This window comes from Diabrotica virgifera, chromosome 6 (assembly GCF_917563875.1).
Source record: "Diabrotica virgifera virgifera chromosome 6, PGI_DIABVI_V3a".
NCBI classification, from domain to species: Eukaryota; Metazoa; Arthropoda; class Insecta; order Coleoptera; family Chrysomelidae; genus Diabrotica; species Diabrotica virgifera.
Window position 1 is genome coordinate 216,307,330 of NC_065448.1, and position 225,888 is coordinate 216,533,217.

The following is a 225,888-nucleotide window of genomic DNA, read 5'->3' on the forward strand; positions in this document are numbered from 1 at the left end:
ACTTACCATAAAATTTCAAACTTCAATTGTGTAATATAAATAACTTCTAAATGCAAAAGCAAGACAAAAAAATCCAACAAACTGATAGCCATAAGTAAACAAACCAGAAACGTAACAAATCGTACTTAAAATCTGGAAACATCCCCAAGCGTCTTTTTTGTACCTGTCTTTTCGAAGTACTGAGTCTAAATTCTAGACTATGTCTAGAGCGTGTATAAAAATACCATGTGTCTTTACTTAATAACAGGCGGTAGTTGTTTTTTCTTAAGTTTCATGCGTGGAAGACAATGATGCTATATAAAACGTATGTGTTTTATCTCGCCAGGTATTAATGACGCACGGGTAAAGAACCATTTACTCAATTGTAAACGTATTTTTCGTTTAAGTTTGTTCTACCTCATATATATTGATTGGATGTGCGATCTTTGTTGAGTCATGTTACCATTCGTTTGTCTGTTGAACGAGGGCGTAGATAAAAAACAATTGTGTTGTTAGATTTTTATATATCGTTGATTAATGTTTCAATAATTATTCACTACCTCAAATGAAAGAAAATATTATGAACGTTATTACTTTTATATAATACTATACAGTGATGAGCACGCTAATAGCCGGCAAAATAGCTCAAAAGATGGAAAACATAATACATTGCGAAACAAAAAGAGATGAAACTAGTGGAGGTGGAAATGATCGTTATAAACGTCTAAAATAATACATTACATAGTTTTCCACCTTTAGACGTCTGTGAGAGGAGTATTTTATAAAATTCTACTGTCACAGTGACAGTTGTCATACTTCTCTGATACGTCTAAAGGTAGGAAACTATGTAATGTAATGTTAATTTATACGTTTATAACGATCATTTCCAGCTCCACTAGTTTCATCTTTTTTTGTTTCGCAATGTATTATGTTTTCCATCTTTTGCGCTATTTTGCCGGTTATTAGCACGCTCATCACTGTATAGTAGTTTTTATGCAGACAAAATATATCTGCATTTAATCAAAATTTGACTAAAGGACGAGATCTGGTACTTTGTTTATTTATCGCATATCGTATAAAAAAATTTAAGTTAAGTTCACAAATGTAACTTAAGGGCGTAGGCGCAAAATTTCGCTCCAATGTGTTTTAAATGGATTCATTTCTTTCGAATCCTGGGAAAAATAATAAGTATTTTTGAAAAATTTTGATAAAATGGAAAATCCTAGAAGTATACCATAGTTTAAAACTTACAAAGAAGTAAAAACTTCGCGTGTAAAATGGTATATGTTTTATTAAAAAACTTATTAAATCATCCAAATGAATTACAAAAATTCCAGAACGTTTTAGGTCTTATCAGACCATCATCATTGAAACATTCTAGCCGACTTTCTTGTTTATAAAAACCTTAGTGTTACATGCTTGTGAGATGACAATACTAAAAATTGAAACGACACTAGGTCGATGTTATCAGATTACAAAAAGAACATGGATGTGCCTGCTTGAAAAATTGAGCGACCTTATCGCTATATGAGTGATACAGACCAACTTCAGTTGAATCACTCACAGCTGCACATGGCATGCATGTTGGATGAAAACCTAGGATTTACGAAGTCCAATTGCTTTTATTTACTGAGAATTCACCACAATTTTACCTTAAAATAAGTTTATTTTGAACACTTTGTGAAACATTAATCTATTCATTGCACAACTATTCATGAAAACAGTGGCGGACTTAAAGCAAAATTTCTTCAGCCCCCCTCCCTAGAAAATTATGTTGTGTCAGGTGTTCCATGGAAAGAGAAAGATATATGTTTTAAGAATTTAATGAATATAAAAAATTTTTCATTTATTCATCGAGCATTATAAAAGTTGTATTCTTTTTTACATCGAGAAAATTTATTTATTTTTGAATCCTCTTCTCGCTTTTTTCTCCGCGAAAACTTCGATGGTTGCATCCAGATCAATTTGATTGGCGACTTGCTGTTCGATGAAAAGTATGCTGAAATCGTCCAATGCTTCTGCACTCATTGTAGAACGTTGACGATCTTTGACTCTCTTCAATGAACTCATTGTTCGTTCGGCGCTGGCAGTGCTGACGGGAAGGGTCAAGAATAAACGCAATAAACTGCAGCACTCCGGGAAACAGCTGATCAAATTTTTTTCAACGATGAAGTTCAAATATTGCTTGGTAGAATCTTGTTCTTGTGAGAAATATATATCCGCAAAACTGATTAACTCATACTTCAGGGCAGTGGTAAAAAAAGTTGGATATTTCTCCATCAAATTGCACACATTTTTTTCAAATTCTTTCTCTTCCATGTTTTTGAAGGATTCAGGTTTGAGAAATCCGAAAAATGAGTTTATCTCATCAAAACCTTTGGCCCTTTCTTGTAACTCACTGCACATTCTGTCCAGAACTTCAAAGTACCCAATGCGATGTTTCGTTGCTGTATCCAGAGAACTGTCCTCTGCTTTCTCGCCTGGCATTTTTTTCGTTCGTCGTTGTCTAATGATCGGAAAATCCGGATTCTTCCATCCCATCTTCTCCCACTGAGATTTAGCTTTCAAAACGAAAGAATCATACTTGCTCTCCTCACGCAAGTTTTGCAAGTTCTTCATTACATTTTCGAGACAATTTTGAACCATCAAAAGATCAACTTCTTTTTTCTGTAATTGCACTTCAGCAATGTCAATGAATGATAGGACTGAATGCCACCATGTCAGGTTTAGTAAAAATAGCCAATTGATCGCCGAAAGTAGAGAATTTGCGTCCATTATATCTTCTCCAGTAGCCTTCTCTCTCGATGTTTCTCGTTCTAAACAGTTGACAACACAGTCAAGATTTTGGATAATTGCTTCTACTGCTTTCAGCCGTGCAGACCAACGAGTAGCACTCAAGCCTTTGATGTGGAGTCTTCGTTTCTGTGACAGCGCTTCGTTTTCGATATCTTCTGATGGCACAGCACACTGTTCTTCTTGTGTTTCTCTTCGACAGTCAGAGTTGGTCTCAAAAAGTTCTAGTTTTAATTCTTCCAGAAGTTGGATGCCGAAAGATGTTGTATTTTTTTTGCTTTCTTCCAAAAGGTTTTCCCATCGCCGATGAGACTGCGAGAAGTAGTTGAAAATTCGCTGTAGTGTTGCGAAAAAGAGTTTGATTGAAGGGCTGGCGAATCTTTCAGCTGCATGAGATAAAACCAGGTTGAGTTGATGCGCTGTACAATGGATGTACGGAACGAAGGCTCATGATGAAAACAAATAATCAAAATAATGGAATAAAGTATATAGTGCTGGACCCCGCGTACCAAAAAAAGTTGATTAATAGGAAGCTGAAAATGTGTTAGTAGCTTAAGGGTGTCTAGTCGGACAAACTTTGATGTACGGGAACACTGGAACAGGGGAAGTTTTAATTGATTTGTTACCCTTTCATTTAACTCTCATGCAAACATCAGACTGCTGTTTATGCCCAACATATTTGTCGGACAAACATTTTTTCATGTACTTATTATATAAAGTTTGCTATTGAATAAACTTGACAAACAGGAAAAACAACCTGCTAGTTTTCACTGGTCAGGATGACACGTTCCACAATTAAAATCACGTTCCAAAATTAAAATTTCCCCTGTTCCAGTGTTCCCATACATCAAAGTTTGTCCGACTAGACACCACACAAGCTATTAACAAATTTTCAGCTTGCTAAGTATTAATTAACTTTTTTTGGTACGCGGGATCCAGGTCTAATATAAACGAGGGTTTTTACGTCAGCGTGCAACTGTAAATTTGTTCTATAAACGCAGAAATTACATTTACGACGACTGTTTAAAAAGTACTTAGCCTACAAAAGAAAAACTAACATTTTAGAAAAGTGGCGATTTATTTCTCAATGTAGTCTCCTTTTAGCTGGATACACTTGACGCAGCGATGCTCAAGCTTTTTTAACCTGTCTGAAACAAAAAAAAACATTTTCTCGAGGTTTGCAAATTAGGCCTCCCCGACGCCAATGACCTTATTTGACTCAAATTTCTGCCCGTCGAAAAAATACAATCAGCGGTATGCTAATACGAGATCGTGAATTTTTGCCACGTTATCCTCCTTGGTAATACTCTTGGTTTGGTAGTCGTTTTGTGGCATCTGGGCGCGACTCATCAAAAAACGACGGTAAATCAATTTTCCACGGTAACCATCGAAGGAGAAGCTTCACTGTACATGGCATTAAGCCCCTTTATTTAGCATCGAATCACCGACGGACAGATATTGCTTTATGCTTTTTGTTTCATTTTTCTAAAATCCGTGGACACGCTCGGTTCCACACGCGGTAAAAACAAAAGTACTAGTTAGATTCGGCTGAAATTTTGGCATTAGCCGTCTACGAGAATGTACATGATAGTAAATTTCCAAGGTTAGTAAAATAGACCAGTAAGGATCTGTTTTTAGGTGGATGTGAGAGGTGGCATTCAGATTTTTGCGCATAAAGTTAGGTGATAACTTCGTTAATAATAATTGATTTATGCTCCTTCTCAAATATGCCCGGAACATTAATAAAAAAAATAAAATATTTAAAAATTTCAAAAAAATTTCGATTTTTTTTACTTTTTTTGCTTATAACTTAAAAACTATTCATTTTAGAACAAAGTCGTATAGGAGTAAAACAAAGATAATTAAATTTTCTATCAGATGCGATTGGTTAAAAATGTCTTAATTCATCACCTTAGCTTCAAAATAGCAATAAATATAAAATAAGGGGGCAAAACAAGCCTGTCCTTATTCAATGATTTTCCATCACTTAGGTTACACTTGGAACCTTCCTAATTCGCTTAGAAAATTTTTGTAATGTGCTAAAACCGTACACCAAATTTCATTAAAATTGACTTACTAGATTTTGCATAATAATTTTGCAATCTAAACTTTTTTTAAAAAATTAAAATTTTTTAAAATCTTGCACAACAAAAACTAGAACATACAAAGATTTGTCAATTTTTTTACATATAAAGAAGTACTCCACCTATCTAATGCACTTTACAGAATTGAAATCGGATTATTTAAGCAGCCTCAGTAATGTTTTAAAGTTATAAACAATTTTTTGGCTTATAAACAAATTAGTGCTGTGGCCAGGAGGGGGTGCTACGGGCTCCTTTATTTAGATGGTCTTACCCAAGTTTTTTTATGTATTATGACCCGTAGAACACGAATTTTTTGGGTAGCAGTTGATCCGGATGTCGATAATATTGTTATAAACAAAGAACTTGAGGAATTACATAACATCGATTTTTCGCAAAATAAAACATTTTTTTGTATTTCTTGGGTAATTCTAAGCAAAAAATGTTCTTACAAGTTTTTTCGTAAGATGCATAGTTTTCAAGATAAACGCGGTGGAACTTTCAAAAAATCGAGATATTGCAATTTTTGAACGCGAATAACGTTTGAGGAAAAAATAAATTAGCAATTCTGCTGACAGCATTTGAAAGTCAAATTATACCGGTTTTAATTATTTGCATTGCTAAAAATTTATTTTTTTATTAAACAAAGCTATTTGTTTATAAGACAAAAAATTGTTTATACATTTAAAACATTGCTGAGGCCCCTTAAATAATCCGATTTTAATTCTGTAAAGTGTATTGGATAGGTAGAGCACCTCTTTATATGTAAAAAAAATTAGCCAACTTCTAAATGGTCTACTTTTTGTTCAGAAAGATTTTAAAACATTTAAACTTTTTTAAAAACATTTAGATTGCAAATTTATTATGCAAAATTTATTAGGTCGATTTTAATGAAATTTGGTTCACGATTTAAGTATGTTACAAAGAATTTCCTACAAAGTGCCACCAAAGTGGTTAAAAAATATTGAATAACAACAGACTTATTTTGCCCCCTTATTTTGTATTTATTGCTATATTGCAGAAAAGGTAATACCTTAAGACATTTTTTACCAGCCGTATATCATACAAAATTCAATTATCTTTATTTAATTTCTCTACGACTTTGTTCCAAAACGAATCGTTTTAAAGTTATAAGCAAAGAAAGCAGAAAAAATCGATGTTTTTCGAAATTTTTAAATATTTAAATTTTTTTATTAATGTTCCGGGCATATTTGAGAAGGAGCATAGTATCACGAGGTTTTTTCCTGGTTTTTCCCTCGTGATTTACTATGGAATCTCTAACGCGAGAATTTTACTGTCATCGTTGCATTTGGTTGTCTTTTTAAAGACAGATCACATGCTATGATTTTTTTTTTGACGGATATTCTTGAGTAGGGATTAATTTCATGTAATCGAATGAACTATCTTTTAGTAAAGTCGTCCCAGGAACGCAACTCATAAATATTGGCGATATCATTTTAAAGTCTTCTACTTTAAAATGTATAATATACGTCTGAATTGCCAATATAAATGAGTCAGATTAAATAAATTATTAGAAGAATTTTTTTACTTAGCAACAACATTTTTGTTTATTTTAATAGTATTTTGTATTTTGACAACGAAACCCGATTTGGGCTTCGAAACGTTAATAAATTCATTTTTTAGTAAAATTGTGGCTTATTTCCCATAGAAAATACTTAATTATGATAAAATATACCTATATTATTAGAAAAATTAATATTAAACTCCGTCTCGGATTGAACCGTAGAGACTTCTTTTAAAACAAGTTTCGACTCTGGAGTCTTCATCGTAACCTATTTCGGGATCATAGTCTCCTAAATTCCCAGTCCACTTCATTACTACACTCACTGTTACTATATACATAATATGTGTACTACTGCTGTTTCTATGTTTTTTTCTTCCACATGTGCGAACGTTACCTAATAACATGGCAATTCTGGTCTTGCTTACTTCACTTTTGAATAGTTCGACTGATGTGAGCCCGAACCACTTCCGCAGATTTTGGAGCCCCACGAGTTTCTTCTGCTGCTGTCGGTATATTCAAGTTGTCTGTGTTTAATCGCACTCACGATTTATTTTTTTCAAATTCTGTGGGTTGCCTCTATGTTGGTGACGGTGACATGTTCGTTTCGGTTATACGAAGAATGCGTCGGTACACTCACATTAGTGGCGGCCGGTCAGTGTCGGCAGTGCCGACCCACACATTTATAGATATAATTTTTTTTAATATTTGTATCTGTGAAGTAAAAAAAATCTGTCAGATAATACAGACTAAATTTTATTCATGGGTTTTAAAAGGATTTGATCAATCCGAACGTTAAAAGTGATCCCTGCGCATAACATGACTTCTCAAAAAATGAATGATCCGAGCCATTCATCCGACTTTTCGGCTAGCCGTACCCAACGCTTGACGACACGTAAAACTCAACGACATAACAAGTCGATCAGCAAGCGAAAGCGAACATACATATAGTATTTTTACTACAAAAGCGATATTACGTAGGTCAAAATTTTTGACGTAAGACAACTGTCAAAACATTAGAATGTGACTTTTCATTATTACCATGTTTATTATAAACATGGCAATAATGAAGAGTCACATTCTAATGTTTTGACAGTTCTCTTACGTCAAAAATTTTGACCTACGTAATATCGCTTTTGTAGTAAAAATACTATAGTACATTCTCTCCGTGGGCATTGGACTAGGGACGACTGGGGTTTAAGCGGCCAAGTACGGCACATTTAAATCTGCCGGTCGGTGTTTTATTTGGAGCATCGCATCGCATCGGCAGAAATTGTCAAAAATAATCACGCGGTTTTTTACGTCGTTTGATATTGTAATTTTTTTAAGTTGTCAGGAATTATCATTTAGTGGACATGATGGATCGAAGCATTTGTTAAAAATCAAAGTAATTATAGAGAATTAATAAAATTGTTTTAGAAATATTTACTTTCTGATTCGAAGTGTATTCGTAATACAGAATGAATTAATACATAATATAATCAAATACAGTAGAGCGTCGATAATCCGAACTAATTGGTACAGGGGTAGTTCGGATTATCAAATTGTTCGGATTATCGAACATATGTTCAAAATACATACAAAGCTCATAAACATAGTACATATGTACATATTATGTGCATACGTTTTAGTTACAAGGAATAAAACACCTGTATAATAAACAAATATATTGTATGTATTTCTGCATTAACAAAACAAAAATCCGCGGTCATATTTTGCCCATATTGTTATATTAAATCGAAAAATTCGGCCCGCGATCATATTTTTTAATTTTATAATTTTTTTGCGTTCGGATTAGCGATCGTTCGGATTACCAGGGTTCGGATTATCGACGCTCTACTGTAGTTACATTTTGAATAACGTTATTGAATCTGAGATTTAGAAAACCATTTGCTTTACGCTGGAAGTAGATGAAACTTCTGATTATCATGTCATTCACAATTAACAATTATATTGTTGTTCGATACGCGTTACGTGGTAATATTTATGAGAGGCTTTTAGGTTTTAGAGACGTGAGTAAAAGCAATAAGGCAGAATATATTTTTGGTGTTTTAAAGAACAGATTAAAATTTTTTGATATCAAAAATAAATTGGTAGGGCAAACTGGGGCAATCTTATGACGGCGTTGCTGTGATGTGTGGTGAATTGAATGGTCTCCAGGTAAAAGTTAAAACTATTGCATCACAAGCTTTATTTACTCACTATGAACTATGATGCGCATATAATGAATTTATTTTTGCATGATACGTGTAAAAAAATAAAGAATATCGTCTTTTCTTGCCAGTTTAGCTCACCTAAACGGGTTACTGCTTTAGAACAAAATTGTTTCGAAAAAACAGCGAACAGTTTGTCAGAAGCGATGAAAAATCTCAGTTAGTTTTATCTAAGCAGATTATCTCTAGTATTCTTTTTCTCATGATCATCTTTCAGTGCGTCACAGTTTTTCGATTTCTCTCTAACGCATTAAATTGTATGTGACAGAAAAAAAGGCACGTCTGGGAATACTTCGGTAATTATTCTAGTTCGGTGATTATTCTAGTTGTCGATAGATGGCGCCATAATCAAAAAAGAATTATTTATTAAATAAAATAATAATATTATCAATATAATCTGTACAATTTATAAGACTATACAAATGAAAGAAAATACCATTTTATAAATGCAATAGACACAATTGATTTGGTTTTATTCCAAATTGAAAATAAAATTTGACAACTGTCAGATTTAACTAAAATGTCACGTTAGAATAAATGTCATAAATATGTATTATCACGGACTTACCTTTTTTTCTATAATTTGTGACGCACTGAAAAATGTTCATGAAAAGGAGAATAGTTTTAGTATCTGTAGCAGATTTTCGTAACAGCTTTTGAAAGTTTTTGATTTTATTATCGAAGGCGACGATTTTGAAAGCGGCGATACCTCGACCCGTGAAGCAATCGGTTTGAGAACTTTATTAAATGATTACTCTTTTAATATTCTTTTAAATATTTTTAAGACAGAGTTGGCCCAAGATATTCATTGTTGTTCAAAATCAGTCAACTGACATTATTAATTCCAAAAATAGAATACGAAAGCTGGTGCAAAATCTCAGATATTTCCGTAATGATAGTAGTTTCCAATATATACGCAGTGACCTTTTGGACTCGCTTGATATTTCCGAACCATTCCAAAAAAGACACTGACATGATACATATCTCGAAAAGTAGGTATATCTTGAAATTTTGGATACCTACTATTATGTGCAAATAGATAGTCGTTTTTCGAATTTTGAAGATTTGCAAATTTTTGACCTCTTTTACGATTCAAAATTTAAAAGTTACGTTCGCCAAAGAATTTCCAAGATATTTATTATTACAAGTTAGGTACTTAAAAATTATGCCGATCCAAATATTTTCAGAAAGTGAGATAAGTTACAAAATATGTATGTATAATTCTATGTAGTAAGTACTGCAATTCATTACAACAAACTGTTCATCAATTTTCTTATTATCACCAATTTCTGCCTCAAATAAACGGGATTTATCTTGTCTCAAAAGAATCAACACGTATTGTCGAAACACCATGAAACAAGAGAGAATGTCAAGTACATCAAATAAAAAAAAAACAAAAAACAACAAAATCTCCTATGATGATTTAAGCCTTTTAGTTTGATGGTATACCTATACGAGAAGACGAAAAAAACCTTGCCGACCCTGTCTCCAAGATCACGAGCCGCCACTGATCACATTTCAAATGCTTATAGATTCTTCAGGAGTATCCATGATCTTTGTCAGCGTTGAGACCTCCGCACCATATAGTCTTCTTCTTCTTCTGGTTCCTATCCGTTTCGGATGTTGGAAATCATATTGGCAATCTTAACATTGCTCGCTGCGGTTCGAAACAGTTTAGTTGAGGTTTTCTTAAACCATGTTCTCCAATTCCGCAGCCATGGTATCCTCCTTCTACCGGGTCCGCGCTTACCTTTGACTTTACCTTGCAATATGGACTGCAGCAGGGAATAACGGTGCTGATTTCTCATAACGCACGGTGGTTCCAAATGCCGTTTAAAAGCGTATATTGTTTATACATTTCTGAATTACTTTCGTTCTTAGGGGTTTCTGGCATCGCTGATTACGAATATGACATTATTTTTTCTGAAAAACAAAATGGCGGATCCAACATGGCGGAAAGAAATTGAAAGTATCAATCAAAACGCAAATTTTTTTGTCAGATTTGGTAATTTAAGGTCGTTGATTACAAATCTAACATTACTTTTTATTAAAACAAAATGGCGGATCCAATATAGTCGAAACAATTTCGAAAATTTTATTTTAAATGCATATGTGTTTAAAAATTTATATTATAAGGGGTTTTTAAAATTGCTGATCACCAATACATTTTGATTATAAAGTACAATATTCAGAACCTATTACTTATGTACAACCGCCCATACATACTCAACAATCGCCAGAATCATGTAATATGCGTCATTTTCCACTTTTGTATTCAAACAACTGCCAGCAATGCATAGGCAGTTATAGGCAGCTAAACCAAAGTGATTCTGTATCTTCTTACAATATATTTTAATACTAATAAACATTAGTCGCAGAATTATGCAGAATTTTGTACTTTTTGAATGTTTCTTTACAAAATTTTGATTATTTCAAGTATATTTTCACTATTTATGTAGTAACAAATTTAAGGCATTTATTGTTAATAAAACTTAAGCCAACTTACATCTTACATTACTACATACTTAAAAAAGAAGAATCTGCTTTATAGGGATAAAATTGATAAACCACAAAACGTTTTACAGCGTTTTCAACTGCCGGCCAAAATAACCTCGGACATGGCTCACTTGTTCCTGAGCTGTGAACCACAATACATCCAGTCTGATCTTTATACCTGCGTATTACGACTTTACGATAGTATGAGAAAACAACTGTAAACATGAAAATCCCTAGATAGGGACTTTTTTCTTCGCCTCCTGACCACGTTTTCAGCATTTGGAACCACTGTGTAACGTGACCCAGATACTGCAATTTTATGCGTTTGATGGTAAACACAATCTCCAGTTCCTTCTTCATTCTTCCTACCATATAGTAGAATCAGGAAATCCTTGCTTTTGAGAAGCTTTTTATTTTGATTTGTCGACAGAACCGTCTATTCTCGCCTTAATTTCACTACACTACACTACTCGTAAGGATAAAAAAAGATGTCATGTCGTAAAAAATGTCATGGATGTAGGCCAATGGGCAGGAATACACAGTTATGAAATGCTTCGCAATTCTGCTAAAAACAGGATTATTTAATCCTGATTAATACCTGCAGCGGCTAAACAAAAAAAGACAAGTACCGATTATCATAAAAAGAAGAAAACTAGAGTACTTTGCCCACGTGATGAGAAATCCGAAATATGAAATGCTACATGTGATTATCCAATTAAACATAGAGCGAAAGCGCGGTCCCGGACGCAGATAAACATCCTGGCTTGGTATGGAGTGAACACCACGACACTATTTAGTCCAGAAAGCCACTGCGCATCCGCTAGGAAAAATATTCTGATTCGGATTTTTTGCACAACCTTACTCAAAAAGGACTCCTTTTAACAAATTTGCATGTTGCCAGGACCAAAAGGTGGTCAAAAATTTGTTAAACGTTTTTTTTTGTTTTTTTCCTAAAATTATTTTTTTTGCATGGAAAAAATTTTGCATGGTGGTCAAAAATTTGTTAAACGTTTTTTTTTGTTTTTTTCCTAAAATTATTTTTTTTGCATGGAAAAAAGTTTTTTTTAGGTTTTTTGGATCATTCCAAACAGAAAAGGTCTTTAGTGACTTTTCTCTAAAAATGATAGTTTTTGACATATAAGCGATTAAAAATTGAAAAATTGCGAAATCGGCCATTTTTAACCCTCAAAAACTATGTGAAAAACTGAAAATTTGGTGTTGCCAAGGTATGTAGATATTCTTTAAACACCGATTGATGAAATCCCGAAGAGCTTTTTGCAATACAATATTCAAAACTCCTTTGTTTTTTAATTGCTAATCGAGCGTGCGCGACACTATTTTCCACCGACAGTATGGTGCAAATGAAAGGAATAAATTCGTTATTTCGTAAACCGGCGACTTTAAGGAAAAATCCCGAAACAGGTCGATTTTTATTTTTAAGTTATGATATTGTGGTATATATGGTATACTAGTGACGTCATCCATCTGGACGTGATGACGTAATCGATGATTTTTTAAATGAGAATAGGGGTCGTGTGCTAGCTCATTTGAAATTTTCTTCAATTTTCTATTCAGTAATATAAACATTTACATCATTATTTATACAGGGTGTCCAAAAAATTTTTATTGAATTAAATTATTTGACAAAAAAAGAAGTAGAAGGACACCCTGTATAAATAATTATGTAAATGTTTACATAACTGAATAGAGAATTGAAGAACCTTTTTCAAATGAGCTACCACACGACCCCTATTCTCATTTAAAAAGATCATCGATTACGTCATCACGCCCAGACGGATGACGTCACTAGTATACCATATATGTCACAATATTATAACTTAAAAATAAAAATCGACCTGTTTCGGGATTTTTCCTTAAAGTCGCCGGTTTACGAAATAACGAATTTATTCCATTCATTTGCACCATACATGTCGGTGGAAAATAGTGTCGCGCACGCTTGATAAGCAATTAAAAAACAAAGGAGTTTTGAATATTGCATTGCAAAAAACTCTTCGGGATATCATCAATCGATGTTTAAAGAATATCTACCTACCTTGATCACATTCAAATTTTCAGTTTTTCACATAGTTTTTGATGGTTAAAAATGGCCGATTTCGCAATTTTTCAATTTTTAATCGCTTATATGTCAAAAACTATCATTTTTAGAGAAAAGTCACTAAAGACCTTTTCTGTTTGGAATGATCCAAAAAACCTAAAAAACTTTTTTCCATGCAAAAAAAATAATTTTAGGAAAAAAATAAAAAAAAAAACGTTTAAAAAATTTTTGACCGCCTTTTGGTCCTGGCAACATGCAAATTTGTTAAAAGGAGTCCTTTTTGAGTAAGGTTGTGCAAAAAATCCGAATCAGAATATTTTTCCTAGCGGATGCGCAGTGGCTTTCTGGACTAATTTAGGTCAGCTGAGGACAAAGTAAAAATCATGCGACTGATCGCCAATGTTCTGGGAGGACAAGGCACTTAAAGAAGAAGATCTAACACCTCATCTGACAAGACAATGTACGGTGGACGCCTACGCAGAAATGTACGGCACCTGAAGAAAAAGAAGAACTGGTAAGAATCACCGTATCATCGGAATAATGTATGTTGTTCGTTAATTCACCATTTTAGTCCAGAGAAATAAGGTTTTTCTCGTGACACATCACCCTCCAGGCCGAAACCAAATTTTTTGAGTAGTATGGACATCTATAATAATAACCTATATGTTTCCTGCAGCCGATTTTGATGATATAAATAGTTATAAACAAATGAAGATCGAAAAACGGTAAATTATCGCTTTTTTCGTCTATTACCAAAAAGTTAAGCACTTTAAACAAATTTGAGAGTAAGAAACTCATAAATCGTATAAAAAACTTCAATATGGCATTCGCTGAATATGTCCAACCTTATTGGTTGCTTAGAAAATTGCAAAATAAATCATAAATATTGAGTTTTTATAAATATTTTATAAAATATTTATTATTTTTATAAATAACTTAGGTAAAAATTAACTTAGAATCTTCTTATTACGCGGAATGCCGAGACTTCTTGTACTTAAATTATATTTTAAATTTCAAAGCAATTGGTCAAATAGTTTAAAAGTTATTTAATTTATTTTTCCCAAATTCATTTTTTTTGCAACACTATAAGTCAGAAAATTATGAGGTTACAGTAATACTTCGGACAGTTTATGAAAGAAGAACATTTATACTATTACCTTAATTAAAAATAAATTACAAAAAATAATTTTAAACAGTGTAAAATTATTTTGCAAAAACATGTCCATTTTTTGCTTACTTATAAACAATTAGAATAACTTTTTAACCGTTACCCGTAGAAAAATTATTTTTTCATATTTAGAAAGACTGAATTTTTATACACAGTTAGAAAGAAAAACAACTGTACTAGGGCATTTAGGGACAAAGTTAGCCCCCCCCCCCATTTTTTTAATTCACATGTTTTTGCAAAATTATTTTGCAATATCTATAATTATTTTTTGTCATTTTTTTTAAATTAAATTAATACTGTAAATTTTCTTCTTTCATAAACTATCCAAAATATTACTGTAACTTCATCATTTTCTGACTTACAGTGTTGCAAAAAAAATAATTTTGGATAAACAAATTAAATAACTTTTAAACTATTTGACCAATTGCTTTGGAATTTAGGGTGTAATTTAAGCACCATAAGTCTCAGCATTCCATATAATAAGAAGGTTCTAAGTTAATTTTTACATAAGTTATGAATATTTATAAAAACTCAAAATTTATGATTTATTTGGCAATTTTCTAAGTAACCAATAAGGATAGACATATTCAGCGAACGCCATATTGAAGTTTTTTATACGGTTTATGAGTTTATTACTCTCAAATTTGTTTAAACTGCCCAATTTTTTAGTAAGAGACGAAAAAAGCGAAAATTTACCGTTTTTTGATCTTCATTTGTTTACAACTATGTATATCATCAAAATCGGCTGCAGGAAACATATAGGTTATTATTATAGATGACCATATTACTCGAAAAATTTGGTTTCAGCCTGGAGGGGATGTGTCACCAACACGATATTTTTTTCCTTATTTCTCTGAACTATTTATTTGTATGCCTCCTATTGCATTCTCCAGACATTTTTTAAATGTTTTGAGATTATGCTGGATAAGGATAGAAATTGAGTTCTTAGTGACCTATATTCTGTCGGCGGACGAAAGATCTTGGACAGTTTGCACAGAAAAAGTCATAAACTTCGTGTTATCGTTTGGATTGTTGTTTTTGACTGATCGACCAAGACAATAAAATTTTTGATTGTTCTATATATTTTATAAAGTACTTGGTAGGTACGTTATCGATTTGTTATTATATTTTTGTTGAAGTTACATTATACCTCCATATATATACTGGAATATATATATATACCTGGAATATTTATAATCAATGCTCCAGAATAAAAAAGTGTACAAAGTATGCAGCATTTACAAACCAATACGTGGAATTTTTAAATTTGTTTAGGAATCACTGTAATGTCGGCAGTCAATTTGACTTTAAATTAAATGTAATTTTAGTTACAACTGTTAAAATTTTTGTATATACAATTTTAAAGAACGAATTACGAAAACGTTCAGTAGTAGCTAAGCTGAGTTTTAGTATTTCTATCTACGTCCTTGGGTTGTGTGGTTTAAATATTATAATAATTTTTATGACAGTTGTTAAGAGAGTTAGATTTGTTTCATTACATTTTAAATGTGTTCATCTCATTGTCATTACATGTTGCATTTTATTAAACCATCATTACTCATTTATTCGTTTTATTTCCATTAGAATCTTTGTAGATGTAGTAAATGTAGATCATATCAGTGCTTAGTGAAGAAATAAGTATACATTTTTCCTCTTTAAGGACGCCTTTAAGTTTAATTAAGTATTGAACAACTAATGGAAATACCATACCTTGGAATTACACTGTCCACCCACGGAGACCTGAACAAAGAAGTGAGAGTGAGAAAGCAAGTACAAAAAACAAATAGACTGTCAGGATGCCTTAATAACACTAAGAATTTATAAAGCCAATGTAAGACCAATAATGACATATGCATCATAAACAAGACCTGACACCCTCTCAACACGAAGACTACTGGAAACGGCAGAGATGAGAGTACCTACTGAGAAGAATTACAGGAAGTACCTTGAGGCATTGAAAGAGGAGTGAAGACATTAGACGAAAATGTAACGTAAAGAGTATAAAGAATGGACACTAAATATAAAAAAGAGTGGAATAACTACATAAGTAGAATGGGGGAGACCCGTTTGGTCAAAATAGCAAGAGATAAATCACCAATCGGTAGAAGAAGTATCGGCCGACCGCGCAAAAGATAGAGTGACATCCTTCCATAGAGGTACCAGTACCAATCCGCCAATGAACAAGCAGAAGTGCTTATGAAGAGGAAGAAGAAGTCGACCGTACATCATCAATGAGAATTCTACTTCGTCACAATACAACCAACTGCCAAACCAAGTGCCAAATAACCTGGGTCCGCGACCTGAAAAAAGCCTGGATCCGAACAAAATATAACTCTCTCACTGAGAAAATATCCGGTCATGCAAGTGGCAAAATGTATATTGGATGGACATTCGCTAATAAGACTGAAATACTGCGGAAAATAAGCAGAAGGAAGCTCAGAATTTTAACAGGCTTTTTAACTGGACATGAGCCCGTTAAAGGGCCAGCTACATACAATGGGGATGTTTCATGGATACCTCATCTGCAGATTGTTTAACATTACCTGAAACAGTCATTATATTCTGGATGACACAGTGGCGGATCCAGCATCGTTAAGAGGGGGGCCGATTTCTGTAAAAATAAATGAATGTTTTTATAATCTTTATATACAGTGCATTCATAAAGTGTTGAAACGGTCTATTATCTCATGACTTAATTATTTTCAGAGTTAAAGCTCTGACAGGTCGATTTTTATTTTTAAATTATGATTTTTTGACGTATATCCCAAATAATGACATCATCGATTTGCGCGTGATGACGTCATCGATGATTTTTTAAATGGGAATAGGGGTCGTGTGGTAGCTCATTTGAAAGATGATTCAATTCTCTATTCAGCAATATAAACATTAACATCATTATTTTTACAGGGTGGCCAAAAATAATTTTTGAATTAAAATAATTGACGCAAAAAGAAGAATGTATGTAATTTATTTAACTCAAAATACATTTTACTGATGCCACATAACATAAAAAAATGTTTATTTCATAAATAAACATTGCTTTTCGCTTAAATTAAATGTCAAACAGCCACACACCTGCCTTTTGGCAGTTTGAACATTTAATTTAAGCGAAAAGTAATGTTTATTTGTCAAATAAACATTTTTCTCTCTTTTCTGACAGCAGTAAAATGTATTTTGAGTTTAATAAACTACATAATATATTATTTTTTTTGCGGCAAATAATTTAATTCCAAAATTAGTTTTTTGGTCACCCGGTATAAATAATGATATTAATGTTTATATTACTGAATAGAGAATTGAATCATCTTTTAAATGAGCTACCACACGACCCCTATTCACATTTAAAAAATAATTGATGACGTCATCACGCCCAAATCGATGACGTCACTATTATGGGATATACATCAAAAAATCATAATTTAAAAATAAAAATCGACCTGTCAGAGCTCTAACTCTGAAAATAATTAAGTCATGAGATAATAGACCGTTTCCACACAATATGAATGCACTGTATAATTAAAAACAAATTAAATTATTTGGTTTGAGAGGGGGGCCGATCGCCCCTCCCTAGATCCGCCACTGGGATGACAGCACTAGTTCGTCGGTGAAAATACTTTTTGCATACTGTCAAGGTACTCCACGAACACCGTACAGAGTTCTGATTTTGTAATAGACGTCTTACGAAATAAAACTCACATAAAAATTCTTAATCTCATAGATTGAGTTCTATAAATCCCTAGAGTCTAGAGCCTTTAGGAAAAGGAGATGTTAAATATAATTAAAATAAGAAAATGGCAGTATCTGGGTAATGTCCGACAAGTGTTGCTACAGATCATTATACCAGGAAACAAGAGTTACAATTGTAACTATGTTGAGATGTTTAGAGCAGCAGTATCAAAGGTGAAAATAACCGTAATGATAGCCAAACTTCTTAAAGACGGACTTAAAGAAGAAAGAGCCTTTGTAGATCCAAAAATGATTTGTTTGACGAGCCATCGAACTCTGTATTGTTATTTTTCTTTTAACCAGAATCAGGAATCAGGAAGACGTGTAGGGATAATATAAAAGAATAAACAACTGTATTTCTAAGAATACAAGTATATAAATTAGAGATAGCACAACGACATACTTCATCAAGTATGTCGTTGCAGTTTTAGATTTATAAGTACAAATTCTTCAATAATGTGTGTCTGTTTGCAATTCATTATCATATATCGTAATTCCTTACATTATACTCTCCTTCTCATAGGCATCTTTCAGTGGGTCACAGTTTTTCGATTTCTTTCTAAGGCAATAAGTTGTAAGGGACAGAAAATAAGGTACGTCCGTGATTAAAATCATTTATAACATTTATTCTAGTTGTTGATAGATGGCGCTATAATCGAATAAAAAGTTATTTATGTATTATCTATACGACTATAATCTGTACAATTTATAAAACTATACAAATCAAAGAAAACCTTTTTATAAATTAAATAAACACAATTGATTTGTTTTTATACCAAATTACGATTACGATTCTGACAACTGTCAGTTTTAACTAAAATGTCATGCTATGATATGATTCTCTACATTCTTAAAATCATATATTACATCATTAATGACACACTGAAAGACTGAGAAGAACTTTAAATTATAGTCGTATAGCAGGAGCGTCATTTAAAATTTTGCTAGGGGGGCAAACATTATATATACAATACATTATATATGCAAACATAATACAAAATTGATCTATTTTTTGTAAATTTCAGTGATTTTCTGACCCTATCAAATGACGCCCCTGTCGTATAGATATGTAATAGGTAAATAATAATCGGTAAATCGGTAAACCTATATCTTTTTTTTTTCGATTATAGCGCATCTATCAACAACTGGAATAACTGTTATACATCTGTATGTATCACGGACGTTCCTTTTTTTCTGTCACTTGCGTCACACTGAAAAAAGCCTCTGAGAAGAACCATACTAATGTCCCAAAAATAAGGTAACGCTGTGCGAAAATCAAATTGGATGACGTACAAAGGATTTCAGCAGAAAAGAACAATATATACCTGTTCGATAAATTAAAGGATTGCCGCACGAAGTGTGTAATAGAAAGAGCTTTAAGTTAAAAAAATGTAAAAGTGAAAAAATAAAACTCCCTAGAAACGAAAATACCACCGAACCTGTAAAAATCATACGAATAAGCTGGATTTTGCAGAGAATGTCAATCCAAAAAAGTGTGCATACTTTGTCACTCCTACCCGCTTCCTCAAAAAAAAAAACGGAAACGATTTACCACGATGCGTATGCCATAGAAAAACATATTTCAACAAGAAATGTACCTGGGATATTTTTAACAAAAACGTTACTAGCACTTTTTGTGTAGAATGAACCGTTCTCTCAGATACCACGCTTTTAGCGACCGGCGATTTTGAATGTGAGTTACGCGTGAAGTCAGAATTTTTTAAATACAATTTGTGTCAACTCGACGGTAAAAATTCGATATCTTTTGATCAGTGTCCTATCGACAACAATCAGAATGCATTTTAAAGGCACATACAATTTTTGCATTTTGCTGGAAATGAAGTCAGTTTCTATAGAGCTCTTAAATAAATAAACGTTGCGCGATTTTTTTCATTTGATTCTCATGAGATCAAACAAATTTATTACCTACTTCCATTGGCCGGTCGCTATGAAATTCCCATTATTAGAGCCTAGTCTTTAATAGCTATAACATAGAATTTGGATTTTGAGTTTTGGCAACAAATATGAGGCATTTGAAACATGCAAAAATGAAACTTTCACATTACAAATGATTTCACGTCACGAGAAATCCTTCCACCAAAAAGGCATTGGGTTGAATTTGTAGCTGAAGTTGTGTAATTTTGAACAATATGCTTGTGCAATCGAAAAAAAGCAGTTTTAAACATTTTGGATCGTTTGTTATGTAAAAATTCACGAGTCTTTTGGGCATATTTCAAATGCCTCAAATTTGTTGCCAAAACTCAAAATTGAAATTTTATGTTACATCTTTTGAAGATTAGGCTCTAACAATGGACATTTCATAGTGACCGGTCAATTGCAGTAATAAATAAATAAATCGCATAAGAATCGCAAAAATAGCAAAGCTCGAGCAACGTTTATTTATTTAACAGGTTTATAGAACTTGACTTCATTTACGACAAAATGCATAAAATTATTGCATACTAAAGCTGCAGTCTTCACCTTTAAAACGCATTTTAATTTGTGTCGATAGGACACTCTAATCAAAAGATATATTTTTACAAAATAAAATAAAATACCATTTTTATTCAGTTGCAATGCGAAGGCAAAACAATCTTACTTTTCAATTAGAATACGGAGTGCAGTCCAGTCCCTTGAACCGCGATTTTCGGCTCTTATTGGAGCCTTCATCGGAAGGAACGTAGGCACTGTTCTCCATATTTTAACTGATTCGTATCGAGAGGTTTTCCCACCCATTGCAACTGAAGTGATGATAGTAGGTGGCTAGCGCCATCTGGCATTGAAAGACGAAGTAGTTTTCAATCCTAATAGTAAATTATTAATATTGAAAATATTAAAAATATTACTAAAATATTTTTTAAATTGAAAACTTATTGGTTGTAATTGAAAAGTAAGATTGTTTTGCCTTCGCATTGCAACTGAATAAAAATGGTATACATTTTTATGTTATAGTCGTATTACTCAGTAGAGTAACTAGGTGCATTTTTCCGTTGGAACTTTACCAGCTGCAGACGGGGGATATGAATTGCATAGTGTAGAATTCCTTCCCTCTCGTCTTCACTGCAGCATCCATTTGACTTACAAATTGTAGAAGTCTTGGAGGTGTCACCAGGAAAGTGTACCAATAAGTTTTCAACCAATAAGTTTTCAATTTAAAAAATCTTTTAGTAATATTTTTAATATTTTCAATATTAATAATTTACTATTAGGATTGAAAACTACTTCGTCAAACTACTTCGTCATATATTTTTACCTTTGGGCTAATAGGTACAAATTTTATTTAAAAAATTCACTTCTCGCTAGTACCCGGCATTCAAAATCGTCGGTCGCTTCAAGCGTTGTTTCTACGAGAACGGTTCATTCTACACAAAAAGTGCCAATGAGCATTTTTATGTATGAAAAGAATATTATTACTATACCGCAATATAGATCGCACAAGAAAGAGGTCTTAAGAAGAGCTAATACCCAAAGAGAGCTTCTAAACATCGTTAAACAGCGAAAAGTCTCATATTTAGACAAATATAATCGTTTTACAATCATTTTAATAGACAGAATGAAGGTCGGAGACGACACTCATGGTTCAGAACCATAAGAAACTGGTGCGACATACGACATACCTGATCAATCGGTTTTAAAACGTCTTGCGACGTTGTCCGATGCCTAATTTCCATGACACTCTATCATCCCATTGGCCCTCTCTAAGATCTCTTGCGCTCATCGCCTTCGTTACTCCCTCTCTCCAAGATTTCTTGGGTCTTTCTCTCTTTCTGCTGTTTGGTGGTATCATATCTGATATCAATACAATAATAAGATGAGCCGAAGAAGGATCCGTACGCATAATCCAACAAAAATGAACACCTACGCGCTGCATAGCGTACAGCAACAAAAAAGAAGTAGAAGATCGTGCAAATACTACCAATAAAAAAGTTTGTGCTAAAACTGGAAAATGTCTTCTTTAACACCGATTTTGTGGTTCATTTAATATCAAAACTTAATAATTGGACGGCGTTATGCAGAAAGCTACCAACCCTCAATAGTGGCAAACTGAGACAATCAAGTTTAAAGTTTTTATTGATTTAAAAAATCTGTAGGATATGTTGCTACTACTTTGTAACTTTTTTTTGACTGTGGATAAATATTTTGGTATTTTCTACATGTTTAAATATTTTAATTGTAAATTAAAAAGAGAAATGGCAAATTTTTGTGGATTGGTAGGTTTCTGCATTTTGCAAAGTGGGAAATTAACACCAACAATATTAAATAAAAACAACAGTAAAGTTAGAAAAATTATTTTTATTTACAGGAAGTTAAGGATATGAATATTTAACGTATTAATTTAATAAATTTTAATATTAATCTACTTCATCCACTTCAAAATCTAGATCTTCAACATTGATATTATAACCCTCAACATCTTCAGTTACATTGGCACCCTGCAAATTTTGATAAAAAGTCAATGCATCAGCAGGAATAAGGTGCATCATTTCCTTTAAATTTTGTAATTTCGCCTCAGTGATAGACTTCCCGTTAGGCCACAGTGGTATTAAATCGCTAAAGATTTCTTCGTTAGCAGTTCTACCTCGAGAAGATTTTTTGATAGAAATTTTTTGATACGGTTGTGAAAAATCCTTTTGTTGTATCATTAGCCTAAATGGGTCAGACTTTTCTATTTTGATTGACCTAATCTTCAACCAATTAATTTTTTCTTTATCTTCGGTCACTTTGCGATTAGCAATTTTTTTTTTCAATGTTTATTACGCCTAAAAAATCTTCGACGTGCATTTGGGTTACTACCAATGGTCTCTGCTTTCTACAAGAACGCATTACCTCGATATAGTCATTTGGGGTATATAATCTTTGCTGTCGTTTAAGAGCCGACTCAATATCGCTGAAATCAGTGTCGTTGGGCAAAAAACTATGACCAGAACAGAGATATTTTACGGTAATGCTTTCTAAGTTTGTGCGTGTCCCATGCAAAATTGATTTAAGCATAAGTATTAACTTAATATTTCGATTTTGCCCACCGCAAGAATCACAGCAAAGCGTAAAATGTTTGACTTCTGGAGTTAATTGAGTTGTAACATGTTTTATAAGGCAAGAGCCTATTTCTTGGGCGCCCCTTCCAGCTGAACCTTCTACCCAAACGTAGCAGTATCCTCTATTTTCTTTAGCACTGTGTATTCCTGCATTATACACCCACAACTGACGCTTATAAAATACGATGCCTGTAGGTATTCTGGGAAGCGGTAGGATTTTTCCAAGTCAAATCTTAAACACTCTTGATCTGTTTGTTCAGTCACTATCTTGAAATCATCTCTTCTCATTTTCTGTGCCTCCTCTGCAACTTGCAAATGCTTCGTATGTTCCTGCTTGAACTCTTCTTTTTTTTTATTCATCCTTTTCATTATCTATTTTCATTTTAAAAGTATCGCAAACATTGCAGGTGTTTTTTTTAATGGCTTTATTTTCAAATTAAATTTCGTGTAGAATATGTTCTTGTATGACATTAAGCTTACGGGATTGGTTTCTTCCTGCTTGTACATGTCATACATTTGTTGTAAAGTGATACCAGGTGGTAAATATTTCGCCTCTGTTCTCGACGGTAGTGTGAAATGTATTTAGGTATTTTATTAATATGACTAACAACTGCTTGAATTCGTTCATCTGCTAATTTGTTTTTGCCTCCCTGCTTTAAACCTCTTTGATCACTAATAGGAGCCCGACCATGAAATTGCTTTAAAGCAGTGTTTACTCGAAATGCAGTTACCTTTAGAGTATTTATAAACATTTCTCTACACACTTTTGTGTCCTTTATTTTATAAATTCGAGATAATTTCCTTTTTTCAATATTTCTACAATAAGACCTTTTTTTTCAATCTCGGATACACTAGCAGCAATAAAATTAGTTTGAGCATCATATGAATTTAGCGACCAAAACCTCTCAAATTCACATTTTCGACTTTCAACAGAAACATTTTCTGCACATTTAGGTGTACGGTTACAATGGAAATCCCCAACATTTGCAGAAAGCTACCAACCCACTTGGATGCAAGTGGCGCTTTATTAAAATTCTACCAAGTGGGTTGGAAGGTTTCTGCAAATTAAAAGTATACTACCAAGTGGGTTGGTAGGTTTCTGCAAATTAGAATATCAGATAAATTTAATATGTGGCTTAGAATTTTTATAGTTTTATAGGTTATATATTTTTCTAGAGGTATATAGGTATATGTAGGTTTTTGCAGAATGCAGAACTCGTATTTTGTTGTCCAAATATGCATCCAACCCAATATCTGAATAACGCCGTCCAATTTTGTAGAGTACAATAATTTATTGCTAATCCAAAAGTATATCGGATGTAAAATTTATTATATTGTAGTGATACGGTGTCTTACAGAAATAAACAGAACACATTATTATAACCAAAATATAAAGCTAAGTATAATCTTCATAAGTTTCACGCTTTTTCACATCACACATGCAATTCATTTGATACAAATGGTGTGTAGGGTAGATTTGATTTCATTCAATCATAAACATAAAAATTCGAACAAACAAAAATATTCATTATTTGTAGTCCGTGAAGCGATAACTAACTACCTACAATTTGGTAGGGATATACAAATTCCATATACTCGATTGAAAATTCACGATAGCTTTGTTTTTATGACAGAAGGTTGCTAGTGGTCGTTATACAGGGCTGTTCAAAGCAGAAACATAAGTTTATAATTTTTTTACAAGAATTTATAAAAATAATATGACCAGCCCGACAAACTTAGAGTACAATACAACATAAAATGCAAATGAGTTTGCTTTACCATAGAAAACAAAAAATCGTCCATCTATGCATTTATTACATCTTCTTCTTATTCACATGCTGTATCAGAATTATCCGACGTTGGCGATCACCGATCACCATTGCGAAGGCTTCTTGATCTTCTGCAATATGCAATAATTGTTCCGCATTTGATGTCTTAGTCCATTCACGAATATTTTTTAACCAAACAACTTGTCTTCTTCTTACACTTCTACGGCCCTCTATTTTGCCTTTAAGGATCAGTTGTAATATTTTATATCGACTTCCCCTCACTATATGTCCCAGATAAGACATTTTCCGGTGTTTAACAGTCTTTAGCAGTTCTCCATCTTTGTTAACCCTCCTTAGTACTATCTCATTAGTTTTTTCTTGCTGTCCAAGGTATCTTCAGCATCCGTCTATATATCCACATTTCTAATACTTCAATTCTGTTGATGGTCGATACTTTTAAGTGTCCACTCTTCTGCACTATACAAAAGTACAGACGAAACATAGCACTTAACCATTCTTTGTCTTAGTTGTAAACTGAGATGATTATTGGAAATAAATTACTTCATTTTTATAAAAGTAGTGTTAGTCATTGCTATTCTGTGTTTTATTTCTGTGTCTGGATTTAGTTGGTCCGTTATGGCAGCTCCCAAATATGTCATTTTGTAAACTTTTTTAACTTGGACTCCGTTTAATTGAATCTCTGCATTCATTACTCTCTAAATAAATAATATTATTCTCTTCGGAGTAGATTATCAGTAGATTATCATTTTCACTTCATTAGCCATTTTCAAAAGGCTTGTTTTATATGCTTCGAGTTCAAGCCGCTCTAACGTTTTCATTCCAAACTCCTTGATTTGCTCTGTACACAGATCAAACAAACATTGTCAAGCTGTGTTATTTGTTCTGATGTGGATGACAGATCTAAGACCAACATCCTTGGAACGTAGTGAATTACTCAGGTGATTGATTTAATCCTCTCTCATTTTGAATTTTTCTTTGCTTTTCGTTTCAGGTGCTGTTCATTTTTAAGGCGTTCGAAGGGCACTGGGTTTCTTGGACATTTGGTAAACTGTTAATTCTTACAGGGGGTCTTGGCTAAAATTATTCAGTAGTTTTCAAACATGTCTCCCATTACGTGCCATATTAAGGTTTTTCAGGTGGTTGCATCATTTTGATCTTCATTCATCTGTGTTGGCAACAAGTACTATTTATACAACTTTGTATCGTCACTGAAAGGGCTTGATACAATTTTTAAAAGTCTAGGTTTAGTCTGTTCTGGAATATTTCTTCTGGAAACAGTTCTCACAATGTTGTTTGACATCATAGTGTTCAGGTCTCGGATGAATTTTTAAATTGTGTTTCTTGCTGTTTTATTACAGCGTCCAAAGCGGATAAGGTTTATTTGTTAAGCTGCTGTTTTGCTTAATACAAAAATATTATTTGGATTAGATCCTCTCTTCCACCTAACACTGTTAAAAGAGGATGGAAGTATATCATCAGCCCGTTTTAAATCCACTGCAGAACATAGGCTTCCCTTATTTGTATGCAGAGTGCACGGTTCTGTGCAGTAGGGGGGGTTTAATTTTTCGTCATCTTTTGCAGATCATCTTGCCATCGTGTAGGTGGTCTTCTTCTGTTTCGTTTATCTGTTCTGGGTCTATATTCAATTAACTTACTTGACCAACTTCCATTCTTCATCCTTGCCACGTGGCCAGCCCATCTCCATTTCAATCTGCAAGATCTCTCCACAATATTTGTAACTCTTGTTCTGTTTCGTAAATCTTCGTTTGTGCTCTTCTCTTTTATTGTTACTCCTATCATTGAACGCTCCATCCTTGTTTGTGCTATTCTTAGTTTTGAATTATTTTTTTTTTTATTAGGGACAGTGTTTTCGCACTGTAGGTCATTGCTGGCAGAACACATTGGTCGAAGAACGACGTAGAAATTAAAAAGTTAATAATATAATCTAGATATATTATGAGTTTATGAAATATTTAAAAAAGTATGCGTAGTGATGTGAGAATTTTTCTTCAGGAATTGGTCAAGCCCATCCAGGAACCTTGCCAAATTATTTGAGTGTTATGGAAGGAGCTGCGCCAAATCCAGGTGCAGGAGTTTTTGGAGCTATTGGTCAGGTTAGCTTAGGAGATTGTCTAGGTAAGTTTCGATTTTCCTATTGTATAAATCTAGTTTCCAAATAAAACTAGCAAACCTGAATAAAGTTGGATACACACAATCATTTGAAAAATATATGATCGTACAGTAAATCATTAAAAAATAGAAATTAGAAAAATATATGAAAAGCGTTATACAGTGATGAGTGTGCTAAGGACCGGTAAAATAACACAAAAGATGGAAAAAATAAAACGTTGTGCAATAAAATGAAACTAGTAGAGGTGGGAAATTATGGATAGAAACCTGTATATTTAGATTACATTACCACTATCGATAGTTTTCACCTTTAGACGTTCGCTTAGGAGCTGGTTGACGTTGATCATAATATATACGTATGACGTCAAACAAACATTTTTTAAATTTGGCATAAAGTAAGAACTGATTGAAGACAATAAAGCAAAAATGTAAATAAAAACAGTATACGCTCTGAGCTTCGCTGGTGTCGCTCCTAGCGGATTACTAATTCAACTTTCACCGGTAATTTTTAAATTTATTATTTAATTGTTATCGCTTAATATTTACAACGCTAAAAAGTAATTAAATTGTAACAGATTTTTTTAAGATTTTGCTAATCATTTTGACGTTCTATTGATAAAATATGAATTTCTTACTTCGGATACTTTCACAATTATCGTGTAGATGGCGCTAAGATTAATAGATTAATTTATAATTACATATTACGGAACATTAAAAAAACTTAAATTCAGCATTTAATACGTAAGTATATAATACGTAAGTATATTTAAGGTAATAATATATACCACAGCTTTGACCAACTAATATTTTTTATAATTAATATTTTTACTTTTAATTTTAAATTAATCACTTTGACATTTATGTCAAATTTCCGGTAAACGTTTACAGACTTGTCACTACTGGCGCTCGCGAATTTATAAATATCCCCTCTACGTACGAGCTCACAGCATGAAAGTGATTTTTAAAACGTATACGCTGTGAGCTCGTACGTAGAGGGGATATTTATAAATTCGCGAGCGCCAGTAGTGACAAGTCTGTAAACGTTTACCGGAAATTTGACATAAATGTCAAAGTGATTAATTTAAAATTAAAATTAAAAACATTAATTATAAAAAATATTAGTTGGTCTAAGCTGTGGTATATATTTTTACCTTATATATACTTACGTTTTAAATACTGAATTTACGTTTTTTTAATGTTCCGTAATATGTAATTATAAATTAATCTATTAATCTTAGCGCCATCTACACGATAATTGTGAAAGTATCCGAAGTAAGAAATTAATATTTCATCAATAGAACGTCAAAATGATTAGCAAAATCTTAAAAAAATCTATTACAATTTAATTACTTTTTAGCGTTGTAAATATTAAACGATAACAATTAAATAATAAATTTAAAAATTACCGGTGAAAGTTGAATTAGTAATCCGCTAGGAGCGACACCAGCGAAGCTCAGAGCGTATAGGGCTTTTCATTCACAGTCATTTGTTTCGAGCTTCTGTCATATGTTGTATAATCCGTGTATATTTTTATTATACACGTATTATACATTTGACAGAAGCTCGAAACAAATGACAATCGATGAAAAGCCCTATTCTTTCATTGTTCCGACTGTACATAGTACAAGTAATTCAGTTTTTTAAGCCTCCTGTAAAATTCATAAATTGAGGGTTACGCCCTTTGGCCTTTACACCATCGATATGTACAAACTAAAATGAATATGAGCTAATTTTGTAATATTGCATTTCAGCTGCCAATCCTGCTGCACCACGATCTAGTTTAGAAAGATACGAATCTGCGTTCGACCCTTTTCGGCATCAGGCCTCAGCTGCTACGGCGCCTATTTCTTTAAATAATAATAGTTTCGGTTTGGGAACGGGTCAGCAGATGACTGTACTGAGTAAAAGTCCTACTCCTGCAGATTTAGGTGGCCCTAAAGATTCGAAAAATGTTGAAATTGCAGAAGTCATCGTAGGAGCAATTCTTGGTAAGTTTTTGTCAAGAAGAAAATATTTTTACCTACAATTAAGTAGCAAATAAATACAGGGTGTCCAGAAACTCTACCGACAAACGAAGACAGAAGATTCCTCAGATAATTTTAAGACAATTTAACCCAATTCACCTAGTCCGAAAATGCTTCCTAAGGGAGCTCAAGCTCTTTGAAGATGGCGTCATGAAATTAGTTTTTCTTAAATACCTCCAGAACGCTTCTATGTATTTAGAAAAACGAAAATTGGTATGCATCAGGAGCGTCATTTGAAATTTTGATAGGGGGGGTAAGCATTATATATACAATACATTTATATGCAAACATAATACAAAATTGATCTATTTTTTGTAAATTTCAGTCATTTTCAGGCAAATGCCCCCCCTGACCCTATCAAATGACGCCCCTGGTATGCATATTTACTTTTCAGAGATGAATCGATTCCATCCATTGCAAATTTCTAATACCGGTCATAGGCGTCCGTTTTGGGTAGAGCAACGGGTATTTTATCGCATAACTATTTTGTTCTTAACTTTTATGCATTTTTGACACCGGAGTATTAAATTGTGGGGTATTCTAGTACTAAATGGTACTCTTGCTTTAAGCAGGTAGTACACACCGTTTTCTAGAAAAATCGATTTGAAAATTTTTCGTTTTTGGAATTTGAAAAAAAAATTGAAAGAACTTTTCAACAAAAAACGAATTATTTTACCAACATAAAGTAAGAGTAACTTTTAGTACTCGAATACCTCATAATTTAATAATCTAGTATCAAAAATGCTCAAAAATTCAAGACAAAAAAGTTATGCCATAAAATAACTGTTAACCTACCCAAAACGGACGCCTATGACCAGTACTAGAAATTCGGAATTAATGAAATCGATTTATCTCTGGAATATAAATAATTGTACCAGTTTTCGTCTTTCTAAACAGTTTTTTTTTTGAATTTTTTTTTTATTCAAAAAGCGAAAAATTTTTAAATCGATTTTTCTAGAAAACGGTGTGTCCTACCGATTTAAAACAAGAGTACCTTTTAGTACTAGAATACTTTAATCCAGTGTCATAAATGCATAAAAGTTAAAGATAAAAAAGTTATGCGATAAAATAACCGTTGTCCTACCCAAAACGGACGCCTATGATCGGTACTAGAAATTTGCAATGGATGGATTAGATTTATATCTTGAAGATAAATACGCGTACCAATTTTTGTTTTTCTGAATAGAAGCGTTCTGAAGGTATTTAAGAAAAACTAATTACAAGATGCCACCTTCAAAGAGCTCTAGCTCCCTTAGGAAGCATTTTCGGACTAAGTGAATTGGGTTAAATTATCTTAAAATTATCTGAAGAATCTCCTGTCTTCGTTTGTCGGTAGAGTTTCTGGACACCCTGTATAAGGTAATAAATGGCAAATGATAAATGCTTGTAACAATAAAATCTGCTGCTGCATAGGTTCTTCTTGGTCCAAGGAAGAACAGGTTCTTCTTGGTCCAAGGAAGAACAGGTTCTTCTTGGTCCAAGGAAGAACCTCATTGAACTTAGGGTCAATATCTCCTAACACTCGTCAATGGTGGTGGGACTGCGTGCGTTCGATGTGCTGGCGAACCGAATGCGCGAGCTGGAGGAGCAATCCATAGACGTATATATTAACATGTTGAATCATTCTATAGTCAATTAAAACAGACACTTAACCATCTAAAAAGGAACGAAATCACATATATTATTGGAGATTTTAACGCGAAAATTGGTCAAGGACGAAGATCTGACCTGATAGGTGAATATGGACTAGGGGAGAGCAATGAAAGAGGCGATAGATTATACCAGTTCTGTCAAGAACATGACATGATAATCGCAAATACATGGTTCAAATTACACAAAAGAAGATTATATACATGCAAGGGACAAGGAGATAACTCACTTCATATAATTAGAAATCAGATAGATTATATTCTAGTAAACAAGAGATTTAAGAATGGTGTCAAGAGATCAACGACATATCCTGGTGCAGATATCGGTTCAGACCATAATCCTCTAATAGCTGACATCCAAGTGAAGCTCAAAAAAGTCGAAGAAAGCCCCAAAACACCAAAATTACATATATCAGCATCCAACAAAACGCTAATAGAAAATGACCTGAATAATCAGCTAAAGAATGCAACAAATGAAAACAATACAGAAATATGGAACACGTTTAAAGATCTCACCTGGAAAGTAATGGAAAAATATACAACAACGATGCAGAGGCACAAAAAACAACAATGGATGACTGATGAAATCCTGGAATTGATGGAGCAGAGAAGAAAACTGAAAGATAACAAAACAAAATACAAAGAAAAACAGAAACTAATTAAACAAAAGATAAAGGTAGCTAAAGAAAAATGGATGGAGGATAAATGCAAGGAATTAGAAAAGTTGAATGAAAAACATGATACGTTTAATATGTTTAAAAAAGTTAGAGAAGTAGCTGGTCTTTATCATAAGAAAACTACACATACTATAACCGATTCGTCGGGAAAAATGATAATAGACGAACACGAAATTCGAACTACCTGGTATAATTATATAAATGAACTGTATAATGATGATAGACCCGAAGAACTGGAGACTTTAGATGAAGGTGAAGGACCAGAAATACTGAAATCAGAAATACTACATGCTATAAAATTGGCAAAAAACAAGAAAGCCGTTGGTCCCGACAACATACCTATAGAAATGTTAAAGCTCATAAATGAGGAAAACATTGGAATACTAGTCAAACTTTTCAATGATGTTTATTCGACTGGTGATATCCCTGAAGATTGGTTAAAGTCCGAATTCATAACCCTACCAAAAAAACAACGTCCAAAAAACTGTAGCGATTATAGAATGATAAGCCTTATGAGCCACACTTTGAAAATCTTTCTACGTATCATTCACAGTAGAATCAGAGATAAATGTGAAGAAGACCAGGATGAAACACAATTTGGCTTCAGAAATGGACTGGGAACCCGGGACGCACTCTTTGCACTAAATGTGTTATTGCAGAAATGCCGAGATCAAAGGAAAGATGTCTTTGCTGTATTTATTGACTATGAGAAGGCCTTTGATCGAGTACAACATCACAAATTAATTAAAATATTAAAGGATAAAGGAGTTGATAGTCAAGATGTACGAATCATAGAAAAATTATACTGGCGTCAAACAGCGACAGCTTGCATAAATGGAAAATCAACAGAAATATGCAAAATACAAAGAGGTGTCAGACAGGGTTGTATACTGTCCCCACTGTTATTCAATTTATATTCAGATAGAATATTTAAGAAAGCGCTGCATAATTTGGAATAGGGTGTGAAAGTTAATGGAATTCTGATAAATACAATGAGATATGCAGACGATACAGTTATTTTAAGTGATGATATAAATGGATTACAACACCTTTTAAATGCCATTGACACAGTGGGAAGAGAGTTTGGCCTAAATATAAACTGTTCAAAAACAAAATACATGGTAAATATTTAGCCGTTTGGCCCATCAAGATTCACGGTTATATGTTGATGGTCATATAATTCAAAGAGTACCCAGTTTTAAATATCTTGGTTGCCATATTACTGAACAACTAGATCCAGATAAAGAGATAAAATGTAGAATCGAGATAGCCCGCACGACATTTTTAAAAATGAGGTCATTCTTCTGTAATGATTCCTTGCAACTTCAACTTCGAAAGCGCATGATTAAATGCTACATTTGGTCAGTCCTCTTGTATGGTGTCGAAGCATGGACATTAAAAATATCCACCATTAACCGTTTGGAGGCCTTTGAAATGTGGCTGCACAGACGTATACTGAAAATACCATGGACGGCTATGCTGACAAATGTGGCAGCCCTTAAGAGAGCAAATGCTACCCGCGAGCTGCTTGATAATATCAAATATAGAAAGATGGCCTATTTTGGACACGTAGTAAGGGGAGACCGGTATAATATTCTTCAACTTATTATGATGGGTAAAATCGAAGGACGCAGGGGAATTGGTAGAAAGCAGGCCTCTTGGTTGAAGAATATCCGGGAGTGGACAGGAATAAAGAAAGCAGAACACCTATTTAGAATAGCTCGAGACAGAGACAGTTTCGCCATGTTAATCGCCAACGTCAAGGGGACTTGATAGGGCACGTTAAGAAGAAGAATATATTAACATAGACTGAGCCTAATCTCTGCGCTTCCTCTGACGACAAGATCTCTTGGACAGGTTTGCGGTATCTCTTTCTAGCACATTGTATCGAGAAACTAACATGAAACTAAGTGGGGCTATAGGCACGGAAGGGGAGGACTACTGTCGCAGCTTAACTATGGGTAAGAGTGAAACAGCACTGAGCCAAAAAAAGATGGTGTCGTCACTTCGCTCAACATGAAACTCTCTCTATGTTGATATATATGTGTATGGAGCAATCGTTACAACAATTTTGAACCGGATGTGCGATATAAAGATTAAAATTGACTTACAAAGACCCTGCTCTTTAAGACCCTGCTCTTTTATCTAGTTTGCAATTCACTTTTATTACTTTTCCCGTTCCCGTTGTTATTTATTTACCTACTTAACACATTCCATTCACTTTTTAAACCCTTCAACGCATTAATGACTGTCAATCTTCGATTGATCGAGCTTGAACGACATTTAAAGGATTATCTTTAAAAATGTAAGCAAGATTTTCATGTAGAATTAATCTGTAATGTACAGTTTAGATCTCTAATCTTCTTCTTGGTGTATCGTGCCCAAATTTTAGGCGTGGGTAGCTTCCATGACAATTTGCCGATATTGTTCTCGATCTTGGTCATTAGTCCATTAGACGAAAATTTCGGAGCCATGAATATTTCTTACTGCCAATTCCTCTTTTTCCCTCCATCTTTCCGTTTATTATTAAGTGTAGTATCAAATATCTGCTACCTCTCATTTTATGCCTCAAATATTAAAGTTTTATCTTTTTTATCATCGTCTTTTTAAGACTTCTATGTTTGAAATGCGTTGAACCCATGATATTTTGAGTATTCTACGATATGACCACATCTCAGAAGGCACCTAATTTGTTCATCATATTAACCTACATGATCCAGGTTTCACATCGACATAGTAATACAGGATACACATAACAGTTTAGGACAGGGGTGGGCAAATACTTTTAAGCGCGGGCCAAAATGACATTTTCAAAATGTCTCCCGGGCCAGAAGACTATAACGTGAACTAACGCTGTGCACCGGCCAATCTCTTTGGCGGAGCTTTTTCCCTGTACTGCCCTGTAAAGAAATTTTTTGACACAAATGCTATACCTAAGTGTCATTTTAGAGCATTTAACAGAGAAATTTGACGAATTAGAATTTTTCAACGGACCGGATAAAGTAAGCAAAAGGGCCGGATCCGGCCCTTGCCCACCCCTGGTTTAGGAACTTGATTCTTAATTGTATGTTTAGCTTTGAATTGCACAGTATAGATCTAGTTTCATAAATGCTCCTCTTGCAATTTCTATACGAGTTTTAATTTCTTCATCAGGATTTAGTGACAATTAGTTGCATAGGGCCAACGTCTTGTTTACTAACCACAAGTCATTGTTTCTTTGATATATTTATGCCAAGTCCGTTATTGGAGCAGTCTCTAGTTACTCGATCTATAAGGAATTGAATATCTTCGATACTTTCAACCATGATCGCTTTGTCATCTGCAATTCGAACTCCACATTACCCTTCCAAGGCTTCGTTAAATATTATTTTTACTACACGTTAAACAAAGTTGGGGATAACACACAACCTTGTCTGATACCTCTTTGAATGAAAATTTTGTGTCTTTACCGTCTACCAGAATAGAAGCTTCTTGATTCCAATATATATGTCGTAAAAATCTCAGATCATCTATTCCAATCATTTCTAGATATAACAGCCTATCATGTTGGACCCTATCAAACGCGTTTTCAAAATCTATAAAGCAGACGTAAATTGGTTTCTGTACTCTCCGTGATCTTTGAAGTGATGTTGGCATTGAGAACAAAGCTTGCCTTGTTCTCTATCCTTCTCTGAAACATAATTATTTGTTTTCCATTGTTTCTTCACATTTCTGCTTAATTCTATTCAGATTATCTTGAGAAGTAGTTTGAGAGAGTAACCCTTGACACTAATAATAATGTTGTTCTGAAGCTATTTCCTTGTGGCATTTTTATAATTAAGTATTTTCTATGGGAAATAAGCCACAATTTTACTAAAAAATGAATTTATTAACGTTTCGAAGCCCAAATCGGGTTTCGTTGTCAAAATACAAAATACTATTTTTATTTCCCATAGAAAATACTTAACTAATAATAAGTTTTTACATGATGAAGTATTCGGTTTTTTGGGAGTGGGATAAATGTAGACTCCAACCAGATTTGTGACATTATTCCAGTTTCGTATATGTAGTTATAAATGTTTCTTATAACTACATAATATACGAAACTCAGTCTACAGTTACTGTAAAAGAACTTTAAAACACTTGTTTCTGTTATTAAGAACATTTTTGTAAGTTCTTGTACTATATTCTTTTTCGTATTAATTTTTAGGACCCGGTGGCAGATCGTTGGTAGAAATTCAACAGATAAGCGGTGCAAGCATCCAAATATCAAAGAAAGGCATATTCGCCCCTGGTACCCGCAACCGTATCGTGACCATCACAGGAAACCCGCATTCCATCAACACTGCTCAATATCTAATCGAACAGCGCATAAGCGAAGAAGAAATAAAAAGGGCACGTAACAACGGCTTAGGACAACTCGCAATCCAGTGATCAATGCCTGAAGAGGGCGTTAGTATAAATAGTGTTACAACATGTACAAACAACAGAAGTCCGCAGAATGAGGATAAACCTATCGAAAAGGGACTATCTTGGTGCGAGGAGTAGGTTGTTTGGGATGGGCCGGAACGTTAGGGCAATTTAAATGCTAGAAATCTATTATTTACATCTTGTGTTACCTAAAAAACTTCTATTATTTAGTATATAGATCCTACTTTGACAGGAGTTGACAGTTGACAGCTTGTTGGACAGTTGACAGCTTGACGTGAGCTGTCAATCTGTCTTTCTATCTATTAAAATACATATATCTTCCAAATGAGATGCTATATGATTTCAGCTTCTGAATTTAAGTTGCCCTAATAATTGCCATTTTTGTTAAAAATTATATGTCTATTTTAATGGTAAAACTACCATTGTGTCCTGTTACCGTACTATATAATTTGACTGGGTCTTTCGCGGGTGTTTTACTGTTGTGATACCGTTTCCTTTACACTCCAAACATCACCTGTTCCAAGCTTGCATCAATGTTAAATCTAAAAATGTATGCCATAACCTAAAAAGACCCGTCTATGTGTATTGTATTGTTTGTTTATAAACTGTACGTCGTACAGTCTAATATATTTGTTTGTATTTTATTTTTTGAAAAATTGAAATATAACATGTTATTGATATGTAATTTTTACGTGTTTTAAAGGAATTTAAAGTTTATTTTTTCAAAGGACCAATTCTAAGTCAGTTTTGTTTATATGTATATTTTTGTTGGAATTGTTACTAAAAGAGTTTTATATTTTCTGCAAAGTTTAAATAAGCCAATCGTTAGGTCTAGCTTTTTGAAACATTTTCGGAAGAAATTTAAAATTGGATTTAGGCCAGTCAGTTCCAGATGTGGGTTCACGTTAAATACTCTGTAATTATAGATAGGACTTTCAAATTTTTGGTGGAATATTTGGAACATCATCTTATATTAAGATGGCTATATAGATTGTGAAGTCAATATAACTGTTTTCTGCAAATTTTGGAATGGTTGTTAATGAGAAATATGACTTAATTATGATTTGGTTTTTAATTTTGAATCAGTAACTATATGCAGCCCCAAAACAAGAAAACTGCATATTTTATAAATTATTTTATATCGTCAATATCGGCATTTTATTCAACTTTTCAACTTCGAAATAATAATCATCCAATACATGGGAAATAGAAGGAAGAACAAAAAGGCTTTGGTGGGAGATGTTAGACAAGAAATGTCTATGAAGGGGATTAATATTGATATCACCAAGATAAAAGTCTAAATGTAACAAAGAAAATAGAGATAAAGAGAATAATCACTTTGTCTAAAATTCTTATTCTGCATTCAACTCTCCTGTTATTGTTCTTTTCATTGTTTTGATATGCAGTATAAAAGACCTCGACATTTTAATAAAAAAACTTATGCTTTTGTATTATTAACAATGGCATTTCACTAATAGTTATGTTAAGTATTAATTTTTAAATTATTAAGTACCTCTACACACAGGAATATTTGTGTTCTGTATATTTGCCCCACGTTGGGCGCCATTTCTAGCCAGCATGAAAGATACATTTGACCTTTTCCAATAAATCCTGTATGAGATTAAAACAAACCAATTTTAAAAATGTCTTTGGGAGAGGTACTTTTCCTCAAATACTTTCTGTAACATTAGAGTTAATGAAACTCTAGTTGATGGGTTAATCTATCATATTATTAATAACGTAATTAAAATATATTTTGCATTCCTATTTTGATCCATCTGATTTCTCAAACTTAAAACTCAAGTGACACTTAAGATTTTGTATTTATACTTGGCCATTTCTTCCAAATTAAAAAAAATGAATTTTCCAATTTTTTGCAACTACTAACACCTAAAAGTACAAATTCAAAAAATATTTTTGTTATTAGTGCCTTTATCATCAATTAATAGTACAGACATTACTACGATTAATGTGAGTTGTTATGACTTAATCTAATCCTATAGACTTCTTATCAAGATGAATTTTTAAATTTCTTTTCGATGAAATGTTTCGTCGATTGGCTGCTAATTGTTACGAATCGATCTGATTTTCTACAGGTAGATTTAGAATTTTTAGAAATTTTAAATCGAAAATGTGATGAAATCATTCATATTGTCACTTCTGGTGTCTGTACCCATCATATTTTCCTTTTCCATGTTTCACATAGAGTATAATGTGTATATAATTTTATCTATTTTTTAACATTCGATCATATTTACTAACATTGAAAAACATTTTAGGCCAATAAGCTAGTAATGCTGCGTTGAAATTAATTTAGAATATAACTATTGCTATATGTTAACCAAACTAAACCTAATAGGCTAATCCTGTTGTAAACGCCTATTTATTTTTGTAAATTATTCTTAACGCAGTGTTACCAACTTATTATATATTAATTTTAGATAGTTATTAATAATTTTAGTAGACTAGGCAATCTGGGTTGGGTGTTTTATTTCATATTTCGTAATTTAGGGTACATGGTACAAATCTTAGTTTAAGGGAAACATCTTTCTCACAAAAAAATAACTTAAACAGTACCTTAAATGTTTTTGAGATGTCATTCAGATGGGAATACTGAGTTATCACTGATTGTTGACATCACACATAGATTACAAGATTTTTCTCTTTACTCAGGTTTAGTTTGGTGATTGCCTATTTTAGTTAGTTGTAACAATATTTTTTTCTATATTGTGATTGGTAATTGTTGGAGAAGGCATACATAAAGGTTATTAAGGTACAAGTTTTCATTTCGCACAGGTAAGAAATAAAATATATGCGCCAAAATTTCATTTTTGGACTGATACTGAGTGATACTAGAGGCTGTAATATATTCACAGCCAAGAAAAAGCGCCCTAAATGCAGGAACTGCGTTATTGTCTTAGGCTGGCCACTCACTATCTGGTACACCTGACAGGTACAGCTGAACGGTTACACATGTCAGATGTACCTGATAGTGTGTGACAGGCCTTAGATTTACGTGCCAAAATCGTAAAATATTGATAGAGAAATTAGGAAGCAAGACTCATCTTTGTTGGCGAGAATCTTGAGTTAATTGTTTAGGTCCGCTGTTTTTTGACCGTAAATAGTTTACAGACCTGTATTTGTTTAGTTTGTATTAATTTAATCGGTGGTTTACAACAAATGTGATGTATATTGTAAATAAAAAAGGTATAGTGACGCTGCACAGCAAAAACACATTGTCAATTTATGAAAAGTAAGGTATGCGTGTGAAAAAATCGAAGCAAGCACTTAAAGAGATGAAAATTTGTAGAAATATTGTGTAAAAACATGTCTGTCTTCTTCGTTATTGAATTTCCAAAATGTGTACCTGCATGAAACCTCATAATACTTATATTTTTGCTCGAGATAGCTGGCTGGCCAGATCTCTTCAAATGCAAGAAGATAGTTCTAACTTGCCAGAAATCGCACATTCTATATACAGATTGAAAGTATGTATTCTAAATTTTTACATGTGGTTAAATTTATATCGTTATTTTTCAAAATTCAGTTTTAAATCACTTAATCATCGAAAAAAGACTTTGAACGGCTATGGTCTCGACTGCCATGCTCTTAGAGGCTTATATAACTAAGGTAACATTTGTTTAAAGTTTAAATGGAACTAATTTAATCAAGGTATCTGCTGGGCTGCTGCAAGATTAGTGGCAGCAGTCCATATCTCTCGCTGTGTCTCATGATGTGACCGAGGTATTCGATTTTAGCTGTTTTTATTGTGCTTAACAGCTCTTTTTCTTTTTGCATTTTCAACAAAACACCCTGATTAGTATCCCTATAGCGGAAACTATTACACGTTTTCTACCTTCATACTGTTTCGTGCTTATTCGGATTCACAAACTTTTGTAATCATTAAACTTTTCACTTTACATGTCCAAATGCATTGTACTCATACAAACATTTATATTCATCATTAAATGATGATTTGGACTGATGACTAAACCAGATAGTTAGCTTGGTTTTGGAAATATGGTAGTACTACTGTAAAACGTGCAAGTATGAAACTATGTGATAATATATGTGGCGACACGCTTTAATTACTATTTTTGCTAATTTTATTTTTTAATAACTTTTCTCAAAACGGTCATATAAATTCACATCTAATATACAAACCAGATGCTAAGAAGTTTTACGAAACGAAATGTATCCCTAACCATAATATGTTTTTGGTGTGTTCAGTTTAACAAACTGAATTCCCCATAAATTAATTACCTTATCAGACTTTATGTCAACTTCTTAAAATACAGAAAGGTTTCAACTTTTAAAACGTCAGATGTAGTAATTTATTGCCTTTTCTAGCCATATTGTAGAAACACAAACATATTAGCGTTTGTGGTTTTTTTTTCAGCCACAGTCAGTTGATACACAACCATGGGTCGATTTACAACCTCCCGTCGGCGGTCACATCCCAGCGGGCGTCGGGATAGACGTGGTACGTCAACAACACACCCTTTCGAGATATAAGCAAAACACGTTTTTTTATCGACACAAATAAATATATTATTGTTCATTGTTTACACTTATTTTTAATTGATTCCGTAACCTACCATCGGAACGAAGTAGTTCAACACAGTACAGAATTTGCGATTTCGAGCAGTTGTTACCAATCATGAATTTTATTAAAAAAGGGATTTAAAGAAATAAAAAGGGCATATATACATAATATAGTGTACATAGTCATTAGAAAATTAGTCATCTACTTCACTTCTAACGTTACATACTTCTCATAGATCTTTATCATAACTAATTATATAAAATATTATAATCTATACAAAGATAAATGTGACTCAAATCATATATTGTTGTTATAGCATGTTGTTAATATTGTTAATGTTTGGATACACATCTCACCCGAAATATTTTAACTTGGCTGTCTAATATTTAACATTTTTAATCGTACAACCTAGTAAAATAAGTTTTTACTAATTTATTATATAATCGGTAGGTACATTTCGATACCAGTATTTGAGGCAGTCCATTCTAAAGTGACTAAACGTTTTTAAAATGTAATTATAGCGATCCTATTGAATTTTTTCTTAAAAATGACAGTATAGTTTTGTGTATCGTTTTGTTTTCAGGCGTTGACATATGTCTTGCTTTCTCGTTTGGCTGGTTCTTCTTTTTGGGGGATTCACTCAATAACTATTTGATATTCATTCTTCCCAGTGCCTTCACTGACGTCAGTTATTTCTATTAATCATTCGATAGTTGCAGGTAACGACAAACCTGATACTTCTTAATAACAATTATTATTTTGGCACTTACAATCAACATCTCTTCTTATTTTGTATAGACATGACTGTCTGTTTTTTTTTGTCAATGTGCTTCCAGTAAGTTGTCGTTCCATCGTTTTCGTGGTCTTCCCACTGATCGTCTTCCTATTGGGGAACCGTCTCTCGCCGTCCACTACTCTATTTATTGTAATTCGGCTTATGTGTTATTTCATTCTACTCTGTTTCTTACTCGGTTGTTAATGTTCTCCACTTGTTCTTGCATTTCTAGATCTGTCCCAATAGTGTCTTACCATCGATTTTTCGAAGGGTTTTCATTTCTCTGTTGTTGCTAGCAATATTTTTGTTCCCTCTGCCAGGTCGAGTTTCTGACGCATATGTCATTATTGGTCTGATGACTGTTTTGTAAATTCTGCCTTTCATTTCTTTTCTATATTTTTATTTCTCCATATTTTTCATTCAGACAACCTGCAGCTCTCTGTGCTCTTTGCTCAACATTTGGGCAGCTTAAATTTTTTAAATGCCATCTTATCAATGAGGAACGTGCAATAAATCTAAATAGGGCCATTTTAAATTCCGTTTTTATACTAATGTCCTCCCATTATTAACAAATCTACAAATTGTCCTCTTATTATCTTACCCATATTTTTTAATGCAACAGAAATACATTTTCACATTTTCAGTTAGTACTGTTCACAGATAGCTCCATTGGTCCAACTTTAGATGTGGGATCTGGTCATTTGTTGTTGTTATTGCTAGTTTGAGGAAAAGACTATCCAATAAGCCAAAACATCGAGATGTAACTTTTCATTTCAAATACGTGGTTAAATGCTCTACAGTATGCAAAAATACTTAAAATAAAATCGTATGTCTTTGACAAGTCCTATGCTTTTAAAATTCTTTATTCGGTCAATATCTAAAATCAGACTAGGACTAAAAATCTAAAAATTATACACCGATATAACTTAATTCTATGAAATGCCAATAGTGTCAAAATTTCATAAATGTCAATAGTGTCAAAATTTCATAACAGTTGAGTAAACTTGACTGCGGTTGGACCAATTACAAACAAGCATTACGGCGCGGTAAATTTGAATTATTCCTCCTGGTTTAAAAACAAACCATAGTAATTATAAACATCCAATATGAAAGAAGTTAGTTTTGAAATGGACCGCCTCTTGTACAAACATTTAAAGAATTATTTCAGCAATTAATTATTTGAGATTTCTTCGCAGCTTAAAAATAAAGATTATAAATGTTATAGTTTTAGTAACTGAAACGCAAAAAGTGCCTATTTCTTTTATAAAATTGTTAAAACTCCCCACTGTTTCAAATTTCCAACCCCAGTTTAGAACTTGATGTTTTAATGTCGTATAGTAAATATTTGAAATGAAGACTGTTTTTACAAGTGTTAAATATGTGTATAATGAATTTAAGTACATCAATATAGGTCAATTGTTTAACATACATTCAGATATTTAATGTTAACGAAAATATATCGTCGTATAGGGCTATTCAACGCTTCTCATTTGTTTAGTACACTTGACATATGACGTATAATATATATGTACGTCATACGTCATTGGTATATATCAATTATATATACCAAAAACGTCTGACGTAGATATATACACGTCATGTGTCAAGTGTATTAAACAAATGAGAAGCAATGGATAGTCTTATTAACAGCGACAACCCTGCGAAGAAGTCACTGGGCATTTTCGTTCTTATTTTTAAGCTTCCAAGTTAAAACGTTGAGGTGACTATATACACATTCATAGTTTTATCGTCTAAATGTTTGTGATGGCCATATATTGACTTTAACATAAATATAAGTAATTGTATTGTAATTTTATGGAACAAGCCCTGAAACAAGTTATATCTAATGTTATAATACTACAACGGGTGACGTGTTAATTATAGTTGTTGCTTGAAACATTTTCAGATTAATCGTTTCATACTAAAATACAGGACTGGCCATTTTGTAATTGACAAAGTCATTGAAAATTCAAGATTATGATAATAAAATGGAATAGGCAAATCGTTTAATAAAAACGAGTCAGTTATTAACGAACAATTACATAGGAGCGTAGCAAGTTATGATTCTAAAGGATGCAGTTATGACAGTCTCGAATGCCTCACTCACAAACTGACATTCAACAGTTTTGGCTTAAACCTTTGTCCTATCAGTATGATATCAGTTTACTGCTTGTATGTTACAAGGCGATATTACCATAAGCAATGTGGTTCTGGGTATAAAATATTTACTAGTTTAGTGGAGAAGTTTGGCAAGTTAGATCCCACGTTTGATATCGAATTCTCCGGCCTCTGTGTTTATTCCAATATTTGTTAATATCTCCATCAGGTTGTCGTGCTTTTCTTTATGGTAATCAATGAAGTATGATTCAATGAAGTATGCATAGATATCCAAGTCTTTATATCCTCGTCACGTAATATAAATGAAGACTCATAGCCAAATCACACTTCAATCCAGTATGATCACAATCAAGCATCGACGCATCGGCCAGCTCCGGGTAGGAGGCGGCCGATGAACCACCAGGAGCTGGCAGCTACCGCTCACTGCGGTTACGGTCTCGCCGAAACGCCTCTTCACTACAGAGCGCTTCCACCTTGGCAGAGTTCCAATTCATTCCATTGCATATCTGCCGTTTGAGTTCTTCCCGGTTCAGTACACCGCGAGAAACTGATTACATGATTCTCCTTCCTCTTCTTAATTACCCTCTCGGCTGCCCTACTTGGATGCCTCGGAGTAGAAGTGGAAATGAGTGAGATTGCGCCGGTATTGAAATGCGTACGGTTGTCTTCGGACGAGCTGTTGAATGCCGAGCGGAAGGATATCGTTACAGTAGTTAATTACAAGAAAACTCCTGTATTTATCGTTAAAATTCGTTAGAATCGTTCATTTCCATGTAAAGTTCGTTAGAAAATGGCCAGTTCATTTCCATGTAAAATAAGTTCTTCGCAAAAAATACTGTTGCTGTGATATTCACTTCTATAAAGAAATCGCAAGGGTCAGCTAATTTGCAAATATTACTAATAAAAATTCATAATCTTTTTATGATATAAATAACAATTATGTGTTATTTCATTAATTAGTCTTAATTGGGTATACCTATACAATTTATCATAAAAATACTTTGGAACTAACAATAAAACTGTATTTAGATATATATTAAAAATTGATTCATGATGCTGTATATTATATATTGATGGTATATTTTTATCCTTCGTTCTTTAACTATGTACTTTAATATTTATCTAGCCGATGCTGCAGAAAATTTCAATATATTGGACTATTAAATTATTAAACCTACAACACTCCTTAAGTAAAAAATTGCATGAGTATCATACTTATGCGCTGAGGGCTAGTTGCGTTAAGACAGATGAATTTTATCATTGAATAATATACCTATAACATTTTTTGGTTATATTTAAAAATAAACATGAAAGTGAAATATACACACATACACATTATTAGGCATTGCTTCTAAAATATATAGGGATACCTACAATGTTAAACCAAAATTTAAAAAAAAATATGGAATAAGAGAATTCTATTCAAATGGATTTCTTAACTGAATTCAAAGCATAAGTACAGTAGAACCCCGTAAATCCGAACCCCGCGAATCTGAACTTTCGGCAAATCCGAACCAACGGAAAGTAAAAAAAATTTAAAAATTCAAGACAAAAACATGTTTATTATACAGAGTAAAGCCAGAAAATTGGACAATGTAGGATTACTAGGACTTTGACATTTAAAATTTCTTAAAAATAAATATTATACTTTAATACACAGGTTTATAAAGGTTAAACACAAACTTACTTTGGTTCTCTAGTAGTCAACTTGAGTCCAAAAATATTGTCCATACTGTTGCGAGAACGTTTGGCTACTCAAAATCACAATGAAAGCTTTGAACTACTAGTTAAGGCTAACTTTCGGATAATCCGAACTTTTCGGAATCCGAACAGGCTGTCCCCCCAATTAGTTCGGATTTGCGGGGTTCTATTGTATAGCTGACCCGTGTGATAATAAGTATCTGTGAGAGTATAGTTCCCCAAAAGTGTGCGCTTTTCCAAATTTTTTTCGTGATAGCAATATTAGCTACAATATACCTCACTGTTTTAATCAATATAATCATCTAACCATATTTTAATTCGACCCAGATTTCAACTCGCGTTCTGCTGGGATACCTGGATAAAATCAGAATGTCGACATCAAAAATAATTCTGCACTTGTTAAAACGTTTATCCACAAAGATATTACATCTAAGATATTTTCGATTCTGCAGAACCGATAATTTTGATTTTATCCGGTAGAGGCGATAGAACAGTAATTAAAACGATTCTAAAAAAAGGTTTATTCGTAGTATGTACGATCAGCAACCGTTTCCGACCATCAGACGCAAGCGCAGTTAACAGTTAGCGATGCGCAGTTAACAATTAGCGTTCGTAGAATACGAACGCGCATGCGTCTACATACCGGTCATTATGCAAGCATATTGTCCGGTAATAATGTAATCTTGCACTGAAATAGTGGTCTCTTTTTCATTCGAGCTCGCGCATTTCAGCGCTACTGGAATAGTGTGGACTGTCAATCCAGTGTCAACTGTCAATCCAGTAATTGATTAACCTATCTTTTGAATGACTGGAATCGCTTTTATAGTTTTTGAATGACTGGAATAGTGTGTGAACAGCACTTGACTGGATTTCTGGACTTTAATAATGTTAACCAGGTGTTAAGCTATATTTTTCTATGCAAATAATTTGGATCTCCGTAATATCCTCGTGAGATATGGTATTCACAGTAGTTAATTACTGTATTTGATAGTATTTTAATTACTGTTCTAAGAAGACACCCTGCTTCATCGTTTCATTACCCACGATTAGTTGTATGTCCATCAGATTTTTGTTATACATAAAAAATGTTACTTGTAAATATTTTATTTTTATATATAGATATATTAACACTCATTTAATGATACATGTTATGTTCCATTAAATTTATATATTTTATTTGTTGGAAAATCCTGGAAAATAGAGGGAAAATGTTGATATTTGCATGTAAAGAAAAAGCGTTGATGTTGATATAAATGTTTATTATATATTAACGGGCCTATATATAAATGACGATAAACATTTGATATGTTAACTGGTCATATAATTACTAGGTAGGCACTTGAGGATTCACTGTTTTATATTAAAATTTTAAAAAGCAGGGCATTATCTGCTTTGTTGCTGTGAATAGTTTAATTCGGCATATTTAAATTCATCTTGTCGACTAATTGTTCAAATACTTCTATTACATGGTGGAAAAAAATCTGTATTGGAGAAACGTTCCACCAAATGACGTATCCCGAAATTTAGGCCATATTTACTGTTACTTTCAATAGGGCTATTCATCTCTGCCATTTTTTTCGAACACTTGATTTATGACGTATACGTCATACGTCATTCGTATCTATAATTAGTATATTATACGTCATAGATTGTGTTCGAAAAAAATGGCGGTGATGGATAGCCCTATGCATAAATCTTCCAATAAGTTAGAAAGCTAGTAGATAGATCAAGCATATAGAAATAGGGCTTTTCATCGACTGTCATTTGTTTCGAGCTTCTGTCATGTGTCACATAATATTAATATATCTACGCCATACGTCTTTGGTTTGTATCGTTGGTATATATCAATAACGTATGACGTAGATATATTAATATTATGTGACACATGACAGAAGCTCGAAACAAATGACTGTGAATGAAAAGCCCTATATAAATGGTTTGCCTAACACCGCTGTTTTAGATTTGAAGTAGTGGAAACCAAAGTTGTGTCACATGATTAGAATTTCCGTAAAAGTATTTATAACGATTGTTCCTTAAGACTGTTCTAATGAAAGTAGTAGCGCAAAATAACTAAACGCTTCTAAGAAACTCAAGAATGCTATTCATTGCCGCCATTTTTCTCGTACATTTGACGTGCAATATGTATACGTCATATGTCATTGGTATGTACCGAAGACGTATGACGTATATTGTACGTCATACGTCATACAGTCACTCACTCTGTCATAAAAAGTAAATTTATATAAAAATAAATTATTCCATATGTTCTCTAATCGACATGAATCTTATTTTTCCCTTTTTAATTATTCTGGACTCTTTAATGTGTTCGCTGAAATAATTTTATCCCCACTCCCGACTAAATATGACATTGCATTATTTTTGGCCAGCCATAGTTCCTGACTATCCCCTCCAGTGGATTCAACTATTCTCATATTGACCTCAAATGGATCAGAAACTAATATTGTGATATATTTGGAAAAACTAAAAAGATCGATGAAAATGAAGTGGTTGTTGAGATGAATTTAAACAGCCAGTATGTGTAAAAAGCACGGGTCAAATAGAAATGTGTGATAATAATTCTGCTTTGTGTTATTAAGTTTGTTGTTTTATGTAAATATTAATTTTTCTTTACGTTAAAATGGATAAAATACTAGGGATCTAAAATATAATGTAAATTAGCATATCTTATGGTACAATTTACTATTCATGCTTCATTCATTCATGCTATTCTTTAACTTTAGAGCATTCCACAATGATCTATTAAAATCTAGATGTCACACGAAGAACTGGAATTTTCCAAGAGTATCGAACAACAAAATATCCAAATGTAACCTCAAAATAGTATCATTCGCTTATACAGAACAATGCTATAATATGATCCTTGCTACATAAACTCACTAATTACAGTTAAGGGGGGAAGGGTATGGTTTGAAATCAACATTTCGAGCCCATTTTTGTGAATTATTTAGAGTTAGTGTTACCTCACGAAATATCTAAAGAAAGTCTGTGCAAAATTTCAGGTGAATCGGTAAAATAGTTTTGGAGTTACAATATCTACCACCTTTGAAAAAAGCAGTTTTGAGAAAAATGCTTTCAAAGTTTTGAAAACTTTATTTTCAATTTTATTTTTGTCTGTTAAATCGTAAAGTGATGCACACCGAAATATGTTTTTGAATCGCGGAGTAATTTACAAAAGGGGAACAGCTGTTGAACGTTTCTAACTACGCTCAAGCACGCTGTAGCGAAGCTGCCGCAAAGCGAGTCGAAGGTAGGGATATTCACTTACTTTATCTCTGGTAATTTTACTCCAATCAATCTGAAATTTTCAGAGAGTAGTCTTAAAGTTAATTTTAAAATTTCAAACCGTTTCAACCTCCCCCCTTAATCACAAAACCTTCAACTGTGTTATTCACTTCACTTCAAATAGAGTTATAGCTATAACACTGTATTGGAAAGATTCATACTCTATGTAATGTCAGGTTTTACTAGTTCATAAATATTATTAAAAGCGCTTAAAATTTCAGCTAGATGGACGAATTTTAACTTTTTTAGATCCCTAGTTTTTCCAAATTTTTACGTGCTATATTTTTCTTGCGTACGATATACCTCCTCGCACATTATAGGTACTGAGGGGAAGGTTAACATCCCTATGGTCTAAATTACTTATAAAATTAATATATATCATAACGAAAGGTTGTATGTGAGCTGACAATACTAAAAAGTTTGTGCGAGGTGATATTTTCTACGCGTATGAACCAGTTATTACTTACTATATTATTACATAAAATTTTCACCAGCAATGGTTACCAACTTTGCACACTTTTCTTATCATTTTTGCAAAATCTATTGGCAAATGAGATATTCAAAATTATTATATAAAAAAAAGAAACAATAATATTGAATATCACTTGACATATTTTTTGATAGATTTTATTTCTCCATATCATTTTTGTTTAGGTAGATAGCCGGGTATATATAAATATATTGTTAAACACATTAAAATTTCAATAAAATCATAGTGCCATATAACGTATTATTCATAAAACCTCATCTCATTCTCCACATCCATTCCTTCATACTTTTGTTGCTTTCGCATTTTGTTATACAGAATGTGCCAACAATTTTTGACATATTTCACCTACTGTTCTTCTAAAAGGGCGTTCATATAAAATCGGTAATCGTTTTTTTTTATGTTAATCTCTTTTTTTTTTAACTATTGATCAATAGTAGGTTGTATTATCTAATTGAAGAGTAGTACCACTTTTGTATACAAAAACAGTATTAGGATAGTGAGAATTTGAAACAAAATTTAGATTTTTGTTTCTTACGGTTACTTTTATAATACTGGGTGTCCACTTATATTTTCCCCCATTTTAACTGCCTATAACTTCTAAACGGCTTAAGATATGCGGTTTTCGATGAAATGTTTTATTTTAGTAAAAGTTTTGTCTGAATGGATTGAATTTTTATATCGCTTTCAAATACGAAAATAAAAATGGCGGATTTTTGAAAAAAACGTTGTTGACTTTTTTTAATGGAACACCCAGTATATTTTTTTGTAAATTGAAAGAAAGAAATATCACCTATCCAGCGATATAAAGTTTTTCAAAATTGGTTGTCAAATCATTGAGTAATTAATTTTTAAAATCAGCGGTGCAACGTGGATATCACATACCTAAATAACATAACTACCTAAGCAAAATGATATTATGTTATGTGATTTCCACATTGCATCTTTCATTTTAAAAATTATTTGCTCAGTCATTTGACAACCGATTTTAAAAAATTTAATATCGCTGGATAGGTAAATGACCGTTTTTTCAAGCTACAAAAAAATATACTGGGTGTTTCAATAAAAAAAGTCAACGTTTTTTTTTTCAAAAATCCGCCATTTTTTATTTAAAAGCGACATAAAAAATGGTCATTTACCTAAAAACTTGGAAAAACGGTCATTTCCCTATTCAACGATATAAATTTTTTAAAAATCGGTGGTTAAATGACTGAGTAATTAATTTTTAAAATGAGAGATGCAATGTGGAAATCACATAACATAATATTAATTTGCTTAGTTATGTTATTTAGGTATGTGATATCCACGTTGCACCTCTCATTTTAAAAATTAATTACTCAGTGATTTGACAACCGATTTTAAAAAACTTTATATCGCTGGATAGGTGAATGACCTTTCTTTCAATTTACAAAAAAATATACTGGGTGTTCCATTAAAAAAAATTCAACAACGTTTTTTTCAAAAATCCGCCATTTTTCTTTTCGTATTTAAAAGCGATATAAAAAATTCAGTCCATTCAGACAAAACTTTTACTAAAATAAAACATTTCAGCGAAAACCGCATATTTCTATCTTAAATCGTTTAGAAGTTATAGGCAGTTAAAATGGGGGAAAATATAAAAGGACACCCGGTATAATACACCTTCGTTTGCCCTCTATTTTATTTACGAACGTCTAAACTTATGTTTCCAAAACTTTATTTCTGAGGAATACTTACGTTACTCTATTTTTCTTCTCTTCTTCTTCTTAGATCAGCCGAGACTCTTTAGTCCCTGGTACTTGGCTTTAAGGCCTTTGTACCATACCTTGTTTTTTCCTTAAACTCTTGTTCTGTTTAAGTTTTTTTGTTTTAAGTTCTGTTATCTCAACGAAGGCCAACAGTTTTTTTATTGGTAGTTTTAATATTAGTCTAGGCGCCAAATAGAGGTCACCGTGTCCTTTTCAATTCTGATGAACAAACTCGACGGTTTCTTATGGATTTTTGGCTGCTGATTACGAATTTCGAGGGTGGATTTCGATCCGAGTGGTCAAAAAATTGTTATACAATCAGTCGCCAGCTCTTATCACTCAAAAATGGTTGGGTAAAACCTGTACCATGACAAAAAATTTTATATGTATGTATCGTCTCAGTGGTTGTTCTTATTGTTTTACTAAAGAAAAATTAAAAAATTTAAACATAACTTTCATCAGCCGGAGTTGTACAGTTGACCAGACTTCCAAATTTCTTAATGCGATGCAAGCAAATACAATCCTAAGTAGCCGGTACTTTTTATATATTGACCATTAGCTCTGAAGATGACTTTTATGTCGAAAGAGCTTAGCTAAGGAAATTTAAAATACATTTACACACTTTAATATACTTCTTTCACTTCTTTCATTCATTTCAAGTGTGTACAAATCCTATCAGTCTTTCAACAATTTAATTGTTTATAAGGCTCTGGCTCATAAACTAAAAGAGATAAAAAAAATGTTTCAAATAAAATTTGTTCCTTAAGAGGAAACAGTAGCGATCAACAGGTAGCGAAAACGCGTTCCAAGATTGCGGCTGAAATTTGGAATATTTTTTCGAGATATTTGGCACACGTATTCGTAATATAATAAAGAATGGCGGTACAGAGCCCAGTTTGAAATATTTATTAATATGTGGAAGTTACTCTGTAATTAAATAAAATATTAAAAAAACGAGCCTGTACCGCCATTAAGAAGAACAAAAAAATACACTTTCTTCAAATAAACTTTTTTATCCGGTTCCTAGATTTTCTGTCATTTTGGAACTACTAAAATTTTTTATTTCATTAGTAGTTCCAAAATGACACAAAATCTAGGCATCGGATAAAAAAGTTTATTTGAAGAAAGTGTATTTTTTTGTTCTTCTTAATGGCGGTACAGGCTCGTTTTTTTAATATTGTATTTAATTACAGAGTAATTTCCACATATTAATATATTTTTCAAATTGGGCTCTGTACTTCTTCTGTAATTCTTTATTATATTACGAATACGTGTGCCAAATATCTCGAAAAAATATTCAAAATTACAGCCGCAATCTTGGAACGCGTTTTGGCTACCTGTTGATCGCTACCGTATCACCTTAATAAAAAAACGAAGAAAAAGACATTTACTAAACTTAAGGTGATACAGTAGCGATCAACAGGTAGCAAAAACGCGTTCCAAGATTGCGGCTGTAATTTTGGATATTTTTTCGAGATATTTGGCACACGTATTCGTAATATAATAAAGAATGGCGGTACAGAGCCCAATTTGAAAAATATATTAATATGTGGAAATTACTCTGTAATTAAATACGATATTAAAAAAACGAGCTTGTACCGCCATTAAGAAGAACAAAAAAATACACTTTCTTTAAATAAACTTTTTTATCCGATGCCTAGATTTTGTGTCATTTTGGAACTACTAAAATTTTTTATTCCATTAGCAGTTCCAAAATGACACAAAATCTAGGCATCAGATAAAAAAGTTTATTTGAAGAAAGTGTATTTTTTTGTTCTTCTTAATGGCGGTACAGGCTCGTTTTTTTAATATTGTATTTAATTACAGAGTAATTTCCACATATTAATATATTTTTCAAATTGGGCTCTGTACCGCCATTCTTTATTATATTACGAATACGTGTGCCAAATATCTCGAAAAAATATTCAAAATTACAGCCGCAATCTTGGAACGCATTTTCGCTACCTGTTGATCGCTACTGTTTCCTCTTAAATCCAATAATTAGAACTCAAGATATTGTAAAATTAGTGCACAATGCAAATTTCAAATTGCAAAATTAGTATTTTTCGAAACTTTATCGATCGTAACTCGGCTTCTACGCATGTAAATGAGCCTTAGAAGATCAAATTTTAAAGCTTAATTAATAGGCTTCCAAACAAAGTTTGTTAAATTACTTTATCTTCATTTGTTTTAAAGTTATACCCGTTTGAAGTATAATTTTCTTAAAAAAATTGTACATTAATTTGTTTATAAGTTTCTTTAATTAACAATAATGATAGAAGAACTCAAAAGGAATATTTTGAGCTTACGAAAATGTTCGTAAGTTTATTTTTGGCCAAGATATTGATATTTTGGCTACGAATTTCGTCACTTACTTGACTGTGAGCTGATCTTGCGACTCATAGCGCGCCATTAAAATATCGATATCTTGACCAAAAATAAACTTACGAACATTTTCATAAGCTCAATTGTTCCTTTTGAGTTCTTCTATCAATATTGTTGATTAAAGTATAAGTGTTTATAGCTCAAATTTGCTTGAAACCTTTATAAACAAATTAATGTACAATTTTTTTTAAGAAAATTTAACTTCAAACGGGTATAACTTTAAAATAAATGAAGATAAAGTAATTTAACAACCTTTGTTGGAAGCCTATCAATTAAGCTTTAAAATGAGACCTTTTAAGGCTCATTTGCACGCGTAGAAGCCGAGTTACGATCGCTAAAGCTTCGAAAAAATACTTACTTTGCAATTTGCATTGTGCACTAATTTTACAATATCTTGAATTCTCATTGTTGGATTTAAGTTTAGTAAACGTTTTTTTCTTCGTTTTTTATTAAGGAACCAATTTTATTTGAAACACTTTTTTATCTCTTTTAGTTTATGAGCCAGAGCCTTATAAACAATTAAATCGTTTATAACAATTTTTTGACCACTCGCATCGAAATTCACCCTCGAAATTCGTAATCAGCAACTAAAAATCCATAAGAAACCGTTTAGTTTGTCCATCAGAATTGAAAGGGATACGCTGACCCCTCTGGTGCCTAGGCTATATCTCTTCTGGTTCAAACCTCAGTTGACCAGTGAATTCCTGCTTTACATCACTTAGCACATTTTAATGGCGCAGTATGTGTATGACAGTGTCTTCTTCAATTTCGCACTTTCTGCACCATGGTTCATTCACTGTAGCTAGTTTGTATAGGTGGTTCCCTAAACGGCAATGTCCAGTCACCATTTCAGTGACCGCTTTTTTCCCTCGTTTATTGAGGTTCGTCAAATTGTTCGAGAGTTTTTTTATCAATAATCTTGATTATTTTTTTTAGTCTAAATTTGCCCTTGAGAAGCTATCCATGTCTCAATTTCTTTTGGTATTCCTTATCAGCCATTTCTGAACCTCGTTTTTCGTAGCATCTTTAGTGATGCAACAGAAAGTTTTTTGGCAACATATCTGCTCGTTCATCCTTATGCACCTCTTCATGACCGGCTATTATTTTTTTTATTATGTTGCTGTTTCTTTGATAAAAGTCAGAATAAGACAATCCATTGTTTATAATGTAGAAATATAAATACATGATTATACTAGTATCTCTGAATTTTCCGAACAACTGTAAATCCAAAATAATTCCCCTCTCTAATAGTAAGTTTGCTTTTAAATAATTACTCGCGTCAATCAATTTCTAGCCATTCTTTTTATATGCTGTCTTTTATGTCTCCCCCATCAAACAATGCCGTTTATTCAACATGTCTCATTTATTCGTACCCCATTCAATCCCAAGGGTTCTGCCCACTATCAATGAAAGCCTTCATCTCGGCCGATCTTAAAATGCTATTGGTTTTGTTTTCTTACGTTATACTCTGTTGTCACATATTTATTCTTATAGAATAATTACCGCTAGATATGTACACTACAGTTTGTATATTCTTGGTACTAACTTAACCATTTTTGAAGTATTTGCAAATATTATTTTTATTTTTTATGTTTTGTCGATTTCGTACAGTTCTTGAACCCCTATCTAAGGTAGATAGGGTCTAGACAATTTTATATTGATTGAGAAAACCAAGGTCATTTAGCATTTTCATATCTCTCTTATTATTTCTAGGTTGTTAGATTTTTATTGTATCGATAAAATGTCATGACATTTTAGGTTATGTGAGGTTATGTCAGGTTCTGAAATTGTTGTTTGTTGTTGTTTGTTGAAACAGCTTTTGGTACATATTGTTGTCCCAAAATAATTACGATACATAATCAAATACGTCGTGAAATATATTAAACAGTACTGCTAGTACTTTATATCATTTTTAATATAAAATATTTTGATGCAGTCGACTTAATAAGCGGAGGACATCAATAATTGTTGGATTTGGATGAAGGTTTTTCTTTATTTTTCTTTTCAACTCTGAATTTAGTTTTTTCTGAATTTAATTTCATATTTTTAAATAGATCTATACTCATCCTTCTATAAAGCTGTGTCTTGAATTAATTTTTTTATTAAGTCACACTCTTTATCACTCAAAGCACAAGTAAGGTTATATAAGCTAATCTACTGGTTGCTCCAATAGGAGCAAGGGGCTCCTATTGGTTTGGTGAAGTCTTCTCCAGTGACAAGACCACTTTAACCGTTTCTCAGGTCAGCTGGCCAGATCTTGAGTCTTCTATTGGCATGATGTTCTATTAGAAATTGAAGTAGGGGGTTACTGTGTGATTCCAGTCCTTCATGGTGCTTAGTGCTATATTTAGTGATCACATACTGTCTGAAAGGGATTCTTAGGTCTTCATGAGGCGTTAGGTTTGACACATATCAGGGTGCATCAGTTATTGTTCGCATTATTTTCGATTGGCTTCTACTTTGAATTATGGCTGTATTTGGCTTGCTTGCACATTCCCAGAGTTGGATTCCTTACGTCCAGATATATTTTATAACGGCTTTGTAGACAAGGTTTTTATTTTCTAGGGTCATTTCTAGTAGCCAGTTTATATCTTTCATTCTTAGGTCAACTTGTTTCCTCTTCTAAAGAATATGTATTTTTCAATTGAGTTTTGAGTCAAGATGTATTCCTATGTACTTGGTGCTAGAGGATTGAGGAAATTATATATTGATAATTGAAACTGGAGGACACTGGTCTCTTCTGAATATGAAACACATTTTCCCTACACATAAAAATTGCCCTTTTATATGAAAAATAAAGCATTTAGGATTAAAATTTCAGTCCCTCGTTTAAGAAATGTGTTAAGAATTAATGGCAACACTGGTATAAACACCATTTTTACCATAATGGTAATGTGATATATTTTGTACGCTTTGTTTTTCTACTCAACGTTTATCGACATCAAAATTCACCCCACCCGATCATTCCACGTAGTAATTTATTTTTTCCTAAGGAAATATTTAATTGTTACTTGTTAAGTTTTTGTAAAAGAGAGAATTTTTTATTAAAATTTTTAATTTCTTAAAAAATAATGACTGAATTTTTCTTAAGTACGGTGTTTTATTTCTCAAAATTTCCAAATTATATTACCATTTTAGTAAAAATTCATTTACTTATTCGTAATTAAATACCTACTTATTATTTATTTAGTTATAGCACAAATTAAGGAATGTGCTATAAAGTACAAAGTTTACATAAAAATGAAAATAATCCAAATAAAATAAAATAATATTTATTTAACGTTCATGTCGAGACTACGTATCCAGTTCTTTGCTCAGGTGTTGCTTCAAAGAAGTCCTGGATACAACAGTGGCGTAACTATAGGGTGGCAGGACTGGCAAAATGTCACAGCCCCCCGGCCCGAAAAGCTGCTAGTTCAGAAGTAACCTAACATTTTTAACAAAATTTAGTAGAAAATAAAAACATTTTAAGTATAGTTCGACATAGATAGCTGAAACCTTCAAGGCCATTGTATCCGTAAATCGAGGAGCAAATATTCGGTTCTATGGCAGTAATGCTGGTGCCACAGTAACGTCTAATGCCGTTAATTAACGCATTATTTGCCATCTCTGTAATGCAAATAATGCGTTAATTAACGGCATTAGACGTTACTGTGGCCCCAGCATAAAAGAGACGTAAACGTCAATTTAGTTAACATTGGACACAATTTTAGACGGTTTGCAAAGTTGCCAGATATTTCGTAATTCGTGAAATAGTTGTTTGTTGAATTTTCTATAAGATACTTAGAGTTGAAATAATTTTTTATTAAAATGAATAACGTAAGTATAATACAAAATCGGATTCTGAGTGCACAAACTCGTGAAATCATATAGTCTGTTTTAAAATTTACGCAACAGGAACAAAAGGAAATGTACTTCTTATTAAGTTATCCAAAGTACAAGAACGACTAGCTGCTTTGGCAGTTAAATTGATTGTATATTTATATTAAAAATGGTAGGGGAGCCCAAGCGGAGATTTTGCGCGTTACTTGAGCGCGTCACATGGGGAGAAACCTTGTACCTTGTTAATGTATCCCTACCATATACGGACCCTTACAGGGGCGAGCGTTGGAGGCAGTTCATAAAATAAATTTATCCCTAGAAAATCTCGAAAACGTCAGATTAAGACAAGGCAGGTAAGTTAAGTACATGAAGAACACTATAATGTGTATTTCAAAAATCGTGACGATTTGGCCCACATAACAATGATGTTCGCATCATGTTCAAAGCATATACTACCAACATTCGACAGAGTATATTCTTTTTAGTACATGCGTAGTACAAGCATAGCATGTACCATAAAAAACATTCTAAATTTCATGTTCTTTGCATATACTTTAAAGAATATTCTCGTGCCGAATATACTGAGCACATTCGTGTACGTAGTATCTCAGAATATTCGTAAAAGTATATTCTTGGAATATATCTTCTTCGAATATACTTTAAAAGTATGTGCTTAACACATACTTGTACGTATGTACTTTTAAAATATCTTAAAAAGAATATGTATGTATAGGAAGAATAATGTTAGCCTTATAGGTTATCAACTTATTATTTTTAGAATAATTAATAAAATTTATGTATGTAGGTATCCCGGACGAATTAATTTCTTAAAATTGCTTTAATTGTAGGTATGGTAAAAAAGTTTAAAAATTGATTTGTATTAAAGAAAAAAAATCTCGTTTTCATAATTGAAATGAATTTACCATGAGTATTTTTACATCTCTGTGCTCTGCACAAGAGATTTGAAGTTGGAGCTAAGAGTTAGGTTGGCTAGGTGCTACGTTTTCTCGACTTTGTTTTATGGAATGGAAGCTTGGACCTTGAATGCTGCATCAATGAAAAAACTAGAATCATTCGAGCTGTGGGTCTACAGAAAAATTCTGAAAATATCGTGGACAGAACACGTCACAAACAAAGAGGTTCTGAGAAAGATGAATAAAGAAATGGAAATCCTAAATACCATCAAAACAAGAAAATTGGAATATCTCTGACATATTACACGTGGAGAGAGATACAGCTTGCTCCAATTGATTATGCAGGGAAAGAGTCAAGGAAAGAGAAGCATAGGGAGACGCAGAATATCGTGGCTGCGCAACCTGAGAGAGAGCAGCCGTCTCTAAAATACGAATAGCTATGCTGATTGCCGACCTCCGCCGCGGAGATTGCACTTAAAGAAGAAGAAGATTTTTACATCGTTGGAATTTATTAGATACATTCAATTGCTGTTTATAAAAGAATACACCATTACCAGATCGTAAAAGATCGGAATAATGCAAACGGAATAACGGAAATTACCCTTCTCAGTGTACCTGCATAGGAATTAACAAAAGTTTTATGAAAATGAAAATGGCGTATGGAGGATTTTCAATATATAGAGGCACAAACTCGGACCATTATAAGATTTACTGGGTATTCCAATTCCCTGAGTTACTGGTTATCTGACAACATATGTAGAAGCCTGGATCAAAGAAAAGTACTAGTAGTCTAGGATTTTTTCCTGGCTATCCAATGGCGACCTTTACTTTGACCTTGACCTTCAACGGACGTCATTATCTAGAGCTTCAAGGGTTTTCGGTATTAATATAAACACATTACTCATGGGTTTTTGGGATCGCTAAATACGAATATGCCATCAGAATTGACCTTCGGAGCACGTGGTGGCCAGGGTCACTGCAAAGGCCCTTATCTTCTAGAGTTTCGATGGTTTTCGACATTTAATTGATGCAAATGAATTACTGTAGGGTTTTTTGAGGTCGCTAAACACGAGTATGTCACCAGAACCGACTCTCGGAGCACCTGGTTTCCAAGATCAATGAAAGGGGCTTCAGAAGTTTCGAGGGTCTTCGGTACTACATTAATGCAAACGGATTAGTTACAGGTTCTTGGGGTTGCTGAACACGAATACGTGATCAGAACAGACACAGGAGCACCTTGTGCCTAAGACAGGTAATCTTCTGGAGTTTCGGAGGAATCAAATGGATTAGTCTTAGGTTTTTGGGGTTGCTGAACATGCATACACTATCAGATCCGACCCACGAATCACATTGTGCCTACGGCACGTCATCTTCTGGAGTTTCGAGGGCTTTCGGCATTAAATTGATAAAAACTGATTACTAATGGCTTTTTGGGGTCGCTGAACGCCAATACGCCATCAGATCCGACCCACGGAGCAGATGGTGCCTAAGGTTATTCATATTCTCGAGTTTCGAGAGTTTTCGGCATTAAATTGATACGAATGGATTACTCATGGCTTTTTGGAGTTGCTGAACACGAATACGCCATCAGAGCAGACACCGGAGCACCTACCGCCCAAGATAAGTCATCTTCTGGAGTTTCGAGAGTTTTCGGTACTAAAATTGATGCAAACGGATTGGTACACACCGAGTACTCGGACGTTTTCTGAGTTGCTGTTTAAAGAAAGCTTACAAATTGGTGAAAAGTTTTTTTGCTATTTGTAGATTTTTATTAAAATAACTGTGTTGTTCTATTCAATTGTTTTAATTATTTATAAATATAAACTCAATTTATATCTGACAATGTTTTTCCTTCATTTATTCTAAGATCGATTTAGGTACTATATTCTATTTTGATAGTGTTATTCGTCGTGGTCACTAGATACTCCAGAGTCTTTTATCTAAGTCATATTCGTGTTCAGAAACCACAAAACACAAGAGTAATGCGCTTGCATCAATTTAGTACCTAAAACTCTAGAAACCCCAGAAGATGACGTGCCTTAGGCACCAGGTACCCCGGTGTCTGTTCTGATGGCGTATTTGTGTTCAGCAGCCCCAAAAACCCATGAGTAATACCCATCTACATCAATTTAATTCCGAAACCTGTCGAAACTCCAGAAGAAGACCTGCCTTAGGCATCAGGTGCTCCGTGGGTCGGATCTGATGACGTATTCACGTTCAGCAGCCCCAAAAACCTGTGAGTAATCAGTTTACATTAATTTAGTACCGAAAGCTCTCGAATCTCCAAAGCATGACGTGCCTTTGGCACCATGCAGGTACTCCGATGTCTGTTCTGATTTGGTATTCGTGTTCAGCAACCAGAAAAACCTAAGAGTAATCCATTTGATCCTTCCGAAACTCCAGACGATAACCTGAACCTGTCTTAGGCACCAGGTGCTCCTGTGTCTGTGCTGATCACGTATTCGTGTTCAGAAACCCCAAACACCTATAACTAATCCGTTTGCATTAATTTAGTACCGAAGACCCTCGATACTCCAGGAGCCCCTTTCATTGATCTTGGAAACCAGGTGCTCCGGGAGTCGGTTCTGGTGGCACATGCGTGTTTTTAGCGACCTCAAAAAACCCTCCAGTAATTCATTTGCATCAATTAAATGCCGAAAACCATCGAAACTCTAGAAGATGACGTCCCTTGAAGTAGCCCTGGTCACCATGTCCTCCGGAAGTCAATTTTGATGGCATATTCGTGTTTAGCGATCTCAAAAACCCATGAGTAATCTGTTTATATCAATTTAATGCTGAAAACCTTCGAAACTCTAGAAGATGACGTCCGTTAAAGGTCAAGGTCAAAGTAAAGGTCGCCATTGGATAGCCAGGGAAAAATCCTAGACTACTAGTACTTTTATTTAATCCAAACTTCTACATGTTGCCAGATAACCAGTAACTCAGGGAATTGGAATACCCGGTAAATCTTATAATTTTCCGAGTTTGTGCCTCTATATCTTGAAAATCCTTCGTACGATTGAGTTGTGCCTATGAGAACTTTTATCAGGATGCTTTAAAGAGTATTTTCTTAAAGTATGAACCAAATCCACTAGGACCTAATTTCCATAAGGTTTGTGTGGAGTGTGGGGTACTTTCACAAAAAAGCTAATATTTTGCGAAATGAACATTAGATCGAAAAAAAATACGTGTTCAATAATTTTTAAATATTTGTCGAACACCAACACGACCCCCACGGAGAGGGGCGTTACTTTAAGATCTTAAATAGGAAACCCCATTTATTATTTGATTTGGAATCCTTACGTAAAATTAGTAGCTTTTATTCGAGACATTTTTTCGATTTATGGAAAGATGGCACTATAATCGGACAGTGTGCAATCATGCAACTGATCGCAAATGTTGTGGGAGGACAAGGCACTTAAAGAAGAATAGTCGAAGCAATAAAGCACTGAACCTCTGAAAAAAAAACGACAAGACGGATCTTAATAATTCTTTTTTCATTCGATTCGTGAATGCGCCAGGAAACTTTGTGAACTGGAGCCATGATATAATATTGAAAAACTGCATACAAAAAATGCATTCTTAAAGTGCATCTCAAACAGACAATAAAAAAATTCAGACCTCGTCAATTATCGGCGGAAATGAGTTCAATTTTGTTACTCGGGGTTTTTTGGGGTCGCTGAAAACGAATATGACGTCAAAAGTGATCTCCGGAGTATCTGGTGCCCAGGGTACCTACTTTGTACCTCGGCTTGTGGAGTTTTCGGCAAATTCATTAAAAAATTAGCCAAAAATCTTTACTCGTGGTTTTTTGGGTCGCTGACGACAAATATGACATCGGAAGTGCTTTACGGAGTACTTGGTACCCAGGGTACCTACTGTTTACCTCGTTTTCTGGAGTTTTTGGCAAATTAATTAAAAAAATAGTTAAAATTCATTACTTAGGGGTTTTTGGGGTCTCAAACGACGAACATGACATCGGAAGTGATCTCCGGTGTACCTGGTGCCCAGGGTACCTACTGTTTATCTCGTAACTAATGCTGTTTGACTAATTTTTTAATGAATTTGCCGAAAACTCCAGAAAACTAGGAAAACAGTAGGTACCCTGGGTACTAAGTACTCCGTAGATCACTTCCGATGTCATATTCCTCGTCAGCGACCCAAAACCCCCCGAGTAATGATTTTTGGCTAATTTTTTAATGAGTTTGCCGAAAACTCCATAAGAAGTAGGTACCCTGGGCACGGCACCAGGTATTTCGGAGATCTCTTCCGATGTCATATTCGTCGTTAGCGACCCCAAAAATCCCCGAGTAATTATTTTTAACTAATTTTTTAATAAATTTTTTGCCGAAAATTCCACAAGAGAGCTAAACAGTAGGTACCCTGGGCAACAAGTACTCCGAAAATCACTTCCGATGTTATATTCGTCGTTAGCGGCCCCAAAAACCCCCGAGTAATGATTTTTGACTAATTTTTTAATGAATTTTAATGACGAGGTAAACAGTAGGTACCCTTGGCAACAGGTACTCTGGAGATCACTTTTGACGTCCTATTCGTTTTCAGCGACTCCAAAAACCCCCGAGTAACAAAATTGAACTCATTTCCGCCGATAATTGACGAGTTCTGAATTTTTTTTATTGTCTGTTTGAGATGCACTTTAAGAATGCATTTTTTATGCAGTTTTTCAATATTATATCATGGCTCCGGTTCACAAAGATCCATCTTGTCGTATTTTTTTCGGAGGTAAGGCCGATTTTAGTGCTTTATTGCTTCGTCTAGAAGGTAATATGGCAAAACGATTATTGGAAATGGAAAATTAAATTAAAAAATGGAAAATCCCTGCTAAAATGGAAAACTTAACTTTTTTGGATTAGGACATAATCTTCACAACACAATAGGTCCTCATCACGCTTTAGTAACTGCAAATTTAGCATCCAAGGCTCCCCTAATATTGCATTAAAATGGTTATACTCATTTTAGGTTAACAGAACTGATGAACTTTTTAGTTCGAAAACGTTCTGTGATATAGTCCTTTAAGGGATTTTTAAATAAAATATACCTTTTATAAAGGATTTTACTAATTTTTTATATATCAGTAATTCTCTCTACACTGCATGATCAGCTTCTGTGAGGACTATAAACGACAGGGCAGTCAATGAGGGTATTTGGCTCCGAATTCCATCCTACTACATCGATTTACTGGATATTTTCACAGTAAGTAGGGAATAGATCGAGAAACAAAGTCTACCCTATGCCGATGTGTGCTTTTATCGTGGGGGTGACTCCCACCCCTTCTCGGGGGTGCAATTTTTTTTTGTTAAAATAGCAACGGAAATGGCTAGAGAACCTAATTCTTAGCAAAAACTGTTCTATAATTTTTTTTTGAAAACTCAATAATTTTTGTGTTATACATGGTTGAAAATTGACCATTTTCATTGAAAATGACACCTTTGCGGACGGTTTTTTGCGAATACCCTAAAAACTGTGCATCTAACCAAAAAATTATATAAAATATTTTTGTAGCTTATAAAAAGGCAGATTCGTTCTTTCATAAATCTTCTAGTTATAATACAAAAAGAGATATGGTAGGTGAGAAGAGTTTGTTTTTTTGGTGCATGCTCAAATCGGTGTATTTAACCTGAAATAACAGAGAAACGTTTTACGTGTATAATGGTACTTATACCGTTTGTAGTGATTGAAAAGATCTTTAAAATGAGCAACATTAAATGTCAATTACATTCAAACTGAGCGAGATACGCAGCAAAAAATTGATGACTAACGCATTTTAAGAAAAAATGACAAGTATATTTAACCCCTCATCCGACAGAATTGAAATACATCGTTTTCCTTCTACAATACTTTTCATAGGTCTGGATCCCGCGTATGAAAAAAAATTTGATTAATAGCAAGCTGAAAATTTTTTAATAGCTTTAAGGCCGATTTAAGGCCCATTTATACATATCAGGGCCGTGTCCGTTCCGTGTTAAGACAGGGCCCGGTCAAAAAAAAACAATATGTATTCTTATGAGTATATTTATACATTGGCGTTTCCCGAACGGCGCCCGTCCGGGCCCGGTCTGAAATTAATCCCAGCCGATATTTTTGCTGTCGGCACTGGCGATGCACGAAAATGACACGGATCGCAGGGACTTGTATAAACACGATTTTATTGTTTTGTGAACGCGACTGCTGGAAAACAGACAAGCAATAGATATTGTGAGGTGAGATCTTCTATCCAAGCCGAAATATTTTCAACTATCTTTTACACAGAGATATGTAATAACGTTTTCCTCTCTAATTCGGCCCGGTACGCACACTGCCACAACCCGGTTGTATGTAAATATTGCATTAAAAGTACCCGGACTCGGCACTTACCCGGAACGGACACGGCCCGGGTATGTATAAATGGGCCTTTATACATATCCGGACTGTGTCCGTTTCGTGTTAAGAGAGGGCCCGGGTCAAAAAAAAAACAGTATGTAGTCTTATGAGTATATTTATACATTGGCGTTTCCCGGACGGGGCCCGTCCGTGCGCGGCCTGAAATTAATCCCAACCGATATTTTTGGTTGGGCACTGTCGATACAGGGAAATGACACGGACCGCATGGACTTGTATAAACACTATTTTATTGTTTTATGAACGCGACTGCAGGTAAATAGACAAGCAGGAGATGTTGTACGGTTAGTATGCTATGGTTTTTTATATGTACTATTTATATATTTACATATTTTATTTTTTATTTCTAATTACATATTATTACATTTGGTTGTAGTGCATTCTTTACGGATGCCATTTACGTACTAGCTTATATTATTATGAACGATGAAAAATTAATCGAATTGGTTCGCAAACCCGGAACAATTCGATTATTCTAATAAGTCGCCATTATTTTCAACTATTTTTTACACAGAAATATGTAATAAGGTTTTGCTTTAGTATATTCGGCCCGGTACGCACACTGACACAACACGGTTGTATGTAAATATAGCATTAAAAATACCCGGACTCGGCACTGACACGGAACGGACACGGCACGGATATGTAAAAATCGGCCTTAAGGGTGTCTAGTCGGACAAACTTTGATGTATGGGAACACTGGAACAAAGTTTTAATTGTGGAACAGGTTAATTTGGAACGTCAGACTACGAAAATGTTCCATGTATCTTGTCGGACAGAACTTCCAATTAATTTGTTACCCTTTCATTAAACTGTCCTGCAAGAATCAGACTGCTATTTATCACCAACTGGGCATTTTAATGAATGGAACACGTAGAACATGTCAAATGACAGGAATTATGACAGGTGACAAATAGCAGTCTGATTTTTGCATGAGAGTGTAATGAAAGGGTAACAAAACAATTGGAAGTTCTGTCCGACAAAATACATGGGACGTTTTCGTTGTCTGACGTTCCAAATTTTTAAATTGTTTTACAATTAAAACTTTCCCTGTTCCAGTGTTCCCATACATCAAAGTTTGTCCGACTAGACACCCTTAAGCTATTAACAAATTTTCAGCTTGCTATTAATCAACTTTTTTTCATACGCGGGATCCAGTCCTATTACTGTAGTGTTATTTCTATGTTCAAAAAGTTGGACGGGTTTAAAATAAATGGTTTTTGAAAAAAATAAAATCAAATTATAGAGCGCATTTTTAAATTTTCTTAAAAATCTTCCTTTTTCTTCATGTAACTCGAAAATAATAAGAGATACGGAAAAAAGATAGGTACTGCACAAAATGTAGGGTCTTTTTAGATAAAAAATTTGTTTTTATTTTTCATTACTGTATCTCTTATCATTTTCAAGTTACATGGAGAAAAAGGAAGATTTTTATTTTTTTCAAAAACCATTCATTTTAAACCCGTCCAACTTTTTAAACATAGAAACAACACTATAATAAAAAGCATTGTAGAAGGAAAACGATGCATTTAAATTCTGATGGATGAGGGGTTAGATATACTTCTCATTTTTTCTTAAAATCCATTAGCCATCAACTTTTTTGCAGCATATCTCGCTTAGTTTGAATGTGATCGACATTTAATATTGCTCGTTTTAAAGGTATTTTCAAGCAATACAAAAGGTATTAGTATCATTATACACGTAAAATCGACCGTTTCTCTGGTATTTCAAATTATCTTTTTTAAATACATACACCGATTAATTTGAGCATGCATCAAAAAACAAACTTTTCTCACCTACCATATCTCTTTTTGTATTAATAGTAAAAGATTTATGAAGGAACGAATCTCTTTGCTTTTTTATAAGCTATAAAAATATTTTATATAGTTTTTTCGTTAGACGCACAGTTTTTAGGAGATTCGCAAAAAACCGTCCGCAAAGGTGTCATTTTTCAATGAAAATGGCCAATGTCAACTGAGAATAACTCAAATAGTATAGAGTTTTAAAAAAATATTATAGAACGGTTCACATGTCAGACCATGGAGTTTAGGGTGTCTACATTGTAAAAATTACGTGAACTTTATCCTCTATGCTATGGCATGCTGGACGAGCCATATAGTCTGTAGTCAACACCCCGAAGTATGAGCGGGAACACAAAGCGTACCAATACTCATACGCTTATGAAACGCACCTGGCGGATCATAAGGGCCTTCACATTTTACTCTTCTTCAACTTGTCTTGAGTGAAATATCTTTAATCTTTTCTATCAGCCTCTCTTGGCTAACTCTTGTTTTTTTTCCGACCCCGAATGGCGATTAGGTTTCCGAAGGCAGACGGGTCACTATATTTCTTTCTACTACAGATTCTTCCCATATACACCTTTTTCCCTCCCCATCTTACCCAACAAAATATGGAGAAAACCAGATGCAAAAAATCCGTAAGTTAAGGTGGAAGCTATCGTGCTAAAAACTGAATGGTCGCACGTCACGCGGCCGCTAACGATGCTCTTGGGACACCGGGCGAAATCCCATTGAAAATTAGCCTTGTTCCTGTACGCGGGGCTCTACAGGAATCGACAACGATCCCCAGCTACTCGTGGGAATAAATATGAATACTCACCAACATGCAAGGCAAGCACGGTGTTTAAATGCCACAAACCCGACCAGTGTAAACCAACCCTATTCAAAGTGCGTCAAAAATATAAACCTCAACATCGCCACATATAATGCTCGGTCGCTCTCTACCGAAGAAAGGTTCGAAGAAATGGAGGAAGAACTTTCAAAAGTGAATTGGGATATTGTGGGTATCAGCGAAGTTAGAAAAAAAGGAGAGAATCTTATCTCACTCCCATCAGGCCATCTGTGGTACTACAAAGGAGAAGAGGAATCGACAATCGGAGGAGTCGGCTTCTTTGTTCACAAAAGAATTGCGAACAGAATTGTGTCAATAAACCAAATATCAACAAGGGTGGTCTACTTAAACATCAAAATGAACACCAGATATATCCTAAAGTTCATTCAAGTATACGCACCTACTACAGGCCATTCAGATGAAGAAGTCCAAATATTCTACGACCAAATATCCTGTGCAATCAAGGAAAATCCTGGCCACTTCTTAATAATAGGCGGTGATTTCAACGCCAAAATAGGTACCAAGGAAGACCCCTCTGAAATAATATTGGGAAATTTTGGAAGCGAAGGCAGAAATGATATGAGGCAAACAACTGTTAACTTTTCTTTTGGAAAACAATCTCTATCAAATGAACAGCTTCTTTAAAAAGAAAAAACACAGAAGATGGACCTGGGAAAGTCCAGATGGAAACACAAGGAACGAAATCGACTATTTCTTAACAAATAAAAAAGAATTATTTAAAGACGTAAATGTGTTAAACCAGTTCAGCACAAGCAGTGATCACAGGTTAGTAAGAGCTAAAATAACGATATCGATCGAAAAGGAAAGACTCAAAATGATAAATAAGAAACACCCAAAGAAATGGGTAAAACCAACTAATATTCAGGAGTTCGAAAAATATATTAATGATACATTGAAAGATACAACAACAACAGACATTAATATACTGAACAAGCAAATAATCACCACAATACAACAGGCTCAAACTAAATACTGTCCAACAAACCAAAAAGATGAAAAACTAAGTCAATCTACTAAAACCCTTATAGAACTAAGACGACAGATGAAAGGAGATACAAGTTCCAGCAAAGAAGCGCTAAATCAAATAAATAAAACTATCACAAAGTCAATAAGAAAAGACATAAGAAACTACAATGTAGAAAAAACAAAACAAGCAATAGAGCAAAATAAGAACATGAAAGTTTTGAAGAACTTAAGCGTACAAAAAGGAAAAATAGAAATCAACAAACTAAGAAACAGAACTGGAAAAGAAACTACAAACAGAGATGAAATATTAACAATAGTCGAAGAGTTCTACACAGAGTTATACAAATCAAGAAAAAAAGATGACAATGCGCAACCTCCAATTACAGTAAAAACTGGGGTATTAAATCAAGGATCGGATTTAATGCCCGATATAACAAAATCAGAAATCAAAGAGGCTCTGAAGAAAATGAAAAATAATCGAACCCCAGGTGAAGATGGAATAGTATCAGAAGCACTAAAAATTGGAGGAAATATACTACTTGAAAAAATTAAACAACTTTTCAATATCTGCCTTCACAACGCCAATATTCCAACAGACTGGAACAACGCTACTATGATTCTATTACACAAAGTAGGAGACAAAGCCAATTTAGAGAATTACAGACCGATTAGCCTCCTCAGCCATTTATATAAGTTATTTACGCGAATAATAGTTAAGAGAATGGAAAGAAAGTTAGAGACTTATCAACCAAGAGAACAGGCAGGATTCCGAAAAAATTACGGAACAAATGACCATCTACAAAGTATAAAAACGCTGATAGAGAAAGTAGTGGAATACAATAAACCCCTAGTTCTAGTTTTTATCGATTTTCATAAAGCCTTTGACACAGTTGAACTTAGCAAAATATTACAGGCGCTTAAAGAATGCAGGCTAGATTATAGGTATACAAAATTATTACACAAAATATACTTACAGGCAACAACCACTGTCAAATTACATACTAACAGTAATCGCATAAAAATAGAACGGGGGGTTAGACAAGGAGACCCAATGTCACCTAAACTTTTTAATACGGTCTTAGAACATGCTTTCAAGAGTTTGGATTGGATGACAAAGGGAATAAAAATAGATGGAGAATACCTAAACAACTTACGTTCCGCCGATGATATAGTCATAGTAGCTGAGGATCTAGGTATGGCAAGAGAGATGGTACAAGAACTCGTTGTAGCTACAGAAAATGTAGGTTTAAATATAAACATCTCAAAAACAAAAATAATGACAAATTTGGTACCCAACCAGAACATCAGTATTGGTGGGAAGGAAATAGAACTCGTAGATAGATATAAATACCTGGGACATGAAATTACGATTGGCAGGGATAACCAGACTCATGAGCTGAAGAGAAGAATCGGTCTTGGGTGGGCAGCATTTGGAAAACTGGGAGAAACTTTTAAAAGTGAGTTACCCACATGTCTAAAGAGAAAGGTATTCGATCAGTGCGTCCTCCCAGTCTTGACGTACGGATCAGAAACACTTACCTTAACTAAAACCTCGGCTACCAAACTAAGAGTCACGCAGAGAAGAATGGAGCGGTCAATGTTAGGAATAACTCTGCGAGACAAAATCAGAAACGAAGAAATCAGGAGAAGAACAAAGGTGACTGACGTCATCGAGAGGATAGCCAGGTTGAAGTGGAGATGGGCAGGACACGTAGCCAGAATGACAGATGGGCGATGGACGAAGAGGTTATTGGAATGGAGGCCAAGAGAAGACAAGAGAAGCGTCGGTCGACCACCTACAAGATGGACTGACGACTTAAGAAAGGTAAATAAAAACTGGATGAGGGCGGCGCAGGATAGATGGGGTTGGAAACGAGGGGAGGAGGCCTATGTTCAGCAGTGGACTTTTGAGGCTGGATGATGATAGAACAGTTCTTGCTTAGAATTAGGTTCTCTAGCGACTTCCATGGTTATTTTAACCAAAAAATTTTTTACCCCCGAGAAGGGGTGGGAACCACCCCCATGATAAAAGCACACCTCGGCATAGGGTAGACTTTGAATTAGGAGATAAGTAGAGGCTAGGCCCAAAATTTCATTAAAATCCATGCAGTAGGATAGAATTCGGAGGTAATATCCTATTCTTGCTCCCATTGACTGGAGTAAATGGATGTTTTGAGGCGTCTCTGAAAACAGGCTTCGATATAGATTGTTAGTGCTTGTACCTGCTCACAAGAGCTTCCGTTGAAATATTTTTTTAGAATTAGATAATAAACAAAAGATAATACTATTCCACTTTTTACAATACATACCAAAATAAGTGCTCCAGATTTTAAAGATATTCTACATTTACTTTACAATTTTACTAAATCAAGATTATTAAACTCAACGATAGTCGTAGAGCGTCGGCATTTAACATTATGGTCAAATGGTAAGTGGTGTGAATATGGTTGGTCTTTCGCAGAATTGTTCCACTAAGAACGAGATAACTAAAGTTTAAATAAACTCAATTACTGCTTCATTTATTCTTCTTCTTTTTTAAGTGCTGTCTTCCAATCGGAGATATCATCGTCACCATCTTTACTATATCTACCGCTGCTCTGAAGAGTTCTATGGAACTGCATTTAAAGCAGTCCCTTAAAATTTTCAACCATGAAAACTCTCCTTCTTCTTATAGGGTAAGTCCGGGAGAGTTGGACCACATTTCTTTGGACGCTCACTAAAATTATATTTGTCAACTTATTAATATTATTATTTAAGCGTTTGGTAAAGAATTTAGTTTTATACCCTTAAACAGTTTATCTTCTAATTGAACATTATTAGTAAATGCTATATCGCATTTTTTCCAAAACTTTGCATGGTCCATCTCACGAATGTGTCTGGGTGAGATGGACCAGTAGCTTGGGAGAGATGGACCAGAGGTAAAAAGTAGGATCAATGACTACAAACCAAAATATGTATATTTTACATAATAATAAATGTTACAATAACGAATACATAGTAAAAAACGGCATACAAGCCATAGTAAAAAACAAACAAGTCTATTCTTTTGCTTTCTTGACCACAATCTTCCCATTAAGGGGAAACTTCCCTTTTTGTGGCATTATTTCCTTGTTACCACAAAGGTCACATTTTACTTCAAATCTAGAGCAACCTTCATGGAACCACCGAGAACACTGTACACACTTAACCCAGTCTTCCAGTCACCCATCTCTCCCAAAACATACTGGTCCATCTCTCCCAAAAGTTCGGGTGAGATGGACCACCTCATAATTCGCATTTTTAACGTAAACATGGCGGGCTTTTTAGTTTAGGTTACTACCTACATGTTTATTGACATCGCTACAAGAACCCTACGTCGATATCACGTAAACTTAAACTGAAAATGAAAACTACGTTACAACCTTAAAAAATTTTGGACTTATCAAAATAGACAATGACGTTTTTTCCACAAATATTAACAAAAACACCACACAACTAAGAGTATGTCTTCACTGTAACTGAAGCATACTCACAACAAACGATGGCAGCGCTCGAGCGTCATCATCAGCTCATAGTCGTCCACTGCTGAACATAGGCCTCCTCGAAAAACTTCCATTCAGATCTATCCTGCGCTGCTGCAATCCAGTTGGTACAAATCCTCTTTATGTCGTCAGTCCATCTTGTGGGTGGTCTTCCCGGGTTTCGTCTATCCGCTCTCGGTCTCTATTCCAAGATTTTTTTGGTCCACCTATCATCTCTCATTCTAGCGACGTGTCCTGCCCACTTCCATTTAATTTTGGCTATGTGTTTTATTATGTCTTCTACACGACTTCTTCTTCGAATTTCTTCGTTTCTTACCCTATCTTTTAACGTTATACCCAACAATGATCTTTCCATTCTACGTTGCGTCACTTGTAGTTTTCGTGCAGATGTCCTTGTTAGGGTAAGTGTCTCTGCGCCATATGTAAGAACAGGCAGGACATATTGATTAAAGGCTCTTCTTTTTAAGCTGATAGGTATATAACCTTTAAAAATATCACGTAGTCTTCCATATGCTGCCCATCCCAGAGTTATTCTTCTTAGCAGCTCAGCAGTTTGATTGTCTCTGCTAATTTTTACCGTATGTCCAAGGTATATGTAGCTGTCAACAACTTCAATTTCGACGTCTTCTACCTTTAAAGGATGGCTCGGAACTAAATTCGTCATCATTTTGGTCTTTTGGTAATTAATATTTAGACCTACTTTACGTGCTGCATCGCGGAGTTCATTCAACATATCATTGGCAGTTTTTAGGTCATCTGAAATCAGAACAATATCATCTGCGAATCGTAGATGACTGAGCATCTCACCATCGATATTTATACCTTTATTTTCCCATTCCAGTGATTTCAAAGCATGTTCAAGTACAGTAATGAACAACTTAGGCGACATAGTATCTCCCTGTCGAATACCTCTCCTGATATATATCTTATTGGTAGGACCGTGCAGATTTATAGTTGTTGTAGCATTTCTGTATATATTTTCTATAATATTGGTGTACCTATGATCAATTCGACACTCTTCCAATGCCTTAAGTAGTGCGGGTAATTCGATAGTATCAAACGCTTTATGGAAGTCTATAAACGTTAGAACTAGAGGTCTATTGTATTCAATTGATTTTTCAATCAAGACTTTGATGCATTGTAGGTGGTCACTTATACCGTAGTTGGGGCGAAAACCAGCCTGTTCTTTTGGTTGGTATAGCTCAAATTTTGCTTCCAATCGATTGGTTATTATTCTGGTGTACAGTTTGTATAAATGGTTGAGTAGAGAAATTGGCCTGTAATTCTCTAGGTTCATGTTGTCACCCTTTTTATGCATAAGAATTGTAATTGAGTTATTCCAAGCTATAGGAATTTTTTGACTATGCAAGCAGAGATTGAAGAGATCTTGTATTTTTTTCAGAAGAGAAGTTCCGCCAAGTTTTATAGCTTCTGTAGCTATTCCATCATCTCCCGGAGCCTTGTTGTTTTTCATTTTTTGGAGTGCATATTGTATCTCATCTTGAGTAATTTCTGGAATATCCTCAGATCCCTGGTTTTGTACCTTGTGTCTATTTTCTGTATTTATGACATTGTTAACTTGGTTTGTGTATAATACAGTCGAACCCGGTTATTGGAATAGCCTTCGTGCCAAGCAAAATTATTCCTATAACCGAGATATTCTAATAACCGATCATTTGTGGCTAGTAAAAACGTTTCAGGACCTAAAATTTCTATTCCTTAAACCGGGATATTCCTATAACCGGTATTCTAATAAGCGGGTTCGACTGTATAGTGTAGAACTCTTCGACTATTCCTAGTATTTTCTGTCTGTCTGTTGTTATCTCACCATTTTTATCCCTAAGCTGGAAAATTTCTTTTCTACTTGTCGTCATTTTTCGTCTCATTACCTTCATGCTCCGGTTTTGCTCTATAGTCTGTACTATTTTTTCATGTTTAAGTTTCCTAATATCTCTTCTCACAGCTTTCGATATGTCTTTATTGAGTGCCCTAATGGTTTGTGGATCAATGTCCCTTTCACTTTTTAACTGTCTTCTTTCTGTTATTTTATGTTGTGTTTCTAAAGTGATCTTTTCATCTCGTTTGGTCTTTGGGCAAAAACGTGCTTGTGCCAGTTTAAGTGTACCTATCAACTATTTGTTTGTTCAACTCATCGACATCGTTTGATATTATGGTGTGATCAAGAGTGTTATTAATGTAGTCTCCAAATGCTGTTTCGTCTTGTGGGCGTGTCCAGTGAAAGTATTTCTTTTTTAATATATGGCTTCTATCTAAATGAGTTGGTATCTCAATGGTAGCTCTAACCATCCTATGGTCAGTGTTTATCGAGAATCTATTAAGAACGGTCACATCTTTAAATATATATTTTTTATCTGTAATAAAGTAATCTATTTCGTTGTGCGTATTTCCGTCTGGGCTCCTCCACGTCCAGCGTCTGTGTAGCTTTTTGTAGAAAAAGCTATTCATTTGATAAAGATTATTCTCTAGTAGAAATGACAAAAGCATTTCACCTCTCTCATTTCTACCCGGACTTCCGAAATTTCCCAGAGATATTTCCGATGCATCTGTGTTCCCATTTTTGCGTTGAAATCACCACCCATGACAGTGTAGTGGGCATTATTCTCCCTTATGGCTTCTAATATATCTTCGTAAAATTGTTCTACCTCTTCGTCACCATGGGTTGATGTTGGTGCATAGACTTGTATGAACTTAACAGTACATTTTTTATTTAACTGTATATTTATATAAATTACTCTCTCAGGTATTGCTTTTACTAACACCACATTTTTGGAGAGTTTCTTGTGTATTATGATGCCTACTCCTCCTACAGAGATGTGTTCACTTGAAAGGGATATAGAATGTTAGATATCGTTGGAAAGGAACTTCGGTGGTGTAAAATTCCCCATATAATAAAGTAGGTGAACAGAGTGACTGTCCTCGTCTTCTTACCTCACTGAGTCCGACTACGTCCCGTCCGATTATTTTTAGAATAATTAATAAAATTTATGTATGTAGGTATCCCGGACGAATTAATTTCTTAAAATTGCTTTAATTGTAGGTATGGTAAAAAAGTTTAAAAATTGATTTGTATTAAAGAAAAAAAATCTCGTTTTCATAATTGAAATGAATTTACCATGAGTATTTTTACATCTCTGTGCTCTGCACAAGAGATTTGAAGTTGGAGCTAAGAGTTAGGTTGGCTAGGTGCTACGTTTTCTCGACTTTGTTTTATGGAATGGAAGCTTGGACCTTGAATGCTGCATCAATGAAAAAACTAGAATCATTCGAGCTGTGGGTCTACAGAAAAATTCTGAAAATATCGTGGACAGAACACGTCACAAACAAAGAGGTTCTGAGAAAGATGAATAAAGAAATGGAAATCCTAAATACCATCAAAACAAGAAAATTGGAATATCTCTGACATATTACACGTGGAGAGAGATACAGCTTGCTCCAATTGATTATGCAGGGAAAGAGTCAAGGAAAGAGAAGCATAGGGAGACGCAGAATATCGTGGCTGCGCAACCTGAGAGAGAGCAGCCGTCTCTAAAATACGAATAGCTATGCTGATTGCCGACCTCCGCCGCGGAGATTGCACTTAAAGAAGAAGAAGATTTTTACATCGTTGGAATTTATTAGATACATTCAATTGCTGTTTATAAAAGAATACACCATTACCAGATCGTAAAAGATCGGAATAATGCAAACGGAATAACGGAAATTACCCTTCTCAGTGTACCTGCATAGGAATTAACAAAAGTTTTATGAAAATGAAAATGGCGTATGGAGGATTTTCAATATATAGAGGCACAAACTCGGACCATTATAAGATTTACTGGGTATTCCAATTCCCTGAGTTACTGGTTATCTGACAACATATGTAGAAGCCTGGATCAAAGAAAAGTACTAGTAGTCTAGGATTTTTTCCTGGCTATCCAATGGCGACCTTTACTTTGACCTTGACCTTCAACGGACGTCATTATCTAGAGCTTCAAGGGTTTTCGGTATTAATATAAACACATTACTCATGGGTTTTTGGGATCGCTAAATACGAATATGCCATCAGAATTGACCTTCGGAGCACGTGGTGGCCAGGGTCACTGCAAAGGCCCTTATCTTCTAGAGTTTCGATGGTTTTCGACATTTAATTGATGCAAATGAATTACTGTAGGGTTTTTTGAGGTCGCTAAACACGAGTATGTCACCAGAACCGACTCTCGGAGCACCTGGTTTCCAAGATCAATGAAAGGGGCTTCAGAAGTTTCGAGGGTCTTCGGTACTACATTAATGCAAACGGATTAGTTACAGGTTCTTGGGGTTGCTGAACACGAATACGTGATCAGAACAGACACAGGAGCACCTTGTGCCTAAGACAGGTAATCTTCTGGAGTTTCGGAGGAATCAAATGGATTAGTCTTAGGTTTTTGGGGTTGCTGAACATGCATACACTATCAGATCCGACCCACGAATCACATTGTGCCTACGGCACGTCATCTTCTGGAGTTTCGAGGGCTTTCGGCATTAAATTGATAAAAACTGATTACTAATGGCTTTTTGGGGTCGCTGAACGCCAATACGCCATCAGATCCGACCCACGGAGCAGATGGTGCCTAAGGTTATTCATATTCTCGAGTTTCGAGAGTTTTCGGCATTAAATTGATACGAATGGATTACTCATGGCTTTTTGGAGTTGCTGAACACGAATACGCCATCAGAGCAGACACCGGAGCACCTACCGCCCAAGATAAGTCATCTTCTGGAGTTTCGAGAGTTTTCGGTACTAAAATTGATGCAAACGGATTGGTACACACCGAGTACTCGGACGTTTTCTGAGTTGCTGTTTAAAGAAAGCTTACAAATTGGTGAAAAGTTTTTTTGCTATTTGTAGATTTTTATTAAAATAACTGTGTTGTTCTATTCAATTGTTTTAATTATTTATAAATATAAACTCAATTTATATCTGACAATGTTTTTCCTTCATTTATTCTAAGATCGATTTAGGTACTATATTCTATTTTGATAGTGTTATTCGTCGTGGTCACTAGATACTCCAGAGTCTTTTATCTAAGTCATATTCGTGTTCAGAAACCACAAAACACAAGAGTAATGCGCTTGCATCAATTTAGTACCTAAAACTCTAGAAACCCCAGAAGATGACGTGCCTTAGGCACCAGGTACCCCGGTGTCTGTTCTGATGGCGTATTTGTGTTCAGCAGCCCCAAAAACCCATGAGTAATACCCATCTACATCAATTTAATTCCGAAACCTGTCGAAACTCCAGAAGAAGACCTGCCTTAGGCATCAGGTGCTCCGTGGGTCGGATCTGATGACGTATTCACGTTCAGCAGCCCCAAAAACCTGTGAGTAATCAGTTTACATTAATTTAGTACCGAAAGCTCTCGAATCTCCAAAGCATGACGTGCCTTTGGCACCATGCAGGTACTCCGATGTCTGTTCTGATTTGGTATTCGTGTTCAGCAACCAGAAAAACCTAAGAGTAATCCATTTGATCCTTCCGAAACTCCAGACGATAACCTGAACCTGTCTTAGGCACCAGGTGCTCCTGTGTCTGTGCTGATCACGTATTCGTGTTCAGAAACCCCAAACACCTATAACTAATCCGTTTGCATTAATTTAGTACCGAAGACCCTCGATACTCCAGGAGCCCCTTTCATTGATCTTGGAAACCAGGTGCTCCGGGAGTCGGTTCTGGTGGCACATGCGTGTTTTTAGCGACCTCAAAAAACCCTCCAGTAATTCATTTGCATCAATTAAATGCCGAAAACCATCGAAACTCTAGAAGATGACGTCCCTTGAAGTAGCCCTGGTCACCATGTCCTCCGGAAGTCAATTTTGATGGCATATTCGTGTTTAGCGATCTCAAAAACCCATGAGTAATCTGTTTATATCAATTTAATGCTGAAAACCTTCGAAACTCTAGAAGATGACGTCCGTTAAAGGTCAAGGTCAAAGTAAAGGTCGCCATTGGATAGCCAGGGAAAAATCCTAGACTACTAGTACTTTTATTTAATCCAAACTTCTACATGTTGCCAGATAACCAGTAACTCAGGGAATTGGAATACCCGGTAAATCTTATAATTTTCCGAGTTTGTGCCTCTATATCTTGAAAATCCTTCGTACGATTGAGTTGTGCCTATGAGAACTTTTATCAGGATGCTTTAAAGAGTATTTTCTTAAAGTATGAACCAAATCCACTAGGACCTAATTTCCATAAGGTTTGTGTGGAGTGTGGGGTACTTTCACAAAAAAGCTAATATTTTGCGAAATGAACATTAGATCGAAAAAAAATACGTGTTCAATAATTTTTAAATATTTGTCGAACACCAACACGACCCCCACGGAGAGGGGCGTTACTTTAAGATCTTAAATAGGAAACCCCATTTATTATTTGATTTGGAATCCTTACGTAAAATTAGTAGCTTTTATTCGAGACATTTTTTCGATTTATGGAAAGATGGCACTATAATCGGACAGTGTGCAATCATGCAACTGATCGCAAATGTTGTGGGAGGACAAGGCACTTAAAGAAGAATAGTCGAAGCAATAAAGCACTGAACCTCTGAAAAAAAAACGACAAGACGGATCTTAATAATTCTTTTTTCATTCGATTCGTGAATGCGCCAGGAAACTTTGTGAACTGGAGCCATGATATAATATTGAAAAACTGCATACAAAAAATGCATTCTTAAAGTGCATCTCAAACAGACAATAAAAAAATTCAGACCTCGTCAATTATCGGCGGAAATGAGTTCAATTTTGTTACTCGGTGTTTTTTGGGGTCGCTGAAAACGAATATGACGTCAAAAGTGATCTCCGGAGTATCTGGTGCCCAGGGTACCTACTTTGTACCTCGGCTTGTGGAGTTTTCGGCAAATTCATTAAAAAATTAGCCAAAAATCTTTACTCGTGGTTTTTTGGGTCGCTGACGACAAATATGACATCGGAAGTGCTTTACGGAGTACTTGGTACCCAGGGTACCTACTGTTTACCTCGTTTTCTGGAGTTTTTGGCAAATTAATTAAAAAAATAGTTAAAATTCATTACTTAGGGGTTTTTGGGGTCTCAAACGACGAACATGACATCGGAAGTGATCTCCGGTGTACCTGGTGCCCAGGGTACCTACTGTTTATCTCGTAACTAATGCTGTTTGACTAATTTTTTAATGAATTTGCCGAAAACTCCAGAAAACTAGGAAAACAGTAGGTACCCTGGGTACTAAGTACTCCGTAGATCACTTCCGATGTCATATTCCTCGTCAGCGACCCAAAACCCCCCGAGTAATGATTTTTGGCTAATTTTTTAATGAGTTTGCCGAAAACTCCATAAGAAGTAGGTACCCTGGGCACGGCACCAGGTATTTCGGAGATCTCTTCCGATGTCATATTCGTCGTTAGCGACCCCAAAAATCCCCGAGTAATTATTTTTAACTAATTTTTTAATAAATTTTTTGCCGAAAATTCCACAAGAGAGCTAAACAGTAGGTACCCTGGGCAACAAGTACTCCGAAAATCACTTCCGATGTTATATTCGTCGTTAGCGGCCCCAAAAACCCCCGAGTAATGATTTTTGACTAATTTTTTAATGAATTTTAATGACGAGGTAAACAGTAGGTACCCTTGGCAACAGGTACTCTGGAGATCACTTTTGACGTCCTATTCGTTTTCAGCGACTCCAAAAACCCCCGAGTAACAAAATTGAACTCATTTCCGCCGATAATTGACGAGTTCTGAATTTTTTTTATTGTCTGTTTGAGATGCACTTTAAGAATGCATTTTTTATGCAGTTTTTCAATATTATATCATGGCTCCGGTTCACAAAGATCCATCTTGTCGTATTTTTTTCGGAGGTAAGGCCGATTTTAGTGCTTTATTGCTTCGTCTAGAAGGTAATATGGCAAAACGATTATTGGAAATGGAAAATTAAATTAAAAAATGGAAAATCCCTGCTAAAATGGAAAACTTAACTTTTTTGGATTAGGACATAATCTTCACAACACAATAGGTCCTCATCACGCTTTAGTAACTGCAAATTTAGCATCCAAGGCTCCCCTAATATTGCATTAAAATGGTTATACTCATTTTAGGTTAACAGAACTGATGAACTTTTTAGTTCGAAAACGTTCTGTGATATAGTCCTTTAAGGGATTTTTAAATAAAATATACCTTTTATAAAGGATTTTACTAATTTTTTATATATCAGTAATTCTCTCTACACTGCATGATCAGCTTCTGTGAGGACTATAAACGACAGGGCAGTCAATGAGGGTATTTGGCTCCGAATTCCATCCTACTACATCGATTTACTGGATATTTTCACAGTAAGTAGGGAATAGATCGAGAAACAAAGTCTACCCTATGCCGATGTGTGCTTTTATCGTGGGGGTGACTCCCACCCCTTCTCGGGGGTGCAATTTTTTTTTGTTAAAATAGCAACGGAAATGGCTAGAGAACCTAATTCTTAGCAAAAACTGTTCTATAATTTTTTTTTGAAAACTCAATAATTTTTGTGTTATACATGGTTGAAAATTGACCATTTTCATTGAAAATGACACCTTTGCGGACGGTTTTTTGCGAATACCCTAAAAACTGTGCATCTAACCAAAAAATTATATAAAATATTTTTGTAGCTTATAAAAAGGCAGATTCGTTCTTTCATAAATCTTCTAGTTATAATACAAAAAGAGATATGGTAGGTGAGAAGAGTTTGTTTTTTTGGTGCATGCTCAAATCGGTGTATTTAACCTGAAATAACAGAGAAACGTTTTACGTGTATAATGGTACTTATACCGTTTGTAGTGATTGAAAAGATCTTTAAAATGAGCAACATTAAATGTCAATTACATTCAAACTGAGCGAGATACGCAGCAAAAAATTGATGACTAACGCATTTTAAGAAAAAATGACAAGTATATTTAACCCCTCATCCGACAGAATTGAAATACATCGTTTTCCTTCTACAATACTTTTCATAGGTCTGGATCCCGCGTATGAAAAAAAATTTGATTAATAGCAAGCTGAAAATTTTTTAATAGCTTTAAGGCCGATTTAAGGCCCATTTATACATATCAGGGCCGTGTCCGTTCCGTGTTAAGACAGGGCCCGGTCAAAAAAAAACAATATGTATTCTTATGAGTATATTTATACATTGGCGTTTCCCGAACGGCGCCCGTCCGGGCCCGGTCTGAAATTAATCCCAGCCGATATTTTTGCTGTCGGCACTGGCGATGCACGAAAATGACACGGATCGCAGGGACTTGTATAAACACGATTTTATTGTTTTGTGAACGCGACTGCTGGAAAACAGACAAGCAATAGATATTGTGAGGTGAGATCTTCTATCCAAGCCGAAATATTTTCAACTATCTTTTACACAGAGATATGTAATAACGTTTTCCTCTCTAATTCGGCCCGGTACGCACACTGCCACAACCCGGTTGTATGTAAATATTGCATTAAAAGTACCCGGACTCGGCACTTACCCGGAACGGACACGGCCCGGGTATGTATAAATGGGCCTTTATACATATCCGGACTGTGTCCGTTTCGTGTTAAGAGAGGGCCCGGGTCAAAAAAAAAACAGTATGTAGTCTTATGAGTATATTTATACATTGGCGTTTCCCGGACGGGGCCCGTCCGTGCGCGGCCTGAAATTAATCCCAACCGATATTTTTGGTTGGGCACTGTCGATACAGGGAAATGACACGGACCGCATGGACTTGTATAAACACTATTTTATTGTTTTATGAACGCGACTGCAGGTAAATAGACAAGCAGGAGATGTTGTACGGTTAGTATGCTATGGTTTTTTATATGTACTATTTATATATTTACATATTTTATTTTTTATTTCTAATTACATATTATTACATTTGGTTGTAGTGCATTCTTTACGGATGCCATTTACGTACTAGCTTATATTATTATGAACGATGAAAAATTAATCGAATTGGTTCGCAAACCCGGAACAATTCGATTATTCTAATAAGTCGCCATTATTTTCAACTATTTTTTACACAGAAATATGTAATAAGGTTTTGCTTTAGTATATTCGGCCCGGTACGCACACTGACACAACACGGTTGTATGTAAATATAGCATTAAAAATACCCGGACTCGGCACTGACACGGAACGGACACGGCACGGATATGTAAAAATCGGCCTTAAGGGTGTCTAGTCGGACAAACTTTGATGTATGGGAACACTGGAACAAAGTTTTAATTGTGGAACAGGTTAATTTGGAACGTCAGACTACGAAAATGTTCCATGTATCTTGTCGGACAGAACTTCCAATTAATTTGTTACCCTTTCATTAAACTGTCCTGCAAGAATCAGACTGCTATTTATCACCAACTGGGCATTTTAATGAATGGAACACGTAGAACATGTCAAATGACAGGAATTATGACAGGTGACAAATAGCAGTCTGATTTTTGCATGAGAGTGTAATGAAAGGGTAACAAAACAATTGGAAGTTCTGTCCGACAAAATACATGGGACGTTTTCGTTGTCTGACGTTCCAAATTTTTAAATTGTTTTACAATTAAAACTTTCCCTGTTCCAGTGTTCCCATACATCAAAGTTTGTCCGACTAGACACCCTTAAGCTATTAACAAATTTTCAGCTTGCTATTAATCAACTTTTTTTCATACGCGGGATCCAGTCCTATTACTGTAGTGTTATTTCTATGTTCAAAAAGTTGGACGGGTTTAAAATAAATGGTTTTTGAAAAAAATAAAATCAAATTATAGAGCGCATTTTTAAATTTTCTTAAAAATCTTCCTTTTTCTTCATGTAACTCGAAAATAATAAGAGATACGGAAAAAAGATAGGTACTGCACAAAATGTAGGGTCTTTTTAGATAAAAAATTTGTTTTTATTTTTCATTACTGTATCTCTTATCATTTTCAAGTTACATGGAGAAAAAGGAAGATTTTTATTTTTTTCAAAAACCATTCATTTTAAACCCGTCCAACTTTTTAAACATAGAAACAACACTATAATAAAAAGCATTGTAGAAGGAAAACGATGCATTTAAATTCTGATGGATGAGGGGTTAGATATACTTCTCATTTTTTCTTAAAATCCATTAGCCATCAACTTTTTTGCAGCATATCTCGCTTAGTTTGAATGTGATCGACATTTAATATTGCTCGTTTTAAAGGTATTTTCAAGCAATACAAAAGGTATTAGTATCATTATACACGTAAAATCGACCGTTTCTCTGGTATTTCAAATTATCTTTTTTAAATACATACACCGATTAATTTGAGCATGCATCAAAAAACAAACTTTTCTCACCTACCATATCTCTTTTTGTATTAATAGTAAAAGATTTATGAAGGAACGAATCTCTTTGCTTTTTTATAAGCTATAAAAATATTTTATATAGTTTTTTCGTTAGACGCACAGTTTTTAGGAGATTCGCAAAAAACCGTCCGCAAAGGTGTCATTTTTCAATGAAAATGGCCAATGTCAACTGAGAATAACTCAAATAGTATAGAGTTTTAAAAAAATATTATAGAACGGTTCACATGTCAGACCATGGAGTTTAGGGTGTCTACATTGTAAAAATTACGTGAACTTTATCCTCTATGCTATGGCATGCTGGACGAGCCATATAGTCTGTAGTCAACACCCCGAAGTATGAGCGGGAACACAAAGCGTACCAATACTCATACGCTTATGAAACGCACCTGGCGGATCATAAGGGCCTTCACATTTTACTCTTCTTCAACTTGTCTTGAGTGAAATATCTTTAATCTTTTCTATCAGCCTCTCTTGGCTAACTCTTGTTTTTTTTCCGACCCCGAATGGCGATTAGGTTTCCGAAGGCAGACGGGTCACTATATTTCTTTCTACTACAGATTCTTCCCATATACACCTTTTTCCCTCCCCATCTTACCCAACAAAATATGGAGAAAACCAGATGCAAAAAATCCGTAAGTTAAGGTGGAAGCTATCGTGCTAAAAACTGAATGGTCGCACGTCACGCGGCCGCTAACGATGCTCTTGGGACACCGGGCGAAATCCCATTGAAAATTAGCCTTGTTCCTGTACGCGGGGCTCTACAGGAATCGACAACGATCCCCAGCTACTCGTGGGAATAAATATGAATACTCACCAACATGCAAGGCAAGCACGGTGTTTAAATGCCACAAACCCGACCAGTGTAAACCAACCCTATTCAAAGTGCGTCAAAAATATAAACCTCAACATCGCCACATATAATGCTCGGTCGCTCTCTACCGAAGAAAGGTTCGAAGAAATGGAGGAAGAACTTTCAAAAGTGAATTGGGATATTGTGGGTATCAGCGAAGTTAGAAAAAAAGGAGAGAATCTTATCTCACTCCCATCAGGCCATCTGTGGTACTACAAAGGAGAAGAGGAATCGACAATCGGAGGAGTCGGCTTCTTTGTTCACAAAAGAATTGCGAACAGAATTGTGTCAATAAACCAAATATCAACAAGGGTGGTCTACTTAAACATCAAAATGAACACCAGATATATCCTAAAGTTCATTCAAGTATACGCACCTACTACAGGCCATTCAGATGAAGAAGTCCAAATATTCTACGACCAAATATCCTGTGCAATCAAGGAAAATCCTGGCCACTTCTTAATAATAGGCGGTGATTTCAACGCCAAAATAGGTACCAAGGAAGACCCCTCTGAAATAATATTGGGAAATTTTGGAAGCGAAGGCAGAAATGATATGAGGCAAACAACTGTTAACTTTTCTTTTGGAAAACAATCTCTATCAAATGAACAGCTTCTTTAAAAAGAAAAAACACAGAAGATGGACCTGGGAAAGTCCAGATGGAAACACAAGGAACGAAATCGACTATTTCTTAACAAATAAAAAAGAATTATTTAAAGACGTAAATGTGTTAAACCAGTTCAGCACAAGCAGTGATCACAGGTTAGTAAGAGCTAAAATAACGATATCGATCGAAAAGGAAAGACTCAAAATGATAAATAAGAAACACCCAAAGAAATGGGTAAAACCAACTAATATTCAGGAGTTCGAAAAATATATTAATGATACATTGAAAGATACAACAACAACAGACATTAATATACTGAACAAGCAAATAATCACCACAATACAACAGGCTCAAACTAAATACTGTCCAACAAACCAAAAAGATGAAAAACTAAGTCAATCTACTAAAACCCTTATAGAACTAAGACGACAGATGAAAGGAGATACAAGTTCCAGCAAAGAAGCGCTAAATCAAATAAATAAAACTATCACAAAGTCAATAAGAAAAGACATAAGAAACTACAATGTAGAAAAAACAAAACAAGCAATAGAGCAAAATAAGAACATGAAAGTTTTGAAGAACTTAAGCGTACAAAAAGGAAAAATAGAAATCAACAAACTAAGAAACAGAACTGGAAAAGAAACTACAAACAGAGATGAAATATTAACAATAGTCGAAGAGTTCTACACAGAGTTATACAAATCAAGAAAAAAAGATGACAATGCGCAACCTCCAATTACAGTAAAAACTGGGGTATTAAATCAAGGATCGGATTTAATGCCCGATATAACAAAATCAGAAATCAAAGAGGCTCTGAAGAAAATGAAAAATAATCGAACCCCAGGTGAAGATGGAATAGTATCAGAAGCACTAAAAATTGGAGGAAATATACTACTTGAAAAAATTAAACAACTTTTCAATATCTGCCTTCACAACGCCAATATTCCAACAGACTGGAACAACGCTACTATGATTCTATTACACAAAGTAGGAGACAAAGCCAATTTAGAGAATTACAGACCGATTAGCCTCCTCAGCCATTTATATAAGTTATTTACGCGAATAATAGTTAAGAGAATGGAAAGAAAGTTAGAGACTTATCAACCAAGAGAACAGGCAGGATTCCGAAAAAATTACGGAACAAATGACCATCTACAAAGTATAAAAACGCTGATAGAGAAAGTAGTGGAATACAATAAACCCCTAGTTCTAGTTTTTATCGATTTTCATAAAGCCTTTGACACAGTTGAACTTAGCAAAATATTACAGGCGCTTAAAGAATGCAGGCTAGATTATAGGTATACAAAATTATTACACAAAATATACTTACAGGCAACAACCACTGTCAAATTACATACTAACAGTAATCGCATAAAAATAGAACGGGGGGTTAGACAAGGAGACCCAATGTCACCTAAACTTTTTAATACGGTCTTAGAACATGCTTTCAAGAGTTTGGATTGGATGACAAAGGGAATAAAAATAGATGGAGAATACCTAAACAACTTACGTTCCGCCGATGATATAGTCATAGTAGCTGAGGATCTAGGTATGGCAAGAGAGATGGTACAAGAACTCGTTGTAGCTACAGAAAATGTAGGTTTAAATATAAACATCTCAAAAACAAAAATAATGACAAATTTGGTACCCAACCAGAACATCAGTATTGGTGGGAAGGAAATAGAACTCGTAGATAGATATAAATACCTGGGACATGAAATTACGATTGGCAGGGATAACCAGACTCATGAGCTGAAGAGAAGAATCGGTCTTGGGTGGGCAGCATTTGGAAAACTGGGAGAAACTTTTAAAAGTGAGTTACCCACATGTCTAAAGAGAAAGGTATTCGATCAGTGCGTCCTCCCAGTCTTGACGTACGGATCAGAAACACTTACCTTAACTAAAACCTCGGCTACCAAACTAAGAGTCACGCAGAGAAGAATGGAGCGGTCAATGTTAGGAATAACTCTGCGAGACAAAATCAGAAACGAAGAAATCAGGAGAAGAACAAAGGTGACTGACGTCATCGAGAGGATAGCCAGGTTGAAGTGGAGATGGGCAGGACACGTAGCCAGAATGACAGATGGGCGATGGACGAAGAGGTTATTGGAATGGAGGCCAAGAGAAGACAAGAGAAGCGTCGGTCGACCACCTACAAGATGGACTGACGACTTAAGAAAGGTAAATAAAAACTGGATGAGGGCGGCGCAGGATAGATGGGGTTGGAAACGAGGGGAGGAGGCCTATGTTCAGCAGTGGACTTTTGAGGCTGGATGATGATAGAACAGTTCTTGCTTAGAATTAGGTTCTCTAGCGACTTCCATGGTTATTTTAACCAAAAAATTTTTTACCCCCGAGAAGGGGTGGGAACCACCCCCATGATAAAAGCACACCTCGGCATAGGGTAGACTTTGAATTAGGAGATAAGTAGAGGCTAGGCCCAAAATTTCATTAAAATCCATGCAGTAGGATAGAATTCGGAGGTAATATCCTATTCTTGCTCCCATTGACTGGAGTAAATGGATGTTTTGAGGCGTCTCTGAAAACAGGCTTCGATATAGATTGTTAGTGCTTGTACCTGCTCACAAGAGCTTCCGTTGAAATATTTTTTTAGAATTAGATAATAAACAAAAGATAATACTATTCCACTTTTTACAATACATACCAAAATAAGTGCTCCAGATTTTAAAGATATTCTACATTTACTTTACAATTTTACTAAATCAAGATTATTAAACTCAACGATAGTCGTAGAGCGTCGGCATTTAACATTATGGTCAAATGGTAAGTGGTGTGAATATGGTTGGTCTTTCGCAGAATTGTTCCACTAAGAACGAGATAACTAAAGTTTAAATAAACTCAATTACTGCTTCATTTATTCTTCTTCTTTTTTAAGTGCTGTCTTCCAATCGGAGATATCATCGTCACCATCTTTACTATATCTACCGCTGCTCTGAAGAGTTCTATGGAACTGCATTTAAAGCAGTCCCTTAAAATTTTCAACCATGAAAACTCTCCTTCTTCTTATAGGGTAAGTCCGGGAGAGTTGGACCACATTTCTTTGGACGCTCACTAAAATTATATTTGTCAACTTATTAATATTATTATTTAAGCGTTTGGTAAAGAATTTAGTTTTATACCCTTAAACAGTTTATCTTCTAATTGAACATTATTAGTAAATGCTATATCGCATTTTTTCCAAAACTTTGCATGGTCCATCTCACGAATGTGTCTGGGTGAGATGGACCAGTAGCTTGGGAGAGATGGACCAGAGGTAAAAAGTAGGATCAATGACTACAAACCAAAATATGTATATTTTACATAATAATAAATGTTACAATAACGAATACATAGTAAAAAACGGCATACAAGCCATAGTAAAAAACAAACAAGTCTATTCTTTTGCTTTCTTGACCACAATCTTCCCATTAAGGGGAAACTTCCCTTTTTGTGGCATTATTTCCTTGTTACCACAAAGGTCACATTTTACTTCAAATCTAGAGCAACCTTCATGGAACCACCGAGAACACTGTACACACTTAACCCAGTCTTCCAGTCACCCATCTCTCCCAAAACATACTGGTCCATCTCTCCCAAAAGTTCGGGTGAGATGGACCACCTCATAATTCGCATTTTTAACGTAAACATGGCGGGCTTTTTAGTTTAGGTTACTACCTACATGTTTATTGACATCGCTACAAGAACCCTACGTCGATATCACGTAAACTTAAACTGAAAATGAAAACTACGTTACAACCTTAAAAAATTTTGGACTTATCAAAATAGACAATGACGTTTTTTCCACAAATATTAACAAAAACACCACACAACTAAGAGTATGTCTTCACTGTAACTGAAGCATACTCACAACAAACGATGGCAGCGCTCGAGCGTCATCATCAGCTCATAGTCGTCCACTGCTGAACATAGGCCTCCTCGAAAAACTTCCATTCAGATCTATCCTGCGCTGCTGCAATCCAGTTGGTACAAATCCTCTTTATGTCGTCAGTCCATCTTGTGGGTGGTCTTCCCGGGTTTCGTCTATCCGCTCTCGGTCTCTATTCCAAGATTTTTTTGGTCCACCTATCATCTCTCATTCTAGCGACGTGTCCTGCCCACTTCCATTTAATTTTGGCTATGTGTTTTATTATGTCTTCTACACGACTTCTTCTTCGAATTTCTTCGTTTCTTACCCTATCTTTTAACGTTATACCCAACAATGATCTTTCCATTCTACGTTGCGTCACTTGTAGTTTTCGTGCAGATGTCCTTGTTAGGGTAAGTGTCTCTGCGCCATATGTAAGAACAGGCAGGACATATTGATTAAAGGCTCTTCTTTTTAAGCTGATAGGTATATAACCTTTAAAAATATCACGTAGTCTTCCATATGCTGCCCATCCCAGAGTTATTCTTCTTAGCAGCTCAGCAGTTTGATTGTCTCTGCTAATTTTTACCGTATGTCCAAGGTATATGTAGCTGTCAACAACTTCAATTTCGACGTCTTCTACCTTTAAAGGATGGCTCGGAACTAAATTCGTCATCATTTTGGTCTTTTGGTAATTAATATTTAGACCTACTTTACGTGCTGCATCGCGGAGTTCATTCAACATATCATTGGCAGTTTTTAGGTCATCTGAAATCAGAACAATATCATCTGCGAATCGTAGATGACTGAGCATCTCACCATCGATATTTATACCTTTATTTTCCCATTCCAGTGATTTCAAAGCATGTTCAAGTACAGTAATGAACAACTTAGGCGACATAGTATCTCCCTGTCGAATACCTCTCCTGATATATATCTTATTGGTAGGACCGTGCAGATTTATAGTTGTTGTAGCATTTCTGTATATATTTTCTATAATATTGGTGTACCTATGATCAATTCGACACTCTTCCAATGCCTTAAGTAGTGCGGGTAATTCGATAGTATCAAACGCTTTATGGAAGTCTATAAACGTTAGAACTAGAGGTCTATTGTATTCAATTGATTTTTCAATCAAGACTTTGATGCATTGTAGGTGGTCACTTATACCGTAGTTGGGGCGAAAACCAGCCTGTTCTTTTGGTTGGTATAGCTCAAATTTTGCTTCCAATCGATTGGTTATTATTCTGGTGTACAGTTTGTATAAATGGTTGAGTAGAGAAATTGGCCTGTAATTCTCTAGGTTCATGTTGTCACCCTTTTTATGCATAAGAATTGTAATTGAGTTATTCCAAGCTATAGGAATTTTTTGACTATGCAAGCAGAGATTGAAGAGATCTTGTATTTTTTTCAGAAGAGAAGTTCCGCCAAGTTTTATAGCTTCTGTAGCTATTCCATCATCTCCCGGAGCCTTGTTGTTTTTCATTTTTTGGAGTGCATATTGTATCTCATCTTGAGTAATTTCTGGAATATCCTCAGATCCCTGGTTTTGTACCTTGTGTCTATTTTCTGTATTTATGACATTGTTAACTTGGTTTGTGTATAATATAGTGTAGAACTCTTCGACTATTCCTAGTATTTTCTGTCTGTCTGTTGTTATCTCACCATTTTTATCCCTAAGCTGGAAAATTTCTTTTCTACTTGTCGTCATTTTTCGTCTCATTACCTTCATGCTCCGGTTTTGCTCTATAGTCTGTACTATTTTTTCATGTTTAAGTTTCCTAATATCTCTTCTCACAGCTTTCGATATGTCTTTATTGAGTGCCCTAATGGTTTGTGGATCAATGTCCCTTTCACTTTTTAACTGTCTTCTTTCTGTTATTTTATGTTGTGTTTCTAAAGTGATCTTTTCATCTCGTTTGGTCTTTGGGCAAAAACGTGCTTGTGCCAGTTTAAGTGTACCTATCAACTATTTGTTTGTTCAACTCATCGACATCGTTTGATATTATGGTGTGATCAAGAGTGTTATTAATGTAGTCTCCAAATGCTGTTTCGTCTTGTGGGCGTGTCCAGTGAAAGTATTTCTTTTTTAATATATGGCTTCTATCTAAATGAGTTGGTATCTCAATGGTAGCTCTAACCATCCTATGGTCAGTGTTTATCGAGAATCTATTAAGAACGGTCACATCTTTAAATATATATTTTTTATCTGTAATAAAGTAATCTATTTCGTTGTGCGTATTTCCGTCTGGGCTCCTCCACGTCCAGCGTCTGTGTAGCTTTTTGTAGAAAAAGCTATTCATTTGATAAAGATTATTCTCTAGTAGAAATGACAAAAGCATTTCACCTCTCTCATTTCTACCCGGACTTCCGAAATTTCCCAGAGATATTTCCGATGCATCTGTGTTCCCATTTTTGCGTTGAAATCACCACCCATGACAGTGTAGTGGGCATTATTCTCCCTTATGGCTTCTAATATATCTTCGTAAAATTGTTCTACCTCTTCGTCACCATGGGTTGATGTTGGTGCATAGACTTGTATGAACTTAACAGTACATTTTTTATTTAACTGTATATTTATATAAATTACTCTCTCAGGTATTGCTTTTACTAACACCACATTTTTGGAGAGTTTCTTGTGTATTATGATGCCTACTCCTCCTACAGAGATGTGTTCACTTGAAAGGGATATAGAATGTTAGATATCGTTGGAAAGGAACTTCGGTGGTGTAAAATTCCCCATATAATAAAGTAGGTGAACAGAGTGACTGTCCTCGTCTTCTTACCTCACTGAGTCCGACTACGTCCCATTTAATATTCTGTAGTTCGTTTTCTAATTCCAGTAATCTGTCTTCCGACATCAGAGATCTAACGTTAAGCGTTGCAACTTTCATCGTAAATCGCTTTGTGTTTTTCTCAGGTTGTGTCAGAACTTTGTCCCCCCCAGAATCCGTGGGACAGACTGACAGATCAGTGTGAAACTCTGGGTTTTGAACCCTACTCACCTGGGGTAATCTTTCTTTATTATCTGACATTTCATTTTTCGAGGGAAAATGGCAATTTAAAACGCCGCGCTTGCCATGCGTGTTGGCGAGTTTAAGAGGAAAGAATAGATAGTGTGAATAAAATAGTGACCCGTCTGCCCTCGGAAACCTAATAGGCATTCGGGGTCGGAAGAAAACAAGAGTTAGCCAAGGGAGGCTGATAGGATAGATCAAAGAACATTTCACTTAAGACCAGTTCAAGAAGAGTGAAATGTGAAGGCCCTCATGACTCGCCAGGTGCGATTCATGAGCGTATGAGTATTTATGCATATTGTGTTCCCGCTCATACATCGGGGTAGTGACTACAGACTGTATGGCTCGTCCAGCATGCCATAGCATGTACAACTGGGGGCACGACATATTGCGCTGCAAACCTCGCACCCCCCGAAGTCCATGGCCTGACCGGCTCGAGCGTCATAGTTCGGAAATAATGGACTGGTCCATCTCTCCCTAACTTACCCTACACGTTCCTCCTCTTATCTTTCCCCGTATTATCTTTTAGCATTTCATATCGCTGTCTCCTCATTACTTGTTCCAGATATTGTAACTTTCTTATTTTTATTGTGTTTATTATTTCGTATTCTTTGCTCATTTCTCGTAATACTTCCACGTGCGTTTCTTCTGTGCCTACTCTAAGCATTATTTTGTAACACCATACGTCAATTCACTGTAGCTTATTTATATGTGTTCTTGCTTCAATGTTCAGCTTTCAAGTCCAAATTGCAGTGTTGAAAACACGTAGCATATCAGAGCTCTTAAGTATTCTCAGTTCTAATCTAAGGTCTTTGTTACAGAGAATTATCGTTTTCATTTTTAAAAACATTCTTCCTATTTCTATCCTGCCCCTTATTTCTGTGTTTTGATCATTATTTTCTTAAATCTAGGCCCCCAGGTTGTTCTGAAATCTAGATTCCCAATGTAGGCTTGTTTGTATATTTGTTTTCTAGTTATTATCATATAATGTCTTTTTATATTCATTTTTAGTCCACATTTTTCACAGAAACTGTTTATAGTAGTAATTGAATTTGTTCAGCAGAGTTGTCATAATTACGGTGTCATTCGCATATCTTATGTTATTAATAGATGTTCCGTTAATGATTATTATTGCTTCACTTTCAGATAGTAATGCCTCTTAAAAAATGGATTCACTACATACCTATATTGAATAGTAATGGAGACATAATACCTATATCCCTTCCTAACTCCTCTCCTGATTTCAATTTCTGGATTCGTTATCTACTACAATTTCTGCTTTTTGATTTCAGTAAAGGTTTGTTATTATTCGCAAGTCCCTTTTGTCTACTTTTTTTGTTTTAGAATTTGGACAAATTTTTCATGTCCATTTTGTCAAATGCTTTTTCAAAATGAACGTAACGAACATGCACATACATCCACATTCATATCCATGTATGTTTGAGCTATCACATTAAAATCAAATAACAGCTCTGCTGGTTCCTACTCTGTTTCTGAAGCCAAACTGACTATTCTATCGATCCTTTCTTCCAGTTTTTTTATTTATACGACCATGTAGAGAAAAGTAACCAATGTATGGAATAGTGTCCAAATATGGAATTCCTTGATTTCTGCGAAAATATAAGTTGGAAGCGCACTACAATACCATCCTCTATTTCAGTCGCTCTCTTTATTATCGTGTTCACACCTCTGTGTCAGATGCGCGAACGATACGTGTCTGACAGGCGTGTTTTGTTTTATCGTCTCGCAGAAAATTTCAAAGGTAAATATATTCAACGAGTATTATTGATTATTATGCAGGAATACAGACTTGTGATGCTATTGAATATATCGATATCGATATATATTTTATGACCTTCTGTAATTAAAACATTACGACTTGAAAAAATGTTGATCCTAGTTTGAACTAATGTACAAATCCAAATATGGACAGTCGTTGGTGCCTAATTATGGAATAGTGGATTAAGTGTAAGTGAGCTCATTATGATTGTGCCGGTCCAGAGTTTCATACATGGATCTGTGATGTCTGCAAGTGGATTAAGCTACTTCTTTCATTTTTCACAATTTTCTTACTTAAATTTATTTGAATTCATATGTTTGTCTATTTTTGTTATTGATATTTTGGTTTATGCCTATATTCCAAATTTGGGTACCTATTCCATATTTGCTTACTCGTTTGGAATTTTGTTTTTTTGTTCGATTTTTTTTTGTTAATTAAGATATACGCCTGTCAATGGGATCAAAAATAGGATATTACCTCCGAATTCTATCCTACTGCATAGATTTTAATGAAATTTTGGAAATAGCCTCTACTTATCTCCTAATTCAAAGTCTACCCTATGCCGATGTGTGCTTTTATCTTGGGGGTGGTTCCCACCCCTTCTCGGGGGTAGAAAATTTCTTGGTTAAAATAACCACGGAAGTGGCTAGAGAACTTAATTGTAAGCAAAAACTGTTCTATAATTTTTTTTAAAACTCAATATTTTTTGAGTTATTCGTGGTTGAAAATTGGCCATTTTCATTGAAACATAACACTTTTTGAACGGTTTTTTGCAAATATCTTAAAAACTATGCATCTAACTAAAAAAACTATATCAAACATTTTTGTAGCTTATAAAAAACCAAAGAGACTCGTTTCTTCATAAATCTTCTAGTTATAATATAAAAAGAGATATGGTAGGTGAAAATAGTTTGTTTTTTGATGCATGCTCAAATCGTTGTATTCAACTTGAAATAACAGACAAACGGTCGATTTTAGGTGTATAATGTTACCAACATCTTTTGTAGTGCTTAAAAAGATCTTTAAAATGAGCAATATTAAAGGTATATTGCACTCAAACTAAGCGAGATATACTGCAAAAAAAATGATGATTAATGTATTTTAAGAAAAAATGAGAAGTATATTTTTAACCTCTCATCCACCAGAATTTTAATGCATCATTTTACTTCTACAATACCTTTTATTATAGTATTATGGACGGGTTCAAAAAGTTGGACGGGTTTAAATGAATGGTTTTTGAAAAAAACTAAGATCAATTTATAGAGCGCATTTGTAGATTTCCTTAAAAATCTTCTTTTTCTACATGTAACTTGAAAATGATAAGAGATACAATAATGAAACACAAAACAAAATTTTTATTCAACAAAATCCTACATTTTCGTGTGGTATCTTTTTTCATATATCTTATCATTTTCGAGATACATGGAGAAAAAGAAGATTCTTAAGAACATTTAAAAATGCGCTCTATAATTTGATCTCATTTTTTTCAAAAACAATATTCATTTTAAACCCTTCCAACATTTTAAACATAGAAATAACACTATAATAAAAAGTATTGTAGAAGGAAAACGATGATGCATTTAAATTGTGATGGATGAGGGGTTAAGTGTACTTCACATTTTTTTTTAAATTCCATTAGTCATCAATTTTTTTTGCAGGATATCTCGCTTACATTGAATGTAATCGAAATTTAATGTTGCTCATTCTAAAGGTCTTTTCAATCACTACAGAAGGTATTGGTAGCATTATACAACTAAAATCGACCGTTTCTCTTTTATTTCAAGTTAAATACACCGATTTCAGCATGCACCAAAAGAACAAACTCTTCTCATCTATAATATCTCTTTTTGTATTATAACTAGAAGATATATGAAGGAACGAATTTCTTTGTTTTTTTTATAAGCTACAAAAGTATTTTGTATAGTTTTTTCGTTAGATGCATAGATTTTAAGGTATTCGCAAAAAACTGCCCGAAAAGATGTCATTTTTCAATGAAAACGGCCAATTTTCAACCACGAATAACTCAAAAATTATTGAGTTTTCAAAAAAAATATTGAACAGTTTTTGCTTAGAATTAGGTTCTCTAGCCACTTCCGTGGTTATTTTAACTAAAAAATTTTACACCCCCGAGAAGGGGTGGGAACCACCCCCAAGATAAAAGCGCACATCGACATAGGGTAGATTTTGTTTCTTGAGCTATTCTCTACTTATTGTGAAAATATCAAGTAAATCGATGTAGTAGGATGGAATTCGGAGCCAAATAACCTCATTGACTGCCCTAATATTTAATAGAAGGCTTTTAATTACTACATAAAAATGTATGACTGATTTGTCATAACATTATAAACTGTTTTCATTTCTATAAAGGTATTTTTTTATATCCCCAAAACAAAATGGTATTCCATAATTGGCGACTTTCCTCTATTATTTTCAAGAATAATTTGAGAACATTAATGATATTGTTCTTGACTACCTAATGTATTAACCATGTCGCTTTATTTATTAAGAAACTTTATATTCGGTTAATTTTTAATTTAAATACATATTATATAACCGTAGAATGTTACGAAATGATAAAAAAATCTATCTTTTAAACACGAGGAGTCTTACCCCTTGTTATATTATTTGCGCAAATGGACAAAGCACGTGCAAAATCGAATAAATATAATATGCATATACCTTCAGAAGAAATTGTAAGTTAACCAGTTTGCACAATAAGGAAAGAAAAAATCGCTTGCAAGTTGGCACATTTGAAAGGGAACCTGTTTGATTAGATTATCCCTCTTCAAAGAAAACTTTTGAAATCGTTTTTATTTTTTACATCATATACCTACCTAATATTTACTTACTCATATATCTACTCGTTTTATTTTACTTTCTATATCTAGAAAGAGTTAAGAAAGGGGATATTCTAACGCCAAAAATATTCACGATTACTATGGAAAACATTTTAAACTGGTTCGAGAATCAATCAATGGACAAAATGAGGCTGTATACATATCTAAGCCGCTGGTTATACCTAATGTGGTTGAGATGGTGGAAAATAAGTAAGTAGATTACAAAAGTGGTTAAAGCATAAATGTTAATACACTCACCGGCACCCCAAAAATGAGTCATTTTTGATTTCTCGTATCTCCTAAACCTGTTGTCCGATTTAAATAATTGTTTTAATATGTTATAGCCTTATTCTTTAGCAATATCGCTGTAATAATATTGTTGCTAAACAGGTAAATTTTCATTGTATACCGGGTGTACCAATCAAACTGGTTTTTTTCTCAATTTTCACAACACCCTATGGAATATTCTAGCCTTTATAAAATATTGAAATTAAAACCCAACTATAGCCCCAGGTTTTCTTAACATTCTGTTTTTTTATTCATTCGCTTATGTTGGATAATAAAAAAGTTAGGGACTTTAACAACTAGCCATGTTCTTTATTAATACAGGGTGTTTCTAAATAAGTCTGACAAACTTTAAGGGGTACTTCTGCGTGAAAAAATAATGACCCTTTGCTTTATAAACCTATGTCCGCAAATGCTTCCGAGATACGGGATGTTGAATTTTTTCCTACAAACTGACGATTTATTTATTGCTCTAAAACCGGTTGAAATGAAATTTGGTAGGTTTTAAGTGGTAGATATTGCGCATTTTTTCACATACAATTAAGAATTTTATATTACATACGGGTCATATTACCCTATCATATTACCCGCATGCACGCCAATGTTGAATATAAAATTTTTAATTGTATGTCAAAAAACGCGCAATAACTACCTCTTAAAACCTACCAAATTTCATTTGCATATCTCAACCGGTTTTAGAGCAATAAATAAATCGTCAGTTTGTAAGAAAAAATTCAACATCCCGTATCTCGGAAACGAAGCATTTGCGGACATAGGTTTATCAAGCAAACGGTCATTATTTTTTCATGTAGAATTAAAAAAACAGTTTGTCGCATTTATTTAGAAACACCCTGTATTGATAAAGAACATGGCTAGTTGTTAAAGTCCCTAATTTTTTATTATCCAACATAAACGAATGAATAAAAAAACAGAGTGTTAAGAAAACCTGGGGCTTTCGTTGGGTTTTAATTTCAATATTTTATAAAGGCTAGAATATTCCACAGGGTGTTGTGAAAATTGAGAAAAAAACCCAGTTTGATTGGTACACCCGGTATACAATGAAAATTTACCTGTCTAGCAACAATATTATTACAGCGATATTGCTAAAGAATAAGGCTATAACATATTAAAACAATTATTTTAATCGGACAACAGGTTTAGGAGATACGAGACATTTAAAATGACCCATTTTTTGGGGTGCCCGTTTTTCGTGCCGGTGAGTGTATATTAATTAAAAAAGTAATAAGACAGTGTGTCTTATAAGTGGCTCATATGATTAATAATTTCGTTAATAGAGTTTTTCGAAAATACACAAGAACTGGTCGATTTTTATTTTCAAATTATAATTTTTTTGCTGTACATCTAAAAATCAAAGACATAGGAAAGAAATTTTATTAAATTAAATGTACAAAAACGACTACTATTATCTAACTATCTAACAGTGGCCAATTCGCCTTTCGAATATCTCAATGACATGCTGAATATTATGGACCAAGAACTAGCAACGTCGGAAAAAAAATTATTTTAAGACAACTGGTTCTTTAATATATTATTCCCTATGCTTCCTCGAACACCGTACCGGCCATCTGGCTGCTGATACAGGTTGCGTTCATTACTGCGCAGCACATTATTGTACAGGTAAACATATCGAATTTAAAATTAATTATTGTAAGACGAAAAATTATTTTGTCATTGCTTTTTAAACATTTTTAGAAATATGAACTATAATTGCCAGACATTTTTGTGGTTTAAAAAGTAATGACAAAAAAATGTTTCGTCCTAAAATAATTTAAATTACAGTGACAAAAAAACCTAAAAAAATATTCTTCGGGTCAAAAAAGGTGATCTTTTGTACTTGTTTAAAAAAATTGTTTAAAAAAATTCTGCCCAAAAAAGCCGCCCGGCACCCTTCAGATTTGTTTAAAGGAGATATTTTTGAATAGGAATCCACAAAGAAACCGAATCAGAAATTTTTTCAGACGGGAGCGGTCTCACCATATGGACTAATTGGTTAGTTTTCGTCATTACTTAGAGTATAATAGGAATGAATACTGAGGAACACTGCAATAGTTTTCAAGTCGAAATCATTGTTAATTACAACATAAACTGACCGCAAATATGTACACAAATTAATGACAAAGTCAATGTTTTCCTAGAGTTGATGCTTTTCAAATTCGCCACCAGGCGTCGCGTCGCCCATTTTGCGGTTCCTCGCCAATAAAAGAATTTTAAAAGATTCCTGGGTGGAGAAGATTCAAAACTCCACAATACACAACGTCTCAGCAAGAGTACTGAGATCATAAAAAGCATCAAGCAGAGAAAGCTTGAGTATTTCGGACATGTAATGAGGGGTCCCAAATATGGGTTGCTACAAAATATCATGCAAGGAAAAATAGCAGGCAAACGCAGTCCAGGACGAAGAAGAGCCTCATGGTTGAAGAACTTGCGAGATTGGTATGGTGTTGATACAAGCATGCTATTTAGGGTGGCAGTGAATAAAATTCAGATAGCTATGATGGTAATGGTAACCAACGTTCTGAAAGGACATGGTACATGAAGAAGAAGGAGCATACCATGGCCGGTGAAAGAAATCCTCTCTGATAAAGTTTAGGTGGGTGTACGACCGACGACAGCATTTATCACCGGCCATGATTCGTTCCGGAAGCTGTATATGGTTTGGATTGCGCGGATAATAGTCCGTTCTTTAACGGTAAAATATTGCAAAACCTCTAAATTTTAAAGAACCGCTTGGATTGACATGAAATTTGGCATACACATAGCTAACAAGTCAAAGAAAAAAAGTGATATTGTGCCGATATGTGCTTTTGCTCTGGGGGTGAAAAAATATTCGTCCAAAGAAAGTCAGGAAATGGATAAACTGGCTAATTTTAAGTAACTTTTGTTCTATAGAGTTTTTTCACTAAGTCAATACTTTTCGAGTTATTTGGCAGTGAATATGTTCATTTTTTCAACAAAATAACCACGCTTTTAGACGGTTTTTCGCAAATAACTCAAATAGTAAGTATTTTGTCGAAAAAACATTCTTAGCAAAAATATAGCCTGTAAAAAATTAAAAAAAATGGTGTATACATCACGTCTCTACACCTAGTAGAAGCAGAGTTATAGCTAATGAAAAATAGGTTCATATTCGTCAAATTCCAAATGGAATACTTTAACGTGAAATAACCAAAAATGAAGCACATTTCGGGGAAAACTCATTACAACTTATTTAAAGTGTTTAAAAAAAGCTTCATTTTTGTTTTATAAAAAAAATTTCTAGCATCAAAATTAAACAAGTTACGCTCAAAATAAAGTTAGTCCCTTTTGGTTTTGGTAAAAAAATCGAGAAAATCACCCCCTAATTAGTATCTTAAATGAACTTAATTGTTACGACTTCACAAGTTTCTTGACTCGTGTATATATTGTTTCTATGATCTGTAAGTTTCATAGGTTCAAAGTCCTTACTATTGAAAGGGCTGTAGTTAAAAGGGGTTGAACGAGTCACTGATCACGTATGTATGCAAATTTAGAAACACCAAATCTTAATCAATTTTTGTCTAAAAGAAAAACAAAAAAATACATGATATTCAAAAAAGCAAATCTGACTTTTTTTGTTTTTCGAGATTTTTGGTATCTCTAACAATTTTTAAGTTATTTTGAAAAAAAGCATATTTTTCAAAATTTAAATTTTTAAAAATTTTATTTTGAAACCAAATTTTTTTAAAAATAAGCACTTTGAATCCATGAAACTTACAGATCATATTTAAACACAACATAAGTAAAATAATTTGTGGAGCGGTAACGATTAATTTCATTTAAGTTGCCAATTAGGGGTTGGTTTTCCCGATTTTTTTTTTGCAAAAACAAAAGGGACCAACTTTATTTTGAGCGTAATTTGCTTAAATTTAATGCTAGAAACTTTTTGTAAAAACAGAAATAAAGCTTTTTTTAAACACTTTAAAAAAGTTATAATGGGTTTTCCCCAAAAAGTGCTTAAATTTTTGGATATTTCACGTCGAAATATTCTATTTGAAATTTGGTGAATATGAATCTATTTTTCATTGGCTAAAACTCTAGTTCTACGAGATCCAGAGACCTAACGCGTACACCATTTTTTTTTACTTTTTTATAGGCTATATTTTTGCTAAGAACGTTTTTTTCGACACAATGCTTACTTTTTGAGTTATTTGCGAAAAACTGTTTAAAAATGTGGTTATTTTGTTGAAAAATGAACATATTCACTCGCAAATAACTCGAAAAGTGTTGACTTGGCGAAAAAGCTCTATAGAACAAAAGTTACTTAAAATTAGTTAGTTTACCCATTTCCGGACTTATTTTGGACATATACTATTTTACCCCCAAGAGGGGGTGAAAGTCACCCCCAGGGCAAAAGCACACATCGGCACAATATCACTTTTTTTCTTTGACATATAAGCTATACGCATGCCAAATTCCATGTCAATCCAAATTTAGAGCAAAAACCGTGAAAGAATGGACTATAATTATTAAATAAAAAAAAAATCAACAACTGCATCAACATTTGCAATAGCTTGCGAATTCTGTATAAAAGACCCAATTATAGTACTTTGTGCGAATCACCTCGTTAAGAATGGTAAAAAAAATACATAAAAGATATATTCCATAATAGAGTCTATTAAATAGAAAAACCATTCTTAACGAGGCGATTCGCACAAAGTACTATAATTGGGTCTTTTATACAGAATTCGCAAGTTATTGCAAATGTTGATGCAGTTGTTGATTTTTTTTATTTAATAATTATCCGCGCAATCCAAACCATATACATATTTAAAATAATGACTATGACGTCATTACATTAGTGGATCACCACGTAAAATATTTTTTTGTAAATACTCTTAGGTATAATTTTTTTAGATTTTCTTATAAAAAATTTATATTCTAGAAAATATTGCATTTATTTTACACTTTACAGACTTTGTGTATCGTCGTTGATTGAGGTATTGAGGTAATCGTCGTTGATTGAGGTAATCAACGGTATCGTTTAGGTTCATTACGTTTTCAAAAAGGAAAGTTCGTGCTATTTCAATTTCAGTGTAATAATTAAGTAAAAACATATCTTTTATTTCATGAACTAAGGTTAAATAATTATATCAGAATATAAATTTAATTTTAGAAACTCAAATAAACCCAATTAAACCAAAAAGTTTTCCACTTTTCATCCCTGGTGGGGATCGAACCCACGACCTTTGGATTAGAAGTCCAACGCGCTATCCGCTGCGCTACAGGGACGGACATCAAAATGGTTTTTATAAATATGGCGGAGTTACCAATAAAAAATATAAATATAAAATTTCGCATTTCAATTTATTTTCATATAAAATTAATTTTGATTTTTGATAAAACGTGTAAAATACACGTTTTTAATTTTATTTAAATTTAATTGATCTGATTTAGCGAAGGTGTAATATTTGAAAAATTGATTCTGGTAAAATTGTGAAAACGTGATTTATTAATGAACCGTAATTTAATTTCTCGTGCAAAGTGCAAGAATTATTGCTTTAGTTTAGTTAAAGAAGGCCATTCACAGCGGTTCGTGGCGGAAAGAGTGAGTGTTTCTCAAGGCACGTATCCGCTATGTTCGCGCTCCGTGCTCCTGCAACTGCTCCACATAGTGGTCCAGGATCGTGCAACCGTGCGCGTTCTGCCTCAGCGCCCCAATTGGTGGCGGTTTATATGTAAAGGAGCGTATCGATTGGAGCAGTTTCAGGGAGCACGGAGAGCCACAGCTTTGCGAACATAGTGGAAACGTGTCTTCAGAGTTATTTCTAAAGACACGTATCCACTACGTTCGCGAATCTCTTGAGCTCCACGCTCTCTGCAACAGCTCCAATCGATACGGCATGCGCTCCTCTACATATAAACCGCCACCGATTGGATCGCTGAGGCGGAGCCACTATCTGCTATGTGGAGCAGTTGCAGGAGCGCGGAGCGCAATAAGAGGAACGCGAACATAGTGGATACGTGCCTTCACGAATATAAAATAGACAAATTCAATACGGATAGCGATAGAGCTCGCTCTGGTAGTCCCCGAGCTACAAATGATCAACAGAATAGTTCAGAATAGTTATAAGTACACAGGCCCGCCGAGAGGGCGCTACAGCCGGTACATTTTACCGGGGCCCGGCGTCGACCAGACCAAAGACGTAGTTTTTCCAGAAAATCAGAAATTCATGGTCTTCCATTGTCGAAGAATCTAAATTAGTTGCCAGTAATTAAGGAATAAATCCAGAATTTACATCAAATAAAGAAAAACGGCGCAAGAAGCCAGTGAAATTTTTTGATGATTTGCCTGGTTATAGTAGTGACGCGACTGATAATTTTGAGCCCGACGAAATATTATTTCGCTGTGAAATATTTAATATTGTCAGAGATTGTATGACCAGCAATTCAACCAGAAGATTTAAATGCGACAAATGAAATTCATTCGGTGTTTAACATTTTATGGACATTCCGAGATGAAGATGACTATAATATTAAGAAAAATGTTGATATATTGCGCGAATTTTGAATTTCAAATTTTGTGACATGAAGACGAAAGACGACATGAGTGAAAAATTGATAGATGAAATTTTTCATTTGAGAGCGATATACAAGGATAATATTGGTGAATCTCAACGTTCTCTAATAGGTTTACTTAATAAAATTAAACATCTCAAATTGGAATCATTATTTCCTAATGTCGTTATGCGTTAAAGAATATTTTTCACATTATCGGTGACAGTCACAGAAGCGGAAAGATCCTTATTAGTTGTCTTTCTCGCATAAAAACAATGCTATTGAGATCCACAATGAAACAGGATCAGGATCGGTTAACTGGCCTAGCAACTTTGTACATTGAGAATGATTTGGTAAAATCTTGCGATGTTTCGAAAATTATAGACAGCTTTTCACTTTTTGCTAGGGGCCCGCTCTTACCCAGCTAGCAAGATAACGTTACATTAACGTTAAATTTAAGTTTTTTTGTATTGTTATGTAACATCTATCAAAAAATGACGTTACTGATACGAAATTTTAATACGTATATTATACGTATGAATTTATTCGTTTCTGAAACGTGGTTCTTTGGTAGGTTTTAATGCGTATGAATTCATTCCTCTCTAACACGTGGCTTTTTGGTAGGTATAGACACGTATAAGATCTCGTTTGAGATTGCAGCGCCATCGCGTATTTATTTCGAACCTTTCATTGATACCCAACCTTATATTTCCGTGATTAAAATCGTGTTTGTTTTTATGGAGTATGGAGTTATGTCAAAAAAATCGAATTATTATTGTTGTATGCCTCAATGTGATTCTTGGATAAAGCGTACGTAATAGTAATTTATCGTTTCATTCTTTCCCTAAATAGGATAAACAAAATAGATTTCTATTCAATGACAGTTTAGTTGAAAAACGAAATGTATGGAAATATCTTCTAAAAATGGGGAAGCAGCCTAGTCCTTATATGAAAGTGTCCAGTTTACGAATGAATATTACTTCAAGGGTATGTTTAAGTATTGCAATAATAATATAAAGTAGCTATTAATAATTTTGCCTCTTTCTCTCACATAAAAGTCAAATATATAATAAATGTTTATTTCAAATATTAAATAAATATGTCAGCATCATGTATGTGGTTTTATTTACACAATAATTTTAAGTCCCATTTATACCGAAAATTCTCCTTAAAAGTGACATTTTTGTGACGTTAAAAAGGTTACGTAGAAATAACGTAAAATTGTTACGTAACATCGCTGTGACTTTTATACGTATATTTTAGGTAAAATTTGATGTAACTTTTGTCGTAATTTCTCCCAAAATGTTGACGTTTGTTTGACGTTATATATACGAACACTGTTAGCTGGGTAACTTCTTACCGGGGCCCGCTCATCCCTCCCGGTGGCCCTGCAAGTACATACCCGTCCCATACTTTCTTTCGCTGGTGCCATTGTTATATTTTGAGCAGGTATTATGGCAGGTGGACGCACCGAATGGGTTATTGACGGGACTTTAACAAGACAACGGATTTTAGAACCTCATGTGAAATTATGACAAGGAGCTGTGGGTGAAAGTTTTGTACTTATGGATGATAATATGATAACGCACGCCCACATAGGACTCAAACGGGTAATGACTATCTTGAGAGAAGGTATATTCGCCGTTTGTTGTGGCCTGCGATGTTTCCCCAGACATGAGCCTCTTTGAACATTTATAGGATGTGTTCTCCAGATCTGTTAATACCCGAAGGAATCCTTCTAGAACCCACCATTAATTTACAATTGTTTATAAAGAATAAAGGGAGAATCTGCCGCAGGAAATTATTGATCGCTTTGTTAGCAGCATTAGAGCTCCAATCCAGGCTTGCAACGATGCCCGCGTGGTCGTGGTAGAAATACACAATATTAAAATTGTTAAATACAATACATTATTTTAATTAGACATACATTTTTAATTTTTTATTTATTAAAAAACAGTATCTCTTTTAGAACAAAAAATATTTTATCTGTCAACGTTATGATGTTTTTTTTATAAAATGATCTATAACAGTAGTTTCTGAAAAGAGTAGATAAATAATAGCAAAAATTTTGGGTGATACATACTAACTTTTGAAACTATGTGTACGAAGGAATTGAACGACGACGACGATGATGATGATGACGATGAAACTTGAGTATCAGTTAAATTGTAACGCAGAGAGTCACTGCGAAATTAGATTTAGGATAGAGCAGGCCAGAGTCGCTTTTAGAAGAATGTTCAAGGTACAGTCAAACCCATTTATTAGAATCCCTGTTATAGGAGTATCCCGCTTTAAGGAATAGAAATTTGAGGTCCCCAAACGTTTCCATTGGCCACCGATGATCGGTTATTAGAATATCCAGATTATAAGAATATCCCGGTTATAAGAATACTTGTGCTTGGCATAAGGCTATTTCAATAAGCGGGTTCGACTGTATTATACAACAGAGACCTAAAATTGGCATTGAGAATCCACCTACTTCACTGCTACGTGTTTTCGGTCTTACTTTATGGTGTCGAGTCCTGGACTGTCAATAAAATCGATCTAAATCGCCTTGAGGCTTTCGAAATGTGGTGCTGTAGAATAATTTTATCCAATTTCACCCAAGTTTCATGGGTGGAGAAGATTCGAAACTCCACAATACTAGACCATCTCAGCAAGACTACTGAGATTATAAAAAGCATCAAGAAGAGAAAGCCAGGGCCGCCCAGAGCCAGGCCGGGCCCCCCGGGGATGAGACCCGGCCGGCCCCCCCCCAAACCCAGTTGAACGAAAATTCCCAAAAATCTGATAACTCATAAACTGGGATATGTAATAGTGAACACTCATGCTATTGACACAGGAAGGAAGAAAATTAAAACAGTTTTAACAATTAAACTTTGTTTTTAATTATTTACAATAGAACTGTTAGTTACAACATAACTTTTCTTGCTTATTCATATCCGCAAAGTTTTGGATCACGTGGTCGAAATCAAGAGTTTTTGCAAGTTTCGACTCTATGCTTAACAGTCCCAAATCAGATAATCGTTGTTGACCCATAGTAGATCTTAAACAATTCTTATTCGGCTCAAAACACTAAATGATCTCTCGGCCTGAGCAACGGATACTGGTAGGCAACAGAATATGCGAAGAGCAATGCACACATTGGGGAAAAGATTTGTCACATTAAGGGACACGAGCTTGTTCAAAAGTTTTGCTGGTTTCAGCGACGTATCTGAGATGTTTGATTTACTAACAGTTTTCAAGTAAATCATTTCATCAACTAGATCCCTGCTTACATCTGAATTGTACTCTTCGGCGAATCTTACACAACTTTCTGAGATCGTATTCTCGTCCATTTCGTTATACTTCCATAAAAATGATGCATAATGCATAATATTCCTTATAATAATTTCATAATTAAAACCGCAAGCAAATTCAATTTGTTGTAAAATATTTTAATAAAAGGAATTTTTTTAAATTTGCTAACGGCCGGGCCCCGGGGATTTTGCCCCCCCCCCCCTGCCCCCCCTCTGGTCGGGCCTGGAGAAAGCTAGAGTATTTCGGCCATGTAATAGGTATGAGAGGTTAAAAATATTAGAGATTCACGATACAGTATTTCTCATGATCATCTTTCAGTGCGTCACAGTTTTTCGATTTCTTTCTAACGCATTAAATTGTATGTGACAGAAGAAAAGGCACGTCGGTGATTACATTTCGTCGGTGACATTTTTATAACATTTATTCTAGTTATCGATAGATGGCGCCATAATAAAAAAATATTTTTTTTTTTAATTAGATAATAATATTACAAATATAATCTGTATAATTTATAAGACTATACAAATCAAAGAAAATAACATTTTATAAATGCAAGAAACACATTTGATTTGTTTTTATTCCAAATTGAAAATAAAATGTGACAACTGTCAGATTTAACTAAAATGTCATGTTAGAATAAATGTCATAAATGTGTATTATCACGGACTTACCCTTTTTTCTATCATTTGTTACGCACTGAAAAATGATCATGAAAAGGACAATACCATACAATATCGATACTTTTTAAGTATTGAGTATTGTATTGGTTATGCCAATGAAGTAGGTATCGTATCGAGTATCGATATCGGCAATACTTTCTTATAAAAATATCGTATTGATATTGATTAACGATTAATTTGCGATTAATTACGATTTTTGCATACCTAAGTTCAGTCCTGGATTTGTCAATAGGCCATATAGGCCGCGGCCTATGGGCGGCAGCGTCTTAGGGGCGGCAGATTTTACAGGAAGCTCACTTAATTATAGAGAATAAAGGTCAAACAAGTTCACAGGTTGAAATATTATACCAATGATTTAGAGGAAGATTTGGTTCAAGAATGTGTGCATTTTCACAGTTACATTTCCTCTAGTAATGTTGCAGAATGTGCAGTGAAGCCTAGATCAAACTCATTGCTCAGTCTCTCAACGTTTTTGAGGAATCACTCGCTGTCTAATGTTTACCCTAACTTAGATATAGTTCTCCGCATCGCACTTTCGACTCCGGCTACGAATTGCTCTGGGGAAAGAAGTTTTTCCTGTTTAAAACGAGTAAAAAATTATCAAAGGTCTTCATTGTCTCAAGAAAAAATGAATTCTTTGGCTCTTCTCTACATAGAAGCAGAGATAATGAACACTATAAACTATGATGATATTATAAATGATTTTGCTATTAAAAAGTCCCGTAAAAAATTGTAATTATTGTTTCCTTAAGCCCTTCCTAATGACTAATTCATTATTTTGATCAACCTTAGTTCGTTTCTTACTACATATGGAAAATTATTATTTTAGTAAGGTACATGGGGCGGCGCAAATAAAGTGGCCTACACTCGTAAACAATATAAATCCGGCACTGCCTAAGTTTGAATGTTTTATTTATAGACATTTTTCATTTATCTTCTGGTATTTTGTTTACAGAAATAACGTATTATTCATTTAATTCAAAGAATTACCTAATCACAAATAATTGTCCAAAAGAACAAGGTAAACGATTTTAAAATAGGCGAAACACTTTCTCAACCTCTAATTTCATTTTCTCGTAGACATCACCGAAACAATACAATCTTATCACCCTCGTAGAAAAAATCAATAGAAACACGTGTGTACGAATTTATTTGCATGAAATAATCACAAGTGACCAGTACAGTGCAAAAAACACCTGAAAGGTCGGAATTGAAAAGAAACCCGTTCCTTTTAACAATACAAAAGAGGAGAACTTGTATAATAGTATTTAGCATAAAGCGAAATGACGAAAGAGTTCGTATTTGCAAATATAGACTACCCGCAGTTGCAAACCGAGCGCAGATCTGTTAGTTGTGTTGCGTTGTACCAGGCGAAGTGGTTTATTGAGGTTATCTCCTATTTTTATTTTGAATTTTCTTATTTATTCTTTATAAGTAAAGTGATAATTATAATTATTCTAAATGATTTTGTAAGTATATAGTGAACCATGTCGTCTGTGTTAATCAAGGTACGTTCATTCATATATTCTATTATGTCTTGTATTGTATAATTATGTTTTTTTAATTATTAATTAGCACTGCAATTACAATGTTTATGTTCTACATCTACATACACTAAACATACACTATTATGTCTTGAACCTTGATGTTTTGTATACAATTACCCTGATTTATCAAATATACATTAAATATTGGGAATGGGAATCATTCTATTTTTCTATGGGTATTGAACAGTGTTAAAATTGTGGTTATTAAATTTTTCGCATTTATCATTTTAGTTGTAGACACCGTGATTGAAAAAGTCATGCCATAATGATAAAATTGAAAATTTGACCCTGACTGTGACACCTTATCGGAGATAGGTGATTGTGGAAATATTTATATTCTACATTAGTGCGTTAACCCTTTTTAGTCTAGGCGGGATCAGTTTTGAATTGGACAATAACTTCAGGATGTAGGCATAGGCGCCCATACCCAAGGGCAGGGGGCCGTGTCCCCCTAGTTTTTCGGGTGCTTTAAACTATATATTGTTATCCATAGTGAACAAAATGTAATGTGCAAAATCTTCACGTCTGGCCCCCCTGAAAATTTTTGTATGTGCGCCCATGGATGTAGGTACCTTGTATCAACAATCATAGTATGCGCCAACCTTGTGCTTAATTTTTATGTACTTAACAAAATCTGAAAAAAAATCGAAAATTTTTAATTTTTGCGCCTATATCATTGTGTAGTTAGCTGCCCCAAATTTTATTTTTCTAATCTTTAGGGGGGTCAATAGTAGTATAAATTTAAAATCTCGACTGAATTTGACTGTTGCGTTAGCCGCCATCTTGATTTTAAACGAGAACCGTTTTTGCTCAATATCTCCGCCATTTTCAACTTTTCGACAAAAAATATAGAAACTGAAATTGTTGAAAATGCGATTTTCTATAATTTCGTTTATTATAATTTTTTTCGTGCGGTCCATATTTTCCGAGTTATGGGGAAAAACAGTGACAGTTAAAGCATAATTATTGATTTATTGAATTATCTCGTTTATTATTACTTTTACAACAAATTTTAATCTATACAAAAATGAAGAGAATTAAATTTTGTACAATTTTGATTTTTTTCATTTTTTTGATAAAATCAATATTTAAGGTAGTACGTATGCGGTAAAGGCGCGAGCGTAAGACCCGTTTGATTTTAAAGCAATTGTTTTTGTTCAATATCTTCCGCATTTTCAACTTTTCGACAAAAAGTGTAAGGAATGAAATTGTTGCAATTACGATTTACTACAATTTTTCGAAAAACCAGTGGTGGGTCTAAGAGGGGGGAATGGGAAAATTCCCCCAACGGGGTCCAAAATTAAAAAAAAATTGTCGAGATATTAAAATATGTTAGCTGACATGTAACTTAATTATCGACAGACAAATTCAACCAATAAAACCCTCTAGTTAATAAATCTAAGTGAACTTAATGCATATAAGTTATTATTTATGCCTTTTATGTACTTAGTTTGGTTGGTGTTTCATTGGAAGTTTCAAAAATTGTATAAAATATAATTTTCTTTATTTTTGTTTATGTACAATTATGTCGTAAAGTTAATAATAAATGAGACAATTCAATAATTAGGCTTCGCCTCCGCTTCCACTATTTTCCTCCTTAACTCGGAGAATATTGATCGCATAAAAAAATTGTGGAAAAGAAATTGTAGGAAATTGCGTTTTCAACAATTTTAGTTCCTACCGTTTTTGTCGAAAAGTTGAAAATGGCGGAGATATTAAGCAACAACGGTTCTCCTTTAAAATTCTCCTATAGAATTCAGTCGAGATTTTAAATTTACACTACTATTGATCTCCCCTAAAGGATAGAATTATAAAATTTGGGGCAGCTCCGAAAAAAGAGTCAATTCAGTAATTATGCTCCCCCCACCATTTTTTACTATTTTCCCACTTAACTCGGAAAATATCAACCGCATGAAAAAAATTGTTAAAAAAAATTGTAGGAAATTACATTTGGAACAATTTAAGTTGAAAATGGCGTAGATAGTGAACAAAAACAATTGCCACAAAATCAATCAGGTCTCGCGCCATTATCGCATATATACTACCTTAAATATTAACTTTGGCAAAAAAATGAAAGAAACTAAAATTGTGTAGAATTCAATTCTCTCTATTTTTGTATAGAAACATTTTTGTCGTAAAACTAACAATAAACGAGATAATTCAATAATTATGCTCTATTTATATATAACTGTCACTATTTTCCGCTATAACTCGGAAAATATCGATGGCACGAAAAAATTGTGAAAATAGAAATGATAGAAAATTACATTTTCAACAATTTTAGTTGTTATACTTTTTGTCGAAAAGTTGAAAATGGCGGAGATATTGAGCAAAAACGGTTATTGTTTAAAATCAAGATGGCGGCTAACGCAATGGCGGAATTCGGTCGGGATTTTAAATTTACACTACTATTGATCCCTCCTAAAAATTAAAAAAAATAAAATTTGGGGCAGCTCCTAATGCAAGGTTAGGCCTGTTATTCGTCTCCTATATTTTCGTCTATAACTCGGGAGCTATTGCTGCAACAAAAAGAATTCTAAAAAGTTAAAAGTTTAGTTTTTCAATTCTACATAATATTTGACTAGCTAGAAAATGAAAATTTAATGTTAGACCGGAATGTATCGTCGCCCCCGCTAGCGAAATTATTCCGATTCGATTTTTTTGCACAAACTTACTCAAAAAGAGGTCCTTATAACATATCGCACCCTCAGTAATATAGAGGCACAATTCAAAAAGTAGATTTTTGGGAAATCGCGTTTAAAGATTCTGGTTTCCAAAATTATAGCTATTTTTTCAAATAACATGCTTATTATTTAAGTTATAAATGTGAAATTTGGCAGGTTTGTTATCTGATAATTGCACTTTAAATAGCGATGAGAAAAAAATTAATATAAATAAATTCTATTAATTACATAATTATTTTAAAAAATTTTGAATTGAAAAAAATTGAAAAGTAATTGAAAAAAATACTTTCAAGTTAGTCCCATATAGTACAAAAAAACATAACAGAAATAATACGCCAGTCAATGGGAGCAAGAATAAGATATTACCTCCGAATTCTATCCTACTGCATGGATTTTAATGAAATTTTGGGCCTAGCCTCTACTTATCTCCTAATTCAAAGTCTACCCTATGCCGATGTGTGCTTTTATCTTGGGGGTGGTTTCCACCCCTTCTCAGCGGTAAAATTTTTTTGGTTAAAATAACTACGGAAGTCGCTAGAGAACCTAATTCTAAGCAAAAACTGTTCTATAATTTTTTTTTGAAAACTCAGGAAGATATTCAGGAAGAAAATTCTGGAGAACCTAATTCTAAGCAAAAACTGTTCTATAATTTTTTTTTGAAAACTCAATACTTTTTGAGTTATTCGTGGTTGAAAATTGGCCATTTTCATTGAAACATAACACCTTTTGGAACGGTTTTTCGCAAATACCTTAAAAACTATACATCTAACTAAAAAAACTATATAAAATATTTTTATAGGTTATAAAAATACAAAGAGATGCTTGCCTTCACAAATCCTCCACTTATAAGAGATATGGTAGGTGAAAAAGTTTGTTTTTTTTTGGTACACGCCCAAATTGGTGTATTAAACTTGAAATAAGAGAGAAACGGTCGATTTTAGGTGTATAATGCTTCAAATACCTTTTGTAGTGCTTGAAAAGACCTTTAAAATGAGCAATATTAAAGGGCGATTACATATAAACTAAGCGAGATATGCTGGAAAAAAATTGATGACTAATGTATTTTAAGAAAAAATGAGAAGTGATTTTAACCCCCATCCACCAGAATGTAAATGCATCGTTTTGCTTCTACAATACCTTTTATTATAGTGTTATTTCTATGTTCAAAAAGTTGGACGGGTTTAAAATGAATGGTTTAAAAAAAATAAGATCAAATTATAGAGCGCATTTTGAAATTTTCTTAAAAATCTTCCTTTTTTTCCATGTAACTTGAAAATGATAAGAGATACAGTAATGAAAAATAAAAACGAAATTTTTATCTAAAAGAACCCCACATTTTTGTGTGGTAACTTTTTTTCGTATCTCTTATCATTTTCGAGTTACATGGAGAAAAAGGAAGATTTTCAAGAAAATTTAAAAATGCGCTGTATAATTTGATCTTATTTTTTTCAAAAACCGTTCATTTTAAACCAGTCCAAATTTTTGGACATAGAAATAACACTATAGTAAAAAGTATTGTAAAAGCAAAACGATGTATTTTAATTCTGATGGATGAGGGGTTAAATATACTTCTAATTTCTTCTTAAAATACATTAGTCATCACTTTTTTTGTAGCATATCTCGCTTAGTTTGAATATAATCGACATTTAATATTGCTTATTTTAAATGCCTTTTCAAGCACTACAATAGTTATTTTCCTAACAAGTGCAGAAAGTCATACTTTTCCTCAAGCGACTGCAGTTTGCCGAACGACGCGAAGCGGGAGAAAAGAGAAATAATTAAAAATAACAGCTTTGTAATAAAATAATGACAAAAATCTCCTCAGGACCTTGAAGAAGGGGTTTGAGACTTGATTTGGTCACTTTTTGAATTTCATATTAATAATTTTTAATCGATGTATTAAGCTTTGAAAATGGCCATTTTCGCATTTTTCATTAATCACATATAACTCGACAACAATTAATTTTAGAAAAAAAATGACAAGATACCGTTTTTGCTCAGAAAGACCCAACTTATTAAAAAAAATTGTTCGAAATGAAAAAATTATTTTTGTGAATTTGTTTAAAAAATAGTTATTTATGAAACAGTTCGTGAAGTATGCTTTTTGCGAATGCACGCGATGTTTAGTCTATACATCGTGTAACTTCGCAAAAAGTACTTCACGCACAGTTTCATAAATAACTATTTTTTAAACAAATTCACAAAAATAATTTTTTCATTTCGAACAATTTATTATCTCTAGTTTAAGAGATATAACCTGGTTAAAAATATCATATTTGAAATATATATTTTCGTTTTTTTTTTCTGAAGGAAGAAAACCAAAATGTGGAAAAATTCAATAATGAATTGAATTACAGGATTTACAATGAAATATGGTTGTTTTTGAAAGAGTGATGTATAAAATAAAAATTAAACAATAAGAAAATATATATTCTCTCAAATAATAAAAAATAAAATTATCAATATTCGTAGGTATAAACAAAACAAATTTAACGAAATATATATTAAACAAACTGGAACATGAAGTAAAAACCACTTCTATGTAAAAGGTATATTTACTAAAAATTTTTTTTAGAATCCCAATGGATTCAATAAAATGAGTTCATCAGAACGTTTTCAAACCTATCGGTCCATCATCAGTGATTTGAATACTTGCAAAATAGCCCCAGAACCAAACAATGGTTGTGATTATAAATAAATCTACATTATGTTGAAATAAATTTAAAATGGCTAAACGCCGATGTTAAAGGATTAAACCTCTGGGAACATGGTGAAACTCTACCCGAGGACCCCAGGGAACTACCCCTTTTAGTGAAATATATATTATTTTCATAAAAAAAAACAAAATAAAACCAATAATTATTGCATTAACTAAAAAACGATATAAAAGATTGTTTCTAAATCAATACTTTTTACTCTGAATTTTCCTTTATATCAGAAATTGTACTTTCAGATTCTTCATTGCCATCGTCAGAAGTCTCATTCTCTTCATGATCATTATGTAAGTCTTCACCTTCAACAAATTCCACTTCGTGTGATGTGGCTTTTATATTTATGTAGTACATATTCGCAATCTCCAATGTTATTTTCTATAGTCTTTTTTCCTGCAACATTTTTATCCAAAATAGGTATATAATAAATATGTTACTTTATATAAAACAACAAGTTTTTCAACTCGGGGATTTGTAAAAGCTGTATGACACTATGCATTTTCTTGTATCATTTCTAATATCGTTTCTAATATTAGAAAGCTATATACATTTTCTTGTATCGTTTCTTGTACGTATATTTGTGCCCTGTATGACACTGCAAGTTCTTGTATCGAAAATTGTATGAAATTCGGCACGTGATTGATCGAAATTTTGTTTGTCACCCTGTGTCACGTTACATTGGTATGTGATTGGTATGGTAGTACTGCGTCTACAGCTGTTTTTTAAGGATTTTATAACATTTCTAAACTTTTATTTCTGGTTAACATTTTAATGTTAACCAGAATTTTACGTTGACTGTTGACTGTTTGAGGTTGATTATTTGTGTTTTTATTTTGTTTTGATATTTGTGCTAAAATATTTGCATTAGAATTATCTTCAGTTTGATCCAAATTAGGAACTATTGTATTTTCCTCTAATAAAAAATTATGCAACATGAAACCCAAGGGCGTCATTTGATAGGGGCAGGGGGGGCATTTGCCCCCCCTGGCCCTGAAAACGACTGAAATTTACAAAAAATACATCAATTTTCATCATTACATCATATAATATAATGTATTGTATATATAAAGCTTGCCCCCCCCTAATCAAAATTTCAAATGACGCTCCTGATGAAACCCAAAGTTATAGCACAGTGTTATAGTATGAACTTTACTAGGAGCTAAATATAATATGGTTATTATTAGAACAGTAGTCCATACCAAACGGTATATTAAGTATCAATAAAAGATTTATAAAATAATACCTACAAAAACACAAAAAAATTGATCAAGACATATTATTATTATGATCCCATTTTCATTTCAGCCGCCATATTATGACATTTAGATGTTTTACCAGCAGGTTTTACTTTTTTGCTCTTTGTGCAGAAATTGGCGCAGTTCTTGTACAAGAATCTGAGCCTGGCATAAATTCTTGTATCGTTTCTGATATCGTTTCTTGTATCTCTGTATGACACTATGCATTTTTTTTTGACATATCAGAAACGATATCAGAAACGATACAAGAAAATGCATAGTGTCATACAGCTTTAAGTCTGTTCCTCTTTTTTGAATGTATGTATTCAAATGATGACCAATTTCTTTCACATCCAGAGGAAATTGGTACCACCTGAAGCAAACGTACTGCAACAGGTTTCAAGTACTGATTCGTGCAAAGACCTTGCCACACCCTAATGGTTGGCAGTCTAGTTTTTCTGCAACTTCCCATAAAAGAGATCTTGAGAAAAATCCAGTTTCTACTAGCATACGTTGCCAACTTGTAACGAAATTACGAATACGGGGTGAATAATGAATAAGGGTGGCGCTATAGTCATGTTGTAGAAATTGACAAAGATCTTGGATCACAGGGAGATTAATTTAATTATATGTATCTACAGGGTGTCCCAGACTAATTTAGCCACGCTATATCTCTTAAACCAATAGAGATTTTCGAATGGGATAAAAAGCGGTCTATTCTACTTGTAATACACTTTAATATGACGTAGAAAAAAATCATCCCCTAAATATTCATCCCTTAGTTACAACCCATAACTTTAATTTTTTTAATAGCACCCTGTATATTTTTTTATAGTTTTGCATGTGGTCTTCTATCGTCTATTCAACGCATTTTTTGAAAATTAAATCGGTTCGTAAATAACCAAGAAAATATCAGTTTAGTTTTGTTAATTATGTGTCCCAGACTAATTTATCCAGGCTATATTTCTTAAACGAATAGAGATTTTCGAATTGGACAAAAACTGATCTATTACATTTGTAATACACTTTAATATGGCGTAGAAAAAAAAATTATCCCCTAAATATTCATCCCTTAGTTACAACCTTAGTTACAACCCCTAACTTTATTTCTTTTAAATAGCACCCTGTAAGTTAGGGATGAATATTTAGGGGATGAATTTTTTCTACGCCATATGAAAGTGTATTACAAATGGAATAGATCAGTTTTTGTACCATTCGAAAATCTCTATTTTTAAGAAATATTTAAAAAAAAATGGTAAAATAAAAAAAGCACAACGTTTGCGACTGGCTCATATCATGATTATTTATACAAGGTACATGCTGAAGTGATTCCAGCACAAAAGTAGGCTCCTATGGAAAATGTCCAATTATTGAATATGATTTTCTGATTTTTAATGGTCATTGTTTCCGTGTTTTCAAAATATTCATTGTTTGCCGAAATAATCCGCCCATTTGTCAAGTTTTCAATTATTGAACTCATGATTTTATTTGTAGGTTTCTCTCCATAAGATTTTCTGACGCACTCGAGTAACGCGAAAACCCCCGCATGGGTTTCCCTACCATAAACACATTATTTGTAATAAAAATTACATTTTTGCTTTATTTAAACGTTTGGATTTCCAATCTAGAAATCGTTGTAAAAAAATTTTTTAAATAAAATTGTGAAAAATTTATCGGAACCGTATGTTACATGATTGTAAGTAAATATATTTTATTTTCAGCCTATTCTGTATTCCTATTGGAGAAGTTCCTGTGCGTGGAGAGTTCGAATAGGTAATTTTTTTAATGTTGAATATCTAAAGTAATGTCGAAGAAACAGAATGAAGAAATCGTCGAATGCGATTTTTGCATGAAAAATGAGATGATAAAATCATCCCCTTTCATCATCCTAAATGTGGAATGCGTAACAAAGTATTACAGATAACGGAATAACTGAAACCTACAAAATTGAAAACAACAATAAACTAACCCGATGTCCTAGGTGAGCGACGGAAAACGACGCGACGCGATGCAATGCGTTGCGATGCGATGCGACCAGTAATTCACGCGACGTGTGGCTTATGTAGCGTCGCATCGCGTCGCTTTCCATCACTCAAACCAGGACAAACGTGACGATGTCAATTATTCATTCCTATTCTTAAGTGTGGGGAAGTATACGGCAGTGTTACTAGAAAATTCATATTTTAAATACTTAGCTAAAAAATTCCATAAACGAAAAAGGAAGACAACAAATGTCATATATTTAGAACGAGTTAATTTGGAGAGTTTAATCATTTATATCCGAAATTAATAAAATAATCCACGTTTGTTTAAAGAGTATTGTGGCTTATTCACTTTCGATTATATCATTGCAGCTGTTAAACTCAGTATTAATAACTGAGCTATCAATAAGTAATTTTCAAAAACCAAATTCTATTGAGGAGAGGCTGTTACTGACTTAAAGGTATGTTAATGAAAAAACAGTGGTACTATATAGTTATTATTAGTTTTTATTTATTTAATAAACTATTGCGTAGCATAATTTGAATTGAAAAAGCAATGGGGCGTCACACTGTGTCGTGTCTCGTCGCGAACAAATCAAGTTCGCACTTCGTCGCGTCTTGTCGTAGACTGATTAACCCGAAAACGTAGGCCATACACAAATACAACCATTACTTGATATTTTCGCGTCGTGTCGCGTTGTCGCGTTTGTCGTTCACCTAGGACAACGGGTTAGGTATATCGGAGTTTTGTGTATACAAACAACGATATCGAACTTTATAATACATGTTACGGCGAAGGTAAAGTTGGTCAAAAGTTTGAAAGCCCCTGTATACAGGGTGTTTTATTGGGAAAGTAACATACGTTAACTGTAGAAAGAGGACACTTAGGCGGTGTCAAAAATACCATACTTAATGGGTCTTACTCCATTAATAACAAAAATACTGGGTGTTTTATCTATTTTGCCATTTTCTTAATTGGTTCATAACTTTTTAACCACACTGTATATGTATTTTATATTTGGCACGCAAATATCATTTAAGGTGTACAATAAATTAATTTATTTACAATTGTAAAAAATCCAGGTCCGGATTAAAAAATATTGGAAAAATGTTTCGACCCCAAAACAACACCCTGTACATTAAATTTTTTTAAAATGGATTTTTCAGTTGAAAAGAGGATAAAAAACTAAATTCAGTGGTGTACTTTGAATTTTCGGCAAAATGATTTTTCTGGTGAAATTTTGAATTTGAATTCTGAAATTAAGTGAATTGTGAGAGCTCCAAGTAGAAAAAAATTGAAATACAACTTACAACTTGTCAAACACTCTGTATATTGATTTTATATTTAACACCCGAATATTCTTTTAGGTGTCCAATGAATTAATTTATTTACAATTATAAAAAATCCAGGTCCGGATTAAAAAATATTGTGTAAATGTTCCGACCCAAAAAAACACCTTGTATATTAAATTTTTTTAAAATGGATTTTGCATTTGAAAAGAGGATGAAAAAGAATTAGTGGTATACTTTGAATTTTCGTAAAGATGATTTTTCTGGTAAAATTTTGAATTTGAATTCTGAAATTATGTCAATTGCGAGAGCTCTAAGTAGAAAAAATTAAAATGCGACTTAATTTTAATTAATACCATTATTTAATCTAAACGGGTAAAATGTTAATATTTTAGTGTTTTTTATTATGTGCGAAAAATAGTTTTTGGCGAATATGCATCTTTAAATAATGAATAAATAATAAAGGGTCATAATAAAGAATACATCACTTTAATCAACAAAATAGCTAAAAATTATAACAAAACAGCGAAAATTTGCAGCATAATAACTATTCAAAACTAAACTACTTATTCAAAATTACCACCATCAAAAATTATTTTTTTTATACGTAGGTACGGTAAATTTTTGTAGTTAGATACCTAGTGCCATGTGTACTGTGTGTGGTGAGTAAGTGTCTTGTTACTTTGCAAAGGCAACGTCATTGTCTTTGCAAAGAGACGCTAATTGTATCCGAACGTTTGCGGTCCCTCCGGTGAGTACCTACCGATCTCACAAGGACAGAAACTATTTTCATTTATTAATTTATAATAAACTAAAAATTTCTGACCCTGGTGAGATTCGAACTCACGACCATTCGGACCTTTCGATCCAAAGGTAGGCGCTCTTACCAATGAGCCACAGAGTGGTCATCAACAATTATTGTTATGTGTGCAAATGTTAATATTTTACCAATTTAGATTAAATAATGGTATTAATTAAAATTAAGTCATATTTTAATTTATTTTACTTTGAGCTTCGCCATTCACATAATTTCAGAATTCAAATTCAAAATTTTACCAGAAAAATCATTTTGCCGAAAATTCAAAGTATACCACTAATTTTGTTTTTCATCCTCTTTTCAAATGCAAAATCCACCTGGATTTCCGGACCTGGATTTTCTATAATTGTAAATAAATTAATTGACTGGTCACCCAAAAGAATATTCGCGTTTTAAAAATAAAATCAATATACAGTGTGGTTGACAAGTTGTAAGCTGTATTTCAATTTTTTTCTACCTAGAGCTCTCGTATTTCACTTAATTTCAGAATTCAAATTCAAAATTTCAACAGAAAAATCATTTTGCCGAAAATTCAAAGTATACCACTGAATTTAGTTTTTTATCCTCTTTTCAACTGAAAAATCCATTTTAAAAAAATTTAATGTACCGGGTGTCCCAATTAGAATGGCTCTCGGCCATATCTCAGGAACCGTTTATAGTAGAGCTTTGAAATAAAAAATTTTATAACAAAAGTTGCCTCAGGAAAAGCCTGGAAATTATTTTCATAATTGTGGGACCACCGCTAGAGGGCGTAATTGAATATCAAAAATTTAAAAATCTAAATTCTACAAAATTTTCCTAATGAAGGGGCACTGGAAATCCGATCGTCGTATTCTTCATAAAATTCTACGCATATTTGATTTGACAAGTTTAGGTCTACCTTTGGAAATAAGAGGTGGGGGTGAGTGGGAACCTTGTTATGAAAAACTGGCTGTGAGTCCGGTTCTGCTTAATCAAATTTTGCAAACTTGGTCTTGTTGAAGACAGATCTTTTTCGTCAATGTAAAAGTTATTATTTCCAACCAACTTACTGAGTAATATGCCAGCTAGAAGGTGTTATTAAATTTTTTTCAGAAATCTAGTGTTCCTTGGAAAATATTAAATACAAACATGCATTTTTAATACCATATTACAAAATTAGACAAAATTAGCAACAGAATAGCGAAAACCGCATGTTAATACGTTTTTTCTATCTCGAGATATCTTACAAAACGTGTAAATTTAAAAACATAACTGTTACTGTCACCGGTAAACGAAATTAATTAAAAGTAGTGTGCTATGGAAACAACAAAGAAACATTTTCCAGCTGTCAACGTATATTAGGTATTTTCAACGCTTCTCATTTGTTTCGAGCCTCGTTCATATCTCGTATATTAATATTATACACGGATTATACGGCATATGACAGAGGCTCGAAACAAATGAGAAGCGTTGAAAAGCCCTATTACAAAGAAATAAAAACAACTATTTAGTGATGACATAAACGTTCAAATTTTTGCCCATCATTTTCGTTGCAAACATTTACTCTTTCAAGAGTAGATTGAACAGCAGTCTCAATTTCTGCTTTCGATATGCTTTGAATGGCGTTTAGTATTCTCTGGATAATGTATCCTAGAGTAGTGTATGATGGGCAACAATTTGAATATTTAGGTCGTCACTAAGTAGTTCTTTTTGTTCTGTGTTATATTTAATTTTAATAGTATTGTCTCTCTTTATATTGTTGTTTTAATTAATTATATTTTTATACGTTGACATCTGGAAAATGTTATTTTGTTTTTTTCCACAGCACACTACTTTTCATTAACTTAGCTTACCGGTGATAGTAACAGTTATGTATAAAATTTACACGTTTCTCGAGATATCTTGAGATAGAAAAAAGGTATCGACATGCGGTTTTCACTATTCTATTGCTAATTTAATCTAATTTTATAAAGTATGATTAAAAATGCATACTTGTATTTAATATTTTCCAAAGAAAACTAGATTTCCGAAAAAAATTAAATAACGCCTCCCAGCTGGCTTATTACTTATTAGGATGGTTCAAAATTATCACGCTTACATTGAAGAAAAATATCTGTCTTCAACAAGACCCAGTTTTCAAAATTTGATTTAGCAGAACCGGACTTACAGCCATTTTTTCATAACAAGGTTCCCACTCACCCCCACCTCTTATTTGCAAAGGTAGAGTTAAACTTGTTAAATGAAATATGCGCAGAATTTGATGAAGAATACAATTATCGGATTTCCAGTGCCCCTTCATTAGGAAAATTTTGTAAAATTTTGATTTTTTTATTTTTGATATTCAATTACGCCCTCTAGCGGTGGACCCACAATTATGAAAATAATTTCCAGGCTTTTCCTGAGGCAACTTTTGTTATAAAATTTTTTATTTCAAAGCTCTACTATAAACGGTTCCTGAGATATGGCCGAGAGCCATTCTTATTGGGACACCCGGTACAAGTTGTTGTTTTGGGGTCGGAACATTTTTCCAATATTTTTTAATCCGGACCTGGATTTTTTACAATTATAAATAAATTAGTTTATTGTACGCCTTAAATGATATTTACGTGCCGAATATAAAATAAATATACAGTGTGGTTAAAAAGTTATGAACCAATTAAGAAAATGGCAAAATAGATAAAACACCTAGTATCTTTGTTATTAATGGAATAAGACCCATTAAGTATGGTATTTTTGACACCGCCCAATTGTCCTCTTTCTACAGTTAACGTATGTTACTTTCCCAATGAAACACCCTGTATATATATGTGGATAGAAAATAAAGCTTAATTATGCCATGTTTCATTGAAATGTAATTACACCATATAAATATAGGAGTCTTGCGGTCATTGTTAAGATTATGTTTTGAAATACTTTATTACGAGAGAATATATCTCAAAATTATGACCTTACAACCTTATGACTGACAAAATACGTACCTTCGTTGGGAAATCATTTGTCTGATAAATGAACTATGGTTGCGTTTGTATCTTAACATTTTCTATGAGGTATAAAAATTGGGAAAATTATTTTAATTATTTTCGTTCTCCCTAGTATCACTGCATCATCCGCATACGCTATGCACTTCTCGGTGTTGAATATAGATAGTTCTTTTGTGCTCATATTTGATCTTCTTACGATTTGTTCTAATACTATGTTGAATACATTCGTTCAAAACGGATCCCCCTTTTTTAAATCTTTATTCACTGTGAACTGCCTTGAAAAACTTTCCTCCATTGTTACCCTATTTCTCGTGTTCCTAGGCGTCATTTTCACTGGTCTTCTAAGCTTTTCTCTTATTTCTAATGTTCTCATGGCCTCATATAGAAGCCTTAGGTTTATGGAGTCGTATGTGTGTGTAAAATCGATAAATATTATATATAACCTTAAGTTTTAATCGAAGCCATCATTTTGAATTAATTTTAACATACTTATTTGATTAGTAATTATTTAGCAGTTACCGCTAGGGCATCCCTGCCATTTCGTTCGTTGCAACCCGTGACTGCACGCCGGGGTTTGTCCTGGTTGGGTTGGGTCAGAGAGAACAGCATATCTGCCGCCTGATGAGAGACTAATAAGTTTCGAAACCGGTAGCGGTGCTTGCTGCACTCTCTGATTGAACTGGAATGATGATGCGGCTGTAGTTTCGTATTGCAACGAAATTGAAAATGGTTATTCATTTTTGATTTACATGTTTACTCTGATTGGAGTACGAAGGGAACCTCTCTCGTTGGAACTATACCGCGCTGAGCAGATGGGACGTGAATTATAAATTGTAAAATTCCCTCATCTTCTTTAGTCTCAGCATCCGTTATGGCTTGCAAATTGTAGAAGCCTCGGAGGTGTTACCAGAGAAGGTTCCCATTGTTTTCAGTCTGGTAGGATGTAGAATGACATTTTTTGATGTTGTTTTATGTGCTATTAGATTGAAAACTTAGTTTTTTTGATAGCAGTTGCCGCTAGGGCATCCCTGCCATTTAGTTCGTTGCAATCCGTGACTGCACGCCGGGGTTTGTCCTAGTTGTGTCAGAGAGAGCAGCATATGTGCCTCCTCATGAGAGACTAATAAGTTTCGAAACCGGTAGAGGTGCTTGCTGCACTCTCTGATTGAACTAGAATGGCTGTAGTTTCGTGTTGCAACTAAATTGAAAACGGTTATTCATTTTTAGTAATTATTGTTGTTCCTGGTCTAAAGTCTAAACCCTGCCTGGTTTTCATATTTCATTAATCTTTTCCTAATAATTTTTGCAATTATTATTTTATATCCAACTCTACTAGTGATATATCTCTATAGTTTTTGCACTCCGTTTTATAGCGTTTTTATAGATCGGACAAATAAAAGCACCATTCCATTGTTTCGGCGTTTCCTCCTCCTCCTTCTTCTTCTTCGTTTTTTTTGTTTAGTTTAACTAAGAACAAACACATTAGCAACCATGCTCGAAAATAATTCTTCCTTAATAAAGATAAATTGCCATAATTTTACTACAATAACTATAACAGACAACACTAAGCTACTTCACTTTAACGAATTATAACTAAAAATTAACTTTTCTTTGGGGATTATTTAGATAACTTCAAATAAATTTTTCATTCTACATAAAACATCCTTCGGCGGCCATTGCCGCCAAAGGTCCCCCCGTTTCCTCCTTTTACCAACCTGCTAATGTCAAGTATCAAGCGGAATATTCTTTCTTTCTTTTAGGTCTCTTATTATTTCGTTAACGCCATTCATAGTTGGTTCCTCGCATGTCACCTCTTCATCTTCTTGCCAATTCTCATTTCCCTCTAGTTCCTCTGGTTCATCTGTATTTAACAGATCTTCGAAGCATTCAGCCCATCTGTTTAATTTTTCTGTAGTTTCTCTTAGAAGTAAACCTTTGTTTCTGCAATACTTTGTATTATTCCTGTTAATTTGAAGTGCTTGATAGAAATTTTTTAATTCCTTGTTCATGTAGGTTTTTTCTGTTTTTCAATTGCTGTTTTTCTAGCTGTTCTCCTGATTTCTGCAAATTCTTTTAGCTTGTCTTCTTCTAGCCTCATAGTTTTCCATCGTATTTTGGGTATTTCCTTATGTCTCTTTCCTCTGCTTCCAACATGGCTGCCTGTACCATTCCTCTTCTATTTCTTTCTTGACTGGATTCTCTAGCCTTTCATTTATTTCTTCTTCTAGTCTATTTACTACGTGTTTCTCGTGAAAGCATTCTAATCTAATTTATAATTTAATCTGCCTCTAACAGGTCTTGTCATTAATAGGACATGATATTCTTATTTTCAATCTGGGGGGGGGGGGATTGAATTCTCCATTATTTGATCTAAATTCCTTAAATCTTTCTGGTTATAAGTGCTTCTTACATGCCATGTCCCAATTTTTACTATTTCTTTGGATTCTTGCCCTTTTGTGTGCTTATTTTCCGTTTTCCATAGTCGTATTAGACTGTTAAACTGAGTTGGTTTCTTTTGCTTAAAATTTGTTTTCTGTTTTTTGAGGTTATTTCTATAGATTATTAATTATAGAGTTGTTTTGAAAACCAACTTTTAAGTAATAACGTTAGTATTGGATTATTAAATAATAATCTATTAATTTATTAATCGTAATAACGATTATTAAAATTCTTACTACTTTTGGAAGGTGTAGGCACATGAAAATTGTTTATTTCTACAATGCTTGGTAGGTATATTTATTTTACAAAAATAAACACATTCCAATTTGACATTTTAAGGAATATATCCAATAAACAAAATTACAAAGACGGATCTATTGCTTATGCAAAATAACAATAAAAATATAACCAGAGAAATATAGACAATAAACTAAAAACACATGTACCATGTACACAAAATTATGTGAAGTAAAAATAACATTGATACAGATGACAAGATAAAATTAAATGTCAACAGTAGTGGTTTTTACCTCAGAACAGTTAGCTCTGGCACTTTGACGTATTCAGAGGTACCAAACCAATTAACTTTACAGCTGAGCATCAGTTTAGTTAAGAGAATGATGGAAATACGGCACCCAGCTTAAGCTTCTCCTTAACTTTTGACACAGGCTTAGCTAAGCAAAAGCTTAAGTAGCTATTGAAATACCGGCCCTAAGTACTTTTCGGATCACCCTAAGTATATCCATTTCTTCCAGTTCACAATCAACTTATTGTAGCATAAGACTAAGTTTTCAATCTAATAGCAAATAAAATAACACTAAAAATATTACTCTACATATCACCAGATTGAAAACAACGGGAACCTTCTTTGGTTACACCTCCGAGGCTTCTAAAATTTGCAAGCCATAACGGATGCTGAGACTAAAGAAGATGAGGGAATTTTACAATTTATAATTCATGTCCCATCTGCTCAGCGCGGTAAAGTTCCAACGAGAATGGTTCCCTTCGTACTCCAATCAGAGTAAACATGTAAATCAAAAATAAATAATCATTTTCAATTTCGTTGCAACACGAAATTACAGCCGCATTATATTCTAGTTTAATCAGAGAGTGCAGCAAGCACCTCTACCGGTTTCTAAACTTATTACTCTCATCAGGAGGCACATATTATGTCTCTCTCTGACCCAACTAGGACAAACCCCGGCGTGCAGTCACGGATTGCAACGAACGAAATGGCAGGCATACCCTAGCGGCAACTGCTAGCAAAAGACTAAGTTTTCAATCTAATGGCACATTTCGAAAGGTTTCGAAGGTTTTGAAACCGGTAGAGGTGCTTGCTTCCCTCTCTGATTGAGCTAGAATATAATGCGGCTGTAGTTTCGTGTTGCAACGAAATTGAAAATGGTTATTCATTTTTGATTTACATGTTTACTCTGATTGGAGTACGAAGGGAACAATTCTTGTTGGAACTTTACCGCGCTAAGCAGACGGGACGTGCATTGTAAAATTCCCTCATCCTCTTTAGTCTCAGCATCCGTTATGGCTTGCAAATTTTAGAAGCCTCAGATGTGTAACCAGAGAAGTTTCCCATTGTTTTCAATCTGGTGGGATGTAGTGTAATATTTTTAGTGTTATTTTATGTGCTATTAGATTCAAAACTTAGTCTTTTTGCTAGCAGTTGCCGCTAGGGCATCCCTGTCATTTCGTTCGTTGCAATCCGTGACTGCACGCCAGGGTTTGTCCTGGTTGGGTCAGAGAGAGCAGCATATGTGCCTCTTGATAAGAGACTAATAAGTTCCGAAACCGGTAGAAGTGCTTGCTGCACTCTCTGATTGAACTAGAATATAATGCGGCTGTAGTTTCGTGTTGCAACGAAATTGAAAAATGGTTATTCAATTTTTTATTTGCTATTTTAACTATTTCTTTCTGTAGTTCCATTTTTTGATGTCATATCTTCAGTTATCTATGTATACTACAATCACAATCAAGATGCACCAGAAATAAACAAACCAAGACACTTGAATGTTATGAGGAGCACTCCCGAATCATGATATACAATGTATATACATTGTAAATCATGATTTGGGAGTGCTCCTGGTAACATTCAACGTGTCTTGGTTTGTTTATTTCTAGTGCATTTTGATTGTGATTTTAGTATAGGTAGATCTTTATGGTGTTTCAACTTACTTATTTAATAATATTTCAATTTTATCTATGAAGGTTTCTGTTTCTATTATTTAGTCTGTTTTTCTTTTTTTTTTTGTTGCGTTCCTCAGTTTTTTTTGCGTCTAGAGTTCTTGTGATATTAATGCTTTCTTTTAGGTTTTTGTCATCATTTGTATTTATTTTTAATCCTATTATAATCAAACTTTTCTTTTTACTTGTTTTCTCCAGTTGTTCCATTCTACCTTATATTTGTTTTACTTGGCTTTTTAATTTTCTGTTTTCTTTTATTATTCTCTATAAGATGAGTTAATAATAATGTTCTTATCACTTTTAGCGAATTTTATAAATATTTGCAATTTTTTAGCACTGAACTTAAAAGAAATCCCCTATGATATCAAACCAGTTTCATTGATAAAAGCTGGAGGGGAACAACATTCAAACGACTATCGAGATGTCAATCCCATGGAACAGGTTCCAGCTTTGCACATAGACGGAACCACCCTTATAGAATCTTTAAATATTATGCATTATCTGGAAGAAACCAGACCTCATAGGCCGTTAATGCCCAATGACTGTATTAAAAGAGCAAAAGTAAGTATAAAAAAATATTACAGTAGATAATGGATATTTTTGAATTTATTTAATACAAATATTAACTATTTTGGCACTGGTGCCGATTTTATCCAAAATAATTTGTAGTCGAGCACAAGAGAGGTTAAATTAAAACCATTTTAGGAAAGCAATCGGTAATTTTAGCATTTATATGCTTATAGGTCTGGATCCCGCGTATCAAAAAAAGTTGATTAATAGCAAGCTGACAAACTTTGATGTATGGGAACACTGGAACAGGGGAAGTTTTAATTGTGGAACAGGTTAAAAATTTGTAACGTCAGACTACGAAAACGTCCCATGTATTTTGTCGGACAGAACTTCCAATTGATTTGTTACCCTTTCATTAAACTCTCATGCAAAAATCAGACTGCTATTTATCATCAACTGGGCATTTTAATAAGTCCGACACGTAGAACATGTCAAATAACAGGAATTACGTTGGTGATAAATAGCAGTCTGATTTTTGCATGAGAGTTTAATGAAAGGGCAACAAATCAATTGGAAGTTCTGTCCGACAAAATACATGGGACGTTTTCGCAGTCTGACGTTCCAAATTTTTAACCTGTTTAACCACAATTAAAACTTCCCCTGTTCCAGTGTTCCCATACATCAAAGTTTGTCCGACTAGATACCGTTAAGCTATTAACAAATTTTTAGCTTGCTATTAATCAACTTTTTTTTGGTACGCGGGATCCCGATTAATAACTATAGTATATCAAATAAACTTAAGTATTCTTCTGCTTTTTGACTGACTTTACAACTAGGGTGAATCTTGCGGTGAATCTTCGCCGCATCCACTATAGCTCTATCTTCTACGATCTTGCGCTTCCATTTCCCATTGTTGTACCCCAATTCTAGATCAATCGACTTCAACATCATCCCCTTCCATCCAGTGCCGGATTAACCATTAGGCAAAGTAGGCAGTTGTCTAGTGGCCTCGGCCCCAAAGGAGGCCTCGCGGGGACCAAAACGAAAAAATGTTGAAAGATTCAAATATCGCGCAATACCATAAAAGTTATGGTGGACGTATAAAGCTACATTACAATGCATACTTTTATTCACATAGAAAGTATGTGCTGTTGCTGTGGGAATACATCGCAAATGAATGCCCTTTGGTAAAAGGACCAGTACTACAGATGGAAACAAGAATCGAAAGTGAGCAAAAAAACACAAGAAAAATTAGGAGAAAGCAGTACTTATTTAAACCAGAAAGCAGTTTTATTTCAATTGTTTTATTACAGTAAACTTTGCATCTGGGTCTTTTCGTCGTCTTCCTAGTTTTACTAGAGATGTCGCTGTTTTGCGTTTCAAAGGTGGAATTACTGCATCGCGGTGATTTCCCTTAAAAGGCAGGCTTGTTGATTTTTGTTTCAGAGTTGGGACTGCATAGCTACACTGATGAAGCCTATGATGCAGAAATAGCTATCTGTGGATGGTGGTCTAACTCTGAATCAAATTGAAACAAAACTGCCTTTCCCCCTTATTTAAACTCAGTTTCACACGGAAATCCATCGCTAGTGAAGCAGCAACCAATGAAAATGCACGTGATGGAATAGAAATAACCGAGGGAAACATAGCTTCCCTAACTGAAGAAGATGAAAAAACATTGTAACGACAGTTATATTCCAGTTCAAGAAGTTAAAGAACCAGAAACCTAAAATAAGTTAAAAATTGAAGTTAAAGATAAATTGGGTCCTAAATTCGGAAAACGGCATAGGATTACGGAATATAGTAACTAAAGAAGTATGGCCATTTTGGATTGGGAAAGGTCTTCAGAATTTAAAAACCTTGATGGAAGTGTTTCAGCGTCAAAAAGAAATTTTGAAGGCATTACAAGATTTTTATACAATCTATGGTTTTTCGAAAACAAATCAGTGGAACAAAAATTAAAAGAGATTGGCTGACGTATTTTCCCTCAAATAGAATATCGTATTTTGGGTTTGTTCAGTCTGCGTACAACTTTTTTTCATCCTCTACCCACCGTTGGAAAGTTATGATCAAATGCTGAAGCGATCTCATTCGCCACGATCTAGTCTTTATAAGAACAAGCAGCACATGCCATAAGACCTTTGCCTAAAGGTTAAACCGCTTTCAAATCTGCTCTTCATACTCTTGCTGAAGACACTAATCAGCAAGCTGAAACAGTTCATGAGGCTAAGTATTTGTTGAAAGAAATGTCAAAAAAAGAAGAAACATTCATAATGAATGAGTTTTGGGTAACAATTTTAGAACTCATCAACGCTGTCAGTAAATCATTGCAGAGAGAAGAGATTGAACTTCAAACTTCAGTTCAGCTTCTAAATTCACTTTTGCAGTTCTTAAAATTCCAAAAAGATAATTTTGTTTATTACGAGCAGAGTACCTGTGACCTACAATACTCTGAATATTCTCTACTATACTCTAATTACTGAGCTGAGTTGTCGGTTGACAGTGTACGGCCTGTACGGGTCAATGAACTCAGTATTTGGTCTTTTGTGTTTTTCCAAAATTGAGTGATACTCAAATAAAAGAGTGTGCTTCAAAACTACATAAAAACTATCCTGATGATATTGAATCTGAACTTGAAAATAAACTGTAACAGTTCAAATATTTTATAGCCCAGCTTCAAACTTGCAGGGAAAACAATTTATTCCTGCTTTACAGTCATTTTGGGTTATTTCGCAACAGGAGAACGGACATTTTAAAAAATAAAAATTATTAAAAACGGAGAATCCTAGGTCTCTTAAGGGGCCTCATAGCTTGGGTCTGCTTCCATCTGTCTTTGACATTATGTCTTCCTCTGATCTTATCACATGACCTGTCCATCTTATTCGGTTAGCTTTTATGTCTTACGATGTTTTCAGTACTATACAGTTACCAATTCTGTCACACACATTTGAGTTAGTTCTACTAACTAGCTAATTCCAGATACTATTTTATTGGGTGTAGGTAAAGCATAAATATAAAAACCACAAATAAAGTACGTACTTCCAACAAATTTTTCCGCGCTATTTCCAAACCGCTGAGGTAATTTTTCTGCGGCATTTCCAATCGCTTTGATTGATTTGCGAATCAGATAAACGTTGATTTTTTAAAAATGATTCAACTACACTGTGGTTTATAATAATATTTACTATTAATTGTTTTAGGTAAGAGAAATATGCGAAGTAATAGCATCTGGTATCCAGCCATTACAAAATCTTACAGTTCTAATCCACGTCGGCGAAGAAAAGAAAGATGAATGGGCGAAACATTGGATTAAACGCGGTTTCAAAGCCGTCGAAAAACTCTTAGCTGCTAGTGCTGGGAAATATTGTGTCGGGGATGAAATAACTCTAGCTGATTGTTGTCTTATTCCTCAAGTTTTTAATGCAAGGAGGTTCCACGTAGACTTAAGACCTTATCCAACTATTTTAAGAATTGATAGAGAGCTAGAAGCTCACCCAGCTATCCGAGCAGCACATCCAAGCAATCAACCTGATTGTCCACCAGAGGCTATCAAATAATAAATTCGCCAAATGTTTATATATTAAAAATCTTTCGATTATTGAATTGTTTTCAAAATATGTTAAGTATTAATTTAAAAAATTATATTACATATAACAGTCAGCCACAACTGGAACAAGTTCACATTTTTGTTTCTTCATCTACGAGTATTACATGCTTTATACACTTTTTCCAATCCTCCTGATTTACATTGTTGGCCAGCGATTCCAGCGAACTCACCTGGATGTAAGTAGTCTAGTTAGAGGTTTCATGGATTTGAATATGCCGAGCTTTCGATTCCTTACCTGGAGTCTTCATCCAAGCTCCCAGTTTACTTATTCCTATCCAGTTCATGTTCACTGACCTTTTTACTTTACCGATAATAGTTGATGTACTATTTAGAGAAATTATTGGATGGAGTCTTTTTAGCCAGTGAGTTTATAGCTACAAATAAAAACGTTCCATAAATTTTAATACTTAACATTTTTTGACAACTTATATCTGCTTAAATTTATATTTTTATTTGGTAAAAAATCATTTGCCAAAATGTTAAAAATAAATTTAACCACATTTTATGCATGAATCTTTTATACATAACTTTATTACTGTTTCAAGGTAGACTAAAATTTCCCGTACCCGGGTTTTTATTGAAAGACAGAAAAGACACATATTATATGCGTCCCATGTTTATTTCTTCTACTTTTAACGTCGTATAACATACAATGCATTCAATCTACAAAATCGACGGATCTTTAGAGTTGACTGATTCGAATATCAGAATTCTTTAGGGACCTATGTCTATGGATCCATTTTTCTTCCGAACTAACGGATATATAAACCAAAGCGAGGAGTAGATCTTACAATGAATTGTTACACCCGAATGTACTCTTTCGAGAGGGTGGACATTCCCACAGGTCGGGTTAAATCAAATTGCTTGCATGCTTGCTTGATCTTACATATAACGCATGCCATTAACACTACCTACCTACCAGTGGCGTAGCGTGAGTGTCGGCCGCCCGGGGCGGAAGACAATTTTGCCGCCCTCTTATTTAAGTATTTTAATTTATTGTATAACATTATGAAGAACTTTTCGACAAGAACAGTAATCATTATTTTGTTTTCCAAGTTTTACAATCACGTTTATTAATACAAAAATTCTTTTACTTTAACCAATTAGATATATTGATATAACTTAGGTACCTATCACTTAAGATTAGGTACACCTTGACGATCGACAAAATTAAATAAAATCAATTTTTAATTAGAACTAGAACGATACTATAATGTTATATTTTTATTTTTATTGAAAAGTAATATGAGTATTTTTGTTAGAATTAAAAACAAAACTTCCGTCTTCAATTAAAAAATTTATACGTCTACTTGTTTTAAGAGCAGTCTTTTATTGTACCATCAATGTCTATCGCATCACACACCTCTTGCTCAATAGACAAAATAGCCAAATTAGTTAGTCTTATAGTACTCATTGTCGATGCCGATGTCGATCTTAAATAATTTTTAATCATTTTCAATTTTGAAAAACTCCTTTCACAGCTGGCATTGCTTATAGCAACTATGAAAAATATTCGGAACATTATTAAAATATTGGGCAGAGTATCTTCCAGCTTGGATTTAACAATAAATTTAAATAATTCAAGTGGGTCTGCATTAATCAATTTCGTTGCCTGTAGCAGCAACGAAAGTCCGCAGTCGAAGTTTTTCCAGCTTGACATCCTACTCGTCAATTTCGTCAGATGCGTAGTCTAGATTATATTCAGTGTTGTTGCTGTTGAAAATGCTCACGAATTTCTACAATAACTCTATCTAATGAAGAAAACAGCTTTCGTCTCAACTGATTTTTCCGTCATCGAAAATATGCTTTCTTGTTATGCGCCGCCGAGATTTTATGGAAACTCCAAGTACTTCACACATATTTTTGCATAACCTACAGCGCCATTTGCCCATTCCTCTCTTTTCTCTGTCAATATCATCTGCAAAGCATTTACTTTCTGAGCGCACAATCTTATGTCAAATCCCCTTGTTTGTAAATATTTTTGTGCATCATTCACTTCATGTAGCACCGGTTGCCACATGCCCAAAAAAACAAAGAAAGGAAAATGACTGCATCGAAACTAGTAAAGCACCTGCGTCTGTCCAAGCTTTCACCTGCCTCTGTCAGTTTCTCCAAAGTGACGAGAATATCTTTGTAATGATGCCATGTCACATTTACGGCATAGCCTCTTGCACTCCACCGCGTGTCTTGAATCCTTCTTTTGCCTGTAACTGCTATCAGAACTTCCCAACACTTCCCAACGATGTGTGGATGAGAAAAAAAAAAAAAGAATAGCAACGTTCTAAAGTGCCCAAAAAAGTTGTGCTGATTGTTAGTCATAAACGGGGAATAAATATCATTCAAAGAAAAGGAATTCCCCGAATTCGTCACAAAATAAGTAAGGGAAAATTCCGTGCTCCTTTCAATCGGTCCGAATTTGCAGTTGCGATAAAAATATAAAATGGCTCAAATATTTACAAAATATTTTTATTATTTATTGTTAAATTTTGCCGCCCCCACTACGCTACCTACTATACTCTGTGTTTAAACTAGGAGGAGTAAACTCAAAAAACAGATTCACATCCAATAATGTCATTATAAAAAACACCACATTCATCTTATATTTGGTTGATCAGGTCGCCCTTAGACGGTAATCCAAAAATATTATGTTATATTAATACGTCGCTAAACAGTTCTAAAAACAACTGTTCTTTGTATAAATGCAGACTATGTAAAAACCTAAAAATTAAAAGAAGTACACAGAAAACACAAAATATCGCCGAGTTAACTTTACTAACCTATGAATTTTAAATGCTAATAGTGTCAAAATTTTATAATTTATTGGAGTAAACTTGCCTGCGGTTGGATCAATTACAAACAAGCATTATGGCGCGGTAAATTTGAATTACTCCTCTTAGTTTAAAAACGATATAGTGCCACCGATTCGAGCAAATGTTTTTGCAAATACATATTGTTATAACAATATTTATATTAATAAATATTATTATTTATTTGTATAGAATATTAATATTAGAGATAATATCGAGCAATATTTGTGAATTAATAATTGTTCCAATGAATTGTTAAACATCTCCTAAAACAAGAGAATCTGTTTGAAAGTTTTTGGAATTAAACTTTTAAAGTAAATACAGTACAACCTCGATTATCCGTGCTGGTTTTCCATTACTCAAATTGCAGTTTTGAGGTTTTATCGAAATAGCGTCACCGTAAATCACTCGATAGTTTCCATCGAGGATATATTGTATTATGCTGTAGCACCAGCGTGGATAACAAAAAAAAAATATGTAACACGACAAATTAAACAAACATAAAAATATCTATACTTGGTGCTACGTAACTTTACGGAGTACCTCGGTAGAAGTCTTCAGAGATCTAGGGGTGTGGATTCTTAATAGATTTTAAATATAATAGAAACTCAATTGCTCGTGGGGCGCCATAATTAAAAGAAAATAAAAGACGAAACATACTTAAAACTTCAAAATAAAATAATTAAAGTAACAAGTTAATAAAAATATACACATATGTCCAAAAGTTTGCAATATAGGAATATTTCATCTTTTTGTTGATTTTTATATATAACCTCTTCTGAATAGTTAAACATCATTTAGTTTCAATTATCATCAATACTAAATAAATCTCTAAATCAGATGAACGATATGCAAAAAAATTATTTAATCTCTTGGAGTAAAAAACTTACAATGTACAACTTACATTTTAAAAATAAATTGGTATAGAAAAAAATAATTTTTAATAAAACTAATAATCAGTATTTCCTCTATTGGCCTGCATGCATGCCTGTAGGCGATTTGGCATGCTGTCGATTAACTGGTCGAGCTGAGCTTGCGTAATTCTCTCCCATTCTTCACGAGCAGTATCTTTTAGTCCTCGAAGTGTAATAGGGGGATTGTTTCGCTTCTTGATGCGTGTTTTGAGAATGTCCTAAGCCTGTTTAATGACGTTCATGTCGGGGGAATTCGAGGGCCACGATAATGTAGATATTTCTTCTTCTTCTAGAAAATGTTGTTCTGCTGCTGTTTGATGAGGAGGCGTGTTGTCATGCATAAACACAAATCTATCACCTACTGCCACTCGGAATAGACGCACGACAGGATTTAAAACTTTCTCAATGTACACAGCACCAGTGAATCTTCTCTCCAGAACCAGCAGTGGCGTCAGTGCACCACTCATAATACCACCCCTAATCATAATACTGCCACCTTCAAATGGGGCACGCGGTTGGGCTGTTTCTAGTCAGACTTGTCGTCCTGGAACCCTCCAAACCAGTGTTCTCCGCGAATCAGAAACCAAACCAATTTTTGATTCGTCAAAGAACATCACGTTATTCCAGTTAGGACCATGATGCACCATTTTCTAACCCATTGCAACCTTACTATTTTGTGTTGGTAGGTTAGTTTAGGAATATGTAACGGTCTTCTACGATACAAATTCACCGCATTTGGTATGTGTGTTACTGTTTGCCGTGTCCTTGAAGTCTAGCAATTTCTCTTGATATACCATTTGTAGATTCCAGAAGATTTCTTCGAGCTATCAATGTTATCTGCCGGTCTCGTGCTGCTGTTGTACATCGACTTCTACCGCTTCTGCGCCGATCTTTCACGTCATTTAAATCTTGGATTTTTTTTTAATTATCGATACAGCACTCTGAGTAACATCAACAATACTTGCGATATCTCTTTGAATTAAGCCCTGTTGTCACGAAGCAATTACTCTAGATCTGTCAAAATGAGATATCACGTTTCTAGGCGTTTTAAAACGGTTCAATTCAAATTTAAACAAAGACTGAAATAATGTAAATACGCTAATCAGTTGAATATGACTAAATTGATACAAAAAAGATTAAATTTTTTATCAGTTTCATTTGAAGACTCTGTAGAAATGACTATCAACAACAGTCTTGAGACCACCATAGGCGTAGTTATATTATTTGCACATATTCCAAACTTTTGGACATGTGTGTATAGTTATCATAAGATACAAACACATTTACATAAATATAAATATAGCATGACTTACCATAATGTTCTCAGTTGAATATCATTTAGGACGAAGAGAAAGGAATCAGATAATAATATTATCAATCAAAAAAATATTATAAAATGAATCAACTTTTTATTAAAATTAAAATAAAAAAATGAAATGATGGATCTCTTGTGGACAATATAAGAGATTCTGTCTACAAAAACAATAAAAAGGTTTACAAACAATACCTTGTCATATAGTCCTGTCCTCATTCTTCACGTTGTGAATGTCCAAAAACACGCACTTTTCACTGAATTTAGATAAAGAATAGTACAAAAATGTTTATTTCCATGAAAAGTTTCAGCAAAGATAAATAAACTTTCAAATTATTGTTCAAAAATGAATAAACTTCCAAATGGATCTGCTCATATTGACTTTTTAACATATTTTAATAACTTCTAATTAACTTCTTGAAGTATTTATTATTAATATTGATACTTAATTCATGACTGCTTAAAAAAATTAAATAGTGTATTACACACCAAAACTAACCAGCTTTTTGCCTGAACGTGGCAACAAAACTTCGAAATCGGCTACATTCTCACTTAAGTTCTCAATCAAACTTCCACTTAAACAAAAACTAAAATTTCAACTCAACTCTTCCGAAACCGCTATAAGCGGTCTCCGCCCGAGGCTATAACTCAACCTCTGACTTCTACTTCCAAAACTTGCTCCATTTCTCTCATTCAAACCTACTCATCCAATCAACCAATAAGAAAAAAAGTTTAATCCTTCCTTCTTTCATCATTGACTAATAAAAAAATAACCAAGCTTCCTACATTTACTACCGACCAATAGGAAAAAACACAACATATTCGAAGTCCAACCTACTTAGTAGGGAACCATCAAATATCAGTTTGCAAAGTCAGCAAACCTCTCCCAGTTCCACAGTTCTCAAGAAAGATATTGGCGAGTCCACAATTAACACCCGCGCTCTCTGATACTCAAGGCAGCACGTTTTGTGTATCTAAACTCCAAGAATCGTGGAGCCAAAACGATCATTAGCTACAATGTAACTCTTCTTTACATCACAAACTGACTGTTAAAAGTTCAATTATCGAGCGATAATATAAACACAGAAAACCGAAATTAGACATGACTGCAAAATAATATAACGTATTTTTTTAACAAAACTGTTAAATTTTCACGTTTTTTTTCGGAACAGAAATAAATTCAATGAATTTACTTGGCATATGAAGCGATATTCTTATGTCTACAGGGCGAGACAAAAATATGTAACAATGAAATTTACGATTTTTGGTTTCTGCATAAGGCAAAATGATCCTTTTTGTGTTCCTTTGAACCGTTTCAATTCGTCTCCCTGAGACGCATAATACAATTTCGAAAGCAATAGTTCTCAGGGAAATAATTTATTGCTTGTCATCTGCCGTGACGCTACTCTGCTATGTTCTTTCAGTATTTCCAAAATAGCAATCATCATCATTCAACCCGGATCTATCCACTGCTGGATATAGGTCTCCCTCAGTCTTTTCCATGCATTTCTGTTTTGTGCTGTTTGCATCCAGTTTTTGTCACTGGGCAGTTCTGACTTAAGAACATAGCTCAGCTTGCCGAATGCCACTCCACCCAAATGAGTCCTATGCGGCGGCTTAGTTCTTACGTTTGATTATCTCTTCCTATGAGTATCTCATGCCCTAAGTACTTAAAATAACCTATAAAAATAATAATGCCCTAAAAAATAGCAATAACTGGTGTAAAATCCAAAGACATATTTTAACAATTGAACAAAATCTAGTGATTTTAAAGAAGTGAAAAGGGTGAACGTGTCGCATCATTATCAGAAATCTATGAAGTTGGCAAGCAAACAAGTCAATCTACAAAATTTTATATCTAAGTCTGACCCCCTTTAAAAACAAATCTGCATGAAAAGATCGACTTTTTAAATAAATTTAATGAACAATTTCCCTTATAAAGGGTATATTTATTTAAAAACCCTTAAAAGGGCTACAATTATCACAGAACGTTTTCGTTCTCTAAAAAGAGCACCGTCAGTGTTACAGGCTTGACATGGTGAGCCACCAAAAATACATAGGTTAAAACCTTTTAAATGTTAACTAAATATCGTACATTTCAAAATTAGTTAAGAAATCCAAAGGATGGATATAATCGCTAAGGATATGGCCCTGAGGCATTATATGGCTCCCACGAGGCACGTGGGTCGCTAAGTGAAAAATACTATGTCTTCACATTGAGAACAGTGAGTGTCAACTCATTTACGCCCGGTTTCCGAAAGGATGATCATCTCAAAAATTATGTAATCGACGATTAACAATGGATTAAATGCGTCAGAAACGTCAAACAAACTAGTTTTAACAACAGTAGATCACCTGACAAAAGATTAATCGCTTGTTAACAGCCGATCATAAGTGTTTTGAGTCTCTGAAAGGTCGATTAACCAGTTTCGCTTGTCAAACGGCGGTAAAAATGTACTGTTACCTAATATGAGATTATCCGTCGATTAACGGGCTGTTAAGAGTTTTTTTAGTTTTTTAATTACTGTAATTACCAAATACCGGGAAAAAATTGTCAAATAACACATATATAAATGAGATAAATCATATTATTCAATAAACATAAGTTTTTTTATGGAAGAAATAATTTAAAAAATTTATTTAACTTGCAGAACATGGATATCTCGGACATTTTTGTATATTTGATTATATAATTTATATTTTTTTCGTTTAAAAATGTAAGATAACAATGATGCTAGACTCATAGAGCTATTTTTTGAGAGGCCAGAGCTCTAAAAAGCAGAACATAATGATAATAGCGATGTAAATAAGAGGGAAAACGTGTGTGAAATTATAGCAGCTAACTTTGAAGACAATAAAACAGCCGGTAAATAAATTAAAAATAAATACAAAAAGTAATTATATAGACCAAAAATAAAAATATGAGTATAAAATATAGATCATAAATAAACTGTTTTATATCTCCAAATCTCATCACATAAATTTAATGCGTTTTATTCTTTTTGAAATTATCTAGCCTCATTTTTAAAATGCTATCATTCAATTCTTGCTCCAAACCAAAGTGACAGTACGTAAGAGAGAATGCACCTTTAGAGATACAACGATACAAGTTTGGATTTAGAGGTTAATATAATTGAAATTTTGAAGGATAACAGTCAATTGTGACAGTATCGATAACAAATTGTATGTCAGATCATCGATTACATGATCTATGATCGTGTAATTTTACAATAATTGGCGTTTGAGAAACCCATCACTGGTTAACAGTTGATCCAATCTGACAGCCGATTAGATGATCGGAGATTTGAATAACGTTTCGGAAACCGGCTGTTAGTCTACCTTGCAAACACATAGATAGTAGCTTTAGTTTTGTACAGCGTTTCCAGACTTTAAAATACATATGTATGAAGTTTTACAAGTTTATACTAATTAAGAAAATTATATATTTTATAGATTATTCTTAAGATTATATTGCTAAGAAACTTATTCGAATAAAGTTTGATTTTTAATGGAGGATTGTAGTATTATTCCTGATATTCTTATATATACACCATCGTATAAAATTTGGGACAGCTTGGCTATTAGTGCACCCTATGTAACCCACAGCTGAATCTTATGTTTGTGCGTCACAGTGTTGCCATACTGTTTTCTTTATTTCTTTCATAATTTCAATTAATGTTAAATGTACCTACAACCTACAAGAATAATAGAATAATTTTATAAGAACGTTTACTTCTCCGTCATTATACCAGGTAGAATGACAAATGAGGTGTCAAATGAAGGCTTATAATCCAAGGATGGTACTAATGGTGAGAAATTAGACCTAGGTTGTCTGTCCGTCTGACCGCGAATATAACTCCTGCATCACTATACCAGGTAGAATGACAAATGAGGTGTCAAATGAAAGATTATAATCCAAGGATGGTACTAACGCCCGGTTTCATAATCAACTTAAAGTGAACATTAACTAAAGTTCACTTTAACTTTGACATTTACCCATATGAATTGCATTGATAAAAGTACCAATTTAAAATTTAAAGTCCACTTTAACTGATTATGAAACCGAGCGTAAAGGTGAGAAATTTGACATAGGCTGTCTGTCCGACCGCGAATATAACTCCTCCGTCACTATACCAGGTAGAATGACAAATGTGGTGTCAAATGAATGCTTACAATTCAAGGATTGTACTAAAGGTGATAAATTTGACGGTGTGTCCGTCCGACCGCAAATATAACTCCTCCGTCATTATATCAAATGAAAGCTTATAATCCAAGAATGGTACTATTGCTGCGACTATAATATGGCACTTCCGGTTCCGGTTAGAACCTTTTAACCGGAAATGATATAAAAACAACAAAATTCTACATTTGTTCTCATCTTGGTAAGGCACGTCGAATGATATATCGCTTATACCATTTCGGTGACTTACGGTTGCAAACCTTAAACCGGAAGTCCGATGTCAAGTTTCTCATCTTTTGTCATTCTACCTGGTATAGTGACGAAGGAGTTATATTCGCGGTCGGACGGACAGACAGCCTAGGTTAAATTTCTCATCTTTAGTACCATCCTTGAATTATAAGCTTTCATTTGACACCTCATTTGTCATTCTACCTGGTATAATGACGGAGGAGTTGAGTTTACAAACAGACAGACAAGACGGACGTGGATAATTCAACGTTCTCACATTTCCAAAATTGGTGAAAACAACATAATAAACTTTACTTAATTGGTGTTTCAAAACTACTTATTTTTTACACATTACACAATAGTACAAGGTTTCTAGCAAGTTAAACTTCACAATGATTTAAAATAATCAAGTAAAAACCTATCTATACATAACAGATTAGAACATACCTAAAATACACAAATGATACATTTCACACACAAATATAATATCACAAAAAAATAGAGAATACGGCAACATGTCATGCTCGGATCCAGTGCCAAAATCTACAGACATATTAGGGTGCACTAATACCCAAGCTGTCCAAAATTTGTAGGTACGGTCTTCTACATCGCACTTCTGTACATTATAGGTTTTTCGCTATAATACTTAAAGCAGACATATTTTACTCCTTTATTATACAGAAGATGAATTACATCTTTGAATCTCACTCTCAAATGCTTTCTTCAAGTCAATCGCAGACAGAAATCCTGCTCTATTATACTCTAGCGATTTCTCAGTAGGTAATTTGCTTTATGGCGAATATTGCATATCTACACGATCTTCCAGTACGAAAATCCTGTTGCTCATCTGGTAACCTAATCCTGATTCATTAGTTCTTGTAAAATTTTAGTTGCAACTTTATACCTCTGTAGTTTTCTGGCTGTTTTTTATCTCATTTTTCGAATAGTAGAATTCGTTTGCTTGTTCTAAATTCGTCCAGTATTTTATAAACTTTTTAATAAATAAAGAAAAAACCATAAAATCCTTTATAAAAGGTATATTTGTTAAAATCCCTATACAGGGCTACATCACAGATCAGAACTAGTTTTCAATCGGTTGACCGATCATCATCAGTGTTTGCCTTGATCTTACAATTAATAAAGTTGAGCTTGCTATAATGGTTACAAATCTACTTTTTCAAAATTTTACGTTGGAAGGTGTTCTTTAAGTTGACTGGAACATTTCTTGGGAGTTTTGACAATGCAAAATTTAGGGAATACCTTGTTGTTAATACACTGAGAGATGAACTGGATGAAGCTGGATATATGGTTCATCTCCCAGTGTATTAACAACAATGTATTCCCTAAATTTTGCATTGTCAAAACTCCAAGAAATGTTCCAGTCAACTTAAAGAACACCTTCCAACGTAAAATTTTAAAAAAGAAGATTTGTAACCATTATAGTCAACTTTATTAATTGTAAGCTCAAGGCAAACACTGATGATGATAGGTCAACCGATTGAAAACTAGTTCTGTTCTGTAGCCCTGTATAGGGATTTTAACAAATATACCTTTTATAAAGGATTTTATGGTTTTTTGTAATAAATGGTATACAGCCATGGCTGCTTCACGATATTTCAGTAATTCGTTTGGTTATCAGTCTTTACCTGTAGCTTTTCTGTTCTTCAACTTGAACTTTCCCTGTACTTATTTTAACTTCTTCATATGTGATTACTCCCGGTGTTTCCGGTTCTACCATCATTTGTTCTTCCTCTTAAAGCTTTTTTCGATAGTCAAACTATGTATCCTTTTCTATGTGTTTTGGTTCTATTAGTCCCTTTACCTCCGTTCTTGGACCTCTTATAAAGCGCCATATTTTTTTTGTAAATCATGTTCAAGTTCTGATTATTTTATAATTATTGGGTGTCTCTTTTGTCTTGGTTGTCATGTATTTCAGAGAAGCTTTTTTCTTTTCTTTACACTTTTCCTTCACTTCAATCCCTCCGTGGCTCAGTGGTAAGAGAGCCTACCTTTGGACCCAAAGGTAGTGAGTTCGAATCCTGGCTAAGTGGGAAAGTAAAAAATCAATTTTAATGGAATCAATTTTATTTAAAAATATAATTTACTACTGTACACATACTCTAAAAAAATTGAGGTCAATCTAAATATCTGAAAAAATACCTGAATTCCAAAGATACAAAGTTTGAAAAAGTTAAGTCTGGCCAAGATGTTAACTGGCATTTGTGCATATTTGTAAAATTCATATCAAAAAGAAAAAAGCTACATGCCCCCAAGTTTAACCGTCTTTTATAAAAAAAATATACAGGGATGCTTCACATCCTGTTTTCACATAGGTATATGTTACATTTCAAAATAAAGATATTGATAACAAAAATTCAATCCCTTATTTTATTATAGCGCATATTCTAACAGGGCAAGGTGAACTCGAGTTAAGTATTTACGTATCATTCTAAAATAAAACAAAATAATTCTTCGGTTAACTTAAAAGAGAGGATTAGAATCAAAATTCAATCCAAGTGCTGCCGGACATTACAGAGAGACATTGATTATCAAACGTCAATAAATAAGCTAAACTAGCACAAATCCACAATTTGGTTTAAATAAAATCGTTCTACCTATTCTCAATTTGAGTTACATGTGATTTTTACTTTCACTCTGTGTTAGCAGATCTGGCGATAGCTACATGTCATTAATAGTTTTTAGTCGAAAATACATTAAAAATTAGCAGTTTGTCAGTAGTCACATAATACATGTATTTGTTAAAAAGTTCCTAAGATGTATAGTCTCACAAACTATCTAAGGGCCGGTTGTTCGAACGCTAATCAGCATTGATCACTATCAAATATTTAATTACTGTCACAACTGTCAATGTCAACTTTGGTTGGGTTGTCGAAAACATAATTATTGATGACAATTATGAAATTAGTTAATCAATTATGTTAATAATTGTTATGTTAATTGACTAACTAATCTCATAATTATAATTAACTATGTTTTCAGCAACCCAACCAAAGTTGACATTGACAGTTGTGACAGTAATTAAATATTTGATAGTGATCAATGTTGATTAGCGTTCGAACAACCGGCCCTAAGAGACTCTTATTATTGATTAAGCTCGATACGTGGCCTGTCTTTTTAGTTTTGCATATAGCAGCTTAGAGGGCGCCACCAAGAAAACCTTCAGACACAAACGTAACCTCAATCTTTTGTTGACATGAATCGAGAGTTTCATTGCGATACAAGTCGTGTAGATACAGTGACTTTTTGAAATTAGCAAGTCGGTGGAAAAATGGATCTTAGCTGAGAACATTTTCGAGCAATAATTTTTTACAATTTTCGGAGAAGATTATCCCAACAGCAATGTCACGCTGAAATGGTTTCTGTGTTTGGGAATGAAGCATCACACCAGTCAACTATTTTCTGCTGGTATTGCGAATTTCAACGTAGTCGCCCCAGTCTCAGTGACGAATAATCCAGGCCAGGTCCACCCAAAACATGTCATACAGCAAAACAATGATGCGGTTCGTTAGCTAATTAAGGATGACCGCCGTGTAACATACCTGGAGATAGAGGCATCTTTGGGCATTTCAGATCTCGATCCAAAAGATCCTGCATGAAGAACTGGGTGTTAGGAAGTTGGATCCCTCATTTGCTTACAGAAAAGCAAAAAGCGGTTCGCGACAATTGGCGTCGAAAAACATTGGAACGGTTCAACAAAGGAAGCTCAAAAAACGTTTATAGTATTGTTAGTAGCGATAAATCTTGGATTTACTCCTATGCTTCTTTTCATGAGCATTTTTCAGTGCGTCACAAATGATAGAAAAAAAGGTAAGTCCCTGATAATATACATTTTAGTGACATGACACTTTAGTTAAATCTGACAGTTGTCACATTTTATTTGCAATTTGGCATAAAATCACATCAATTGTATTTATTGCATTTATAAAATGGTATTTTCTTTGATTTGTATAGTCTTATAAATTGTACAGATTATATTCGTAGATATATTATATAATTCGGAAATAATGTTTTTTTCGATTATAGCGCCATCTATTGACAGCTAAAATAAATGTTATAAATGTCACCGACGAAATGTAATCACCGACGTGCGTTTTTTTCTGTCACGCGTTAGAAAGAAATCGAAAAACTGTGACGCGCTGAAAGATCCTCATGAGAAAAAGCATACCAAACGGAAAATAAACGCCAATTCGCTGTGTGGATATTTCACGATGAGGAAAAACCAACAAAAGTGATCTGTTCTCGAAGTGTGTCAAAGAAAATGGTCGCAACTTTTGTGTCAAACTCTGGTCATGTGGCAACAATTGCTTTAGAAGATCGAGGAACGGTTACTTTGATTGGTATACAACCGTTTGTTTACCAGAAGTTATCGCGAAACTTCGACAAAACCACACAAAACGGCGAATCATCCTACATCATGAAAATGCAAGTGCTCACACTGCCCAAAAGACAATAGAGTTTTTGGAACTTCAAAACATCGAATTGTTAAACCATCCACCGTATAGCCCCGACCCAAGTCCCAACAACTTCTCCACGTTCAATGCATGGGCGGCGATTCCAGTCGCCAGAAGAAGCGATCGATGCCTTTGAAACAGCGATTTTTACTGTTTACGAAAAACTGTTTTACCAATTGGTTTGAACGTATGCAAAAGTGTATGATCTTGGTGGGGCATATTTTGAAAAGCAATAAAGTTGTGACGATAATATAATTTTATCGTCTAGAGTACGCCAATGAATTAAGTAAAACGTGTTTTTATACCGTCTCGGACGATATAAAAGTCGGAACGAAAAGCCTAGTTGATTATAGAGGTTGATATATGGTATAGTTGATAAGAGGTGAGTTATCCCGACCATTTTCCGCCGTCGTCTTGGTGCGCTGAACGAATCCGACGGTTTTTCCTTTTACCTATTCTTATACGAGGGTGATCGTACCCCTACATGTCTTTTCCGCTGGCGAGCTGAGCGAGATATCCTATCCTTATATGTCCGTTTCATATTAATAAATGTAATTCCTAATCCACGCGATCGTCGGTAGTATTCATTCATGTACCACATAATGTTCGATACGTAGGTTATAAATATATTTTATTAACGAAATAAGACAACGTTTGAGCATCAAATACAACGACAGCGTTACAAAGTACTTTAAGTCTATATATTCTTTGTTTTTATGCTTATATGCAAAACTAAAAGACAATCTACCGCACCAGAAAGAGTACCCAGAAAAAGTATAATCTTTAATATTCAGCTGAGCAGGGTGCTATTGTTTGAGGTGTGAAATTCCATAAACAAGGGGTCTACCTGTTTTATGAAATGATTCCTTGTTGTCAAACAATAGCATTCCGTTGAATATTAATGAGTCTCTAGGATAGCTTGTTAGACTTTGCTAGTGATACAAAAAACCACCAACATAGAATATGCCACAGGGAATGGAAAAATGAGCTTAGTGTAGCATACTGCTTTGGTATAGCCTCGAGTTTTTACAACTTTTGGAATATTTTGATTTTAACCTCTCATTCAGTGCCTGTTACATTAAGTAAAAGATTATAACTTTTCACTCTAAATGTTAAATTCAAACAATTAACCGAAAAATGCTTTGGTTAACCCTTTCAGCCCCACTTCTGTTACTTAAATAAACGGAGTTGAAATAGTAATTTCTGAGCTTTTTTGTATGTAATTAGGTTACGCAAACAGGTTTTCATACGATTTTTTTCTTAGATTTGACATTGACAGATGGGACATATATAGGGTGGAAGGCACTTATGGAATAAAATTATTTCTGTCCTTGTTTTAAAGAATTTTAAAAAACGCTAAGACCCGTCCATTTTTAAATATAAATATACGCTTTTTAAACCTAAATTTGATTGTACAGGGTGATTCACGCAAGTTTAGCATAGTCCATAAGCTTTATTTTTAATGGAATACCCTATATATTTTTATTGTTGTTCTGAAGAAGCTATTTTCTTGTGGCATTTTTATAATCAAGTATATTCAAATGGGAAATAAGCCACAATTTTACCTAAAAATGATTTTATTAACGTTTCGACGCCCAAGTCGGGTGTCGTTGTCAAAATACAAAATAATACTAAATAAACAAAAATGTTGTTGCTTAGTAAAAAATTCTTCTAATAATTTATTTAATCTGACTCATTTATATCGGTAATTCAGACACGTATTATACATTTTAAAGTAGACGACTTTACTAAAAGATAGTTCATTCGATTACATGAAATCAATCCCAACTCAAGAATATCTGCCACAAAAAATCATAGCATGTGATCTGTCTTATTTAGTATTATTTTGTATTTTGACAACGACACCCGACTTGGGCGTCGAAACGTTAATAAAATCATTTTTAGGTAAAATTGTGGCTCATTTCCCATTTGAATATACTTGAATATATTTTTATATTTTTAAAAGCTGCTTAACAACCTGATTTCATCGAACTACATCATGTATGGTATATTATGAATAATACAGGGTGAAATTTTGAAATTATAGTGTGTGGAAACCACTTATGAAATAAAATTGTTTGTCTCCTTATTTTAGAAAATTATAAAAAAACGCAAGATATGTCAACTTTTAAATTCAAATATGCACTGTTTAAACATAAATTTAAATATACAGGATGCCTCACGCAAGTCTAGCATAATCCATGATCTTTAATTTTAATGAAACACCCTGTATATTTTCATATTTTTAGAATCTGCTGAACAACGCCACATCAAAAAAACTTACATAAAATTTTGAAATTAATAATTTATCATACTTTAAATAATGGTATTATTTTTAAATTAGCTAAATAAAGACATACACTTTCTAAACTAAAAGTATAAATCTATTGGGTTTTGTATTTAAGGTCTTGACGAAATTTATAAATAAATAATTTCAAATTTTCACCTTGTATTATTCATAATGGACCCTGCATAATACACTTTTTTGAGATGAGGACGTAAAGTAGCTTCTAAGAAAATAAAAATATACAGGGTGATCCATTAAAACTAAAGATCATGGACTATGCTTGTACTTGCGTGAATCACCCTGTATATTTAAATTTACGTTTGTGAACCGCCCTTTTGAATTTAAAAGTAGACGTGTCCCATTTTTTATAATTTTCTAAAATAAGGACACAAGCAATTTTATTCCATAAGTGGTTTCCATACTTTGAAATTTCAAAATTTCACAATGTATTATTCATAATACACCCTACATGATATAGTTCGTTGAAATCAGGTGGTCAAGCAGCTTTTAAAAATATAAAAATATACAGGGTGCTCCATTAAAAATAAAGCTTATGGACTCTGCTGGACTTGCATGAATCACCCTGTAAATTTAAATGTATGTTTACAAAGTGCACATTTTTATTTAAAAATCGACGGGTCTCAGCATTTTTTATGATTTTTTGAAACAAGGGCAGAAATAATTTTATTTCACAAGTGCCTTTCACACTGTATATATCTCAGTGGTAGTACCTATATGAAAAAAGATCCAAGTGTTGTTGTCTCTGTCTCATAGTTTTTGTCGCTGTCGTCATCAGTCTCACTTTCAATATCTGAAAACTTATCGGCTAAAGATTGAAGTTCCTTTTCAGAAAGCCCTCTTTTCGACATAATGCAAAAAAAACCCATTGGGTTAAATATGTCCCGCTTAAAAATACCACTGGGACATTATTGCCCCACTAGGGTTATTCTTAGAAAATCAGTAATATTTCTATCAAAATACTATACCATATTATTAGAATATGGAGTATCCACTGATATAAATGCACAAAAATATTCACTTTCAAAAATCTCGACGAAAATGGTAAAAAGCGAATATAAACGCATTAAAACATCGAGAACTTGTGAAAATAAATCTGTAACTGACTCCGGAAGTCATCCAGTGTTGTCAATTCAGGTTTATTTTCTTGCTTTTGAACTAATAATACCCCTAAAGCAAATCTACGAAATCGGGACGCATTTGAGCCAGTAAATGTTTTTAAACTTTTAGTGGGACATATGTATCCCGAGGGGGCCGAAAAGGTTAAGAACAGGATCAAATTACAACTTCACATCTTTTGAACACCACTACGCATGCGCCTGTAGTTCTAGGACATACAAACAACTATGTCTATTTTTCCGTAATAAATGGATACAAACAGACGTCGCTATTGTCCAATGAGAATTAGGCACAATCCAATTCGACATCAATCAAATGACTAGATACTAGCTATACACACCTTATCAAATTCATTGTAGTCATAAAATAAACAGAAATTGTTTCAGTTTATACAAATATGCTACATTCACAACATGAAACAATACTATCATCTGAATATAAAAAAAAAAAACTTATGTTGGGTGTTAGTATTAGATTATACGATAGAAATTTATAAAATTATCTTAAGAGTTATGTAAATTTTTAAAATTGTCAATCCTAGTACCACTAGGTGGGGGTTGCTGGCGACCCCATCACATACAATTTGTGATGAATGTGTAGAGAATATAACCTGCTTAAAGTAGTACCAGCTTACTACGAGATTAATATTCAGCTCAGCGGGGTGCTATTGTTGGAGGTGTAGAATTCCATAAACAAGGGATCTACCTGTTTTATGAAAGGATCTCTTGTTTATTATATATTTTCACACCTCCAACAATAGCACCCGCTGAGCAGAATATTAATGAGTCTCTTAAATACCTGGTACGTGTATGCCTTCAGTACTCAGAGGTCTTCATAACTGATAGTGTATGTTTTTATACAGGGTGTCCCCGAAAATAGTGCGTTTCTTTAGGGTATAACCCCTTGTCTATTTACTTTGAGGTGTGATTTTTGGGGATGTTGACATACCTGCAAAATAATGGATATTGGTTTGGTTGATATTTACCTTATTACATTACATTATTACATTATTTTACCTACCAGATGCAACTGACCTACAAACCTACTTTTTTAATTTTTCGATTTTTGAGTTGCGCGTTGTTGCCAGACTTCAATTTGCATATCAAAATGTATTTTCGTTTTTTGGTCAAACGGATCAATTAAAAAAAAATGTTATAAGACTTTTTTGCTCTACATTGTGCCTTCTACCTATACCTTTAAGGAACGCATTATTTTCGGGGACACCCTGTATAAACCTACTTTTATTCGTATTTTTAGTACATTTCTGATTTTTCGCCCCACCTTGTGGTTAACGTAACAAGTGTTTTCTTAATGCCGGTAAGGTATCTCTTAATATTAATATTTTAGAGTACCTGATTCAGTATTTTTAATTACAACAATATTAGGGATCCATACGAACGTCCTTTTACGAAAGAGAAACTATAGAAAGCCCACCCATAGTTCCAAATATCAATCTTTAATTTTTAACATTGATACTTTTTTGGATAATCGATATAGCTGTCAACAAAAATCATCTTCTACTGTCCTGTGATAACTAAAATTAGTACAGTCGAACCCGCTTATTGGAATAGCATTCGTGCCAAGGAAAAGTATTCCTATAACCGGGATATTTTAATAACCGATCATTGTTAGCTAGTAGAAACGTTTCGGAACCTCAAATTTGTATTCCTTAAAGCGGGATACTTTTTAACGGGTGTTCTAATTCTAAATTAATAAAATTAAAGGATTTCTATAATTACTTTCACACACGACCTATACAAAGCACCCTTAATAGCAAATAAGTTATTCTGACAATAAAGATGTTCTAACGGGTTTCTTTTAGATAAATAGCATTAATTAAACATAAATTACTAACATGCATAAGTACAAATTAATAATTGCAATGTTGATAAACTATTTAGGTTGTAGATATATATTCTTTTTGTAAATAAATAATATATATTGATATAAAGCAAATATTAAGAGTTAAACACAAAGAGATTGGTAAATAAATAAAAATCTGCAATAAATAAAACGATACAAATTTATAACAGTCATTCCACATGCTTAAACATTCTACCTCATATTTCTGTTTATTTTAGCACTTCTCAAAGTCTATGTAAATTTTATCAAGAAAACAACGAGTTCACCAAGTACCTATTGGAGAAAACTAGACTTATTACATCCATAATACAACCTGAAGGCAGCAATGAAAATTACAAAAAAACAAAAATCACGATTAATAAAAAAATTATAACCCTATCCTAGAATTGTACATTTTTGTTGGGTAAACCGTCGATATCTCTCCTTGAATCCGTACCCTGTTTAACTGATAAGTAACGCTTCTCCATTATCTATGTTTTTTTTAATTTCTAGTTCAACAATGAAAATGACAATTCAACTTACAGTAACAAATTTTGACGGTAAATAAAAATCAGTCCACGAAATTAATAGTTAAAAGAAAAATCACAACTTTGACTTATAGATTCTGCTTGTTCGGGACATAATTCTTGGAAAATTCTTTCAACTAGCGTACGCCTGAAACAAAATTATTATTAGTAAACCTAATTAACGAGAACACAAATAAGTATCTGTATTAACTGCTTATAATGAGGTTAAGCAGACCGGAGATATAATATTGCTCATTGAAATTCTATCTCTTTCTAACATAAACGATATATACATATATACATATAAAGGACATATACAGTGTGGGCCAAAGAAAAGAGTCTACCTCGATATTTGGCAGTATTTATTAGATTTTAAAGAAATGACGAAACAGGTCAATTTTTGATCTAGGGGGGACACATTTTTACGGTACAAACATCTGTCATTTGTCGACCCCCTCCCTTCCACATCCCCCACCCCTTATTTTTAAATAGGGAATAGGGGTCGTGTGCTAGCTCATTTGAAAGGTCATTCAATTGTCTATTCAATAATATTAACATTGACATAATTATTTATACAGGGCGTCAAAGAAAAATTATTTTTAATTAAATGAATTGACACAAAAAGAAGAATGTATGTCAGTTATTTAACTCAAAATACATTCTACTGCTGACAGAAAACAGAAAAAACATGTGTATTTGATAAATAAACATTGTTTGTTGCTTAAATTCAATATTCAACCTACCAAGAGGCAGATGGGCGGCAGCTTGAACATTGAAATTAAGCGAAAAGCAATGTTTATTTATCAAAAAACATTTTTTTTTGTTTTGTGACAACAGTAGAATGTATTTTGAATTAAATAAATTACATACATTCTTCTTTTTGTGTCCATTAATTCAATTAAAAATTTTTTTTCTTGGACACCCTGTATAAATAATTATGTTAATGTTTATATTACTAAATAGAGAATTAAATAACCTTTCAAATGAGCTAGCACACGACCCCTATTCCCTATTTAAAAATAAGATGTGATGGAAGTGGAAGGGAGGGGATTGACAAATGACAGATGTATGTACCGTAAAACTGTGTCCCCCTTAGATCAAAAATCGACCTGTTTCGTCATTTCCTTAAAATCTAATAAATACTGCCAAATATCGAGGTGGACTGTTTTCTTTGGCCCACTCTGTATAGTTGTTCCATTATAAATATCTTATATCTTTGCACACACGTCATGATTTTGCTCATTGCTCACAAACAGTGAATGTTTTCAGTGAATTTGTGAAAGTAGAAAAAATTGGTCACTGTTGCAATACTTTTATTAAAGGCCTTAGCTAACCAATATAAAAGCTGAAATGAATTTTACTCTGGGCGAGTCTGCTCCTTCGTTTACATGAGGCAGTACAAGACGAGCATTGCAGTAGTCGACCAAATGAGGTGACGACTCCAATATGACAAACAAAATCCACAAAGTGGTACTGGATGATCGTCGCCTGAAAGTGCGCAAGCTAGCTAAAGGGCCTAGCCGGGTAAGATGATGAAAACTTCCCCCAACTCAATTCGAATTCCATATAGGTCACCGTTTAGCATATATAGTGAAACTCACTTTCTGAAATTTTTAGCCCCCTAGGTGGTCATGTGACCCACCTAGAGCCTAATTAGGGTTTTTATGTTTTTATTTTTTATCTCAGCCGCATCGAGAACTAGCGAAAAACTTTAAACAAAAAAGTTATAAGCTTTAAAAAGTTCTGTCCGGAAAAAATTTTTTTGGCGGGAAATTTAAATTTTAGAACGATTTTAAAATTTTAAATGAGTATAAAAAAATAACTAATACATTCGTTTTCACGAAAAAAAATATATACCTAACGTGTATTTTTGCATAATGTTTCACCCTTAATTTTTTCAAATTTTTAAAATTGGTGAAACGCACCCTTGTCGACCTACAAATTTTAGATCCGGTTTTAGCAGACAAAGAACCGACTAATTGATCGGATTACATGTTGTTCAAGAATAAATTATTCTAAACAGTTCTCTCATGACTTAAGTCCGGATTATAAGCATTTTGCTTTTTTTTGCTTATAATTAGGATTTTTAGTAAAAATGCTTATTTCAAAGATATGTTGCTTATCTTTGTTTATATTAATTACTTCTTATGATAAACTATAGTGAAATTTCATGTTACTTCCTGTCTTAAGCAAAATTCTATGAACTATACAGAGCTAATAAAACAATAAACCATAAGAATTTTAATCCCTTAGGCTTAGGATATAAACGGGCAAACCCATCGTTATACCTGTCATGTAATAAACTAATATTTGTCTGCAGACAGCCCAAATTTATTATATTGTTGTAAAATAGTACCGTTACATTTGTCTAAATTTAAATACGCACCAATCACATCTGCAGATGTTGAAAGAACTTTTTCTGCGTATAAATATATGTATACAGACAGAAGACATAGCTTTTTACAAGAAAATTTTGAAAAATATATTATTGTTAATTGTTTTTATGCTAATGACCATGCAATGGCGGATCCAGCCTTGCAAGGAGGGAGCAATAAAATAAAAATTTTCTCGTCACTAGCGTACGCAGGATTCTTTTTCGGTATGGGCTGTTTGGTACTGTATTTTTCTTCATGTACCATGTCCTCTCAGAACGTTGGTTACTATCATAGTTATCTTAATTTTATTCACTGCCACCCTAAATCAACCACGAACGCCACGAAGTGCTTTTTCGTCCTGGACTGCGTTTGCCTTCTATTTTCACTTTCATAATATTTTGTAGCAACCTATATTTGAAACTCCTCATTACATGTCCAAAATACTCCACTTTTCTCTTCTTGATGCCTTCTATAATCTCAGTAGTCTTGCTGAGACGTTCTAGTATTGTGGAGTTTCGAATTTTCTGCACCCAATACTTTTAAAATTCTTCTGTAGAACCACATTTCGAAAGCATCAAGGAGATTTAGGTAAGTAGGTAGATTTTATTCACAGTCCAAGACTCGACACTTTGGAGAAGGAATTCTGTTTTATGTTTCATTCCGTTATTCAGTTGTCAACAGGACACAAAACTCACTATTTATTTTCAATCGTAATTATCTCTTTCTTAAAAAAAGGCGACACCAGGCGAAGTCTCAAGGAGGGGGCAATTGACCCCATTGACCTCCCCTTGGATCCGCGCCTGTGACCATGAATAAAAAATATAATATGTATGTTAATTATTTTTCGATTTTTTTATCACGCTTTTAATATTTTTTTAACACGCTTAACACTTTGGTAATTTTTTATTTATTGTTAATAATACGATAATTAAAAATAAATGAAATTTAATGTTAATGTCTTTTACTCATATTTATATCATTACATATATGTTTACTTACACGTTTTTTTCTTGAACCTTGCTTATTTCATAAAAACTTTGCTTATTTTTGCGACCTCTTTGCTTATATAAGTGCTAATTTTGACCTTTCTGTCATGCTTATAATCCAGACTTTACTCATGACACGTCTGAACCTGTCCAGCTTTTTGCTAAATATGTATCAAAAAATGTATAATCCTTATATCAGTAATGATTGTAAGTTATTAAATTGCATACTTTAAAAGCATTAGTAAAAAATAAATACTTACTTAGAAGCCCACCCTCCTCCAGGTGGCAATCCTTCAACATGAATTGACATAAGACTATGAAGAATTTCACTAAATTGTTTATCACCTTGTTCTAAGAACTCTAAAAATATGTGTTAAGTGTAATTATCTCATTGTCGCAAGCCACAACTATTTTCTTACCTTTGACATGCCTTTCAATGGTTGCATCTAGTTCTTTTTCAGCCATCACAGCTTCAGGAGTTGGTGTGGGGGCACCAGGAAACACTATTAGTACGATACTCATGTTATCGCGACTCCCCTAAAATAAAACACACGTTTTAATAACTAAGATTAAGTATAAATAAGAAGTTTGATATATGCGAAAGACAATTTCAAAAAGTTTGATAAACAAAATAAATCAAGGCTGCTGAAATATGCAGTGACCCCACACAATGTGAATATACACCAAAAGTCATGAAAAAGAGACACACACAGGATTTATTAACTTTATTTATATTTTTTATTATATTACACATTTTTATTGTTATTCTGTCTGAAGCTATTTCCTTGTGGCACTTTTATAATCAACTATTTATAATCGGAAATAAGCCACAATTTTATCAAAAAAGATTTTGACAAAAAAAAAATAAAATTTTTATTTTATTTTTAAAAAAGATTTTATTAACGTTTCGAAGCCCAAATGTGGTTATGGTTATATATTTATTTTATTTTTATGTTATTTATTTATTTTATGTTATTTATCAGTACGATGTGGTTACCCATACTGAAAGAGGAAGTCAATAGAAAGAAAATACCACGATTAGTAAGTCAATAACATATCGAGTACAAATTTTATATTTTAGTATTACTTATTGTATATCTATGTATTATTAATATTATTTATCATTTAAACATATTAAAGTCAGAATTTGGTATTAGTTTTTTTTTGAAAGTAAATTAAATGTAAGACCAAATACTTACGATGTCGGGTTTTTTCCTGGTTTTCCCTCGAGATTTACTATGGAATCTCTAACGCGAGAATTTTACTGTCATCGTTACATTTTAAAGACAGATCACATGCTATGATATTTTTTGTGACGGATATTCTTGAGTTGGGATTGATTTCATGTAATCGAATGAACTATCGTCCCTAATCGTATAATCGAATGAACGTATCTTAGTAAAGTCGTCCCAGGAACGCAACTCATAAATATTGACGATATCATTTTAAAGTCTTCTACTTTAAAATGTATAATATACGTCTGAATTGCCAATATAAATTAGTCAGATTAAATAAATTATTTAGAAGAATTTTTTTTACTTGCAACAACATTTTTGTTTATTTTAGTAGTATTTTGTATTTTGACAACGAAACCCGATTTGGGCTTCGAAACGTTAATAAAATCTTTTTTTGATAAAATTGTGGCTTATTTCCCATTATAAATAGTTGATAACACATTTTTATATTAAACAGTGAGCACATAAAGACTGGAATAAATTTATTTTTTTGCGAATGGGCGATTTGGAAGATAAATCCCGAAACAGGTTGATTTTTATTTTTAAATTAGGATCTTTTGCATGTATATCATACTAGTGACGTCATCCATCTGGGCGTAATGATGTAATCGATAATTTTTTTAAAAAATAATAGGGGTCGTGTTATAGCTCATTTGAAAGGTTATTCAGTTCTCTTTTCAGTAATATAAACATTAACATGTTTGTTTATACAGGGTGTCCAAAATTTTTTTTTTAAATTAAATTAATTGACACAAAAAGAAGAATGTATGTAATTTATTTAATTCAATATACATTTTACTGCTGTCAGAAAATATAATAAATGTTAATTTCACAAATAAACATTGCTTTTCGCTTAAATGTTCAAACTGCCACTCACCTGCCTCTTCGGAGTTTGAACATTTAATTTAAGTAATTTTTAATTAAATAAATTACATTTGTTTTTCTTTTTGTGTCAATTTATTTAATTGAAAAAAACTTTTTGGGGAAAATACATTCAAACAGACATAGCATGTGATGCTTTTGTCAACACGGGGTAACATATTGTTGGTGAAGCTTATAGAAAAATCACGGGGTAAACGCTTTAAATCAACTAGAAAAAATATTAAAAAATCTTTCAAGTTCCAAAGGTTACGTTGATAAATTTGAGGAAGAACTAATTCAAAGAATGGTTTATTTATATACTGCAATACGCAAAAGAAAGCCTAGTAAAAGGAGGCAGTAAAAATGATGAGTAATCTTTACTAGCAAAATGGTCATTTAGAATATTGGTTAAAATTATAAGATTTAGAAGGAAAAAACTCAAGATAACAGGAAAGTTTGCGAGACTTAAAATCCAATTAACAAAACCGGTGTTATCACCCTGTACTTAAAAACTAATCATCTTTATAAATCTATTTCAGAAAGCGAGATCTATATTTTAAATATGAATGCGGTCTACGCCTTGTAAAAAATGAATTAGAATGTAATATTGATATATACCATTCTGCACTTCCAGCTTCCCCTATAGAAGAGTTAATAGGATTCAAAATGTCACTCCTATTACTTAGAGTGATCACAGATCAGATCTACCACCCTGCCATTCAGAGCTACACCCACGAAAATAAATTTGCTGATATCAATTTTAATCTATAGTTCCAAATGTTTGAAAATGTATTTGTAAAAATTAATGAAGTGACAAAACATTCTAATTTTTTATAGTATAACTTTAGAAATATGTATGTTATTTTGAAATTATATTTACCTAAAACATATTACTACCTAATCTCGTAAAAGCATTTTAACGTTATCTACTCATAATAGTTACATTGGCCATATATTGCAACTGTAGTTTTTGCCCAAATAAGAAATTGGCAAACCTTATATTGTTACATTTATATTTTATTCACTAAATTATGTAGAAAATACTAAAAAATGTAATCATGAAAATATATTTGAAATTTCTCAAGTTGCAGAAAAAACTGACAACCTAGTTTGTACGGTTTTTTTGACAGTCTCGGAATAGTGACATATTAAAATATTTTAATGGACTAATAGTTACTTATGATATAAGTGTTAAAAGTACACGTTTAAGGCACGCATGTGAAAGTTTGCAGAATGAGCGATAGCGAGTTCTGCAATTCACATGAGTGCCTTAAAAATGTACTTTTTAACACGCATACCATACAATATTTTTTCTACAAACGTAATTACAGGACAATATCTACAAAAACTTTTACTTGAACTTGACTGACATTCCAATTTTATATTTTTTTGACATTACATCAAAATTGCCTATACGCTGTGAGCTCGTACGTAGAGGGGATATTTATAAATTCGTGAGCGCCAGTAGTAACAAGTCTGTAAACGTTTACCGGAAATTTGACATAAATGTCAAAGTGATTAATTTTAAATTAAAATTAAAAACATTAATTATAAAAAATATTAGTTGATCAAAGCTGTGGTATATATTTTTACCTTAAATATACTTACGTTTTAAATACTGAATTTAAGTTTTTTAATGTTCTGTAATATGTAATTATAAATTAATCTTGGCGCCATCTACATGATAATAATTGTGAAAGTATCAGAAGTAAGAAATTAATATTTCATCAATAGAACGTCAAAATGTTTAGCAAAATCTTAAAAAAATCTATTACAATTTAATTACTTTTTAGCGTTGTAAATATTAAGCGATAACAATTAAATAATGAATTTAAAAATTACCGGTGAAAGTTGAATTAGTAACCGCTAGGAGCGACACCAGCGAAGCTCAGAGCGTATACGATCAATACGAACTGCAGTGTTTTAAAATTTTTAAAGCACTAGTGCCTTAAAGTAGCATTTTTAACGCTAATATGGAGTGCTAAAAATTGCATTTTTAACACGGTTGTAGAAAAAATTATTTATTGCAAAAAATTATAAAAAAAAACCCGTTATTAAACTAGGAGGAGTAATTCAAATTTACTGCGCTGTAAGCTTGTTTGTAATTGGTCCAACCTCAAGCAAGTTTATGTAAGTTTGAGCCCGTGATACAAATACTAAATTGCACTTTGATTACTTTATTATGAAATATCTAATACAGAGATGAGAAAAGAGCTTGCTTCCATTTTCTGGTTACCTGTCATCTGTCGCCGTTGACAGCCCAACGCAACGTTGCCAAGCAACTCAGAAACTTACAATTAAATCTTAGACAAGGAAAAAAGAGAGGACGGGTAACACTTATTTAACACACACGTTCCAAAAGTGAAGCCAGTTTTTGGTTTGTTTGTCACCAAAAACATGGCGGTCACGTCAAAAATAACAATGGGTTGCCAGTGGTGGGTGTTCGTTGAAGGTTAAAATTTCATAAAAAATAAAGTAAATCATCATCTAAAATTCGTAATAAAAACATATGTATGTATTGAAACATATGTACGTAATATGAGCAACTTAATAAAACATTTACCGTACACAAATTCTTCATTTTAAATACATTTCATGTTTTTATTTTAAATACTCAATGCATAACAATACCCCAAAGATACGTCGATGATCAAAATCTCTGGTGTCGGTTTGGCTTCACTTTTGGTCATAGGATTACTCGTCCTCTCTCTTTCCTTGTCTAAGAATTAAATGCACATCAGTTTACTCCTGTTATGAAAGTCTGATACTATTGACATTTATGAAATTTTGACACTATTGGCATTTCATAGGTTAATTGAGTTATATCGGCGATTTTTTGTGTTTTCTGCATTATACCTTTAATTTGTAGGTTTTTAGTCTGCGTTTATATAAAAAGCAGGTGTTTTTAGAACTCTTTAGCGACGTATTAGTATAATACAGTGATGAGCGCGCTAACAACGGGCAAAAGATGGAAAACATATTACGTTGTGAAATAAAAAGAGATGAAACTAGTAGATGTGTAAAATTACCGATAAGAACCTTTAAATTTACATTACATTACATAGTTTCCCACCCTTAGACATCTGTGATAAGAGAATCTTATAAAATTCTCCTGGCAAAATGGCAAATTTTTTAAAATTCTCCTGTTACAATGACAGTTGTCATACTCCTCCGATACGTCTAAAGGTGGGAAACTATGTAATGTAAAGTACATTTATAGGTTCCTATCGATAATTTTACACCTCTACTAGTTTTATTTATTTTTATATTACATAACGTATTATGTTTTCCATCTTTTGCGCTATTTTGCCGGTTATTAGCGCGCTCATCACTATATAATATTTATAGATTACCGTCGAAAGCCCACATAAGCAACTAAAAAAGAAGATGTATTTGGTGATTGTTCTAGTGAAATTATTGGGTGTGAATCTGTATTTTGAGTTTACTCCTCCTGGTTTAAAAACAGGTTATAGTAACAATAATTAAATGTCTTGATAGTGGTTGCATACTAGATGTTTACTGAGATGCATCTCGGGACAGCCAATGTTAAGTTTTAGGATCCTGACTGAAAAAACTAAAAGTTCGAATTTTGTCATAAAATTTGTTATGTGGGATTATAATAATATTTGGAACAACTAACAATAATATTTCCAAATAACTTTTTTTTTGGATATCTCTAACGCAAAATATCGAAAATTCACCCGGTTTGTGGATTCCGATTTAAATTTCAATTGACTATCTTAAGGGGCCATCCTAGTGTAAAAGTACGAAATTCATATACTTTTTTTGAGAATTTCTAAAATAAAAAGTACTATACCAATTATTGTTTTGAAAATTTGCATGAGCATTTATTATAAAAAGAAGTACATGTGTGTGTGTTCACAAAGAAGGGATGGCATTAGATAAACTTTTTGCCACAGATATTTGAAAGTTGAAGATTGAAGATGTCATAATAAATTTTTATTTTAGAATCTTTAAGAAATTGTATGATAATATCATTAATAGTTTTGGTGTTGAAGCTTAGTAGGTGTGAAATATTCAGCGGTAAACTTACATTCTGCTCCTTAAGTCTAGCAATTAGTGCTTTCGTATGGTATTTATTAAGTTCACGATTAAAGATTATATGATTTAAATCTGCAGTAGAGTAGTTATCACATGAACAGAGAGAGTTGATACAAAGAAGTGCATGTAAAACAATTTTCATAAAAAAATATTGCAAATTAAACGATTTATGCGCCATCTACTGGCACCGTGAAAATAAAATAACATGGCCCCACTGATGCAGTGATTGTGACTAATAGAGATACTGAAACATAAAATTTCAAAGTGATGTAGAACCTCGATTATCCGTCAGGGCACCGGACCAAAGGTATGACGGATAATCGAAAAGACGGTTAACAGAACATTAGAAAATAGTTAAAAATTGATAATACAACTCTCAAATTTTATTTGTATGTTTTGTTTGATAATATAAGAGGAATTTGTGTTCGTGTTAATATTGTCGATCTTGGTTTAAAATATTCTGAAATCTTTGTTTGTTTTACTGATGCTTTACATTTTGCAAGGGCTGAATTTCTTAATCGGCGTAAGATCATATAATCTAATTTATTGGATTCTTCTTGTCGAGAAGATTCCACTCTATCCACTCATACCACTCGATGAATAGTTGCATGTGCGATGCAGCTTCTCTAGCTTCTTTAGGCAAATCTTTGTCAGTTGCAAAAGCATCATCGACATCGCCACCATCAAATTCCAAGTTTGTGTCAGCTTCTGAACCTGTTTCGTCAGCCTTTGTTTTTCCATTTTAACGATTTCATTATCTGTCAGCAATCGATAGCCGTTTGCGTCCTCATCATGCACCAATTTACCATTCGTTTATGTCATCTTTAGGCAACGAAAACAAAACAGTTGATTCAGCCATAACTTTATTTGTTATCGCATTGTACCTACATTTCAGCGAATTTAATTTGGCTTACCGCAATGCTAAAAAAATGAATTGATGATTCAATTTTTTCCTTATTTACTCAATACAACTTATGTATGGACCCTGACGGTTAACAGAGGTGACGGTTAATGGAGAGACGGATAATCGAGGTTCCACTGTATAAGTTATTTCCTATACCATCAACTAGTATTTTTGAAAAATATTAAAATTTGGAATTGCTGAACTTTTTTTTAAATTAGCTAAAACATTTTCAGTATCAAAAACCATCAAATTGACATTTTTTATCCGATTAAAAAACCCCTAGTTCATGGTATAGAAAATAGGTTTCAGGGTCTCTATTAGTCCCAATCACTGCAGCAGTGGAGCTATGTTTTTATTTTCACGATGCCAGTAGATGGCGCATAAATCGTTTAATTTTCAATATTTTTTTATGAAAATTGTTTTACATGTACTTCTTTTTATAGTAAATGCTCACGCAAATTTTTAAAACAATTGGTATAGTACTTTTTATTTTAAATATTCCCAAAAAAGTATATGAATTTCTAAATTTTACACTAGGATAGCCCCTTAAAAAATGTGAACCATCAACCTGTATGACGGCAAAATTTCAAATCTGTATTTATTTTGATAGCCGGGTGTCTTCCTCTTAAATGCGACACACTGTATATGAAAATGTGTTAAATAATAAAGAAAAAAAAGTAAATAAATATTCGCGGTGTGCAAGTACTTGGAAGGGAAACGAGAATCGACCGTGCGCGAGTCGCGGAGAAATATTGCAACTATCTTTTATTTATTTATTTATTTATTTATATATATTTACGAGCAAAGCTCATTGCAATAAAACATTACAGAAGATATGAAGAACTAACAAAATATTACAAATATACGTAAAATACAATAAGATGCAATAAACACTACGACAATAAAGCAAGTCAAAAAGTAAAAATAACAGGTAAAGATATATAATCACAAGTTTAAAATATTCAAGAACATAAAACTAGAGGGTGCAATCCTTTAGCGTTTTTAAAAATCGCGAACTATCCGCAAAGAAATCCACACAATTGGAGCAAGCATTTGCCTGTCTAGAAACCCTCGAGATGAAAGAATTTGCAGTGAAGTTAGTTCTGCTGATGGGAGTATGAAACGTAGATCTTGAACGTGTGATTCTGGAGGGAATATGTAAACCTACTTCCTCCAGGAGCTCAGGGCAGTCGTGAATTGAATTTATAATATTATACAACATGTACATGTCCTTCTTTTTCCGTCTGCTTGATAAGGCGTCAATGTTAAGTTCTAGTTCAAGATCCATATAATTCCAGTCTCTACGGTTTGTTTTGAATGCGACGAACCTAAGGAATAGGTGCTGGATCCTTTCAATCTTACAGTTGTATGTCTCATAGGCGGGTGACCAGACGCAAGATGCATATTCCACGATTGGCCTCACCATTGCACAGTACAACAGTTTAAACAATCTCAACTGCTTAAAGTCTTGGGAGCATCTTTTAATAAAACCTAACAGTTGAAGCGATTTTGAGATGATATTGCTTATATGAATATTGAAAGATAGTCCAGAGTCAAGTGTAACTCCAAGATCTTTTATGGATGTGACTGTTGTGATATTTATATCACCTATTTTGTATGTGAAAGAGATAGGACTTTTCGAACGCGTGAATGAAATGTGAAAACATTTGCAGGAGTTGAGAACCATGTCATTGTTGCTGCACCATTCATTCAACCGATTCAAATCGGACTGAAGCCTTAAACAGACGAGTGGATTCCTAATGTGGCAGTAAAACTTAACATCGTCAGCAAATAAAAGAAATTTCGCATATTGGAAACAGTCTTTTATATCGTTAATAAAAACATTAAACAACAAAGGTCCAAGATGAGATCCCTGCGGTACGCCCGAAGGGACAACTATTTCGTAGGAAAAATAGCTGTAGAGCTTGACGATTTGTTTTCTGTCCAGAAGATATTCCCTAAGCCACAGCAGAAGTGAACCATGTATCCCTAATCGCTGCAATTTTTCTAATAGAATATTGTGATTAACTCTGTCGAAAGCCTTAGAGAAGTCGGTGTCCACCTGTAGTCCTTCGTCCAAGGCGTTCAGTAAGAAGTTAGTATATGTCAGCAAATTGAGTTCAGTTGACTTATGGCGCCTGAAACCAAACTGCTGTTCCAATAGAACACCGTTCAAGGAGGGTGTAAGGAAATCGCAGACAAGTGATTCGAATAGTTTAGGAATAGAGTTTAGGATACTAATAGGTCTATAGTTGGACACAAGACTTTTGTCACCTGTTTTGTGTAAGGGCAATAGGAAACTGGTCTTCCAAACATTTGGAAAGCTTCCACTAGCTAAAGACTTGTTAAAGATGAGAAATAATGGCCGAGCTAAATTAAATGCACAGTACTTGAGCAAGCTTGATGGGATGCCATCAGGTCCCGGGCCTTTAGAAGGATTGAGGTTACACAATTTAGAGTAAATGTCAGAGATGGATAGTTTACATGATGATAGGTTTAAGGGTGAAGAAGTGATGTCTTCGGGGAAATCAACAACAACAGAGGAGTAAACTTAAATCTTAAATAATTCATATTGTCAATTGAAATTGTCAAATTGACGTATATTTCATACCTTCTGTCATTGAAGCAGAAAAATTATATATTGCTCCACAATATTGATATGATATGCAATTATTATATAAAGGTAAATTTAATTAATTGTATTTTGCTTGCAGTACTGCATTTTAATAACTAATTTTATTTACTACATACAATTGTTTACGTTTGCATAACATAACCTGCACCTTATTTTTTCTTCTTATTATTTTTTTGGACTATGGCCTTGACAATTATCCAGCAACCAGGACTAATATAATTGGCCAATATAATTAAAAGTGTGAATAAAAGTACAGAGCGTAGAAATAGAGGTCGCTTTGCCGAACTTGTACGGTCCCAATAATAAGTTTGCAATTTTTGTTTGTCTAAATAAAGACTTCCGATATTAACACTACTGTAATAATTTCTTTAGAAAATTACAAAATGATTTCCTTCTTACCTTGTACAAACAGGTATCAATAACTTGACTGGTAACTTCTTTAAGATTATCCGTAATGCAAAGACGATGGTGTATATATGCGCACAAGTCCTCATTACTCATTACATCCCAAATGCCATCGCAAGCCAGAACAAGGAACTCGTCCGATATATCGTCCCTCTCCCTTACAAATATTTCTGGTTCCGGTGAAACGAGTTGTTCACATGGACCCATTCCTTCCACATTTTTGTAATCAAAATCGCCCAATGCTCTACTCACCTAAAAAAAAAAAGTTATTAGTAGAGAGCGGAATATATGCAAAGTGCATATAGATGCATATATTGCATATTTTCAGACAACAAACACAACATTGCATATTTAAGCTAAACACGATTTATTTTGCATATTTTAAAAATAAATTATATAAAAGTTTAAAATTTTCCTCTCTTAGTTGGAATTTTATAACTTCGATATGAACGAGCTCGTTATTTATCTATCTATCGCTCATTATTATCTATCTGGACTTTCCCATTACTACCTGAATTTAACAATTATGGGTGTTCCCAGAAAAATATTATTTTATTAGCGTAGCAAGTCGTAGGTACCTACCTGCTTTTAAGGGTCTAATATTTATTTTGTCAGTTTCCGGCCAACATTTGTTTAAAGTAAATGTTGTATCATATTTAGTGTTTTTGAAGCGATTGGTATATATTAAATTTAAATATGTCTACCATTCAAAAAAGTGCTTGGATAAAGTGTTTTCCCGAGTTAAAGCTAAGTGGAGACAAAGTATTTTGCAAGGCCTGTTCCAAAATCGTAAGTTACATTCATTTTCACATTTCATTTTTTAAATGAGGAACTGACAAACAAAAGCATCATGTCCCACAAAAGAAATTTTTCTGGAAAGAGCGTTTTTATTCGACAAATTCGCTTTTACTTCTATAAAGACGGACATGGAGAGAAGCATCAAAATACAAAAATCCATCAAATTGTAGACAATTCCGCTTTTGTTCTTCAGCTTCTCGTATGAAAATTGATTTCTTTTTGGTGCTTGAACATTTTTTTTCTTTTACAGATTTTCTGTGAGAAGAAGTTTCAAGTCGACCAACATTTAAAAACTGCTACTCATAAGTTGAAGCTAAAAAATATTGCATTAGGACCCGTTCAGCAGTCCATTCATACATCTCTTCAAAATGTTCAAGATCAAGATGAATCAAAAAAAGAAAAACGTTTGTTTAATCAAGACCTGTGTAAAGTTTGTTGGCAGCAAACATTCCGTTAAAAAAATTACAAAATATACATTTTAGACAATTTTTGCAAAAATATTGTAACTTCAATATTCCTAACGAGGCAACGCTAAGAAAGGGCAATGTGAATGCATTGTATGATGGAGTAATTGAGGAAATTAAAGTTTCTTTAAGCGATAACACCTTTTACGTAATTGTCGATGAAAGTACAGATGCATGTGGTCGATATATGGTGCAACTTATAATCGGCGCCTTAAAAGAGGATGAACCAGGGAAACCTTATTTAATAGCTGCAAAACAACTGGAGAAAACCAATAATGTGACTGTAAGCCGTTTCATTCAGCAAACACTCTCTGCTTTCTTTTTGCCAACAGAAATAAAAAGTGAACATTTTTGAAGTTATACTTCTTTACCGGCGATAGAGGGTGAATTTTTATATGGTAAAACCTAGCGACCGGGCGCATGCGCATTATAACTTTGTTCTGATTGGATGTTCAAATGACATGTCAAAAATTATTCAATGTGGCGGCTGTGGCACAGCTCTAGTTAGATTATTTATGGTTGTTGCGTTTTAAAATTTGTGTAAAAAGAAACAACAAACAAAAGTTAGTTAATAGTTATACATACTGCCTTTTTAAATAGTTTTCATATACCAATATTTTTGGACTTTTGGACTATTTTGGACAAGGAAAACTCATTCTAATTTGGTAAGTAGTTTTTATTATAATCATATTGTAATTATACATTTGGATTAGGTTGAAATACATACATTTATTTTCTCAAGAATGCGGATTTTAGAGAGAAATCCCAAATTAGGTTCGATTTTTATTTTTAAATTATGATTTTTTGGCGTAGATTTATTTATCTAGTAGGTATGTAATGCTTTGATTTACATACTTAATTTGATTACCAACAAAAGTTCTACCAATCTTCATCTAATATATTGTTTTCTTACTGTTGTGTTATATTTTTATATTTTCTTCCACAAAATTTACTACATAATTTAATTTTCAAAACAACTGTCAAACAGTAAAACGTCCAGTTACCGTATTTTTCCACATGATAAATAATGTGGGATTGGACGAGTGAGTCTACGCTTCGATTACGAAACAAACCGCCCCGAAATTCACGAGTTCAATTCCCGATGCAAGTTTTATTTTTTTACTTTTTTATGCATGTTATGATTGTAAGTATATTTGTTACATAATTTTTTTTTTTCAGAAAATGCGTATTTAAAATTTTTGCCAACAATTATTATCGTTCAGAAATCATTCTTTCTTTGTGGCATTTTTCAATGTGTTTGTGTGCGTTTTATTCTTTTACTTTTTTAAACTTTTGGTATTGTCTTAAAAATCACATAATATGTAGTAGAAGTATAACTTCTTACGTGCGTACAAAGTACACACACATTCTTGTTTAATATTTTTATCAGATGCCGCTCCGTATATGGTAAAGGTAGGATAAAATTTGAAAATATTTTACCCAAATATGGTACACGTCACTTGTCTTCTACATGGCATAAACAGAGTAGCAGAAGTTCTTAGAGGTGAATTTGATTTAGTCAATAAATTAATTTCAAACGTTAAAAAAGTATTTTTGAAAGCACCTTTACGTGTGCAAATGTATAAAGAAAAATTACCAGGTGTAAACTTGCCTCCAGAGCCCGTAATTACAAGATGGGGAACATGGATTAAAGCAGCAATTTTCTATGCAAATCATTTTGATGCCATAACAGACGTTGTGTTAGATATTCAAAATGACTCGCAGTGTGTAACTGAAAGTCAAGAACTTTTAAGTAACGTACAAATTGCTAAAGAACTTATGTTCATAAAAGTTAATTTTAGTTTTTTACCAGATCTAATAAAGTCATTAGAACAAAGGAATTTACAATTAAGTGATTCGGTTAATTTTGTTAACACTTTTTCTTCCCATTGTCAAAAAATTCCCGGAAATACAGGGATTACAATTAGAAATAAATTAAAAATGTTTTAGAAAAAAATGAGGGCTTCGATTGTTTGAGGAAAGTTGTACGTATTTTTGAAGGCAACTTTTCTGAAGATCTTACGACTTGGCAAATTAGTTTACTGCCTAAATTAAAATATTGTCCTATAACATCAGTAGATGTAGAACGAACTTTTTCTGTGTCCAAACACGTTTTTAGTGATAGAAGGCAAAAGTTGCTAGTTGAAAATTTTGAAAAATATTTGATTATAAATTCATACTATAATTTAGATTCTTAATTTAATTATAATATCAGTTTTTGTGTGTCATTTCATTTGTTTTTATGTGAAAAATAAATATGTTTTAAACATAAATGTTTATATTTAATATATTGCTTTATTTTTGAGTATTTTTAATATGCATTTGCATATTTAGACAAATTTAGAAAAAATACCTGCATATTTGTAGTAAAAGTAATGCATATATATGCGCATATTTTGGTAATGTTGTGTTGCATATATTCCGCTCTCTAGTTATTAGTATCCAGTTAAGAAGGATGAGCGCAAATCGTGATAACACACTACATAACATTAGGAAATACTAAGGGCCGATTTCTCATACTCATACCTAAGTTAATCTATAGTTCAATTGACTGAGGTTCATCCTCGAACTTCGGTTATTTTGGGAAATGCAATTCTCATTGATGCAATTTGGCCCTCTCCCATATATTTCGGTCTAAAAGTGTCCACCGAAATACAAAGATGAGAATCTATAAAACCTTAATTCGACCAATAACATGCTATGGCAGTGAAGCCTGGGTCCCGAAAGAAACATCCAAAAACAAACTCGACACATTCGAAAGGAAAGTACTTAGGAGAATACTAGGACCTGTGAGGGAAAACGGAATCTTCAGAAGTCGATACAACAACGAGCTTTATCAACTTTATAAGGAAACGCCCCTGTCAGACTTCATTAAAATACAAAGATTGCAATGGGCCGGACATGTGATAAGAATGGGAGAGGATAGGCTACCAAAACGAGCACAGAATGCTAGAATGCAAGGAAAGAGACCGGTTGGGAAGCCACGAAAGCGCTGGGAAGACACAGTAAACAGCGACGCACAAGCCCTTTTAGGAGTCTGTGTATGGAGAAGAGCAGCCACAGACAGGCAAGTGTGGAGGCAAAAAATAAAGGAGGCCAAGGCTCAATTTGGGCTGTAGTGCCGTAGAAGAAGAAGAAGAATTCTCATTGACAGTTCAGTTGTAGTTCATGTTCTACACTCTACACCTTAATGTTTGTTGGCAACGCAAAAATCACTAGATTTTATTAAGTTTAGATTGGTAGGACCAGGGGCAGAAATTTTTCATTTATTATAAATTAATAAATGAAAGATAGTTTCTGTCCTTGTGGGTGTGGGATGAAAATTTTTGAAAATTTCTGTCCTTGGACCGCAGACGTTCGGAAACAATTAGCGTCTCTTTGCAAAGACAATGACGTCGACTTTGCAAAGTAACAAGACACTTACTCAACACACACACTACACATTACTCCCCTGACTTAGCGATAAGTTATACAATTACGTGGCTAAAGGTTCTAGTTCTAAACCAAAGCCAGAATCAGAGAAAAAAAAAGATTGGTAGGTTGGTAAGTATGATTCAGATGTTGATAAATTGTCAAGGGGTGACGTGATATGTGACAGTTCAAAATATTTATTTTAATAACAGGAGTGATAGTGTTTGTTTATGTATCTTAATAGTGTTATTTTAAAATGACTATACCTACTTAAAACCTAAACTTTTTTCTGTTATTATTCATATTCATCAGGAAATTGTATAAACTTGTTAATCGAACTGGGTTACTCTTGAATTTCAGCTTTCAGATTGAACATAGTTTAAACCATCAAAATCGGTTGAATGGGAATTGAGTAAGGTGATTTTCACTTTTAACTGTCGTTCACTGAAAGTTCAGGTTAAACTTAAGTTGAACTCAATATGAGAAATCGGCCCTAAGTTGTAAATATGTACTTGGTTCTTTCTACTTGGCAAATCGGAGAGTCACAAAGTTTCACAAGAAAAAACCGAATATTTTGGGAAATAACCGTGAGACTGAAAAAGTAAAAAATATGTGTTCAGTATTTTTCAAAAATCTATCGAATGATACCAAACACGACCCCACATGGAGAGGGGTGGGGGGTAAATTTCAAATTTTAAATAGGAACGCCGCGATATTTCGCGAAATGAACATCAGATTGAAAAACTGCAAAATACATGTATTCAATATTTTTGAAAAATCTATCGAATGACACCAAACACGACCCTCCCACGGAGGTGGGGTTGGGGGTTACTTTAAAATCTTTAATAGGAACCCCTTTAAATTTTTTATTGCAGATTTGGATCCTTTCCGTAAAAATAAGTAACTTTTATTCGAGACATTTTTTCGAATTGATAGATGGCGCTATAATCGGAAAAAACGATTGTTGGAAATGGAAAATTAAATTAAAAAATGAAAAGTACCCATTTAAATGGAAAACTTTACTTAACTTTTTTGGTTTTAGGACCTAATCTTCAAAATCCAATAGGTCTCCATAACGCTTGAGTAACTGCAAATTTAGCATACTTTCCTCCCCTACTATACAGGGTACCTATGTGAATTTAGGTGGTCAAAACAATTTTATTGTTCTTTACTGTCACTTGATTTATTTGCTATTCAGTTATTAATTATTTATTAATTTCTTTTGTTGATTAAACTTATACTTAATTAAACACCACTGTAAGTAGAAAAAATCCAAAAATTCGTTCATACATCAGAATAATTTTTGTTCATATGGATATGAGTTAACATATTCGCTGCCTATATTTTGTTAAGTACTTCCCCCAAAACCTGAACTATTTTTTGTAATGTACTGTAAGTAAACACATACCGCTCATTGGCGACATCCGCATTGGAAAGGGAAACAGAACGTCGCCAATGAGCAACAAGCGCAGCGAAAGTGTCAATTCAGTTTAATTTATTTATTTATTTATTTACGGGTTTCCCCAATTTCAAAAAAAATATACATATATAAACAATAAGTAGAAGTAAAAGTAGTATTAGTAAAGTCCAGTAAAACAGTAAAAAACTAAAAATAAAATTAAATGAATTAAATGAAAGTGTGACAGCATAAAACTGTAGTAAGTACATTACAATAAAACTAAATTTAACATACACACAATCCACGTTATGCAGTGACAATACATAATAATATAATATAAACTGACATTAATCAACTAACTACAGACAATAAAAAATTAACACATTACATAATACAAAAGCATTATCCATGGCAAAAATTAACAAATCCACTGAAAATATAATATTAAATATTAAACATAAGTGCTGACGGGAAAAATTGATTTTAGTCGGTTTTTAAATACTCGACTGGAAGAAGAGAATAAATCGATGTCAAAATCATTCAGGCGACTTAAAGTTCTATCTATTGGTGAGTTAAGACCATAGTTAGTTGAATGATGAGGTACATGGAACAAGTTATTATTTCTCAGATTGGGGTTTGGAATATTAAAGTTTATTAATTTTAATAAATCAGGACAATTGATTTCACTATTTAATAGTTTATAAATAAAAGCTAGATCATTTATAATTCTACGGTCTTTTAAGGAGTGCAAATTGAGATCACAACGGATGATGGTATAGTTGTGGTTTAGTTCAATAACATTATATCCCAATCTGTATGCTGCAAATCTTAAAAACTTATTTTGAACTCTCTCAAGACAAACAACATGAACATTATAAAATGGTGACCAGACAATAGAGGAGAATTCTAATATAGATATAACCAATGATGAGTAAACAGCCTTTATTGTATTAAGGGAAAGATCAGCACAACTGCGAAGTATATAACCCAATACCCAATTTAGAGACTATGTTGATATTTTGAATCAGTATTTATTTTCATGCTCCTATTCTTCTATCCAAGATCTTCTTATATCCAAACTAGAAACTCATTGTACAACTGACAGTTTAATATCATTTATGAAAATGAAATATTTATCAATAAATTTATTATTTTCTTACCGCCAAACTACCATTCACTCTCTGTATCATGACAGAACCTCCTGCCTTCACAATGCGATCCCTTTCACTGGGTAAGACAGGTTTGTGATCCTGAGTCGTGAATATTGGGGCCTTATCACGACATAATACAGCACGCGAGTCACCACAATTAGCTACATATATATTGCGTGGCGAAATAAAAGCACAGACCGCAGTGGTACCACTCTTGTCTTCACCAGAAGTCATCTCGGGCAGGCTGCGCATTTTACTGTCCAGTTCTAAAAGAATACATACTTATAAATAATACATATTTATCTTCTGAATACAAAAGTTTTTAAAACAAGATTAAAAAAATAAAATATTTGATGTAAAGTAACCACGTTCACATTGAAAAAAAAAACGATATTGAAGTAAAATGATCAGACATTCTCTTATTGGAAAAAATACACTAAGCATCAAAATTAACGCACCACCTTAAAAATGGGACATTTTTTATGTCTCGTATTTCCTAAACCTGTTGTCCGATTTTAGCGATTTTTTTTTTAATATGTTATAGCTTTATTCTTCAAGAACATCGATGTAATAATATTGTTGCTAAACAGATAAGTGTCATTGTCTACCGGGTTTAACAATGATAGTGTGTTTTTTCCTCAAAGTTTGGAACACCCTGTGGAATATTCCAGCGTATATAAAATATTGAAATTAAAATTCAACAGTAGCCTTAGGCTTTCTTAACATCTTGATTTTCGATTCATTCGCTTATGTTGGATAATAAAAAAGTTAAGTACTTTAATAACTAGCAACGTTCTTCATCAATACAGGGTGTTTCTAAATAAGTGTGACAAACTTTAAGGGGTAATTCTGCATGAAAAAATAATGACTGTTTGCTTTGTCCGCAAATACTTCGTTTCCGAGATACGGGATGTTGAATTTTTGCTTACAACCTGACGATTTATTTAGTGCTCTAAAACCAGTTGAGATATGCAAATGAAATTTAGTAGGTTTTAAGAGGTAGTTATTGTGCAGTTTTTGACATACAACTAAGAATTTTATATTCACCATTGGCGTGCATATGGATCATATTACCCGTATGCACGCCAATGGTGAATATAAAATTCTTAATAATTGTATGACAAAAAATGCGCAATGACAAACTCTTAAAACCTTCCAAATTTCACCTGCATATCTCAACCGGTTTTAGAGCAATAAATAAATCGTCAGTTTGTAAGAAAAAATTCAACATCCCGTATCTCAGAAACGAAGCATTTACGGGCATATGTTTATGAAGCAAACGGTCCTTATTTTTTCATGCAGAATTACCCCTTAAAGTTTGTCGCACATATTTAGAAACACCCTGTATTGATAAAGAATGTTGCTAGTTGTTAAAGTACCTAACTTCTTTATTATCCAACATAAGCAAATGAATCGAAAGACAAAATGTTAAGAAAACCTGAGGCTACAGCTGAGTTTTAGTTTCAATATTTTATATACGCTAGAATATTTCACAGGGTGTTCCAAACTTTGAGGAAAAACACACTATCATTGTTGCACCCGGTATACAATGACACTTATCTGTTTAGCAACAATATTATTACATTGATATTTTTGAAGAATAAAGCTATAATCCATTAAAAAATCACTAAAATCGGGCAACAGGTTTAGGAAATACGAGACATCAAAAATGTCCCATTTTTAAAGTGGTGCGTTAATTTTGATGCTTAGGCTACGGCTCCACGGGCGAGAAATTGACGCTAGCAGTAGCAGTAAAATGAACTTAAGGTTCCGCGGAACGGGATGGGAATAGCCGAACTGTACCGACTACAGGACTTGTGCGTAGTCGGTTCAGTTCGGCTACTCCCATTCCGTTCCGCGGAACCTTAAGTTCATTTTACTGCTACTGCTAGCGTCAACTTCTCGCCCGTGGAGCCGTAGCCTTAGTGTAATTACTTGTCATGATAATATCTCCAAAAATGTAATCTTGCCTATTCTACAACACTCATTTGATGGTGCTGTACAAGGAGCCACAGCTGTACAATTACCCAGATTATATTTTTTTGCGCAACATCTAATTTGATTTTGTCCATGTCCTAAAGATTTTGTCCATGTTGCTTTGTATTTGTATTGTTTAAAGTATTTGTCAGTTTTTTTTCAGTGCGTTACATATTATCGAATTCTCTATAACGCATTACAGTTGGAAGTGACAGAAAAAAAACGTACCTCTGTGATTATTATACATTGAACTTGACGGGTATATATTTGGTGGTAAAGACGTATCTCTTATAAGAATAGGAAGACTAAGATGGGCAGGACATCTAGCAAGACCACAGTATAGCAACCCGCCTAGAAGAATCCTTATGTCACAACCCGTGGGAAGTAGAAATAGGGGTAGGCCAAAACTTAGATGGAAGGATGGTGTAGATGAGGATGGAAGAAAAATAGGCGCAGCAAACTGGCAACGGTTGGCAATGGATAGGACTGACTGGCGTAATAGACTTGGGAAGGTTGAGGCTCTTTCATAGGGCTGTAGCACCATTGATGATGATTCCTTGACAGGTATTTGCATATTAAAAAAAGAATGTACAGCTGCAGCCATTGAATACTTTACACGCTTACATATCTAGTAGCTGATTTTTTGAATTGTTACTTCATTTGAACTCTTTTTTGTGGGAAAATGACATTAAATACCAGTGGCAGACCTAGAATTGGTTGATTAAAATTAAAAAATGCTGTACAATTACCCAGATGATATTTTTTGCGCAACATCTAATTTGATTTTGTCCATGTCCTAAAGATTTTGTCCATGTTGCTTTGTATTTGTACTGTTTAAAGTATTTGTCAGTTTTTTTTTCAGTGCGTTACATATGATCGAATTCTCTATAACACATTACAGTTGGAAGTGACAGAAAAAAAATGTACCTCTGTGATTATTATACATTGAACTTAGAAAATTATGTATGTATTCCTTGACGGGTATATATTTGGTGGTAAAGACGTATCTCTTATAAGAATAGGAAGACTAAGATGGGCAGGACATCTAGCAAGACCACAGCATAACAACCCGCCTAGAAGAATCCTTATGTCACAACCCGTGGGAAGTAGAAATAGGGGTAGGCCAAAACTTAGATGGAAGGATGGTGTAGATGAGGATGGAAGAAAAATAGGCGCAGCAAATTGGCAATGGTTGGCAATGGATAGGACTAACTGGCGTAATAGACTTGGGAAGGTTGAGGCTCTTTCATAGGGCTGTAGCACCATTGATGATGATTCCTTGACGGGTATTTGCACATTAAAAAAAGAATGTACAGCTGCAGCCATTGAATAGTTTACACACTTACATATCTAGTAGCTGATTTTTTGAATTGTTACTTCATTTGAACTCTTTTTTGTGGGAAAATGACATTAAATACCAGTGGCAGACCTAGAATTGGTTGATTAAAATTAAAAAATTGAAATTAAAGGTAAATAAATAAATCAAAATGAATGTATAAACTAGTCAGGACTACAGCTGTACAATTACCCAGATGATATTTTTTGCGCAACATCTAATTTGATAAGTTTTTGTCAATGTTGCTTTGTATTTGTATTGTTTAAAGTATTTGTAAGTTTTTTCTTCAAACTATCTAATTTTGAAGGGTGTTTTTTGCCCAGATTATTTAGGGAGAGAGTCTACAACATGGGTATCATGTACTTGTATTTATTTTTATTCTGTAAACAACTCATGAAATATATATCTCAAGTTCTCGAGGAACTTTGTGAGACATCATTTGATAATAGATATAGATTAATTACTAGATCTTAACCCAATCGAAAATTTGTGGGACATAATTTGTGTGGCACTACGACAGCGTTTGCCTACCTCCTAGAACCCTACAGGAGGTAGAAACAGTAGCTCTCGAGATTTGGAAATGATATTGATCAAGACCAAATGGCATAGGTCCCTCATTTGTAATATAAAAGTACATCTCTTTTATTATCAAACATAAGAGAACAAATAAAAAAAAACAATGTGAAGAAAGCCTAAGGCTACAAGTGAGTTTTAATTTCAATATTTTACAAATGCTAGAATATTCCACAGAATGTTCCTAACTTTGAGAAAAAGACACAATATGATTGTTACTCCCGGTATACAATGACATTTACCTGTCTAGCAACCACATTATTACAACGATACTCTCAAAGAATAAGGCTATAACATATTAAAAAAATCACATTAAAAAAACATTAAATTTTCTGAAAGTTGGGGTTTAAAATTTGATTCTTGCCAATGACTCCATTCTACTTGTCACAAGAGCCACAATCTCTCACTTTTGTCATTTCCCCATTACTGAGGATCACGATTTCTTCTAATATTCCTAACAATTTTTTTTGGTACAATTTATATACAGTGATGAGCAAGCTAATAACCTGCAAAATAACGCAAAAGATGGAAAATATAATACATTGTGAAGTAAAAAGAGATGAAACTAGTAGAAGTGGATATTATCTATATAAAAGTATAAATTAATATTACATTACATAGTTTCCCACCTTTAGATGTATCGGAGGAGTATGACAACTGCCACTGTGACAGGAGAATTTTATAAAATACTCCTGTCACAGACATCTAACGGTGGGAAAATATGTAATGTAATGTTAACTTATACGTTTACAGTGAAACCTCCGTTAACCGAAACCTTTTTAACCGAAACATCATTTAACCGAAATGGCTGACAGTTTCAATAATTTCGTCAATAAAGAGTAAATTTAAAAAAAGCAATAAAATTATGGAAAATGAACATGAGAGTGTTTTTTTAAAGAAATCTGCTATTTTCATTTATTTTTTCTTTTGACAACAATGTTTTGCATCTATATCTCGCCAATACTATGTCATTTGATACAAGAAGAATACAAAAAACAATGTTATTTTTAACCGAAATTCTTGTTATCCGAAATGGCCTCCCCCCAATTGTTTCAGTTAACGGAGGTTTTACTGTATTTCAATAATTTTCACTTCTACTAGTTTCATCTCTTTTTATTTTACAATGTATTATGTTTTCCATCTTTTGCGTTATTTTGCTAGTTATTAGTGCGCTCATCACTGTATACTTATTTCAGCTAAGATAAAAAAATTGTTTAAGCAATTTACTAAAAAGTTACTAAAGTAACTAAATACTCCAAAAGAAATTTAATACTTGAAGAAATAGTTATTTCAGATAAAATGAATATACATAATCACTTTCAAGTTTCTCAAAAATTGATTATGGTTACAGCATATTATATTGTTTATTTTAGTGTTTTATTTGCTTGTGTATTACTATTTAAATCATTATTATCTTCACCAGCCATTGTCAAATTTTTCATTAAATATTTAAATGCACTAACATCTTTGTTGAATATTTATTGAAAAATAGTGTTTTCAAGGGCAAATCTAATGTAAGAAGGTATGTAGTTTATCAAACTGAAGTTGGTACTATTATAGTTTTATGGTTTGTTGATATTATGTCAGGAGACTCATTAAATCAAATTTAATTACATAAAAAATACAACCACAAACTGTAAAACAAGCAATTTATGTTCCAAATCAACAATACAAAAAGCAATCATAATGATGTGTCTATATCATCAAATATGACCCAAAAATGTGTTTTAGGGATATTAATTTTGGTTGTCCTAAGGCTAGAAAATCGTTAATAAATAATTTAAATTCCATATTGATGAATATTCCTTTATCAATTTAAATGTAGAACTATTAAGTACTTATGACTCATTGCTTAGATAAGATTTTTATCCTATAATGATCATTTTGATTTATATATAAACAAAACAAGTTTTTACTTGAAAAATCTAATTTGTAGGACATATTAACCTTTTGACTGCCATGAATAATAAAGGGCACATAAACAAAGTTTGTGAAAATGCAAGAGCCACCTTGCTGGTAGTCATGGCACATTTTATTTATTTTTATAGTTATTTTGGATGTTGTGCTTATTTTTCCTTTCTCAGAAACTTCTGTTAAACTAAAAACTGTTCTTCTTTTTTCACCCCTGTATCTTAAATTAAAATAAACATTATAAAAGTTTTCAGGGACTTTTGGCTGTCGGTAATAATGTAATATTTCATTCCTTAAATTTTCAAAAATTCTTATTAGTTTTCTCAGGTTTCGAAAAAAAAAATAGATGCATTTAAATAGCATTGGACCAAGATTTTGCGCCTACCCCCGTCATGGGTAAGTTACTGAAGAATCTAGTAGGTAACTTGACTTGCTGAGGTTTAATCTAACCCATTTTTGGCCTCATTTTGACCTTAACTATGACAAGCAATAACTCAGAAGATCTACATCAGATGGTCAGTGAACTTTTTTATTGGTAATTCTTTTATATTTTATATAACTTCTTTTATTTTATATAACTTCTTTTACAACAAAAAAATCTAGAAATTGTAGTGTGAGCTACGCTCCCTGTGTAAAAAGATAGTAATATGTAGCACAAGAAGACAGCAAATACAAAATAAGTGATTGATGTGATCGTTCATGGGTATTCTTTCATTTTTCTTACTGTATGTATTTAAGTACAATTTCAGTTGAAGTAACTTTTGTAGTTGGAAATTGTTTCCTAAATATTTCTGATGAGGAAATCAAAATATACATATTTTCTACCTCTATTATGGTTAATTCCCCTTAAACTAAAATATTAGTAAATAATGTAAAATGTATATACAGTTGCCCTTAATGCAAAATGTCATATGTTAAAAATACTGCACTTTTCAGGAGACAAAAAAAGAACTAAATAATATTTACTGTGTGAGTAGTGTTTTACTTCAAATTAGGGCTTATACATATGTATCGTCTTTTGTTTTTAAGTATATCTTCGAATTTAGAGAATTACACAGTAAATATTATTTAGTTTTTTTGTCTCCTGAAAAGTGCAGTATTTAACTATTTAACATATGACATTTTGCATTAACAGCAACGATACTCTTTACTGATTTCGAGAAAGGATTCTACAAGGTACAGCATGATAAACTAATTAATATCTTAAAACTGAAAAACATGGACAGTCATGACATCAGAGTACAGTACACCATATCCGGACCGTTCTACCATCCGCATCTACCGAGAAAGGCTGTTAAACAACGCTCTATCTCATTCAAACCCAAAAGAACTAAAAGATGGCGAAATAAAGTGTCTTTTTTTGCCCACAAATGTGACATCCCTCTGTCAGCCTATGGATCAAGGCATTATAGAATCTATAAAACGTGTCTCTCGGCGAAAGTTATTGACAGCGTTGATTGCTGGAATGGATGAAGAAGAAACTGTTACAGAGACTCTAAAAGAAGTGGTCTTGATATACGGATTTTTTCATATCCGGATTGGTCGGTCGCCACATTGATCCGGATGTGGCAAGCTTTACTGTAATTTCAAACCTCTACTGGAACCAGAAAGTCAAAATAAGAATTGAGGATCAAATGTCGGAAGAAATAGAAATTATTTGGGGTGTAAGACAGATATAAGATATGCCGATGACACAATCATATTTACTTCAATAATTTTACAAAGCCTGACAAACATACTGGAATGGCTGAACGAAAAGTGTACCATATAAGGTATTACAATGAACTTAAAGAACAAAAAATTCATGTCATTACAAAATATCCAAAAGACAATGAGACACTCCATATTAATAATATCTATTTATTTATTTATACGGGCAAGCCCAATTCAGTAATACATTAATAAGATATTGATAATTACAGTGTTGAATATATAAGAATAAAATGAGAGAGTACAAAACATTTAAAAAGACATGACAAAGTAAAATAATTACAAAACATTAATTACTAACAAATAACAAGGTTATGACATTGCTAAATATTTAATTTGGTTAAATGGTTCTTAAAAACATCAACAGAGTTACCAAAAAGTAAAAGGTCACCTAGGGAGTTAGCAAGTCTTAGTGTTCTAGGAACAAAAGTAAAATATGAGTAATTATATCTATGAAAAGAAATATGAAAGGATTGAATTTGTCTTGTTGATCTTGGTGGAACAAACAACAATATTTTAGCAAGGAGTTCAGGGCAGTAATATATGCCATTGATAATATTAAACAATACTGTAAGATCTTTATGCTTCCTACGGACATCCAGAGAAGAGATATTCAAAAATCGTTCCATATTCTGTATAATTATAATTGATGTGTTTTTTGAACCCAATATATCTAGGAAAATTATGTTGAACACTATCAAGTTTGTTCTTGAGGTGTAAATAATGTGGGGACCAAACTGGAGAACAGTAGTCAAGGTGCGTCCTGACTAAAGAACAATAGAGCATTTTAATAGCGAACACGTTCGTGAAATCACGAGTTGTCCTTTTAACAAAGCCAAGCATTTTCATGGATCTTTGAGTAATATTGCTGATGTGATGGTTAAAGCTCAGAGAGGAATCAAGAACAACACCTAAGTCTTTAATTGAGTCTACCGTATCCAATAATTGATCATTTATGGTATAATTAAATACTGATAAATGATGATTTCGACAAAACCGGATAATGTGACACTTGTTGACATTCAAATCCATCCCATTATCAAGACACCAGTTGGCTAAATTATCTAAATCTGATTGCAATGATATTGCATCATCTTGATTATTAATGATTTGATAACATTTAAGATCATCAGCGAATAAGAGAGCAGAAGTGTTAGAGAAGCAGGTGACGATGTCGTTAATATACAGGTTAAACAAAAGTGGACCCAAATGAGAGCCCTGGGTACACCAGAGGTTACTAGAAAAGTGTTGGAGTAATGATGATTAACCCTAACCTGCTGTGTTCTATTTGTTAGGTAACTGCCCAACCACTTCAACACAGAACCTTCTATGCCATATAATTTGAGCTTATGTAACAAAAGATCATGGTTCACCCTATCAAAAGCCTTGGAGAAGTCAGTATACACTGAATCAATCTGCAGCCCCCTCTCCAAAGCTTCAGACAAGGTATCAACATAAAGCAACAAACTAAGTTCTGCTGATTTACCACAAGAAAATCCGAACTGTTGAGAATTTAGTATCCAAGAGCAGTCATAATTAAGGTAATCAGTAACAATACTCTCAAATACCTTGGGAATTGTGCCGAGAATAGAAATAGGACGATAATTCGTTATGTCAGCTTTATTACCTGCTTTGTAAATTGGAGTGACATAGGATAGTTTCCAAAAGTCAGGAAATTCCCCCAACTGAAGGGATTTATTAAAAATATGATAAAGCGGCCGAGACATATTTTTGAAATTGGTATAATATAGGAAGATACACAGACCTTAGACTGTATTAAATTGTCATTATGCTTAAGAGTTTTATTACTAAAAACTGAAGAGAAATGGCTAGCAAATAAATTTGCAATATCGTTGCCATTAGAGGCTAGTGTATTGTTGAGTGACATTGAGACAGGCATACTATTATTTTGTTTCTTACTGTTTACAAATTTCCAAAAATTTTTTGGATTAGCTTGGATCGAAATCTCAGTTGAATGAATATAATTAGCATAACAATTTTTTGATAAAATTTTGCACTGAGCTCTAAGTTGACTAAAACCTGCATAATTCTCAGGAGACCTGTTACTCTTGTAAATTAAATGGGCAGTCTTTTTGTCACGTATTAATTGTGTAAGTTCACTAGAATACCAACCAGGAAATTTCTTTGTACAAACTTTTTTCAATGGAACATACATATTAAGCACACAGTAAAGAATATCATAGAAAGTACCTATCATCTCGGAAAGTTCTTTATCACTTATAAGACTGTCCCAATCAATTGCTTCTAAGTATTGATAAATGCAAGGAAGATTAGCTTTATTAAAATCATAGTAGTATTCATCAGTAGTATCCAGATAGAAAGGTTACAAAAGGAACAATGGTTAGTCAAAACGTAGAACAAACACAAGAGATTAAAAAAGCTGTACACAAATAGCAAGGGCAAAATCTGTGAAAATGAAACGCCTATTATGTAATAAAGACCTAACAATGGATCTAAGGATAAGGTTGTTGCACTGCTACGTTTTTACAACTGTGCTCTACTGATCCTAGGCCTGGACAATGAAGACATTAGAGATTAAGAAACTGGAAGCTTTTGAGTGATGGTGTTATCAAATAATGCTACAAATATCATGGGTAGACAAGATTAGCATTACTGAAGTCCTTGATAAGGTTAATAGGGGGGAACAAATTATACAGACAATTAACACGTTGAATGCCACAATGTATATAATATTACGGCTCTGTGGACCAACTTAGCCGTGGTCCATACAGTACAGCAGTCACTGCGGTAAATTGCTACATTAGTAAGGCTACTCGGATTGGTCTGAAATTTGCACAGTATATTTTTGACGACTTTTTATTCACTTTTCATTCTATACATTTTTTCGCGCTGAGCTATAGTTTTTCTGTATTTCTCATTCAAAAAACTGATATTTTGACATCAATTTCAAACCGCATCGGCCATTTTAATTGCTGTCAAGGACGTGCGTATGCGTATTACATACTTTTTTGAAGCAATGTTGCCACATTTTTCGAAATTATTGTTTATAGCGAAATTACCAATTCCAGTATGTACTAGACTTTTTGCAAGCGTAAAATAAAGGATACTTGTAATAAGATAAAAGAAGACTATGGATTTGCAATTTATTTAAATTTTTGCAATTGATTATTTCTGTTTTAACTTCGATTTATTTATTTATTTTATTTAACTTATTGACGATTTATGTAATTTTAGTAAATTGGATTGTTACTGTTTTGTTTTTTTTTACTATTTATAAGCTTTGTCGATAAAATTGTAAAATTTTTCATGGCAATAAAGCATATTTCTATTCTATTCTATAGAAAAAAGTGAAAACAAGATCATTGAAAAAAGTAAAACATTAAGGGCCGGTTGTTCGAACGCTAATCAACAATGATCATTATCAAATAATTAATTACTGTCAATGTCAACTTTAAAAACATAATTAGTTACAATTCTGAGACTATAATCAATTAATATAACAATAATTATTAACATAATTAATAATAAATCTCATAATTGTAATTAATTATGTTTTCAGCAACCCAAACAAAGTTGACATTGACAGTTTTGGTGACAGTAATTAAATATTTGATAATGATCATTGTTGATTAGCGTTCGAACAACCGGCCCTAAGTTTTTATTTTGGCATTTAAAGAATACTCATAAAACTCATCTTAAAATATGGAAGTGCAATTAGAAATATGTACTATTTTAGGAATTGTTAAATACTTTTGCATATTATGGGTATATAAAATGGAGAATTTCTGGAGAATGCATTATTGGGGAATAATGGATATACAGTCCTCAACTGTTTAAGGACATTGGTACATACAAATTGCTTCAAGAATAATAATTGTGTTTGAAAGAATACTTGGTATTTTGAAGAGATTTCTTATTTTAACATGTGGAATGAGATGCTAGTTACCTTTTGTTCAAAGAATAATATCAGCATGTTCAGTTTTGCGGCTGATATTGGCCGCAAACATTAATAATCTAATTCTGAGAAGAAACTTTTATTATTTATGAGTTCTTTTTAATAACTAAAACAGAACATACAATTTAATGATGAAAGTTTAATCGAATAATTATGTAATCCCAAAAAAAACTCATAATAATACATAACTTTTATTAAAATTAAGTTCAATAGTTACTCCGAAAAACACAAATGTACATTTGGCAACATTGAACATGATCAGAATATCGTATATTGTGCGCAAACGCGCTGACCGCTGGACTTATTTTTCCAAACAATAATGAATTTTTGGCCATTTTACAATATTATTTATTTTTGTATAATTTAATGCGAAAATAATGAATGGTATTTATAATTTGTTTATATATGTTATAATAACTAAAGGTATTTTGTACTTTGATAGCATTTTAATCTGGCTAGTTTTCAATTTTCCATATTTTATAATTTTTTTTTCAATTGTTTTAAACATTTCTACACTTTTTGTATGTTCCGTAACAAAAAACATGAAAATTTTGCCTTTGTTCCAATTTTTAGGCTAAGTCCAAAAAATTTACGCATTTTTAGTGATCCTTACTAATGTAAACATTTACCGTCACTGCAAAGCAAGTGTGATTCGCGTGGTGTTCAACGTGTTAAGAGGCAGAATATTGAATATTTCAGTCATATCGATTCATTCAGCGAAGACTGTACTAACTCACTTTTTTAAGTTTTCGAATAAAGCAAGATAAAGTTTTGATTAATGCAAAAAATCAGGGGTTTTTATTTACTAAATTGTTTTTATATTTATCCATTGTGTTTACCGTATTGTTCTATTTGTTCTTTTGAACATGTGAATTTCTTTTCTTTATATGATTTTTGAATGAGTTAGTACAGTATTCGCTGGAAAAAATCGGGAAAATCCTGGATAGTACATCCTGGATACTTATTTATACTTATAAAATGCACCTTCTATTCACATGTATTATTTTTATCTAATAGAAATTTATACGCTGTACAACTTTTATAACGTAAACAATGTTGTTCATGTAGGTGTACTTTACTTAACCTTAAAATGCAAAAACTATTCTAACTCACGAGACAATGACGCTTCCGTTCAGAATGCCGAGGAAGACTATACTAACTTTGATTATGCTTTGATTGAGATAGGAGATAGGATAGTTTTCGTGGGATAATGTAAATATATACAAGTTAGTACAATATCGAAGTGCAAAATTGGTTGCCTAAACGTGAACAAATTAACTTAGAACTTTGTTCGTTGAAAGGCATCACAGTTATCTAATTTTTCAGGGGTATAACTCAAAAACGCCAAAAATTGAGTTAGTAGGTACAGTCTTCGTTGGATGAGTCGATATAGTAAGAGATCCTCGTTATAGTCTGCTGCATTTGATTAGGGAGGCAAAATAAAAGGTAAAATGTAGGAAGAAGACATCCTGGTTACGAAATCTAGGGGAATGGTTTAGCATGAGCTCTATAGGCCAAATTCTTACAACAAAAAGAGGTTGTGCATGTACAAAATGTATGTACTATATATCCAAATTTACAAAAAATAAACATGAAAATGGAAGATAGAGCAGAAAACTTAAATCCACTTCATAAAATAATTATTTGTTTATATTTTTAATGTATTTTTTATGAAATTTTTATATGGATAGTAAGATGATGTTTCCTTTATCAATCTAGAGTAAACTTATGTCAAACAAATATTTTGTAACTCAAATTTTCTTAAATTGCTTATGTAATAGTTATATTTCTATATTATTTAAATTGTTATTGTGCTGTTATACTCAATCAATTAAGATATATTTGATTCTTAAAACCAATGATAAAAACAGTCTAAAACTGGTCTATGTTAATCATGTAATGTATGTAAAAATTACCTAAAAAGCCCTTGTGGATAGCCTTCTTAACATCATCCTGAAACTCTTCTGATGCCATAATTGTTTCCAACAAATGTTCCGAACAATGCACAGACACCGTCCAACCGGCATGTCCATCGAAAACTGCAAAATACGACCAATCCTTCAGGGCTTCTCCAAGATTAATTTTGGCCATGTGAGCGTCTTCCATTTCCACACGCCATCCTTGCATACTCGCAACCCCATAACGAATTCCATTACCTTCCCCATCTTCCTGATATTTATCTGTCATAGGTTTGTCAAGAAAACCTCCCATTTCGCTTTTTAGTACAAATTGAGCTTCAAATACTAACGAAACTTCATTTTTTTCTAAAAAATTTAAAGTAGCATAGGTTAGTGGTATCACAAATGAAATCTGACATGTAAGGAGCTTACCTAAATTTCTTTAAAATAAAATCGTTTAATTAATCGTAATTTTACATAACAATTTACTCTCCCCCCGTCTTAGTGATTTTTAAAGATCACAACAATAAAAATAAAAATATGGCGATTTCAAATGTCGTTACTCTCGTTACGCGTGCGCTGTGTACTAAAAATAGAAATTTCATGATGACAACATCTTTGACCAATCAGAGATAGCTATTGCTTTTACAGATAACGTTTTTATCGATATAAATCTCTACATCTTCTTTTACATTTTCTCTAGTGTTTCACAATCAGAGAACACCAAAAATCATGTTTTTAGCTGTGTTTATCATAAAACACGTCGAACGTACAATGACACATGACATTTGGATTATTACGAGAATGGTCGAAGATAGCCGAATTATAACCAGCGCATCAAAAGTCAAATTAACTTAAACGGACCACCCATTAATTCAAGAATTTTTTTTCTTATTTACATCAAAGTAAATTGATTGTGTATTGATTCAGGACGTAACCTGACGTTATCATTAGTAGCAAATGGAAAAAAAGGGAAAATTTGAGAAAATAATAAAAGTTTTGAACTTTAAACATTCCATGAGAATGTTTGTCGAACTCGTAGTCTATAAACGCAACGAAGATGAGATCTTTATTTATTTGGCACGACATTTTTGGGCAAGAGTTGTGAAACAGAGCTTCTACTGTTCCGAAGCCATTACAGGCCATTACGAAATTAAGCCTTTAGCCAGAATAAGAATTTAAGAAATTTTGATAATAAATCAATACAATTTTTAAATAAACAATTAACCAATTTGTTCTTTAATAAAAATGATTATTTTGTTTTTGACCATGCAATTTTTATTTTCCTTTTTTATTCTTATTTTCTCCTTAGAAAACCTTTTATGGATATTCTATAATGAAATATTTCATTCAATTATTTCACATCCGCATCTGCCAGACAAAATTCACTAAATTTAATTCCCCCTATGCCCTTGCCCTATGCCGCCTATGCCTAACTGTTTGTTCCTAACTTCATTGACATCAAATGCAACAACTGCCAACTGCACTTGATGAAATTTACCATTTATTTACAGAAAATCTTATTATTGTAGTTTAAATAATAGTTATTAGTAAATATTTGATTTCTGATACAAATTATATGTATCAAGAAGAAAGTTAACTTATTGATAAACAATTTTTAAATGAATTTAAGAATTTAAGTTTCTTCAGTAACTATTTGTCAAACGTGGGTAGACTTTACAACTAAAAGAAGACGACTTGAAAAATAAAAAAAAAACTAATAAAACAAAGTTTTTGTTATTACCGAAAAATAATATTAAACGTGATTTCGTAATATTTAAAAAATTACGAAAAACGTAGTAATGGTAAGTACGCAAATTTAAGGTAAATAAATAATTATTAGGCCTGTAATTGTATATTTATAATGGTTTCACTTTTACTTTCAAATTTACCGCTACTTATCATACCAATAAAAGTTAATGATGATAAAAATCAACATACTGCAGGATTATTTACATTTTAAATTTACTACTTAATTTAAACATAGTCCGAAGCAGTTTGATCGATTGTTTAAGTATATTTTAGCCACATAAAGGATGATTCATCATAATATCGAATGAAATTCAAAAATCTATTATGGCTACCACCAGTAGTTCAGAAGACAGCATAGCTCCAAGAGATTTCCATTTATCTACATCCACAGACAGTGGCAGTCGATTAAGCCCTAACAGACAACGTTGTCCTTTATGCAGAAAGTTTAGGAAAGTCTTTTATTGCAAGGAATGCCTCCATAGTGGATTATTTTATAGCTCTAAACACAAGATAACAGATGGGTATGAACTTATTTTTACTTTTGTTATTGTTGTTTGCTATAATTTTTTTTATTAACTCCCAGTATATTTATAATCTGACACATGTAATATAATAGGACAATAGGTAAATGGTCAGATATTTACATTGCACATTTGTAGGAAATATTTCCAGTGAATTATTTTCTTTAACACCATGGCTGCGTTACGAGACAAATAGACCTCGTATTACACTAATGGTTGGCTGCATCAACTATGTCGTAACACACTGTGGTAAAGGTTCAATACGGGCATAGATGCCTCATAACGCACTCAATGTAAGTATATAAATATCTCTAAACACAGCCAAGGTGTTAACCTATTTATTTAAAACAGCTATTGTTTGTTATTTCGAGTAAACACTTAATTAAGCTTGCTTATAAGGTCTGTTGGTTTAGATATTTTTAAGCTGCGCACTTCTATGGTGTTAAATAGATCACTTTCGAGGGGTTTCACATGCGTAGTCACCACCACATTTTTTATGTAAATAATTTTTGTTCTTATTCAGGGCTCTGGATTAAATTTCAATTTAAATAGGTGATAAATGATACCATGCTTTTAGAGTTCTATTTTTAGAATCGCAAGCTGAAAATAAAAATGCACAGCACAATAATTATTACAGTCAATATCTGTGTGTCACCATAAATTTGATTCAAATTCGAACATTGATTGTGTCACTTGGTCGTTTGATCAATTAAGTTTTGTTAATGTTCTGTTAACCGTCTTTTTGATTATCCGTCATACCGTTGGTCCGGTGCCCTGACGGATAATCGAGGTTCCACTGTACCAGGAAGCGATGATTATTATTCTTAACACTTTGACTCCTATGTGTATCACACATAATACACAACAGGTACTCTACTTGAGCCTATGTGTATGAATTTGACACACAAGAGTAGAATGTATTCAAGCGACAAAAAGTGGCCAGGTTGTGACAACTTAATGAGGATAAATGGGCCCAGGAGTTAAAGTGTTAATACCTTATTTTGAAACCATTGAAGAATTGCCAAGTTTGAATATGAGGTGGTGCCCCGTAGCTGGATTCCATAGGCCCAGATTAGCTTCAAAATTGATGTATATACAAGTATTTTGTTTTGAAGTGTCAGTTTAAATTTTCTGCTGATAATCCAGTATAGTTGCTGTAGTCTATTAAATGAAATAAGAGTAATATCAAATGAACTTCAAAAATCTATTATGGCTACCACCAGTAGTTCAGAAGACAGCATAGCTCCAAGAGATTTCCATTTATCTACTTCTACAGACAGTGGCAGCCGATTAAGCCCTAACAGACAATGTTGTCCTTTATGCAGAAAGTTTAGGAAAGTATTTTATTGCAAGGAATGCCTCCATAGTGGATTATTTTATAGCTCTAAACACAAGATAATAGATGGGTATGAATTTATTTTTACTTTTGTTATGGCTTGTATTTAACGGAACATCAATGTACATTGTACAGTCAATATGATCTTCAAACCGTTTGTCTTTTGGCACCAAATATCATAGTTGAGCACCAAAATTTTGATACCAAATTATTTTTTTTAAGCATCAAAGTATTGAGTTGTGAATAGTTCAGAGAAATAAGGAAAAAAAATATCCTGTTGGTGACACGACCCCCTCCAGGTCGAAACCAAATTTTTTGAGTAGTATGGATATCTATATTAATAACCTATATGTTTCCTGCAGCTGATTTTGATGATATACATAGTTATAAACAAATGAAGATCAAAAAACGGTAAATTTTCGATTTTTTCGTCTATAACCAAAAAGATAAGTATTTTAAACAAATTTGAGAGTAAGAAACTCATAAATCGTATAAAAAACTTAATATGGCGTTCCCTGAATATGTCTATCCTTATTGATTGCTTAGAAAATTGCAAAATAAATCATAAATTTTGAGTTTGTATAAATATTCATAACTTATGTAAAAATTAACTTAGAACGTTCTTATTATACGGAATGCTGAGACTTCTGGTGCTTAAATCATACCCTACATTTCAAAGCAATTGGTCAAATAGTTTAAAAGGTATTTAATTTGTTTATCCCAAATTAATTTTTTTTGTAACGCTATAAGTCAGAAAATGATGAAGTTACAGTAATACCTTGGACACTTTATGAAAGAAGAAGATTTATACTATTACTTTAATTAAAAAAAAATGACAAAAAATAATTCTAAGTACTGCAAAATTATTTTGCAAAAACATGTGAATTAAAAAAAGGGGGGTTAACTTCGTCCCTAATTGTCCTAGGACAATTGTTTTTTCTTTCTAAATGTGTATAAAAATTCAGTCTTTCCAAATATGAAAAAATAATTTTTCTACGGGTAATGGTTAAAAAGTTATTCTAATTGTTTATAAGTAAGCAAAAAATTGACGTGTTTTGCAAAATAATTTTACACTGTTTAAAATTACTTTTTGTCATTTTTTTTTTAATTAAGTCAATAGTATAAATGTTCTTCTTCCATAAACTGTCAGAAGTCTTACTGTAACCTCATAATTTTTTGACCTATAGTGTTGCAAAAAAAATGAATTTGGGATAAACAAATTAAATAACTCTTAAACTATTTGACCAATAGCTTTGAAATTTAAAATATAATTTAAGCACCAGAAGTCTCAGCAATTCGTGTAATAAGAAGGTTCTAAGTTAATATTTACATAAGTTAAGAATATTTATAAAAACTCAAAATTTATGATTTATTTTGCAATTTTCTAAGCAACCAATAAGGATAGACATATTCAGCGAACGCCATATTGAAATTTTTTAGACGATTTATGAGTTTCTTGCTCTCAAATTTGTTTAAAATGCTTAATTTTTTGGTTATGGACGAAAAAAGCGAAAATTTACCGTTTTTTCATCTTCATTTGTTTATAATTATGTATATCATCAAAATCGGCTGCAGGAAACATGTAGGTTATTAATATAGATGTCCATACTACTCAAAAAATTTGGTTTCGGCCTGGAGGAGGATGTGTCACGAGAAAAATCTTATTTCTCTGGACTAGAAGTTTATTTATCTATTTCAGCTGTAACATATTATTTTTTACACCACAAAAATCTTACTTGAACATCAAAATAACCAAGAATCAGCATCAAAATAATATATTTAAGCCCAACAACATAAGCATACAAAATTAAACATTCAAGCACTAAAATTAAAATTATCAGTAGTTATACTCTGCCTCCAAAGTAATACATAACAAGAACTAATCATCATCATCATCATCAGTAGCTCGACAACCCTTTTTGGGTCCTGGCTTGTTCTAGGATTTTCTGCCATTCTGTTCTGTTCTTTGCTTTGTTCTTCCAATTGGTAATCTCAAGTATTTTCAGATTTTGTTCCATGTCTGTCTTCCCTTTTAGGTCTGGATCCCGCGTATGAAAAAAAAGTTGATTAATAGCAAGCTGAAAATTTGTTAATAGCTTAAGGGTGTCTAGTCGAATAAACTTTGATATGTGTGAACACTGGAACAGGGGCAGTTTTAATTGTGGAACAGGTTAAAAATTTGGAACGGTCACAGCACGAAAACGGCACATTTATTTTGTCCGACAGAACAGACTTAAACTCTTCGAACAGAGATTAAACTCTCATGCAAAAATCAGACTGCTATTTATCACCAAATGGGCGTTTTAATGAGTGGAACATGTAGAATATGTCAAATGACAGGAATTATGACAGGTAATAAATAGCAGTCTGATTTTTTCATGAGAGTTTAATCTCTGTTCGGAGAGTTTAAGTCTGTTCTGTCGGACAAAATAAATGTGCCGTTTTCGTGCTGTGACCGTTCCAAATTTTTAACCTGTTCCACAATTAAAACTTCCCCTGTTTCAGTGTTCCCATATATCAAAGTTTATTCGACTAGACACCCTTAAGCTATTAACAAATTTTCAGCTTGCTATTAATCAACTTTTTTTTCATACGCGGGATCCAGACCTATTTGACCTTCTCCCTACTGGTTCTGCCTCATTATATGTTTTGGTGTTTCAGTCTCCAACATCCGTTCAACATGGCCCATCCAGCGCAGACACCCGATCTTTGTGGATATTATGACGTCGGGTTCGTTGTAAGCTGCGTATAGTACAAAATTATATATTCTGCGTCATACGTCATTTTCTTTCACCCCCTTATATATGTGTCTAAGGATTTTTTGTTCAAACGTACCTAATAAATTCTCATCGCATAACAAGAACTAATGAGTGTAAAACTAAAAATCTATTCTAACATTTATCGAGACAAAATACTATAGAAAACAGCAGCATAATTAAATTATTGAATTATAAGAGCTGCTTTGGCTCAGGTAGGTCATCCCCACTTTCTTTACATTCCTATAGGAGGTTTTTTTGCTTCAAGAGCTGATGGTTAAGCCAAATGGTCATTCCAAGAACAGGCTCTGCATATCTGGACCACGGAGGTAAACTACAGTCGGAAAAATGAAAGAATACCCATGAACGATCATATCAAGCACATATTTTGGATTTGCTGCCTTTTTCTATAAATAACAAACGAGAGAGATAGATTATTAAGTGTTGTCTACTAAGCAAAAACGTTATCCAAGACATACGCAGTTACATATTTATAATTGACAGAGTGAGACGGCGATACAATTGTTTAACGTAGTTATATTAATTTAGAAAATTTAAACTCACAGTTGACTATTTCTGTACTTAATGTCATTCTTAGAAAAACATTCAACATCAGTAGAAATAATGATTGTATAAACTACTATTCGAGTAATCGTGCTGGTCAACTATAATCTGACAGATTCAATTTCTGTCACTTTGACAGTAAAACTGGGTTAGGTTCGGTAGAGTTTATACATTCTAATAATCAGTCATATTTACTTGAATAAAATCAGTTCTTTTAAAAGCTATTTTGATATATTGTATTTTTGGTTTGGTAAGTATTTATTTAATTAAAATAAGTCAATAAAATTTGTAAGTAATCATCTGTCAATATGGTTAACTTCTGTCTATGAGTTTGCCAAACGTGTACATGTTACTTGATATTACTCTGACTTTTCAATTATACGCTGTGAGCTCGTACGTAGAAGGGATATTTAGAAATTCGCGAGCGCCAGTAGTGACAAGTCTGTAAACGATTACTGGAAATTTGACGTAAATGTCAAAGTGATTAATTTAAAATTAAAATTAAAAACATTAATTATAAAAAGTATTAGTTTGTCAAAGCTGTGTTATATATTTTTACCGTAAATATACAATACGTTTTAAATACTGAATTTAAGTTTTTTTAATGTTCCGTAATATCTAATTATAAATTAATATATTAATCTTACCGCCATCTACACGATAATTGTGAAAGTATCCGAAGTACGAAATTCATATTTTATCAATAGAACGTCAAAATGATTAGCAAAATCTTGAAAAAATCGATTATAATTTAATTACTTTTTTGCGTTGTAATTATTAAGCGATAACAATTAAATAATAAATTTAAAAATTACCAGTGAAAGTTGATTAGTAATCCGCCAGGAGCGACACCAGCGAAGCTCACAGCGTATAGTGTATAAAATTACAGATTAGTATATTTTTACGAATGTACATTTATTTGCAGATAATGTCTGGAAAATGATCTGGATATCAAAATTCATTAAGTTTACTTTCATTTAAATCACTTAATGCAGCTGACATAAACGACATTTTTTAAATTCCTATTACTATTTATGTCTGGCAGCTTTAACATGGAGAAATTCATAATACTATATGTGCTTACTCATTATTTTTGTATTATTAATCTATATCAAATAATTAATTACAGTAGTAAAAGGAACATTTATTACCAATAAATATGTAGGTATTATCAGAAAAAGAATAACATCACACAAAAATTTTGACACATTTACGTAGCGAAAAATCGTACGGTGGGCTAGTACTCACATCCGTTTTTTTACAGTATTAACTTAGTTTAGATGTTGTTTTGACTAGAAATTTTTGATTTGATTCGTATGCATATCATCGATGACGTATGGGTATTCTTTCATTTTTCCTACTATACACTATGTGTTATTTTGAAAAAATTCCTTTAATCCTTATTTTATTGGCACGAATATACAAATTGGTTATTCGCGGTGTGCAAGTACTTGGAAGGGATACGTGAAACGATCGTGCGCGAATAGCGGAGAAATATTGTAACTTTCTTAAATAATTCATATTGTCAATTGAAATTGTCAAATTGACGTACATTTCATATCTACTGTCATTGAAGGAGAAAAATTATATGTTGCTCCACAATATTGATATGATATGCAATTATTATATAAAGGTAAATTTAATTAATTGTATTTTGCTTGCAGTACTGCATTTTAATAACTAATTTTATTTACTACATACAATTGTTTACGTTTTCATCACATAACCTGAATCTTATTTTTTCTTCTTATTATTTTTTTGGGCTATGGCCTTGACAATTATCCAGCAACCAGGACTAACGTAATTGGTCAATACAATTAAAAGTGCGAATAAAAGTGCAGAGCGTAGAAATAGGTGTCGCTTTGTGCAACTTTCACGGTCCCAATATATTATCATTAAAATATGGTCATATTGTCTTTCAACCAACTATGGGATAATATATCAAATTTTTATTAACATCCTAAGTGCTCTAAACTTTGTTGCAAACACAGGCTAAAAACAGTTGCTCGAAATGACATAGTGTAATTTACCTCCGAGGTCCAGATATATTCCTTTATGAACATTGGACAAGTACCTTGCAACCAGTCATCTTTTTTTTCGGCAAAGACATTCCCCATTCACTAAAACACTGTATCTTGTAATCATCAAATTTCGTCCATGACCTGTCAAACGATTGCCATTATTCTTTTGCATCTCCACTCGGAATTCTAAAATCGGAAGTTTTATCTTCGTTATCATGTTTTTGGGCACCCTCTTAGGCATTGGTACCACTGGTAGGCATCAGTACATCGTAAGTCACAGTTGGCTCCTTTTAATCCATGTAGTCTTGCAGTTTATATTTGTTTGACCATTCAGTTGACCATTTCAGAAGCGATAACTAAAAAGCGAGAAAGAGGGTAGCATTCACAAAGCGGGTTACTGTCTTTAATAACCCTATCAAAAGATTTTAATCCATTGGTAGTGGCCGGTGTTCCAATTGCACCATCCACATACCAATTCGGATTCTGAACAAACCATTCTTTTTGTAAGTATTTCAAGAATTTTTTTCATTTTCCACTTATCCCAGAAAGGCTTAAGATGCCATATTGAATATTTCAGGAGACTCTATAATAATAACACAAAGGCAACTAACTATTCTTCATTGGTTGGTACTTACCATTGCGGTCGTAAATTGTCTGCACTTCTCTCCAACAATAAGGATAAGAAATGTAGTGTGCAAAAGAAAAATACCTGATTAAAGTTATAACATAATAGTCGTTTATTTATAAAAAAATTAAGAAAGTAAAAATGAATTGAAATGAATGAGTAAAAAGAAAAAATTAAGTCCTTCACGATTATGATTGTTTAAAAGAAAAAACAAACAGTTTATTACGAGTACCTGGTGACCTGGGACTGCATTGATGACTAGAGCTAACGTGGATCTGGCATAGCTCAGCTGGAACTATTGTTACCAAACACTTTTCACTTAACACTTTACATTTGTTTGATCTAAAGTTCTATTTCACAAAAATTTTATGATATGAGATTAAAATTCCAAAGTTTTTGTTTTATTTTTACAAAAAATAACTGCTAATTATTGATTGTTAATGGAATATTCCAACATTGGAATGATGTAAGCACTGTTCACTTAAACATAGCAAAAATTTTATTTAAAAAAAAAATGAGTTTAAAAAAAATAAAAACAACTGTTCCTTCCGATACATGAGTACTAGACACAAAACATACTATCGTGGTATTCACTGTAACCAAAATTTGTTTTCTTACTAAGAAAACAGACTAAATAGATTTGAGTTTACTCCATCTGGTAACTCAACTTGTCTTACAGACAAAAACCAAAACTGTCTCGCGGATTATACCAATCGGTCCGCGACTCTACTCTGTCGTAGCTAGATCTTGACATTCTTGACTGCTTCTCTCGTCCCAATTCAAGATTCCTCCCAAACACAAAAATTACACTCCCATTCCTGGCAATCATCAGATAATTATCAAATTAAAAGAAACCAAATATTTCTTCTACCAATAAAATAGCCAGGGTAAGTTACTAAATCACAGCCCACTACACTCGTAAATCTTCTTTTGACGAATCAAAATCATATAGCTAGATCAGCTATTATAGTTTTCGAGTTTCCCACAGAAGTGCAATCATCTCATATCACCAGCTGCAGTAATCTGATCTGGTTGAGTACCTCTTATCAACAAAAACTCACTAGTCTCGAAAAATCATTAAGGGCCGGTTGTTCGAACGCTAATCAACAATGATCATTATCAAATATTTAATTACTGTCACCAAAACTGTCAATGTCAACTTTGTTTGGGTTGCTGAAAACATAATTAATTACAATTATGAGATTTATTATTAATTACGTTAATAATTATTGTTATATTAATTGATTATAGACTCCACAGACTTTTTAACAACCCAAACAAAGTTGACATTGACAGTAATTAATTATTTGATAATGATCATTGTTGATTAGCGTTCGAACAACCGGCCCTTAGGGCCGGTTGTTCGAACGCTAATCAACAATGATCATTATCAAATAATTAATTACTGTCAATGTCAACTTTAAAAACATAATTAATTACAATTCTGAGACTATAATCAATTATTATAACAATAATTATTAACATAATTAATAATAAATCTCATAATTGTAATTAATTATGTTTTCAGCAACCCAAACAAAGTTGACATTGACAGTTTTGGTAACAGTAATTAAATATTTGATAATGATCATTGTTGATTAGCGTTCGAACAACCGGCCCTAAATCTTTTTGATAATTACCGAAGATAAACAAATACCCTACTTGACAGGGCAAACGAAAAATATATCGTTGTGGGAACGAGGATTACGCAAACTCATACGTCTAATTTATTCGTCACACAGGGTCGGACCTGATCTGTTTACCTGACGATAAAAACATTCATTGGGACCGTTACAAGTATTATTCCCAACCATTATTGGGGTTGCGTAGTAATCATTTAATTTAACTAACAGGTAACAGCTCATTAACTTTTATTGGATACCATTCATTAATTGTGGAGATTATTTAATATTTTAGATGTTCATGTATTTAGGTGCTGCTTAAATATTTATGTCAGCTTCATAACATTTCAGGTGTTTAATTCTATTTCTAATTGACGTTTTTGCTTGTTTATTATTTTTTGGTTGCCAAATATTATTTTGGAGACAGAGTATAAAATTTGGTAAGAAATGTTGGGGCTCAATAATACTTTGGTGCTCATTTAAAATATAGCCTTTTGTTACTGTTGATTTTATCTTTTAGGTATCTGGATAAACAGAAGGCACTGCTGGAACTTGAGGACAACAAAAGAATTTTAGAAAGGAACTGTCTTAAGCTTCTTGAAAACAAACAAAAGTCTGATATACTGGTAAGTTAATGTAATTTTATACTTCAAGAATATAAATGTATTGATGTGATCTTGATTATTGATATGAGATAATATTCTTATATGTCACTTAATTTAATCAATGTATTAATACTAATCTAATTAATTAACCAGATCACATATCAATATGTTTTCAATCTCAGGGCGAATTATAAATTAATTACTTACTTTCGTGGCTTCTAAATATTTCTTAATGGTTCCTAATCGGGATAGAAAAGAAAAGAGTAAAAAAAATACACATATGGGTTACAATTATAATCAAAATATTTTTTATTTTATTTAAAAGGCAATCAATGCTTAATATTTGCTATTTCTTATTATTCTTAAACATAACATTTACAAATGGGAATCTTATTTCCTTTTGGTTTTCAATTGAAAGTTTTTATTAACATTTAACTATTAGGAGTTATTAGGAACAACTCTATTTAAGTTTGATGAAGCTTTTCTGATATTATTGATTATGTTATTCAATTTTTTATGTGGAATTTAATACGAAAAACCCATACATTCATGTCCAAACAAATGAGACTGACCTTTTCCTGGTGAACTGGAAATGTCCTCACACAAGACCCGTTTCCTGCTATCCTTGGCTGCGATCAAACCTCGTCCTGGCTTCCAGTAATGTTCTCCTTTGAAAAACTAGCTCGTATAGCTCTCGTTCCTGCGTCTGTCGTGATGCTGTGTTCTATCTTTCTCGAAACTGCTATCAGCTACCGGGACACTCTTGGCTCAAGGAGGTTCTTTTACTCTCGACCTGGCCTACTTCTCGTTCCACGATAGATACTCCACACTCACGGAACTACATCGGCTTTCTCACTCTCCGTACACTACCGTCTACTACTCGACTTCACTTCTCGACAGCTCAAAACATTCTGCTCTCTATTTTTCATTCATTCCCCTACTTTCTAAATATCCCTTCCAGATTCACAAATCAAACTTCCACCACCAACTCTCATTCGCAGTCTTCCTCAAAACCAATTTTTAAACTTTCTAAATATGCTTAATGGATTTCCAAAGAAAATATTTAATTCCCATTCTAAAATACTTTCTAACTATTTACAAATTTTAATGACCTATTCTCTCTTTCAAATGAGTCTTATTTAGCATAGGCTAATGATCGAAACCTTCCGCGAAAAACGATAATGAACTATCATCTATTTCACTGAGTTTTATTTAGCATAGGCTAATGATCGACCTTCCGAGAAGAACGATAATGGTACGCGTCATTCACTTTGTTTATCTAAGCACATTGTTCCGAGTTTCGTACGCTTATTCTAATCACTTCTTAAAATTAAATATAACAATTTGTTGTATACAGGTTGTTCTAAATTTATATGCCCGAGGTTGAGAAAATTAAAAATATTTTATATTAAAGTGAATTTTGTTTATAATTATCAAATTTTAATTTTTATATCAAATAGAAATATAACAGTATATTACACAAATAATAATAATAATGGTTGGTAATCAGATTCATCATGCTGCAATAATTAAAGCAACTACTTACATCACCAAAATAATGATGTCATAATATGTAAAGGTGATTTGTCTAGACTCTAGACCAGTGGTGCTCAGACTTACACTGCGTGGGATCTACCACATTAACTGCAAGCGTTCAGCGATCGACTGCCAGTAAAAAAAAAACAATTTTGAAAATAAAAAACTTTATTGCACGTTTCAGTTTGATAAAAAGTTGTAACTACAGATAGTTATAATTAAAGTCATGTTTTTCATCTTAATTTTATTTGAATGTTGATGCATGGCACTGCATATCCTTCACAAGTTTTTTCATATGATGGTACGTAATTACCGAGGACTAAATGTAAGCATGATGAGAGATGTTCGTCAGCCGATTCATCATCAGGGCTTTTCATTCCGGATGAAATATTTGCCGCTCTTACTAAGAGCTCACTGATTCGCTTATTCCGGTGCATCACTCCGTATTCCACTTGTGTGTTGTCAAAGTTTGTTGTATGACTTGGCTTTTGTTACAACTTTCTTCCATTCATTTTGATATGTGCATAGTTCCCTCCAGTTTCTCACTTCCAGAATTTTGATATCTCTCATGACCTGGTCCTCCCATCTCTCTCTGGGTTTTCCCCTTGGTCTTTCAGTTTCTGGTTTCCATCTGGTGATCTTCTTAATCAGTAGGTCGTTTCTCCTTCTCTGTATGTGTCCCAGCCATCTCAGTCTATACATCTCATTAATAAATCTAACTATATCTTCTTCCTTATGTCTCTTAGTTCATGGTTCATTCTTCATTCTTCTTCTCATTTCTCCATTGTCCATTCTTATCGGGCCCATAATCCGTCTGAGGATTTTTCTTTCGAATATTCTCAATTTTTCTTCATCTGTTTCCATGAGGCAACTCTGTATATTTTCGGTTTTGTATTTCTGGATAAGTTCTTGTCCTTCATTAGCCTACGATATCTCTGTTATGTTTTGTTGCCTGCTAGTAGTGCTGTTACTTCTTCACTTCTCTTATTTTGGCCATTTACTACTACTCCCAAATATTTGAATTATTGAATTCTTTCAAAAGTGTAGTTTTTTATTTTGATTTATTTCATCGTGTTATCTTCTCTTCTAGAGCAGAGTAGATATTTTGTTTTTCCTTCGTTAATTTCTTGACCTCTTTTCCGTGCTTCCTTTGCAAGGATTGTTACTGCTTCTTTTAATCTTTCCTTGTCTCTTCCCATAAGAACTATATCATCTGCATATGCAACTATTTGTGTTGAGGAGTGGGCTATAGTTCATTTAATTTTGCTGGCCTTGACTGTACCTTCAACTGGTCAGCCGATTACGATACTTTAATTTCACTACCTATATTTGGGAAAATGCAGACTCACACAAGTACGTTGATGCATAGAATGCTGTGAGCTGCAGATAGATTTGCCTCAAAGATGAATATTTGTCAGACGATATAAAAGATCAAAATGTCGTATTGGTCGCTCTGGACTTAAGGTATATATCCGAAATTATTTTCAGTATCTCATTTTGGACGGAAATGATCTCCGTATTGAAAGTAATGGATATTTCAGTGACAAATTTTTCCACGTATTCACAAGAAAATGGATTAGACATGAATGTTACGATATCTGTCAGTCTTTCAAACTTGCTATGAACTGCTTGCAGCTCCGCGATCGACTTCAAAAACTTTGGCGATCGACCGGTCGATCGCGATCGACCCTTTGAGCACCGCTGCTCTAGACCCTACAGTAGGTAAATATTCTTTAACAAACCCATAGGTGTCCCGTGAAATTTCTATTGAACTATAACCCTCTATAATGGGGCAAATTTTGGTTATAACGAGGGACAATGAGATTGAAGAACATGTTTCTTTACCTGTTTTTAGCGCAGTGATGACTGTAAATTAATACTCCAGCTGCCTGTATACAGATATGCCTAAAATCTGTATGCTTATCGAGGCCAGTGCTGTAATAAACTCCACCGCCTGTCAACTTTTTTTCTATTCATCCACCGACTCGTTTTCAAAAGCGCCATTCAAACAATATGTAGCATCTTATATTGCTCGGAATGGCTTCACTATAGGAAATTAATGTCTTAGAAAACTACATATTAATATTATTACTGTCTGATATACCGAGATCGGCTTATAACGAGGTAATTAGTCTGCCATATCATTTCTCGTTATAGAGGGACTCTACTGTAAATACTGATATTATTCCTGTAGGTAGTTTTGTTTTACTATTTTATTTATAAGAATATATAACTACTTAACTACTATTGAATGCTCAATACTATTGAATGCTCAATATACACAGCAGAAATGATAGCAGTAATGTTTGCTGTTCAGTATGTACTACTGAATCCAACTAGCAATTATGTTATATTTACTGACAGTAAAAGCGTGGTGGACAGATTGAGTAACATTCAAACAGTCAAACACATAAACCACATTGAATTGAATATTTTTAAAACTCTGTTTGAAATTATACAATTAGGAGTAAATGTAACAATTGCTTGGATTAAGGGTCATTCGGGAATAAAAGGCAATGAAATAGTTGACAATTTTGCTAAATCAGCTTATGTGATCGGAGAAAAAATAAACAAAAATTTAATTCCAGCTTCAGATATTGATACTTTTAGCAGACAAAAACTTAAAAATAATTGGCAATTGCATTACAGATAATGTAATACTGGCTCAAATTTTGCTCATTGTAACCCTAGGATATTCTCAAAAAGATGGTTTTACACAGAATATAACAGACATTTTATAAAGACCATTAATCGGTTGAGAGCCAATCATGCTCTTACGCCATCTTACATGCATAGAATCGGCTTGGCAGATACTCCCAATTGTACTTGTGGCAAAATCGGAGATCTAACACATGTCATATTAGAATGTCATTTAAACATAAATAACATAAACGACCTTTATAAGGAATTAAAAGATTTAAAAGGCGCCCCAATGATGGTGGTTTGGTTAGTGACGGTTTTTATAGGGACTTCAAGTCGGCTGACTATGTGAAAATAACTGATTTTTTGTCACAGTTCTGTTGGGATAATTTATTTTTAGGAAAAACACTGAATCAAATTGTAAATATTTTCTATGATATAGTTTACTTAGCTATAGAATTATTCATCCCCCTAAAAAGGTATTCAAAACGTAGATTCCCTCCTTGGTTCTCTTTAGAGTTAAAGAACCGGATAGTTGAGAAAAAGAAAGCTCACAAAAAATATCTTTTATCTAAATCAGTTCTGGATTATCAGACTTTTTCACAGCTGAGGGCTAATTGTAAATTGTTAAAAGCTGAAAGCTACAGAAATCATATTTACTTAACAGAATTATCAATAAGAAATAATTTGAAGGGATTTTGGTCGTTTGTGAATTCACGGAGAGGAAAGCCCTCTATGCCCGCTGTGTTGAGGTATGGTGGTGTTGAATCCGGTCATGGACCAGATATTGTAAATCTTTTTGCAGAATATTTTTCTACAGTATATTCCACTCAAATATGTGTCATACCCAGTGACTCACCTACATTTGGTCTTACTAATCTGACTGGTTTCAACATAACTATATCTGATATTTATCTAAAATTATCAGAACTGGATGCGAATAAGGGTCCTGGTCCTGATGGATTGCCTCCTAGCTTTCTCAAGAACTGTTGTTTTATATTATCCAGACCTCTTTTTCACATCTTTAATATATCCTTAAATACGGGTGAATTTCCAGAATGTTGGAAAAATAGTTTTTTAACACCCATTTATAAAGCGGGAGATAATTCATTGGTGAATAATTACAGGCCCATTAGTATAATTAGTGTAATACCAAAGATATTTGAATGTTTTGTATGTGACTATCTTAAAGCTTCACTTGAAAAACAACTAGTAGACCAACAATTTGGATTTCGGAATAACAGATCAACCGAATGTAACACACTAGTATTTGTGGACTTCCTGAGGAAGGCATTGGAGAGGGGTTGTAGGGTACATGCACTATACACCGATTTCTCCAAGGCCTTTGATCGGGTCAACCATAATATTTTAATATTTAAACTTAAACAAATGGGTGTTAATGGTCCACTTCTTGAGTGGCTGAGAACATACTTGATTGACCGAGTTCAGATGGTGCGTATCAGGGATTTTGTTTCCAGTGAGATTAAGGTTCATTCAGGAGTACCTCAGGGTTCACATTTGGGGCCCCTGTTATTTAACATATTCATCAATGATATACACCACTGCTTCCGACACAGTTCACCTCTGCTTTTTGCAGATGATCTAAAGTTCTATACAATTATCAACAATACAGAAGACTGTATTAATCTTCAACATGATCTTGATCGGTTGAATGAGTGGTGTATGTTGAATGCCATGGCCCTGAATGAATCTAAGTGTCATGCTATTTCTTTTGGACGATCGAGAGACCCAATAGAATATAATTATAATATACAGAATATTCCTGTTGACTGGGTTACTGAAATTCGTGATTTGGGAATTAATTTAGACTGTAAACTTTTATTTGAATCACATTATACATCAAAAATTTCCAAATCTTTACAAATGCTTGGTTTTATAAAAAGATGCACTAGAGACTTTCAGAATATTGATGCAATTAAATTACTATATTGTTCTTTAGTTAGACCTCATCTAGAGTATTGTTCTTGTGTTTGGTCTCCATCTTACAATATTTACATAACAAAAATCGAGACAGTCCAACACAAGTTCTTAAGGTACATAGCATATAAACTGGGTATACCTTTTGAGTTAAATCAGTTAAATTATTATCAAATTGAAACCCAATTGGGTATTCTCTCATTGCGTGACCGACGAGTAATTAAGGATGCAAGGATGCTATATGGCATAATTAATTCAACAGTTTTGTGTCCTCAGCTACTTGAGCAGGTTGGTCTCCATGTACCTCTCCGCAGAACTCGATTAAATCAAACATTCTATGTTCCTATCCATAGAACCAACTATGCATATAACAACTTTTTATCTCGAGCACTAAGATGGGCAAACACTCAACCTGATCTAGATTTCTTTGCACCGAAGTCTGAATTCATCTCTGGCCTCAGACGTTTGTTTGTTTGAGTAGTTGTTGGATATTCATTATTGTGATATATGAATCTGATTTATGTGTTTAAGTTTGTGATATTTATATTTTATTGTATTATTGTTTTATTATTACTATTTTACTGTAGTTTTATTATTATTGACACATGTATTATGTATATTGGACTTATAAACTTGTAATCTTATTGGGCAGTGTCCCGTTGAAAATAAATAAATAAATAAATAAATAAATAAATAAAATGTTTTTTCCCAATAAACCTAAATACTTTAATATTTACAAATGATATGGAAATTCTTCATCTCATTTATAAACATGTTAAATTATGTAAATACAAGTTGTAAACGTAATATGTAATAAATAGGCATAATTTGTTAAAGTGGTTTGAAAAAATTAAAAAAAAAAAATAATATTAAAAAAAACAAAATAAAATAATAACAAAAAAAAATAAACAAAAAAAAAGAAAAAAAAAGAAAAAAAGAAACAAAAATAAAAAAGGATAGAAAAAAAAGAAGTAAAAAAGTGTTTCGCACAAATTAAAATATATATTAAAAAAAAACAGTAAAATAATAAAAAAAAAACAAAATAAAAAAAAAAGCTACACAATGTACCAATGTATCTATAAAAATACAATTGTAGAATGTACTTATGTTATAAGAAATTTATGACTATGAATCTGCAATCAATCAGAAACAAGTCTGGCTAATTGGCTCTGCCAAAGCCATTTTTCAAAAAAAAACTACTAATTCTTTTTTATTATAGAATTCGAAAATTCGCCAAGCTAAAGATAGAACAAGGATATTACGATCCGCCTTAGAAGACAAACGATTCAAGAAATCTGTCAATAACACCACATTATCGTCTTTAAGAGATAAAAATGAGAAACGAACAAAAGCTTTACCGAGATACGATACGAAATGCCAAGAGATGGAAACGATTGTGTCCCACAAGAACGAAAAGGTTGAAAGAGTATCAGAAAGTAATAGGGAAAAACAAGAGGAGTTGAAAAAACTGGTTAGACTGAGAATTCATCAACTTTTTAAATACATCTTTCCTATTACTCTTGTTAAACCAAATGCGTAAGTATAACTTAAACTCTTGATTTACATTTATCAGAATTATGTCTTTTAGCACTAATTATTTAAGTATATTCTTTACATTGTCCTTATATCTTTTCTGGGGTTGGATTATCATTTAATCGTAGATAAATCGTAATTTTAAATATGTAATCAATATTAACCCATTAACACCGAGGAAAAAAATTGTTTTCGACAAAATTTATTAAAAATCGTTAAATGTAATAGTATTCTGTACAAAACGTAAGAAGAAAACTGTTTTTAAATGAAATAATTATTGAGAAAAAAACTGTTTCCATATGGGACCACTAGGCGCGAAAGAGTTACTTGGTATGAAAATTGCGGAACAGTCAATACAAAGGACCACATCATATTTGCAGCACATTGCTCCCTCGGCTTAAAAATCCAATGTGTCCGCATCTTCATCATCTATACATTTGGATAATATCCCGTGTAAATTCTAATTCGCTAATGTTTGATGACCAGATTTTCTATACAACTTCCATGCACGTTTAATGTTCACATCCACTAGGTATATAAAAATAGACCAATACCATTTTTTTGGAACGGATTCTAATTCGATAGTAAGATACATCTCTATCCATCAAATCAGTACCATCCATATTATTACTGTATTTTGAAACAATATTTTTGACCTCGGAACAACAACGTTTTTTTTTCTCCTGTCTTGAAAACCTTTTAACAGGTCTAGTTGCTGTAATCTAAAAAGTTCTGAAGGGCTTGAACCAGCATACTTTGAGTAATCAGACTCTAGAAAACCATACACTGTAGAAACCAAATCTCTTTCTTCACAAAAATCTGCATTTTGCTGCCGCGTGAACATAATTAGACATCCATCATTGTAACAGATGGGTGATAAATGTAACAGATGGAATTGTTCTGCTAGTACGGGTTGGATCGAGTGGTTTCTTCTACGATTGTCTTCGATTCTAGTATCATTCGAAAATACAATTTCCGTGCCTGAAGACAGCTGGTTACGATTTCAATCATCAATAAAACCCGCGTCATCTTTATCTGCCGAATCTGCTGTTCAAAATGTTAGTGTCTGGAGATTCTATGTAAATGGCAGAAACATCATTATTACTTTCATTTTTCTCAAATGCTATATCGAGATTTTTTTTTCAAAGAAATTCCTCTAAAAATAAGAAAAGTAAAAAAGAATAGTGAAAACAACATATCCAGCAAACCACCTAGCGGTTTCATTTGGGAACACCCATATTTTTGGCCTAATTACGAAAAAACTAAAAGATAAAATATTATGAAAACCTGTACAAGTTATTTATTAAAGTTTGAAGAAAATCTTTTGAAAACAAAAACGGGGATAATACTGCAAAAAAATAATAAATAAAACACTTACACGAAACGAATGTCCATATTTTGGCACAAACAAAACCAACCGTAAATTCAAAAAATTATTACACTGGAAAATAGGTATAAAACTAAATTTGGGTTGTTCATTCAAGAAGAGGTAACCTTGAACTACAAATAGGCCGAATCTCTGCTAAATTTTACCTAACAATGTGGTAAATAGATTCCGATGCGTACGCAATTTGTTAGCTCCATATATGGTACCTGTAGGTGTTAGGAGTTAATGGGTTAATATTAGAACATTTTTTGAAAACTTCTGTTGATTTGGACAGGTAATTTTGTCATATTTTTTTATTTTTTTTTTCAATATTCTCTCTCTCTTCTTTCCTGACTCCTGCCCCCCGGAGGGAATGTCGTGTATTGTCTGTTTCCAAAGATTTCTGTCTACAGTCATTCCTATTTGGTCAATCCATCTTACTGGATCTTCCTTGTGATCTTCAGCTTTCTACCTTTTTGAAGTTATACTTCTTTAGGTACGACGGTGAATTTTTATTTTTATGGGCGCATACGCACACCGACGGTATGGTTAGTGTGACCAACTAGCCCGAAAAATCCGGGACATCCGGGAAAATCCATATTTTGGTTTTTATTCTAAGAATTTACATCAAATTAAATTGTTGAGACGGAAAAAAAATTTTTATCGTGGTATAAATTTTAATAGTTCTATGAAAGAAAACGAAAACTGTGGAATTTTTTTTACTTGTGTGTTTTAATTATCGTCTTCCGAAAAGACCATTCAAAAACAATAATAATTCATGTCACAATGAATCATGCCTAGGCACGCATGCCGCATCGAACGATGTAATGTAATGATTGCTGATGCATCTTTTTTTTCGGTTTTTTCAACCACTAGATAAACCTCTTGAGTTCGTTCGCGAAATATGATTAATTTCCAAACCGTTGCATGCTTTGAGCCAAATTCAAATCTGCTGCGTTGCAATATGATTTTTTTATCTAAACATTTATTTTATTGTCAGTACAGTAATAGTAATCAGTTTGAATCCGAAAATCGATTAGTGACCATATCGGAATTATTGTTTTTGACCTGACTTTTTCATTCCAATATATTATTATTGTTAATATGAATATGGAACCAACACAAGAAAGTAGAAACAGAAAACGATATTGCACTTTCAATAAAATATTGGAAGAAGAATTTCTATTTTTGAAAAAAAAAGTAACTCTAACAGTGACATGAAGTGTGATACTTGTGGATCGGAATTTTCTATCGCCCACAGTGGTAGAGCGGATATACTAAGTCACATCAAAAGTGAAAAACACCGAAGAGGTATCTGCTCCGCGTCCAGCAGCAAAAAATTGACTCAATTTTTCAAGCCAACAGCTTCATCGAGCATTGATTTAGAGACAGCAGCTCGGGAAGGTGTTTGGACGTATCATTTGATTAAGCCCATCAAAAATATCATTGTCAACATAAAAATGTTAAATAACCAATAAAATGATGATATTAGAGTCCTATATTTAAAAAAATAACAAATGGCCCGATTTTCATTCAAAAGTCCCGGATTTTAGGTATTTTTTTCAGCATTGTCCCGGATTCGACTGAATTGGAGTTGGTCACACTAGGTATGGTATTAGTCGCTACATCTTTTAAGTTATATAGCGCAAATAAGGTGTGAGTGAAAAGAATATATTATTAGTGTTTTCAGTAAATATATTTATTATATTTTTTGTGTCTGTGGATTTGACTTCCTCGTAATAAGTATTATTGAAAATTTTTATTTTCTATTAATCTATCTGTCACCGTGATTGTAATTATGTCCGAGAAATGATCGTATGTATACACAACGGTGGTAGCTCATCGGTAGAGCATTCGCCTACGGATCGAGAGGTCCCCCGTTCAAATCCGGATAGTCATATTTTTTTTTCCTTTTTTTAATTTTTGGTATTCTTTTAGTTCTTTCTAAAATTAGTTTAATATTTAAATACAATACAAAAAACTGTTTAAAGTAGATATATTGATTTCGTTGAAATCATAATATGAAGTTAGATTATATTATAATAGAAGTATAACTTCTTACGTGCGTACAAAGTACACACACACATTCTTTTTTTTTGTATAATAAGTATTTCCTTCCCTCTCGTCTGTTCCGCTTATCTTATATCATTCTTCTTGCAGGCTTTCCTCGTCCTCTATATTTAGTACCCAGTTAAAATATTCCACCCAGTGATTCAAAATATCTTTCTTTTTTGTTAATAGGTCGCCATAGATGGGAGGTGAGAGAGTGAGAGAAGACATTATTAAAGATATTTTATCCCTCATTTTATTTATACATCGTTTATCTATACACTTTTATCTTTACACTGTTTTATCGATACTTATTTTCATCTTATTTTATTTCATTTTAGTTATATACATTTATACATTCTTTTGTTTTAACTTTTTACATACATTTATTTTGTACAAGTACTCAATGTTTTACTGACTTCTGGAACAAATTAAAATAGGGGCTACTCCTCACAGTCTATTTTACCGACATGGAGTAGAGATATGGTCAGCACAGCAGCAGGGTGGCCGAAGTAATGTTTGCTAAAAATGTATACCGGGTGTCCGCGGGTGAAATGAGGGGGTTTTAGTGGGTAGGCAGTTGCGTTTTCACGATTGATTCGCTGAGCTTCGCAGGTGTCTGGATCGGGCAAACGGACTGAATCCCAGACACCAGGATAGAGGGCAGCACATCAGTTTCTTGGGGTGCTGCGGTCTGCTCTGACAGTCTTATGAAGATTTCCTCCTCAAAAAAAAAAAAAAAAAAAATAGGAAAATGCAACTATGATATTACAACTAGACGAGAATACAAATCCCATCCCCATTAAGACAGGCGTGAGCCAAGGAGACGTAATATCGCCAAAGCTTTTCAACCTAGCCCTAGAAGACGTCTTCAAAACTACAAATTGGTCAACCTGTGGCATTAACGTTAATGGCAACAAGCTAAACAACCTCAGATTCACTGACGACATTGTGATTATAGTGAGCACATTCCAGGAACTCGCAGGCAGATCCCAATACCCGCGTCGGTCTAAAAATGAATATGAGCAAAACAAAAATAGTGACAAACACAGATGACCCCCGACGTATAACTATAAATGGCAGTGAGATAGAAAAAGTCGAGGAATATATCTACCTAGGCCAAATCCTGAAACTTGACAAAGAGAACCAAAGTGCGGAAATTACTAGGAGAGCAAGACTAGCATGGACAGGATTTGGAAAACTTAGTTGGATAGTTAAGAACCGCAAAATACCCCAATACTTGAGCAAAGTGTTCAACCAGTGCATCCTTCCTATCATGACATATAGATGTCAAACCTGGACCCTAACCAAGGCAAATATGAATAAACTAACCATAACAGAAAGAGCAATGGAAAGAGGAATGTTAGATATACGACTGTCAGATAAAAAGAGGAACGACTGGGTAAGATCAAAAATAAAAGTCGAGGACATAACAACAAAAGTTGCCAAACTTGGAGCTTTGCAGGCCACAGTGCTAGACAAAAAGACCAACGTTGGAATGCAACTACAGTGAAACTTGGATATTACGGCCTCGGTAGTTACGTCATCCCGGCTGTAACGTCAATTTTTAATAGGTCCGGCCAAACACTATTCGATAACATTATTAAAAACCCGGTTTTATCGGCTAAAAATGAAGTAACCCTCGTCTATAGCGTCATAAAATTGTACAGTAGGTTGTCCTTTTTTTTATTTTATGAAAAATAAAGTGCAATGCGTTTCTGGCTTTGCGCCATTGTTCCTTCTAAGAATGTGAGAAAGGCCAATAAAATTATCCCTTCTGTGTACAGTTACGTGACCTTTACAACTGTGTACAGTTCTTTGATTTCCCATTTTATCAGTGCCATCCTAAAAGTCAAATTTTCTGTTTCAGAAGTCAGAACAGATTGTTTAAGAAATTTTTGCTACCGTAAAATTGTGTTCGGCTCGTTTTTTTTTAGATTTTAATTTAGTAATTAGCTTTTTATTTTTTAATATGGCAAGTTGTAGTACTAAAAGGAAGTACAGTGGAACCTCGATAACTCGGATTAATCGGGACCGCGACCGATCCGGGTTATCGAAAATCCGAGGTAGCCGGAGAATATGGTAAAAATTAATAAAATACGGTATACTTACAGATAAACTCCGTTAGAATTGAAATAACATGAAATATATTTATAAATATGCACAGTACCTGCTCATTAAAATTACTAAAAAAACACCAAACCCAAACGTAAGCAAATGGAAGCGAACAATACAAGACACACAATACTAAAGACCATTGTTTATAAAAGAATTTTTTAAATAGTCTTTCCTAAACAATGCTGACAGTTTGAAATAAAAAGGAATAGATACTACAGACAGGTGGCTGTTGTTTCTGCGGCGTGTGCTATGAGTCATTTTTAATATCGTATAGTTCAAATTACACACATACACATTATCTCTCAAATATTATATTATTCTTGTTCTCATGATCATTTTTCAGTGCGTCATTAATTATGACGTCACATACTGTATTGGGTGTGTCGAGACTTATTTCATGTAATTATTGACGAATCTGCAGAATCGTACTTCGCCATAGGTGAAAAGCTTGTGGAATTAAACTAATTAGTAATTTAGTAGATTTGATTTTTACACAATATGTTAACATGTAGGTATTTTTTATAAAGGGGAATAAAATTAAAAAGTAAACAATATTGTTGATTAAATTTATAAATATGGAAACATTAAAAAATGACACAAAACTATCCATAAACTGTGTTATTATCTTCTTCTCTAGGTGCTGTCTCCGCTTCAAAAGTTGGCAATCATCAGAGAGATCTTTATTTCTGAAACCGCAGCTCTAAATAATTCATTGTTATTACATCCAAACCAGTTCCTAAGGTTCTTCAGCCATGAGTTACGTCTCCTTACTATGGATCTTTTTTTTGCATAATGACCTGGAGTATTAGATATACATCTCTCATCACATGTCCCATATATCTCAGTTTTCTTCTTATTTGTTAGTTCTTCTCGTTCCCTATGCGTAAGTCTCATTACCTCCACGTTGGCTATTCTATCTACTCATGAGATTTTTAGCACTCTTCGGTACATCTCGAATGTATCTAGTCTCCTCACGCCAATGACTAACTTTTAACGAACTAAATTCTAAACCAAAACACAAAATAATGCACAAAAACGTTGTGAAACACAAGGGAAGTCGAATTCGAATTTCAAAATGACAGGTACACAAAATACTGACCTGAATAATAACCGTCACTTGACTCTTTGACACTTCTAAAAAATGGCCAAAATGGACGAAGTTTTCGTCAAATGTTCGTAATACGTGTATTTGATTGGCTAGAAAAAACGCGCATTCTAAATATCAACGAATCAAACGTAGGTTAGGAATAGACATCTTATGTATATAACCATTGTAATGATGCATTATTTTTGTGTTTAATCACGGAGCTACCGCTTTTTCCGTCTCATCTAACTTAATGCATTAGAGAGAAATCGAAAAACTGTGACGCACTGAAAAATGATCATGAGAACAAGAATACATACATTTTTATTGTTGAAAGGTTTGTCTGATAATTAACTATTTTGATTGGAAATAAGCCACAATTAAATTGAAAAATACAAAATATTGAAAATCAAAATGTTTATCTGATGAAAACCGGTCCGGGTTAGCCGGACTTCCGGGATTATGGGGGCCGACTTATCGGGGTTCCACTGTACTACATACTTTCACTTTTCTCTACCTCCTTTATAACGTCACTCTGATAATATATAGTGTCATTTTTTTACTGGACCCTTCAATGACGCTATAAGCAAGTTCCACTGTATACAACACTGGAGACCTTACGAAAGTAAACGACCGAGAGGAAGACCACAGATGGGTTGACCAACAAATTGGAAATATGTTGCTCACGAGCAACATATTGATATTAACGTATGTTGACCGATGGAAGGAATTGGGAGAGGCCTATGTTAAAACGTGGACGATAGAAGGCTAAGAAGAAGAAGAAGAAGAAAAAAATAGGTCGCCATTCAGATTTGCACATTAGTTTGTACTTGGCTTGAATTCTTTTCTGTTCATATTAACGTTCTTATAGAATGTTCTGAATTATTTCTCTCTGTTAAGTTTTTCTATATCATACGTTCCTTATTTATATTTATGTTTTATGTATGTTTATTATGTTTTAGAGAAATAGAGCTCTCTACAGACGACATGGTGAATGCCCTCGCGGAAGCATCCCAAACTACTTTTATTAGTGACAGATGGGAATATTCAGATTATTTAGGTGAAATGCGGTATTGTATCGTGGGACCCACATTACCAGGATCAGGCAACTATTCTGCATATAACATTTGGGGTTAGTTTCGTTGCATACATCGAGATATATTCTTTGCAATTCTTGTTTATTGCTTTCTTGTTTCAGTTGCTCAAAATCAAGATGGTGTACCTGGTTCGAATAGCGTCAGTTCTGTTGAGCCGAATCCAGCTTTTAGTATTAGTGCTGCACTAACTTATACTGCACAGTTGCTAAGCGTTTTATCTTATTATCTGAATACCAGGCTTCCATGTAGGATGCAATATAGGTAAGTTATGTTTTTAATAAAAAATTATTCCAAAAATGAATAACCATTTTCAATTTCGTTGCAACACGAAACTACAGCCGCACTATATTGTAGTTCAATCAGAGAGTGCACAAGCACCTCTACCGGTTTCGAAACTTATTAGTCTCTCGTCAGGAGACACATATGCTGCTCTCTCTGAGCCAACCAGAACAAACCCCGGTGTGCAGTCACGGATTGCAACGAACGAAATGGCAGGGATGCCCTAGCGGCAACTGCTAGCAAAAGACTAAGTTTTCAATCTAATAGCACATAAAATAACATCAAAAATATTACTCTGCATCCCACCAGACTGAAAACAATGGGAACCTTCTCTGGTTACACCTCCGAGCGGAGAACTAGAATTTAGTGCGGCTGTAGTTTCGTGTTGCAACGAAATGGAAAATGGTTATTCATTTTTGATTTACATGTTTACTCTGATTGGAGTACGAAGGGAACCATTCTCGTTGGAACTTTACCGCGCTGAGCAGATGGGACGTGAATTATAAATTGTAAAATTCCCTCATCTTCTTTAGTCTTAGCATCTGTTATGGCTTGCAAATTTTAGAAGCCTTGGAGGTGTAACCAGAGAAGGTTCCCATTGTTTTCAGTCTGGTGGGATGTAGAGTAATATTTTTGATGTTATTTTATGTGCTATTAGATTGAAAACTTAATCACGTTTCATAATATGGTGTATGTTTATAATCAATTAAAAACAAATAAACAGAAATGATAAAGAGCAAAATTTGTATGTAGTAAGAGTTCGAAGCAAAATTTGTATGCAAAAAGGTAATGGTTCGAAGATTACCATCCTATTGTTTATAACTTCGTCGAAAATGCAGGTCAACTTTGACCGGTTGTAAACTTACGTGCATAGAAATCGGCCCACTTAAAAATTTGGTCATTTTTGATGTCTCATATTTCCTAAACCTGTTAGCCGATTTAAGTGATTTTTTGAACATGTTATAGCCTGATTCTTTAGCAATACCACTGTAATAATATTGTTGCTAAACAGGTAAATTTTCATTGTATACCGGGTGTACCAATTAAACTGTGTTTTTTGCTCAAATTTTGAATCACCCTGTGGAATATTCTAGCATTTTTAAAATACTGAAATTAAAACCCAACTATAGCATCAGATTTTCTTAACATTCTGCTTTTTGATTCATTCGTTTAAGTTGGATAATAAAAAAGTTAGATACTTTAACAACACATGTTCTTCATCAATACACGGTGTTTTTAAATAAGTGCGACAAACTTTAAGGGGTAATTCTGCATGAAAAAATAATGACAGTTAGCTTTATAAACGTATGTCCGCAAATGTTTCGTTTCCGAGATACGGGATGTTAAATTTTTTCTTACAAACTGACGATTTATTTATTGCTTTAAAACCACTAGAGATATGCAAATGAAATTTGGTAGGTTTTAAGAGCTAGTTATTGCGGATTTTTTGACATAAAATTAAGAATTTTATATCCACCATTAGCGTGCATACGGGTAATATGATCGGTCATATTACACGTATGAGCGCTAATGGTAAATATTAAATTCTTAATTGTATGTCAAAAAATGTGCAATAATTACATCTTAAAACCCACCAAATTTCATTGGCATATCTAAACCGGTTTTAAAGCAATAAAATAAATCGTCAGTTTGTAAGAAAAAAATCAACATCCCGTATCTCGGAAACGAAACATTTGCGGACATACGTTTATAAAGCCAACTATTATTATTTTTTCATGCAGAATTATCCCTTAAAGTTTGTCGCACTTATTTAGAAACACCGTGTATTGATGAAGAACATGTCTAGTTGTTAAACTACCTAACTTTTTTATTATCCAACACAAACGAATGATTCAAAAAACAGGATGTTAGAAAACCTGAGGCTATAGTTGGGTTCTAGTTTTAGTATTTTATAAATGCTAGAATATTCCACAGAGGGTGATGCTGCGAGCTTTAAGAAAAAAAAAACACAGTTTGATTGGTACATCCGGTATACAATGAACATTTAACTGTTTAGCAACAGTATTATTACAGTGGTATTGTTACAGAAACAGGCTATAACCTGTTCAAAAAATCACTTAAATCGGCCAACAGGTTTAGGAAATATGAGACATCAAAAATGACCAAATTTTTAAGTGGGCCGATTTCTATGCACGTAAGTTTATTTCAGGAACGACTCCAATTCAACTTTTTGAAGTTATACTTCTTTAGACGCGATTGGGAGTGAATGTAAATGTGCGCGAAGTCATCAAAAATTGTTGGTGCTACGCGCAGATACGTTATACGTTTGCTCTGATAGGGTATTCCAATGACATGTCAAAAATTATCCAATATGGCGGCTGTGGTTAAAGAATGTATTGTTGTCATTTTTATTATTATGGTTATGGTTGTTAAGTTGTGTTTTAAAAGTTGTGAGAACAGAGATAAAACAGAACAACCCTGCCCAGAAAGTGTTTCGTCCTGTTAGGAGACTTACTTAACCCATTCGCTGACTATTGAAGAGGATAGAATTCGGCTAGGAGCCATTCTGTTGAACGGCACCTGACTGAAGTAACCATATCACGCGCTGGAACGTGATCGGCAAAGAATGGGTTAAAGAAGTGATTTTCTAAATTTTTGGGCAGTTTATTTTATCAAACCAAAGATGTTTGTTTTCATTATTTTAATAAGGTTATATTTTTGTTTTTAGTGATTTTTGTAGTAGTTACATGAAAGACGAGCAATTCGCAAGAAGAACAGCTAGATTGAATGCCAATATTCTATATTTATGTTTGCTTCAGCATGTAGATTTAAGTAGCCTGAATTCTGCCAAAACTATTCACAATATTTTACAATTAATTGAGGATCCAAATACGGATTTAGGAAGGTAAGGATTAGTGTCTTAACAAAAAAGGAAAAATATTCTATACTTTAATGTTAAGTTACAAGATTGACTATGAGCATGTATACTTGGTAGTATAGTAATTTCCATCAACATCCTAGTCAGGACTGGGTGTTTAATCTTATTCATTAAACAATTAATTGTTGCCCCTTGTCTGTTATTGCCTAATTACCAAATGTTATTATTTTTAATCCGCGTGCAACCTACAAATTTATTTAACGGTTGTATTTTGCTGCCGTTCAAACTAACAATCCTTTATATTTTAATAATTGTAACAAGATCTGATGCGTGTTGGGTTTGACCTCGAAACAAATATATAAAAACATGTAAGAGATTAGACTTGTTCACTTCTCAATTATCAGTTAGAATCAGACAAGTGCCAACTTCGCACGTTTCACGCCGTTTAAGAAACCGGGTTTAGTGTCTAATAAAGGGTCTATTTTGGGATTGGTGGTTTTAATTACATTCAGCACTTCAACCCTCTCCTATCAATTAGCTCCAGCTAATTGATTCTATTAATGATCCGGCTCGAAGGACCAAAGCCTTCAGGGCCTTCAAATAATAACATTTGATAATTAGGCAATAACAGACACGCGACAACCAATTCATTGTTTAATCAATGAGTTTAAACACTGGGTTCAGTGAACTATAATCGTATTATTTTAAGACGCATTAATAAAAACATGTTTAGGTTTTAAATCATTTTTAATTATTCTAGGGTTGGGCCTGTCGAATATGACGTTCAGCAGGCTCTTGCTTTGGAACAAGATTTGGTAAATGATCTCAAAACTAGCGAGGACTCTGATTCGGAGGAAGGAGATTCTTTCCCAGTCGAATGGGAGGCTGTAAGTATAATAAATTGAATAATAGCAAAATGTTTTGACATCCAACTACTTTATAAAATCATGACTCTACGAAATCCTATATTGATGTATTACAATAACGTAAAATACAATACCGATTAAATGTGTTGCCAACAATATCATACATTTTTGTAGACTAATTTCTCACCAAATCTGATATTTGACCATATTGCTTCCTGTAATATTTTATACCAATTAAACATAAGAAATAAAAAATGAAATATCATCTTCTTTTTCTGATATTTTTCATCATAGTTCTATCTTCTACAATCTAAATATTAATTCTCGGTTCCACTTAACAGAAGAATCTGACAACCCGAGGTGAAAATATGTCGTTTTGCCCACCACACCTAATCAGCGTTTGCTGTACACAAAAAATAAGCTAGAAAGGTGCTACCCAGTCCTTCCTAGATGTATTAGCACAATGCAAAATTTTTTGCCATGTGCTAATACATAAGAATTTTGATTTGTTCTTATTTGTTTGCCTTTAAACTGTGTAAAGCCTAAAAAAGACGTTCATGTATTTTATAGCTCAGTAGTTTATTATTTTTTGAACAAAACGTTAACTTGTAGGCCTTACGAAATATTTTCCACCTATTTCTATCTCGATCTTGCATCCAATTTGTGGTGATACGCTTTATATAATCTGTCCATCTAGTTGGTGGTCGTCCTCTGCTTCGATATGCCTCTTGTCTTGGTCGCCATTCCAGAATCTTTTTGATTCATTTATCATCTGTAAAGCTGGCAACATGACCGGTCCAAGTCCATTTCGCCATAGCTATTTATTCAACTGCATCCGTGACTTCTGTTCCTATTTATAGGTTTGATATTTTATCTTTGATAGTAATACCTAACATTGATCTTTTCATAGCGTGTTGTGTAACTGTTATTTTATTTATTGTTTCTTTTATAAGTTGGTATTTCTGCACCATATGTAAGAACCGGTAAAACACATTGGTTAAAAACCTTCCTTTTTAAACAAACCAGAATATTAAACATGAAAATGTTGTTCAATCTACAAAAAGCAGCCTATGTAAGACCTGTTCTTATTATTTGTATTTCAATTGTCATGATTATCTTGGCCTAAGCGAATCTAAAGTCTGTTTTAGACTATAACATAAAATGATATAAGAAAATGGTATCCTAAGTTTTATCACAATGTAAAACAGGAAACAAAATCTGTTAACAGAAAATGTTATACAAATTAGAACATGTCCTATTTGATAACAGTGTTTAGTACACAGACATGCGCAGTTAGGTTATTTTCGTTATACTGTCACATTGGTTCTTTTAAGATAACTTTTTTTTTAAGAAATGTTGCAATGGAAGCAGCTGATAATAATAGAGTTTTCTTATCCATCATATAACATATCTTTGTAATATAATATATCAAAGATAAAACTAACTAGGTTAAATGTTGAGGAAAATGAGGTTAAAATATTTTTAAAATAAAATAAGAAGAAGAAAATTGAGGTTAACAGTACATGTACCATCACAAAAATATAAAAAAGTAGTTTTTTAGCATGTGATGCGCAGAATCACATAATATATTCTAATAGGAAAAAGTGACAATGTAATATGTACACAAAACTTCCTGTCTTAATATTGTACACAATAATTTCATGTAAATTTTTGTTATATCATTTTATGTTAACAAAAAAAAAGTATGGTCTAAAACAGTCTTAATGCCAAAGATATTTGTAAATCCGTACATCCAATAACATCCCTGTATATATTTTTGTATTTTTATTGGTAAAAATTTGCATGTCCAAGAAGCATCTTTTCATTTTCACATTATTATACATTTTTTACCTACACACCACAGAGTTTAATGTAAGTGATATTTTATTGTTGATAACTTATTATAGGTGCCTCACGTGCAGTGTCCAGAAATATCTGCTGGTCCAGCGATCAGCCAATCTCCACAAATGATCAGCACTCAGCAGGCGAGCAGCATGGCGGGCGGTTTAGTGAACAGCGCAGCCGCTAGCATTGCGTCAATATGGCGCGGTTTTACCGGCAGGTAGTTTTTACTGCCTTAAATTACTGTACATCACAATTATATAAAAAAATGTATTTGTGGCACGACAAATTACATAGGTTAAATTCGTAGTTTTCTTTTATTTTCGTATTCAGATCTAAACTTTTAAATCTCTTGGCATGTGTAAGAATATTGTTAAATATATAGTTTTATATAATAATCAAAAATATTATTTTTTATCTTCATGATGAATCTAACATATTATATATCACATTATATACTCTTCACAAAAAGTATCGCATAAATGTATTAAGTCTAGAAGTTTTGATTAGTATCTCCTATTTTTTTTTGAAATGCCGGGGAATGAAACATAGTAATATTTAACAGTGGTTTATTCCAGTAAAATAAAAAATCAAAGACAAACAGGCCAAATAAATTAAAATAACAATTTTATTCAACAAAAATGAAAAAAAAAACAAATCTATGAAATAAGAAATTTCAACGACAAATTAAATATTTTAGTATCTGGTATGACCACCTCTGGCTCTAATGACGTCCCTCATTCTCTATGTAAGGCTTCTTCTAGGTAGTCACAAACATGTTCAATTGGGTTTAGGTCTGGGTTGACTGCTGGCCAATGGAGAACTTGAATATCAACCTCTTGAATATATTGCATTGTTATTTTATCAAAGTGCTGGCGAGCGTTGTCTTGCATAAAATAACTAAATTATCTCCAATAATTAAAACAAAAGGCACGACGTTTTTTTCAAGAACCTCTCTTATATACCCATCAGCTGTGTGCCTTGCAAAGCAGATGCCTCCCCATATCATGATCGAGCCACCTCCAAAATTTCTGGCTGCTCTTATGTTACACTGAGTAAATCGCTCACCGACGCGCCTGTTAACTGGAATACGTCTGTCAGATCCACAAAGTGTAAATCTTGACTCATCAGTAAAAGGAATATTAGCCCAATCGTTAATATTCCAATCAACATGTTCTCGTGCGAACCTTAAACGTGCCATACGGTCTGCCCTCGTTAACAGTGGAGCAGTTACAGGCATCCTGGCTCTGATTCAAAATTCCCTTAATCTGTTTCTAACCGAACTGACACTTATTCGAACATTATATACTGTGAAAAGATCATTTTGCAATTGCCTAGCTGTAACATTATAACGATCGGATGGACAAGGGGTCATGAAGGCTGAACCAGAAGGATCAGGACGATATATTATCCTTAGATGGAATAAGAAATGACCATGAAAAGGTCCAATCGTTTACATTGACGAAACAAAGACCACGTTGCTCAGTCGGAAGAGATATGGGCGTGGTTCTTTGGGGTTGGGCTTCTGTGAATAAATAATAATATGCGAATAGGGCTAATGAAACGACAATAGATAAAAGATGGATAGGTAACACTAACTGATGGTTTGACACATGAACTCTAAGAAAACGGAAATACTGAATACACAAACAAAATATGGGCGCCAGGGATTTTACCTCTAAATCCTCAAAGGAATAATTGACGAAACATAATACAATAGAAAAATTAGCAACACTGCTACCACAAAACAACAATGTTCTAGTCTTGAGCTGTAAATAATAATTAAATAAAATGCAACGTCGTACACTTTAATAAAATATTTATTAAAATTCTCAACGAAATCTCAATATTTACACAATACGTATATATGCAGAGTAAGATCGCCAACAACAAAATCAAGAAATCAAAAAAATAAACAGTTAATCTGTAAAACAAAATGTTGACGAAACAATAACTACCGAATGTAATTATTATTACTGCATATAAAGGGGTATACAGTAGAACTAAAAAAATACGAAATGTAAGTGAACGAATATAACTCTTATTAACTCAAAAAAAAAAAAAATTAAACTGAATAGTTAATTAAAAAATAAAAAGTTAATGCTCTAAATAAAATCTAAAAATCTTAACATTCACTTACAAACAATAAAAAAAGAGCTCTTTGTTTATATATACATATATAAATCTAATAATACTCAAAAAAATTTACATAATGAAAATGTTTTATTTTAATATTAAAAGTAAAAAAAAGTGACATATATATATATATATATATATATATATATATATATATATATATATATATATATATATACGTAAATGTCACTATTAACACTAAATGAGCGAAAACTGTAAGTCATTGAACTTATTCCTCGAAAGAAACACAAACATAAGGTCCTTGCTCTGGACACGCGAGAAGACATCTCCAAAATCCTTCTAAAGAATGCGTAACTTACGTTAAACAGATGTAGGGGATGCCCCTGTTTACATTACAGGCATTCCTTATCTAGACCAGGTCATATATCCAGCGACAAAGTCGAAACAAGGAACGACAACAAATGGGTTTGGACCACAGCGTAACGTGGACTCAAGATATTAGCAGTAGGCGGTTATCTGGGACCAGCCCTGTGAACAAAATTAGTTATTCACAGCGAGTGTTCTATGAAGAAACTAGTTTTTTAAAGACTTACCAGACGAATCCAGGCTGGTCTTAAGATCACAAAATACTAGAGTTCACTACATGACTGAGACAACTCAACTCACTGTATCAAAGTTCAACTCACAAGAATGACGCCGATTTTTCAGAGTTTGTTATTTTTATGGACGTTTGGCGTCAATTGATGGGGGTGGGGTTTGAACCAATCAAGATCATGGGAAACTGTGCGAAATATTTAAAAACAGAGTCGTTAAAACTCGTAAAGTGCTTAGCAACCCTAATTCTTAAATAAGTTATGAGAGGCAAAGACGATATCTTTTACAAAAAAAGCTATTAAATTCTAACATTTTGCGTGAGAACGCCTCTATCGATAAGACATGTGTTTTTCTGAGAAAAACACGGCGATATAGGTCCTAAAGTCTGCAGGCAATTAAGTAGAAGCCGTGAAGAGATGGGAACTGAATTAAAATCTACACTCAGAAAACTTAAACATTACAACATGACGTGTACGCAGAGTCTGCAGACGTAAATATCGGTCATCTGCGGGGTTCGTGCATCTGAGACGTCCTGGAACTGGTCTTCTTGTGTAATTCCCAGTGTATCTATACCTTCTTAGCTCTTAAAACGATGGATTGGTGGTACCCAAGATCGTCGTTAGAATCATTCATCAAAGAACATATAGAAAAATTGAGGAAAGAATCTCAAGTACTCAATTCGGTTTTCGCTGTGGCCTTGGAACGCGTGATGCACTATTCGCAACCCAAGTTTTAATTCAAAGATGCAGAGATGTAAATCATGACGTTTTCATGTGCGCGATTGATTTTGAAAAGGCCTTTGATAAAGTTCGCCATGAAAAAATGCTACATATTCTCAAAACTACCGGTCTGGACGGTAGGGACATTAGAATAATCACAAATTTGTATTGGGGCCAGGCTGCATGTATTAGGGTTGCGAATCAGTGCTCTGAAGAAGTAAAAATCAAGCGCGGAGTTCGACAAGGCTGTATATTGTCACCAATGTTGTTTAATCTTTACGCTGAAACAATCTTAAATGAAGTCTTGGAAAACGCAAAAGAGGGAATACTCATTAATGATATGCTTATGAACAATATCAGATACGCAGATGACACCTTGTTGCCGACTGGATCAATTGAACATCTTCAAGCGTTATTGAATCGAATGGTGGCATTCTGCGCGATATATGGACTCAAACTCAACGCAAGAAAAACAAAGTTTATGGTTATTAGTAAACAGGCAGCCGTAAATAATAACTATAACGTAACAATCGGTAATGACTCAATTGAACGAGTAAGTAATCTTGTATATCTGGGTACTCATATTAATGAAAGCTGGAACCCTAGTACAGAAATAAAAAGTAGAATTGCCAAAGCAAGACCAAGTTTTATGAAATTTAAGAAAATCCTGTGCAGTCATGATCTAAATTTGGAACTTCGCATAAGAATGGTCCGATGTTATATATTCCCAGTACTACTTTACGGGGTTGAAGCATGGACACTGACAGAATCGCTTTTAAAAAACCTAGAAGCATTTGAAATGTGGGTCTACCGCCGTATTCTGAAGATCAGTTGGGTTGAAAGAGTCACAAACGAAAGGGTTTTGCAACGTTTGAATAAAAGTTGCGAAGTAGTGAACACGGTTAAAAGGCGCAAATTGGAATACTTTGGTCATATAATGCGTCACCCAGAAAAATATGACATACTTCACCTTGTCATGCAAGGTAAAATAATGGGAAAAAGAAGTGTGGACCGCCGTACAACTTCTTGGCTTAAAAACCTACGCCAATGGTTTGGGAAAACTAGCACTGAACTATTTCGTGCGGCTGTAAATAAGACAATGATTGTTAATATGCTGCGCAACATGAGAGCCAACGATCGACAAGCGGTCTCGGCACCTTAAGAAGAAGAAGAAGATCGTCCATCTCCAATTAAAGCTACGATTTGGGCTGCTTGTTCTGACAGTTAAATTACTCATTTTTTTTTCTAAGAACGCATCTCCTCATTGAAAAATCAAGCAGACATAGTACACAGATCAAATTTTCGTACACAAATGTTTTTTTTTTGTGTGAATTTGATGGCCTTGGCCGAGCCAATTAGCCAGACATTTTGTTATTTTAAAAACAAACAAATTTGTTTTTTCAATCAGAGGATTTTTTCAGTATTTCTAACTCTAAATACATAACAAACTAACATATTACAATTATTATCTAAATAATACACTGTTTTGGTTGTAAATATTTTTTTTACATATTTATTTTTTTTATATTTTTAATTTGTTTTTTTTTATTATTTTTTTTAATTGTTTTTTACGACGCTAAGACATAAACCCGATTCAACATCTCGGAGGTTTACATCTCAGTTTTTTTTTATTTTTTTTTGCTTTTTCTTTTCTCTTTTTTTCTTGTTCTTTTCTTTTTTCAATTATAATATGCAATAATTACTTAAATCTACAGGGTTTAAAAAAAATAACAACAAAACAAACATGTTTGTTTTATTCTTCCTTATCAATGTTTTGTTTATTTTTTTATGTCAAAAACACGATTCAACTTGAAATGTTATGGGTTTGTAGACACCTAAAGGAGACCATATACAAGATTAGTATATCATTCTGCTAAAAATTAAAAATTACTTTTAAACTTTTTTTCTCTTTTAAAAATTATGCGATCCTTTTTATGATTAGTGCATTTGTTCAATTATAATAAGGGAGGCATAATTCAAAAAATTCCAGACACAGTATATGAAAAAATGTTTAATTCCTCCTAGTAGGATATTTTATGAAACTATACGGGTACGAATGAAATTTAAATTAAATGAACAGATATAAGATTAATGCTTAAAGCGTTAGACAATATAGCAGCGCTGCAAGTCATAGATACTCTTGGCTTCTTGGTAACAATGAATGAGCGTCACTGAGACATGAAACTATATCTCGTAATTGTTTTTTACTCATCCATCAGCCAAATGGATTCATCCTCGAATTCAAGCTTATAGCCGCACACTTAATTTAGATATTATACTACGACGGTTAAAAATTTTCTGGCTGAAGTGAGACTTGAATCTCTTTAACCCGCCTGAGAAATACGTTTTCTCGAAGTCTACAAAGTAGGCCACCGTGTCAGCAATGACTCCTTGTTCAACTTAAATTTCTGCCCAGTTTGTTTTTTTAGTTCTGGAAACAAAAAGAAGTCGCACGGGGCCAAATCTGGAGAATACGGTGGATGGGACAGAAGTTCATAGCATAATTCGACCACTGTTTTTCTCTTCTCCAGGTAGTCTATGTAGATCACACCTTGTGAATCACAGAAGACGGTGGCCATCACCTTTCTGGCCGATAGGATAGTTTTCGCCTTCTTCGGAGCACGTTCACCGGGTGAAGTCCACTGATCCGACTGTTCCTTGGTATCTGATAACTGCGCAATCAACTTAAAAAGATCGAACAAGAACACAATTTAACTGTTTTTGTATTAGGTTTTATTAGGTGTTTACAGTACAGTGGCGGTAAAAGTCTAAAAGTCTAGTGCGACACTGGCATGACACAAACTTTCTAGCGACGTGATATTAAAGAGAAGAGAGGTATACCTGCGTTGACTGGTAATCGCTTCATGCGTGACTATGGCGTCATATGTTACAGTTTACAAAGAATAAATTAAACACAAGATACTAAATACATAGTTAAATAGAAGGTCTATTCTTTTTATTAGTATTTGGAAAGATGCAGTTTTTTCTTGATTTCTACACAAAAAAATCTAAATATAAGTAACCAAAACTCATCAACTTGCACCAAACATCGAATTGCACCAAACGTATACAACTTATATAAAAACTTACACTTACTTTGCAGTGTTGCCAGAGTTATATTTTTTCTTAATATCTGTACCAATTTCCGTATTTCTTTCACAAAATTTCTTCAGGATTAACATATGCAGCTTGAGATTTAAAAAGGCATATGTATTATTGAAATACTAAACTTAAATATAAATCAATAACTTCAAATTTAAAAAGGTTAAAAGAATCACTCTCACAGACGCCACCTGAAAGACAATTGAGGCTTTTGAAATGTGGCATTATCGTCGAATCCTGAAGATATCTTACATGGACCACGTTACTAATCAGGGTGTTTTGTTGAGAATGCAAATAGAAAAAGAGCTGTTAACCACAATAAAACAGCCAAAATCGAATACCTCGGTCACATCATGAGGAACAGCGAAAAATATGGACTGCTGCAATTAATCTTACAGGAAAAAGTAAAAGGAAAACGATAAATAGGAAGCCGAAGGATTTTTTGGCTGAAGAATATACGTACGTGGTTCAACACAACTACAAATCTTTTCAGTGTGAAAAGTGCAGATTGCTATGATGGTCGCTAACATCCTAAACAGATAGGCAGTACAAGAAGAAAATAATTACAATAAAATCAGAAATTGTGCACTCAATGGAAAATGCATCTATCTAACCAATATTTTAACTTACTTCGTTGGAAGTTAAAATATTAAGAGCAATCTATCATCAGCCCATAGTCGTTTACTGCTGAACATAGGCCTGCTCGAAAAACTTCCATTCAGATCTACCTTGCGCTGCTGCAATCCAGTTGGTACAAATTCTCTTTATGTCGTCAGTCCATCTTGTGGGTGGTCTTCCCGGGTTTCGTCGGAGAGCGGATAGACGAAACCCGGGAAGAGCAATCTATATCCACAACAAATAAATAGTTAACAATTCTGACTGTATTGTTCTCGTTATTACGATAATTACTTATACAACATTTGGGTAAACCCTTTTCAACAGATTTTATACAAAAATAGCATTAAACGTTCCACGTTTAAAACGTCCAATGTTTCCGTTGTATCTGTATTAATAACGGAGGAGTTATATTTACGGACAGACAGGCATGAAACCGAAAACATATATTTGTTCTCGTCTTGCTAAGGCACGTCGAATAATATATCGCTTGTACTATTCCGGCGACTTTAAAACAGTACGTCCGGTTGCATTTCTGAAACCGCAGGTTCTAGGCCAAATTTCTCACCTTTAGTACCATCCTTGGATCAAAACCTTTCATTCGACACTTCATTTGTTATTCTATCTGGTATAATGACGGAGGAGTTGTCTTTACGGGCGGACAGACGGACAATATTAATATTATTAAAAGAAAACAATTATTGTTAAAATACCTGCTAGCATAGGAAATAAAGACGAAGAAATGTTAGAAATGTCAAGTGCTCCAAGATTAGAAAAACATGCAATATTTAAGAGAAGACAACAAGAAGGATACTTCAAAGTTGTGATGAACAACCATTTATTAGGAAATGATTAAATGAGACATACTTATAAAAAGAAGCTTCACTTGACAAGCTGCTAAAAATCTCTCAAATGAAAAACTCCGAAACACGCCAACAAACTACACAAGCAGTACACCGCTATCACCGCTCAGCTATCAGCGACAATTTTTCAGCGATAAACGAGCCAGCCCCTCCAGTAAAAACATACATTTAGCCGCTACTGACGCTGACATAGTATCCCATTATCATGCTCCCATACATGAATACTTCATAATTTCAACACCACAAGTAGTGATTTAAACAGAAGAGAGATAAGTGTTAAGTCTACGTCGACTTGTATAATTGAAGAATGCTTCTTAGTTTTGTTTATCTCTTGTCAAGTTCTACAACTTCTTTAAGTCACTTTTTCTGACACATCACAAATTCTTTATTACTTGATCCTCCTCTTCAGTTTTTAATCGAATATTGTACTTATTTATCAAAAGTTAAGCCACAAATAACATATGGAAACTAAAACCTCTTAGATTCGATGCACATTTACGTGTTTTCAAGCTGCGTGCACGCTGCAAGCAAGCTGCTTGTTTTCAAGCCAAGTTTCGCGTCAACACACATTTGAGCGGTTTCTGGGGGTCAATACACGCCAGAAATAAACAGCTATGAATCTACGTTGCAATTGATCGCGTGGTCAACGTGTACTGAATGATTGCCCATAACAGACTGCCAAACCGCCTGACTTGTTTTCAAGCGGAGGGCACGTGGAGGTGTAGCAGAAACTGCCGTGCGCTTTCGGTCCGTACGGCTTGCAAGTCACTTGCAAGCAGCTTGCACGCCGCGGCTCAGCTCGAGTGTGCAGTGAATAAATTCAACTAACGTACTGCTGAACCGCCACCGATCACACGCAGCTTGAAAACACGCAAATGTGCATCGAACTTTAGGTAAATATAACCTAATACTAATTTTGTGATTTATGTTATTATGAAACGTATATAAGGATCAAAAATTCTAATTTTTGCATAACGTTTAGATTTTAGAAAAAAAATTCAATGTATGTAATATTTATATCAGTTGTGTCGTGTATGTAACGAACACAAATGTCGGTAAAAAGACA

The 225,888-nt window shown here is 33.5% G+C and overlaps 4 protein-coding genes and 1 non-coding gene across 11 annotated transcripts in view; 3 read left to right on the top strand and 2 right to left on the bottom strand.

Moving 5' to 3' along the window:
• Window positions 1-48,919, top strand: part of LOC126887230 (RNA-binding protein Pasilla) — a 391,656-nt gene extending 342,737 nt beyond the window's left edge. For 2 of the 4 annotated variants that reach the window (XM_050654633.1, XM_050654634.1), the window contains exons 9-11: window positions 26,874-26,996; window positions 28,742-28,978; window positions 35,530-48,919. In XM_050654633.1, the coding sequence (XP_050510590.1) occupies window positions 26,874-26,996; window positions 28,742-28,978; window positions 35,530-35,753 (584 nt within the window). In that variant the 3' untranslated portion in view covers window positions 35,754-48,919. The remainder of the gene's footprint in view (window positions 1-26,873; window positions 26,997-28,741; window positions 28,979-35,529) is intronic. The other 2 variants (XM_050654635.1, XM_050654636.1) reach the window with 1 other exon arrangement.
• Window positions 48,920-100,830: 51,911 nt separating this feature from the next.
• Window positions 100,831-100,903, bottom strand: Trnar-ucu (transfer RNA arginine (anticodon UCU)). Its single transcript has one exon. It is a non-coding gene; the product is annotated as a tRNA-Arg (tRNA).
• Window positions 100,904-107,467: 6,564 nt separating this feature from the next.
• On the top strand, window positions 107,468-138,655 carry LOC126887233 (probable maleylacetoacetate isomerase 2). Its single transcript, XM_050654642.1, has 4 exons — window positions 107,468-107,657; window positions 116,048-116,099; window positions 126,327-126,553; window positions 129,703-138,655. The coding sequence occupies exons 1-4, from the start codon at window positions 107,637-107,639 to the stop codon at window positions 130,057-130,059; spliced, it is 657 nt and encodes a 218-aa protein (XP_050510599.1). The 5' UTR covers window positions 107,468-107,636; the 3' UTR covers window positions 130,060-138,655.
• Window positions 138,656-141,617: 2,962 nt separating this feature from the next.
• On the bottom strand, window positions 141,618-184,436 carry LOC126887232 (protein phosphatase 1A). Its single transcript, XM_050654641.1, has 7 exons — window positions 184,276-184,436; window positions 183,862-184,209; window positions 170,511-170,767; window positions 163,273-163,530; window positions 153,596-153,713; window positions 153,437-153,536; window positions 141,618-149,963 (listed from the first exon to the last, which is right to left on the bottom strand). Exons 2-7 carry the CDS (start codon window positions 184,154-184,156, stop codon window positions 149,873-149,875), a joined length of 1,119 nt encoding a protein of 372 aa, XP_050510598.1. The 5' UTR covers window positions 184,157-184,209; window positions 184,276-184,436; the 3' UTR covers window positions 141,618-149,872.
• Window positions 184,437-185,486: 1,050 nt separating this feature from the next.
• Window positions 185,487-217,141, top strand: LOC126887231 (beclin 1-associated autophagy-related key regulator). Of its 4 annotated transcripts, none has more exons than XM_050654638.1 (9): window positions 185,487-185,648; window positions 185,869-186,116; window positions 195,561-195,666; window positions 202,979-203,295; window positions 210,872-211,041; window positions 211,108-211,267; window positions 213,975-214,151; window positions 214,885-215,011; window positions 216,898-217,141. In XM_050654638.1, the coding sequence occupies exons 2-9, from the start codon at window positions 185,920-185,922 to the stop codon at window positions 217,054-217,056; spliced, it is 1,413 nt and encodes a 470-aa protein (XP_050510595.1). In that variant the 5' UTR covers window positions 185,487-185,648; window positions 185,869-185,919; the 3' UTR covers window positions 217,057-217,141. The 4 variants fall into 4 exon arrangements, with proteins under 4 accessions (XP_050510595.1, XP_050510596.1, XP_050510594.1 ...); XM_050654639.1 differs by having other exon boundaries at window positions 185,522-185,648; window positions 185,859-186,116; XM_050654637.1 differs by lacking the exon at window positions 185,487-185,648 and having other exon boundaries at window positions 185,752-186,116.
• Window positions 217,142-225,888: the final 8,747 nt, after the last annotated feature.

What these genes read in the sequence shown, in the direction of transcription:
- LOC126887232 (XM_050654641.1), bottom strand. Translation starts at nt 184,156, where the DNA reads ATGGGAGGTTTTCTTGACAAACCTATGACAGATAAATATCAGGAAGAT. An exon ending in TATCCACAAGGGCTTTTTAG is followed by an intron (nt 170,768 to 183,861) that starts GTAATTTTTACA and finishes GTATTCTTTTAG; the next exon opens with AACTGGACAGTAAAATGCGC. An exon ending in GAGTGAATGGTAGTTTGGCG is followed by an intron (nt 163,531 to 170,510) that starts GTAAGAAAATAA and finishes TTTTTTTTTTAG; the next exon opens with GTGAGTAGAGCATTGGGCGA.
- LOC126887231 (XM_050654638.1), top strand. Translation starts at nt 185,920, where the DNA reads ATGGCTACCACCAGTAGTTCAGAAGACAGCATAGCTCCAAGAGATTTC. An exon ending in ACTCTTGTTAAACCAAATGC is followed by an intron (nt 203,296 to 210,871) that starts GTAAGTATAACT and finishes ATTATGTTTTAG; the next exon opens with AGAAATAGAGCTCTCTACAG. An exon ending in TCCCAGTCGAATGGGAGGCT is followed by an intron (nt 215,012 to 216,897) that starts GTAAGTATAATA and finishes AACTTATTATAG; the next exon opens with GTGCCTCACGTGCAGTGTCC.
- LOC126887233 (XM_050654642.1), top strand. Translation starts at nt 107,637, where the DNA reads ATGTCGTCTGTGTTAATCAAG. An exon ending in TGCGTGGAGAGTTCGAATAG is followed by an intron (nt 116,100 to 126,326) that starts GTAATTTTTTTA and finishes GCAATTTTTTAG; the next exon opens with CACTGAACTTAAAAGAAATC. An exon ending in ACTGTATTAAAAGAGCAAAA is followed by an intron (nt 126,554 to 129,702) that starts GTAAGTATAAAA and finishes TAATTGTTTTAG; the next exon opens with GTAAGAGAAATATGCGAAGT.